Genomic DNA, 288,358 nt, shown 5'->3' with positions numbered 1-288,358 from the left:
ATTTTTAACACGAATAATACGTAATTAACATAGATTACATTTTATAGTTTTGGCTACTCGATAAGAGATGGCGCTGCCAGTCTTTCTCTTTTCATACAAAATTGCTCTAATTGAACCAACTAGCGCATAAATATTAATTAATACATAAAACAAGTTGGTTATGCGTCTATTACATGTTATGAAATCGTATTCAAGACGGTTACCTAATGGCTTGCCGCCTGGCTTTGCACGTAACGAGCTGGCTATCCCCTCTCGTCTGTCCAAGGTTAGATTCAAAGAGGAATACAAAAAAGGGTCTTAAAGTGTGTTTTACAAAAGATTTTTGTATTAAAATCACGTGAGGCCGTATTAGGAGGAACAGTCTTTAAAGAGTCCCTTTTCGCGAAGGGTTTTTTGTTCGAAGACAGGATTTATTAAATTAGAATAAGAGTAGAATGCTATTGGATAAGGAATTTTGATTTTCAATTTGTTTGTTTTAAAATCTAATACTGAAGTTAAGTTATTTATTTTTAGTTCGGAAATTAAAATGATTAAAAAGTTATACATTTTTGCGTCCCCTTGTTTTACTTTTACGGCTAAGCTGCTGAACCGATTTCGATAAAATTTCACAAAACGATAGTTTCATTTATCCTTATAATAGAAAAAATCGAGTATATTTGTTTTCGAATGAAAGATCCGATTAAATAGTATCTGTTATTATAATATGATATGATGAAAGTCAATGAAAGAAAAATATCCGGTAAAAATATTAGGTATTTTCTTATCAATATCGTGATAAGATGTCTGCATAGTTATATTATTTATCTGTATTTCGTAGTAGTCAAAACAATGTCTCATTTTGTTGACAAAACAATAATAAGAATTAAATAAATATAACACTAATATAAGAAAAAATAATATTTTCTATCGTTGTATAAGTTTTAAAGCATAACCTTTCCCCCAATCCGGGAGGAGACCCATGGCGTTCTCTGGTCTCTGCCTACCTCTATGGAGAGAAGGCGTGATTTTATGTACATATGGACAGATTATAAAAAAATAACAACCAAGAAACCAAAAAAAAAATTAAATGTACACAGATAAAAAAAATGTACGACCTTTTAAAAAAACTACTTAAAAAAAACAATTCATTTCAATTCAAGAAAGTAATGCGACGGTCATTGTTACGTAATAAGGACTATCTAGAAATGTCTAGTTTAGTAATACTACATTCGTATGCGTCGCGGCGTCTGTACTGTGTGTGTGTGAAAAAATTCTAGTGAAATTCTCTTGCTAGGACTTTTGTATTATTAGATGTGTTGTCTGTGTGAAGGATGAAATAATCTATACTTCTATACTAATATTATAAATGCGAAAGTAACTCAGCCTCTCTGTCTGTCTGTTACTCAATCACGCCTAAACTACTGAACCAATTTGCATGAAATTTGGTATGGAGATATTTTGATACCCGAGAAAGGACATAGGCTACTTTTATCCCGGGAAAATGATGTATTCCCAAGAGAAAATGGCGGATTCTCATGCAATTTTGTGAGCACCTTTAACTGCCAGGTCAGGTCATATTATTGAAAGAAAATGGCTCACTAAACTATAAATATCTAGCCATATAGCAGCAAATATATTTTATATGAGAAGTAAAGTTAGTAAAAAGATGAAATCCTTAATAATATTTTTAGATAAAATGATGTGAATGAGGCAAGGGAAGTTTGTAAGGATCAAATTCTTTAGATTCGGCCTACCCGGAAAAAAGGCGTTATATTATGTATGTATGTATGTATTGGTTACTAAGGAACGTAATCAAATTGTAAGACAGTATTATCATATTGATTTGGCGTTCCCACAAACTTTATTGATAACAATAATCTTCATATATTTACAAATTGTTTTTATATATCGTCATCGTACATAGCAACAACTATATTTGGATTACTCATTGTTTATTAAAGCGTATACGCGTAATGGCGTCTTATAAATGGGAAGTTCTTTCGAGATTATTCTAGATTCTTCTATAATTTTGAAGGATATACACGAGGTAAACGACGATTGGCGCGGTCATTCCATAGATGGGTGACCGCATAGTGGTATTTGAACTGGGTGTCTCCGTGCTTCGGAGGGCACGTAAAAAGTCGGTCCCAGTTGTTGTAAGTTAAGATAACTGTCGTTAAGCCACGTCAAAGGCTTCAGGCAGCTTGAACAACTTTGACACTAGGTTGACCACTAACCATACGATAAGAAGAAAAAGTTAATACTTATTTTACTGTATTGCATTCTCTATTACAACTTATTTTGTACTAGCTGACCCGCGCAACTTCGCTAGCGTCACATAAGAGAGAATGGGTCATAATTTTCCCCGTTTTTGTAACATTTTTTACTGATACTCTGCTCCTGTTGGTAGTAGCGTGATGTTATATAGCCTATAGCCTTCCTCGATAAATGGGCTATCTAACAGTGAAATTTTTCAAATCGGACCAGTAGTTCCTGAGATTAGCGCGTTCAAACAAACAAACCCTTCAGCTAATATTAGTAAGTATAGATTTAATTCGTGTCGTTTTCCTTAACTCGGCTTGCATTTAATTATGCGTATGATTCATATTCGTTTCCACTGAACACTTTCTAATTTAAAATATGGAAAGATGCGTATTTCGTAATGTTTGGACATTCTTTTAGTTGGTTTCCTGTCCCAATTTAAAGACAACACCTGCACTAAGAATGATTTCTGTCTCGGGGACTTTTACACACATACAAACGGACAAAATACAACTAGTCTCGAAACAATTATTTGTGTGATCCACAAATCATTGTTTCGAGCCTCGAGATCCACAAACAGGCAATGTTACTTTCTACCATTAAAATAAATAAAACTATTGTTTTGTTTCATTTCATCAAAATCGGTTCAGCAGTTCAGTGTGGAAACAAACCTATAACCTGCCGCAATGATAACGGCGTGGCGACCTTAAACGTCAGACAGACAGTCATCAAATACACCCTAATTTTGAAGCAAATTGTCAAAAACAAAACATAATTTGACCCCAAACAGACGAGGTCAAACAGGTCACAGCCTGACACGTTTTGGGCTAGCTCTCGTACGGCCCTAATCTGACCTCGCGACCTTGAATTCAGGTTCAATCGGATTCGAGGTCAAACTGTTACTTCCGCCCCAGTTCGTGAATTTCAGGAATGAGATATATCTTTCACGTACAGAGGATATCATTTATTGAGCATTCTTTATTTTGGTATAAATTGGCATCTCCTACGCAAGTGGTCGACGGTTCGAACCCGAGACAACACAGCAATGACTTTTCCAAGTTATGTGTGTATTAGAAATAATTATCACTTGTTCCAACGGTGAAGGAAAGCATCGTGATGCAACCTTGCATGCCTGAGAGTTCTTTAGAACAGTTTTTGAAGACATACAAAGTCCCCAACCCGCACTTAGCCAGCGTGGTGGACTCAAAGCCTAAATCCTCCCTCATTACGGGAGGAGACCCTTGCCCAGCAGTGGGACAGTTAAATTTATTATGCTGAAAATGTTTGCTACAGGAAAATATACTACAAAGTCTTCCTTTACTTCCACAACTCTTAGAAAACAATGTAATTCTGAACAAAATGTTTTATTTAACCAGTCTTTTGTCTATTTGTCTCATAACAATACTCGCGTCAGTTAACTGTACTTTTACAGTTCAGAAGAAAAACTAACTATACAGTTATGTATTTCTTGGTAAGCTATGAAATTGTTCAAAATAACTACCTTTTGAAACAAGTAATACTAACATTATTTTCTTATAAATTCATAAAATTACATCCTTATTCCCATAAAGATAGGCAGAGACTAAGAACGCCAATTATTACGATTCTTACAAATTTTTCTCGTCTCATTCACATCGATAGACATACATATATAATATAATATATATTTTTTTGTTTATAGTACATATTAAGAAGTAGCCAAAAATCACAAAAAAAATGTAAAATACACATTCATTTATTTTTACAGTCACTCTTAAAAAGTGACACTATTTGGCCCTTTTACAAGTCACATCAAAAATATAGCCACAACAAAATATTTTCAAGACAATGCATTTACAAACTCTGTCACAACGCAAAGTACAAACTCAAAACCAATCATACACCCTTACAAATAAGGTTTACAATCGATTTATTTAGTAAGTTAGTTAAGAAATAGGTCAGTACTTGTTTGAGCCCTACATATTTATTTCTGTTGCGTGCTTTAGCGCCTCACACACGCTATGTTGCAATGTTCACGTAAAATGTATTTTCTTACTAACTAAGAAACTACTAGTATAGAAAAATACCTTTTATTGATAATCACGGTAAAGTAAAACATCGTGATGAAACATTGCATGCCTAAATTGTTTATTACATTTCTTAAGGTAGAATCCCTAACCCGAACTTGGCCAGCGTGGTGGACTCAAGGCTCAACTCTACCCTCATTCTAGGAGAAAATCTTTGCCTAGCAGTAGGAAAGTATTGTATTATGATTATTTAAACGATCAGAAAGTTAAGCTTCTGTAATTTTTAGTTTATAGATGGGTGACCGACCGCAAGTAAGTGATTAAACTGTTGGTCTCCAAGTTTCAAAATGTTTGTAGCTATTTTAATCTCAGTCATTGTTGATTTAAGACTGTAAGCAATAATTTAAAGGCATTTGGTATTAAACAACTTTAAACTACATCGAAAAATACGCAAATCTTGCCCCTTTTTATAAAACTCACACAGCTTTCGTAATTTGTATGAGTTATCTGTTATTCAGTTGGGAGGGAGAGATCCTGTTTTTAATAAATAGGACACGCAAAAGTATACATTGCTTGAACTATAAAAGCTTTTATAACTGACCCCTTCGAATCTTCAACTAAAGGAAATTGCAAGAACGCTTTCCAAGCGCCACGTGGCCCGAAAATAGGTCACCCATTATCTTTGGACAATTTAAATATACCCGTCTCTTTCTATCCATTGTAACGCAGTAGGTGGGAGAGAGAGGAGCATAGTTATGTCCCCTTGTAATTCGATAGTTTGGTATTGTTGCTGAGGTTAGATGTCAGTGTGTTTCCTGGCTGTCATGTTTTAAGTACTTATGAAAGTAGTTGATTTGACAGTTATTTTTGACAGTTTTTCGCATTGTTTTCGCACTTTTATCTTGTATATAAATCTTTTTACCGAGTAAATATATTCATTTACAAATCTCCTATTTACATAAGCCACAGCCACAAACTATAGCAAAACCTTTTTACTATAAAAATGAGTCTGTTTTTTATTTAACAAAATACTAGACGTTTCCGTGATTCACCCATTCTGTTTACAATCTACAACATGTTATTTTTGGCATGGCAACCGTTTAAAACTGATACACACGAGTAAAAAATATATTTTTAGTTTCTAAATTAACTAGACATTGTTTTGTTCATTGTTACTTATTTTATTTTCTTACTATATTATTGTAAGAGCACTGATAGCCGGGTTATTTAAGTTGCAACTCCCACGCTTGTGGTCGAGGGTTCGTACCCGAGGCAACACACCAATGACTTTTCGAAGTTATGTGTGTATTAGAAATAATTATCACTTGTTCCAACGGTGAAGGAAAACATCATGATGCAATCTTGCATGCTTGAGAGTTCTTTAGATCAGTTCTTGAAGGTATGCAGAATCCCCAACCCGCAATTGGCCAGCGTGGTGGACTCAAGGCCTAATTTCTCCCTCATTCCGGGAGAAGACCCAGTAGTGCGACATTAATGGGTTAAATTTATTATTATTATTAACATTTTTTTCCTACATATAAAAAATATATTTAAATATATTAATTATAAAGTACCAATTATGTGTGTAACCACAAACGTTAACGATAACTGCTATCTATGTACTGATAAAACCAAGTTTCCAACTAAATGTTCCTTAAAGCTGTTCAAATATTATATTACGGGAATTTCTGACCTATATTTATATAATAATTCTATGAAAAACGTAAACGTAAGACTCTGTCAAAGATCAAATAAAAAAATTGTATTTCTATAGACTGACAATTTAGTAGAGATTCTTGAAATAAACACATTACTTAGATTATTATGAATAATAATGTGTATTTACAAAATAAAGTACCTAAATCAAGTAGACCACTGGCTGAATACGTGTATCAGTCAATGAGTCCACCAAGCTGGCCAAATAAGGGTTGAGGACTTTGCATACCTTCAAGAACTGTTCTAAAGAACCCTCAGGCCTTGAGTTGCATCACGATGTTTTCCTTCACCTTTGGAACGAGTGATAATTATTTCTAATACACACATAACTTGGAAAAGTCATTCGTGAGTTGTCTCGGGTTCGAACCTGCAACCACTTGCATGTAAGGTGCAAGTTAAACTACTAGGCTTTTAATAATAATAAAATATGTTTGTTTGTCACCAGTGAGCCAGCATCTCACCGCTCTAATGATTTCGTCTCATAGTTATAAAGGGTCAGTACTTTAAAAATTGTTTAGTTACTAAGATAATACTTAATATATTATTATGTGTCTATGAATGACAGGAAAGAATTGGCTAAATATGATTAAATAATATAGCGAGCTTGTTGCCATGTACAGAAATGGTAACTATTTGGGGAAAAAAGCTATAATGGGATTTTTTATTTACCTATAATATTGTTAGTGTATTTTTCTTTAAATTCCGGGTTATTAAGAATAATTTATGTTGCTACAAAGTAGAAAAGAGACCATTTATAAAACTTAAGTAGGTTTGTTCAACATTACATTCGAATAGTCATTCTAGGTACTTTAAAAACGTTGACGCATAACAAAAATTCATTGTTATTGAAGATAAAACTAAACAAATATCCTTGTTATTACATTTTTGTATGTTTGTGCAAATTTTATATAACGCGTTCGTCACTTTACAATTTATCGACAAACAATTTCCGATAAAGAATAATTCGTAAACAAAAACATGCCTAAAGTATTTAATATTGTTAAAAATTTAACAATTGTTGATTATATTTTTAATAACTTTAAAATTATTAATAATATTTGGTTTCCGTCGATGTTCGAGCCACTCTGATGTCATATTAATAAAATAATTCATTATTTTTTATTATACGTAGTTATTTGTCTTAATAAAATAAAATTGCATAATAATAATTATTTTATAACGTAATAACACTTTCTACATTATTAAATAACTTTTAATTGTTGTTGGGAAGTTTTAAAAATGTCTAATTTTAAACATAAACATCACATAACAGCTTATTCCATTAGCTAGCTACCGTAACCAATTTAAAAGTTTATAACGAAACAAACAGTTATTTTTACCGTTAACGGCCATTTTCACATGCAAAATCACGGCGTTTAATTGCATAATGAGTACTAATTAGATTTAAAATAAACAATTTACAAAAAAAAATGTTAAGAATATTTGCCGCCAAAACGATCGCCGTGTTGTGTCAACGCTATAGAAAAAAAAAGCCGAACTGTCAAACCTCGGAATCATTCCATTCTGCCTAATTTTTTTTTCACTGCACAACACACACCACAGATAACACAACACTAGCACTGAATTTTTTTTAGTTTTTTTAGTACGCGCCGAATTTGTAAGGACCCGCTCACACCGAGATGTTGCAAGCGGGCCATCGGGGGAACAACTAGGAAATGAATACAGCCGTAAGCACACCACACCGAGTGAGCCACACATAACGTCTCGACGCGCACCAGTGTGTGTGCAATGCATACGTTTTGACAGCATGTGGAACTTATTTATAGGCCTATCGTTATTTAAACATTTTCAAACGAAAATATCCCAAAAAATAATATCTCATATCCCGTATTACTTGTACTGTACACTAAAATTCTCATTAGACTCTAATAAGCCCGTAAAAAGATAACATCTCAAGAACAATTAAAGAATTTTTAATCAAAATAAAAGATCTAAAATGACAGATTAAAAATCTGAGACATAGCGGTTTGAAGAGAAAAATGTTACGCTGCTAAATCACAACAACCGTTATTACATAACAGTCGGGGGGAGCGAGAGGGGGATAGTTTTTGTACGTGCTAAAAAAAGACGGAGCTATGAGGTTGTGTAACGCAACACAGTGAAAGCTCACACGTACTTTCTTTATACATCGACTAACGCTCTTGTGCGTGTGCTATATACAAGTGCAAGTGTGTGCGCTTCTTTACATTTTTGAATTCGAACGAAAGAGCGTAAGTGTCGGGATGGATTTTTCAAAATGGACTCTTCTTTTTAAAAATATGGAGTGTAATTTTCAACGCTAGGGATGGAACTTTAAGGTTGATTTTCGTGATGCATCGCTGGCACACGGCAGCTTTTTGAAGGGGTTCAATGACACACGGTTTGGCACGTTCCTTAGGCCTACCGATTTTTTCAAATGTACTGCAGAGTATGCTGAAAACACCACAAAAGAAGTGATATTTCCACAGAACTAAAACTAGGGCATGCGTACTTTGTGTTATGGCATTTTTAATCGATTTTCCTCGAAACTAGAATAAACTTTAGAGTTTTGAACTAGCGGAATTCTCTTGCAATAAAACATTCCGTTTATGATTCGTTTGTAGCGAGAATTGACCGAAAATGAGGACATGCGTGATAGGCAATAACTCATCAATGATAAAGTGTCGCTACCCGACGGTAGATGGCGTTGTAATTAATTTTACTGCGCCATTTAAATGATTGGCCAATTTGTTTTGTATGAATAAAAAGAGCCGTTATTTGTATTAATGAAAATACGCAACAGTATATTTGTGTGTTGTCTTGCTGTTTCATTGAAATATTTGACGTGAACAATGCATAAATAAATCGTAAAATGATTCAATATGTTTCAATCGTACGATCAAATTGAATTTAATATAAAACACACACCTGCGTATTTAAGATACAAGTAATTACTAATTACGAAATCCTAAAAATAAAATGAATGTTTGTCTCAAAATAGATGTTTTACTGTAAAATTGCTGTTGCATCACAGCAGAGGAAGTGAAATAACAGTCATAATATTTATATATCTATCCCTTTCCGGCGGTATGGCGTCATCTTTGTCGCACGCAGAGGGTTCCACGTTTGAAAAGATGTACTGAGTGGAGTGTTGCCGTCTCGCTCGCACTAGTGGGGTGTTGTATATTGCTGGTATGTTCGTGCAAGGCAACGGAGTGCATTGACCTGTCCTTGTTGCGTTTGTGTGTAGCCTTGCTTTACAGTTATACAGTGTTTTGTATGTGTGGTATATGCATCGTAAGGATCGAGTCACACTTCGTACATTTTGTAGCGAGTATTTTAATTATTATGTTAATTTTTTACAAACCCTTGTTGCAAAGTTTTGTTGGTTGTATTCTCGGTAACTTACCTGGAAGAAAAAAGAGATTTGTTAGTTCAAATGTTACATTTAAATACATAGTTTAATTACACTAGATAGTAATAAATAGTGGTATGCTGTAGTGTATGACTGCCTCAGTGGCGCAGTGGTTTAGGTCGCCACGCCGATACCACTGCAACGGGAGGTCGTGGGTTCGATTCCCACACGGGACAATTATTTGTGCGATCCACAAATAATTGTTTCGGGTCTGGTTGTGCTTTGTGTCCGTTGTTTGTATGTTTGTAAAAGTCCCCGCGACACAAGAGCAATTCTTAGTGCGGGAGTTGTTTAAAAAAAAAATTAAAAAAATTAAAAAAATTAAATATTAATGAAAAAGCGAGTAAATTTAGTTTGTACAGTATTATTTAAATCAAGGACATTTTAATATCTGAATATCTATACTAAACGATTTCAATAACAACTTTACTCGGTCAGAAATCAGTAATAAAATGTAAAATAACACTTTTAAAAATATTCAGAATAAAAATATACCGAACCCACTACCAAACTACTACAGAACCAGTATAAAACGTATCAAGAAAAACCTGAAAACGGCCTAACCGCTACGCTTATAAAAAAGCGTTGCGTCAGACCGTATAAAAAATGTCTGCCATCGTCAACGGAGGCATTACATCACTGCGCGCTAGTGTGTGCGTCAGACATGCACACACATAATTATGTGTACACGTGCACAATACACGTGTGCAGTGTGCAGTTGTGTGTGTGAGGCCTAATCTTTTGTGGAATGCGGGCTTCATACAAGGTACTTTTTTAACGCTGAAAAGGGAAAATCTTTGACTGCCACAGAACACCCTTTCCGTTTTTACTTTTTAAATTTTTAAAAAGCGAATGGATTCGCGCGGTTTTTTTTTGACGTTAATTAGAGCGGGATTTTTTTTGCTTTTAGTTTATTAGTGAAAATGTTTTTTTTTAAATATAGCGTTTTAATTACGTGTCGTTGAGATTTTAGTAAAATTCTGATGAAGTTTTTTTTGGGCTATGAAGATAGTTCAATGTAATTATGGGCATGAACTTAAATTCAATATTTGAAATAAAATAGACATTTTAGCAAGTCTGAAATAATAATATTATAAATTTTGAGTCTGAAAAGCTAAAAAAATGCTTGCAAAATTTACTATAGGTTATAAAAATTCGTAAATAAGATGACATTTTAATTTGACGTTTCAATCAATTTAAAATTAATACAATTCAGTTTTACAGTGAACGAATACTGATACAATGAAAATTATATGTAAATTAATTTTACCTACAGTTGCAAAAGAGGTGTGTAAACGTGTCATGACACACCCATTTTCATAAATTTTTCATACATTATACCTACTTCAATTACTTTGCAATAATTAAATTCAGGAATACTTATTTTTCCTTATAACGTTATTAATAGTATGGAAAAATTAAGATGTGTATGAAACTAAAACAGTTCTTCATCATAGCAAATGGTTTTTGGTTTTTATTTACCCCTATGGGGAAAAGGGCATGGTTTTATGTAAATATGTATGGATTTTCAAAAACGTATGCGTTTATGTATGTATGAAAATTTTTCTTCTAAAGTGCCATAAAGGTCAAAGTTGACACAAACAATTGTTATTTGAAACCCGTTTCATTTGATAGAGTGAAATATCATTTCCTTTGCCATAAAGGTCCCAGGTTCAGATCCCATGCAGTGTTTACAACTTGATTATTGTTTATGGTGATATCGTGTTGTCGCGGGTTCGATTCTGGTTATATTGTAATGCTTTTGACTTAAAGGTCAAATAGCCTGTAGCTGTTTCTATCGCGAAGTACTCCATTCGATTCTCGTCTTGTTTTTTCAAAACATTTTATGATGATGATATTTCTTCAATTTTTTAAGCAAAAGCTAGCTTTTACATGACTGTAAGAAAAGGGTTACTTAAACAATTTTCAGCTAGTTACAGCTAAACGAGCTGTAACTTGTTAAAAAGGTAATCCAATTAAATCTAAAAACATCCCTATAAGCTTAAGTATCAGATCCTTACAAACTTCCCTTGCTACATTCACATCCATACATCTTGTCATACAGGTACCGGTCTTCTTTGTTTCTAATATAAAGTTATTAACTTCTAATATAATGAAGCAATATTCTCGATGAGTTTATGTAAGACTCGTAAGAGTGATTCATAGCCGAGCCCAAATACTTGAGCTTAGATAAGTTAATGCTTTGTTATAAGTGTTTACAGAGAAAGTTAGGAAATATAGGAAAAAATAACATGGTTTTTGTAAAATTTGGGAACGGCATTGTGACCTTGAAGAAAAGAGTTGACTTGAAGTTTTCTTCAAGTCAACTCTTCTCTCTCATTAACTATTACTTGCTGTCTTCTGACAGCAAATAATAGTTAATGATAATCCCTATTAATTGCAAAATAAGAAGCCTGATATGCAAGTTTTCAAAAGAAAAAAAGTCGCATCGAAATCGGTCTATTTGTTTGGAAGTTAGCATGGCACGAGCTATAATAGACTCACAGATACGTTTTATTTAACAGTCCTTTCGTTACACAAAGCCTAAGACAGAGATTTGCACAGATATCATATTTTAAGACGGGAATATTCCATATTTCCGCTATTTAGGGACAAGGTAACTTCCCATTTTGAAGTCAAAAATAATCAAAATCTGGGAAATAATCACCTCTCTAATTTATCGATCAGTCCGAACTAAGAGTCCCTCTTCTATTCAAATGATTTACATTATGGAGTTACCTATGGTTTAAACCTAAACTAATCCTTATTTCCTATATCCTCAAAAGTCATCTTATTCAAAAAGTACTGCAAATTTCAAACGTCATCTTATAAATACACAACAAGCACTTCAAGGAAAAATAGTAATAGATTGAACCGGAAAATACATCTTTATGCGAAGGTAAACTAAGAATCATTGACCGACCTTCTGTACTCCTACAAGAAACAGGGAGATAAAGTAGGTCATTTTAATACTTTCTTTTTACAGAAGTAGTTTTTCAGGGAAGGACTAAGCTTGTTTGTTTGCGATGAAGTTTGTTTGCATGTTTGTAAAGTGTGCTGTAATATTACATGAAATGCAAGATGTTTCACTTTGTATTGCTTGACGTTTCGGCACAGGTTATATTGGTGGCATGTTACCTGACCGTCAGATTGCGACCACAGCCAATGTAACTTACGCAAATCATTTTTATTAAGGGAGAACTTTGTAAAATTCTCTGAAGTAGGCCTATGTCCGACAGTGCATATGTATTTTTGATAATTTTACTTTAAAAAGTAGTAAAACATATTTAATTTTAGTAGTTCGTAGTCAGTTACCTTCTTAGTTTCGTGTGTTAAGCAACGTTTTAGAGGGAGTATCCAAAGATAGGTAGTCGTTTAATGGAAGGTATCTAAGCTGACTGTCTTTGTACTTTAAAAACACATTATATGTCGGTCTACAACCAATTTCCAGATACTTCATCAGATTCAAGAAGTTACGATCAAATTTCGGATGCGTTACCAAACTTTAGCCACATTGACACCAATTATAAAAAGTTTAAAGAGTATTTTTACTAAATACAGAAATAAAACCCAATCAACAACTGTCTTACTAAGGCCTTTGTGAAGTATCAAAGCAAATATAATTAATTTTTCATTTCTTATTAGAAGGAAAGTATTAGTTCGTTCTATTAATACAATGTGGGTCAGTCGCCTACTACGGAAGCCTACGATACGCCTCTGCTTAATGTTTTATGAGAAATGCCGTAATGTTACTGTTATGCTCGTATTTAAGAAAGTAGTTATAAATATCTAAAAGTATATATTTTGACAATCCGTAGTTTCTTTATTAAATACTATATTTAAAAATATGTTTGTCTGTCTGTCTGTCTGTTAGTTCATCAGTATTTATAATACTAGTGGACCCGACAGACGTTGTCCTGTCTAATAAATTAAAAATTAATTAAAAAAACATTGTCCAGCGGACAAAATTGTGAATCTAAACCATTCTCAGATCCCCTTGAACACACACAAAAAATTTCATCAAAATCGGTTCAGTCATTAAAGAGAAGTTCAGTGACATACACACTTACAGAAGAATTATATATGTATATAAAGATTTTTTGTCTGTATGTATGCTTCTCTATCTGACTGTCTAATGTATTTCCTTCTGCTACGGTTTCAAGGCTAACCCACTCAATAGGTTTTAAGAACATCTAGCTTAAAGATAGTTGAATACCCTGCATGAAACATAGACTACAATTTCCAGAATCAACTTCTAAGCGGATGAAACATACTTAAGCAAAGCCGTGTGTTTCAGCTAGTAAATTTCTACTCATATTAATTCTAATATAGTATATAAAACAAAGAAAAATCCACGCTACATAAAAGCTAGGTTTTTATTAATTAAGTCTAGGTTTTATGTACATAAAAACTATATTGCAGTCGCAAAAAACTGACCTACGATAACCACATAGTAATAGTCACGCGCACACACACACACATACACACACATTGAGTGTATATGTACTTGTGTATGTGATTACGCGGGAAACATAGTAACAGTGTTTTAGGTCATCTACAAACGATTTGTTTAATACTAGCTTTTGCTCCTTACTTCACCTACTAGCTAGAAGGACGTCCTATTTAAATTTTGAGTCTGTTTCCGTTGATATTTTCTGAGATAATTATTTAATATAAAATCATTTATATAGAAACTAATCCGATCATGTATTTTGGCTTTTCCGGTGTGATGTTTTATCTAGCTAGTCTAAATTCTAAGCTATTTGTGTACCAAAATCATTACTCTTTCAATCGAATGCCACTTTAGTAAGGATTATTATCGCTTGTCTAGGTTAGGCTTATATCTATACTAATATTATAAAGCTGAAGAGTTTGTTTGTTTGTTTGAACGCGCTAATCTCAGGAACTACTGATCCGATTGGAAAAATTATTTCAGTGTTAGATAGCCTATTTATTGAGGAAGGCTATAGGCTATATATCATGACGCTACGACCAATAGGAGCGGAGTAGCAACGAGAAATGTTACACACACGGGGAAAATTATGACGCATTCTCTCATATGTGACGCAAGCGAAGTTCACGCGGGTCAGCTAGTTTTGTATAAAAAAGAACATTTTAACGATTATTGTTTATCGTAGAATGAAGAATAAGAAAGGCTGACCCCACCACCATATGGGAAGTTTAACCAGGAAGAGTCAAAGAGAGGTTAACGTAGAGTCGATTTTGTTAACGAAAATTGGTCATATCTACTATAGGGTCAAGTTATATTATCTAATGAAGGGTAAGCTACTATGAGGGGTAGATATCCTACGATAAGATAGAAAATAATACGGATAAAATCAATAAAATTCTCAAAAATAATACATAATTTTGTGTTGAATGATTTTTGGGAATTTGACAGAATTTAATCATACATTCCATGCCTACTAATATTATAAATGCGAAAGTAACTGTGTTTATCTCTTGCCTGTTCCTAAGCTACTATACCGATTTGGATGAAACTTTGTACAAAGGTTGTTTAAAAACCAAGAAAGGACATAGGATATTTTTTATCTCGAAAATCCGGAATGGATGCGAGTACTAAACTGTTTAACTAATAACTATATCTCTAATATGCTTTGTGTAACAGTTCAATTGTCTTGCAAATTTCAGTAATAAATTGACTTCTGACATTAGCAAATACATACATATTAGTTCAATTAAAACCAGTAATTATCCATTAATACTGATTACTATTTACTACGGAACTTATCCGACAGTAATCTGACAGTTATATCCTATCGCAGAACATTAGTCATTATTTATCTATTTAAAAATACTTTGAAATTAATAAATATCTATACTAATATTATAAAGCTGAAGAGTTTGTTTGTTTGGACGCGCTAATCTCAGGAACTACTGGTCCGATTTGAAAAATTATTTCAGTGTTAGATAGTCCATTTATCGAGGAAGGCTATAGACTATATATCATCACGCTACGACCAATAAGAGCTGAGTAGCAATAAAAGATGTTACAAAAACGGGGAAAATGTTGACCGATTCTCTCTTATGTGACGCAAGCGAAGTTGCGCGGGTCAGCTAGTCTTTCATACATGTATGAAACATTGCAAACGCTGGCTGATTCTAGCTGAGCCTCTACGAGATAGATCAAAATCAATAATTCTCCAGTGGGTTAGATAGCATAGGTTGTTGAAAGTCAACTTTTATTTTTCCTAAAATAATTGAAAATTATCCATACTAATATTATAAATGCGAAAGTAACTCTGTCTGTCTATCTGTCTGTTACGCAATCACGTCTAAACTACTGCATCATTTTGCATGAAGTTTGGTATGGAGATATTTTGATACCCGAGAAAGGACATAGGCTACTTATTACCCCGGAAAAATGACGCATTCCCATGGGATAATTCAGATGGCGGACAAAGTGGCGGGTAAAAACTAGTATTTCATACATACTACGCACTAAGCCATTGAGTCAGTATCATTACCAGTATATCGTGACTATAATACACATTATGAAGGAAAAAATACATATTTTTTATGACTTTAGTAAACAATGCTAGAATCGGCCATGACACGTCTTGGCTAGCCAATTATGGACAAACGTTAATTGTAGATTCGATAGCTAAGGGTTTCTTAAATATACGTGTTTTTTAGACATTTTAGCTGCTAGATAGCTGTCTGGATTGTGAAAATCTAGATTTTAGACAAGTATTTAGACTAATCTTATTTGAAAATCATTTTTAGTTTGCTAATCCTAGGTAAAGCCCATAGCCAGTTGCGCTCACCGGTCGTTAAACGATATGTGGGTTAAGCAAATGTTGGCGCGGTCATTCCATGGATGGGTGACCGCATAGTAGTATTTGAACTGGGCGTCTCCGTGCTTTGGAGGGTACGTAATAAGTCGGTCCCGATTCTTGTCGATTAAGAGAACAGTCGTTATGCATGTCAAAGGTTTTCGGGCGGCTTGAATAACTTTGACACTAGGTTGACCACTAACCATACGATATAAAACATCGTGCCTTTTAAACTTTCACGTTGCATGTTTATTTAATACTAGCTGACCCGCGCAACTTCGCTTGCGTCACATTAGAGAAAATGCGTGAAATTTTTCCCCGTTTTTGTAACATTTTTTACTGGTACTCTGCTTCTATTGGTCGTAGCGTGATGATATATAGCCTATAGCCTTCCTCGATAAATGGGCTATCTAACACTGAAAGAATTTTCCAAATCGGATCAGTAGTGTCTGAGATTAGCGCGTTCAAACAAACAACAAAACTCTTCAGCTTTATAATATTAGTATAGTATAGATTTCATGAGAGCAAGAAGGATTTTGCTGCAAAAGTAATTCTTAAGTCTTTCTTGGCAAAGAGATACAATAAAATAACAATCGACAACAACCAATGTGTTCATGACTTGAATTGTTTATTACTCTGTTACAAATTATATCAACAATGTTTTGCATTCTAAGTGCGTTCAATGGAACTAAATATGGTGGCGTTAGCTTCCTAGTTTCAAAATATTAGCAATTGTGTGTTAGAAGAAATTGTGTTCATGACTTTTATACTTTCGCGTGGCATGATCATTGACTGATTTTAAATGGGAGTTAATGTGAACATGCATATAACTTTATTACTTGAACTTGTGGTTGCTTCAATTATGTAAACTTAGCCGAAACGTCAAGCAAAAAATATAAAATGCATGTTTCTAAAGGGTAAGCTTATTGCGCCTTGTGAAAATTGAGCATCCCAACGCAATTTAGTTTTTTTGTTAAATAATTCGATTATTCTCTTACAGAAAGTGGTATAATTATTTTGTATTTAAGAAAATATTTGAGTTTCATCTCTCTTTCGCACTAAACTCGAGGTTTGTCATATACCTACAAAGCATTGTATATCATAAATTAACTGACAACATCCATATATTAACATCACCAATAAAATATAACCTCACTCGTCATTTTACCGACCGGTGAGTGCAATTAACAACCTGCTTCTCAAATATCTATTAATTCTACTAATATCATAAATACGGTCATATAAGGACTAGATGTATGGATGTTAAGGCAAAAAAGTTTATAGGGATTGTACCGTCATTATTAAACTAGGCGTTTCCGTGCTTCGGAGGGCACGTTAAAAGTCGGTCCCGGTTGTTCTACTAAGATAACAGTCGTTAAGCCACGTCAAAGGCCTCTCGGGCGGCTTGAACAACTTTGACACTAGGTTGACCACTAACCATACGACAAACAAACAACAAACCGTCATTATCTAGTGTGTTTAAAAGTGTAAAAGAGCGATTCTAACCCCGAGTTCTGAGTTTATCTATTCAATAGCGTTTATCCTCATATAAACATGACAGTTTGAATAGATAAACTACCGCTAAATGTACTCAAAATCCAGAGGTAAATGGTTTATAGGGGATGGAACTCAGGCAAAGCTACGCGAATCAGCTAGTACTTCACGAATCACTGTTACTTACAAATGTTATTTAAAATACAACAAATAGTTACGTGCACTTATATTATTTGTTCATAAATAAAGTGAAATCGAATGATTCAATCGATTTGTGCAATCGATCTAAATCGAGTGCAATTTTAAAAGTATTTTTATTGCGACATGTTTAAGAATGCAAATTAACTTAAACTATATGTTGCGAAAATGTTATTTTTAGAGTATTAAATGTACTGGCCAAGTCCTCAACCCGCACTTGGCCAGCGTGGTGGACTCAAGGTCTAACCCCTTCCTCATGACGGGAGGAGACCCATGGCCATTCTTTGGGACTTCCAATTTTAAAGCCCTAATAAATAAAAAAATAGTACAAAAAAAGAAAAATGATAGAAGTAATTTTTTTGTCAATCATGACCTATATTAGGATGAAAATGTATTCTTAAGGATAAGACATAAAGAACATCGTTATTTATTCCTCATTTATTTCCCCCTCACATAGATTGCAAGCAAAACTATTGCCATCTCATGCAAAAAAACACACACATAAATTGCAAAAAAAATCCATTTGCGTCAAAAGACTCGAACCCACGACCCTAAGGGCGGAGCCACCCCCGCTGTACCCTCATTGGTTGCAGAACATAATATTTCAACCCTATTTCATAAGGGCTGTTGGCCATATGGCCCTTTTAGGTTTAAAATGCAATAACTGGTACAAGGTGACGCTGTTTGGTAAAACCCGAGCGTCACATTTTCCTTGATAGTATTTATACTAGGTACTTATGAGTATGTCGTAACTGGTATATAGTATTAGGATATATAAAAGATAATAGTTTTTTAATAGATTACTCTAGTATTGGGAGTAGCTCCTGTGGAATATTGTACAGCAGAAAACAAAATTTCTTGTCATCAGGAATCTGCTTTTTTATTCTCACAGAAATCTTTATCCTGGGATAAAAGACTACGTACATACAAATTATCTTGTTATTAACTACAGGTTAAGTAATTTCATAAATTACAGATAAATAAAACAAAAAAAGATTCAAAAGACTCAGCAGGAACTTAAATTTATTTAAGACTTCATTATAGCTTTCCCGTTGCATGTCCATTAAATCTAATATATTAGGGGAATTAACGCGAACATGCATTTTACCTAGAATACTTGACGTTCCGGCGCAGGATACACTATCACATCTCAAGCAGATCCATTACTTACCTTTTTAAACATTATTAAGCCCTCAAACGGCTTAAAGTTATTCAAAAACCTACCATTACTTAATCATGTAAAATATTATAACGAGACTGTAATATTTTCCCACAAAATGTTCCTTTTACGTACAAAATCATGGAGACCTTGACGTGTACCTAGCGTACTAGATGATTATCCGCTCAGCAAGAGTTCGAAACACGTTAGTTTGATACTAGACTTGTATTAGGGCTGCCTAGATTATGCAGAGATGAAAGAATGAAAGAAGGTACGCCCCCTAATTCCTGGGTATATGAACTGAAGGCCTCTTTACACTTTGAACCCGTGCCCAGCGGTGGGACATTAATAAAAAAAAAATTAACCCTTTAATGTCCGACTGCTCGGCAAGGGTCTCGTCCCGTAATGAGGGAGGGGTTAATTTTATTTGGTACATAAGACTAATGCATAATGAAAAAACATTTTAAAAAAAGAATCCATTTTAAAATGGCAAATACTAAGGTTTTTTCATACCTCTGTCTACACTTTCAGTTATAATTGCCGTGATGTTATGTTTGTATTCTGAAAGACAAGAGGAATAAAAAACTAATAACTTTTTTTTCCACAATTTCAACAATCATGATAACTTTGCTAAATTATACTGTTAAAACTTTTTCTTGAATCACTCTATCCGTTAGTGAAATACGCATGAAAATCCGTTCAGTAGTTTTCGAGATTTTTGCCCACAAACAGTTGTATCGAAGATCTTTGTTTTATAATTACAGAATTGAGAACTGAGTATTAAAGTCATTAGTGCGTGTTATAAACAATAAAATAAATAAAACAAAGAGTATTGAAGGTTTTTTAAACAGTAATTAATATATTTTAAGGATGACAAAACTATCAACGTGATAGTAACTAGCGTGATTGACTAAAGCTTGAATTCTTTCATAGTGGACGGTTCTTTGCCCAGCAGTGGAACATCTTTTGCCCAGTCATGAACCAGAAATGGGCAAATTATTAGAAAATTAACAGTAGGTTTTTTGTTCTCTACTTTGCTTTTTCCCTCGTCTGGGAAGAAACCCTTGCCCAGCAGTGGAACAATCATAGCTAATAGATTTTTTAAAACTTATAGTCCCCAACCCACACTTGGCCAGTATCTTGGACTCGAAGACTCACCACTCCCTCATTCCGGGAGGAGACCCTCGCCCAATAGGACATTATTAGTTTAATTAAATAATATTATAGATGAAATCTTAGTATCTTTACCCTTACCAATAAGTGACAGTAATCGAATACATTTTATTTTAATTTGCCTAAAAAAGATGAAACCATTTTTATAATGCCTAGGTATCTGCAAGCCCTAGCATTCTGCCTATCTGCATAACTTAGGTACTAGCTTATTACTAAAATTGGTCAATGCCGTATGTTACTACTTAATAGCTATATAAATAATTATTATTCATTATCTTTAGATAATTCATTGAGTTTTATTTCATGTATATTTTAGGTTGTATTAGCCCACCCGGCTTTACTCCGGCTTAACCTAGAATTTCATCTGGCTTATTAAAAAAATAAACACCAAACTCGAACACAAAAATCACTTTATCTATCGGTTAAACCGGGTATCTTAACAAATAATACCTATACTATAATCTTCTTTAACAATGTCTCTATCTATTGTTGAAAGCTGGATGAAAATCCGTTCAGCAGTTTTTGAGTTCGTTGCGAAAAGAAAGGCTAACACGGTGAGGGGATTTTATTTTTATAATATGTAGTGATATATTTCTCGAGGGCATGCAAAGTCCCATACTAGGCCAGCGTAGTGGACTCGAGGCTAAACTCCTCGTTTGAGAGGAGAGCCTTGCCCAGCAGTAAGTCAGCAACGGGTTTAATCATGACATTGAAAACTGTCTTTTTTCTAATTATATTTCATTGTAACATCCAATTGACACCACAAAATTACTTTACTAAAGTTCTTAAAAAAAAATTTCGCAACGAAAAAAAAAATCACAATGAAAAAAACGTCATTTCGAAAATTCGCATAGTGTGTTGACACAAAACATTGTTTTTTTGCTACACACCCGGCGTAATCACGAGACGTTGGCCGATGGGTATGAGTGGCGACGCGTGTGCATTAGCTAGTGTGAGTGTATCTGTGTGACCTACTTACGAACGAGTTCGGCGCACTTCGGCTGTTTCCGTCGCGCGAACATATGTCTACAGAGCCGCCATATTTACTCATTGATACCCGACCAAATTAAGTTGACATCTCTCGGCCGATGCTTTTCAAGTGTTCAAGGGTCAATGATATTTGGTTATGGTTGGCGTGTTACGTAAAAATACTAGCAAAATGTTTATACTTGATGCTTGTTTTTGAGTCGTTATCGTACAGTTTTGTCATCGTAATGATAATACTTGATTTACTTCCTAACGTGTACTTATCACAATTGTAGTGAAACATAACTTTTTGTTTGATATCATCAGCTAACCTTTCTTCCAACTATGTTGGAGTCGGCTTCCAGTCTCTCTAGATGCAGTTAAATACCAGCCTATCAGACCTCCACAACCCAGTTACCTGGGTTATGACACAATACCCTTCGGTAAGACTGGCTGTCAGACTTTCAAGCTTCTGACTGGTAACGACTATCAAAGATCTTTGAAAATGACAGCCGGGGCTAACAATTTAACGTGCCTTCTGAAACGCGGAGGAACTCGATATGTATAAGATGGTCACCCATCTACAGTACAACTTCGGCAAGCGTCATTACTTAGTCACGAGCTACTCTGTGTCACTCATTATATTATAGTAAAATGTTGCACAAGAGTTGCAAGTTATATCTTTAACAGACAAGAACAATTTAGTACATACATACATAATATCACGCCTATCCCCAAAGGGGTTTGCAGACATTGGTATCCTTACAAAAATCTCTTACCTCATCCATACATCTTGTCATACAGAATTTTTCCATCAATTTACTATTGAATAACAAATATTAATTATAATAACGGCTATTTTTCAATAACGTTACGCAATAATAAAAGCTATTAAACGATTAACAATCATCGTAACATCACATAACAGAAAGCTCGCGTGCTCATATCAGAACGTCACTTCCGTATTCGAAATTTGATTTTTTCCCCACTCACACATAGAAACAACTTTCACCTATTCGAAAGTGGTATTGTGACGTAGGTGTGTGCGTGGTTATTTTCGGACACGCATTCCCAAGAGCTTTTTAAAAATAACGAGAAATAACTGCTATTGTTGCTTAATGCTATTATTTATATCTTGATGAACAAATCTTGGGAAGATACTGTAAATGATCATTTTGATATAGTTATTATGAAAACTTTGGTCTATTGTCTAGAAATATAAAGGATTCATCTTGTTACTAACACTTAAAATAAAGATTCTTAAACCATTTTGAAGTCTATTTTTACTACAAGAGCTTCAAAGTTTCATCCCCTATTTTAGTTGCTTAAAGGATAATTCTTTTAATCAAAAATTATTAGAGTTGATTTTGTATAAAATTATTTTTCAGCCACACTGCACTGTACAAAAACTATACTCAAGGTGTAGATAAAAAAACAACCTATATCCCATTTCATGTCTTCATCTATCTGCACACAAAATTTCATCAAAGTCGATACAGCAATTTAGCCGTAAAAGCATAACAAACAGACAGACAGTACGTATTTTATTAGTACATCAATGTAACCATGGTATTATTCATACATACATACATACATGCAAATCACGGTTTATCGGCGTATTATTCTTTAAACTAAAACGAGTTAAGATTTCATACAAAACTTCTTTTATTCGCAGCATCCCCCTTTGAGTTAAAACCAGTCAACCCTGTTCTATCTCGTCGAGACAAATTTACAAAAGCACCTTCCCATGGGGATTTGCGAAATGTAATATTTTGTGATGTCAAAATATTATTTGAGCAAAATTTATTGAAAAGTGAGATGTGTTGGTACATTTTGATATAAAAGTATGTAAAATAGAGATTTTTGGTGGTTTTTTTCTTTGCTGAAATTTATTGAAATTCTGGTATAGGATATAAGCTTTTGTATTGCTGAAATTTAGTTCAAACGGTTTAGTAGTTTAGTCGGAAAGTGTAACTAACAGACGAACTTAGTTTTTGCAATTTTTATATTGATAAAGATATCCTATAGTTAAATCTAGACTGTAAACTATCTGAAGACCAAATTCTATCGAAATCCATGCAGTTATTTTGCGAAAAAAAGCCAAACTTACATCATTCTATAACTTTCACATTACATTTAAATTAGAAAAATTATGACAAATGAAGCTTGTAGAGATCGTAGCAAGTGGTTTATTTTAGTTTCTGCCTATCCCCATAGGGAAAATAATAATTTTAAGTATGTAGTACGATTAAAGTCCCAAACCCGTACTTGGCCAGCGTGCTGGACTCAAGGCCTAACCCCTCCCTCATTACGGGAGGAGACCCTTGCCCAGCAGTGGGACATTAATAAGTTAATATTATTGAAGAATTATTAAAATCAGTAGATATCTATCCAAACTTTTTAGCGTTCTATCTTTTTAATCAATAGACGTTACAGGCTGTCTGCCAAATGTCATAGTCACATTGTATTATAGCAAGTCTTTGCTATTTGTCTCTGTACAATGCATTGAATTAATTACATTCAATTGTTTAGTAAAGGTCTTCTTGCTGTAGGTACTGGCTTTGAAACCAGGGTTGGGCAAAGTTCTATAGCATTTTTTGGGAAAGAACATACTGGAAATGGTGTGAAATGGATTTTATATAGTTATATGCAGAAAAGCAGGCCTTTGCCCAGCAGTGGGACTATATTGGCTTATAATTAATCAATTAATATTATGTCCATGGGTTGTCAAAGAATCACAAGAGAAGCCGACTTACAGCACATTCATAAAAAAGTACTTATAGTGAACTTCATTTGATATCAAGCCAAAGAAAATATCTTTATTTTTAATTACCTTTAAAAATTTAATTCTTTATTAGTCTTCTATGTATGTTTATATGTCTGTAATATTCTTAAGAACTACTCGACCAATTTAGATAAAAGCTAAAGTTACTTATTTAGCTAAAACTACTTTTTTAAATTACCATACAATTCCAATTTTCTTCCCAAGATCTTTTTCTTTATTACAATTCTCGCCTGTCACATACTTTAAATTGATAACAACAAACCAGAATCCTTCTCAATCCATTCATCATCATCACAGTCTCCTTTTACCACAATTAAAACGAATCTTATCAGACTACAGTGAAATCGTGAAATGCTGTACAAATTTCGAGGCTTTAACTTTCTCCAGTTAGATAACAAACCGGCCGTAGTGATAATAAGCTCTTGAAAGGGTAGCCATTTTGTTTCACTTGACACCTTCAGTTGTGGGCATAATTTAATAAGTAATTGGGATTACTAATGAAAGGGATGTTATTAATGCCAAAAATTTTGTAAGAATACATTTGTATTATAGATTGAGCTTAGTTATGTTATAATTACGAAAGTTTTTTTATGGATGGATGTATGACTCTTATATGCATAAATTACTGATCCAATTTTGATGAAATTCGGCATGGATATAGGTAAAGAGTTGAGGTGAAATACAGCATAAAATACATTGGTTTTCTATGTATACCCAAATTATAAAGGCGAAAATCTGACTGTCTTCTGTTAAGCTTTCACCGCTAAGCTACTCCAACGATTTTTATGAAATTTTGTATGCAGATAGTTGAAGAGTTGGAATCAAACATAGGCTACTTAATTTTGCAAAATAAGAACCCTAAATTACTGTAATAAGGGATGATACTTTGATAGCAGTGAGCCGCAATAGTCATTCTAAAAAGGTATAGTTTTACGTTGAAGTTGACAAAAAGTCTCTTAATTTTCAAGTCACTTTTACTTCTGCTAACCACCTAAAAGGCTAAAACAATCGAAGGTATATTACAAACGTATAATTATTATCTGCGAACAGTAATCGATTCGTTATAGGTGTTTTAACAAAAGATTAGGCCTTCACCGTATTTTCAACACGCGATGTTTTACAGATCACGAACCTACAATACGCATGTGCAAAGATAGATAGGTTTTGAGATAAAAAATAAGTGAATTCACCTTCCAAGCAAGTGATTGATTGAAAACCTAGGCAGGGTATAGCAATGACTAGCTGACCCGCGCAACTTCGCTTGCATCTCATAAGACAGAATAGGTCATAATTTTCCCCGTTTATGTAACATTTTTCACTGGTACTCTGCTCCTATTTGTCGTAGCGTGATGATATATAGCCTATAGCCTTCCTCGATAGATAGGCTATACAACAGTTAAAATATTTTTTCAAGTCGCACCAGTAGTTCCTAAGATTAGCGCGTTCAAACAAACTCTTCAGCTTTATAATATTAGGATAGATTTTAACCCATTACTGTTCCATTAGTAGATACAGGATTTCTCCCAAAATGAGGGAGGGGTTAGTCCTTGAATCTAACAGGCTGGACAAGTGTGAGTTTCCAAAACCTCTAATATTGCAAGAGGAGAATCGAAACTAAGTGAGGTACATTCATGACTAACCTTAAACATCATAATACGTCTATTTTTAAGCAAATTGCGTGCATGAAAGAGTGAGATTCAGAAAAACAAATCTGTGATAATACAAATGTACGAATTATCGGCAAATTTTCACCCTCGGTGACCATTGTTTACTTAAATGCATAAGTTAAATATTTTTAATTTTTTGTCTAGTCCCAAAAATCATATCTTTAGCTGCCAGTAGTGACATCTCTCAAAAATCTACTTTATTTTTTTTTACATCTCGTGTCACAAATAGTGATGTGCTTTTCCAATGCAAATAGCAGTGTCTACGTCAAACAATACATAGCATGTGTTATTTAATTAATCTATCACCTGTTTGCCATCAACGTGCATTGTCACGTTATCCTACAGGCTCTTATATATTATTGATGAGGTTTGAAGGCCAAGTGCGCGGGCGCAGGCGACACACTGTTGAGTCTTGTGCATCATTGTTTGCAAAAATAACGAGCTTTTTTTATATAACATGCTATTTTTAATAAGCTTTTCTAGTTACCTGCAAAAAGAGACGCTTACTAGTTAAACGGTAAGCCGGAGTAAGCCCTATTTTAAAGTTTTAAGCTGTTTTTAACTTACTTGCTATATGTAAAGAGCTTTTGCAATAGCATTCCAATTTTTAAGATTTTTTTATAGAATTCTATTCAAAAGTATCTTTTTTAATAACAGGCTATATTATGGGTATTTTAGCTATCTTATTATATCTATTTTTTTGCTAACATTTAGTAGTAATTTCTCAACAAATTACTCAAAATAAAATAAATATCCCAAATATATTATTATTATTATTTAAATAACTTGATCAATTTAAAAAACGACACTTACTTAAAAATGCCCAAAGTCAAATAAACTGTATTACAAAAACGATTAGTAATCGACCCCCAGTCACCTGGCGCAATAGTCATAGCGTGGCGACCACATTAATTACTGCGCCATACGCACCGTTAGTTGGTTGCTAAGCAACCGTGTCGTCAAGGTTATCGTAGATAAGATTTAGCAACCCAATTGTCTAAGTAATGGTTATTTTGTATAGCAGTGGTTAAGATGGTTGCTAAAGTCGTAGTAGCTTCGATTTCCAAAAATATTTGCGTGTTCAAACTTCAATTAAATAAATCGTGGATTTTATATAACCAAGACTTTCAAAATACTAAATTTCCGAAATAAAAATACTTTCCCTTTCCCGGGAATAGAACAGAGGACCTCACGATTGTTTGTAACACATAATATGTACATAGGTACATACATAAAATCACACCTTTTTTCCATAGGGATAGGCAGAGACCAGAAAACCCCACTTGGTACGATCCCTACTTCCTTTGCATTATTCACATACATACATGTTGTCATACAGAACCTTTTTGCAAGACATCACCGATATGATCTGTATACAAACACTTTTATAAAGACGAAAAATCTGCAATAAATATACTATATTTCGTTTAGCAGTATAGTATGAGGAACATAGACGTAGTGCGTCTGCATATAGAAGTAGGTTATAGTCTAGGTATAGGCCTATCAGACCATCTGCCTCCACTCCAATTGATCTCATTAAATGGCCTAGCAACTATTGAAACTCGATCATTGGCAATAAAACATTTGTTTTGTTCATACACTAAATAATACTTTGTTTGTGAACCTTGCAATCTCGACATTTACAACTATTTATACGAAATATTATTGTAAAGATCGTATCTAGCCGTTCTGTTGTCTCTGCCTTCCTTCTTGGGAAGAAAGCGTGATTTTATATATGTATGAATTATAGACAATATATTGTTTACTATACAACTGTAGTTCGGCGTTCTCGTGCCTCTGGCTGCTCCAATAGGAAGGATATTGCAGTTTGAAAATATACGTCAAACTTTAAGAAAAACTTTTAAAATTTTTGTGTCTTTGTTACATTCAGATAAACACATAAAGAGACTCTTAATAATATTTACCATTTTTTTAAATTACTAACAAAATTCAATGACATTTACACCCTTCGTCACACTAACGCCATCTCTTATAGCATCCCTTTAAACTTTACTATTCATTGTGAAAAACTTTCTTCTTACTGCTGTATTATTAAGTTAATATAAAAACTAATAATACACATGTAACGTGAGACCAAAAACAAATAGAAAGTATGAAAAGAAAGTCGCGGAAAGATCTTAATCGTTCACTTTCTATGCCTATTTGAAGGCTTTCAAGGACATTGAATGAAATGTATGAAAGTGTATATTGTGTATGAAAATATTTTATATGCATATTGTACTAATGTTAGTCCCCAATCCACATTTGACCAGCGCGGGGGACTTAAGGCCTAAACCCTCCCTCAATACGGGAGTAGCCCCTTGCCCAGTAGTGGGACTATAATGGGTTTTTATAACTAATATATGACTGTGTTTGTCAAATACCAAAGTAAGTATGTTTATCCCTCTCTCACTTAAAAAGGGCTGTACCGATTTCGATAAAGTTTACCATAGTGATATTTTAAATAACAAAGAAGGTTATAGATTACTCGTTTTTACTATAGTCGTAGACTAGACTCTGTAATCATAAGTCTAATATTATAAATATCAAAGTGTTTTTATCCCTCTCTCACTTAAAAACGGCTAAACCGATTTTAATAAAATTTCCCAAACTAATAGTCTAAATACCAAAGATAGTCATAGACTAGTTTCAACCGCTACACTCATAGACCAGGCCCTATAGTCGTAGGTCTAAAATCATCAAATTCCTACTAAGTACGGTTACGTCACTACTAGCCTTGGTTGCATATAATCGAGGCTGTACAACTTGGCATGCCTTTAACTGGCTGTACCTTTTACTAAAGGGCTAGATTTTTTAGAAATAGACGCTTCTTTTAACATTGAAGGTAAACTGCTCAATTTTGTTTACTTGTAACTAGATAAATTTTGAGTCCACACGTGAATAATTTGATGATATGTTTTGCATCGGGTTTCAAACTATCTCTGTGTAAAATTTTATCAAAATTAGTTATACTGTATAGGTCTGTGGGAAAGAATTGCAGAAAGAATTTTGTATTAATGAAATTATTACAAGCATTTACCTGCGACTTTGTCTACGTGAAATCATTACCCGGTGTAAAAAAGTAAGCACGAAATAAACCCGTGTTCCGCCATTAACAATGTTAGTCTCATACAATAGAGGGCGAGCCTATTGCCATACATCGGGCACATTAGCAAATTCCGGGGTACTGTTGAAAATATTCTAATGTAAATTAGAAAAATATAGTACTTTGTCCGACCTGGAGGGCTGTTATATATCTCAGTTGACAGCTAATTGGAAGCCTGCTGTCCATTGTTTTCTCCCTTAGATTATAGTGTTTAACACGTTACATCAAAGCAGCAATGTACTGAATAGTGATCATCAATTTGACGTTCAATAGTTGTCAACTGAGATACGTGATACGTGACCTAGGAATCGAACATTGAGCTTCGTAATCCGCAGTCGCATATAATAACGACCGCCATAGAGACAGTCTAAGACTTTTTATTATGTATTCTTGAACCATAGACACACTTTATTATGTCATATGGAAAATACCGCCAAAACTGGTTTCCATCGATAAAAGATTAGTCATAGCTTTCCCTTGAATGCTCGGTGTTGCAACAAGGAAAAATGTGTGTACTGGCAACACAAACTTTGTGTGGAAAGTGGCAATATTTGCGAATTTGTTTGTAAAAGATAGCCTTAAGACCTTTTTTGGTGAGATAAGTAATATAGGTGTGTGAAAAATGTTTTTTTTATTATTCATAAGTTTTTTAAAGGGATAGGCATATTTTTGCTCAGGGTTTGTTTCTGTCTGTTGTATGATAAAATGAAATGTTTAGTGTCAAAGATTTTTGAGTTATGGCGAATTCTTAGCTAAAAAGTAGCTAGTCTGCTTGAAAACATAAAATTTCTATTTCTAGTATAGTATAATGTAGATTAGTTTATACTATTTAAAATAATATTGGCGAAAATTATGTCGTATTAATTTCAAATAATATTTATGTAAACCGAAAGTAAGTAACGATATTAATTAGTAAATTTTAAAGTTTCGTTCAATATACATTGCTGCTAATATGCTAACGCTACTTGTAGCCCTGCGTTACAGTTGCGCAATGTATGTACTAACTTTTTGTTTGCTGTACATCGTTACGTCACCAACACCTCTAGAACGAAGGTATTGTTCATCACGACTTTGTAGTATGGGGTAAGGTAGAGATGTGTTACATACATACATACTTACATACATACACAAAATCACGCCTTCTTTCCATAGGGGTAGACAGAGACCAGATGTATTACAGTCACTTAAAAGATAGTATTACCCACTGCTAGGGAAGGGTCTCCTCCCAGAATGAGGGAGGGATAGAACTTTGAGACCACTTAATTATTAAGTGGAAATCGGACCTCCACAACCCATTTACCCGGGTTATAACACGATACCCTTCGATAAGACTGGTGTTCAGACTTCTAGGCTGCTGATTACTGTTAACGACTGTCAAAAATCTTTGAAAATGACAGCCGGGACCCACATTTTAACGTGCCTTCCGAAACACGGAGGAACTGGATGTGTATAAGATGGTCAGTGGTCACCCATCCACATAACAACCTCGGCACGAGATGTGATATAAAGTTATGTACTATATTGAGGGGATTACAAGAATTAAGTGTATATTTTCATCAAACTAAAACTGGTTTAAAAAGTAAAACTGTATACAAGCCCTTATTGCGTAAAGCAATGCTTTTTATTTGCCTTCGTACTGTGTCTTACGTCACAACCTGTCTTATCCCTTTTGAAAATAGTTTTGTAAGTGAATAACGCAATTGTTAAGTATTTTTGATGTTAAAAGGAAGTTATTTTAATGTTAGTTAAGGGTCAAATGTATTATTATTGAAAAATAGTGATTGTTTGTTTGTTTAGTGTTCAACCGATTTAGATAATTCTTGTACTAAAAGAAAGTAACATTTTTTCTTTCTTGTTTTGACTTGAATTTCTTAAATTGACGGTTTAAATATTGGGATAGATGTTTGTTACTCCGTCACGCTAAAACTACTGAACGAAATTTGATGAAATTTGATACACATATAGTTTATAACCTGAACTAAGTCATAGCATACTTTTGGGAAATCTTTTCAAGCCGACTAAGCGACAGAAGTTTATAACGAAAATGTATTCTAGAAAATGTATTTAATATAAAATATTGTGAACTTCATTAATTTAACAGATAATAAACTTGCCTATTAAATTTACTAAACAGCCTTCAATTTGTTTATAAACCAGTAAAATTATTAATTCAATTTGAATATCGGTCTTTTAAGCTACGTAATTTTTATGACGGGTTTTATCTAGAATCGAAGGAAAACCTCCTTATTAATTCTAAAGAGTACTTCAAAAAGGGCATAGGCTTTTAGTAAGATATTCAAGACTGTCGTGTTACTAGGTTTTAAATTAGTCATGGGTTAAGCACTATTTTAGATCTGGGTTGGCAACGCGATACTAATTATGCAGAATTGTGACCTTTAACCCTAATATAACTGTCATATGCAGGGTTTAACTGCTGTAAAATTAATTTTGGGAACTTTTCAGCACGATTTGACGCCTTTAGGTGCATTTGAAGGAAAATTTGGGCTTTTTGGGACAGTTAGTGTAAAGAAAATCTATTAAATACTTCGAGAAGAAAGTTATTAAACCAGAAAATAAGCCTTCAGAGTTAGAATCTGGCAACACTTTAAATAATTTACGGAAAAAAATCAATGCCAAAGCTGAAAAGCCCTATATCCGAAACACATAAAAAAAACAATAAACAATCCAATTTATTACCATTGCAAGCGAACATTAAAAAAAAAACGCCAAATTCGAAATTCAAATTTCGAAATTCGCGATAGGACGGTGCGTTGTCTCAATTAAAACTTCACTTTTATATCATTTTCGACTTTATTCATACAAAAATAGGGTTGATTCTCGTTTGTGTGGTTGTGAGGCTTGGAGCCAACTCTAAGTGTGTCACCGAGTTGAATAGCACTCGCAAGGCCAGTCTATCTATGAGTGCGCGCTCAAAACCACGGATGTTAGTACTATCTGCTATTTCAAATCGTTTTATAAACTAATAGATTTGTGACATTACATATCAATAAACACGAAATTATTTATACTTTTGACATATAAGACAATTTAAAACTATTTTTAGAGAAAGACAATTTTGATTTGAGGAATATTTTTGACGTTAATGACAGTTATAGAATCAAAACGTCAAATTTTGTTTTTTAATTATAGTTTTTTTGATGATGGAAATTCGGCCCTTAATAGTTTTAGGGCATTCTTTCGTATAATGTAGGTTAGTTTGGAGTCAAAGTTTATGTCACTGGATGGCCTTCAACATGAGATGAGGTTTCTGACTCGGCATAATGTATCTTTAACTTAATTAACAACGTATTTACGTGCCCTCTGAAGCACTGATATAATTTCAAATAGAAGTGGTCACCCATCTATGTACTGTCCACGTCAAAGGTTGCTTAACCTGCTGATCGTTTACCGACCTGTGAGAGCAACTGTCTAACTATAAGTAAGTATATGAAAAAATTAGGGTTACTTTTTCAAGGCCATATATTTGCGCGTTCAAAAACGACAATGTGTTCTTCTAAATTCAAAATAATTAATATGATGACATATTGATCGGTTAAAAGGTTAAGCAACGATTGTTAGGATTGGAATTTGATGGGTTTCCTTTAATTGCGTGTAGGTATTATTTTAACCGTGTTTTGGAGTTTAAATTAATTAGCTATATCTGAAATTGTAGTTTCTATTTCTAAGAAATATATGACAAGTCATTTATCATAATAACAATAGAACAATAAGGGTAAATGCACACTAAACGACTTAGTAACAGCAGTTTATGTGCTGTAGTGATGTAAGCGCGAATGCGAAGTGATCTCAAGGTCCCGCGTACGATTCCCTGCCAAACCTTTCGAAGAAAACTTGCGATTAAAAGTCTGGTTGTAACTAATGTATGTATATTTGTCTGTATGTAAAATTTTCATATAGACAATATCAAACGTATTCTGCACCTGTTTTTTTTTGGGAATTGAACCTAAGACACACTAATAATAGTTAAAGACTACCGTAATCACAGCACCGCACTGTGGCAAAACGTTGTCTAACTAATCAATTTTTGAGATTTTTAATTTTATACTTGACAGGCAGTCGGATAAACATACAGACAAACGGACAGACTGACAAACAGATAGATAACAAAACAATCCTGTAAGGAATACTAATTTTTCCTGTTAGAGACTGGAAACCATAAAAAAAATGTTTCATCAAAACTCTAGGAGTATCCTGTGAAGGCGTGATTTTATGTATGCATGTAAAAACTATAATGTCTTTAATACATACATAAATAATATCACGCCTTTTTCCCATAGGGGTAGGCAGAAACCAAAGAACACCACTTGTTCTACGATCTACGATCCTTACAAACTTCCTTTGCCTCATTCACATCCATACATCATGTTATACAGGACCGCCGGTTACGATTAATATATACGATACCATAATAAAAATCTAGTGCTTTTAATATGACCTAGGTACCAAACCAATATGCCCTAGTCCTAATTAGATACCAAAGTCCGCTCCTAACCACTAAATTATACGTTATCAGTCGACCTAGGCATCATGGCACTGATAACAGAACTAGCTTTTGTTCTAGTACTATTATTATACTAAAACCGTATTTTAAATTACTATACTTTACCCGCAACATTGCTTATATTTTCATGTTGAATGTGTGTGTGATATTGTGTGAGAAATGAGCTTTTGATAACAAAAAGAATCATCAAAATCGGTTCAGTCGTTTTTGAGATTTTATAATAATAATATCCATCTATCTAATATTTGTTTAAGGCCAATTCCATTGAAATTAACCGGAATTCGAACCCAGGACCTCTTCAATTGCATGCACTACCGTCATGTCATCGGTCATTACCTAATTCTAGCTTCTATTAGCCCAAAAATGTTTTGCCTCACCGTAGAATCGGTGCTCTGAAACCTTTCAATTAATAAATAACAATGTTATTTACTACTAGCTGACCCGCGCAACTTCGCTTGCGTCAAATAAGAGAGAATGTGTAAATTTTTTCCCCGTTTTTGTTACATTTTTTACTGGTACTCTGCTCCTATTGGTCGTAGCGTGATGATATATAGCCTATAACCTTCCTCGATAAATGGGCTATCTAACACTGAAAGAATTTTTCAAATCGGACCCCTAGTTCCTGAGATTAGCGCGTTCAAACAAACAAACAAACAAACTCTTCAGCTTTATAATATTAGTATAGATAATAATAATAAAGTGAAATTCAGCCTTCAGGTGTCGCAATATACAAGAGAGACCAACTTTTATATTTTGTAATATCCCTTCAAGGTGACAAAGATTTTTTGTTGGACTGACACGCGAAACCGGGTCGGTGCTAGTCCTTGATTAAAGAAAAACTATTGGTAATTGTGAAAACTGTCCTTTAATTAATTAAAATTTAGTATTTGTTGTTGTAGGCTGCTGATTGTGAGGTTTCGGGTTCGAATCAATGATTTTTTGTTAATTGTGGCAAGGAGTTTGGTAACGTGCAATGTATATATGGTAAAAGTATCCCTATTATATGGGACTAACATTGTTAATGGTGAAACGTAGGTGTATTTTATAAACCTCTGCCTACACCTTTGGGTATAACAAGCGTGATGTTATAAATGACCAAAAATAAAAAAAAAGACTATTATTAGAGACGTTTCAGGCCGTCTTTCTCCGAAACTACTGAACCGATTTCAAAAATTATTTTACTAATAAAAAGCTGCATTATTCCTTTACAATATACCATACTTTTTATCCAAACAAACTATAGAAATATCGTCTAAAATAGCGAGCAAAGTCGAATTACAAAACTACGTATTACAATATTGCCTTCAAACATTTGATACCAATGAAACTTGCAATTAAATATTTTGTCCCTCTAGTGATTTGTGCGATGACGTCATCACTCGACATGCGTGCACGCACACACACACGTGACACACACACACACATGTGCAAATCAATGCATTTTGTGCGTTTGAATCGAGTTAGTTCACGGGAGAGTTACTTGCCTGAAACATAGATTTCGTAACTTCAATTTTATTGCGTTTTATTCGATTACTGTCTGAGGAGCTCGTGGCTTAGTTAACAACAGCCGAACGAATCAATCTCTGAGGTTAAGCTACGCTTGACGAGCTTGTTCTGTGGATGGGTGACCATCTTGTACATATCGAGTTCCTTCGTGTTTCGAAAGGCATGTTAAATTGAGGGTCCCGGCCGTCATTTTCAAAGATCTTTGACAGTCGTTAACAGTAGTCAGAAGCTTCAAAGTCTGACAACCAGTCTTACCAAGCTAACCATTGGACGAATCGGGCTGAAATTTGGCATGCAGGTAGATATTATGGAGTAAACATATGTTAAAAAAGGATTTTGATCAATTCTACCCCCAAGAAGATAAAATAGGGGATGAAAAAGTTTGAATGAAAATTCTGTCCTAAGTCACAAACCACGCGGGCAAAAGCTATTTTGCATATAATTTGATCAGATCGAAGTAATTTCTGTCTTATTGGTAATACTTTCACTCTCACGTCATGCCACAAATGTTGATATAATATTATTAGCGGTTCATTTCCGATTCAATATTGGTTCTTTACTTCCTCTTACTTATTTTGGTTTGAGAAAGCTAAGTGGTTTTGGAGATGAATCTTTTAGACGTACAAAATTTGGTAGAGCAATTTTTTGGGAAATGTTTCAGTTATTTTAGGTACTTCTTTTTATAACTACTAATACTAAATACTAAAAATAAGTAATATAATAAATATAAGTTAATTATTAATAAATATTTTATCGCATAAAACAAGGGTAGGTTTTTCCATACTTAATACACTGCTTTCCTTTGCGTTTTCTTGACTAAATCGCTGAGCCAATTATGATTAAATTTGGTATGGAGATAGTTGAAGAGCCATGATTTAACATAACCTATGTCAAATCATGGCTCTTCAACTCTCTTTTTCAAACATCAATACCCTTTTTTATCTTTATGTGAAAAACGATGCCTTAGCTAGTTCAATAGAATAAGTAAAAATGGCATAAAATCTGACCTATTTGATGTTTCTGATGTCCAAATCTTATTTCAGCTTTCATATAATAGAAAACGCAACCTTGTTACTGACCTCTAATAACGTAAGCCTATTGGTCTATATTGCAAATAATAAGCGTCAACTGTGACGTAATTCTTGCCAAAGTTATCAATTTTATATTGTGTTCAATTTGTTGGCTATTATGTGGTTTGGAAGGCTTGATTGCTGGTGAATTTCAAAGGATCAGAGTATCCGTGGCGCAGTGGTTTAAGTCACCACGCCGCTACCATTGCGTCGGGAGGGTCGGTTCCCACATGGGACAATTATTTGTGCGATCTACAAATTGTTGGGCCTGGTTGTACTTTGTGTCCGTAGTTTGTATGTTTGTAAAAGTCCCCGCGACACAAGAGCCATTTTTAGTGCGGGAGTTGTCTTTTTCAAATTAAAATTTGATTTAGGGAGATGGGAGTGGATTAATTTCCGACTGCTGGGCAAGGATCTCCTCTCGTAATGAGAGAGGGGTTAGATTTTGAGTCAATTGCGGGTTGGGGACTTTGCATACCTTCAAGAACTGTTCTAAAGAACTCTCAGGCATGCAAGTTTGCATCACGATGTTTTCCTTCACCGTTGATACAAGTGATAATTATTTCTAATACACGTAAGTTCCAAAAGTCATAGGTGTGTGTTTCTTTTGAATATAAACGAAAATAATTGTGTCCCTATTTTTATAGCTTAAATAAATGAGCAACGCGGCATTCTTTCTGTCATTAAAACAACAACAAATGTACTCAAAACTGACCTTTTTATCCAACAGTTAATTTCATCCAAATTCCATACATATTTAACAAGAAAAATACATTTATTTGTAACTGATTGTGTTGAAGTTAAATCTGGGACGCTCTTGCAAAATTCACGCCCTTGAGATATAAATGTTTTAAATAACAAAAACCCTAGTGAATTTATATCTTTTAGTTTAGTTTTTATCGTAGTCTGGTTTCTTTGGTTATTTCAAAACAGATTTTTAGAAGTTAAAATCATTTATTACGATATAATAGCTAATTTTAATATTATTTTACTTGTTGTTTTGGGCATGCCAATTTATGGTACTAACAATCGGCCAATAGGATTAGAAAAAAACTTTGTGTGTGTTGTAAAAAAGGCTGTAAATTAACTAAAATCTCGCTACAATCTACGGGAGTAAAGAAATACACCTATAAACAGAATAAAATTTGGTTCTGGTATTTTCGAACCTATTTTCAAAAATCTTCTAGCAATAGCAAACATTTTTTAGCTTTATCTAACTACTGAATTATCTACCAAACCTAGACTCAGTGCAAACGTCGCACAAACCTTAACACAACTGCCTTATAGGTCGATACTAAACGAGACACAGTACCTCTAAAAGTCATCTGACTTTTAGAGGTACTGTGTCTAGTCGAGTATCTTACTATCTAGTAAGATACTCGACTAAACTAAATGTAAACGCAGCATCAACCAAACACAACTAACCACTAGATAGATACTAAACGAGGCACAATACCTAGCCTTAACAAACTCAATCTAAACGCAGCACCAACCTACCACAACTGCCTACTAGACAGATAGTGAACGCGGCACAGTACATGCGAGCTAATATTATCATATCAGTACCTGAGTGCACGCTACACGCATGCGCATACGTAAATGTGTGTACTACGAACCAAGAGTCTTGATACTTTAGTATTTATTTTATTATTTATTTATCACCACCTCCTAATGAAGGGGTCTCTTACCTCATTATGGGAGGAGACTCTTGCCCAGCAGTGGGACATTAATGGGTTAAATTTATTTATTAAACATCTTTAAAACGGTTGTTTGGTAGATTTTATGAGTGGTTTGTATTTAAAGCATGCGTTTTTGCACATTTTTTGTCCTTATTAGGAGAAGACCCTTGGCCCAGCAGTGGGACAGTAATGGATTTTTTTTTATTTATAATTTGATGTATGTACTTAATATCACGCCTGTTATTCTAGAAGGTAGAGCAGAGTCCTTTTGACAGTCTGCAAAAATATTTGTATCGGGTCTGGTTGTACTTTGTGTCCGTTGTTTGTAAGTTTGTAAAAGTCCCCACGACACAAGAGTAATTCTTAATGCAAGAGTTGTCTTTTTAAGGAAATACTTAAATAAGTAATTGTATTGGCAAATAAATATTTAAATAGTATTTGCAAAAAAACTCAGATCAATTTATTTCTTAAAGATAGAAAGTAAAAAGAAAATAGGAAACGGAATTTAAAATCCTTTTTATAATTTATTATTTAAAAACTTCCGTAATAAATAATAATGATATAAGTCATATATAACAAGGATTATAAAATGTCAACTTTTTATTATTCCGTGAATTTCTAAAACCCGTTTTGAAAGTAAAAGTTGTTTCTCTATTCTTTTCCAACCGGTTTGGTTTTATTTTTAGCCAAAATTCGCACGTTTTTAACCGTTGTTTATAACAGGATGCTTGTCGAAAGTTGTCACTAAGTTTTGAATATTAATTTAGGCGTTTAAAATTAGTTAGATTTTATTTTTACTCGTATAATTTGAGCTTGATTTATTGGCCAGAAATACGTATTTTTTATTTAGTCAGTCTTTCACTAATGCACTGATTAAATAAACTATTAATCAAAGCTAAACAACTTTTAAAATATACTAAGCAAATATTTTTTACAGCTCCACACTTGGTCAACGTGGTGGGCTCAAGTCCTAACCCCTCCATCACTCTAGTGCAAGACTCTTGCCCCGCAATGGGACAGTGATTCATTAAATAATATTGCAACTTTTTCCCATATTGGTAGGCAGTGATTTCAAAATTTCGGGTATAAAAATCAATGTGTTAATCCAGGTTATAAACTGTGTACCTTTCATCGAAATCTATGCAGTAATGTTAGCGTGATTGAGTAACAAACATCCCAATATTCGCATCTATAATATAAGTTAAATAATACGATACAAATACTCAACAAAAATATAAAATCTTAAACTTAACAATCTCACCAAAAACGTCATCAATCATATTTGTCACTTTCACTCACTCAAAAACTGCTTACGAATGAAAGAGACAACTATACTAATCAAAGCTTAAACACTGCAACTATCAAGTAACGTCAGTCGGCACACGTACGAGCTAATATGGGTCTTGGCCAGGCAACTTTTTCTTGCGTACTTTAGCACTACTTGTCACATGTTATGCTATCCTAGTCGCCCTGGTACCTATAATGTTATTTAACACTACATTTTAGACTAAATTTAGGTCTTAAATTAAGGTTTTAGACTTCTTTTGAGAATACAGAAGTCTACAATACAGGAAAGTCTGGAGCGCAATTCTGTATAGTAACGAGAGTTTGACATTTAAAATGTACTACCAAAATAGTTCTTACGGAGCCCGGTAGAGGCGCTAAACAGATTTTCCAGTAAAATTTTTCGATAGTTATGATATGTTATTTTTCTGCCTTTAAAGCGCGGTTGGTAGTGTATCTGATTACTAAGCGTAAGGTCTTCGGTTCGATTGACGAAACGGGTATAGTACTATTGGTATTTAGAAAGATACGAATGTTTTTTTCTCTTTCAGTCAAAGTCAAGTCAGTCAGTAATAAATACGATTGAACGAAAATTATCTGGATTATAAAAAAAAAAGAGATTTCATAAAAATATTTTTAATCTGTCCACCACAGATGCAAAATGTCTACTGGTTTTAAATAATAGCTTTGAACTCCCAAGGGGGAGTACAATGAAAAAAAACTGGTATTTGCCACAATGGGCTAAATTTGCGTACAAGCAATTCTAGTTATCGCTTATTTGGCGATGTTGTGCGACCGGATGCACTGGTTTCTGAATAATGTTAATATAAGCTAGTTTTTTCGGTTACAAGTAATAATTTTGAATCGATTATTAAATTGCGGCGTCAGATTATGATGTCGTAATGTAATGTCTAATTATTTGTAAGCGGGCAGCGGCCCATCCTGATTTCGCCTAGGTTTGTACTTGATTTTACGTACATACTTAATACATAGTTTTATATATAACTAAGAAGCCGTAAAATGTTAAAAAATCGGCTTCCAATCACTCAGGATGCAGCTGAATACCAGTATTTTACGAACGACTGTCTATCTGACCTCCACAACCCAGTTACCTGGGATATAACACGATACCCCTTGGTAAGACTGGATGTCAGACTTTCGAGCTTCTGACTACTGGTAACGACTGTCAAAGATCTTTGAAAATGACAGTCGTATGTTTATATAAAATAATATTTCGAATATAAAGTAAACTTAAAATTCAATATTTAACTTAACCATAAAGTTTTACAACGCTGTTTTAATGGCATTGACAAGCCGCCTTTACAGCAACTTTTTTAAAAAGTTTCAATTGACATTTTGGCGGTACTTTCACAAGTCGAGTGCGTTTTATTATTGCACCAAAATTATAATAAAGGACATGCACGTTTCGGTGTTAAGAAAGCACCGTAGGGTTGTTACTTTCGAGATAATTGGATTTAATTTTTTAATGTGAGATTTTATTTTTGTTAAGTGGCAAGCAATTTGTGTGTTTCTGGAATACTTTTGTTCATTTAATTAGTTTCTTAATATGATTATAATCTGCAAACTGAAGCTTTAAAAATCCAACTCATATAAAAATATTTGTACATTGAACTTATAATATAAAGATGACTTCCTATACCGTTTTTTTTTTCTGAGAAAATAATTATATTTCAAACTTAAGTAATCTGACACAATGAGTCTTTTTTATGCATGAGTTTAAACGCTATTGAATAGATAAACTACTGCTAAATGTACCTCAGAAACCGGGGGTAAATCCTCTATCAAATAAAGAAACGAGATCCGACTCTCGCCAAAACTTTTTATTTATCAAGTGAAAGTATCTCAGCATCTATATTGTCCTGTCTAAAGGTTTCTTCACAAAAATGCCGCGAACATACAACAATGAGATTATTTTCACTAAAAATACAAGAACTGTGAAAATAAATATTTTTTTAGTGAATAACGTAATATATATTATACGATTATGTAATGAGTGAATGGATGTGAATGAAGCAAGGGAAGTTTGTAAGGAACGTTTTATGTGGCGCTGTCTTTCCCTATTGATGTATGTATATAATAAATGATTGTTTTATTAAAATTATATTATTATTTAGAAGCTTTTGCTGCTAAATGTAATTTTTTAAAAGTCTATTTGTTATTGATATTATATTAGGTTATCGTTAATGGTAGCCAGGACTAGTTTGTTAACGTGCTCAGTTAATGGCTTTTCCTGTTACATGGGACTAACATTGTTAATGGCGAAACGTGAGTGTATTTCATACACCTCTGCCTACACCTTTGGGTATAACAGGTAAACATTAGGTCCAAATTTTGTCATAAAATGTCGACATGGATTCCTTAAAAACAATCTTGAAAATTTCGTAAAACTTAAATGCTTATTCTCCGAGAAAAGGCTTTAATTTCGAATAACTAAAGTGCTTATTATAAAACACTTATGACTTTCACATAACACATTAATTTAAAACCGAAACCATTCATTCATTCGTTCAATAATCTGTCAAATTGACCAGTTTAATTTCGAATAAATTGTACGTTTTTAATTAAGTGAAAACCCTAGTGGTTTCTTTTTAATGTCGTTGCGTAAGTTGAGACCAGTTAAATTGACTTTTGACGTTTAGAAAATAAAGAGAAAAGGTTTGTTTTATTGTATATTTATTATGAAATCTTTATTTTAAAGACAATTCCCTCACTAAGAATTGCTTTTGTATCGCGGAGAGTTTTACAAACACCAAGCACAAAGTACAACCAGACCCGAAACAATTATTTGTGGATCACACAAAATTTGTTTCGTATGGGAATCGACACCACGACCTCCCGACGCAGTGGTAGTGGCGTAGCAACCACCTAAACCACTGCGCCACGGAGTTTTTCACTCATTTTTTACCGTAATAGCTGGGCATTTCTAAATAAATGTACATACATACATACATACATATCACGCTTGCTACACACGAAAGTGTAGGCAGAATTGAACATACACACATGTTACGCCATTAACAATATAACTCCCATGTTAAACATAGCGAGTCTTGGTCTAATGGGTTAAAAAGTACCTATAAAAAGAAATACACTAAGTTATTTTAGTAAAATCTGTTTCTATAAAAAAGCCATTATCAACTACATTTCTTTAGAACTAATTGTACCTGTATTATTGACTAAGTAGACGCGAATGTCTGTCCGTCACCAGTGAATAGGCCTACTCGATACGTAGTACTAGGTCTTGTGGTTTTCCCATTAGTCTTAGTATAGGCTAAAAGGACTTAGAAATTATTATCTAGCTCATTGCCGTTGCTGGACATAAGTTTGAATATGAAAAGAAGAGTTATCAATTATTATTTGATTAACGTCAAAATTCAAAATGGTATTTTTGTCTTGTATGACAAGATGTATGAAAGTAAATGAAGCAATAGAAGTTTGTAGAATTGCAGCAAGTTCTATAATCTCTGCCTACCCCTGAGAAAAGGAGTGATTTTAAGTATATATAATGAAATTATCTCTGAAAATTTCGTTGCTATATTTGTTAACAATATAAATTGCAACAACGCTTACTATAACAGTCTAATTTTAAAATAACAATTAAAATCACGCTTTCTACCCATAAGGATAGGCAGAGACCAGAGAACGCCACTTGGTACGATCCTTACAAACTTATTTTTCATTCACATCCATACAGTGATTAACAATTTCAAAAATAACTATAAAATGGCGTAAATATTCAAGTCTTCATAACGAATTCAACTAAATTGTGCAACTTTTTAAACATTGCAAAAATAAATTTTGCGTGGGAACGCCTGTTGCTAACATACGCATTGTATTTCTGAAATTAGAATGTATTATTCTTAATTTAATTATTTAGAGTGTTCGTAACGGCCAGATTTATATGGAAGATCTAATTTTAAAGTTCGATATCCTGTTATTTAATTAGCTAATTATATATATAATATCACGCCTGTTATACCCGAAGATGTAGACAGAAGAAAAATGCACCCACTTTGACTATTAACAATGTTAGTCCCATGTAATATGGAGCGAGTATATCATATACCGGGCACGTTGCAACAACTACGGGATACTATTTGAGAACATTAGAAAAAACCTTACTTTGCCCCTCTACAAATTAATAATTTCATTTTACCTAGAACGAAAGAAGCTTTTATCCTTCTAAGTCTGACAATCAGTCTTACCGAAGGGAATCGTGTTATAACCCAGGTAACTGGGTTGTGGAGGTCAGATAAGCAGTCGCTCCATGTAAAACACTGGTATTCAGCTGCATCCGATGAGAATAGAAGCCGACTCCAACATAGTTGGAAGAAAGGCTAAACAGAAAAAAGCCTAGAAAGGCTGGTTGATTCAAAGAAGATTCTAGTGATTCTACGTAACTGTCAAACTTAGGTCATTGACCTAAGTCCACACATGCAATCCGCCAGTTTAATTTAAATAAAAAAAATGTATATATATAAAACAAAAGGCTATAAAATAATTACGAAATAACGCGAGTCAGACGCGAATTTTAATTGGCAACTTTCTTACTTATGTAATGGCAACACTATATGAAACAATTATGTATAAACACCGGAAAAGATCTTTTCGGACCCTCACTTTCTATTATTTTTTATTATTTTATTATTGTTTTGTTTCACGCAACACGACTTTTTTAGCAAGTCTGAAGAGATTTTTATCCGATGATTTTGATATTCAGATTCGATTTTTTTGCGACTCAGATTTTTATAATTCACTTCTCTTATTGGTCTATAATTTTTAGAAATAAAGAAATTACAACGCTTTTCATTATAGACAAAAACCAATTTAATTTAAGCAAATAATTCTTACTTATACTTAATACAATGTATATATTTTATAGTTAAAGACCATTTTTACTTATTAAGCGGTCTCCTAGAAACGCCGGGCCCGCAAATTTAGGCCTAACTCTCTCATACCCAAAGGCCGACTCGTGCCCGGCAGTTTAACAGAAATGTCTTTAAAAATATTATTATCTACATTACAGTTTTCACACACATAACATTACGCCTATTATACCGTAGGCAGAAGTGTATTAAATACAATCACATTTCGCCATTTACAATATAAGTCTCATATAATAGGGGGCCAGCTTATTGCCATATACCAGCTTATTGGCACGTTACCAAACTCCGGACTACTATTGAGAAATATTCTAATATTAATTAAAAACCACCAATAGCACTTTTACCCGACCCAGGAATATAATCCCAGACCTCATGATCAACAGTCAAATACACTTAATGACTATAAATTAGAAAATACTTTATGATTTTTAGCGTTAATTGATTTCACGATTTAAATATACTGAAACTTTCAATGAAGCATTTACGCTTATTTCTGCTGTAAACAGAATTTCCAGGAATGGAGTACAAATGATAGTACTATAATTTTCCCGGAAACGAAACGGCCATTTTCATTCAATCAATTTAAAACGCTATAATATATACAATTTATGACAACACATTCATGATCAAAAATGTGTCAACATTTTTTCTGATTAGGTGTAAACATATTTTTATAAAATGTAAACATTTTCTCCTTTTGGAATGCTGAAAATAATGTAAAATTATATCAAAATAAAGCTATTTTAAGTATAAAAAATTATTAAAGTGAAAATATTAGTTTCAAAATACTAATTACTGATTTTTTTCTATTCAGTTTGGGGCAAACTTTAACAAATTCCCAGTAATATACTAAATTATGCTTCTAATTAAATTTGCATCTGAAAAACAGCTTCTGCTACATATAGCTATCCCTTTCTAACCAATGTCTGTCCTATTTTACCTCTCTTTTCTTCTCAAAGGCAATTCAATGAAAACTTTTAGTGTACATTACATAATTAACTTAAGTACTTCGACTTTCCAACCACTTTATTTAAAATTGAAAGCTGTTCTCTTTACTCTTATTTATGTTTCTATCTCCCATCCCTTTCTTTAAGACCTACATTTAGAATTACCTAGTTTTTTACCAGAATTTTGTCTTATCCTTTTTTTAGTTACCATTTTGTTCTTTTCATAAATAGCCTTACATTTGCTCATATATATTTTTTTGTATCTTTTAGACTGAAAACAAATTTATTTCATATTTTTTTTGTGCTCACAGATTTGTTTTCGCATTTTGTGTCATAAAGTGAGTGAGAAATATATTCTTGATACTTTATATACAAAAAGCTTGCCCCAAACCTAGCTTTATTAAGTGGAAATTACCTTTAATGCTCCCACCTGAAGTGTGTGGCTGCTGATTTTGTTGCACATTGGTCTGCTCCAACTTTGTGCTTACTGAGTTCCACATATCGAACATGTTCAACATCTTGGCCCTACAGGACCCACAGTAACATTACACACACACGAAACACTTCAACACACGATCATTCATTTTTTATACACTGAAATATTTAAAGTGTCAAAATTGTTCGACCGTAGTACAAAACACTTAAGGCCTATTCACTGATCCCCGGTTTGTAATTTGTAATTCATTTATATTGCAATTTAATAATTTATATTAAATACTTTTTTTATTAATTAATTTATATTTTTTCAGCTACATATAAACTTTCTCAAATGCTCAACTAATGTAAATACTATATATTTATTTTCTACTTACGGATTCTTATAGCTCAGTCTAGAATTTCGATCGTAAGGTTTGGGCTTATTTGCTTGGGAATTTTATATATTGTGTATCACTAATTTGTGTTTAATTATTTATTAATAAAAACTAACGGTTCTGTGATTATATATTGCGTATAAATTTATATTAAACTTGTGAATTAAATGCTTTCGGAAACGTTAATATTGTCGACAGTACTCATACAAAGTGGTTTGTATTTAATATATGGCATTGAATTCTTATATTTTTTGAAAAATGCATGCGTTTTTTTTTCTTCATAGTTTGTGTAATAGTCTCCTTGCGTCGTCCACTTGTGACCGGTTCAAACTAGTCCACAGATAAACATTTTTACACTTTTTAATAAAAAAAAACCGATATTTTTATTTAATTGCGTTATTTTTTTCGTTTTTTCTTTGGTCGCGAGCTGGTATGCACTGAATTGCAGTTGCAACGTGGGGTGCTTCAGTGGTTGAGAGGGGGTGGGAGGGGCGCGGGGGCGGAAGTGTGGGCGGGCAGTGCGCATGCCCGGAATCGATCCTGCGTGCCCACTGAGGTATACCAACTAAAACACTACTTTTCTTACTTCGCTATAGAGGGTGTATGGAAATGAGTTATATGTATGTAGAGTCTATTATGTCATTCAGGCTTTGATGTTGCTAGGCTAGCGGTGTAGGTGTTTGTCTATTGTCAGCCGCTCTTTATTGAGCGTTGCAACACTGTATACTCTGTGCTCTATGGTTGGATATTCAATCGTTATCGTTACTTGCTAAGCTATTTTTATAAGTAATCGATGTTGAAAAGTATTTTTTAAATGCGGTTTAAATTTCGATCTGTTTGAGTTAAATTAGTTTTAAATAATTTAGTTTAAATTGTAATTTGTAAGTAATGTGGTAGTTTAGATAGAACTCAAGTTGACTTAAAGTTAATAAATGAGTGAAAAGTATTATATTATGAAGTTTCCAGTTTGTTCAGTTAGTTTTAATTATCTATTAATTTTCTGTGCGACTAGGTGTCTAAAATAGTTTTAGTAGAGCAAATATGTAATGAAACTGCAATTAATTACTCGCATTAACAATATTAATTAACTACTTTTAATATTGACATAATTATGTCAAAATTTGTAGGTAATCTCTCAGACTGTAAAAGTGTCAACTTAATAAAGATAATTTCTCGAAGATTTGTCTCGGGTGGGATTCGAATCCAACGCGCTACAGTTAGTGAAATTACCACGTAAACCACTGCGCCAAACGTGCAGTTAAATCTGACTGCCTCCGTGGCGCAGTGATTTAGGTCACCACGCCGCTACCATTGCATCGTAGTCGTGGGTTTGATTCCCACACGAGACAATTATTTGTGCGATCCACAATTAATTGTTTCGAGTTGTACTTAGTGTCCGTTGTTTGTTTGTAAAAGTCCCCGCGACACGATAGATTCTTAGTGCGGGAGTCTTTTATAAAGAAGAAATCGCCCATCAATATAGAGAAAGCCTACACGAAATAACATTCTCTACCGAGCTCTGTATCACCGAAAAGTATCGAAATATTCTCAACCATGAGTTGTGCGTGCGAGTTCATACGACAGATTACGCAAGAACAACGTTACGTCTGCGCCTGCGCAGCGTACACACACATGCATAAATATACATACACACACACTCGTGCAGCGATGAAAGTCGACGCTTTTGGAGGTTGTGGTCTGATGTGTAAGCGGCAGCGGGAGCGGGTAGCGGAGCGATTTTTATAAGTACCTTTAGTAATAATGCTATGTTTCGTGAGAGATTTAAGTTCTGAAATTGTCATTGATCTGAGTGGAGACTAAGGTAGTGAGATTGTAGAGAGTTAATTTTTTTATGTAACCTTTAGCATTTAATAATAAATTAAGTTAATTACATAGTGGATAGTTTAAAGTGATGTATACGTCAAATAAGTGAATGATAGTTCAATGCAATTGAAGTGAGTTTGAATGATGATTGTAACGAATGAATGATGTGTGATGGTTAAATTGTTACGAAAAGAGATGATGGATGGTAAAATCAAGGAATAAAAAAATGCCTGTGATGTTAAGAAAATTTAGTTAGCCTGTATAGTTATGACATTGTAAGAAAACAGTTTATTAAAAATATTGCACACTTAACTAACGTGCAAAGTATAGTCACACGGTAACCCAAACATTATTGAATTTTTAGTCGTTAGAGAAATAAGTTGTACTTTTAGTTGTCTCCAAGTAAAGGTTCACATTAGGCAGGCTGTCGGTTGTAAAAACATCAGTCACTAAAACATGCTGTTAGTCTACTTAACGTAGGATAAGGACAAGAAAGAGAAGAGATTGATAAAGAAATTACATGCACGTTTGAATGCGTCACCACGCCGCTACTATTGCGTCGGGAGGTCGTGGGTTCCATTCCAAGATGGAACAATTATTTTTGCGATCCACAAATAATAGTTTCGGGTCTGGCTGTACTTTGTGCTCGTTGTTTGTATGTTTGTAAAAGTCCCCGTGACACAAGAGCAATTGTTAAAGCAGGAGTTGTCTTCTAAACGACAAACGAAAGTAACGGTCTTTTGTCAATCAAACCATTATTTAATATACTATGAATAAATGAATATTTAAAGACATTGTATAATATAAAATCTTAAATGTTAATTCGCAACCAATTTGACTTGCGAATTAAAGTGAAATTTTCTAAATTTAACAAATTATCGTTATGTAAGATGCGAGTGAAAATTATAAAACCTTTCTTCGTTGGTAATTCGTCACTCATTATTTATGCGAATACGCTAACTAGGTGTTTTCTAAACGTGTGTTATGAAACAATATTTAATAATTATGAATTCGTTAAGATATATGCACGATTTTTTGTAAATTATCTCAATTTTAATCGCTTTACAGTTTGTGTGATTCAAAAGACTTTAATTAAGAAATGCAAGGCTTTACAGAATTTGATTAAATTTGTAATAAATCCAATAGTAAACACACGTTAAAATAATTGACAAACACTTTGATTGTTTTTGGAAATGATGATAGGTTAGAAGCAGTATTATCAGACTTAATTGTCTGTGGAATAAACCAATATAAGATATTAATTTAACAACATATCATTAACAAAAAAATAACACCTATATAGAAGATTCATTATTAAAAAAAAATTTTAAAAAAAATATTCGAAGATAGAAGGTTCATTATTATCTCAGGTTAATTTCCTTTAAACTCTATCAGCTGAAATATACGTCAATCTAAACCATACACACCTTTATACAAAATACATGAAAATACACATCAAATTATTTCACCAACAACCACTCATCACTCCAACCAAAATTAAAATAGTTGCCAGAGAAAGGACATCGCAATACATTCTCAAGTTTACAGCGAAAATACATGCTTCTTATTCTCGCTCTCGCTTGCACCTTGTACCGCCGTCTTTAGTGAAAGTAGTTGCCAAAATATCTTTGTGAAAGTTAAAGAGCTGATCGATGCTGTAATTATTATTACCATTATAAGAGATATGCTAAAAGCAAGCCGGATGTTGGCGTATCGATAAAAAATCTAGATATCTATATATCGTGAGAGATGAATTAAAAATGTACTAAGATGTATTTAAGATTTTTTTGGGAGAGAATTTTATTAATAATTATTATTTTATTATATAAAGAGGGGAGGCCTTTGCCCAGCAGTGGGACACATAAGGGGCTAATAAAAAAGATAAAAAATATTAATTGCATTTTTTGCAGTTTTTGCATACAGAAAAGTTTCCAACTCGCACTTGGCCAGTTTGGTAAACTCAAGGTTTAACCCTTCCCTTATTTGAAGAGGAGACCCTTGCCCAGCACTAGGACTTTAATGGGTTAAATTTAATTTAATAAATCTATTTAATATATAAAAAAATTATACACATAACCTAACAAGCCCGCCAAAATCTGACAACTGTGCATAGACAAAAGAATTTGTTTCAAAAAAACCTATGACATTAGAAAGTGGCTGGTTACTCATACAGCCAAGCCTGTATGAAATATTTTCAACTTTTACTTAGCAGTTAGCAATTAATAAGCAATAAGATTGACAGATTTTGTAAACGAAAGTTTATTAAAACCTTATGAGAAAAACAAAAAAAATAATTTGCGTATTTTATTTTGTGATCTTATCATGAAATGTTTTTGGTTATATTATCAAAACTACTGATTCGATTTCAATGAAATAGCTTGGTAATTAATAAAGAATATAGTATATTTTGTACCTAAGATTAATACGTAAATCCTGAGATAATAAATGTTATAAATACAGAAATAAGAATGAGTTTTTCATTAGTCTGAATCATTATTGCACTAAGTTTCATAGCTTACATTTCATTTTACACCAAAATATACACTAAATACCTAATATTTGTATGTTTGTAAAAGCTCCCTGAAACACTTTATACCAATAAAATACAATATTATATTAAAAGTAATTACAAATAGTCTAATTTTGTAACCAATCGTATAATTAAGAAACTTAATTCTTGTCATTATTTTAAACGTGGTTTAAGTTTGTTTCCAGTTCCCAGGCTATAGCAAGTCTATTCTCTGATTTAGAATTAACATGTCCGAGTATAAACTTAGATCTTAGTTTATTTATAGTACAGACAACAGAGCAGTTTGTTGCCAAGTTAACTTCAACTTTAGGCAATCAATAACCCATTGATAGTTCTCACTTGCTTGTTCTTGTGACTTCGTTTACGTGAAAAATATGATCTAAAATATATACTATATGTTAATATATTGTATAAACTACCTGTGTGCAAAATTTCATTAAAATTGAATCTGTAGATTTTGCATAAAAGAGTAACAAAAATACTTCGATCTGCAAAACTTTCGCATTTATAATGTTAAGAAGTTTCTGTCTGTAATTTAATGTTATGTGATTTTTTGGGTAAAAAAGTATATTAAGTGTTAATCCAAGTTATAAACTATTAACATGCCAAATTTTATCACAATCTAACCAGTATTTTTAACGTGAAAGATTAACAAACATGACAAACAACTCACTAAATAGAAAAAGATTTTTGAACAGATACTTAAGTGTTTAAAGTATATAAAAATATGTTTTAAAATAGCATTTCTGATATATTATAGTGCGAAAAAACATGTTTTTTTCTAACAGGTATTATTGCTTAGTTAATTTAAATTAGATGTCATTCAAGGCTGTATATGGTAACGCAACAGATTTGATTGTATTTGCAATAATTGAGAGAGAGTATGTAATATAAGCAATTCTAATACATGTCTAAGTTGATACTTTGAGAAGCTTCCTGTCAAAAATAAGGTTTTTTATTTTCGGTATTTTTTTATAAAATTGTTTATTAATTTAAAGAGCAATGTATTATTTGATAATAAGGATAAATTTTGTATTATAAAGCTTCTTTGCAAGAGTTGAACTTTTTTTGAAAATGTTGTGTTTTTTTAAATGTTTTTGGCAATATCTTTTTTAAGACCTGAAAATTTGCAATCGAAATAAATAGCAATTATTTTTTTGAATACTGCTTAAAATTGCAGTCGATTATCACCTTTTTAAAACTGTTATTTAAATCAATATTTAAAAGATTTTAATACAAGTTATTATTATTATTGTATAAAACAATTAGTTTAATAACAATTGCAAAATTTGATTGCGAATCGCGAAGTATAATTCAATTGATTGTAGAAAATACTTTAACAACTCTTAGATATCATTGGGATGGATGCAAAAAGCTAAAATATTCAATATTGATGAACAATTATTGTTCTTTCGGCCTTGTATCACGATAGCCACGTTTTACACGTACCTATATGAAATTAATACGAACGACCTGAATCAAGGATTATAAAGGTTTGAAAGGATTGAGATGGTTTGGTCCCAGTTTTAGCCGATTTTGGTCCCACTATTATAAATTGCCGGTCCCGACTTTAGTGATTTTGGGTCCCAAATTTTAAGATTTTTGATACTTATATAATATTTTTAGGTACAAAATAAATTATGAAGTATTCTTCAGGTTTTAAGTATCATTTTTCCACTGTTTAAGGCCTTGATTTATATGGCTTTAGAACTCAATTAAGGACTTAGTCATAAATTTCAATGGTTTTAGAGATTACCACAATTAATGATATTTAAAATACTACCTAAATACATGCTACCAAAAAATTGCTACAAAAATCACAGTAAAATAATTAAAAACTCGTTATTTTTTGCAATTGCAATACTTATAATGCCGCCAAGTGTGACCTGTTACTATGTGGTAACAGTCACTTGACTGGTCTTGGACCACCTACCATTAAACGGTTCTACACTAATTATTTGGTTAAACTGAAAGAATTTCAGGAAAAAAATAGGCTTTAATAAACATTTATTAAATATTCTAGGCTATAATAAGCATAAATGTATTTATTTGATTTTTTTTGGTAAGTACTATAATTTTTGGACAAATATTTGGCAGTACGAAATATGTTGTGTAATCTTTTTGTTGCTGAATAGTTTTGAAATTTAGTTTTGAGGTCCAAAAAAAATACTTTTCGAACAATTACAAATAATTAAATTAATGAATTAAGTTATACGTAGCAAGCTTTGCTTTAAAAAATAATTATACTAAAGCAAAAAATAAATTACTCAAAGCACGTTTTATTAACATTATTCAGTTAATAACTAACACAAAACAAAACTACAAAATATTTAGTTTCCAACTATCAACGCGTGACCTATTAAGTCACATAGATAAATAAATAATTCATAATCCGTCAATTTACAAAGATCCCTTTAGCATCGACCTAAATTTAAACCAAACAGTAAGATAAGAACAATTATCTCAAAAACAAATAAAAAAACATAACCACAAAAAGTGCCCTTCGGTACCCGAAAGAGAAAAATAATATTTCCCAAGAGTTTCCTAACATCTCTCCGTCTCTGTCTAACGCAAGGTCGTTGTATCTCTATCTCTTTCGCTCAGTATGCAATATAAGATCTCATGCAACTAAAGACCTTGATAAATTGCAAGTTTCGTGATAGATAATTATTATACGGGTGATTATTATACGGGCCTTTGCCATTACAAAAAATTGTAAAAAAAATAAATGAACATTCTACAAAAAATGTTTGCTCGAAAAATTTTTTGACAAACTTTTTCGGGAATCAGTGACTCGACTTTAGAATTTTTGATAAAAAAAATACTTTATAATTTCATTTTGTTTTAATATAGTAAAATGAAATCGAAAGTATTTTTTGAAAAACTTACTGTAACATATTTGTGACACTTGCTTATTAGAAACAAATTCAAAAATCTTATTTAGTACAGACAGACGAACAATTTTATATACTTTACTCACTTCCAATGCAATGCATTACAATCCAATCCACAACACAAGTCCAAAAAAAAAGCCACAAAAAAAAATATTTAAATTAAAAAAAAACCACTAAAGTTTTGACAAGTGAAAGAAAAAAGCGCGGCGATTCTGACGTTTGTGTTTTTTTTTTCAAAATGGAAGTTCGCGGAGTCAAATTTAAGTTTCGGCGCGTTGTGCGGCCGTGCGCGCGCGGTTTGCAAGTCTAACTGAATTTGTAAGCGCTCACCGCTCAGGACTGCGAAGGTGTCGGACCAAGCATTTAAATTGAAGACTTTAAAACATCGAATGTCTACGGTGTTAATAGAGGCTGTTGATTTTAATATCTGTGCCTTTTTATCTAAAATGTTATTTAAAAAAAAAATTGACAGTTAATTTTTTTGTTCGTAAAAATATTTTGAAGTTTACTTAATCGTGAGTAAAAAAAGTGAAAGTGTTTAATAGTCTGTGCTTTTAAAATGAAAACGGCTTATTAGATTTGGATTAAATTTTACAAAATGGTGAACTATATTTCTAGGAAGAATATAGGTTACATTTATAGACAAAGTCATAGGAAATAACTATTGTTATATTATTTGACAATTAACTTAACAATTATTCAAATAACAAAGGTTATTATTTCTAATTAAAAAGTAGTAAATACAGTTAAGGAAAATATGGAACAAAACTGCATAATAAATGTTATTTCATTATAAACTACATGAATGAAATTAAAAACATTAATTAAAGACTATTTCTGCTAACCCCACATGTATTTAAAACCGTTATGATATTTTAAACAAAAACTAACTCATATTTTTTTCACAAAAATCTTGTCAAATGTCACTTTGATGTCTCGTAAATAATCTATGGTATTAAAAAACATGAGTTTTCTTTTAAAAAAAAATAAACATTTGTCTTTTGTGAAAGATCATGGCTGTATAAAAATACTAGCATCTGTCCACGACTTCGTCTGCGTAAAGATTTCCCGGGATATTATATAAATAAATTACCGACTGTCTAAAATGTTTTTCAAAAGAAATTCTTATATGTAAATGGACCAATATATAACTCTAACTAGAATAAATATTTCGACAAGCTGACCCACGTGGCTCCGTTCGTGTACATAGTTCCATCCCCTATTTAAACCCCACTAAGGGTTGATTTTTAAACAAAAATATTCACCTACATTTGACGCCTACCTTCAATTACTTCTCCGTTTAATTTTATCAAAATCTGTACCTTAATTTAAACAGAAAAGACTTTTGGCTTTATAATATTAGACATTGACGCTAACTGGAAAAAAATATCATTTTTATTCATTTTGATATGATTTGATAACTATACTGGCTTTCAGCTGAAATCCGTCAATAACACAGCATTAACAAAAAAACTCTAAGAAAAATAAAATTGCCATTACTTCAACTGCTAAGCAACCATTTACAAAAATACCAAATAAATATTTCAAATCAATAAAAAATGTAGGTCATTTTAAAATTTAAAATGACATCAACCCTTTACTTCTTTTTTACCCACAATTTTAACCCTCGAGCGTCGTACCCTAATGACAGGACATGTAAAGTCCATTGGGCAGAAAACTGGACGGGGGTTAACGCGTTTTTAGGGTTCGATGTGAAAATAATCAAAACTTTTGAATCGGATATAAAAAAGAGCGATGTTTTAAGTTAAATATTTAATTCTTAGCAGATTCCAGTTAGAACATTTAAAACATAAAAAAATATATAATCGTGAACTTAATTCTATAATAGTATAATAAATTTCTTTAAAGTTTCATAAAAATCTATTCAGTAGTTATTGCTAAAAACTAACAAAATAAAGTCAAAAATAATTATTTATCTTACCATAAAATAGATCACTTTACAGTTTCATCAAAACCTGTTGAGAAGTTACTGAAAAAAAAAATGACAACCTTGCGCGTACCATTTATTTTTTAATTCTATTTCAGAATCGGGTAACGAACTTAGTACCTCTCAATAAAAAAATGCAACCTAAACGACTTTAATTACATAAGTAGAGAATTTTATATTCACTAACAAAATCTATATTTCCATGAGTTGAACCCTTCATGTATAGTTGCAGTGGCGAACATATCTTTTATCATAAAATCAATCCTACTAAAAATGAATTAAAATGTATATACGGAACTCTTTTCCAATAAACAAAAGCCATACTTGTTTAACCAGTAAGTACATCTAAAAAAGGGGTTTCAAATCATCTCAATATACATAAACAATAACTATATATAAGTAAAAGGATTTCGTATATACAAAACGGCTGATCCCATTGTGATAAAACTCTTAGCATCCGATAGACAGTAACGTCGGACTATCAAATAGGGGACTGTGATTTTAAAATAATTGACTTTTGTACTTAAAATTCTTGTTTCACGATTCAAAAAGAACTAGATTATTCCCGTGACCTTTTTGGCATAAAATTTGCATTAAAATTTCTTAGGGGATGAATTAATAGAACCCCCCCCCCCTTTATGCCCATTCAAAAGTTGTTTATCTAAAGGAGAGTTCCAAAATTTTGTCTTTCGGATTTCGTAAGGTTAGTAGATTCGAAACCTTTCCCTTGTCTTAATATGGGAAGAGATTTTTGCTCAGCTTTGGGACATATATAATATTACGCCTTTTTCCCATATGTGTAGGCAGCCTGTGACCACGGTGAGTGCAACCTGCGCCGAAACGTTAGATTTTTTAAGGTAAAATGCGTGTACGTGTAAATTACAGTAATTAACGAGATTAAAACCAAAGAACGCCACTTGGTAGGATCCTTACAAACTTCCTTAGCCTCATTTACATCCATACATCTTATCATACAGGACCGCCAAGCTTTAGGACAATCACTGGCCGAAGCGTGGTGATATATAGCCTATAGCCTTCCTCAATAAGTAGGCTCTCCAACACCAAAATATTTTTACAATTCGCACCAGTAATTCCTGAGATTTGCGCGTTCAAACAAACAAACTCTTTAGCTTTATAATATTAGTATAGATTTGGTTACCATAGTACAAGCTCTGCTTAGTTTAGAATCAGATGACCGTGTGTGAGTTGTCCAATGATATTTATTAATTAATTTTCAGTTCGATAACTGACTAAACGAATGTACAGTCCCTAACTTGTCCAAGAGCTCGAATATCATTCAAAATGATACAGTAACCTAATTTCATAGATATCAGCTAGATAGTTTATCAGTCGGATCTCGGTCAATGCCCGATAGGAGATAACAGACTTATGTTTTGGTTACTTCTAGTATTAGATAGACGTATATCCTGCTACATATATATATAGTCAGATAGTCGTTTCATGTAAAATACTGGTTTGTTTGTCTGTCGTATGGTTAGTGGCCAACCTAGTGTCGAAGTTGTTCAAGCCGCCCGAGAGGCCTCTGACATGGCTTAACGACTGTTATCTTAGTAGACAACAGCCGGGACCGACTTTTTACGTGCCCTCCGAAGCACGGAGACGCCCAGCTCAAATACTACTATGCGGTCACCCATCTATAGAATGACCGCGCCAGGGGTTGCTTAACCCACAGATCGTTTACCGACCGGCGAGCGCAACTCTGCTGTTGTCTACTAAGACAACAGTCGTTCAGCCATGTCAAAGGCCTTTCGGGTGGCTTGAACAACTTTGACACTAGGTTGACCACTAACCATACGATAGATAGACCTTACAAATACTTAGTACCCCAATTTTCTCAAATGTCGCTTTTTTTGCCCAATTCGGTAATTGTAGCCGGAACTATAGAGTCATTGAACTGTGTACGATAAATTTTAGTAGGTGAACGTGGGTAGATAAGACAACGAGTGTTTTTTTATTAAATAGAAAGTCTTGCTTTAATTATATTGATATATACTTGTGTATAATTTATTTACTCTTTGGGCGTTACTAAAAATACTTAATCATGTTTTGAGTATTTATATAAAACTAGCTGACCTTCGCGACTATGTCCGCGTTTATAGTTCATCCCTTATCTATATATCTATCTATGTATATAAAACTCAAAGGTGACTGACTGACTGACTGACATAGTGATCTATCAACCCACAGCCCAAACCACTGAAAATTGGCATTCAGGTAGATGTTATGACGTAGGCATCCGCTAAGAAAGGATTTTGATCAATTCTACCGTCATAGGGATAAAATAGGAGATGAAAGTTTGTATGAAAATTCTGTTCTAAATCACAAACCTGTACAAAGTCGGGAGAAAAACTAATATAATATAAGTAGAATTAGTCGTACGATGTCTGTTATATTAGGCACTAGCTTTTACCCTCGACTTCGTACTCCACCTGTATTTTCCCATGGGAATGCTTCATTTTCCCGGGGTAAAAAGTAGCCTATGTTCTTTTTCGGGTATCAAAATATCTCCATACCAAATTTCATGGAAATTGGTTCAGTAGTTTAGGCGTGATTGAGTAGCAGACAGACAGTTACTTTCGCATTTATAATCTACTAGCTGACCCGCGCAACTTCGCTTGCGTCATAATTTTCCCCGTTTTTGTAACATTTCTCGTTGCTACTCCGCTCCTATTGGTCGTAGCGTGATGATATATAGCCTATAGCCTTCCTCAATAAATAGGCTATCCTACACTGAAATAATTTTTCAAATCGGATCAGTAGTTCCTGAGATTAGCGCGTTCAAACAAACAAACAAACAATCAAACAAACAAACAAACTCTTCCACTTTATAATATTAGTATAGATACTTATATTATAAAGCTGAAGAGTTTGTTTGTTTGTTTGATTGTTTGAACGCGCTAATCTCAGGAACTACTGGGCCGATTTGAAAAATTCTTTCAGTGTTAGATAGCCCATTTATTGTATACTAATATTATAAAGCTGAAGAGTTTGTTTGTTTGTTTGATTGTTTGAACGCGCTGATCTCAGGAACTACTGGGCCGATTTGAAAAATTCTTTCAGTGTTAGATAGCCCATTTATTGAGGATGGCTATAGGCTATATATCGTCTCGCTACGACCAAAAGGAGCAGAGTACCAGTAAAAAATGGTACAAAAACGGGGAAAATTATGACCCATTCTCTCTTATATGGCCAAGCGAATTTGTGCGAGTCAGCTAGTATTAAATAAAGTATGGATAGCATGATAGAATAATTGCTGACTAAATTCGTACGTCACGTAATACTAAAGATATCAAATTTTATACAAAAGTAATCAATTATTTTTTAATTAATGAATTAAATCGATATGTAACATAACTCCTAATGGATGACACGTGCATATCGCGTTACATTGCTTCGCTTGCAATGTAATGTGCTAAATGATTTTCAACAAGTGCATGTTACTATGTGTTAAAAAAATTGTAATTTTATGTATTTTAAATGACTTTAAGCTAGCTTCTGCCTGTGTTTCCGTGAAAAAAATACATTTATACATGTTTTAAATGACTTTTTTAAGCTAACTTCTGCCTATTTCCGTGAAAAAAATACATTTATACATGTTTTAAATGACTTTTTTAAGCTAACTTCTGCCTGTTTCCGTGAAAAAAATACATTTATACATGTTTTAAATGCCTTTTTTAAGCTAACTTCTGCCTGTGTTTCCGTGAAAAAAATACATTTATACATGTTTTAAATGCCTTTTTTAAGCTAACTTCTGCCTGTTTCCGTGAAAAAAATACATTTATACATGTTTTAAATGACTTTTTTAAGTTAACTTCTGCCTGTGTTTCAGTTCGATTCTAATTTTTTTCAGGATGAAAATGTGTTATGTGTGTTTTTATACAGGTTATAAACTACTCCTGAGTCTTTGTTCAGAATCATTTCAGTAATATTTGTGATAAACACAACACATACGTGAATCCGTACGTAAGCTTTTGCATTTATTACATAAATAGAAAATTATATACTATTACTGACAGTCTTTTATCTCTCCCTTTCTTCAATGCTATAAATTCCATGTGATTGTGGGGTCAGCCTTTCTTAACCTACTCCTACACTCTCTCTCTCTTCCTGGCTATTCGTCCCATAGGTTGTGGGGTCAGCCTTCCTTACACCTTTCCTCCACTTCGCCCTATCCTTGACGTCGTCTTCCTCAACCTCAACCTACTCCTACACTATGTCAGCAAATCCCTTTCGATAGGAAAAGCATGTAGCATATAAAAAACAGATTGTATCTATACTAATATTATAAAGTTGAAGAGTTTGTTTGTTTGTTTGAACGCGCTAATCTCAGGAACTACTGGTCCGATTTGAAAAATTCGTTCAGTGTTAGATAGTCCATTTATCGAAGAAAGCTATAGGCTATATATCATCACGCTACAACCAATAGGAGCAGAGTACCAGTAAAAACCCATTCTCTCTTATGTGACGCAAGCGAAGTTGCGCGGGTAAGCCAGTGTCTTTATAAAGTCTCTATTATTCATAATTTGTATACTCAGTTTTATAAAGAATTCGTATTGAAACATGCCTTGATAAATATAATTGTAAAAAAGCCATACTTACCGATTCGTCGGATACAATTTAACCAATTACTAATAGAAAATCATACTAGGTAGTATAGTTTACTATTAGGAAATGAAATATTATCTTTATTAAAATGAAACTTTTCCTGGTTTGCGGCTCCAAAGTGACACTTACCTGAAAAGGAACAAAACAATATTTCATTAATACATTATTAAACAAAATTAATGACTTACTCTGCTTAGTAAAATAGCATAAGTCTCTCTGGTAATTTATATTTTATACTTTAAATACAATACACTGAAAAACCGATGAAAGATTGATAAAATATAAAAGTCAATTGCCTGAAAAAATACTCAAAAATTGCGTATCTTATTAGAACTATACTATACATTGTTAACTCCAGGCTACTATTTCAGTTATATAACTCTGAAGCACATTGACTGACCCGGGATACGAAGCTAACACCTCGCGATGGGCAGTCACATACATTGGCTACAGAGGCAGTGTACAAAAAGATAAATATGAATTATGAAGTCAAGACAATTAGGTATAACATATTAATCTAGTTTTCTGGTTTTCCTATAAGGATATTTTATACTGGAACTATGCCCGGTAGATGACAATCAGCTGTTTGTATGGAGTCAAGTTTTAGTTAGAAACATCTTCAAGAAAAATAATATTGTATTAGTAAAAGTGTAGAGAGAAAATGGCTAGAATTTTGTAAAAATACATACATACAAACGTAAAATCACAAGTTTTTCCCATAGGGGTAGACAGAGACCAAAGAATGCCACTTGGTACGATCCTTACAAACTTTCCTTGCTTCATTTACATCTATAGATGATGTCAAACAGGAATTATTTGCTAGTATCAAATAAGTTCAAAACATGCGTTTAACTTATTTATTTATTATTATTATTTATCGTATGGTTAACGATCAACCTGGTGTCCAAATTATTAAAGCCGTCTAAAGACTTAACGACTATTATCTTAACCACAACTGCTTTTTGTCCTCCAAAGTAGGAAGACGCTCAGCTCAAAAACACAAAGTGGTCGCCCTAAAGAATATTGGCAACAAGGGTTTCTTAACTTACTGATCCTTCAACGGCCGGTGAACAACTTGGCTATAAATATACCCTAACATATGTAGTTTTACACCAAACACCAAGATAGGTTATTAAAAACGACATACATAAATTTCTAAGTAGTGAAAGTAAGTTGACAGCCCGCATTTGATAATGTTTGTCTGTGACCATAACCTTTTTTTTTCTGGGGTAAGGCCCGTGCCCAGCAGTGGGACAGTATCTTTTGTTTTTCCCCGTGGACGCAGGCAGAGATAGAAGTGCGATGAAACTACTAAACCAAATAAAATGGATTTTAAATATTACATTTGGCAGGTTGGCCGCATGGAATTACATTAATCACATTACTAAAATCCTGCTACCTTAAATAATTTAATACTAGATAAAATATTGCCTGTAAATCGAACCTAGAGCCGCGCAGTCAGCAGTCTTAAAACTTTTATAAACGACTATTAAAAAATGCTAATTATTTATTACAAAAATAATCGCTTCAAATCAAAGGATCGAAATGATTCATTCGCATAATATTTTTACAAATGTCAAAATTTAATTAATCAACGATTGGTCAATAGCGGCCATTTTGTTTGATTGATCACGTCCTGATTGAGCGATGTAAGAAATTATTTTGATTGACAAAAGTGAATTAATATTTCGAAAAAAATAAAATTAACGTGTAACATAACATAGGTATAGGTACACATAATATTACGCCTGTGATAACCAATAGTTACAAAAAAATTTCGACAATAAAATAAAATACTTAAAAAAACCATCAGGAATACTAAGTCCCAGTTAAACAGCTAATAGTTAAGTTCAATTTATCCCATAGATAAAGTATGAAAACCAATTCAAAATTCCACTTGAGTACTAAATTTTACCGGAACTTATTCAGTACTAGTTAACAAATAACCTATCCCATAGTTAAAGTATCAAAACAAACCCAAAAATTCCACCTACTAAATTTACTAATACTTATTCAGTACCTACAAGTAAAAAATCCCACCGAAAAACAATTAGCATTCATACACCGAACAAAAGAAGTAAACAAACCCGCCAAAGCACTTCGAAACGGGTTCTTTATACAGCCCAAAACTAACGGAACGAGGCATCCCGGATTCAACGCACACTACTATCTTTCATACGTCATACACACAAAGTTAACTACATCAGCTGAGTTGAAACTGTGTCAGTAGCTAGCGGTCGCGATGAACGGTACTAAGCAAAAAACCGACGTCGCTACTCGACACTAGATGGCGCTGATATACCGTAATATATTTTTTTAACATACAAACATGTGGGTTTGTGTGCTCTAGTGTTTTCGATTACTCATTTAGGTCATGCTGATAAAAACACAGTCTAGACGATTGCTACATATGTTTGTTATTTCAAATCGGTAACTCATATTAAATGTAAAAATAAAAATTTACAGCTAGTCACACAGTTTACCGCTAGATGTCGTTAAGTCAACGACCTCATAACAGCTGGAAGTTTAATTATCTAACGAATGAGTCTAATTGAAATAATTAAACAACTCCGGGTGTCCTATTACTGTTACTAAAGATTATTGCCTGAGAAAGGGTTTATATAGAAGTACCGTTGCAGCAGGTTCTTATATGTGTCACAGTAGTTAAGCTTTTCAACAACAGATCGCGCTAGTAAACATTTTAACTAACATTTTATGTTTGGTAATAAAATTTCAATGAATGCAGTAAAATGTTACTTATTAAGTTAATGCTGGAATTTGTGTTGATTAAATGTTTTAGTATTACATTTAGCATATCAAAGACATACTTTATAGTTGCATTAATCTTAAAGAAAAATGACAAGAAATAACACTATACTAGAATGCTTCTTTTTTGGTTACAAACATCCTTCGTGACATAACAATGAAATAAAAACACAATTATTGAATAATACATATAAAATATTTTTAAAAAATAAAACAAGACATCTACAATAGATAGTCTTCTATATATTTCTGATCTAAACATCAAAATTCACCCAAAAAACTATGGTACAAAAAAATTAACTACATCTGTTTACGCTACTCGCTAAGAGATGGCGTTACTCATCCCAGTTCCCATGTCATTAGTCAAACACGTTCACACGATTAGTTTATACGCTTTTTATTGATAGTGGTTATATTATTAGCATTACGCTATAAAGAAATGGGGTAGGCTGTATTTATCACCATTTTCCGCGGTATTGTTCTTCGGTTGTACGATTGTTTGATTTAAAGACCGATATTTCTGTTCTGATTATTATATTTTCCATGAAGATTAGTTTTCCCACATTTTTAACAGATCTATCTATCTATCTATCGTATGGTTAGTGGTCAACCTAGTGTCAAAGTTGTCCAAGCCGCCCGAAAGGCCTTTGACATGGCTTAGACTGTTATCTTAATTGACAACAACCGGGACTGACTTTTTACGCGCCCTCCGAAGCACGGAGACGCTCAGTTAAAATACCACTGTGCGGTCACCCATCTATAGAATGATCGCGCCGATTAACGCTTAACCCACAGATCGTTTACCGACCGGTGAGCACAACTGGCTATGAGCGCATCAAGTCATACTAAACATAAGTTATACTACCAAATTTTAAATGTAATTTTTCAGAAACATGCAACTGAAAATGTTCAGTATTTGTTTGACATTAACACAGTGACTGTTTGACATATATTGTTACGGCGATCGATACCGGACGAGGAACGGGCAGAGACTGAACGTAAATATACTTCATACATACATACATACATATATTTGTTAGGGAGTATATCCTACTAATATTATGAATGCGAAAGTTTGTTAGTATGGACGGGTGTATGTATGTATGGATGAATGTATCTATGTATGCATGTATGAGGTGTGGTAAATAAAATCCAGGTTCTTATTTTTTCATATTTTGTTTTTTAGATTCATAGCGATCCTGTCTTTATGCTAATACTACATTATTAAATAAAATATATCAAAAAATATTTTAAAGACGTATTTTTTCGACTGCTAGGTAACCATGTTGAAACAAAAGTCTAGTATGTTAGATAATAATAATTATCTTTTTAAGGTATTCCTAAGGTCTCAGGTTCGATTCCCGGCTGATGAGAAGTGTTATTGGTTTTTTCTAATAAAATTTATGTTAGATCAATAATTATAGGAGTCCGGTGTTCGGTATCGTCCCGGTATATGACAACAAGCTCCCCTAATTACACGGGACTAACATTGTTAATTACGAAACATGAGTCTGTTTCAAACCTTAGTCCTTACCTAACATATTTCAAACCTTCTCATATGTAAAACGTGGTATTATTTTAAAAAAGCGAATCTATAAAAGTCGAAACAACTTTACAAAATATTTTAACATGGCTTAACAGCTGTAACAACATTCGATCACCCATCTGTATCTAGACCGCGACGAATATCTTTTAAATAACCAATATTATTATACCTAAACGATTTCTAATATTTAAATCTAGTACATAAATTACATAATAATTGTAATTAGTACTATAACAGATTACGTCATGCTAAATACTGTACAATCAATACATTGGACGACAGCGCATCGAGCTATCCGTGACGTCATAACTACGTCACTACTTTATAATTTGCAATCAATATATTACGTCCGGGAAAAAGTCTTTTCGCATTATAGTATGTATGAACTTGTAATAAAATCTTTTCTCTACACAAAAAACCTCGATATTTGGGTACCTCACGAGCTCACTGACAGAAACCTAATGAACCGTGTACTCATTTGTGATTCTTGAAACCAAAGAGATTTTATTACAAGTTCATACATACTATAATGAGAAAATAATTTTTCCCCGACTTAATTTATAAATCTCTTCCGTTACTGACTGACTGACCAACCCCCGGCTTCTGAGGTACATTTAGCGGTAGTTTATTTATTCAATAGCGTAAAACTCATATAAAAAAACGCTATTGAATAGATAAACTACCACTAAATGTACTCAGAAACACCGGGCATGACTGATAGACAACGTAAAACTGAAACTACTGAGCGTAGAAATTTGCTATGAAGAGTTTTAAGGAAGTGTAGAGGAGCATTAAGAGAGGATTTTTGCAAAATGCCGTTTGCTTCATTCACATTTATACACGACCGTGCTTTATGGTAAATACTAGCTTATGTCTCCTCTAGGGTCTCCTCGAAAACAAGGGGAAGGGACTAGGCCTTGAGTCCACGACGCTGGCCAAGTGCCGGTTGGGGACTTTGCATGCCCTTAATAAATGTATTAAAAAATTTTTAGGCATGCAAGGTTTCCTCTCGATATATCGTTGTCTTCATAAGAAACAAAAAAAAAATAGCAATGTTGAATGAAAATCAAATGACTTAGTCAATATTTATCACACGAAGCCTTAAGCCCTTGACAAGCTTAATTACCTAATCGATAACAGTTAAGCCAAGCCTTGTAGGAAACACTTCCACGTTTGTTATATAATTTAGTATTACATACATCCATGTATAACCTGCGCCGAAACGTTAGGCATTTTATGGTAAAATGCGTGTTCGCGTTAATTCCCGTATTCTATGATACATTAGAAGCCACCCGCGACTTCGTCCGCGTGGAAACCCATCCCGTGTAAATCCCTATCCCTAGGGAACTCCGCGATAAAAAGCCTATGTGTTATTCTGGATCTTCAGCTACCTATATACTAAATTTCATCGTTATCGGTTTAGTAGTATTTGCGTGAAAGAGTAACAAACATCCACACATATGTACATACATTCTCGCAAACTTTCGCCGGAATAGTCGGACCAATATTACTTTGTCCAACCCAGGAATCAAACCTCCTCCTCATGATATTGGTCGTAAACATGACCCGCAGACCATGGCAGCAGTCTATGTATATACGTCCTTTTGAAAACGAAGGCGTAATATTATATAATTGATGGTTTCCAATATAAATGTAGGTCAGTTGTCCAAACGTTGACTGTTTACATCAATACGTATATTCGTGCTTTGTTAAACTGGGTTACCATTAGTTTTGGTTATATTTAGTAAGGTTAATGACCTTTGATGAAAATAACTTTGAGTACATAAAGAAGCAGTAGTACTTTCATTCTGTTCTGTCGTATGGTTAGTGGTCAACCTAGTGTCAAAGTTGTTCAAGCCACACGAAAGGCCTTTGACATGGCTTAACGAATGTTATCTTGTTTGACAACAACCGGGACCGACTACTTACGTGCCCTCCCAAGCACGGAGATGCTCAGTTCAAATACCACCATGCGGTCACCCATTTATAGATTGACCTTGCCAAGGGTTGCTTAACCCACTGATCGTGAACCGACCGGTAAGCGCAACTGGCTATACTGGCCTCCAACCTTAAAAAGCAATAACCTGATGTTATAAAAATCTGGTTAAAAATTAGACTAAAGTTGATCTCGTTTTAAGACTGGGTTTTTTTTTAAGACTAGGTTTTCTTACTATTTCTGCTACATCATCAGTCTAGCTTTTCTTCCAACTATGTTGGAGTCGGCTTCCAGTCTCACCGGATGCAGCTGAATACCAGTATTTTACATGAAACGACTGCCTATCTGACCTCCACAACTCAGTTACCTGGGTTATAACACGATACCCTTCGGTAAGACTAATTGTCAGACTTTCAAGCTTCTGACTACTGTTAACGACTGTGAATTTTTGAAAATGACAGCCGGAACCCACAATTTAACGTGCCTTCCGAAGCACGGAAAAACTCGTGTATGTATATTATGGTTACCCATCCAGTTCCTTACCTCGGCAAGCATAGCTTAACCTTAGAATTCGATCTGTGCATTTGTTACTGAATTAGCCACGAGTTCCTAAAAAATGAGAATTCCATAGATACGAAAATATCGATAGAATTAATTTAATCATCAAATTAATGGTATTTTTCTTTCTAAGGCTTTTACGCTTAAAACCCCTCATTTTATATTTATAATCGACGTTAAATGGCCTTGTGTTATAAATAGATAATATACTCTGTTGTATAACAGTCGGTTAGGGAGTAATTATACAGGATTATGTGTAAAAACTTATCTAATAATGGTAAAGTAAAGGAGTGTTAATTAAAGATTGTGCTTGGATGGGTGGTCGTTTTCAAAAGAGGTTCCCTGCTACTATCGACAACCGGCTAGCTATCGAGAAATTAATGTATACAAAACTCTTCCGTTACTGACTGACTGACGGACAACGCACAGCCGAAACTACTGAGCGTAGAAACTTGAAATTGGTTATGAAGATTCCTTAGGAAGTGTAGAGGAGCACTAAGAGAGGATTTTTGGGATGGGATCCCCTCAAGGGAATGCAATTCCACGCGGGCAAAGCCGCGGGTAGAAAGTTATTTTATATAAAATTCAAATTAGCGCCCTAATTGTAAAGGTATAGGTATACAAGACATCCATATTTGTAAAAGACATATCAAATTGCCAAGCATAAAATTTTGCCGAAAGACAGAATTTCTTCAAAAAACATTAAAAACACTAAACCAATTGTGATAAAATTAAGCATTATGATAGATGATATCCTGAAAAACGACATAGGCTTTCAAAAAGGAATAAAAAGCCAGGCGAAACCGCAGGCACAGCTAACTTATAACAGTAATCGTTAAATAGGGCACGGTAGGACCTAGACCGAGTGACCTAAATCCTAGATCGAGCTATCGTCACCTATATAGACTGATATTTAAAGTTATGATTCCAAAGGACCCGTGGCCGAGTGGTGCAGGCTCGAAATGTATGGTAGGTTAAGTCATGTTGCCGAGGTAATGTTGTGGATGGGTGACCGAAGTAAACACTTTTTGAAAATTGATAATATTAAGTTCCGTGGTGCATTAGCTAAGGTGGTCATTTTAGGATAGGTTAAGCAATGTCGACTGCGGTCTTGTTTGGGATGGGTGACCATTTGACCAACTCAGAGTGATACCAAGTAGTATCAGTTATATGGACTGATATTTAAAGTTATGATTCAAAAGAACCCGTGGCCGAGTCATTTGGGCACTAAATGCATGGTAGATTAAGTCATGCTACCGTCCGTTAAGTCATGCAGCATACGTGGTTTCATGCCAAATGGTTTGATGAAATTTTGTACACTGATAGATTCTAACATGGATTATCATATAGAATACTTTAAGCCCTGGACAATCTTTTTAAACAGAACAAGTTTAAAGCTTATGATCATTTGTCCTAATTATGAAGGAAAACATCGTGATGAAACCTTGCATAAGTGAGAGAAGTCTTCTTTTTAAAACAGTTCCTATTGCGATGTAAAGTTAGTATGGTTAAGTAATGTTGTCGCGGTTGAGTTGTGGATGGGCGACTAACTTAGCCAATTTTGGGATTATTGATTTAATAGGGCTTGTGGTGGAGTGGATATCTTGCTAAATGGATGTAAAGTTCAACAATATTGCCATGGACTAGTTTGAGATGGGTAAAGTTTAATGTATTCACAATACATAACGAAGGTATAGAGAATATTTAAATATCCTTAAGCAATATAATATAACAAGATAATATTATATAGGGCAAAGACGGCATGTCACTTGTCGTCCGCAGGCAAAACAAGAAAAAATACTTGTACGCTCCTTGTTTTGTTATTTATACAATTATATGTATCTACTACTAATATTATAAAAGAGAGCAGTGATGGCCGAGTATTTTAAGTTGCGCTTCTCATGCTAGTAGTCGAAGACTCAAACCCGAGGCAACACACCAATAACTTTTCCAAGTTATGTGTGTATTAGAAATAATTATCACTGGTTCCAACGGTGAAGGAAGACATCGTGATGCAACCTTGCATGTCTGAGAGTTCTTTAGAGCAGTTCTTGGAGGTTACGAGTCCCTCAACCCGCACTTGGCCGGCGTGGTGGACTCAAGGCCTAACCCCTACCTCATTACAGGAGAAGACCCTTGCCCAGCAGTGGGACGTTTATGGGTTAAATTTATTCATTACTTAAATTATAAATGCGAAAGTTTTGTGACGATGTTTGTTACTGTTTTAAGCAAAAACTGCTAAGTGGATTTGGATGTTTAATTGATACTAAGATAGTTTATAACCTGTGGCTCAATTCTCTACCACTATCGACTATCGATAACCGGATAGTTATTGATAAATTTTGTTTGAATAAAATATATGATCAGTGTCTCTAACGGATGTCGTAGGAACTATTTTGAAAGTACTTTTTAAATTCCAAATTTTAGATATTCGACAGTACCCACTGTAGAGAATAGCGTTACTGTATACATATCACGTATTTCAGTTGACAACTAGTGTACGTTTTTATTGTCACTATTCAGTACGTTGCTAATTTGATGTAACGTGTTAATCACTATATTTTAGGAGAGAAAGTAATGTACAGCAGTGGCTTTAAAATAGTGGTCAAATCAGACACAGTACGGTTGCTGATCTTATCTTTAGTTCATTAAATAGAATTTGTTAATTAAAAAGCAATGTTTTTTCCGTCTGCCTGTATCTAATGTGTGTATATTTTAAATTATATCTAATATGTAATTATTTAAAATATAACATATTTTAAATTAACTAAAGTTCTCCCTTGTTCTAGGAGGAGATGCTTGCCCAGCAGTGGGAAAGCAATGGGTAAGATTTATTATATTTTTTGATAGTCTATAACTTTGGTTAAGATAACTTTGATAACAAAATAAAAGCAGTGGGACATTTCATACATACATACATACAAACATACAATTCATACATTAAACCTTATTCATAAAGGGGTAGGCAGATAACTTGCTACGATCCCTATAAACTCCTTTTATCCAATTCTCATCCATACATCTAGTAGGACAGTAATAGGTTAATATCAAGATTTTCCTACAATTCAGGTATACATTTCAGTGAAGACTTTCAGTTATCATAGGAGCGTCTGTGCCGTTATATACATAGTTGTGTTTCAGTTAGATGCCGGTAATGACGCAGCGGTTATAAAGACACGCGATTTAACCAAAATACTTAGGTTATAGTCTCTTAGTATATTAATATTAGGACAATCTTTTTATATAAAAGATAAACCTACTTTTATAAAAAGGCGAAATTTTGTGAGGATTCATGTATGTTTCTGTGAAGTCAAATCAAATCTATTAATTTAAGTCATATACTGACACTTATGATAAGTCAATGATAGTGATAGAGAGTGAATTTACCGCCAGGACGGAAGGTAGGGCCAATGAGAAAGACTATAAACTCCTGGCCACTCTTTCATGTTAAGACTACGAAACGGATTTGAGTGAAATTTGGTACTCAAATAGTTTAAACATAACACATTTTAATCGATATTAACGCACTCTTAAAAGGAGAAATGGAACTCCTAAATAATTCATGACATTTTGTTCAAAACTTGTCATTTATTCACATAAATTATAGTCAAAACGTTAGCCGCAATTATGAATTGAATAATTAAACGGAATTAATAGTCAATAACGGAATTAAAAATCACAATTTCCGCATAAAACAAAATGTCGCAATTACCTGATGCAGTCGTACTGGCTGCGGTGGTCACAGAGTTTGTCGTAGCTGTGGTTTCTCCAGAAGTACTCGCGTTCGTCATCTCCACTATCCGGTCCACTGCTATACGGTTCCCGGGCAAGATCCCGGAGCTCTCAGCCGGCTCCTGCACCACTTGGGGATCATCTTCAATAATCTGAGGGCTGGGAGCCGTCTGACTCAAATCATTCGCCACTATAACGTTTACAGTCGTCAAGGACTCCAAATCACCAGAATTTTCACCGGCCACTTGAGAGTTGTCGATATAAACAGCTGCTGATCGAGCCCCAAGCGTCTCCATCACACTCTCAGCCAACGATCTCGTTGATAACTCATCTATATCTATGTCCTGTTTTATATCAATAATTATCTGGTGACGCTTCCCACTGCCAGACGGACTCTGGACTTGATGCACACTCACTTGGGCTTCCGTCCCCGGCTGGGATATATGATGCTGTATCACATGAGTCAGCTGACCTTCCAAAGAGTCCCTGTTCCCCGCCATATTGCCTTATCAAACGTTAAAACACCATCGATATACTACACAGAAGAATCAGTCTATAAGTGTTTCAGTCGTGGAAATTATTGCGGAAGTTTAACACTAACACAAACTAGAAACTATTGAACACAAATATCACTAGAAATGAACACAATGGAGATGACAGGGCCAGGTTTTGTTTAGGCTCTACTATATGTTCCACTGCGGGTTTGATGGCTTGCAACGCGCAGATGCATCGAAACTAGGTCAGAGGTGAACAACCTCCCGAAATTGGATATTGTAATTGTGCGTTTTTACTTATTAACGAATGGCAGTGGTAATTACTAGAGGCACAGTTAGGTTTTACATTGTTTGTTTGTGTCCTGGTCTATTGACACGGTTCTTGTGTCCTAATTCGGGACGTCGTAGACGCGGTGTAGCCCGTAGCCACTGCGAGGCCTACGAGCGTAGCTACGCCGACTCCGCGTAGGCGTGGTACACAACGCGCTTCCGTGTTCGCGTCTGAAGATATTTCTTAAGATATATTTTTGTGAACGAATTTCTGTTTTTTATTTTATTTTAGTATAGTAAATGTGCTATGGAACACTGTCTTATATTAGGTTTCGATTTGACTAAAATTTGGGTAAAACAGTATTTTATATTAATTTAAAAAGGTATTAATAAGAATATCTAAAGTTACCTCAAAATAAGAGTAACATATTTTATCATTATTTCGCGCTCAGTAACACTTCAAATAAAGGTCCTTATTATTTTTCTACAGGAGTAACTATAAGGATACAATGACGTATTACAACAGAATTTACAAACTCTACAATTTTTACAATACTACTAATAATATTAGTATTATTACCATCATTACACTACTATTTATACACTACATTTAAATGACAACTAAACCAAAAAAACAAAAATCCTTATTACCAAAAAAAACTAGAATTCATATCATTTAGATCAAATCATATATTTTTTAAACATTATTCAAAAAAATCCTTTTATAAAATGTCCCACAAGTCTTCAAAATATCTCCACACGGATCTTCGCAATATAATCCAGTGTATCCCACACCTCAATCGCCGGCACGTGTTTACGCCTGCGCGCTACAACCGCATTCTATCTCTCTTTCACACTACATACATCTGTCTCTCTCACACCTCTTCGATCGTTTTGGAATGACGAAAAACATATAATCGAATTTATGTAGTTGTACAGTTAGCAAGCCTGAAATTACGTGGTGGCCTTGAATCATGGACTAGCATGATAGCCCGGCGTTGCGTAAGATGGGCTGGAGGAAGTAGGAACTAGAATATGGTTTCCTGACACTTTTTTGATGAAAATTTGTATTGGATGGGTGAAAGGGTGTGTTTCTGAGCTTATGGTTGTGTTTGAAAGTCTTTTGAGGTGAAAATTGAATGTATTTTTTGGTAATTTTGTTAGATTTCAAGATGCGTTCTGGAGAAGAGAGAAGTTTCAATTTTTTAAATTGATTGTTAATTTATCTAAAATATTAGATTCAAAAAACTTAATCAGCAACCAATAATATTAATGAAGATACAGTAATTGTATATTCTTATTGAGTTTCATAAATTAATTAAAAACCTCTGAAACTTAATAAATTAAAATAAATGAAATATCACGCTTAAAACATATTTATTATACATCGAAAAGCACTACAAACATTGTTATTTAAATATTTCCTGAAAAAAAAATCCACCCAAAAATTCTCAGAAAAAGTTTAATCGAAAAAAAAATGGCGTCTTGTCGTCAGCCATATTTGCTGACGTTACCGTTACATAATACCGATGACAGACCAAAACAAGAAATATAAACACACATAACAATATACTACTGTTTCTACGCATTCGGTTAATGGGTCATAAAAATGTAATACTAATTAGTCAGTCTGATCATAAAAAGGGCACGTATTTTTGGATAAATAAATTATGATATAAGCTTTAACTGAAACTGTATCTTGAAATTGAAAGGAAATTAATGAAAATTCTTGAAAATTTATCGAAAAAAATATCAAATATTAAAAAAAATGTCACACTAATTGAATGTATTAAAATTAATATCTTAAGACGTCATTAGCTTCTATAAAATTTATCAATTTGGTGTGAATTTTCAACTCAATGTATTGCTGAATTTTTTGACATCAAAATATTCAGGAAAAAATAAGTGTGTTCAATAATGTGTAGTATCAGTAAGTAAGTAACTACTAAACTATAAGTAAGACAAATAAGTAAGAAAAATTAAACATATCAGGTCCTATATGACAAGATGTATGGATGTGAATGAAGCAAGGGAAGTTTGTCAGGATCGTACCAAGTGGCGTTCTCTGGACTCTACTACTACTACGGGAAAAAGGCGTGTTTTTATGTACGTATAATTATAATATTTTTATATTTTATTTCGTATGGTTAATTGTCTATGTATTGTCAGAATTGTTCAAACTTTTCTTATAAAACTATTGATTATAGAAACCCAATTGTCAATGCTTTATCACAAGAAGTCTCAGAGATAAGAATTTGGCCTATTTTAGTAATCTTTTACTGGTCTATTGGTACAATTCCTTTTTTTTATGGTATACTTGAGGTTGTTTAATTATAATGGCATGTGAGAAATCTATATTTTTTCATAAAAAAAAAACAGTTTTCGTAATGCCACTTAATACAAACTTCCTTCACAATCATGAGTTTCTAATTTCCATTCGTTTTATATATATACCATACATACTAAGGTATAACAACACATTCAATTGAAACAAGACTTTCAAAGGTCCAGCATTTTCCGAGATAATCACACTACACTACAATAAAAAAGCCTTTCTATACCAAAAAACGCGGAAAACATAAGCCAAAAAGCGCATTTTCAAGCGTCACATATCAAAAAATCATAATTTCACAAAGAAATGCCGGTTTTATTGATTTTTCTACCCCATTTTGTAAGGATGGTCGCGAGCGCCCGTTGCTAGGCAACGCGGCAGCCTCTCGCAACGAAATAATAATAAAAAAACTCCAATCAGCTGCTTTTTAATACAAAAATTGAGATATTTTTCCAATTAGAATGTTGCTTGATTATTCTTTTATAACTTTTCGACTTGATAAATTAATTTCGTAAATAAAAATATGGAGTCTTTGATTACATTTCTGAAAAGAAGTAATTTATTTTAAATCAAATTTTCACTTTAAAGATTAATTAAGATATTACGTTTTAGGTAACTTGGGCTATGGAGATCTGTACCTCGATTCTAATTTCGACAACCGGCTAGCTATCGAAATTTTGACATTTAGAATGTACTGCCAAAATGTTTCCTACGACACCCGTCAGAGGCGCTGATCAGATTTTCATACAAAATTTCTCGATGACAGTTCGGTTGTCGATAGTCGATAGTAGTAGAGAATCGAGGCACTGATAAGCAGTCGCTCCATGTAAAATACTGGTATCCAGCTGTATCCGATGAGACTGGAAGACTTCCAGTCTTAGTAATTTATTTTTTCTTTGACTGATGACAATAGTTTCATTAGGATTTCTATGGATACGTATAGTTTGTAACGTGGTTTAATACATAAGTAATAAGATTCTATTTTTGCAAACGAAGTCGCGGACAAAAGCTAGTATGTACAAAATATTCTTCAAAATAAGGTATACGACTTAAAAATCAATCATTAGGCTAATTTAATTTTGCTAGAAGATACCTTTGTACAGTAACGGGTTAAAAATAGATTCTAAAACATCGTAACACAAAGTTTGTTATTTTACACAAAGCTCCTAACTTTGTTACATGAACACTTAGATAATTGAGAACGAAATTGAGACTTATGTCATTTCAATGCTTAATACAATATAAACGATGACGTCATGATTTTGTACGCACTTTTGCCCTACTTTTGAAAAACTTTTCAAATGCTAATGTTTTACAATTTTGAGGAAAACGATCTCTTTATTTTCTATAAATTATGATATTATGAAGATCTTTGACAGTCGTTACCAGTAAAGCTTGAAAGTCTGACAACCATTACCATAGCATTCCTTTCAACTATGTTGGAGTCGGCTTCCAGTCTCACCAGATGCAGCTGGATACCAGTATTTTACATAGATCGGACCTCCACAACCCAGTTTCCTAGGTTGTTACACGATACCCCTCAGTAAGACTGGTGGTTACTTTCATGCTTCTGACTGCTGGTAACGACTGATGAGATTCTTGAAAATGAAAATCACCCTAATGATTTCCTTCACCGTTGGAACAAGTGATAATTATTAGGTCGGGGAAAAAGTCTTTTCACATTATAGTATGTATGAACTTGTAATAAAATCTTTTCTCTACACAAAAAGCTCGATGTTTGGGTACCTCGCGAGCTCTCTGAAAGAAACCTAATGAACCGTGTACTCATTTGTGATTCTTGAAGCCAAAGAGATTTTATTACAAGTTCATTCATACTATATTGCGAAAAGACTTTTTCCCCGACCTAATATTTTTAATTCACACATAACTTGGAAAAGTCATTGGTGTGTTGCCTCGGGTTCGAACTTGCTACTACATACGTGGGAGGTATCTATTTACACCACTCAGCTATGACATACATTGATGACATAATAAAAAACTCAATCGTCACGTTTTAAATCACGCGCTAACGTAAAAATATGCGATTTCTAGAACAATAACAGTTGAATATCATTCACTTGAAATATATTAACATGTTTTACAAACTGAATCAAAATATTTGGTTTTAAATAATTTGCAAGTCGTTTTTTTGCTTCTCTGGCCCTAGTTGTAGCCGGTGTATAGAAATGTCAATAATCTTACGTATTCCCAGTTTCTATTCCCAGGTCAGACAAAGAGTTGGAGGATTTATAAAAAACATCTTTGGCTTTTTCAATATTAGAAATTGGGTAATGCGTTATTTTTAGATTTTTGATCAAATATTTTCAATAGCAGCTCTGCATTTCGGAAAAACTTGCTTCTTCTATTATGAAAGCAATGATAACAGCGAAATGTGGGTGTATTTTACATTTTTAGTACAGTTTCAAGTATAACAGACGTATGCTTAAGTCATTATTCTCCCACTGCTGGGCAAGGATCTCCCAGAATAAAAGAGAGTATTGAGGTTTTTAGTTCACCACGCAGACCAAATAGGAAACTTAACATTTCTTTGGAAACAGGTGTAAACATAAAAAAACAACTCAAAAAATAAAACGTATTAACACTCTTTATTTACCTACTCTATTCTATATCCTCTGCCTACCCCTATTTGAAAAAAGGCGTGATAGTATGTAATATGTATATTTGTATGTATGTATTACTACCACCTCCTACAATAAAAAATTGTTTGTATGTACGCATAATATAGTATTACACGAACTGTTACTACCCTACACTAAAGACCTATATAACCATTAGCCACCAATCCCGTTTGTAGACCGCACCTAGATTTAGGTACGCTAGTATGACCTAGGGTTCAACAGTCGTCCTTCTATCTATAGTGTGTGTGTGTCAGTCTGTGTGTGTGTACGATGCGGATTTCATTCAAGGCTAGACGGGCATACACTGCGGGCAAACGACTATAAAATGTCACTGTATATTTAAGCTTTCATTGCTGGTTTAGTTCGGTAGTCATTTGCAGTGTGGGCACATGATGCGCAATGTATATCTTACGTTTTGTTTTCAGTCGTTGTGATTTTTGTCTGCATAGTATAGATTGACGGTTTTGTTTTAAGGTGGGTTATTGTGGTTTGTTGTAAAGTGGTAATGCATGTGTGTTAAACGTTTTCGTTAAGTTAATGGTATCGCGAAAATTGCGCGAAGTTTTCCTTTGTTTGGATAATGTTTGCTGTTTCCGCGATGTTAATGAATAGTTTAGAGGTATTTTAGAGAAGTATGTAGATATATTTTATACTTATTTACTACGCGAATTTACGCGAACACGCATTTTACATCATCTATGGAACTGTTCGATCATAAAATAGAGACATTCGGGCGGTCCCGACTCGCCCCAGCCGCTATTGCCTTTACGAACTCCTTACCTACAGATGCAGTGACCCACAGTCTCGCCCCATCTATATCCCAGATTCCTATACTATTAAACCGCATCCCCACGTTCCAGTTAAACTTAGTTTTCCCAAGGAGCTTTGGTTTTAGGCAAGTGGCCAGTTGTAAAAACATCAGCCAATTTCCTTAACATCATGACGCTGTGTGGAGCTCACTTATCATGAGGTAAGAACGAGACATTTTATTTTTCTTTTTAGAGACAACTCCCGCACTAAGAATTACTCTTGTGTCGCGGGGGGACTTTTTACAAACATACAAACAACGGACACAAAATACAACCAGCCCCGAAACAATTATTTGTGGATCACACAAATAATTGTCCTGTGTGGGGATCGAGCCCACGACCTCCCAACGCAATGGTAGCGGCGTGATGACATAACCACTGCGCCACGGAGGCAGTCGAAAACCTAAGAGCAAGATACATTTATTGAAATAACTCTCAGGAATGCAAAATGCCACTGTTATCCTTTGCAGGCAACGATTTTCTATTAAATACAAATATATGAAGAGCAGTGATAGCCGAGTGGTATAAGTTGACACCTCCCACGCAAGTGGTCGCAGGTTCGAACCCGAGGCAGCACACCAATGATTTTTCGAAGTTATGTGTGTATTAGAAATAATTATCACATGCTCCAACGGTGAAGGAAAACATCGTGAGGAAACCTTGCATGCCAAAAAATGTTTAAAACATTTATTGAGGGCATGCAAAGTCCCCAACCCGCACTTGGCCAGCGTGGTGGACTCAAGGCCTAACCCCTCCCTCATTACGGGAGGAGACCCTTGCCCAGCAGTGGGACATTAATGGGTTAAATTTATTTATATTTATATGTATACATAATATCACGCTTTTTTCGCATAGGTATAGACAAAGACCAAAGAGTGCCACTTGGTACGATCCTTATAAATTCATCCTTGCTGTTCTATTAAATAATACAAGAAAAAAACAGTGAATGTGATGTAAATGTAGTTCTAGATTTGTATGTTTATGAAACAGTTGTCGATCACGCGCCGGGGCATGCGTGGGCACACACGTGATGGACATGAAAATGAAGGAATTTTGCAAACTGGGCAACTTTAAAGATGTAAATAAATATTTTTAGACAACTTACTCTCATATATGCCGCGTGTGGTGGGTTCGAATCCCACCCGGGACAAAACTTTGTGTGATGAGCACGAGTATTTGTCCTGAGCCTGGTTGTCAATTTATCTATATAAGTATATATTTAGAAGTATTTAAGTATGTTTATCAGTTATTTGGTTACCATAGTACAAGCTCTGCTTAGTTTGGAATCAAATGACCGTGTGTGAGTTGTCCAATAATATATATTTTTTTATTTATTTATATAATAAAAACTAACTGACCCGCGCAGCTCCGCTCACGCTTTTTTTTCACACCAAATAAACCGTTCCCGTTTTTTAAATACAATTTTACAAAAACGATTCTGGTCTGGTCGGGTTTCTTCTTCCAGCAGGTACAAACGCGCTTGAATGGGATAAAAATGTAACATATGTGCGGGTAGGAGATTTTCAGGCAATAATATGTCGCTAAAATGTTTGAAACAAGCATATTTTGTGTCTTAGTTTGCAAAGCATCTTAGGTCACATTGTTTTCGACGCGACATCGTCCCGGCGCGAATGTCCCGTTCTCAAAATTTGCTTCCAATTTTTTGTATTTACATTTCACATGTGTTATTTCACGTGAATGTTAGATCATTGGAACATTCATAATACCATGAGTCTTGTTTTAGAATACAAACATACATAAAATCACAGACCTCCCATAAAGGTAGCCAGGGACCAAAGAATGTTATTGTAGTTGACTACCAGTAAATTTTTTTCACCCATTTCTGTCCCACTGCAGGGCAAGGGTCTCCTCCCAAACGAGGAGAAGGGAGGCCTTAAGTCCACCACGCTGGCCAAGTGCAGGTTGGGGAGGTTAGATGCCCTCAATAAATGTATTAAACAAACTGTAGGCATGCAAGGTTTACTCACGATGTTTTCCTTCACCGTTAGAGCAAGTGATAATTATTTCTAATCCACACATAACCGCAATGAGGGAAGAGTTTTGCCTTGAGTCCACCATGCTGGCCAATTACTTGGTTTGGAACATTGCATTCCATAAAGAATTTCGAGTACAAGTTTAATATTTTTCGTTAACCCAGTCTACTACCCTGTTGTCTAACCGTGTGAAATGTCATTGTCGTTTTTCATAGCCGATCAATAGCCTATACGTGTCCTCCTGGACGAAGAAAGTGGTGCCATTTTCATACATACGTAACTAAAGCCAGATTTTAACTTTTAAATGAAATATTGATTGGATAAAACGCATTTTTTCGTATTAGTAGATGTGTTGATAGTTTATTTTTGGGTTTTTATATGTATTAAGAAGTATATTAATCGAAAATCCCGTTGCCCACTCATAAAATAATCTTACTAGCGAATTTTCATCGATAAACAAAAAACTAAACGTCCTTTTTTATCTCAAAACAAAAAGCTAAAACAGTAAAATCGTGTTAGCGCACTCTATTATCCAATAGCGGTACTAAATTGCAAATTTAAAAGTAAAACTGAGGTCACGTGCGCCAACTAACGGGAAATAGCCGAACTGCGTACAATGAACCCGCTTCAAGCATTCGTTGCGCAACTTTCAACTCACGAATTCCGAATTCAAAATGTCACGTATAAAGGAACTCGTGGCGCGAATTTTAAAATTTCACGTTCGAATATAGGTCGCCATTTTGTATGAATACTTTGTTTTATAACGGTGTATTTTTTTGTATGGTTTTTGTTAGTATTTCGGGGAGCAAGGTCGTTAATAATGGTTACGTAAGCTACATATTTATGGTCATGTTACACGTCCTGCATTTTAGGGTCATATGTTAATTTGCATACGACATTTTTGTGTGATATTGTCACATTTTGACACCAAGGCTTTTGAGTCGAAGAACTCACACACTTTAGATAGATATATTTGAGTGTCTTACAAAAATGTCGATTGAAATTAACGTTATTTTTAAGCCAATAAATAAATTTTAATTATAAAGCTTCAAGATTTATTATATTATATGAATAGTGTTATGACATGGCCAATATAACGGTGTCGTAGTAAATATTTTTTATGTGCCGGTGTGGTCGAAGACCGGTCGGGGTGAATGACCGCATTCGGCACCGTTCCTATAAGTGATTGGGCTTTAATGACTGATTGAGTTGTAGAGCGAATTTTTGAATGTGAGATTTTGAAAAAAATATTTAGTTTTATAGTGAAGCTCCAAAAATAGTATATAATTTCGTAATTTGGTGTTTCAGACGAGCTGAAAGATTTTTTAAAGCTCTTTCAGTAAATCTTGAAAAGGCGTTTTGATACAATATTTTTTTTATTAATTTACTTTTACTATTACTAAATAAGTAGCCAGAAACAGCTTGCCATAGAGCGTTTTTGTATTTGGCAAGTTAGTTGCTCCATAAAAGTCCAGATAAATATAATAGAGTCAACGAAGCACTTATTTTTATTATTTTTTTGTATTATGCATAGAGCACCAATAAATTTCAGTCAACTTCATAAAAAAAATATAGTTTTAAAGTCACCACCACAGCCTAACGGATTTCCCGCCCAATAATCGTCTCTACACAGTAAAAGCCATTTTCTTATAAAAAAAAACTACCGTTTACATTTGGAACATCTATGATTGACGTATGAATGGCCGCCAAATTATATGTCAAACATGAAAAATATATTTTTTTTGCACAAAAAAAAATTGCCCTAAGTATGTGTAATTTTATATTTCTTAGTATTTTAGGCGTATTTGCTTACTCATCACTTAAAAATGTATGCTTATTTTTTTAAGAATCAGGTAGTATCATATTTCTAAGTCAAGATAGATTCTTTATTGAGAGGTCATTGCTCTTTTACACTACTCACCAAAAATTTGGATGACGTATTGACAACTTCTTTATTGTAAATTTTAATAAGTATGTATTCGTTTCTCTGAAAATTTTCGAGTTATTGAAGCGCTAATTTTATGGTACTAAACCTTAGTTAACCACATAAAAGTTTACTTTTTATACTAAGACAACTTCTATAAAACTGTCTTAGTGGCGCGGTCGTTAGTGTATCCAACTGCTGATAACGATATCTCATGTTCGAATCCTGTGTTAGACAAAGTCCTATACCTATACCTGTTGTCCTATACCTTTTATAGTTTACATTAAAATATTTATCAAAAGTAACTTGAAGTTTAGTAACATACCTCGTACCTAGATGGCAATAAACTCACCCCTATTACATGATACTAACATTGATTTCACCGAAACGTGGGTGTATTTACACCTCTGCCTAAACCTTTTTATATAACAAGCATGATTATATGTTGATTTAACAAACGGTGAACACGCAGGTGGTCTGCGCATGCAGCTTTGAAATCAGGTGCGACATTACAGTTTTACTATATGCATAACAGGTGGAGCCACTTGCGTTAAAATACACCTGGGCTATTGAAATGTTCTGATTGATATTTTTAATGAACTTAAAAGACAAGGTGTAGAAATGTAATTAAAAAGTTTTTTTTTATATTTTTTGCAAAACGATTAGTTGGTTTAATAAACGTTAGCGTAAATACAGTACCTATGGATAGGTGGCCACTAAATGGTATCTGAGCTGAGCATCTACTTGCTTCGGAAGGAACGTTAAAAAATGGTTGTTGTTAATTAAGATAATAGTCGTTTAACCACATCAAAAGTCTTCTTAAAGTGGTCTATAATCCAACAATTTAGTAGAAGACTCGCCTAGATTAAAATATAGATACTCTATGTATGGATATCTGTTTAAAAAAAATAGGTATATCAAAAACATTAATAAAAATGAATACTCCAACTTTAATTCATACAAAACCACACGGATATATAAATTTCACACATAAAAACAAAAAACACTAAAACACTTAATACCTCCAACATACATTTTTCATACACATTCACTATTTCATACATGAAACCATGCATCGGCTAGACACAGTGACAGTTAGCACAAACAACTGTCACTGAGTCACAAATGACAACCTAGATTTATGACAAAAACAATGGCGAACAAAATGGCCGACTATGACTTTGACACAAGTGAAATACTTTTCAAAATTATGTAATAACTTTTGCTTGTGTAATTTTTTACGTGATTTTTTAGATTATTTATAATGGTTTTCAACTTTATAAGCTAACAGTGTTCTGTCTATCCCTTTCTGGATAGAAAGGCGTGATTTTATAAAAAATAACATGTTTTGGAATTTGGCTCGCTAAAGTTTAAGAAAATAATATAATATAAAATTTGATACGTCGATATTTTCCAAAAGAAAAATGTCTATAAAAACCACGTACAGCCTCCATGGCGCAGTGGTTAAGATCGCAACGCCGCTAGCATTGCGCCAGGAGGTCCTGAGTTCGATTCCCACACACACAGAATCATTATTTGTGCGATCCACAAATAATTGTGACGGGTCTGATTGTACTTTGTGTCCGTTGTTTGTATGTTTGTTAACGTCCCCGCGACACAAGAGCAATTCTTAGTGCGGGAGTTGTTATTAAAAATAAAAGAAACTATTTGTTTTGTCCTAGTTGTTAATTGTTTAGTAGTAATAAACTTCTAAAATCTGACGTCTAGACTAAGCGTATCTGTACATCGCACTGACCGGTCATTGACCTGACCAGTTTTTTACTGGTTTCATGTCAAAACTTGGTAACACCAAAAACTTGATTCGTGGAAAGGAAAGAGGTGTTTTTTCGTATGCAACAATATTTTTTCTATAAATTTTCTTGGATACTATTAATATTCTTTTCAAAAATAAACCGAAATTATATATTTATTTTAGTGACATTCAACCACAAACGAAAATGCTTAAATATTTTAAAACATAATTATGTGAATTATTCATTTTAAAATTTTATTTTTATTTATTATGTCTTTGATCATTTTTAGCAAAGTTATACATACTTATATTACCTAATCGGTTAAATAATTATTTAAGCAATACCTGAAAGTAAATATTACAGGTGGCAAAAAACGCATCTTACAACTATGCAAAACTATAGGATGAAAAGTTAAGTTTTCCATAACCTAAAATCAAAATCCCATCCCGCAGTTAGCTACCGTGGTGGACTCAAGGCTTAACCCCTCCCTTATAACGGGAGGAGACCCTTACCCAGCAGTGGGACATTCATCTAATTTATTTATGTATTTAAAGTTATATTTTTTTAGTTGAAACCGTTTACAGTGGAAAGCTACGGGAAAGTCTTTGCCCAGCAGTGAAACAATATAGGTTCATAATAATAAAGTCATAATTCTATCCACATAACCAAATATTAACAAAATCATATTTCCAATATCAACAAACAATTTTCCCGCGTAAAACATGACAGCCCGCGTAAACGTGAACTGTCATTTGTCTTTTTTTTTTCCAAGCACAAGCGTTGTACGTAGCCGTGTAACAGCCGGTCCCACGGCGTCGCATGCATGGAACGCGTCCATATAACGGATGCAAGCGCAGTTATACAGTATGTGGGTGAGGCTAACTGCGATCACCGTTAGCCTACGTCACGTCTAGTGGGGGGGTCGTATCGATATTCTCGTTAATATGACTGTGTGTTTTGGTGGTATTCGAATAATGTAATTTGTATGCTATCCGCCTACAGTTTGTAGTAGTTGTAAGAATTTTGTTTGCTACCTTTCTTTTAAAATTACACTTTGATGTAATTGGATGCCATTATTTAAAAAAATACAAGATACTTTTTTTTGTTTGGTAAAGCGATCGTGGTTTTAAGTATAATTCTGATATTATATAACACTACATTAGCAACATAATTAAAAAAAACGCACTTAGTCAGCGCGGTGAGCTCAAGGCCTAACCCCTCCCTCATTACGGGAGGAGACCCTTGCCCAGCAGTGGGATAATAATAGGTTAAATTTGTTTTATTTTCTTTTGTTATTATGACTGCTAAGCCACAATGTTGAAACAAAACTCCCAAGATATTATACTCTTGGTAAAATGAAGATCTACCAAATTTCTTTACTGTTAAGAATCGTATGATGTAATAATTATGTAACTCTGACAGAAATATTAATGACAGTAATTTTTCTTAAGCATCTACTATTCTTAGAGGCCTATTTTCATTCAACATTGAACACAACAAATGATGATGACCATTCATGTAAAAAAACTTACATCTACTTAATTTAGAACACACTAGTGATATAGAAACATTGAGAACCAGATTCACGAGTTTATCTATGTAGTATATTATGTTAAAAATTTAAATAATGAAACCTAGGCTAAACGTATAAAAAAATCTGGCAATTTTCGACCTGATAAGTTCATCACTACTTTTTTAGAAGCATAGGAAAGTATTCTTTAAATATAACTACACTGTTTAGCGTTCTATAAACATTTTTTTGCACTCTCACACTAAGAATTGCTCTTATATAGCGGGGACTTTTATAAACATACAAACAACGGACACAAAATACAACCAGAGCCAAAACAACTATTTGTGGATCGTACAATTTCCGTATGGGAATCAAACCCACAACATACTGAAAGAGGCATAACAACCACCTTAACCACTGCGCCACGAAATCCATCAACAAAATAATTCATAGCAGTAAATCCGATAAAAATCAATAACATCGATAGTCGTGTCGCATCACTAGCGATAGTACCGTACGCTACGTCACAAAGAAAGGGATCGCGGCGAACGGTACACAGGGCCGCGCCGCCCTACTGTCGCTTTTCTGCCGCGGCCACCGGCTGAATGCTGTTATGCCTTTGCCATGGCGTACGGAGCTTTTTTTTTAAGAATTTTGACGTTTTATGTTTTTTTTTGTTTAGGATGTGTGTTTAGAATGCTGTTTTGTCTTTGCCATGCATATTTTTTCAGTTTTGACGTTTGATTTTTTTTTGTTTAGAATGTATATTTATGAATATTGTTGATAGGTAACTAGTAGGTAATTTTTTTTTAATGTTTAGGATGGGTTTTGAATTGTATTTTTTTATGTAGAGTCATTAACTCTACATAATAGTTATATAAGAAATTATTTAAGTAAGTATTAAAGTAATTTTAAGTAAGTTAGATAAATTTTGAGCTAAGAAATTTTATTGTTCTTATTCTCTTGTGTAAAAAAATCGGGTTTACAGCAATTTTATCAGTAAACTTTTCATGCAACGCCTTCTCAAATTTTCTTATATTGTGTACGACGTCTCACCATTTATTTTTATTAGGCGTTTTGTATTTGACCCTGAAAAATCTAACATCTAAGTGCAAAATACGAGAATTAGCACGATATTTTTATCATACTCGTTATTTATTATCGTAAAATAATTTCACATTTATTTTTGTTATTATTTGCAAAATTAAAATCATTGAGTCGGAGCTACGTTAACTAACTCTAGGTTACGCCGAGTAAACAGCTGATTTTAAGGTCAATGACCGAGGTCATTTTTATTTATTTTGCGTTTTAAGTGTCCTACTACTAGAAAAAGGAATTTTCTTTGATTTTCAGGTCAATTTGTTGGTCGTGAAAACTGACTTCTGACAAATCGCTCTTAAATACATCTTAGGCACTAATCAAATAATCTGACGAGATTTTAGTTATCCTAGACCAAACTATTTTTAAACACTATTATATTATACCATCAAAATTGATCAAAATTAGTGAAAAAATAGATTTTGCTCTAGGTCATTGACCTCTAGTCACCTAACATTTTCGCATTTAGAAGCAAAAAATCTCTTAGCCTTCTAGTCAAATTTTTCATTAATTTACGTCAAATATTGACACTTATAAGTGTCAAAGATACAGTTGGCGAATTTACTGCCAGTTTCGGAAGATAGAGCCAATGAGAAGAGCTGGTAAGAATCTCGCTACGCTACTTTTAAGAACCAATAAGTCTTTTTTCACAAGTTCTTCGGTTTCTGCCTTCCCCTATAGGAAAAAAGCGTGATATTATGTATGTATGTTTGCACAAAATTTTGTATTATACAATAATTTACAAACTGCTAAATAAAAAAAGCCCATTACTGTGTCACTGTCTCCTCCCGGAATAAGGAGTTACACCTTGAATCCACCACTCTGACCAAGTGTGTCCCATTATCAGGACCTACGGTTTCAGCTTCTTTTTTCGTGTTCCTAGATGTATGAATGTGAATGAAGCAAGGGAAGTTTGTAAGGATCGTCTCTGCTTACCCCTATGGGAAAAAAAGCGTGATTTTATGTATGTATGTATGTGTATATTTTCCATGTCAAAAGGTGTTGAAATCATTGATGCTAAAGGAATACTTCCTGATTCATTTTGGAGGTGGTAAAGGAAGACGAAAAGCCTATTGCTATGAACCATAGAGTTAATTTACATATTATTTATGTCATACAGGCTCATACATAGTTCAAAGACAATATGATATGAAGCCTTTTATGGAAGGTAACTGATTGTCACTCGGTCAGTAGAATAATATTAATTGTAGAATAATATTTTAATGGCGTTCTTTGGTCTCTGCCTACCTTTATAGGAATAAGGCGTGATTTTATGAATGTATGAGTATTAGTAATTAATTTATTGAATCGTATGTTAGTAGACTTTTTTGGTCTCTATGCCTACCTTAATAAGAATAAGGCGTGATTTTCTGTATATGTGAATGTTAGTGAAATATTTTGTGTGACAATTTTTTGAAAAATTCTTTACAGAAAGAGAGAAAATCATAAATCGACGTGTACTTTAAATTTCGATCTTGAGTCTCTGCCCACCTCTATGGGAAGAAGTCGTTTTTTTATAATAATATAGTATGTATGTATAAAGTAGCTATAGAGAAAAATTATATGATTATAAAATCTGTTGAAGTTACAACGTCACAAGTTTTGTTTCAAAATAAAGTTATGAAATGTTTTCAAAAAACAGCTGCGATTGAATGAAAATTTTTTCACTTTGAATTCAAAATTTATTTTCATCGACCATGAATACATTTTCATACATGCATACATTTATTCTATTCATAATATAATGTATGAAATATCAGCGCGTCTTTATTCAAAGGCTTTATTAATACTTTAAATATTTCGTAAATTATTCACACATATTAACATTACGTATAAATTTCGACTACAATACAAATTAGAATGAAATAAAATACTAAAAATTAAATGTTCTTTGGTCTCTACCTACCCCTTTTTTAAAAGGTCGTGATATTATGCATATATTATAACAAATAAATGATTTCGCAAACATTCTATTTTCAAACGTAAAAAGTTTTCCACCATAGAGTTTTGATTTATACTTTTTTCGAAAAAAAAATGTAAATGAAAGAAAGTGACAGATAGTCAATTTGAAATTAAAAACATTTTTATCTTTATGAAATTCAAATGTTACCTTTGTTACTTAAACGTCGTGTTTCCGTCAACAGAACGGTAAAGTGCATTCACCTCTCACACTCGCAAGACTTGTCGTTTACACTCAAATACAATAAATACTAATAAGAAATATTTTAAATTCGACTTTAAAATAATCTTTAATCAGTAAAATACTGGTTCCATTAACATTCCCATATCAATAAGATTTTTAATTAGATTTTTTTAGCTATAAAAGGTGTTTTTTCTAGTATAAACTGTGAAAATTTTTAAAAACTTACCTCTGATTGTACTGGGCATTTTGTCAAAAATCCTTCACGTTACAGCACAAAAAAAAACAATCCAAAAAAAACACAGTTGCCACAATAAATATTGTATTATCCGAATTCAGACATTTTCACATAAGAACACAGTTTCACGAGTTTCCGGCACACAAATACACTATTTGAATGTCGATTTGGCGCCAATCGAACTGTCAATGTCAAAGTTTGCCGCGCTTTCGTTCGGATACGTCCTAAAGAGTTGGTTGAACAGCGAGTTGTGCTTTTTTCGTTGCGGCGCGCGCTCGACACTCGCTATAACTGTATTTTTTTTCGTGATAGCAACGGTAACGGGGCTAAGGCCGGTTCCCCATGGCATCTTCTTCTACCAAGATGATTTTGGACGCGTAACCAATGCGATTTATCGACGATTATCATTGCTGTCAATGATTTTAGTTTTCCGGTTTTTTTTTTTTTGCTAGGGTCTTTGTGCTTTAATGCTGCAGTTTTGCATGATGGAATAAAATTTCTTTTGATGTGTTTTCGATATGGTGGGTTTAATCACCTCGGTTGAACTTCGATTGCGAAAACGCAAGTTAATTTTTTGTTCGTTCATTTTTATTTAGTAGGTGTTTGCGGTATATAGACATGTTTTATCCCGCTGTAGGGCAAAAGGCCAAAGCCACTCCTTTCTTATAAGTCAAATTACTTACTTATAGGTAAATCCTTCAAATTGGTTGAACAAAAACTTAGTAAGGCTTTCAATCTCATTCGAGGTTCAATGACCTCTACAAAAATCATCGACCTTCCGAAAATTCCAAATACCACGTTATAAAAAGTAAAATCTATCTTTTCAACGAATCTCTCCTCGCTATATTATGTTCTTAAAATCTTGCCCATTTTTCAGCCGAGGGGAAGTTTTAGAGCGCTGAAGTTTACTACAACGTCCACGCAGAATCCTGCATTCTTCCTGAAATCTGACTGCCTCCGTGGCGCAGTGGTTTAGGTCACCACGCCGCTACCATTGCGTCGGGAGGTCGCAGGTTCGATTCCCACACGGGACAATTATTTGTGCGATCCACGAATAATTGTGTCGGGTCTGGTTGTACTGTGTCCGTTGTTTTTATGTTTGTAAAAGTCCCCGCAACACAAGAGCAATTCTTAGTGCGGGAGTTGTCTTTAAAACAGTGGTTCCCAACCAGTGGCCCGCGTATGATTTAAAAATTTTCAGTTTGATTATTACACTTTATTTTTAACATACTACTACTACTCGTACTTACATGGTGTTCCCTGCTAACAAGAATAATATAACAGTGGCCCCGGACTAAGAAAGGGTTGGGAACCCCTGCTTTAAAAGAACCTAAAAAGAAAGGACTTAGAGCCGGATCACGGCTCATTGATAAGTGTTGGATAACCTATCTAAAAGATAAAGTGATAGCTAAGAAAAAGTACTGTCAAAATTCTTACTGATAAACTATACGAGACTTCAAGTGGTGGTTATTCTTAAAAATTAGGTCAGTTAAAGTCCAATATAGGTATCTATCAGAGGAAATTATCATAGGAACTCTAAGATGTAGAGCCTTTCAATCATACTGAAATGATAAACTATAAAATCTTTACAGACCGAAGGTCATTGACCTCAGTGTAAATTCTTGGATGTGAGGACAAGAAGGTAGATTTCTTATAGTTTTCTTCTATAATATAGCTTCTCTATAGTCGGTACTATCGAATACGTAGAGTTTTACTTTAAAAAAATTACTTTAAAATTAATCCCTGCAGCACTCGTTAGGGGCACTGAATACCATACAAAATTTGTTGATAGCTATATATGGTTGATAGTCGATCGTAGTAGAAAATTGCGTTAAAAAGATTTTGATTAAAGTGCATGCCAAATTTCAGCCCGATCCGTCCAGTGGTTTGGTCTAAGCGTTGATAGATCACTGTGTCAGTCAGTTAGTAACTCACCTTACACATCTATACTAATATTATAAAGCTGAAGAGTTTGTTTGTTTGTTTGTTTGTTTGAACGCGCTAATCTCAGGAACTACTGGTCCGATTTGAAAAATTATTTCAGTGTTAGATAGTCCATTTATCGAGGAAGGTTATAGGCTATATATCATCACGCTACTACCAATAGGAGCACAGTACCAGTGAAAAATGTTACGAAAACGGAGAAAATTATGATTCTCTTATGTGACGCAAGCGAAGTTGCGCGGGTCAGCTAGTAACTTCTAAAAGCCATATTGTTACCTTGGATTCGAACCCTCAACCACTCATCTCAAAGCAGAATACTTTACCCACTCGGCTATCAAACTATCGTGATTATAACCAAGCAATAAAACGAACATATTCAATAATAGTTTTATTGATCTCTATTCGAAGCCGCCATGGAATAAATACTGTTAGTCGAATAAATATTAAAATATAAGATACATTTACTTAATTGAATACTGGTAAATATATTTTTATGTATTTTAAATCCTATTTTTAAACGCACTTAGATTATCATGTCAGTGACTTTTTAAATATACAAATGAAAGAAATTTTATAACATTAGTTAGCCAGTTGCGCTCACTGGTCGGTAAACGATCTGCAAGTTATTGGCTTTCAACTTTGGCGCGGTCATTTGAAAGATGGGTGACCGCCTAGTGGTATTTGAACTGGGCGTCTCCGTGCTTCACAGGGCACGTAAAAAGACGGTCCCGGGTAAGATAACAATCGTTAAGCAACGTCAAAGGCCTTCGGGTGGCTTGAATAACTTTGGCACTAGGTTGACCACTAACTATACGATAAGAAGAAGTGGGTTCGAATCCCACCCTTGACAAATATTAATTGTGTGATGAGTACGAGTTTCTGTTCTGAGCCTGGTTGTCAATTTATCTATATGAGTATGTATTTAGAAGTATATAAGTATGTTTATCAGTAATTTGGTTACCATAGTACAAGCTCGAATCTGCTTAGTTTGGAATCAAATGTCCGTTTGTGAGTTGTCCAATGATATTATTTATTTATTATTAACTTACTTACTACACCAAAAATAGCAGCAAAAACAAAATATTTAAAATTTAATCGAACCTGAGAGCTCGCGGTCAACAGTCTTATAGACCACAGACACTGTTATAACAGCAAAAAATTATTCATCAATGTATAACTCTTTGAACTTTAATTAAGAGGTCAAATTATGACTTGTACATATATACTGCATCAAACAAACCGATTTAATGATTTATATCATAACTGTACCTGCGTGTATTTAAATTAATACTAGTTAAGACTGTCGGCTGCGTTCGCTTTTATAATATATTTATCTATACGAAAATTATAAAATTGTAGAGTTGTTTGTTTGAACGCGCTAATTGCGAATTGAAAAAATATTTTACTAATTTATGAAGGAAGGCTATAGGCTATATAACATCACGCTACGACCAATAGGAGCAAAGTACCAGTAAGTAGTAGTAAGCCAAGCGAAGTTGCGCGGATCAGCTGGTGTAGATATAACTAGCTGACCCGCGCAACTTCGCTTGCGTCACATAAGAGAGAATGGGTCAGAATTTTCCATGTTTTTGTAACATTTTTTACTGTTACCTACTCTGCTCCTATTGGTCGTAGCGTGATGATATAAAATATGCTTTTTTTTTACGAAAAATATTCTCAAAATTATTTATATCTCTTAGTATAACGAAGTCGCGCTAAGACATATCCGCCATTAAAACAGTTGCCATGGTAACGGAATTTTGTTAATTCAATGTCATTATAATATTGATTTTTCGCAACTTCGTTGAATTTTCTGAATTTTCCCGGGAAATGCGTCATTTTCCCGGGGTAAAAAGTAGCCTATGTCCTTTCTCGGGTATCAAAATATCTCCATACCAAATTTCATGCAAATTGGTTCCGTAGTTTAGACGTGATTGAGTAGCAGACAGACAGACAGACAGACAGACAGACAGAGTTACTTTCGCATTTATAATATTAGTATGGATTAGCAAGAGATAGATTTGAATGTTATATTTCGCCACCTTGCACTGCTTTTCTGTGGTAGTGTGAGGCTCGATTCCCGATATAGGCAACAATTTGAAGATTACTTTTTCTATATGGACAAGAAAATAAGCGTTATTTTTGAAGAATGCTCTAACTAACATTATGCTTGCTGTTATTTATATAATTCATCCTCATTTTGTATCTTATATCGTAGTCATATGTAATAGGGAGTAAAACTCATGCTATATACCGGGCCAAGCACTTAGCAGGTACTAAAAAAAATCTAAAACATGATTCTATTTTTCACAACTCGGAAATCGAACCCAGAGTCTCATATAAGCTACTTGAAAAACAGAAGCAATTATTTATTTTAATGGCAACATAAAAAATACATTTTTACGATATGCATAGACCAATCAGTGCAAATTGTAAAAATGTTCTCATAAAATCATTTTTGAAGATTTATTTTAGCATCTAGAATAAAACTAGTTTTATATATTTTTAAATTACTGTTGCTTTAGTTGAGTGGTTGTTGCTAAGTGAATGTACAATGTTAAATTCTCATTCATTTCATTCAATATTATTTTCAATATAATCTATATCGCTGATTGTTGGCAGCTCCTCGCATGATCAATTATTGTATCAACGACATTGTAAAACTTTTGGTGATTGAAAAGAGTGGCCGTGAGTTTCTTGCTAGCTCTTCTCATAAGGCTCCATCCCCTTTCCGAGCTAGTGGTAGATTCAGTAATTGTAACGACTATCATAAGTGTCAATATTTGACCTAAATTAATAAATGATTTGATTTTGATTTTACTAGCTTTTCGCCTACAGCTTTGACTGCGTGAAATTTCACCCCTCTGTAGCGAAATTCCTCATACCAGATTTCAACTGTCCACTCAGAAACTGAAGAGAGACGTTTTATATATTATATGGAAATTGACTAGCTTCCCGCCCGCGTCTTTGCCCGCGAAGAATTTTACCTCCTAGAGGGAGAATTTTCCGAAAATTCCCTCTTGGTGCTCCCCTATACTCTCCAAGCAATACATGCAAAATTTCAGGTTCCTGTGTTCAGTAGTTTCGGCTTTGCTTTGTCTATTAGTCAGTCAATCAGTAATCTTCTACTGGAGATTGTTTTGAACAATTAAAATTAAGACAGTCTCACGCAAAAAATTACCTGCGAAAAATAATCTCATACAGAGCAAAATGAAATAAAACAAAAAAGCACAAAAGTCATTGAACAACAAACATTGTGGAAATCCATTCACTAAAATTGCACAAAAATTTAATTGTTACGTTATATCACACGAAGGACGGTAACTAATAAATACAGTTATTTCAAGTTTTTTGAACTCGCCAAACTTTGTAACTAACGTTAAAACAGTTAATTTTTATTTTACAAGCCGTATAATACGTGTGAATTTAAAAAATCTCACAAAATCACACAATCTTCCGGATTTTATTCCCGCGTAAACAAAATGCGTGTTGGGTCGTTGAACCCAACGGTACCGTGCAACTTGCTCGAACCGGCTGGTCGACGTTGCTGTGACGTCACTCTAGTTCGTCTACTTGGTAACAGATGGCGTTAGTAGAGTTTACGGGTCAACAAAAACTTTGTTTCCATCTCGATTTGCTTGGAGGTTCGAGGTACACAGTGTTATATCAAAACGCTGATGTCTTAATTAAGGGTTTCGTAAAAAAAGCTTTATAATAAATAGTTGATAAATTGGACCGAAGATAATAAATTAAAATTAATTATTTATTCGTGGTCTGAGACGACCATTACCTTTAAATATAATGGTTTTAAAAAGATGGGAATTACACATTGTTGATAATAATTATTTTTTTAATTTATTTTAAAAGAAACTGCTTCTGACCTGTTCATGAATTAAACATTCGCCCAAAAAAGAACTGAAGAATGAACCACTTTACAGTTAATGACATCTAGCGTTAAAGGCTGTAAATCAGTTGCTGCCGCCATCTATCGACATTATTAAAGTACTTAAACGACTACACTATTATGTCAACGTAAAGAATGGCAGTAGTTCGACTGAAGACCACTAGATGTCGCTATCACAAACTATTCAATGAATAGAATTGGTCACTTGTTAATAATTTTGTGTTTACTGTCTGTGAATCGTTCAATCAATTGGATTTCGTTTACATTTCGCTCCGTGAGTTTTGTTTTAATGTGAAAAAGAATACAGATGGGCGTTACGTGATTGTAAAACATTGGTAAGTACAATTTTAAATCAAATTACGATTTGTTGGTTATATTTTCATTTAAACGACACTTTTGACTTGTAACCGGCATTGTGTTGTTTTAAAACCAAATGTTAGTAATTAAATGACAAGTCTATAATGTAGTATTATAGTATTCTAGACTAATAACTGGGTAACCAGACAAACAAGTGCGAACGACATTCAAATGCCCTGTTTAGGCAATAAATTGTTACTTACTTACCTACCTGTTTATTCCGCCGGCTCAATTTGTCTAGGTATTTTTGAGGTAAGAAAATAGGCAAATAACTGCTTATACATGATTTATTTATTTATTTCCAGTATCGTATAGAAATTAGTTAATTACCTAGGCTATACCTTAATGTATTCTATATTATGACAGTCTATTTTTAGTACCTATCTAGGTAATACAATGACAAATTCTCCACGTTGGCCTAGTTTTTCTAGCACATAATGAATTTCGATAATAGATGCTTACTTTCGTGAAAATATTATTTGCTTTTATTTTTTTTTAGTAGGTAGGTAGGTAGTCGGTAGGTATTAATCATTGCGCTAGTCTATTCTATTTTACCTAGGTATTTAATTTACTGAAAAACTATAACAGGTGGGCCTTAGCTAAAAGATAAAGCCTTAGATGAAAAGCCCATCTGTGTCCTAATTATATTCTCACAAAACGCGCCAAATAATTAGCGGGAAAGAAATATCTACTATTTATCCGACTTAAAAAGAAGGAGGAAGTTCTCAATTCGTCTGTATTTTTTGTCTTCATTGTAAATACTAAGATTACCGTACGTAAGACAAATCACAGTTAATGAATATTAATGAATCATTGTCATTGACTTTTACCCTTAACGTAAAAATAAATTTACTACTAAAATATCTGCAAACTACACTACTTGAGCGTTAGTCTCAGCGTAAATAAATTAACATAGGTACTATACTATGATCAAGCTGTGTGTAGAAATTTCAGATCTAGGTAGGTACCAAATTAGTAGTCTCAAGTTATTAAAATTTGTTAACTCTTTGTAGTGTCCTACAGTAGGTACCACTGCTGGGAAAAGGCCTCCCGTTTTCCCTCCAAAATTGTCGGCTTGGTGCAATGTAAAAAACAAGAGATTGAGGAGAAGAGGCGACAATGCAGACAGACAAGACAGGCAGCAATCTTAGAAATCTCACTAATCTCAAATTGGGTTGGAATAGATATATGCTGCCGACAAAATCGTAAAGATCGAACGATAAACTTGTGGCTGCAAATATATTGCATAAGGCTCATCATCATCAGCTGTTCGTGTACTTTATACACCTCTGCCTACACTTTGTATAACAGACGTAATATTATGTACTGGCTGACCCGCACAACTTCGCTTGCGTCACATAAGAGAGAATATGTCATAATTTTCCCCGTTTCTGTAACATTTTTCACTGGTAGTCTGCTCCTATTGGTCGTAGCGTGATGACATAGGCATCACGCTACGACAGTAGGGTAGGGAGGCGCCCATAGCCAGTTGCGCTCACCGGTCGGTAGACGATCTGTGGGTTAAGCAACCATTGGCGCAGTCATTCCATAGATGGGTGACCGCATAGTGGTATTTGAACTGGGCGTCTCCGTGCTTCGGAGGGCACGTTAAAAGTCGGTCCCGGTTGTTGTCTACCTAGGTACTAAGATAACAGTCGTTAAACCACGTCAAAGGCCTCTCGGGCGGCTTGAACAACTTTGACACTAGGTTGACCACTAACCATACGACCAACAAAACAAGTAGGGTAGGGTTCGATTCTCACTCTTCTTTCAGTCGAGAAGTAGTGTTTAAAGCGTTTCTAGAAAATCTCGATTTCTAGAAACGCTAATTAGTAATTCCTTCGAAAATGTGTTTGTAACAGTTAAGACAAAATTTGTGTACTATACGATCAAAATTCGGAAATGGAATCAATGGGATGACATTAGTATAGTACATACTTAGACGAAGTCCGCTAGTTCTATTAACTTCTATTACAAAATAAAGATTCAGTGTGAACGATTAAAAGTTATGAAGACAAAGAACATTGCTCAGTTGCTCACCCATCCATAGCCCAGGTCGGGTTAAGACGGCTGTCCCTTTAAAAGTGGCTATGATCGTTTTGATAATGTCTTTATGTTTATCTCAACAAGATCGATACATAATGTAGAGTGAGTGGGTTTGACCTCTGGGCTAGACGTCCTACAGACGATCTACGCAATGCGGTGTTTCACGCGCTTTACTGACTATTGGGTAGGCAGGTGGGTAATGCTTGCGGAATATACCTCTCTCTATACTAATATTATAAAGCTGTAGTGAAAGTTCGTTTGAACGCGCTAATCTCAGGAACTACTGGTCCGATTTGAAAAATTCTTTCAGTGCTAGATAGCCCATTTATCGAGGAAGTAGCGTCGATTCAATTGTGAATAAAAAGAGTAACTATATTTTTTCAAAGTGAGTAATTTTTGTAAAAATTTACACTAAAAATAATACATCATATTTAAATGTAACTTAAAACTAATAATAACTTAGCAATATGTTAATAATTTTACGTTTTACTATATACTTTTTAGAATAACCTTATGTTTATGCTACTCACGATCAGCTTGACTTAAGCCCTTCCTTGGCTCGTGCCCACATGCCGCTAGTAGAATTATTCTTAAGCCTAAATACCTAGGGTATTATTCCCAGGAGAAAATGTTTTAATCTGATTATAATTTAATGTTCTTAAGTAGGTGCAATATACATAATTAATATCACGCCTGTTAGACGAAGGTGTTGGCAGAGGTGTATAAAATACACTTACTCATTCAGAGCATGTTACCAAACTCCTAGCAGCTAGCTAATATAAATAAGAAAATACCAATACAACTACGTTCGCCCGGTAATCGAACCCGAGACTTCGTGTCACAAGTCGTTTACACTTTTCCCAACAATAAAATAAGCAAGGATTATTTATCGGCTGACTATCGATTGCAATAAATCTTTATCCTTTATTGTCCCACTGCTGGGCAAGAGTTCTCCCCGAATGAAGGGATGCCAGGCCTTGAGTCCACCACGCCATCGAAATGCGGGTTCATGACTATTTTAAAAAACTTTTACGCATGCAAGTTTCCAACACGATGTTTTCCTTAACCGTTGTAACAAGTAGCAATTATTTCTAAATTTAAAGGTAGGACACATTTAGTGTCATAAAAAATCTATATTCTTATTCTAGCCCTAAATTAGTCTAGAATATTCAAGAATTCTAGATGGTCTTTATTGGCTTGGTAACTTTGCATTACTTCAGAAACTGTTATAAGGGATTCTGAGGCATGCAAGTTTTCATCACGATGTTTTCCTTCACAGTTATAACAAGTTATAATTATTTCTAAACCTAAAGGTACAGATAGAGTGTCACAAAAGATCTATATTCTTATTCTAGTCCTAAATTAGTCTAGAGTTCTAGATGATCTATTATTAGTACGTATCGTATAATGTTACCTGTTTTTCAATAATAGAGGGCTAGCAGCCTTTCTTCCAACTATGTTAGAGTCGGCTTCCAGTCTCACCGGATGCAGCTGAACCAGTATTTCACATGCCGCGACTGCCTATCTGACCTCCACAACCCAGTTTCCTGGGTTATACCACGATACCTATCAATAAGACTGGTTGTCAGACTTTCAAGCTTCTGACTACTGTTAATGACTGTCGTAGATCTTTGGAAATGACAGCCGGGACCCACAATTTAATTTACCTTCCGAAACACGTAGGAACTCGATATGTACAAGATGGTCACCCATCCACATGTCGACCTCGGCAAGCGTTGCTTAACCTCAAAGTTCGATCTGTGCGGCTGTTGTTAACGAAGCCACGAGCTCCTCCCTATTAAAAAGTAATCTAGATTTCAGAAATCAATTCGCGGCTCCATAATTAGATCCTGTCAAAAATCCATCTTAAAAGAAACAGAATAACAGTCTACCTATTCAATAAAAAGAATTACCAAGTACGTGGCTAAAGTAGTGACGACAAACATAGAGCCGTCTCCCTCTAACGTATGGGAGAAGTGTTGCCGTCTCGTTCTCACATCTCACTGCCCTCAAACATGTGACAACCCCGCGGGCTTTAAATGCGGTTTAGGGTTGTACGTAATGTTAGAATATTTATTGTTTATTAATTATTTTTTTAGGGGAAATTGTTTTGGTAATAAATATGCTTATTCATATTATATTTATACATACTACCCATGTTTTATTGTATTTTGTTGTATTAATATTGAAAATTCTAAAGTTTGTATGTATGGCTGCTACTCTTTTATAGCTAAATAATTGACCTATTTTGACGAAATTTTTGCATGGAGATAGTCAAAAACACAGGCTCATACATGAATATTTTATTTTTAAAATCTGGGTATCTGAAATAGTGGCTGGTAAAATTTAAAACGCATACCTAATTGAAGGCTAGAAATACGATTTTTCTTAAAATAAAATCGACCCATTAGCGCCTTCTGCTAGACAAGGGAGACTCAAAATGAGGGATAATACTTACGTCTAAGGTACGATTCAGACCAACCGGCTCGCGTCGGGCCGGGCCGGGCGGCATTTTACAATGCGGTAAAGAACATTGAATTGTATCAACAGTAAATACAGTTCATATTTGCAAGCAACTTACGCATAGCTATCTCCGTCGGCATACCGCGACGCGTCGCGACCTGTCGCAGAATGCATTCGGCTGTCGCGACGGCCGACCGGCCCCGACCGGCTCCGAACGGCGCCGCCGGCATCCAATCGGCTGCCGTCGGCTCCGTTCGGAGCCGGTCAGCTGTGCGTCGTGAAATACGAACGGAGATTACGGTGCAGCAACTAGCGAATCATTGAAGTTGTGTTCTTCAAGCGACAGTTAACATATTAAAATCAAAAATGGATACGGAAGAAAAACTAATTTCTTTAGTCCAGACATATGATTGGATTCCAGCGGACGCTGTCGGCTGCCGCGGCACGCGTACGGCTACCGCGGCAGCCGTACAGCTCCGGCGGACGCGTTCGGCTGCCGCGGCACACGTTCGGCTGCCGCGGCACGCGTACGGCTCCGTTCCGATGCTGGCCGACGCTAGCCGGTTGGTCTGAATCGTACCTAAGGGAAGACGAATGAGGGATAATACGTCATAAATCGCGGTATGAGAACCAAATGAGCGTATCTACAAAAAAAATCTTAAATCTTTTTTACAAAATTTATCACAATGTGAAAATGAAATTAGCCTTGAGTCCACAACGATGACTAAGTGCGAGTTTGTTAATTTTACTCAAAAAAAAAAAACAATCCAAAACTACGGTTTTCGCTAATAGGACTTAAGTTTTTATTTACCTCACTTGTCACTTTACAATCTTAAGCACGTATGTAAAAGAAAAAGCGGCAAACAGCAACAAATAATGACAATAGTGAAAGGCGTCTACATCGTGACTGAACACCAAATAAATAATGATATCCAATTATAATGGATAACTTTCATTCAAGACTCTCGGGTGGCAACAAACGTGTGAATTTTGATCAATCGTGGACAATTTTTGACGCTTTTTTGTGTTTCGTAACCAAAGGGAACTCTATTACTGAGCCTCCGCTGTCTGTCTGTCTGTCTGCCGTCGGTCTGTCACCAGGCTGTATCTCATAAAACGTAATAGTTGCCTCGTTTGCCGTTGCTGTAATTTAAAAAAATGTATATTAAATGGAGTCCCCATACAACGAACATGTATTTTTCGCATTTTTTTCGTACCGACCTTACTATTCAGTTTTGCTTCTCTTCTAGTCCGATTATTGCCGAACCAAATATTATTTTATTTTATTAATAGCTTAAGTCTTTTGCTACACCTTTTCATCCTCAGATAACTTGATATAAAGAATAATTTGACAGCTGTCAAAACAACAAATTGATTCACCGAAATCAATTTTGATTAGTACGTAACATAGAACAGTCTTTAAATGAATTAAGCAAAAAAACTTTCTAAGGATCGTACCAAGTGGCGTTTTGTGGTCTCTGCCTAGTGCCTACCTACTGGAAAAAGATATATTACGTATGTAGCTTACCTATATAAGACCTTGATAAGTACAAATTTGTAATATAAACGACATCAATTAAATGTCTCAAGTTTGTCATCCGCTCATTACGGTTTCCTGTTTTTTGGTCAATTACTAATTACTAACCATATTTAAATGTAAACGAAGGTTGGCACTTCCTACACCTTAAAAAACTAAATAAGGTTATATCACAAAAAGGTTTCAATATGGTTCTATCGTCCAACAACTTAGTGGCAGACAAGATTTATCTAGATAGAATTACAAATTCTATCAGCCTAGCCTTTTAAGCTATGTTGGGGTCGGCTTCCAGTCTCACTGGATGCAGATGAATACCAGTGTTTTACTTGGAGCGACTGCCCATCTGACCTCCACAACACAGTTACCTGGGTTATTACACAATATCCTTCGGTAAGACTGGTTGTCAGACTTGCAAGCTTCTGACTACTGTTAAGACCTGTCAAAGATCTTTGAAAATGACAGCTGGGACCCACAATTTATAGGCTGATGGTATTTTCAAATTTATCTGAAAATTGCAAGCCATGCTAAAATTTAATTACATAAAAAAAGTTTTTAGTGATTTTTACCAGTGAATCAATTGAGATAATTTATTACAAAACTAAAGTATGCACTTCAGACAATAACACTGGTATATTTTTCTCAAAGAAGTCACTCGATTCATCAACAAAAGTTATTAATCGTCACTGCCTGTATTTTGTATTGTCCACGCAGTAGCCAGCCCTAGGAGCCGCCGCCCTCTCACATAAAATCAATATTTATGGAGGGAGCCGCTTCACCTCGCGCGGGATGTGTACCCGCACTGTCTCTGTTTATGATCGTTATTGCATATCGATTGATACACTAATACACCATTACTTACATTTATAATTGACACTTTAAACTATTATTTGATCGTATGGTTAGTGGTCAACCTAGTGTCAAAGTTTAAAAACCACCCGAAAAGTCTTTCACTGTTATCTTAATTGACAAACCGGGAGAGTTTTTTTCCGTCCCCTTTAAAGCACGAAGACGCTGTACCCGAATAGTTCTATGCGGCTACCCATCTATAAAATGACGTCACTAAGGTAGTTTTACTCACTGATCGCTCACAGACCGGTGAGTGCAACCTGCTATGAAATACTTACTTTTACGTGCCCTCCGAAGCACGGAAACACCCAGCTCATATAACACTATGCGGTCACCCATCTATAGAATGACCGCGCCAATGGTTGCTTCACCCACTGATTGTTAGAAATGATTACCTAGAGTTGTAGAATTGAGGTTTTAATTGAACTGTAATATAATTAATATTTATGGAGGGAGCCGCTTCACCTCGCGCGGGATGTGTACCCGCACTGTCTCTGTTTATGATCGTTATTGCATATCGATTGATACACTAATACACCATTACTTACATTTATAATTGACACTTTAAACTATTATTTTATCGTATGGTTAGTGGTCAACCTAGTGTCAAAGCTGCTTAAACAGTTGACAAGGCTTAACGACTGTTATCTTACAGGGACTGACAATTTATATGCCTTCCAAAGCACGAAAAGCATCTTCGTGCTTAGGAGAGCAAAATTAAAGAATAATAAATAAAAAGCTTCATACGGCTACCCATCTATAGAATGATCGCGCTTAGGTTGCTTTACCACTGATAGTGTCGAAGTTTTTTAAACCACCCAAACTTTCTCTGTTATCTTAATTGACTATAACAACCGGGAGAAATTTTTTTCGTGCCCTCTGAAGCACGAATACGCTCAGTTTAAATATTACTATGGGGTTACCCATCTATAGAATGACCGCGCCAATGGTTGCTTTACCGACTGATTGTTTACCGCTGGGTTAGCGCTACTCATAGGCGATTCAAGCACGGAGAGTCGATTATAAACTTATTATGGAAAAAAAAAATGTTAGTTGAAATATATGATTTACGTAGTAAATAAAACACCTAGTACTTAATAGTAGTTCAGAAATCGAGTAACACATTGTTAGTGTCATTAAAATGGTTCTCTTTGAACGAAACTATGGGGTATTGTTGATACAACTGTTTCATACAGTTAACTTAAGAATAAATATTTTACTTTATTTATATTAATTTACTAAGTTTTTTGAAATAGCCAGTTGTGCTCACCGGTCGGTAAACGATCTGTGGGTTAAGCAACCATTGGCGCGGTCATTCTATAGATGGGTGACCACATAGTGGTATTTGATCTGCCTCTGTGGCGCGGTCGGTAGTATATGCGACTGCGGTGCAAGAGGTCTCGGGTTCGAATCCTGGGTCGGGCCAAAAAGTCTTTTCTGAGATTTTCTGTTAAGAATTTCTTAGAGATTGCCAAGAGTTAGGAAGTTGAGGTCGAAGGCCTCGGAGAGCACGTAAAGCCGTCGGTCCTGCGCCTGACCTCTCACTGGTCGTGTCGGTTATCCGTCCCACCAAACTATGAGAGTGATGGAATAGAGAGTGTACCTGTGTATTGTGCGCACACTTGGACACTATAAACAAAGTCCTGCACAGATGGCCAGTTTCAATGACACTGACCGCCGTAGCCGTATATCGGCTAGGAGGACATTATTTGATCTGAGCGTCTCCGTGCTTCGAAGGGCACGTAAAAAGACGGTTACGGTAGTTGTCAATTAAGATAACAGTCGTTAAGGCCTTTCAGGCGGCTTGAACAACTTTGACACTAGGTTGACCACTAACCATACGATAAATAGATATGTTACATTGTCAATAGCTAAACGACGCTACATTATACACCCCTGCCTACACTCTCTTATACAACAGTCGTAATAAAAGCTATAAGAATGTCATCTCATCAGTCCCATCGATAATTATAATAAAATAAGATAATCTCATATGATTATATGAATTGTAGAGTTTGTTTGTTTGGTTGAACGCGATATCTCAGCTGATGCCAATTGTAAAATTATTTAACTGTTGGATAGCCTATAAGGAAGGCTATAAGCTATATAACATCACACTGCGACCAATAGGAGCAGAGTACCAGTAAAAAATGTTACAAAAACGGGGAAAATTATGACACATTCTCTCTTATGTGACGCAAGCGAAGTTGCGCTTGTCAGCTAGAAAAAGACATAAGTATGTCATCTCATCAGTCCCATCAATAATTATAATAAAATAAGATAATCTCGTATGATCCGGATAGTTCCAGTTTGTAGGAATTCAAAAAGGTTTGCTTTTTACTTCACCGTCTGTATGGAATTTTAACGGCTTCGATTTGATGACAAAATGTAGGGAGGCCATGATGACAAAAGTTTTCGGAGACTGTCTTGATTTTAAGTGGCTCTTTTTTTATTTAAGTATTATTTAGATACTTATCTAAATAATAATTAAATTAAAAAAATACACTTATCTAAATAATACTTAAATCTTAAAATATCACATTATTTGTCTGCGATAAAAAGATTTCTTGGTAACTGCATGTTTAGCGTAGTAATTAACGCATTTTTTTAAAATAATTTATTACATATTATGTCTTTTTTACAAAATTCTTGTATTTTTGTGTTACACAAAATCAAAAAAACTTTCGTATAAATATAATAAATATGGTCAGTGGAATTTTGTCATACATTTTAGGATGCATACAACAAGCTTTAATAATATGAATTTTTAAGAAAACTAAGCGTACCCGGGGTACAATAAAATAACTCATTTAAACTAACGGCAAGTACGCTATTTGTCCAGTCTAGTAGCACGATTCTCTTCAGTTGGGACCATCGAATATCGAGAATTTGACATTTAAAATATACGCCAAAATAGTTATTACGACACCCGCTTGAGGCGCTGAACCGATTGTCGTACTTTTTGTACTGTATTTTTTTCGATAGCTAACCGGCTTTCATTTGCCGATGGTGGTAGCGAATTGCAGTATAGGTTAGGTATATTAATATAACTGTTTTCTTATGTTACTACGATATAATCCGAAAATATATAAAACATTAACTGCTGTAGGTATACAGCCTTATGTTAAAACATTATTTAAAATGGAGAGAGAGAGAGGGACAGACAGAAAGAGAGAAAGAGACAGAGAGAGAGAAAGATATAATTGGTCTCTATATAAACACCCCATGGTCACCCTAACAGTGTACAGTCGGCGACAGCTGTGTTGTAATATCACATTACATGCAAAAAATATATACCCAGTTATTAGTATAATATTACCGTTTTATTTCTACTTATTTTAATTTCTCAATTATAAGAGTACTAAAAAAAAAAATTTTGTCTCGACCTATTTGGACTTCCAAATGCTTATAGTAGCCAATATAATGAAATAACTTAAGATCCATAAAATAATATGTTTAGAGTGAGTATTTGAAATTACTTACACTAGTGAAGCCGTGTGAAACGACTAGTCCTATCTTATCTCATCTGATACTAGTCTAATATTATCTTGCCAGTTGCCACTATTATTATTTCGAAATTACTTAAAAATATCCGAAATTATAATCATACGATCATATTACTCTTGGAAAATCCTACTGAAACTTAACAAGCAGGCACCTGAAAGAATTAGCACATATTTATTTTTTATTTTAAGCTTCATATATGTACATAGGTGTATATAGGCGGACTAAATGCCATATCTATTTTATAACCCCGAAAATCTCTGCAGCAACTATTCTTACCTACATATGTACATATTCTTATTCCATTCCTACAATTTCTAAACGTAACATAAAAAAAAACAAATCCCAACAAACTAGGCCCCCTAATGAGATATAATTACAAAACAAAAAAACAAAACTGGTTTGAAATGATATTAAAAAGAAATAACTGAAGTAATATCTCAACCCATCGTTGTCAACTTCCTTCAATCATCACCATTTTAACTTGACCTTTCAAGATACGTACTAGTTCCCTTTTTACTCCGGTCTTTAGAACGGTGGAAGACGCGTGGGAGGTCTGCTAGACTGGTCGGTGTACCTCCAAAGGAGCAATGACCTCACATATGTAGTGACCGAGCGATGTCAAGACGGCGAATCAATCTGCTATCGATATAGACTTTATAATCTGTGGTGCGTATTGTCTATGGAATTTATACAGCCTATAAAAAAACTTGATTCTGTTTTTTTTGTTTTGTTTTTCAGTAAAAGTGAATCAATTTAATATAAATCCTAATATAATACGTTATTTAAAATTGACCCCATAATTAATGTTTTTTTCATTGTTAAAATATCGTAAGACAATTTATTTCTAATATTATAATCGGTTGTAGGTACTTAGACTTATTATTTAAGTGACACTTACTATCACCTAATTATTCTATAAATTGTAATAAATGAAGTTTGTTAAATTGGGAATGGGTTAAAATTTTATAACCCGATTCAGTGACCCGACCCTGGGCAAATGTCCTTTTCAACATCTAGATTATTTGCTTTGGGCCGGTTCAGGAATTTCAAGGTTAGAAAAATGCTTTAGGGTAATGTGATAGAGAACGATTTGGAGATATTAAGTGTATTCGCTCTTACTTTCTTTACATAATTAAGAGTTTCGCCGAGGTCGTGGTTCCTTTGCTTTAAATGGATTACTATAAACACTTTGTAAAAACAATGTAAAGGGCTTTTTGATAGATTTTGATAAGAATGTCATGTTTATCTTACGTGTAGTAAATCGTCAAACTGATCTTCAAATAAACTAACAGTTACAGCCTAAAAATGTCGGATTTTTTCTTTTCTTCATTGGCTACTCACACACGGTCATCTGATTCCGAACTAAGCAGACCTTGTACTTTGATAACCAAATAGCTCATAAACATACTTAAATACCTTAAAATACATCTAATATTATATGAAATTATCGTGTCATGTTCGGTCTCGTACTCCTAAACGGCTTAACCGATTCTCATGAAATTTAGTTAGCATATTGAGTAGGTCTGAGAATCGGCCACCACTAACGTTTTTTTTTAAATTTATATGGCAAAACAACGTTTGCCGGATCAGTTAATACTTAAATAGATAGATTAACAAACATAAAACAACAATTATATTATTATTGCAGTCGTCTCTTTACCGAACAAGGTATATGTAGTAACTTAGCAAGGCTTACTTACCTGACATTCGTACAAAATTTTATATTTATTCGAACCTACGACCCACAGTATCGTGGTGAACACATTACCCAACACACCATCTAAGTCAGACTGTCCATTAAATTGTGAAGTATTAATTAAATATTATTTCACTAAAAGCCTCCCTCACCCTGATTCAGTAAACAAACATAACGCTTTCCCCTACGGGGGGAAACAGGAAGAGGTTGTGTCAATACAGAGCTTTTGTTTTATATTCGTTTAACGTAGACATAATATAAATGTGTGTTTGTTATTCAATTTAGCAAGAACTGCTGAACGAATTTTGAGGAAATTTAGCTGTTTTGTAGCTAATTTAATAGAATGATAGCTGTGATAACCGTGATAGTGGTTGCAGGTTCGATCCCGAGGCAATACACTAATAACTTTTCCAAGATATATGTGTTTTAGAAATAATTATCACTTGTGTCAACGGTGAAGGAAAACATCGCGATGCAACCTTGCATGCCTGAGAGTTCTTTAGAACAGTTAAATGTATGCAAAGTCCCCAACCCGCACTTGCCAGCGCGGCCAGCTTGGTGGACTCAAGGTTAGGCCTTGAGGCCACCACGCTGGCCGAGTGCGGGCCCTTCCTTCATTACGGGAGGAGACCCTTGCTTAGCAGTGGGACATTCGTGGGTTAAATGTATTATTAATTTTAACACATATATACATACACTACATTATACACAACGCCTTTCTCCCATAGGGGTAGGCAGAGAACAAAGAACGCCACTTGGTACGATCCTTACTTCTCTTTTGGTTACGAAAAAGCTACTAAATAGATTTTAGTGAAATTTGGTACATTGATAGCTTATAACCTGGATTAACACATACTTTTTACCCTGGGAAAGGTTTTCACGCGGGCGGAGTCGCGGGCTAAAGATAGTATTTTCATAATGTAATATTATGAAACCTAGTATTACTAACTCTACTAAGAATTTCTTAATAGACCATCATATCCATACAATATAGAAATATTAGTACGTTCTAGGAATAAATTAATAGCTAGTAGTAATTTTGATTGTTCCGGGAATCGAACCCGGTTTGTTATCCTTTGTTGTGTAAGGTCTTTATGTTACGACAAAGAACTACTGTTACGCTAAGACGTAGTGGTAGAAGTGATATCTGTTAGAAGTGTGGGAGTCTTGGGTTCGAATCCTATACGAGACAAATATTTGAATGATTAGTTTATTTTACATTTTTGTTTGTATGTCTTTAAAATGATTTTCAATACATTTATTTTTATTACGGTAGTGATATTAATGGAGCAAAATAATATCACGCCCTATTACAACAGGAGAGCAGGTAGAGATAATAGAAACTCCACTTATTACGATCTCTACATGATTTTTTTTGCTAAATCTACATTACGTTTATCAAAAAAGTATCTATACAATAGTAATGGTCAATAATATCACGCCTTGATTTCTTTGTGGGTAAGTAGAAAATACGGGAGTCTTATCTTTACGATTTGTAACATAATTAAACTTCTTTTGCTACATATTTTATGAATATACATATGTCATAATAATAATCTATTTTAGCTATTTCCTTATATTTGTTTACATATTTCTTTTATCTTTATATAAAAGGGATAGTTCAATATTGTAGTAGAACTCTACGTTAACAGGGAAGGGGCCTTAATCTCTGCCTATACTTTTAGGAACAAGGCGTGATAATAATATTACGTTTGCTTAAAAATTACTCAATGTGATTAACACACTTAGTTACTGTTATTATTGAAATTAAATAAACAAAGTCCTTTTTTGTCTTTATCAAGGTAAGGTAGCCCTAAAAAATTGCATAATTTATTAACTCAATTCAAATTACGAATAAAAAATGACGTAATAACCGGTCACAGTGCTCAACCAATGAGATTACAGCAAATTATAGAGCGTTCTAATTTCAAATTCAGTCAAGCGTGGCTAGGACAAACGGTGAGTCATGTTAGTCTATGAATCTATACAAGACTAACTATTATTATAGTTTTATATTTAAAACCATATGTTAGTTTTAAACCATATGTGGATATACATACATACAATACACATACATACATTCATGTCATGCATTTATGCATACATTACATAAGTAGTACATACAAACATAATGAAAAATATTTTTTTTCAATTGATATTATCTATTTTTTAAATCTAATTTTCACTACGGGTGGAGACCCTTGCCCAGCATTGGGACATTAATGGGTTAATAAAAAAAATTAAAAATCCTTATGTATGAAAAAACACTTCAAAATAATATTAATAGTAATTAAGTAACTAGTTAGGTACTAAAATTTTTTCTCTATTTTTCGTGAAAGAATGGTCACGGTAAAAAACAGCTATTGCCGTCTACAACAAAATTAGATTCTGCATATCCTTTATATATTTTTTTTGTACACATAATACCTACCTAGTTATAAACAAGTTATCATCGATTCTGATAAAAGTTATATTTTGAGTTAAGTACAGCTCTTTTGTATTATTAGTACGACACATAAAATCACGCCTTTTTCCCATAGTAGGTAGGTATAGACCACGGAACACTACCGAAATTACGATCCTTACAAACTTCCCTTGCTTCATTCACATCCATACATCATATTATCACTTATTATGTAGAATACTGCTAATATCCAATGCACTCAATAACCAACTGCTTTTGAATAGTTAATTATTCTTATCTGCTTTTCATTGTTTCACTACAAAGAGGATTCATACTCGTAGCTAGGCACCGCAGAACCCAGGTAGAAGAGCAACAATTGGATGAAAAGAGACAAAACCATTGCTATTACCGGCCGGCTACATTTTAACGCGCCGTTTAGTCACACGGACTTTCTTTCATCGCATTCAATCAATACAATAACATTCGGATGACCAACATTATTACACAATAACACCACAATACGACGCCACCGTCGCATTGTACGCAAAAAAATAGCCTAAAACCATGTGCCATAAGTGTATAAAGCGAGTTTTAACTACAGGACGCTACAACGGTTAGGCTTTGAGCGCACGGGGACGCGCCATAGTAATCTGCGATCAAAATGGAAGCCGTCGGCCATCTTAGGTCTGCCGCGAGCGAGAGAGCGGTCCGCTTCGGGAATTTGGGAAATTGGTGTTTTTTTCTGTTGTAAAGAGAGCAGTATATAAGAGGTCGGTAGGCAGAGGACAGGGCGGGCGTGCGGAGGGAGGGGGACTCCGCACGGGCAAAGCGGTGTGAAGGGAAAGAACTGCGGCCGGTCCGCATGGTACGCGCCGTCCCGAGATACGTCCGAAGATATTTTGCTCGTAAATCAATGTCGCGAGCGTTTAGGTTGAGTTTTGGATGAAATAGTGAGATTTTATTGTAGTTTTTGAATTTTTGTTGTTGTGAACTTAGAAATGAGTTGGTAGACGATGTTTTTATTAATTAAGTCAAATATTTAAACTCTATGTTTAACCTTGTTAAAGCAAATTAAGTTAATTTTAAACGATTGCTTAGTAATCAAATTTAACTTTCAGGTCATTTTTATTATTCGGTACATTATAAGCATAAGTCAAAATGTTAAAATATACTGAACTAGACGTTTAGAATTTGTGACCTATTTTAAGTTATACAAGTTAGTACTCACTTCATTAAAATTCAATTCAATAGCAAAACATATTTATGTAATAGTTTATCCTTAAATAAAATATCGATAAATAGCATTTCAATTCATTTTAAAGCAACGCTATCGCGCAGCACAGGTAAAGCTTGAGATATATCTCGGGACCGGCGTCCGTTCTGCTCGCGCCGCGTGTACCGGCCACCTATCTTTCATTGCACGTACGCGCGGCGCGCGGGGGGCGCGGGCCGCGCGGCATACGCGCGAGCCATCTTGCCTGCGATCGTCGAATTGCTCGCGTCTCCGAACACAAATCGGTTTTAATTCGCACTAATTAACAGTTAAATACAATAAAAACAATATAAATAAGTGTCGTAATACTTCTAATTAGTGTACAGGACGTTGTGATCTGAAACATTGTTGACATAAATTGTGTGTTGTTGTTTTATGTGTGTGTGTGCATTCCGAATGTCTAGGTGAGTAGTCAGTAGTCTTTGTGCGCGACAATTATCATTCTGATCGATTCGGTCGGCGCGGGGGTGTGCACCCGGCCTGTTTTATATCTTTTGTTGTTTTGTAAATCAATAATTTTAGTGGTGGCTAGCCGTGTCCCTCGCGTTCTTAACATCGTGTTACGCCGAAGTATAAACGATTTGCAACTGTTATTTTATGAAGCGGTGTCGTGTCGCCCGTGAGCGGCTAATGCGAAAGTTTTATATATTTCTGTACGAATTATCGGTGAAACAAGGTGATCAGGATATAAGGTACATTGTTTTGTTGATATTTATTATTATTTTCATTGTGTAAAGTTGTAAAGTTTGCTTTTCTAATGGTGTTGCCAGGTGTGCAATATTAAGTAATGCATTGGTTAATCGCGAGTGCAACGTTTTATATTAGTTCAGTTTTTGTTTCCTAGTTAACCGTATAGGTAGATAAAGTGAACATTTATTAGCTAGTAATAAAAAGTATACGTTCAAATGCTGATATATTGAAGTGCTTTGCAAGATAAGATTTGCTAAGGTACGTGTTAGGTCATCCAACTCTCATATTTATGTAGTAATACGTACAAACAAAGTCACCTTTACATAAACCTACTTGGTTACACAATAGCATATTTTAATATTCATATTTTACTTGTTTTTACTTACAAAAATGTCGGATTAGCTATGTTTTTAATTTATAAATGCAACAGTTGTGTCTAATCAGTCTAAAAATAGTACGTTTCATCGGATAACTGTTTGCGAGCTCATTATGTATTCCTTTGAATATAATTACCTACTTACGTATTAAGTGCAAACGTACAATTTGCCGATTCTTATCTACAACACTTAATTAATACCTACTTGAGTTAATTTACCACCAATACAGAACTACTTGTAAAAATCTTAACCATCGTGAAAAACAAAATGTTTTGTATCTAAGCGAAACATTGATTGTCATGTTATTTTTTTTTAAGTTAAATTACACATAAAACATGTCACCAGTGCTTGCGTGAAACGAGGTGGTTAAAATTATTGTTATTATGACTGATAATAGTTTAACAAGGTCAATAACATTATCTTTCATTCATAATAGCATTTTACAAAGATTATTTTGTAATACTTACATATTTATGTAAGTTTAATAATGTATAATGTTATTATCTAATATAAACAATTGAAGATAAAGTGTTGAATCATTTTGATAACAAAATGCATATTGTAACGTAACATTTTGCTCAAAGAGGAATGGAACGCAATCCGAGTAAAAAAAAAGTTTGAATTCGAATATAATATTCAAAAATTCGAACGCGTCCACCGTAATGGCGGATACAAGCACATCGAGCATGAAATAATTGCATTCGTTCACGACCGCGCCTTGTAAACGGCCTCTCCGGCATATTAGCTAGACATACCCATGTACTTTGGAGTTACTATCGTTATTACCCGAATATGTGAAATTGCGTTACCGCGATCTCGACTCAGACTATTCAACGCTCATCTTGAATTTGTCGCGTTGCATTCCTCAGACAAGACGGGTCATCGTTGTTTTTTTTTTACCGACTGCCTCGAGGTGCTCTCAGCCGATTATTATGCGACCGACGGAAAGCGCCAGTTTCCAACTTGAGTGAATGTAATTAACAATGTCGTACATAAATTGTCCGGGTTACCATTTAAATGCTGATTCATCAGTGGTTATGGTTTGCAAGATTTTTATCGGTCTCTCGGCTAATGTTTTTTCGTCAATAACCGATCATTTTGTTTATTGTTTCATATTGTAAAAGTGTTCTTGTAACTCATTGGTTAAGATTTGTCATGTTTTTTTAGATTTACCTTATCTAATATTTATAAGTTTTACATGGGACTGACATTGTTAATGGCGAAACGTAGGCGTATTTTATGTATTCAGGCGTTATATTATGTATGTTTTTGTGATTTCACATCGAAGAGTTTCTTTAGCATCTCACCAAAACTACAAAAAACTCTGAATTCTTTTCCAAAATAATTAAAAATGCGTCAATACATTTTAAAACAAAAAAATGTCTAACAAAACGTCTTAATCAAACGATTAACTAAAACCGGTTTGACACTCAAAAGACCGATTTGCCCTACACGCTACTTGAACATCGACACACAGCGACACTGTCTCTAAGATGTCTATCTATCTATCGTATGGTTAGTGGTCAACCTAGTGTCAAAGTTGTTCAAGCCGCCCGAAATACCTTTGACATGGCTTAACGACTGTTATCTTAAAAACAACCGGGACCGACTTTTACGTGCCCTCTGAAGCACGGAGACGTTCAGTTCAAATACCACTATCCCCCGGTTTCTGAGTACATTTAGCGGTAGTTTATCTATTCAATAGCGTTTTTTTATACGAAGTTTAACGCTATTGAATAGATAAACTACCGTTAAATGTACCTCAGAAACCGGGGGGGGTATGTCACCCATCTATAGAATGACCGCGCCTACGGTTGCTTAACCACAACTGGCTATGAGGGCTTCTAAGATGACATACATATACACAGTACAATAGTTACACAGTGTTCGGTATTTGGAAAACGTATGAGGCCTTGTCCCCGATACTGTATAGAGACATGTAAAGATCGATGCGATCGCCATGATTTTATACATTTACACTATTTGTACAATATTTTATGTTTATAGGATTGCTACTGCATTATTGCAGTTCGATTCTCGTGTCAAACAAAGTGATAATTGGGTTCAAATAATTGATACTGTTTCATATCTTTGTGTGATGGTGAATGGTGATGATAAGGATCCAGGGTTTGATTCCCGGGTGTACCAAAGCGCTGTATTTTCAATTTCTTTTAGAAGGTTCTTTATAGTCGCTTGGAAATAGGAAATTATTAGGACACTTATTTTGTATTAGGAATCTGTCAATACTGTCAAAATTATAACCTTAGACTTTAACTCTATCTTACTTTAAACATTAAAGAGAGGCCTTATTTAATTTTCAAACAAAGTTTTTCCAACCCATTATTGTCCCACGGCTAGAAAATGCTCTCCTCCCAAACGAGAGAGGAGTTAGGCCTTGAGTCCAGGAAAAGCAAATATTTTTCAATGATTCAGAAAACGTATAAAACCTTTATTTAAACTCTAGTTAGTTAACAAATGTAACCCAATCGGAATGGCCGGAGAAAACATTCAGTATAGCCATAATAATAAATTCACGTACGGTTTACGACTGTCTTTCTCGTAAATACTTAGAGAAAGTGGCTAAAACAGGTCTATTTAAAAAATAAAGACAAGGAACATTAACGACTAACTAGTGCAAACTTAAAGGTCTATTTCTTGTACCCAATTAAAAACGTTTAAAATATAATAGGGTAGTTGAACCAGTAAAATTAGTTACTCTTTATGAAATGTCACATTCATTTTAGTATAGAAATACGATATTTTGACGTCATAATTTCGTATTTCGTTGTGATTAAGTGAGTGCCTAATGTAATGTTTCAGTCTGAAATCATTTGAATTTCTAAAATATTTAGACGCATTTTGAATGAACCTAGTACCCTACTATGATCAAGTTTTATACTTGAATCAACTCAAAAAAAACGGTTTGTTGTCATTCTAAGTTAAGACAAATACCTTTAGGGCTACGGGAATTAACGCGAACACGCATTTTACCTTAAAATGCCTAACGTTTCGGCGCAGGTTGCACTCGCCGTGGTCCCAGGCAGACTAGACTAGTGAGTCTGCCTGGGACCACGGCGAGTGCAACCTGCGCCGAAACGTTAGGCATTTTAAGGTAAAATGCGTGTTCGCGTTAATTCCCGTATTCTATTATACATTAAACATGCAACGCGAGAGTTTAAAAGTTATGATATACCTTTAGGGCTGTTTTTGGTTGACCACAAACGCATAAATTAAATCGGTAAATTTGATCCTTTACTGTCCTACTGCACAGCAAGGATCTAGTGTCTAGATGAAGGATCGGAGAGGCCTGGAGTCCACTACGCTGACCAAGTGCGGGTTAGGGACTAAGGACTAAGCATACCGAAGAAAATGTTTTAAAGATCGGGGGCAGGGTCTGATCACGATATCATCCATCTCTGTTAGAACACGTGATAATAATCTAACAATCCTCAGCCAGCGACGGTCCAAATAATGGATAATACAATAAAAAACACATATAACTTTGAAAAATTGCCCTGCAACCTCTAAACTACATAGATATATATACCCTGAAAAAAAGCGAGGAAAAAAATGCATCTGAACAAAAAAGCAAAGTAAAAAAGTAAAGTGTTTAAGAAAAGCCATTAACAGTTTAAACCTTCGTTTAAACGTCCAGTTTACTAGTAACGGAAGCATTTAACTAGTTATCTAGTAATACAGGTCTTACACGCAGTTAGGTGGTTTTTTTACTCATTTTATTACCTTCCAGATAGACTATTATGGCTTATCAGCTTCTACGAGACTAGCAAACGAGAGATTGTTGGTTTTTATATCCCTTTTTAACACTTGAAATGTGGAAAGGACAGCATTATTTTATGTTTTGTCAAAAAATACCCATGTTCTCGTTTGTGTCTTTTCGCAAAAAAAGTTAAAATTCCCGTAAATTACAGAAAACTAGCTGTTACACGTGTTCCAAATTATATTTCAGTAGCATAGGGGCTAATTTAAAAACCCTAACTTCCAACGGTGAAGGAAAACATCATGCAACCTTGCATACCTGAGAGTTCTTTAGAACAGTTCTTGAAGGTATGCAAAGTCCTCAACCCGCAATTGGCCAGCATGGTGGACTTAGACCTAACCCCTGCCTGATTCCGAGTGGAGACCATTGCCCAGCAGTGGGACATTAACAGCCTTTTTTAATATAATGCTGTCTCTTTTTCTCTTATGGTACAACCAAAGCGATATAATATTAGGCATCAGCAGATCATAATCGTGTATTTAATTGTAATGAATAAACATACAATGTTGATATATTTGTACAGTTTGATCATTGTAGAACTATGTTGAATGCCAAAATATATGTTTTGTCACTCCATATAACGTTTGTTACGTATCTCGAAATTATATTGATTTGGTAATGATAGTTTTATTAGACAGTATATATATATATAAAACTATAGGTAACGTTTAATTTTAGTAACAATTTCTCTTATTTTCTATAGTAATTCTAAACAAGTGACGGATAGTTACGAATCATACACAGTGGCGTTCTTTAGTTTCTGCCTACCCTTATGGGAAAAAGGCGTGATAGTAGTATATCAGACCACGTCACTGTTCATGTATCACTACGCTAAATTTCGTCAACATCCATTAAACAAGAAAAGAAAGAGTAACAAATATACTTGTACTAGCTGACCCGGCAAACGTTGTTTTGCCGTATAAATAAATAAAAAAAAGTGTCACTTAGGAGTATGAAAAATAGATGTTGGCCGATTCTCATAGATACCGGATAAGCACAAAAAAAATCATCAAAATCGGTCAAGCCGTTTCGGAGGTGTATGGCAACGAAAACTGTGACGCGAGAATTTTATATATTAGATTGTTACAAACTTTCGCGTTCATGATATTACTAATACTCAAAATACAATTTGAAGGAAGTAGGCTGTTTAATACTTATTGTACTTGATAACTCAAAAAGCCATTTTCGAACTCAAAATTGATTACTTCAATACTCGAATTCTACTTGGCAACTGACGCGAAATCAGACCAAGTTCGAAATAAAATAGCATTGGCAAAGAGTAAAAGAATATCGTTCTCCTTGTTAAGGAATGTTTAACAAAAACTAATTTTGCAGGCTGTTCCCAACGACCATTCCGAAGCTTTGTTAGCTGATGCTTGTACCTTTTACGATTTAAGATCTACAGTTCTTGAATTGTGTTTAATGTGATTGCTATAGAAAATATTTAATAACAGCGTTTTGTAGATAGTTTTGAATGAGATTAGATTAGAGATTTAGATAAGAGAACAATTTTTAAGTATTTTATTACTCATAATCTAGAAAATGTAAGAATTTATAATTATTTTTGGACAGTCAGGTAAAAGGTAAGAAATCAGAAGTAAGGTCATACGAATGTGTCTCTATACTATGACAATTTCAAATTCAATCAAATCACTAAAAGTGGTTAAATATGCTTGAACACATTTTTTATGGTTTTAAATACTATTTTTTTTAGGCTAAAACAAAATACTTGTACAAAAACAGACTCGGCGCAATTTTTATGTTTGAAGTATTTGATTACACGGTCCGATCGCTAAGAATTGAGATGACAATAATTATATAAATGTATTGCGCAATGTTACGCAATTTTGGATATATTTGTGACATACCAACTTAAAAATATATTATCTAAACTTGACTTGACCTAAAAAACGAAAATGTCTAGTAAGTCTGTACTCGCGATTTGTAGCCGTGGGTGTCAGAAAATATAAAGAAGGAGGACTTTAACAAAAACGCTTTGTGTAAAGAAATTTTTGAATTGACCGTACAAAAATTGGAAATCAAAATGAAATCATTCAGGTCAATTATGCTTATGCTAGTCGTTACAATGACTGAATCTACCACTAGCTCGGAAAGGGGGTAGAGCCTTATGACTCTGAGAATTGTCCAATAATATACAAGGATTCATGCAAGTATCGATATTACATTGATCTGCTCGACATTCCGGCGCTTATTTTGCAGACCATTGTTGTAAAGTGAGTAATCCTAAAGAAATGTACGATTTTCGTCAAATATTTTGCTGATGAGTTGTTGTTAAGGACTTACGTAGATATCTAGAAAAAGGCAAAGGCTTTATACCAATTATTCTGAAGTAATTTGAACATAATTCCCGCGCCAAATATATTTGTGTGTGACGGAACGCAAATCTACTGCCGTTGTTAAGTCATATAGTTTATATTTCACCTTCTTCGCACCGTCTTGTAGCTGTGTTCAGACACATAAACTTATTTGGCGTCTACTCAACTCGAACTGTGAATGGTCTTACATAACAATATAGGCACAAAAACTAAATAATAACGATCATTGGTAGACACAATAAAAAGAGTAGAATCATCACGTACAAACCTTTCAAAAAGCGTTTAATTTTGTTTTCTATTTATTTCGGTTTCGCCCCTGTAGTAGTGAATGCGACTATTTTTTAATGCACTAGTTTGTGTCATAAGTCTTAAGTAGTGTCATAAGTCTTAGTATATTAATATTTTTTTAACTTTTTATCTACTTACTTGGCCCAGCCCAAAAAAAAAAGTCTACCGCGTGGATTTATTTTGTAACCAGAAAACATCTAAATCGACTAAACGATTAAGCCGTCAATTGTAACCAAAAGAGTGTTTGTATTGTAGGTTATATGCACTATCTTTAAACCCAGTCACCAAAATGGTCAAAATTCTAGGTAATTACGGGTAAAATGGTTTGGTTTAACCCGTTACGGTCCCACTGTCGGGCAAGGGTCTCCCCCCGATTTTAAAAGACGGATTGGGCCTTCTACACCACGCTGGCTAAGTGTGGACTAAAATGTTTTTTTTTCTTAAACAATACAGATAAACTTTACAATAGTTTTAGCAGGTTTCTGGATAAGTATTGGTTAACAGCACTTTATCTATCAAATACACTATCAAGAACTTATCTATAACTCTATGGGGTATGGCCCTAAACTTACAATTATTGAATTTTATAAAAGTTCTTTTGAGAAAATTAATCAAGGTTTATAAACTAAGGAGGTCAGTAATAGGGTTAATGCAGAATGCAATAAGACTTAGTATTCAACGTTAGATGACCTAGATTTGCATACGCCTGTGTATACAGCGTGCCTACGTTTCACTTTTTAGAAATATCATTCCGTTAATTTTCATATCAAAGAATCTGTAGGTCTTTATAAAGACCATGTGTAGATGCTGCTGCTAATTTAATACTTAGGATATTTATAATTAAAATATAGTTGAATGTATTATACATTTTATTTGTTTAACGTCAAACACAAACTTCGTGATGAAATCTTGACTTGCTTTAAGCAGTACTTGAAGGCATGCATTGTCCTACCCGCTTGACCAGCTTGGTGGGCTAAACCTCTTTCATTTAGAGACCAGCGCACAGCAGTAGCACAGAATTCAATAACAATGGGAGTCTTGATCCTGCAAATCTCTATAGTATCTGGCCATCAATTATTTAGATCAATCATTTATAATAATTTATACTTTACCATTCTAAAAACCTACTTGGCGAATAAAAAGAGTGGCCTAGAGTTTCTTGCTAGCTCGATCATCTCATCTAGCAAATAAATTATAACCTAACCTGTCTTTATAACTGCTAAATTTTTAACAAAGACAATCTCTCCATATGCCGTAAAATCGCATCTGTCGAAACGATTCAATGATATTAATACACGAACATGTAACTACTACATTATATATTAGTATATATATGTATGAGTGACGAGTGACCCACTTACTCACTGTGTTAACTGCACTAAACTATTGCCGATCCATCCGCTGCCGTTTTATTATTATTTATATAAAACGGCAGCGGAGGCGCCCATAGCCAGTTGTGCTCACCGATCGGTAAGCGATCTGTAGGTTAAGCAAACCTTGGCGCGATCATTCCATAGATGGGTGACCGCATAGTGGTATTTGAACTGGGCGTCTCTGTGCTTCGGAGGGCACGTAATAAGTCAATGTCAATGAAGATAACAGTCGTTAAGCCACGTCAAAGGCCTTCGGGCGGCTTGAACAACTTTGACACTAGGTTGACCACTAACCATACGATAAGAAGAAGACTATTTATATACTAGAATTAAATTGTATGACTCTGTGTTTTGTCAAAGTAAAATAATAAATGAATGTCCCACTGCTGGGTAAGGGTCTTCTCTCGTAATGAGGAAGGGGTTAGGCATTGGGTCCACCACGCTGGCCAATTGCGGGTTAGGGATTTTGCATACCTTTAAGAATTGTTCTAAAGAACTCTCAGGCATGCAAGGTTTGCATCACGATGTTTTCCTTCACCGTTGGAACAAGTGATAATTATTACTTTTACACACATTTTAAAGCCATCAACCCAGCCATTCTCCCAACTAAGTTGAAGTCAGCTTCCAATCCTGTCTAGCTTCGGCTGCCAGTTGTCCTTGAGTTTTCAGTCATAAAATTAATAATAGTTTTAAAGTATGACTCTAGTAATCAAGTGGGGAGACAAAAACAACTCTGGGCTCTTTTTTGGTCGTCCATCCACTTCTATTCCGCGATATCTTTCCTTGAACTGACAGGTAGGTAATATACCTCACTGCATCTACTCCCTTGGGAACAAAAATACCTACTTACTGCTTTCGTGCAAATTTTCTGTCGTTCTGTCATCACGTGTAATAATCATGACTCATATGAGAAACTTCAATTAAAATGCTTGCAGTTCTTTAACTGACAGACGTGCGATTGCAAATTAAGGGTACATATCTTTTCTCTGACTAAAATTTGGACATTGTGACCTCAGAATTAAAAAAAAGACTCATAAAGCGTTTTGTTTCTTTCACTCCTTAGCGAAATGAAAAAGAGAGAACATATTATAGTAGCTTTTTAACTAAAATAGGTTTTTAGTGTGTTTATGAATAAGAGGGTACATCTTTAGTGGTGCAAGTTCACGAGTCTCTGATATCTAAAGGAGATCTACTCAATATTTTTGTAGTTTAGATTTCGGAGTTTATAAATGCTAATCGGTAGGAGAAAAATGTAGGTTATTTATGAAACAAGCAAGGCTTTCAATACTATAATAGTCGATTAACACAGTCGTATGCTGATGCAGTTAAAACAAAAGTACATAATGAATGTGTTAATACAATTAATGTGTAAAACAATGCGGAAATTGAAGTCTGAACAATCTGCTTGTTTGACGGAAACATTCGACATATAGGGTTGTCACTTGTTAACGATACAAACTTCATTAATGATTAAAATATATGTAACCCTTTTGCTCGCGACTTCGTTCGCGTGGTTTGTGATTTAGGACAGATTTTTTATAAATACTAACTTTCATCCCCTATTTTATCCCCTTGGAGGTAGAATTGATCAAAATCCTTTCTTAGCAGTTGCCTAGTTCATAACATCTACCTGCATGCCAAATTTCAGCTCGATCCGTCCAGTGGTTTAGGCTGTGCGTTAATAGATCACCATGTCAGTCGGTCACCTTTGAGTTACGTATATTTTGATAAATCAAATCTTGCTAACATACTGAATAGTTAATTTTCTTTAAATCAAAATTTTAATAATTTTAATGCAAAATCAATTACGCCAATACCCAAAATGAATGCAACTGTCTTTAAGAACTCACATGCATAAAGATCATCTAAAACTCGATTCGTAAATCACGGTCATGTCCTTCAAGAAGGCCAAGTGCGTTACTAAACATGTATGTATGTATGTATGATTGTATGTATGACATGCTTAGGGGAACAAGCCGTGGAAGAGTCGGTGAATCTTAAGCCTTGCCTGAGGCGTTATAATTCTGGTATACGGGATTGCGACAGAATCCGGATTTTTTTCCTTATACTTAATTCAAAATGCGTACTAATTAATGATATGCAAATAATTTTGCCGGTCTTAAACTATTATAGCAGAACAGCTAGCCTAACTTGGGTGGGTTAGCTAGGGTTTGAAATTTTAAAGCCATTGGTGAAAGCTACTTTTCTACAGATGGAGATGATAAAGAAAGATAAATTATTTATGTTATGTATATATCATTTATACTATTATAGCTAAATAATATTTGAAGTACACCAAAGTACCACAAAGTAGATGGATGACTGGTAGAGAATGCCTTACATTAAGTCCGTCTATGTACCACTATTGTAGGCATGAAGTTCAAATAAATAAATAAAAATGTATTATTGCAAAACTTTTGACGGTGTAACAGAAACCGATGAAAATTACGTTCTTTTTTCTGATGTTTTATAACCCTACATATGCAAAACTCGGCCACAATGACTCATTCTCAAACACGTTTGTTTCTCATGAATCGGCATTATCACACCGATCTCCAAATAACACAACATTCGATCATTATTCCACTTTCCTATTAAATTTACGTAAACAAACGCTTTATTTAGGTCATTCTTTACAATAACAAGTCGTTTTCTATGATGAATAAGGTTTGCAAGATTTAGATTATTTAGATCTCACTAGCTAGTAGCTATATGCGTTCGAAGTTTTGTCACATATTTTATCTCTTGTATCTTAGTATCTTGAGGGTATAATCATCTGCAATAGATGTATTCAGGCCAATGATGATCTTGGTATCTTGAGGGTATTTTAAATTCAAAATTCATCCCCCTTTGACCACTTGAAGGTCGGTTTTTGAAAAAGGAGGTAGTCTATGTCCCACGTCTTCAATTAATTATCTCTATGTTATATTCCACGAAATCCGGTGTAGTAGTTTAGCCCTAAAGCGTAACAAACATACGATATAACTTGCCTGTTGCCTGTGAGTAATGATTTTAAAGACGGGCTATACTTTCCTCTAAAGATGAGATATTTATATCTTAACATCTATCGACGGCCTTCGTGGCGCAGTGGTTAAGGTGGTCATCACGCCACTATTAGTGCATCGAAGGTCGTGGGCTGGATTTCCGGTAAAAAAAAAACAAAAAATAAATCACGTGATTAATGGACCCAAGAATTGCGAGAAATATACATACATGAAATCTCGCCTTTATTAACAGGGGTAGGCAGAGACAAGGCTTTATATTGTGATTTTGACCATATTGTTTGATAGTTGATGCCATATAAATGAACAAGATATTCTCATACCGGTATTAAGTCCACATTGATAAAGGATCAGGTAGTATGACCTTGCGGCCACCTTGTATCACTCGTGACATGGTTTATAATCGTTACACTTTGATGTTTCGACTGACAATCGGTTTGGTTAGACTTGGTGACCACAGTTAGTTACTACATGACGTCTTCATATAATACTAGCTGACCCGCGCAACTTCGCTTGCGTCACATAAGAGAGAATGGGTCAAAATTTTCCCCGTTTTTGTAACATTTTTTACCGGTACTCTGCTCCTATTGGTCGTAGCGTGATGATATATAACCTTCCTCGATAAATGGGCTATCTAATACTGAAAGAATTTTTCAAATCGGACTAGTAGTTCCTGAGATTAGCGCGTTCAAACAAACAAACAAACAGACTCTTCAGCTTCATAATATTAGTATAGATTTCTTAAAGATTTTAGCTAAATTAATTAGACTTTCTCAGAAGATAAGTGTTAGACTGCCTCTGTTCTTTGTTCGGTAGTGTATCCTGACTGCTGAGCATGAGGTCTTGGGTTCAATTCACGTGTCGGACAAATGGTATTGGTCTTTTCTAAATCGTTACACTTTGATGTTTCGACTGACAATCGGTTTAGTTAGACTTGGTGACGACAGTTACTATTGACGTCTGCACAAAATATTTCTTCAGCTAAATCATAGCTTAAGTAGACTTCCCCATTAATTGAGTATTTGAATGCCTCTTTTTCGTGATCGGTAGTGTATCTGACTGCTGATCATGAGGGTTCAATTCCCGTGTCGAACAAATGATATTGGTGTTTTCTTAGAAATATTCTATTAGAAATTTTCAATAGTTACTCGGAGCTTGGTAACGTGCCCGGTATAAGGCTCGCCTCTTTTGACATGGGACTTACATTGTAAATGGCGGAAAGTAAGTGTGTCATACAACTCTGCTTATGCCTTCGGCTATCGCGTGTGTAATGTTATGCAAAAGAGTTTTGCTACCTGGTTATATTTGCTAGTTTAGGTAATTAGACTTAAAGACCCGTTGAATGATTGTTCTGAACAAAGAATCAATTATTTTTGTTTACCGACATTGTTCCATAAAGAATCTGTTAAAATTTTGACAAGTGTTTTTACTGCCTATTATTGGACAATTTGTAGAAATCTGTCATTTCAAGGGATTACCACTGAACTTTAGTGCATTATCTAGAAAGGCACTAACCTATCACGATTTCACGCGAAACATATCAAATATGGTATAACGTGTAAATTCAAATTTTATGAATTATAGTCTCCATGAGCGAACTGCATGAAAGGAAAGTATGCAAAGGTTTTATGATCGTAGCACCACTTTCTTTGATAAATGACTCTTTAACAGATTCTCTATGCAAGTCTTAAACATCAAAATGATTTCTGCGATAAAGTAATCTTAAGAAATATTGATCACTTGTTCTAACGGTGAAGGAAAACATCATGATGAAACCTTGCATACCTGAGCGTTCTTTAACACAGTTCTTTGAACCTGTACTTAGCCAACATATGAGAAGGCTTAGTCTCTTCCTTATTCCGGGAGGAAACCCTCGCTCAACAGTGGGTTTCTGGTTCTGGTTGTGCTTTGTATCCGTTGTTTGTATGGTTGTAAAAGTCCCCGCGACGCAAGAGCTATTCTTAGTGCGGGAGTTGTCTTTTTTTTAAATATAAAACAAAACAAAAAATAAATATTTATTAAACACAAGTTAAATTTAGTATCTTTTTTTATTAATACAGATCACAGGTCTAGATACAAACATTACATTCCTAAAACAATTTCTTTAAATTAAAATTCAATTCGTTGCAAGCTCTCTGCAGTGATCTCTTGGGACACCTGCAAGAACGTTGCATCTCATTCTCTACACAAGCTTAAAACCTAGGTCCTTTTTTGTAAAAATATATAAAAACTAGCTGCTAAACGTGACTTCATCCGCCACCTGAATTTTCCCATGAGAATGCGTCATTTTCCCGGGGTAAAAAGTAGCCTATGGCCTTTTTCGGGTATCAAAATATCTCCATACCTAATTTCATGCATATTGGTTAAGTGGTTTAGGCGTGATTGAGTAACAGACAGACAGACAGAGTTACTTTCGCATTTATAATATTAGTATAGATATTAGTATGGATAGTATTTGTACACCTGTGTTTCTAATAAACGTTTTGTTTTGTTACTTTAAACTAATATTACTGCATACTTATATACTTAATTAAATTTAGAAAACAATGTTATGTTTATCATTTATGTATTTGGTTACCATCGTACAAGCTCTACTTAGTTTTGAATTAAATAACCCTGTGTATCATCCAATGACATTTTATTAATTAATTTCAATTTAATTATGAAACAGTATATGAGTGAAGAAGACTATTATTAACCAGAGGTTACACAACGTTTATTAGTAAGCTATAAAATAAAACAATATTTAATAAACCTTTTAATATAACACGTAAAAGTAAACGGTTCTTTAGAAAACACATTGAAACTTGTTTGTTTTGCTGTACTAAACAGCTGGACTCAATTTGATGGGACTTTAACTAGCATATAGATGTTATTACGACCAGCAAGTGATCGTAGACCGTGTATTGAATATGTTCCTGGAACAGATAGAATTTTTATTATTTAGTAGCCATTATATAAGTTATTACGTTTAAATTTATTTGTTAGTTGTGTGTTTAATTTCTTATTTTAAACTAGCTGATCAACGTGGCTTCGCACGCGAGTAGTTTGAGTATCTATACTAAAAAAATTATTTAAAGAAAAAAAAAACAAATTTTGGTAATAACGACTTTAGTGACATCCCAAAACATCGGATGCCTTGCATGCCTGAGAGTTCTTAAGAACAGTTCTTGAAGGTGTACAAAGTCCCCAATCCGCACTTGGTCAGCTTGGCCTTCCTCATTCCGGGATCCTTGCCCCGTAGTGGGACATTTATAGGTTAAAATTAATTATTTTAAAGTAATTTAGCCACGGGAACATAACAGACTTACATCTTTTGATGTTAGTGTATGCGTGCAAATATCATATAAAGTATTATGACATATTTATGGTCACATTGCGAGTATATATCATGGTGACCTTATACAACCGTTATAGGAAATATCCCTTATCAAGATGTCAGATCGTTAATGTAGACATGTGTTATTATTGAAGGATAATAAGAAATGTTTTGAAATATATGTCCAATTTATTATATTTAATAATAGTTCAGCGATATTTGCGTGTAGATAGACACTTATTTTTACATGTATCGCAGTTTTTTTGTCAGCATAAAATCCTTCATCGTAGTTAAAAGAAAATATAGCAAAAATAATTTGGGCTTCTTTGGCATATAGTTTAATTCTCAATTTATATACATACATATTATCACGCCTGTTATATCCAAACGTGCAGTCAGAGGTGTAATACACACACATTCCGCTATTAATAAAAATTGTCCCATGTATAGAAGGCGTTCCTATTGCTATTTACCGTTCAAATTACCAAACTCCAAGATACTATTGAGAAATATTCTAATATAAATTTGAAAAAAACCTGCAATACTTTGCTCGTCCTGGGAACCGAACCCGAGACTTTACGATCAGTGGTTAGATACAATACCGACCGGCTTTAAAAGACAAAATATCAACAGTACTTTACACGACTCGGGAATCAAACCCAAGACCTCACGACCAGAAGTCCGATATACGACCGCACCACAGATGCTTTACTTAGCTATAAAATCATACAAACATACATAGTTTTCCAACACCAGGCATTATTGGTTTCAAATATATAGGTCAGCTACGTCGATGTTGCATTGATATATCTATGCTATCACATACTTTATGTTCCTATTTCCTTTCATAAATCTACATAGGGAGGGATTTATTCTTGACTAGGTTTCTGTAGTGTTTAGAGTGGTAGAGCTGCTCCTGTTGGGAGTAGCGTGATGTTAGATAGACTAGGCTATGTCACCAATCCAGGTTTTTAGGAACCAAATGACTTTTTTGTGTGTCAACCAAATGACTTTTTAAACTCTCGGAATTAACGCGAACACGCATTTTACCTTAAAATGCCTAACGTTTCGGCGCATTTTTTGTGTGTGATGTGGATATTACACAAAAAATGGATTGTTTGTTTCGTAAGTCCCAAATTAGTCTAGTTTTTAAAATGAAAGGCTTGTTAAACCACCGTTCGAGAGGCCTGAAAAGCCTTTGATATATATTAACGAATGTCATCTCAATTGACAACACCTGACACTTACGTGCCCTTCGAAGCACGGAGAGGTTCTGTGCAAATACCAGTAGGCGGTCACGTCGGTCACCCATCTATAGAATGACCGCATCAAATGTTGCTTAACGCACAATTGGCTGTTCCTGGGCAAGATTTTACTTTTCAGGGACTTTCAGGAAGTTGAAAGAACTTACATATGCAAGTTTCCAATTGTTATACTTTACTGTTTGAGCAAGTGACGATTAGTTTCTAACGCATACTTTACTTCGAAAAGTCAAGATGTTTACCCAGAATTTTAAACTTCGTGAAAGTGGGAGTGGAATAGTCGTGGGTTCCATTCCCACACGAGACAGTTATTTGTGCGATCCACAATTGTTTCGGGTTGCACTTTGTGTATGTTATTTGTATGTTTGTAAAAGTCCCCAATACACAAGCGCAGTTCTGAATGCGGGAGTTGTCTTTTCGAAAACACAAGAAAAAAAAAACATTTCCAAGATACACACTATTGTGGACACCCGATCTTATCACGTATCTATTTTGACAACTTGTGTACATCAAATCGATGGTCACTATTCAGTACATTGCTGCTTCGACGTAACGTGTTAATCAGTATAATCTAAGAGAGAAAACAATGTACAGCATAGTGGCTTTTAAATAGTTGTCAACTGAAATACGTGAAAGCCTTCTTCTTTGGACTACAGGTACAGGAACCCTGTATACAGGCTTTACATACGAGAGAATATAACAGATATGACTTGACCTAGCTTTCAAATATTCAGGAGTTACGTGGCTGAAGTAACTTGTACCGTTTGTAAGATCGCTATGTTAAATGTACTGACCTATTTCACTAGGAATATGTATCTCGGAATATGATGGAATGTAGGTCTTTTAAACGGTGGAAGATATCTGGAAGGTCTTTATATTTCTAACAGATTTAGTTCTTTAAACTGCAAGTTTTTAGATACCATTCGTTTAAACCAGGTTTTGCTTGTTTTTCAGTCTCAAGTGCCTGAATCTTTTCGGTTATTGACTCATTTTAACAAATATTAGCAGTGATTATTCTATTCTGGCGACATTTTCAAAAATTAAATTCATATGCACTCAAAAATCTAATGAAGTATAAGGTAAACCCTCAAGGAACCTTCGACAAATCAGGAATGAAAATTGGTTCAGTAGTTACTGACTTGCGAACGGACAGACTGACAAACGCGGAGAGGAGCTTTGCGTTCTAAAATGTAGAAACATACATCAAAATTTTGGTAACACATATGTATCAAAGGAAAATATTTAAAGAACTTTAGCTAGATTTTAAACACTACCCAAAGATACCGCAGTATGTTATTTAAATAATATTTTGTGCTATACGTAGTAACGTTTGGCTTTCCAGAAATATGGCATGTTCGTTATAAATATGTATTTCACGACTAAGCCAGGAACACACTTTAGTAACATACAAAACTTACGACTGAATTCTAAACCAAGCTGTATTTTTCAGAAAGACTTACCTTTATACTTAGTATTTTTTATATTCATCATTTAATTTTGTACCCGAAGATGTAGACAGAGGTTTATGGACCCACATATTTCTGCAATTTGTTGCTACCATGTAGTAGCTGCTGAGTCTTCCCTAAATCGGGCACGTTACCACATCGGGCCACTTTTTACCCCAAACACATTAAACACATGCGCGATGTTATAATAAGGTAGCAACTGAAAGAAGAACAATAACCTCAATAAGACACGAACATTATTTATTACAGCACTTTACTTTGTTTATTCCAATTTCAAGTCTACATACACACTATAGTCAGAAAAACTAGCTTCTGCTCGCTGGTCCAATCGAAATATTAGGTCGGGGAAAAAGTCTTCGCATTGTAGTATGTATGAACTTGTAATAAAATCTCTTTGGCTTCAAGAACCACATATGAGTACACGGTTCATTAGGTTTCTTTCAGTGAGCTCGTGAGGTACCCAAATATCGAGATTTTTGTGTAGAGAAAAGATTTTATTACAAGTTCATACATACTATAATGCGAAAAGACTTTATCCCCGACCTAAAGTATTACTATACATATAGCAGGTACATATTATGTATATATGTATGTATGTAGTATGAGTGTCGTGCGACAAACTCGTGATAATATTCACGTTGTTTATTCACTCGTACACTTGCCAATGCTTCGCGTTAATTGATTACGAGATTGTTGGCTAATAACATTATGTATAATAGAATACGGGAATTAACGCGAACACGCATTTTACATTAAAATGCCTAACGTTTCAGCGTTGAGTCAGCCTGGGACCACGGCGAGTGCAACCTGCGCCGAAACGTAAGCAAAATGCGTGTTCGCGTTAATTCCCGTATTCTATTATACATTAAACATGCAACGCGAGAGTTTAAAAGTTATAATAACATTATATGATCGAATATTTCCTTAATCTATATACCCACCTATATAAAACTCCTCCGTTACTGTGTAACTGATAGACAACGCACAGCCGAAACTACTGTTGCACGGGTCTCTACAATTGGAACTATTGAGTATCGAGAGTTTGACATTTAAAATGTACTGCCAAAATAGTTTCCACGACGTCCGTTAGAGGCGCTGAACCAATTGTCATACATGGTTTTCGAATAGCTGGCCGATTGTCGTAGCGAGAAGCGGGCTACTGAACGCTAGACGCATAAATTTGTCATGTCCTTAGAGAGAGTGTGGGAGAGCACTAAGAGAGAATTTTTGGAAATGCTACCCCAAGGGGGGTGAAATAGGTAATAAACTTTAATCAGCAATTAAAATTTTATATAATTAACCACTGCCTACGCTGCTGGGTAAAACATCGTAATGTTATAAAAGTATATTATGTATTTAAATCAAGTTGAAATAATTCAATTATTTTATGCAACTTATTATTATAAAAATAATGATTAATAGTAAATAAAAAACAATAGTATGAGTAAGTGTGAAGTAAACATACTTAAATATATTTATATACATAGATGATTGACAACAAATAAAAATATATAAATATGAAACAATATGATAAATATAATAATATAAATTATCAATATAAATAATATCTTATTCCTAACCTAGAAATAGCAGGCACTCTTTAATCTCTTTACACCACTCGATAATCGAACCGCCACTTGGCAAGCTCGCCAGCCCGCGTGTCGTGTTCTATGTAAAGCTCTGAAGAACGGTGGGCGGATTAAAAGCGTTTCAGTCTATAAATACTAATAGTGACGAACAAAGTTATTTCTGTACCAATCGATATACTGATTTTCTGTCCTCTTGATATATTTTATACTAGCTTGTACTGACTCGTATGGGACTGCCGCGTAGAGGTTTTTGGTTCGAATCCTGGGTCGAACCAAGAAGTGGTTTCTGTGCTCTTCTGCAATTGTCCCAAGGTAGAAATTGCAGTTGCAGATCCGAATATCCCATTGATTGCCCGGAGTTAGGAAGTTGAAGGTTGTAGATCCGTGTTTAGAAAAGCATGTAAAGCTATCCTGCGCCTGACCTCTCTCTGGTCCTGTCGGTTATCCGTCCGACCGTGCTATGAGAGTGAAGAAATAGAGACTGTGCACCCACTTGGTACCTATAAACAAAGTCCTGTATAGTAAGATGGTTTCAATGAAACCAGCCGCCTAAATATCGGGCAGAAGGACAGTTTCTAGCCCGAACTTCGTCCACGTGGACTTTTGTTTCCCATTTTCACAGCAAAATGCTATAACTATAGCCTTTCAGTACATATACTTTCAGGCTGCATGTGTTAGATTACTAAGGTGGCACTGGAGAGATTTTCAGGCCTCAGAGCCCTTTCATTCACGTACCTACCATGGTAGTTTTTAAATACACTACATACTCCGAAATTGTTCCACTAAGGTGAATAATTTTCAGCATTCTTAAATCAGTCAGTTACCCAACAAACCAATCCATTAAAGCCGAAAACAAAGGCATAAATCGAAATAACAGTAAAAATGTGTAAACAGGAATTGTCGCAGTGAAATGAAAGATTATGAAATCAATTGGTCGGGGGGTTGGCAGAGATCCAGCTACGTTTGGCGCACTGTACATGTTTTGAGCCAACTGTTCTAACCGTATATGCATTCTATTGTCTTCCTTGATACAAAAAAACGTGTTAATCATGTCACTAATATTATAAATGCGAAAGATTGTGAGAATATATGTATGTATGGATGTTTGTTACTATTTCACGCAAATACGTCTGAACCGATTACGATGAAATTTGGTATATAGGTAGCTGAAGACCCAGAATAATATATAGGCTACTTTTTATCCCAGAGTTCCCGAGGGATGGGATTTACATGGGAAGGGTTTCCACACGGACGAAGTTGCGGGCGGCCTCTAGGACGTACTTACATAATATCACGCTTGATATACCAGAAGGTGCAGGCAGAGGTGTATAAAACCAACGTTTTGTTATTTACAATGCGAGCCTGTCGCCATTTGTCGGGTACGTTACACAACGCCGAGCTACTATTGAGAAATATTTTATAATATAAATTAGACAGTTGTAAATAATATATCTTTGTAATTATTCACCCAATAAACTCATAATATTATGAAGAAGTTAGTAAAAAAAAGTTATTTTTGTTGTTCTTTGCCCGACCCGGGATGGAAACCAATATATAATTATTTTAGAATAGTTTTTTTCACCTCTCTCTCCTATTGCTGGGCAAGGTTCTCCTCCCAAAACAAAAGCGGGGTTGGGCCTTAAGTCTACTAAGCTGGTCGAGTAAGAAACTAGTATTATATTCTCTTATTTCACCTATACAGTTATGAATTCCAAAATAAAGTAATTTCACAGAAAGTGCTCGAACAGTTCACGGTAGAACATCGATCGTTTCCACGTAGCATACTCACTGGAAAGTCCGACAATAGCCGTTACAGGGAAATCGGGGGGAAATATCTCAATAGTTATAAATGCCATTGGAAATTGAAGATATTGTAAGATAATTATACTGGTGAAGAACTTGTTTTTAAAAAGACAACTCCTCCACTAAGAATTGCTCTTGTGTAGCGGGTACTAACCAAACCAGACTCGAAACAATTATTTATCTATCGCACAAAAAATTGTTCAGTGTGGGAATCAAACCTACGACCTTCCACGACTCTCCAAGACTTGCGACGCAATGGCAATGAGTTGGCGACCTAAACCACTGCACCACGGAAACAGTAATTTCTAATTTATATTTAATTATTTCTCAATCATAGCTAGAATTCTGGTAACTTGCCTAGTATACGGGTATAGGCACCCGTTATTTTTAAATCGCGAAACTTATTGTATACACCTGGATGTCAATTTATCTATATAAGTATGTATTTGGTTGTATATAAGTATGATTATCAGTTATTTGGTTACCATTGTACAAGATCTACTTAGCTAGGAATAAAATGACCGCGTGTGAGTTGTCCAATGATATTTATTTATATACCTCTGTCTATACTTTCGGGTATAACAGGCGAGATGATGATATACATAAGTAAATACATACATATGTAGGTAGGCCACACCCTTCTCTCATCCATACTAATATTATAAATGCGAAAGTAACTCTGTCTGTCTGTCTGTCTGTCTGTCTGCTACTCAATCACGCCTAAACTACTGAACCAATTTGCATGAAATTTGGTATGGAGATACTTTGATACCCGAGAAAGGACATAGGCTACTTTTTACCCCGGGAAAATGACGCGTTTCCCGGGAAAATTCAAGTGGTGAACGAAGTGCCGAATAATCAATATTATAATGACATTGAATTAACAAAATACCGTTGTCATGGCAACTGTTTTAATGGCGGATATGGCTTAGCGCAAATTTTGAGAATATTTTTCGTGAAAAAAAAAGGATATTTTATATCATCACGCTACGACCAATAGGAGCAGAGTAACAGTAAAAAGTGTTACAAGAACGTGGAAAATTCTGACCCATTCTCTCTTATGTGACGCAAGCGAAGTTGCGCGGGTCAGCTAGTCTGCTATAATAACCAAAAATAAACCATACCTAGATTTATTTGTGAATTCCACTACTATGACTGACAATACCTATTTAAAGCTACATTGAATGACAGACGTCTGCCCATCCCATCACATCTAGATCAGCGCAATTATATATCGAATGAGTAATGTGACTAATTGCTGAGCCGGCCTTTGTGTCATTCATGTTACGTCAGTATTATTATTAGTTTTTGATCTATATTACTAGTTAATAGTTTACTAGCTGACCCGCGCAACTTCGTTTGCGTCCAATAAGAGAGAATGGGTGATTTTTTTCCCGTTTTTGTAACATTTTTTACTGGTACTCTGCTCCTCTTGGTCGTAGCGTGATGATATATAGCCTACGTCCTTTCTCGGGTATCAAAATATCTCCATATCAAATTTCATGCAAATTGGTTCAGTAGTTTAGGCGTGATTGAGTAGCAGACAGACAGACAGACAGACAGAGTAACTTTCGCATTTATAATATTAGTATGGATAGTACTCGTAACCGGCAGTCCTGTATGACAAGATGTATGGATGTGAATGAAGCAAGGGAAGTTTCACTGGTACTCCGCTCCTATTGGTCGTAGCGTGATGATATGTAGCCTAAAGCTTTCCTCGATAAATGGATTATCCAACACTGAAATAATTTTTCAAATGGGACCAGTAGTTCCTGAGATTAGCGCGTTCAAACAAACAAACAAACTCTTCAGCTTTATAATATTAGTATAGAAGTATAGATTACTTTCAACTGATATTCTATGTGAAATCGGACATTAATATTTTATGGCTAGTTTTACCCGCATATCCAGGTGCGTAATCACTTAAAGCCGTTCTCAAGCATTATTATATGTATAAGAAAAATGCGATATCACGCTTGTTAACTATACTACATACATTGTGTCTACAACCTTGTTAAATCAAGGGTACTGACAACACAATCATGTATTACTATCGCGGCTTAAGTTAAACATAAATATAGGTATAAGTTATATGGATATTTTATATGGTTGATTTAAAACCTTTAGCTATCTACATTCTACGTTTTATGGAAATCGGATCAGCAATTTAGCCGCAAAATAGTCATTTAGGTTGTCCTAGATAAAAACCCGTTAATATCCCACTGCTGGGCAAGGGTCTCCTCCCGTAATGAGGGAGGGGTTGGACCTTGAGTCCACCACGCTGGCCAATTGCGGGTTGGAGATTTAGGTTAACATACATTTAAAATATTAATACGGATTGGCCCTTTTCCACTCGCGTTTAAAGTTTCATCTCTATATTAATAGATAATTTTAAATCAACTTAATCTATGTATTCAACTTGTCGAGTTTCATCATAATCGGTTCAGCAGTTTAGCTGTGAAAGCTTAACAGACAGATTTTAAAATTCATAATATTAATTGTATCCCACTGCAGCAAAGCTACTAAATAGATTTTGATTGAATGTAGCATACACCTAGTTTAAAATCATTATGCTGGAAAATCTATCCACGCGACCGAAGTCGCAGACCGTGGCTAGTATGTTATAGATTTATTTATGACAAATATTTCCTTAAACACTTCAATCCTTTACCAGTGCCAAAACGGTGGAGAACTTCAAAATAATGCTTAGTTAAAAGTTTTCAGTTACATTAAACATCTGGCGCTGTGCCAAACGTGTGAATACAACCGATCTTTTGTTGTTACATGATGTAAAGGTTAAGCAATGTAACCGAGGTTTGGAAATTGATGGGTGACCGTTTGGAGGTAGTTTTTTTTGTATAAAATTTAATACGCTTGTGTAAGCAGGGATGTAAAAAACAGATACGTTATGCCATTTACAATATTAGTCCCTTGCCTTGCAATACTCCGAGGTACTGTTGTCAATATTATTGAAGAATACCCAATGGCATTTTGGCTGGCCTGGGAGTCGAACCCGAGACCTTGTGAATAACAGGAATTTAAAAAAAATGCTTGGTTAAAAGTTTTCAGTTACATTAAACATCTGGCGCTGTGCCAAACGTGTGACTACTACCGATCTTTTGTTGTTACATGATGTAAAGGTTAAGCAATGTAATTGCGGCTTGGAAAATGATGGGAGACCGTTTGGAAGTTTTTTTCTGGAATATCATGCCTGTTATCCTTAAAGTTGTAAGTAGAAGTGTTAAGCCATTTAGGGCGAGTCTATTGTCATTCAAAAAGTACGATTTCACACTCTGGGCTGCTATTAAGAATATGAATCAGAAAAGCCCCAAATAGGAATCGAACACGAGACAATCAACAGGAACTTCAAAATAATGCTTAGTTAAAAGTTTTCAGTTACGTTAAACATCTGGCGCTGTGCCAAACGTGTGAATACAACCGATCTTTTGTTGTTACACGATGTAAAGGTTGAGCAATGTGACCAAGGTTTTGGAAATGGATGGGTGACCGCTTGGAGCTAGTTTTTTTATGTCAATTTTAGGATGTTTTTGTAAGCAGGGATGTATAAATCAGATACGTTTCGCCATTTAAAATATTAGTCCCTTGTCTTGCAATACTCCGAGCGACTGTTGTCAATATTATTAAAGAATATACAATGGCACTTTGGCTGGCCTGGGAGTCGAACCCGAGACCTTGTAAACAACAAGAACTTCGAAATAATGCTTAGTTAAAAGTTTTCAGTTACATTAAACATCTGGCGCTGTGCCAAACGTGTGAATACAACCGATCTTTTGTTGTTACATGATGTAAAGGTTAAGCAATGTGACCAAGGTTTAGAAATTGATGGGTGACCGTTTGGAGGTAGTCTTTTTTTTGTAATATCACGCCTGTTATACTTGAAGTGTAAGTAGAAGTGTTAAGCCATTTAGGGCGAGTCTATTGTCATTCAAAAAGTACGATTTCACACTCTGGGCTGCTATTAAGAATATGAATCAGAAAAGCCCCAAATAGGAATCGAACACGAGACAATCAACAGCAACTTCTAAATAATGCTTAGTTAAAAGTTTTCAGTTACATCAAAATGTTGGCTTGATGCCAAACGTGTCTACAACCGATCTTTTGTTGTTGCATGATGTGACGACAGTGTGTACTGTGCTTAGTATCGTAGGTAAGGAATGTAGATCCGGTTTGGAAATTGATGGGTGACCGTTTTAAAGTAGTATTACGTGATATTTGGAGATTATTTCGCATTTTTGGGTTGATTGGTCTTTAAAAATTATTGTTTCAGAATCTGCTAATTTATTTTCTTTTTGAATAGGGTTGTACATCAGACTCGTTATAGCCGAAGGTGTAGGTAGAGGTGTCTGAATGAAATATACATTATACATGTTTCGTCATTGACAAAGATACTTACTTCTTTGTAGTAGCGAGATTATTGCTTTTTAATAAATTTAAATTTTAAGAAAGTCCAAAAGCACTTTTTCCGACGTGGGAATAGAACCCGAGACCTTTTGATCAACAGTCGTATACACTACCACCAGAGCACGGAATCTAAAACAAAATAATATTCATAGTTAAAAAAAACCTTTTGACTCTAAACCTATAATATCTTTATAGCACTCATACTTACATTGTTTCCACATATCTTATTGTTCATGTTTTTATTCAAATTACTTGTAAATGGCAGGTAGGAAATGGCAATTACATGGCACAAGGCCGTATCAATCCGACTGTGATATCTATACTAATATTATAAAGCAGAAGAGTTTGTTTGTTTGTTTGAACGCGCTAATCTCAGGAACTACTGGTCCGATTTGAAAAATTATTTCAGTGTTAGATAGTCCATTTATCGAGGAAGGCTATAGGCTATATATCATCACACTACGACCAATAGGAGCTGAGTACGAGTAAAAAATGTTACAAAAACGGGGAAAATACGGATTCTCTCTTATGATGCAAGCGAAGTTGCGCGGGTCAGCTAGTTATAATTAGAATTATGAGGCTTAATGTTATGATGTAGGTTAGAATTTATCATAGGTTTATGTGTCATATTGCAAAGAAGGAGCTCGTGGCTTAGTTAACAACAGCCGCACGGATCGATGTATAAGGTTAAGCTGCGCTTGCCGAGGTTCTTCTGTGGATGGGTGACCATTTTATACATATCGAGTTCCTCCGTGTTTCGGAAGGCACGTTAAATTGTGGGTCTGGTGAGACTGGTTGTCAGACTTTCAAGCTTCTAACTACTGTTAACGATTGTCAAAGATCTTCGAAAATGACAGCCGGGACCCACAATTTAACGTGCCTTCCGAAACACGGAGGAACTCGATATGTATAAGATGGTCACCCATCCACAAAACAACCTTGGTAAGCGTGGCTTAACCTCAGAGATCGATCCGCGCGGCTGTAGTTTCAAGTCCAAAATTACTATTATGAAATAATTGGCTTTATCTTCTCCTAAGTATCTAGATTTTGGATTTTACTCCTTCAGTGTCTTGTGCCTACACTCAGACACACAAATTTATCCGGCGCAATAGAAAATATTACATAAAACAATATTTAATTAGTACTGCTAACTTGCCTACAAAGTTTGACATCTAACCTTGTTATATAGGGCGAAGTGTCAAGGTCAACACTCGAATGTAAAATGAAAACTAATAATACTTAAGTATGTGTTTCAGCGAAATTGTTATTGTAGAGACGAATCGAGTTTCAGGATTAAATATTCAGTTTGTGTTTATTATATTGCTAGCTTTTGCCTGCGACTTTGTTCGTTGTTTGGTATTCTTTTTTTCCTCTAGAGAGGGCCAGTCGGTTTTTACTTAATTTCTTTTGACAATAATTTTTTATTTATTTACCGTATGGTTAGTGGTCAACCTAGTGTCAAAGTTGTTCAAGCCGTGCTCTCTAAAGCATGGAGACGCCAAGTTATATTACCACAAGATGGTCACACATCTATGGAATGACCCCGCCAAGGGTTGCTTAACTTACAGATAGTTTGTTGACCGGTGAGCACAGCTAAGTGGCTAATTGCCCTAAAATTTTTAAAAGCTATGATCATATAACTAGTTTAGTTATCATGTATGGATTGGTGTTCAGTTATAACCTATTTGGAAATTACGAAAATACATCGATGTATTGGGTATCTAAATATTCAATAAATTATGTATAAAGCGAAGCGCGAACTGATGTCCACTCGGCAGATATCATACTTTATTCATGCTTCAATAATACTGATATAGAATATAGGCCGATTCAAAATAACCAATGAGTTCGTGTCAATTTGAAATAGAATAGATACATTTCAAAAACAGTTTCAAATCAATGCAATTAGCATTGATTTGAAACTGTTTTTGAAATGTTCTGGAATCGGTACTGTAATTATTTTCGTAGGTAGCAACTACCATTGCGTCGGGAGGTCGTGGTTTCGATTCCCACACGGAACAATTCTTTGTGCGATCCACAAATAATTGTTTCGGGTCTGGTTGTACTTTGTGAACGTTGTTTGTATGTTTGTATAAAGTCCCCGCGACACAAGACCAACATAGTGTAGAAGTTGTCTTTTTAAAAGAAAAAAGGAAGAGAGACAGTTTCCGATAAAGATCTCATGTTGTGCTGATCCTACCCAACGTGGGATAAGGACAAGACTAAGAATAATTTCAGTTATTGGTACACTTACAATATTGATTGTCGCTATTACTTAGAGCTCAGTGTCGTCTACATATTGGCTATTGTAAAAGAAGACAGTCATAAAATCAACTTTGACACGTGTTGTAATAAATAAATTGTGCAGTGCTGGGCAAGGGTCTTCTCCCACAAAGTGGAAAAGGCTACTTTCAACATTTTGAAACATAACTTCCACCTGGTCCAAAGCCATCTATATCGATACCGCCTTTTAGCCATGAAAGCAGACAAAATTATTCTCGCATTTAAAACATATTATTGCTAAAGTCAAACTTTCGCATTTACAATATTAGTATCTAATATATAAAATTCTCGCGTCACAGTTTTCGTTGCCATACTCCTCCGAAACGGCTTGACCGATTCTCATGAAATTTTGTGAGCATATCCAACAACACATAGGCCAACATCTATTTTTCATACCCCTAAGTGACACAATTTTTTTTTTATATGACAATGCAACGTTTGCCGTGTCGGCTAGTAAATCCATAATATTCCTATGTATTTACTTATTGCAACCCACACTGTATCTGGCATTTACAAATGAACTCTCATCTCCAACAATATATATCTATACTTATTTCTACACTACTTAGTACTCAGGAAGAGAAAATGTCACAGGTACACGCTAATGGTCTGACATATGCAACATATGCATGCATGCATAACCATGTGATATGCTACACTTTCTAATACACACTGATAAAATACTCAATACGTGTTACTGACGCTCATAGCTGCCGGTCGTTAAGCAATCTTTAGCGAGGATGGTTTTTGGATGGGTGACCGTTTGGTTAAACTCTGATCACACGTTAGAGCAGTGTTAAGGCAGTTCTTGGGTAGCTTAGGCAGCTTGGTTAGAGGCATATAAACATACATAATATTATACCTTTTTTCCCATAGAGGTAGGCAGAGAGCAAAGAACGCCACTTGGTACGATCCTTACAAACTTCTCTTGCCTCATTCACATGTATATACTATGTCATCTTATCATAACGTCCAATTGTAAATAGTTTGTAAACCATTGTCATGACAAAAATTATCTTTCCAAGCCTAAAAGATCCTCCTCACAAAAGGATTTTTTGTTTCCTTGATGGTTCTGCGATAAAAATAATAATTTCTGCATATTATTTTTGTACAGTTGTTCTAACTGTAAGTCTTAACTAATTGTAATGCCATTAGTCCCTAATTAATGATCACCTTTAAGGCACATAACTCTTGTTTATAGCCCCTTTACTTTTCTGTCAATATTATAAATAGGCTTCAATAAGATGCCTTAAGCATATGCATACGGAACAGGTATATTTGTCCTTTTCTATCATTTGATAAAAGAGCGAGATGGCATGAAATTTCTGCATTTGGAACTTTACTATATCAGTCTAGTCTTTCTTCAAACCATGTTGAACTCGGCTTCTAGTCTCAACAAATACAGCTGAGTATACCAGTAGGACTCAGCTTCCAGTCTCATCGGACACAGCTGACCACCAGTATTTTACATGGAGCGACTGCCTATCTGAGGTTCACAACCCAGTTACCTGTTACCAGTTGGGTAAAACGATACCCCTCTATAAGACCCTTTGCAAGACTTTCAAGCTTCTAACTACTGGTAACGACTGTCAAAGATCTTTGAAAATGACAACCGGGACTTACAACGTGCCTTCGGAAACACGGAACAGCTCAGTATATATAATATGGTCACCCATCCACGGAACGACCTCGGCAAGTGAAGCTTAACCTTAGAGACCGATCCGCGTCGGCTGCTGTTATTTAGCCACAAGCTTCTCCTTGGGACGTAACTAGTAGTGTCTGAATATAATACAGTCCAATTTACGGCTCTATAAAAAATGCAAATACCAAGTCCCCGTTTCGGTGCGCAAGCGATCATTTTTTGTCACAATCCCGTTTCCTTTCCCACTCTAATTTCCTTTGAGAGAAAGAGACGGCAAGTAAATGCAACTAAGGACATTGACTGTGGTACTAACAGGGAATAATACACTCTATTTTCTGGTCTTAAGATTGAGATTTGAATGGCAGTTGTATATGCAGATGATGGTTTTTTTTGGGTAATTTTTCTTACACCTGGCCGATGCGGGAGTGCCCATTGTTATTTTAGGCGACATATCGAACAATATACAGATTAATTTTGAGACCCGTATTGCGAATACGGTGATGCAATTCTTTTGAATTTCAATGATAAATATGGTGGAATTGAATTTAAGTACAGATTTCACAATTGGGTTCCTGATTGTGAGATTAGTTATCTTTAAAGTAATACATTTCGTGGCCGTTCTCGGAATGTTTCTTTTTTAATAAAAATGCAGCGTTTTGCACCAACTGCCATTTAACTTTGGTCAGTATGCCTATAACGTATCTCAGTTGCCAACGAGTGTACGTCAAAATGTCATTATTCAGTACATTGCTGCGTTAACGTAACGTGTTAATCGCTAAAATATAAGAGAGAAAACAATGTACTGCATAGTGGCTTTTAAATGGTTGTCAACTGAGATACGTGGCCCCTTGAAGAAGTTTTCATTTGCGATCTTTACAAATGTAGTATCTAATAAGCCATCAAACTCGAAAAGATCTATAGATCTACTATAATCTACTCTAGCAGATTTAAAATCTGGGTAGATCATAGATAGATTAGTCTATCTTCTGTTCCAATTTTTACTAAGATTAGCATGATAAAATGCTTTAGCTGAATTAACGTTAAATTCGAAGGTTTAACCAAAACTAAATGTGACTTAGTAACAAAATATTACGCAATCGCCATTGCTTTTAGTTTTCCTTCGAACAACTTTCACGTTTCCTTTAAAGGGAGGTGAAGCCATCAAAATTTAAACTAAAACAAAATGGCCGCCAAGTTTTCCTGTCCAAATAAATATTATCACGTGGTAACAAAAATTTATGAAGAGCGATTGAAAGTCAAGTAAGACAAACCTATACTTCTATATCATTGTTTAAAGATTACTTACTTTTGTATGGCGTAATCTTTCATTTTATATAGACAACTCCCGCACTAAGAATTGCTCTTGTGTCGCGGGGACTTTTACAATCATACAAACAACGGACACAAAGTAAAACCAGACCCGAAACTACCATTTGTGGCGAAGTGGTTAAGGTGGTCGCCACGGTCTGCGATTGCGTCGGGAGGTCGTGGCTTCGATTCCAATTATTAGTGCGATCCACAAATAATTGTTTCTAGTCTGGTTGTACTTTATATCCGTTGTTTGTATGTTTGCAAAAGTCCCCGCGACACCAGAGCAATTCTTAATCCGAGAGTTGTAAAAAAAGTCATCAAAACTCATTCAATCTATACTAATATTATTATAAACCTGAAGAGTTTGTTTGTTTGTTTGTTTGAACGCGCTAATCTCCTCGGGAACTACTGGTCCGATTTGAAAAATTCTTTCAGTGTTCATAATATATCATCACGCTACGACCAATAGGAGCAGAGTACCAGTGAAAAATGTTACAAAAACGGGGAAAATTATGATTCTCTTATGTGACGCAAGCGAAGTTGCGCGGGTCAGCTAGTCAATCATAAACCGTTTAAATGTGAAATCCTCATAAACAGCTCAACCTGTAATCATAGAATTATCAATTAGCAATAGGTTCTTTCCCACAGACATATAATTAACATTTAACAAAGTTGCTGTGTGTAAGACTAACAGTTTTAACCTTATTAGTGGCTTACGACACGTTTTTATATCGCTTGAATGAACGCCATCTATTGGTGGTAATTAGATTATTAGTTTTATATTCTATGTGATTTGTATAGCTCGACAACTCAGTTGAAAGCCTTGGCATACACTATTAATATGAGTATTGACGAGATTTAAGTTTATTAACATTTCAGTTGCAGTTATGTTATTTATTCATCAGTTGAATAATGATTACGTTTTGTTTTGATTTTTCATTATTCTTAAATTAGATTTAAGATCTTCTTATTTCTCTACTTTAAGATATTCATATTATATTGAATCTTTAACTTAAACACGCCTTCGCTCAGCGTGATGGGCTCAAGGTTTCATCAAACGCTCATTCCATGAGAAAACTTATGCTGAACATTAGAATTAGTACTGGGTTTTTCTTTTAAATGTGTTTTAATTGTTACTATCCTCATTAAAATAATTAATTTTTAAATACTTCAGTAATTGATTTATTTTTCTATACGCTCTAAAATAGGATTACCAAACTTTCATACACAATTCCAAATATCATATTAATTTTGAACAGTCGGTCCGTCTCGCTGACGGTCACATCTGTTATTTAATACTTGCAACAAAAGCACGTTGATTGATTGACACACACACCTGCACACACTGACACACACACACACACACACACCTGCACACACTGACACACACACACACACACACTACTGCATACTCTATCACACACATACTATCGCACAAACGTGCACACATACGATCATACAAACGGTCACACACACATTTCTGCATAAATGCATCCCCTAGACTCTTGGGGTGTTGGAAACCGGTTGTGTGCAGTTTTTGCTGTTATCTGAATATCAATACAATGGATAGTTTCAATCGTGGTTATTTTGTACGATTGCATGAGTTTTTGTTAAGGTAACTAGTCTGCAGTGGAAGTGTTAAGTTTAGAGATGCAGTTGTGTGTTAAGAGGAACTTAAGCAAAATCGTAGCAAACCATTTTATTTCCATAGACACATAATATCACGCCTTTTTCCTATAGGGTTAGGTAGAGACCAAAGAACGTCACTTGGTACGATTCTTACAAACTTCCTTTTATTGCCATATTATTATAATAACTGTATACTTAACTATATGTACTAATATACGCGGCTGCTCATCATGAGATCTCAGGTTCTTTACCGGTTTTATAGTTTATGTTAGAAAATTTCTTAAAGTAGCCTGGATTTTGATCGCGTACTCGGTTTGTGGTAATAGGCTCGCCCCCTTTACATTAGACTAACATGGGTTTAATCCGTACACAACTGTCTACATCTTTTAGTATAACAAGCGTAATATAATCTACACATAATCATCAAAAGGAAAACACAACATAACACTACAACCACCTTCCTTCCTGCATCACAAACGACATCAGAATGAAATCAGCCAATCAATTCCCACAATCTGCATGCTGCGTTCCCACCGCGCGCAATGATCACAAGCTATGAGAAAACGGTCACTTTCTATTTACTTACCCTTTACTGTTTTATAGGAAACTAGCTGACTCGCGCAACTTCGCTTGCGTCACAGAGAGAATGGGTCAAAATTTTTCCCGTTTTTGTAACATTAATTACTGTTACTCTGCTCCTACTGGTCGTAGCGTAATGATATATAGCCTAAAGCCTTCCTCAATAAATGGGCTATCTAACACTGCAAGATTTTTTCAAACCGTACCAGTAGTTCCTGAGATTAGCGCGTTCAAACAAACAAACTCTTCAGCTTTATAATATTAGTATAGATGTATGTAATATTGTGCTTTTGCATGTGAAATATGTGAATACATTCGTTTGAAATAGGTACTATATTTTTGTTAGAAAGGCGAAAGTTTGTGATATGAAAAATTGGTGGATGGATGTTTGTTGCTCTCTGTTTCAAAAACTACTTATCCGATTTGGATTAAATTTGGCACAGGAATAGATTTTTATTTGATTGAACAGTTAGGATACTTTTTATACCATTTTTTTCTGTAAGGAGAAAAAAATCTTTAGCAGAAGCTTTATTCTATTAAGTTATTACTTAGTTTTTAAAAAATGTCGCTAATATCATTTTCTATTAGTAATATAATTTATCATAAACACATTAATAAGTAACATTTTAAGATAGAACACTGTTCAGTACAATTAACCAAATTAAAGTATAAATCATAACGAAAAACACCACGCGACCAAAAACATCGAAATAATGTTTTATTCCATCGTTCCAACAATCTATTCAAAACTGTTGCCATTTTGTCGTATCACCGTCCTCCCTAAAACACAAGCGGGATTAATTCTACCCTTTATTGTACACAACCCTCTATATACTTAAATTAGGGGTGAAACAGTTGTCACCCCTTATACAAGCTTCATCCATCAAAATAATGTATTCTATCCAGCTTAAGAGATCAATTTATAACGGTTGTACGACAAAAGTGTGGGTAGATCCATTTTATAAGCGGCCATGTTGAAATGCATTCCAAATTCGAAGTACAAAATGCAATATGTTCGCGTCAATACTAAAGGTGATTCTCTGCATTCAATATTGCGTTACACTGCAAATTGTACTTTATTGAAATGTGTTTAAAGTAGAGAATTGATTGCGACGGTTTATCCCATACATTATGAAGTTAAAACAATATCAATTAGGTTCCAATGAAAGATGATTAACAATTGCATTGCATCTCAGTAATTCGTAATCCGCAGTATTAAAACAACCTTCAATAGTTCTTTGTTAAATTCATTGTCGATTCTGATGCGTGATTGAAACTATTCAAAATATACCTTTGTTACGTAATAACAAACAAAGAGTTATTCTATAAGTGTTAAATATTAGCGTCAAGTTTTAAAACAGCCAACGTACCTTTCCGAGAAGCGATCAAAACAGGGACAGTGTAGCTAAAGCATGATCCCGGGCAGGGCGTTACCCGGCATTAATCTGCACACAAGTAAACATTACCGGCATCTCAACGGCGAGTCGCCAAGAAGAAAGTATCTACACCTGTCCCCTTCCCTCCTATACACTGACCGCCGTGCGAGAGAGATAGCAGTCGAAGGGTCGGAATCAATACCACATGACAGCGGTGTTTTATTTCGTGGAGACATCTTTACTCATGTGTGTGTGCCGGACGATCCGATAGTGTATAGATTTTACCTAATGTTGCCTTTTCACATGTTAATTTTATAGTTTTAGGACGGTAGTCGTTCAAGTTGTGGGGGTTCTAACGCGTTGAAAGTTACGTTTTAAGTGTTAGTTTCAATGTTTGTTGGGGTCTAGACTTGATACAGTCGTATTCTAAGTTAAGTCGATATACAAAGTACTTTTAGTATAAAACCTGTTTGTTTTATGCCCGTTTCCTTTGTTGCGTTTGTTTTACTTAAATACAAAGTAATATTATGGATCTAAGTAAAATACTACTTGAATGTAAAAGTTCTGATACATGTTTTCTTTGTTGTATTTCTTATCGTCAATCAATGTCCAACTGAGGCAATGATCAAATAGAGCATCTAAACTAAAATCAAATTTTGAGTGTTTTAATAAGTTAAAAACCAACTTATTCGTAAAATTCAGACGTCTTTTCTTTTTTATTCTTTGTTTGAACTAATAAATCTTTATTCCACTTTCCTTCGAGTCCTTTTTTACTGAAACTCTCAGGCATGCAAAGTGATGACAATGTTTTTCTTACAGTTATAAAAAGTGATAATTATTTCTAATGCACTCAAGTCGTTGATGTGGTTCCTTGTGTTTGAAACAACGTCTCCGAAAAGAATTCAGTCTCTTTAGGATTTATTTTGTGGTAATAAATTAATAATACAACGTATCTTTCATTTGATACGTTGTATTGTATGCATGTATGTATGTATGTATGTATCAACTAGACCCATACAAAATTTCATTGAAATCTTAATGGTTTAGGCACAAGTAAAGACGGACCGACTGTCTCAATTTCAATAGCAGTAGAGACATAGACATTCGCATTTATAATATTAGTTATTTATTTATTAGTTCCCATAGGGGTAGGCAGAGACCAGAGAACGCCACTAAGTACGATCCTTACAAACTTCCTTTGCTTGATTCACATCCATACATCTTGTCATATCATTAGTTCTTTCTATTGCTAAATAAGTAATTAAACACCACAGAATACAAAATAACAAAACCATTTAACACATAACCATCTCATAACCGACCACTTCATAATGTTCTATAAAATCTGTACGAGGGTGGCTCCCCTAAGCTTCCCCTAGCCGTAGCCGCCAAATTATACCAAATGTTACCGCTTCTGATATACGGGTCTTCATTATTTAGGAGTTATTTATTTATTTTTAAGATCGATTTTTGATACCCATTTTTAAAAAAAAAATATTTTTTTTGGTTTAAGCGCTTCTGGTTAAATGGCCGTTAGCATATCCAGTAGAATATTGTCAGATTTTTAATCTTACTTTTGCTGTCACTTTTATATCTGTAAGCCTATAAAACTGCCCATAATTCTGTTGTGTTTCTTCCTTAACTTTCGATCATGAGATAATATTTTAGTTTGAGAAAAAAAATTGTCTTTGGGTCAAATAAAGTAAAAAAACTTACCTTATTTCTATTATTAGGTGAAACTTGTATAGCGCGGTCATTCTTTGTTGTAATCTAAAAATAAATAAATATACGAATAAAATCAATAACATTCATTTAATTACACTTACATCTTATTCCTTATATTTCAAAATATAATTAAAACTATACTAAAACATCGATTAACGTACCTACTCTTTTCCTAAAGTAAGTCACATAACCAAATACATGTGTAAAACGTCTCTGCCCATCTCTCAAACGAGATATCAAATCAAAATTCTATCCAAAAGCTTCACTTCAACATAGAAACGGGCGCCGCACTTAAAATTACTTAAAGTCCTAGAACAGAAAGAGATGCAGATAGGCTTTGTTGCGTGAGTGAGCGAGATGGAAGAGGAAAGCCCCAATAGGGGTTGTGAACAATAATTCGCTGTAGCCAGTATTAAAAGGGTGTTTGTTTTAAGTGTTATTTGTACGAATAAACGATTTTTCTGACCTTTGGTAGTAAATTTAGACTGTTTTGTATGATTGTTTTGTGGGAATTTGGTAGAAATATGGTAAATTTTGGGATAAGATGTTTGATAGTGTTATCCTCGGGGAAAATAAGCAAAATTGAGATATTATGGTAATAATATTCAAAAGATTTTTTATTAGTAACCTAAATTCATAATTAGGTATGTCTAAAAGGTAACATTGGTTCTGACCAATTGATAAAATTGTTTGCGATACTTATACAAAGAAACAAATAATAAAGTTTGTTGAGTAACTGTTTATTACTTTCGTCTAATCTCCTTAAAGACTGGACAGATTTTGATGAGATTCATAGAAGGATAGATAGTTGGTTATAAAATCAGATATCTTTCCTTCTTTAAAATATAAGCCGCTATATCTTTTTTCTAGTAGCGAGTGGACTAGACCAGCACTACTAGTTTTAAATAATAATAATGTCAAAGTTGTTCAAGACTGTAGTCATTTGTTCGAACTGAGTCTTAATTGACTACAACCGGAACTGACTATTTAGCGTAGAGACGCTGAACTGACATAATGGCACTGCGGCTACCCATCTTTGAAGTTGTTCTTATTGCTTCACATTCTAGTATTTATTTAGTAAGTGTACTTGTTAACCGGTCGTGTATGACAAGATGTATGGATGTGAATGAAGCAATACAAATTTGTAGGATCGATCGTAGCAAGTAATGTTCTTTGGAAAGAAAGAAGGAAAGAAATTTGGCTCTTCCTTTCTTCATGGGAATTTATTTATATTTTCAAATTATTTATGTTATTCACGGCATGTTGAAACCAATTATATGAAGATGTAGTTTTACAATAAATTACTTATAATTTTTTTGTAATGAAAATACTTGACGGAGCAACGTTATTTTGTATTTGCTGGTTTCATATACGGAGAGATTTCTGGGGGAAAAAGTCACTTAAGTCTTACTTCTTTATAAATTGTCTGTTTGTGTCGAAATATATGTTATAGTTTTAAAGTGGGACATATGTTGAGACAAACACAATATATGTCTTAAGTTCATGAACTTTGGTTCATATTATTATTTAAAAAACTAAGTACCTACGGATATTTTTAAGACACAAACGGATATGGCAGCATTTTTTCCTTCAAAAGAGTAAGAAGACTCATATTCTTTAAGCCTTTTATTACCTGCGTAAATTGTAAGTTCTGTTATATTTTATTTTTATACTAAGACGACGGAATCGATCAGAAATAACTCTTTCGTATGACTCAACCGTGAACCGTTTTCGTATGAAATCATCGTAATGCAATCTTGTATGCCTGAGAGACGTTCTTGAAGGCATGCAAAGTCCCCAACCCGCACTTGGCCAGCGTGGTGGACTCACGACCTAACCCTTCTCTCAATATGGGAGGAGACCCTTGCCCAGCAGTGGGACATTAATGGGTTACATTTATTTATCTATATATAATACTAATATTATAAAGCTAAAGAGTTTGTTTGTTTTTTTTGTTTGAACGCGATTATCTCAGGAATTACTGGTCCGATTTGAAAATTCAGTGTTAGATAGCCCATTTATCGAGGAAGGCTAAAGGCTATATATCATCACGTTACGACTAAAAGGAGCAGAGTAGCATTAAAAAATGTTACAAAAACGGGAAAAATTTTGACCCATTCTCTCTTATGTGTCTAACGAAGTTGCGCGATTCGGCTAATTTATTTTATAATACCACATACTTATATTTGTAAATCTTTTGTTTCAGATCTCCCTTGGATGTGAGGATGTGCTAAGTGCCACGTGTTAGTGCCAGTGTTATCATAGTGTGTTAGTGGAATGGAGTGACAATGTGTGCAACACGCCGGACGATGTGCCAGCCCCGGCTCTGAATGATAACTACCGCTGAGGGTAAGGGTCTTATTTCTATATAATTACTACCTATTTGGTTTTCTGTTTAAGTGTAAATCTTTCTCTGGAATATAATCTGTCTATCTGTAATTTTTTATCCAAATCGGTTCAGCCGTTTTGGTGTTAACGATGGACGAACAAACGAACACACATGTTGATCTTCTTTGTGTTTCGGTGATAATCATACGATGGAGAAGTATGTGTATTTCCTTATAAAATAAAGCTAGTTTATTGAGTATGGATTTTTGAGTTAGTAGTTAGATTTCAAAATTAGTTTATGCGTTTAGCCGTTTAGCCTCTAGAACCTCACAAACGTACATACAAACATTAACCTCCTTTGCGGTGTGCTCACTGTGCAGTCAGGTAGAAATATGACACATAAGTATTTATTCAAATTAATTTTAGAAAATAAAAACCATGCGTCAAAGTTAAAAAAAAGCTTTATTCGATATCCTTACTTCACTATAAAAGCCACCAGTTTATGTAATTTAGGACCAAAACCTTGACTTTGCCCTCATCAAAGAGTACTTAGTTTACTTACATTACTGCCATTGCCGAACCCGGGCTTCCTCGAAACCAAATGATTCATTTCCTCACTTACACAACTAGAACGCTATAAATAAATATTTTTTGTATAATTCCTAGATCAGATCATTGTCCAAAGAGGATATTAGTCATGGTTTATGAAATACTTGTTATATGTGCTGATGTACATGCTAGCTAAAAGACGCGGCTTTGCTCTTTCTTTATAAATAACTAGCTGACCCGCGCAACTTCGCTTGCGTCACATAAGAGAGAATAATTTTCCCCGATTTTGTAACATTTTTCGTTGCTACTCCGCTCCTATTGGTCGTAGCGTGATGATATATAGCCTAAAGCCTTCCTCGATAAATGGGCTATCTAAAACTGAAATAATTTTTCAAATCGGACTAGCAGTTCCTGAGATTAGCGCGTTCAAACAAACAAACAAACAAACAAACAAACAAACTCTTCAGCTTTATAATATTAGTATAGATAGTATAGATTAGTATAGATTTCTGATGTATAAAGTAGAAACTACTGATGACTGATCGACCAAATTGTATTTTTATAGAGAACTAGCTTTTACCTGCGACTTCGTCCGCCATTTTCCCTTGGGAATGCGTCATTTTCCCGGGGTAAAAAGTAGCCTATATCCTTTCTCGGGTATCAAAATATCTCCATACCAAGTTTCATGCAAATTGGTTCAGTAGTTTAGGAGTGATTGAGTAACAGACAGAGTTACAATCGCATTTTAATATTAGTATGGATTACGGTATATTACTAAAGGCGGCAATAATGTATTACTCTGTTCAATTTCAGCCTAAAAAAAAACTATAAAGACTGAAACTATAGATAAGTAGAAGTAATTCATAGTAACATACGTACGTCAGCAAAGATACAAAATGACGTACAGATAGATAGAATAGCCCCATATTTTGGTTTTTAATTTAAGAATTTATTCGAATGATTGGGCTGGAATACTTTAGGAGTATTTGAATATCCTACCTATCTTTGATATAGGCCTGTATACGTTACTAAAATAGGATATTAAAAACGGCTGATAGAAATATTTTTCGAAACATATCTTACAAGTACTACGTAATTTTGGGCAGACCTTCTAGTAACTTATTTAGATAAGTAAATACGTCGTGTATTTTCATGTGAACCATTATTTATCACTTTACATACCATTTTTACTTAACGCTCAATATCTTTGTGTAAACATGCCAAATACGCAAACGCAAATACAGGCAGCAAACAGGTATACAACAAATAGGTAATAATTCTAGAGTTCCATCTTTTTGACGTAAGATATTCTTTATAATATACTAGCTGTGCACCGGCGTTTCCTATTATAATAACTTTGTTCCAGTTAGCTTAAGCGTGATGTTAGATATACTATAAAATATTCATAAAAGTGGATCTTACATTTATTGTGTACTTACTAAACTTAGAAACAACTAGACATGTTTGGTATTTAAATATACCTACCTATAACCTACTAAACATCGAATGATAAATGCAAAGAATATTAAGTCTCCCCTGCGCCGAAAAGTCAGACATTCCCAGATAAATTCGTGTTAGCTTTAATTCCCGTATTCTATTATTTATAGGATTAAATATTATGTCAAAACATGCCTAAATGTCGTAAAAAAGAAAGCTTAATAAATCTATCAAAACATCTTCTAAACCCGGTCGAAACGCAAGAAGTTTTTACAGTTATGACCAAAAATTAAGCAGAACTCAACGGATGTATTAGTCAGTTCCGCAATGTTAAGTAACTACTTACGAATGTGTCACGGTAAATGTGCTCGTTTGCAACTTCCTTGTCGTTCTAGTGGAGGCAAATTGGTTAAAATGATATTCGGCAAGATGAAAAGTGAATGATAATGTCATTGTGTAGGTGAACTGGTGAAAATTACATAGAAAATGACAATATTAAGTTATTGGTATGCTTAATATTGTAATTGCAAAAATGTTAATTAGCTAAAAGATATTGATGTCATTTTACTTCTAGATATTTTAATTTTTTCTAGTCATAAGCGCGAAAAGAGTTTTCGGCATAAAAAGTGATAAAATTTTTATATTTGGTCCAGGTTATATTAGCCCAAAATTGAAATGCATTATGTGCTTGTACAGAAAACTAGAAACGCGGGGAAAGCCTTTGCGTAACTGTAGGACAATATAGGTACTTAAGCTAAAACAAAAAAGGGCTTTTCTTAGATAGACACCCTTTAAGCTTCAGTGAACGGAAATAAATTGTCATAAATTAAAAAGTCGGGCCCCGCTGTTGTCGACAGTTGCTAAGCTATGTCAAAGTCTTTCTAGCAACATGTAAGTACAGCCGAGACTCACGATCATGCAAAAGACAAAAAAATATGCAATTTTATGACTATTTCACACAATTCTGCTAATCCTATTATAGTGTAATACTTGAAGTTTACCGTCCATCCCGTCTCCCGGGTGGTCACTACGTGATTCTATTTCTAATCTCCATTACTTATGAATATGGTACATTGCCATGCAAATACTATGAAGCAGGGCGTCTGCTGACTATTTATTATTTATCGTATGGTTATTTATCGTATAGTGTCAAAGTTGTTCAAGCCAGAAGGTGTTTGACATGGCTTTGCGACTCGTCTGAATTAACAATAACTCAGACCAATTTTTGCGTGCTTCCCAAAGCACGGAGACACCTAAATCAATACCACTAAGTGGCTGTCAAATTTGTGGAACGTATGCTTATCCCACTAACTATTTACTGACTGGTGAACGCTACTATCCTGCTAACATTATAATGCTTGAGTTTGAATGTTTAAATAAATATTTATTTTGTTACTCAACCGCGCCAAAATTACTGTACGAATTTTGATAAAATTTGATTTAAATTACCACAACCACAAAATCACGGGCAGAAGTTACCTATGAACAAGGTACAGTCAGTTTAAAAAATATGTGTACACTATTTCAATGACCGTACATAGCTATGTAAATACCGTGACGGAGCCCCCGCCCTCTGATGACACGTAACGTCAATCTCCTGACTATTCACTTAGAATGTTTATTTAGCAGGTTTAGTCATTCAACTTTTGTTTCTACCAGCTCATTCGTCAGTCCTGGAATATCCTTTATACAGCGTTTTAGAGAGCCAGTTATCTTCATTTATTATTGATAATCTTTATATATATATAATTCTTCTGTAAGTGTGTATGTCACTGAACTTCTCTTAAACGACTGGACCGATTTCGATGAAATTTTTTGTGTGTGTTCAAGAGGATCTGAGAATGGTTTAGATTCACAATTTTGTCCGCTGGACAATGTTTTTTTATTTAATTTTTATGGCAAAACAACGTTTGCCGGGTCAGCTAGTTTTATATATTTCCACTTCCTGTATCAAATAGGTCACTTTCGGCTTAATAATCCAGCAGGTCACCGATGTTCCAAATTTTGTATATCTCCGTCAACCGCTAACTTTGCATACAAAGCTCTTTTCTGAGTTATTGGACTATAATGCTTATTAAATAATGTCCGAATAGCCCATTGAAATGTTAAACGATTTAGGCCTTAACTTGCGTCTTTTAGAGAATGCAAACCTAAATTCATTTTTTCAGTAGGCTACTCTGAAGTAATAAAAATCCTCATGATTTAATTTTCCTGGACCTAAATTATTTCAGTTTATTTTCATAGTAAATAGTCATTAAACCCTTCACCAATTTATCAATAAGTATAAAAAATTCATACATTTCGCTGAATTTCAAACACGTCCAAATCTAGCTCTACACAAAAATTTGTCCAAATTTCTCCGAATTACAAATAAATCCCAATTCAAGGTATTAATTCTCTATTATACGAAATAACACAAACAAATTCCGGGTATTGAACCGACACTACAAATTAACCACTGCGCTATACACATAATCCATCACAAGTTCCTAGTACTGGCCAAAATCGATAGAATGGCTACACTGAATATTACATAGCATGAACATTTTGCCTCGAAATACTAATAGACTGACATTCTAATATCGACTTTAATACTGAGAGAATAAGGTTTAAAATATATTCGGTTAGAAGTCAGGTGTAAAACTGTATTTGACAGAGCTTTGATGGAGAAATAATGTAGGGATATGAATAACTTTTGTACGATTATAGAATATGGTTTTGTATGTTTGTGTATGGGAAGGTGTAGCTACGGTTCGTTGCAAAAGTAGCTGTCTGATACGGTTTTTTAACTAGATTACTGAAGAATGATAAAATTTGGATATGGATAAAAACGTTTTGTAGTTAAGCGCTTTTTCTAAAACACACAGGTTCAAAAAAAGCTATTATAACTCAAACCCAAGGCAATAATATATTTAATTTTCAAAGTTATGTGTCTATTAGAACTCAGACTTAACTTGAAAACTGAAACATCCTGACAGTTAACAGAATGAAAAGTCTCTCATAGCTATTATATATCGTTGTAGACTTGAGACCTAAACCTCATTTCGAAAATACATTCTTGCATTATAATAGAATAGTAATGGGAACTTATTTAAGTCTCCACCCAGTCATTGATCAGTGTGATGTTTTCAAAGCCTAACCTCCCCTTAATTCCGGGGGCAAACCCTGGCAGTGAGTCAGTAATAGCATTCTGAATTTGTCTCGATGTTAGACTACTTTTTAACAAAAAATCTGGTTAGTATCTAAGGATTAATGTTTGTTACATTTTAATACTTATCCATTCACAAGTCGCTTATGACAAGATGTATGGAAGTATGAAAATGAAGGAGGTTGGTAAGGATCGTACCTAGTAGCGTTTTCTGCTCTCTGCCCACTTCTATGGGAAGAAGGTGTATCTATTGAAATAACTCCGCTCTTAAGACAAAGAGGCAAGTCAACAAGAGCCATTTAGCAACCAGTCCTGATAATACAGTACTTACGAAATTGTTCAACATATTACTATTGTCTTACTGTGTAAATTGTAAGCCTATCGTAAATACACAATGAGAACTAATCAAATATATACGTATATACCTAGGTAGATATTGTCGAGAGGTTTGTTTTATTTACTTTTGCTCTTAAGGTTAAATGCTAGTTGCTAAATACCTAGGTAAATGGGATAATACATAAAAATAATCAAGTTTGTATCAGCCTAGGTGATGTTTATTGGTACCTAGGGTAATTAAAATTGACAATCACTACCTTTGTCGAATATGAAATAAGATAAGAAGCGGTTTGGGATTTCTTTTGTTGAAAAACTATATTTGACTTAAATATTATATTCAATAACAATAATAATACAATTTCTTACGTTCTGTAATAACTGTATTTTAATGTTTTTCACGGTCACTTTTTAATTTAAATTTATCAGGACTAGCTAAACAAATATTTTGTGTAGGTCAGTGAAAATGAAAGTTAAAAAACAAAATAATTTTATAAATAATGCAACTATCATCTGTCACTAAAATTTAAATCATCTCAATCAGTACTGTAGTTAAGCCGAGAACTCAAAATAAAACAGACAAAATTGTATCCGCGTGGAAATCGAACTCGAGTGTTAACGACGTAGAAAAAAAATGCGTCACGGCCGCCATTAACACTTTAATGATAACATTACTAGTCATATTACACGATTTTCAAATTGTCATAATTGATTCTAGTTCTATAAGGTCCTATCGCCATTTTACCTACGAACAGCTACCACTAAAACTTTAACAAGAGCATTAGTTGTCACAATAAACAAATCGCCCGAAATGTTCTTAGGTTTAAAAGGTCCTATCGTCATTTTACCTACAAAGCAGCTACCACTGTTTTTTTGTCGTATGGTTAGTGGTCAACCTAGTGTCAAAGTTGTTCAAGCCGCCCGAGAGGCCTTTGACGTGGCTTAACGACTGTTATCTTAGTAGACAACAACCGGGACCGACTTTTAACCTGACCTGAGACCTACAGCTCGAATATCACTATGCGGTCACCCATCTATGTAATGACCGTGCCAATGGTTGCTTAACCCACAGATCGTTTACTTGTGAGCGCAACTGACAAAGCTAGCTACCACTAAACAAAGAGAAGTAAACTGTCCTCTCTTTCCCACGTATAAATCGTTTTCTAATTCTAACCAGCCGTTTACACGAGTGATCCGAGGTAAAAGCAGGCGGTAGACAATGAGAGGTCACTGAACTAGCGACCGGCGTGACCAGCCAGCGCTGTTATGTGTGGCGCAGATGTGCAACTAGGTACAATGTTAACTCTCCTTGATGATGTGTGACTATGATTTTAACCGACTTTTAAAAAAGGAGGAGGTCGTCAATCTGTTATTAGTGTTAGTAAACTCTTATTAAGGATGTATGACTATGATTTGAACCCACTTAAAAAAAGGATGAGGTGTTCAATACTCTCTTTTGTATATGCTTTTAAACCGATTTAAAAAAAGAGGAGATTCTTCTGTATATTTTTGCGTTATCTCATTTTTGACCTATTGCTAGGAAGGTCGATTTTAATGGTAAATTTTCATTTGAAAGGCTCATGTGGCCAAATTTAACTAAAAATAGACGATTCGTTTTGAGGTAGGTCATGTATCAGACTTGTAATAGGATTTTCAGCTCGATTTTTGTCTTAGAACGATATACTTTATGAATCACTAGCTGACCCGCGCAACTTCGCTTGCGTCACATAAGAGAGAATGGGTCAGAATTTTACACGTTTTTGTAACACTTTTTTACTGTTACTTTGCTCCTATTGGTCGTAGCGTGATGATATAAAATATCCTTTTTTTTCGCGAATAATATTCTTAAAATCATTTATATCACTACATAGTATAAAACAAAGTCGCCCATTTTGTCTGTAGTCCCTTCGTATGCATAAAACTTTAAAACTACGCAACGGATTTTGATGCGGTTTTCACTAATAGAAAGAGTATTTTCTCCGACAGGTTTTTATATATAATTGAAATACATTGAAACTATATTAGCTGAGTTATAGCGATTTATGTCCAAGAAGTCAGAAAAAAAATCTAATTGAAGATTGCATTTGTGCGTGCGCCGCTTATACCGTTGGATACAAGTAAGAACAATGTATAGCAAAAACATTGGTCTTTATTAGTTCTACAAAAAAGTCCGCGATGACATATATCCAGCTTTTTTATTTAAGTCACAAAAACTACTTTTCTGTATTAAAAAAACATTTAATTCGTTGGGTGATGTTTAACTGGTGATATAACCAATAATACATATATCCTTATCAAAATAAGTAAGTTCATCATCACGAGCATTTAATTTAGATTATTTTTGCAGTTTACAGTGTGTTATTTAGACATATAGTTTAGGAGATATCACGATATTAGTATTGCGGCACGGTACGGGCCGGCCGCGGCGGCGGGGGCATCGTCACTGTATTTGTCGAAGTAGCGGGATACACGCAAACGAAGTTGCGCGGGTCAGCTAGTCTCTTAATATAACGAAGTCGCGCTAAGGCATATCCGCCATTAAAACAGTTGCCATGACAACGGAGTTTTGTTAATTTAATGTCATTATTCGCGACTTTGTTCGCCACCTGAATTTTCCCGGGAAATGCGTCATTTTCCCGAGGTAAAAAGTAGCCTATGTCCTTTCTCGGGTATCAAAATATCTCTATACCAAATTTCATGCAAATTGGTTCAGTAGTTTAGGCGTGATTAAGTAGCAGACAGACAGACAGAGTTACTTTCGCATTTATAATATTAGTATGGATAAAATTATTTATAATACCCACATTACTTTGAAAAGTCTTTGTTGCCTTAGATTCGAACCCTCGATCACTTTCCTGGGAAGCGAATACTTAAACCACTCGGCTATCACTTTACCTTCAGGGTATAAGATACAATTATAATGGTTTCTTGGTTAATGTAAATCGTGTCTGAACAAATTTAATCATCTATTCACAAAACGTTTTCGACGTAAAGTCAATAAATCCATGTGTTAATTGACAGTCAAATAAAACAAGGTAACAAAAACGAATGTTTTTAACTGTTAGTACCAGAGGACGAGTTTATTGCTAATGGATATAGAAAATGTAAGGTTTTTGCTTGTAAATTGTGGTATATCATTGGTAAAGAGTTATAGAGTGATCGGTTCTTTACATCCATACTCCATACTAATATTATAAATGCGAAAGTAACTCTGTCTGTTTGTCTGTCTGTCTGTCTGCTACTCAATCACGCCTAAACTACTGAACCAATTTGCATGAAATTTGGTATAGAGATATTTTGATACCCGAGAAAGGACATAGGCTATATATCATCACGCTACGACCAAAAAGAGCAGAGTACCAGTACTTAATGTTACAAAAACGGGGAAAATTTTCACCCATTCTCTCTTATTGGACGCATGCGAAGTTGCGCGGGTCAGCTAGTACTTATATAATGCGAAAATCTGTTTGTCTGTTACGTTTTATCGGCTAAGCCGAGGCGCTGATTTTAGGAAGTTTCGCTTTGTTGTAAAGACCCAGGTTCAGACATAGGCTACTTTTCATAAGCCGAAATATCGACACAAGCGGCGCCTAAGCCACAAACTAAGTATTTAGGTACCTTCCTAGTTGACCATAAAGCAAATGTTTTACGAGATTAATGTAAGTTCAAGCTATTTCAAATATCTTTTTTTTTTTTCACAATTTGTAATTTTTTGACAGTTTCACACCAACAAAACAAAATGGTCATTAACCATAAGCTGAGTCAAATTTCTTTACATCTGAAATAAAGAAATACAAAATTATTTTTATGTTTTCTGGCTTCTGTATCAAAGTTTTTTTTATTTGCCAGTTCTGCATACAATTTCCTTTCCTTTGCCAGTTCCAGTACCATCAATCTTATTCTATAAATGGTGATCTCATTACGAATGTAAATAAAATAGGCGTTTGGAAAGTGATTGTATTGTCTGTCGATATTTACTGCGTTTTCTACCCAGACTGTTAAGAGGGTGTCGTGATTATAGGCCGTTATAGTAAATCGATCGACTACTTTAACTTAAGTTTAAGTTAATTTGATTGCTTTTCCCTCGTTAAAACTCATACAAAAAAACGCTACTGAATAGATAAACTACCGCTAAATGTACCTCTGTAACCGTTAGTGTGTTTTGATGGTAGCATGTGGTTTTAATTATAAAAGTTAAGTTTTTTAAAGTATAAAATTAATGTCGTATTCTAAAGTGTCTGCCTACTCCTATAGGTACACCTAAGTATTAAAATCATTAATTACATTTAAAAATCAATCTGATCGCATGTTTTCCAAAACATATTTTTACACCTACTGTCGTATTATATTTTAATGTACCTACCGTATAGGTATAATATTTGATTATAAGGCCCAATCCCAAGATACCTTATCAGATGGAATTTCGACAGGTCATCTATACTATACTATATACTATAATATTATGAAGCTGAAAAGTTTGTTTGTTTGTTTGAACGCGCTAATCTCAGAAACTACTGGTCCGATTTGAAAAATTATTTCAGTGTTAGATACCCCATTTATCTAGGAAGGCTATAAGCTATACATATAACATCACGCTACGACCAATAAGAGCAGAGCAGCAGTAAAAAATGTTACAAAAACGGGAAAAATGTTGACCCATTCTCTCTTATGTGACGCAAGCGAAGTTGCGCGGATCAGCTAGTTTTATACATTTGCTGTCATTATCTAACAGATAGCTTATCCAAAACTTATCCATAAGCCGTGAAACTATGTCTAACAGTTCTACACAATATCATAATCTTTGCTGTCACATTAGAAATGTTCTCGTATTGTACTAATGGCCACCAAATTCGGTTAGCATGAGTTTAGAGAGAAATTCCGACCAGTGGGTGTTTTGACGTGTTGTATTTGGTAAAGAGGCCCCTAAGTATGGCACCGATTAGCGATCGATAAAGTTGAACGACTTTTATATGAACGCGCACTAAGAATTGCTCTGTCGTGGCGACTTTTACAAACATACAAACAACGGACACAAAGTACAACCAAACTCGAAACAATTATTTGTGGATCGCACAAATAATTGTTGCGTGTGGGCATCGAACTCACGACCTCCCGACGCAATGGTATCAGTGTGGCGACCTTAACCACTGCGCCGCGGAGTCAGTCAAGATTTTTAGTCAATGCCTCTAGTGCAAAAGTATATGTAAAAATTGAGTTAACTATACCAAAATGTCCAGAAAAAAATGCTCTATCGATTCGTAAAAACAGATATTAATTATCTTTTAAAATGAGAAAGTTAGCAATGTGTAAAAGAGGTCAACTTACACTAAAAAATGTCCCAAAAGTGGACTTATATCACTCTAATTTCAAAACTCATTTTCTACATACAAATCGGACTTATACTCTTTTTCACTAGACGCACAGTATTTTCGTCGTTTTTGTAATGTTACCAATCTCTGCTTGTAACTCTGTGTGAATGATCCCTGATGATAGTGTCCTGTATGTTATCTGAAGTATTTTAACTTAATCCATAATGTCCCACTGCTGGGCAAAGGTCTCCTCCCGAAATGAGGAGAGGTTAGGCCTTGAGTCCACCACGCTGGCCAAGTGCGGGTTAAGAAAAAACATAGTTTAAACATAAGTTTAAATTGGTTCAGTGGTTTTCGCGTAAAAATGTGCCTACAAACTTTTAAGTACTTGTCTCATTCCCCATAAATTTTTTTTAATCTTGCTAAAAAGATATACCCAATAAAAAAAATGCCCTATAAATTAATCAATTCAAAATGGATAAAATAACGTTGATCAAAAATAAAAATATTTATTTTTAAAAAAATATTTTCTTTGACATACCTGTATAACTAGGTACATAGATTATATTATGTCATAGTTATACCCGAATATATTTTATAAATATTTAGGCAGAGCTATATTAAATACACCCATATTTTGCCGTTAATAATGTTAATCTTATATTATAGGTACTAGGTATTTAGTAAAAAGCGACATACCTAGCAGTGGCGAAGGGTCATTTTTTACAAAAGGTAAGCCGGAGCTATAAGTCATTGTCTAGGTATAGTACCTACATATTATGTACATCGTAAGAATGCCGACGTAAAAGTAGCGTATTACTGCATAATAACAATATGAGAGTATTATCTACATTCGACTACAGTATCTTATTTCTCTCTACAGACTAATAATGCATAGGTACTTACCATGCTACCTAATCGTGCTTGTTTTGTATTAAGTTACTATATCTTCAGTAGTAACACGTAGGTAACACAACAGCACATATTTAAGATAACCTATATCGAACGATTGATGATTGTCTCGCACTGGTTGTTTAATAACTTAATAAACAAGCAATTTAGAATGTATTCATCAACAATAAAATATCAAACACATTATGGATAAACGCAGAACACTTTTATTGTAATGAGTTTAACCTATAAATCTGACAAAATGAAAATTTACTCTAATAGAAACATGCAAAACAATTACTGTTTAATATACTAATACATTCACAATTATGCACAAACACAATTATCAAGGAATAATGTAGTAATAAACACAAATATTCTAATTTGTTATAGAGTGCGCGAAAAAACAGTAAACAAACATAACCTAATGTCAAACTGGTGAACAATGTTCGGCTCATACTTATGCAGGATGCTTAGCTTATATTTCGCCATCTCGCTCTTGCACGCGGCTCGCGCCGCGACAGAAACATGCGTAAGATCATGCGTCCGCCGCGGCGCGGCGGCGCGAGCGCTGTAGCGCGAGGCAACCCGCTCTTCCTCCGGCTTGCTCGCCACTATGCAGCGCGGTGTAAAGCGCGATCCAAAAGGTCGTAAGCGACATCGCCGCCATAGTTTTTATTGTACGCGATTCCCGATCAGCGCCTACGGTTTATTTCATTATTATTACTTCACGTTGCGTTTTTAGCGGAGCGTAATTTTTAAAGGGTAGGCGTTTTCGTACTGTTCCGATTAGATTATTGATTCTAGTTAAAGATTTCGCTTTAAATATTGTTGATTATTAATTAATTGTGTATTATTAGGCAAAAGTAAACAATTAATTTAACACTAATATTAAGTCTGTCCAGAAAGGGAAGCCGGTAGGAATCGAGTTGTATGGAGCCTTCGCCACTGATACCTAGCTATTTTGCAAAAGTTCTCAAAGCATAACAATTTCAAATTGCTTAAGAAAATCGTCTTACGCAAAATCAGCTGTTTTTTACTATAATTCATTCATTGCACCCCAAGGTTACCATACAAGGATAATGCAGTAAGGAAGACCTCCCCTGATTCATGCCACCCTCGCAGCTGATAGGGGGTAGGGGGTGGAACTCCCCGTATTTTGGTACCACCTACTCGCATAGTATAAATATATAAGCAGGTTTTGTTGACCTAGGTCATGTACTTGCGTCATCTTTTAATATATTTCGTTCGTGTATTATAATGAGTGGTGTCAGGTCATTGATGCGATCATTGCACTGTTTTGTAAGTAAATTATGTGATCATTGAGGTAAGTGACCTTTGACGGGGACTGGACATAGATGGGCCATTAATTGCTCTTTCCACAATCAAATAATATACACAAATCAATATGTATAAAAAGTTTTCGTTACTGAGTTGACTGACCGATGGACAACGCACAGCCGAAACTACTGAGCGTAGAGAGCTGAAAATTTGTATGAAGATTCCTTAGGAAGTTGTAGAAGAGCACACTAAGAGAGGATTTTTGTTAATTCTCTCCCCAAAAAGGGAGGAAATTCCACGCCGGCAAAAGCTGCGGGCGGAAAGCCAGTAGCATATATTTATAAAGGGTATAAGGGCTATCTAGTGAGAGATGATAGATGATAGTAGTCAAAAAATTTGGATTTCTACAAAATAAATTATGTTTGCCTAATGACAACTTTAGTTATAGGGCTATTTTTGTAAGAATATTATTGTACCTATAAATCTTTATTATTGTCATTTGCAACGTGCGTATTAGTACTTTAGATTTCACGTTATGAAATGCTTTCACTACTTTCTACATAGGCTGATACAAAAGGTTTATCCCATCGGCGAAAATTTGCGATGATAATAAAATTTCTTTATCTATTTTAATTAATTTATTACCGTAATTTATATCGACATATCCATATCAAAAACTGGATCGATATTCGATTGAATATTTCTGATAATTATTCTTAGATATATCCAAATGGCTGACACCTGTAAGAAAGGTGGAAAGCAGGTGATGTGTAATTATAATAAATAATTAACATTTTAGCCTTCGGGCTGTTGAAAATTGATTGCTAAAATTGATGAGATCTTTTCTATATCTTATTAATAAAGATAGACCGCGACGACAACTGCCTCTGTGTTCTAGTGTATACGGCTGCTGGACACGTGGCCTAGGGTTCGATTGCCGGGTCGGGTAAAGTAGTTAGGCAAAGTACTATTACAATATTTGTATACTCTCAATAGTAGCCCGGAGTTTGGTAACGTGCCCGGTAAATGGCAATCGTCTCGCTCCCTATTACATGGGATTAACATTGTTAACGGCGTCTGTGTGTTTCACACATCTCTGCCTAAACCTACGACTATAACAGGCGTGATATTGTGTATGTTACACCAGCTGACCCGCGCAACTTCGCTTGCGTTACCTAAGAGAATGGGTCAAATATTTCCCGTTTTTCTAAAATTTTTCGTTGCTATAGCCTATAGCCTTCCTCAATAAATGGGCTATCTAACACTGAAAGAATTTTTCAAATCGAACCAGTAGTTCCTGAGAATAGCGCGTTCAAACAAACAAACAAACTCTTCAGCTTTATAATATTACTAGCTGACCCGCGCAACTTCGCTTGCGTCACATAAGAGAGAACGGGTCAAAATTTTCCCCGTTTTTGTAACATTTTTTACTGGTATTCTGCTCCTATTGGTCGTAGCGTGATGATATATAGCCTATAGCCTTCCTCGATATATAGGCTATCTAACACTGAAAGAATTTTTCAAATCGTACCAGTAGTTCCTGAGATTAGCGCGTTCAAACAAACAAACAAACAATCAAACAAACTCTTCAGCTTTATAATATTAGTATAGATATAGTATAGATTTTATTAATGGCGAAATGTGAGCGTATTCTATACACCTACACTTTCAGATATAACATGCGTGATGTTAGTGGCAGTACTTTTTGGTTATATTTAACACAAAGATTTTTGGCGCGTGCTATACTCCTATAGTAACTACTAATACTATGTATGTTTGTTTTACAGTAAAAACTTAACTCAAAGTACTCATTACTATCGAACCCGAGACCATAGACCATTGTTTAACGTTTCACAGTCGATAAATTATCAGATTAACATCACCATACCATATACATACGTATTAGAATAGGAATAGCGTTAAATTGCATGTGTACTATGATAACTGTGCGAATAGCTGTAATTATATGGATGTACATACATATAAATTTAGTACTTTACTAGATTTTGCCTGCGATTTCGTCCGCATGATTTGGGATAGAATTTCCATACAAATATTCAACTCCTCATCTAACCTTTTCTATCCCTTCTACGCGATAAAAAGTAGCCCATGTTATTTCTCAAGGCTCAAATCAGTTTAGTAAAGTAGACGTGAAAGCGTAACAGACAGATAGACAGTTAGATAGAGTTACTTTTTCATTTATAATATTAGTAGGGATTTAAATCGGCGTTTAAGATTAGTTAATATTTAATTGAGACTCATATAGACAATAAAAAACTAGGTACTATTTGGTTCACCGATAGTATGAGACACAGAAATAGGTCAAATGACTCACAGTACTGATAGTAGACTAAAGTCAATTAATGAAATGTATACGATATTTCATTCATGAACAAATTATTTTATCAATGAACTAGGTAGGTAGGTATTTTAAATAAACTACCTACTGTTCAATATTGAAATGAAGTTTTATTTTTTTCAGTAAGGTTTTTATTGTTGACACACTAATTTATTTAGGTGTAGATTTTGTCATGATTAACGCAAATTGCTAGGTTTTCTTTCTTTAATTGAAAATACTAATATCATAGTTTAGGACAAATATTGAGAGGAAACTTTGTCAGTATAAAACAGCGGGAGGGAATATTTAAACAGTTGTCTTGAATTACAGAAAAGTCACCAATCTGCAATGGGCCAGGGCGGAAGAACCAATGCCTAACCCCTCTCATTTCAAGAGGAGATATTCCCTCTTTTATCTTCAGCATTGGAACAGTAATGGGTTAAAAATTATATCTGTCTATTCCGCTCACTTCTATGCATTGTTGAGTCTAGGTCTCCTCAATACGCCAAACAAGGTTTTAAAACATGACTGATTTTTTTGTAAAATGTACAAAAAAATCAGTCATGTTTTAAAACCTTTTTTTGGTGTTTTTACAACATTTTATGCTTATCCCCATGAGAAAAAGCATGCTATATATTTACAATAGTTCAATATACTCCCGTGGGAAAATGGAGTTTCATTAAAAAAAACCTCGTCCCATTCACATTGGGGTGCGTGTCTCACCCCATCGAGCGCCACCCCCGCGCGGGGGAGGGTGCTTGATGTAATTCATGGAAATATACTCTAATTACAGTGGTTGGATATTAATATATATTATGTAGTGTTTAAATTATTGGTCGTCGAATTTTTTACAAAAAAATTTCAGAAAAAACGTATTTTTTCTTATCTTTATATTTTTTTTTTACTACTACGTGGTTTTTTAATAACTAAGTTAAATATTCACTATTTTAAAGCGGTTTCTCCCCATAAAAGTATTTTATTTCTATGTCTGCAAATTGGGCTCTTCCTGTCCAAAACCAGGGAGGGAGGTATACGGGTTCTCCCAAAAATGTATAAAAGTCTTTAGTTTTTAGACTTTTACGTTTTTCTAAATTGGGCTTTTTCTATCTAAAATCAGCTAGGGAGGTATGTTATAAAATCGGAGCTATTTTTAAACAGCACTCATAAACATATATTTAATAAATGCACCGCTCGGCCTTGACCTCATTACCTGCATAATGTATTCAAATAGATGATGTAGCGATAACTGGTTTTTAAGCTTTTGTGTACCTAAAAATGTGTATTGATATTTAAATTAAATGCATTATTTTGTAATGTCATGTAAATTTGGAGGTATAATTAAGCTAATTTTGTGAAATATATTAAAAAAACACTACGTAAAAAGTTAAACCAACTATTTTATCCGATAAGAGGGTGGATTTTTGAACTTCGCTACTATTTTGAAAAATGTGTAATTCAGCAGCTACCTGGTACGATACAGGTTGCGCCTAGTGGGGTTGTCGTAGTTATATAAGCATAATTTTGTAATACTGGACTGGTAATAAATGATTTTTATGTTTTTTTTTTTTTACCTAGCAATGTTCTCGCTAAATTGCATCAAAATTCATTTAGTAGGTTTTTGCGCGAAAGACTAACACACAAAACTCACACTCCCTCTCGTTTATGGCGCATGGAGACTGATTGGAGCCAGAGTGTATTTTTATTTGTATTCAAGTATACACATCTAGTACATTACGTGCAAAGTTCCTATCATGTGCAGGTCATATTTCCAACTGCCTATGTTGCAGATAGTATCTTGTCTTTATACCATTGAGATTTGATATTAAAGTGTTACATTGTGTCGTTTCAGGCGTGTTATGGACAAGGACGGGGAGGGCGGCGAGGGGGGCAAGGCGCCGCCCGACGGACTCCTGGACGCCGCGGGACTTTTCGGTGGTAAGTCACATCCCTCATGTAGTACAGAGACGATGTCGAAGGCAAATGATATAATACACTAATAATACAATAGAGCTTTAACTCAACATACAACTATAATCAGAATCGACGAATAACTTGTTAATTACTTCCTATTTATGGGTATAAAAAAACTAAATGCTTAAAATGGAATAGAAGAGATTATTTTGTTACTATTAAATATAAAAAAAATATGGCATGGTTACACAACTACAACTAGACTTAACATGGTGTTAAGTAGGTAGTAGTTGTGTCTATGTATTTTGAGCTATTACACTATTGTATTATTAGTACGATATGGTAGTCGTTGTCAAAGAATGTTCTATTTTCTTATGGTTAGTGATCTCAAAGTTATTCGAGTCGATGAAATCTTTGGCGTGGCTAAGCGACTTTTACCTATGTTATACTGTAATTAACTTAAACGTGTCCTTCGAAATAAGTAGAAACTGTTTAACAAAACTAAGCGGTCCGCTAGGAATCTGCCGTAAGCATTGTCTGCGCAGTTTTTAAATTTAACTGATCGTTTACCGACCAGTAATCGCTGCCGTCTATAGTCTTCCCTACAAGATCAATCGTGGAGATAAACATTATTTAAAATCGTGCTAGGTTCCGTATTCTAAATTACTTTCCGAAGTCACGCAGGTTAGAAAATTCGGGACCAATAATGTAGAACCGTCAATAAGCTTTCTTTCATTCAAAAGCCAGGATTGTTTTTTGAGAAATAATCTCTATAGAAAATCAATAACTAAACAAACATGCTATACTTATTAAACTTCCACATTTACGTATAATATCTAAATCCCCACATAACCCAACCGTCTAATTCTAGGCTGTCAGCCCGCCGTTCCCAGCTGAACACGCCCAGAATTTATTATCAAGGGTATTTCCATACTACTTATTGATCTGGGAATTCTAAATAATGCTAATAACTGCTAGTAAAGGCTCCCCTTACATGTGAATTGTTGATTATATTGAACAGTGTTTTAATTCACTTTTTTGGCGAGTGTTCAAATGTGGTCAACCTTTTATTCAATTTGTTCACACTTTTTTATAGATGTAGGCAAATCATGCCTACACCTATAAGAAAGTGTGATTTTATATATGATATAGTATAGCTCAAAATATTCAATGCTTGAATGAGAATATCCCTAAAAGTTAGAGTTGGATTTAAAAATATTTTTTAAATAAGTTGCCCGTGATGTAGGTAAGGAATACTGGTAAAACCTGCTTTCTTATAATGGTTGTGCTTCATTCCAAAATATTAAGCCACTCTGTATACCACAAACTAATGTCAAAATTGAACCGTCAAAACAATTAACAAAAAGCACAATCAAGCAAATTCGTAGATATCAATGGAATAATAACTAAAAACAGTGATGCATATTAAATAGGCATCAAGACAATTTTTGTTCATTTCCATAGTTAAGAAGTTCCAAACCATCATCTTTTCTTTCATCGCAGTCAAGCTCCCTAACTTAACCTAATAAGCAACTCGAAAACTGCAAACTATTCACCAAACTCTTTCACAAGACTAAGAAACGTTTAACTAAACCAAAACACACTTCAAATAGAGACCAGAAGATTTCTTCAAAACCCAGTTTTAAATATAAAACCTCATCACGCCTTGATAGCTGAAGAACTCTTCAAAGAGCAGTATGTGGTTAAACGACATAATGTTAGTAGCACTCCAGCTAGGGTTGTTGATGCTTCAGTCAGAAGCGTGTAAGAAGCGCCGTCAAGCTTGCCACGACCCTGAGTGTAGACCTTGCTATGGCTTTGATTCTGGACCTGTTAAAGCTGTACCTCGGTAAATGGAAATCAGAAAATTCTAAAAGGTTTTAGCATCAGCAGAATCTAAAATTGAAGACTTTCTCTGCGATATGTCCTCACTATGACTTTCTAGACCATTAAAATGCTGTACCTGCGTAAATTAAATACCTAGATACTGAAATAAGAACTGTGTGTATCTGAATAAAGTTAAAGAAGGTAATTATTTTGTATTATTTTATGATACGGAAGTATTGGCTAGTATGAACTTGATAATATTTAAGTTCAATGCAAAAGTAAAGCACACTGTGTCATTTTATAGAAATTTAAATTTTACATAGTACTCCTTAAGGGCGGTCCAGTATGATGAGATGTATGGACGTGAGTGAGGCAAAGGTAGTTTGTAAGGATCGTACCAAATGGCGTTCTTTGGTCTCTGCCTATCCCTTAAGGAGAAAAGGCGTGATATTATGCATGTATGTTATAAGTTCATACCTGCGCTAATTTCGCAGAAGCTATATTAGAACCCCTAAAAATCCTTTAAAACCGGGTAGTGATATTCTGGAAGTAATGATTTCGGTCACTTGCATAAATAAATGTAGCTTGGCTTTCGGTGAACAGGTCTACGAACATCAATTTCATACACTCGCGTGGTCTATTATAAAAAGTATCAATAAAATCAAAACTATACAATATGTAGCAAGCAATACTAACAAGTTGCAACACAGGAAGGAAACACTCAATAAAGGTAATTAATGAGAGCAATCTAATAAATGAAGCTCGTAAAATTATAGCTTGGAACAAGCTCGGAGCACCGCCTGTGTCCTGCTTGCAAGTTTGTTTTACACTTTAGTATGCATAACTTTAGATAGAGACATATACATATAGACGGACAAATATGCATACATAATGTATAAATATAAATAACTAGCTGACCCGCGCAACTTCGCTTGCGTCACTTAACTAATAATCATAATTTTCCCCGTTTTTGTAACATTTTTCACTGTTACTCTGCTCCTATTGGTCGTAGCGTGATGATATTATAGCCTATAACCTTCCTCAATAAATGGGACATCTAACACTGAAAGAATTTCAAATCGGACCAGTATTTTCTGAGATTAGCGCGTTCAAACAAACAAACTCTTCAGCTTTATAATATTAGTATAGATTAAGATTAGCTATAAGTTGTCCAAAATTGCACACCCGCTATGGATAAACTGTTGATTCTACACTAATTGTAACAGAGTATAATTTACCGACTTTAGAAAAGAAGAGGTATTATGTTCGAATGGTTTTTTATGTACGTTCATCGATTACTCCACCACCTGTGAAAGGCTTTAACAAAACATTATTATTTGAATAAATGCTATGTTATTATGCCAAATAGCTTAACTAATTAACCCCTGGTTTCTGAGGTACATTTAGCGGTAGTTAATCTAGTCGAAAGCGTTTGAACTCATATAAAAAACGCTTCTTCTTATCGTATGGTTAGTGGTCAACCTAGTGTCAAAGTTGTTCAAGCCCGAAGGCCTTTGACGTGGCTTAAAAAAACGCTATTGAATAGATAAACTACCGCTAAATGTACCTCAGAAACCGAGCGTAAGACGAACGTATTCTTGAAACTACAGGCTACTTTTTCATAAAACTATACTTGAGCGTACTCAAAGCTATTTTAAAATAAATAGTAACTAACCGAGTGGTATTAGCGTCGGCTATTTATTTGCGGAAGTTATAAACATGTCACTTAGTGCTTGAATCCTTATATTTATTATGTACTTGACTGATCTATGTACTGTCATAGAGATTATTGAGATTACCTCATAGTTACCGTCTTGCTTTGGTGATAAGGAATATGATAGAGTTTTGTAGTGGGTTCGACTTCTGGCCTTAAGGTAAACTCATTCGTTTATAAAATGCTTTAACTCATTAGTCTACAAAATATGTTATATTTTGTGACTAGTTAAGTGATGTAGGTACATAGTTTCCACGTTGACTTCGAAAAAAGTGATTTGCAAAATTCTAATCTACGACTAGGGGTCTCCGACATAGTGACCAGGTTTTCCACGAACACCATTGAATAAATAAAATAATAAAACAATATTTAAAACTATTCAGTGTTGTCAGATTAGTACGCACATTTCGCCAAGTACGTCTTAATTTCATAAATCTTCCTACTTCGATTATAAGTACGAATTGATGTAAGAAAAAGTGTAATAAATCACAATGGAGATTTTTTTACCCCGTTATTTATTTACGCACATAAAATCAAGCCTTACTCCCATAAGGATAAGAGACCATAGAACACATATTATTACGGTTAATGCTATTCCTAAAAAACGTATTTTCCTTCATATTCCCTAGAAATATCGCAGTCAACAGAATGATTAGCGCCGCCTTCCGGCCATCTCTGATTAATATGACATCGACGGAAGTGATCACGTGTTCTATTCCCGGCTGAGACCACACAAACAGTTCGTTTATTTAACCACGTATGGCACGGTTAAGTTAGATGGTTGATTGAAAGGTAGCGAGATTGTTGCGGTAACTATTACAAAATATTTTAATTTTTTTTTGGTACGCAAAAGACTATCTATCCTATAGTATTTGTAGCAGAAGATATTAGCTATATGTAAATTGAAAATGATGTACCCAAAGCAGATCGAAATCTGACTGCCTCCGTGGCGCAGTGGTTTAGGTCGCTACGCTTCCATTGCGTCGGGAGGTCATGGAATTGATTACGACACGGGACAATTATTTGTGGGATCCACAAATAATTGTTTCGGGTTTGGTTGTACTTTGTGTCCGTCGTTTGTATCTTTGTATAAGTCCCCGCGACGCGAGAACAATTCTTAGTGCGGGAGAAGTCTTTTTTAAGAAAAAATAGATTCATTATTTACGCAAAATACAATCATTGCAAGATATAGAGTGAATAAAACAGAATATTGTACTTTATTATTTTGTACTTGTAAAGAACAACTTACGTAAAGAGCATTTGCCATATGACACTAAGTCAAACCGTCTTAACAAGTGTGCGTGCTTAAAATGCTGTACCCTGATTGGTGAGTTGTTCTCCCGACAAAAGTGCAATTATCCACTTTAAATAATTATAATCATATAAATTAGTGTTTTTTGTTAAATATTGGTGTTAGTTCGGTCGTAAAAGTACTAATTTCCAATAACAATAATGTTTTTGATGGTTTTATTGTGGTATAGTTTTTCTGTCGACGAAAATAAGCCTGAAAATGATTCCAAACTTATGGACGGTAGTGTATGAAAGTGAATGAAACAGAATAATGTACTTTATTATTTTTTACTTGTAAAGAACAACTTACGTAAAGAGCATTTGCCATATGACACTAAGTCAAACCGTCTTAACAAGTGTGCGTGCTTAAAATGCTGTACCCTGATTGGTGAGTTGTTCTCCCGACGTGTAAGTACTAATAACTTTGTCTTTGTTGCACACTAACTGCGTGTATTGTCGTTAAACTGTTCAGAAGCGTGGGGTTAGGGCTGCCAGCTGAGACAATGTCTTTAATATTTTGTATGAGGAGGTGTATGGATTTGAATGAAACAAGGGAAGTTTGTAACGATCGTAGCAAGGGTTATTTGATGTCTGTCTATTTTTGTTTGTATGATAAAATGTATGGATGTGTATGAAGCGAGAAAAGTTTGTAACGATCGTAGCACGTGATGTTATTTGATACTAGGTAGAGTAGACCTGTAACCACACTAAAATAAAGTCTCTATTTCATAAACTGAAAGTGTAGTCTTTAGTAAATGCTGTCTCTGACTATATTTACCTAAAAAGCGTGCCTTTATGTATAGTATGTATGTTTTTTTAAGTCGTTACCATTGTGTCGAAGAGCGAGTAATGTTTAAAATTATACATTTCTATGATTTTGCAAAATCGGCTATCATTTTATTTTTTCCAAATCGCTAGTAAGCTAAGTCGAAATAGAGAGTAAGAGATTTCCACCTCCACGAGAGTGGTGGAAAATCGTAGAATTAATAATTATATATATATAGTTAAATTGTCTATTAGAAAAGCTTTTAAGAAATATGTTACGTGGGCGATAGACCTATGACCTTTCACTACACGTTGAGGTCTTTAGATCTATGTTTGGACCAGACTATTATTATAGATTTATTAAACAAGCGATATATGATAGTTAGATAGCTATGATACCTAAAGAAGAAAAGGGAAAAAACACTGAAAAGTGAATTTTTTGTACACACAAAATTGCCGATTTATTTATTTAGGTATAAGAATCATAAAGTACTGTGACATACAATAAAAATGAAGACATATGTAGCGAGCACTTTCACCAATAAAGTTTCTGATATTAATTTATTAAAGAATTATGTATTTATGGCACCTCAGATATCATGGCATAAAGACTTTATTTCTCCGAAACAACTAAACTAAAGCTCAACAAGTGTATTTTTAAAGACTCAAGAATCGAATGCCTACTCAATTAACAAAAAGAAATCGAACCCGGCACCTCACATATCTCAAAACATCGTTCAAAGTGACAGCCCTACAATAGCGTGATATTAAACCATATAAGCAAAGCGGAGTTCAGTGCCCGCACCCATCGGTAAAACAAACTAAACATGACAAACACATTCGACTCTATTCCTTACCCCATAAGGCTCAATTTCATTTGTGAGAAATGTACGTAAATGTTGTACTACCGCCAATTTTGTTATGCGATTGTTCTAACTCTTATTGCGTGGGAATAGAGTTTAATTTTGTTTGTTTTTACGGTACGGTAAGGGATTGGTGTAAGATTTTTAGTTTGTTGTTAAGGTGTACTGAGGATAGTGAGTAATCTATATTGTAGGTACCTTGATGTCAATTAACAAACTTGTGTCGTTTTGAAGTCAAAATGTTTAGTTTCGCAGAGTTGCTGAAAAACTGACCTGAAATTAACCATTGTGCTAGCGTATTAGTTTCTAATCATAAGCTAATGTCTACGAAGTCATAAAAACAGATAAAACAAAAATATTGCAGTGTCTGTTTGTTTGTCCGGCGTATACCTGGTCGTGCTCATCACACTAATATTTTTTCCGGGTGGGATTCGAACCCGCCACACGCGGCGCTACGGTTATTGCGGCGAGGTGAACACTTAAACCACTGCGCCAAACGTGCAGTTAAGATGGCTTAAGACTAAGGACTCTTTATCAAGTTGTCGGACTATAAGTATCACCTTGTGCAGGACGATAAATCACAGCATCTTCAAGCCATGAGTCAGACATCATTTTGTGAAATGTTCTAAATGTTAGGTTATTTTTAGATGGAATTATCTCCTGACTAGCTGACCCGCGCAACTTCGCTTGCGTCACGTAAGAGAGACATAATTTTCCCCGTTTTTGTAACATTTTGTACTGTTACTCTGCTCCTATTGGTCGTAGCGTAATGATATATAGCCTATAGCCTTCCTCGATAAATGGGCTAACATTGAAAGAATTTTTCAAATCGGACCAGTAGTTCCTGAGATTAGAGCGTTCAAGCAAACAAACTCTTCAGCTTTATAATATTAAGTATAGATAAGTATCACCTTATACAGGACGATAAATCACAGCATCTTCAAGCCATGAGTCAGACATCATTTTGTGAAATGTTCTAAATGTTAGGTTATTTTTAGATGGAATTATCTCTTGATTAATGTGTGAAGGTGGTGTGTCGATTAATATTGTCTGACTTGTAATTGATGGAATGTTTTGAGTGAGTTTTGGGGGTAAGACAGATGAATTTGTTTTCTACAGGTCTGAAATTGAAGGCTTTGTAAGTGTAAATCATTGATCAATCTCGTTTTTCAAAAATATATTTCGACCTCCATGGCGCAGTGGTAATGGTGGTCACCACGCCACGACCAGTGCGTTAAAAGTCGTGGGTTCGATTCCTACACGAAATAAATATTTATGCGACCCACAATATGTTGTTACGAGTCTGCTTGTACTTTGTGTCCGTTGTTTTTATTTTAGAAAAGCCCATGCAATATAAAAGTTATTCTTAGTGCGTTTGTTAAAATAACAAGGTATTAAAATTACTATATTTCTCTTAATTGCATAAACATTGTAGGTTATACCGTGCTAACTTGCAGGATATTCTATTACCGCGCCCAATTTAGTTCAAGGGCTTATATTAAAACTGGGTTCTCGTCGATAGAGATGGGGTTCAAACCCATGATCTTACATCACTAGTCCGACTCTTTAACCTGACCTCGCTGCTGAGATCTTGAGACCAAAAGTCAAGCAGCTACCTAGGTACTACTTTCCTGAAAAAGTTCAATATCCAATTGTCCGACTCGGGAATTGACCCTTGCACCCCGTTTTATATATCCACTCACAAACTTTACCCATCACTTATAATACTAGTCATAGACTAGTACCACTTTTATGCTTATTGTATAGTCTAACTAATAGTAGTTAGACTAAACAATAAGAATAAAAGTGGTTAAACTACGTTATCGTTATAGTAATAAGTATTTAAAAGAGCGCAGACGTGTAGTGCGAATGAACTGGTCGTGTTTAACCGCAATGGTGCATAACACGTGACAGTTAGTTGCCGTCTGTCATACTAACGACTCTAAGACTATTTGTGTATGTGTACGGCTAAAACATACTATATAGACAGGTACCTTTGTTAAATACTTAGCACCATAGTAGTGTATTCGAGATTCAAAAGTTATTTCCGATCCGAGATTTTCTGTTCAGAAATTTTCATCAATTGCCCGAAGTTAGAATGTTGTGGTGATAGATCTCCGTGCCTTGGAGAGCACATAAAGCTCTCAGTCCTGTGCCTGACCTCTTGCTGGTCGTGTCGGTTATCCGTCCCACCAGGCTATGAGAGTATATACGAGGGTGGGGTCAGGCCTCGAGTCCACCAACATGCTGGCTAAGTGCGGGTTGATGTACTATGTTCCCTTCACCGTTAGATCAAGTCATAATTATTTCTAATACACACAAAGTCATTGGTGCGTTGTATTGAGTTAAGCATAAAAGACACGTTTTTATGACAAATCAAGATATCTGAATAGCAAGGCGTTAATTCCTATGTCTACACTTTCGCAACTGGCGATAATCCTCTATTACAACACTACGATACTGGCAGTTAACTAATCGAGTCTGGTTTTAGTGCAGTCAGACATTGTTATAATGAGTTGTATGATTAATGAACACTGTCAGACGGTATTGCACATATCTAACTATAGTAGCTATGGACAAGAAAGTCTTGTTGTGTGATGATTTTGTGGCTAAATGGCTGATTTAATTTGAGAAAATGTTGTTGAAAGATAGTTAGAACTGTGAGGGTTGGGAAGGTTTATCAAAAATCACGTTGTATGATTTAATAAGGTGTGTAATGTGATGTAGGATTGTGACTGATGACTAGGAACAAAGAAGTGCCATAGCGAAAAATAAAGTTGAATAGTTACTGTCCCACTGATGGGCAAAGGTCTCTTCCTGGAATTAGGTTGGCATTATGCATTGAGTCCCGAGGTAAATAAGATGCCTAGGTTAATAGCACGCAATTATTCCTTGTAATAAAATAAGTTTATTTTACATTCTATCACCGTTCACTATCATCGTTTGTTAGCCAAAATCCGTTTGCTGGTGGACACAAATCTTTACAGAATTTGTCCGCCCTTTACAGACCCGGGTCCTGCTGAACTTTTTTGTCGGCGTATATACAAATATATAAACTTATTAATTAGACCTAGTTAGTAATATAATGTGTCTTTTTCCAGCATACTGGGGCCGCGATGGCGGTGCGGGCGGCGGCGGCGGCTCGGCGGCGGCGGCAGCGCAGGCGCAGGCGGCGCTGTTCGGCTTCGGCAGCCGCTACCCGCCCCCCACCACGCTCGGCGTTGCTGCCAACCAGGCTGCTTCGCTCGGCTTACATCCTGCAGCCAGTGAGTATCCTTACTCAGTATTAAACCAGCAAAAAATGTAAATGCATTGTTTTTGCTTCACATTTCGGACACCAGGAATGTATTTTCTCTTAAAGCAGATTCCGCAGAAGTTTGATGATAGCAGCCGCAGATGTCAACTGCCGCTCTAGGGGTCACTGCAATGAATTATCATTCCCACGACAGTTCCAGTCGTTGCTGGATTCAGTATCATACATTATGCTAACACTAACATCCTAAAATTATGCTACCTGCGCTTTTTACCAAAAATCGAACTCGTGGATATCCATTTTAGCAGGCCTTACGCCTATTTTAGTCTCAGGATTATTATTTATTTTTCAAAGATCAGGTGGCTTAAAGAATTATATGGACGCCTTTGACGCTTCTGCATTAATTATTCATAAATGACCTACAGGACCTCAAATGAAATTACTTGACGTTTGAATAATCAGCTTTTTCCTTCCCCAGGTGCAGCATGGTGGTCAATGGCGTCCCACCTAGCGGCGCAGGACTACCTGGCGCGTCTGCAGGCGTCAGGGCTGAACTTCCCTCCGCTGGCGGACCCGTACGCCGCGCTGTCTGCGCTCTCGGGCGCCGGGCTCAAGCAGCCGCCCAAACCGGGGAAACTGTCTTCTAGGAATGAGAGGTAAGATTGGCGAAAAGACTATGCCATAAGGAAACCTTGCACTTTCTAAATATCAAACTATTCGAGGCTTTGAAATTAGATATTTTCAAATTCAAGATATCCTTTATTTCGTAAACTTTGTTCAAAGTATTTGAAATATGATTTTGGTTATTGTTGCGAATTGTCTGTTGATGATGTTCATTGCATATGGATGATTTTTATGATAATTTGTAGTAACTCAGAGGGCTAATCTTTGAAGTAACTGACTAAAAATATCTTCTTGAATGTGAGCTACCGAGGTATTCTAATCGTGATTAACAAAGCCAACATTTTATCGTAGTGTATCAAGAAGTCACGGGGAGATTTTTATTTTGAGTCTTAAAATAATATCTTACACAGTACCTCTATGGTCTCCAACCTACGGGGTGACAATCTAAAAAAATTATAAATTATTTTATTTCCTTTTTCGTAGCCCGTTCAAAAGCTTTAACTTTGTACTCCTCTCGTGGAATTCTAGACCCTATTTCTCTATATCTTCTACGAACAGGTGGTCACCTATTTGATATGAATTAATGAAATACCGTTCATGTTTCCAGGTCAGGCAGAAGCAGTACATCATCGAGCGCATCAACGAAAGACAAGAGTCCCTCCACCAGCGCCAACGCTCAGAACATGAGTGAGTGGGGCACGTATCTTTATATACTACTTATATGTGTTGTGTTGTTGTAGTTAGATACTTAAATACTTTTAAATTTAAAAAATAAATAAAAAATAAATTTAACCCATTAATGTCCCACTGCTGGGCAAGGGTCTCCTCCCGTAATGTGGGAGGGGTTAGGCCTTGAGTCCACCACGCTGGCCAAGTGAGGGTTGGGGACTTTGCATGCCCTCAATAAATGTTTTAAACAAATTTTAGGCATGCAAGGTTTCCTCACGATGTTTTCCTTCACCGTTGGAGCATGTGATAATTATTATTTCTAATACACACATAACTTCGAAAAGTCATTGGTGTGTTGCCTCGGGTTCGAACCTGCGACCACTTGCGTGGGCGGTGTCAACTTATACCACTACCTTACCTTATACTTTTACCGTTTATAAAATCTCGCGACTATAACACATAATATTATAATGCAACGGGTCCTAAACGCGATTGAAAATTAAAGGTTAGGCTACTTTATTTGTTTACCCGACGTTTCGATCGAATTACATCGACCGTGGTCACGGGCTTTATATACTTTGCTATATGTATCTGCTTATTTAAAACAAATTCATGTAATAGCATATGATCCCGCTATATAACGACCTTCACCGATCTGGTTAATGGATGAAAGATATTTTGATCAAAAAAAATATGTCGATAAATATTATATATTGCGAATGGCTTGGCTGAAAATAATCAGGAATCTTAGACCATAACTGTCTCTGCGGCGTAATCGGTTATGTATTCGACTGCTGCTCATGACGTCCCGGGTTCAATTCCCTGGCCTACTATTGGTCTTTTCTAATATAAATAATAGATTTCCATGTTTTACGTATCTTCTAGAAAACAGCAGGCACAAAATATTATAATATTTTAATAATAATTTATAGTCTTGTCATAAAAATAACCTCCTGGGAATCGAATCCTTGTTACAACGTAGTTGTCTGTAGTTACAAATGTTTGCGTAATTCGCACTATCGTAGTAAAAACCACATCGATTACAATGTACGTTAATTGGTCAAAAAAATATTTCCGATTAGCGTAATACAAATTTACACGTCAACGGTTTCCTAGAAAATGTATTCTGTTGTACAGGAAACAACGTTTTTTTGACGTATGAATTAGTTTACCACTTATTACATTTTACGAAGAAATAAAAATACTTATCGCTATTTTAGCGTAGCTAGTTGTGGGATGTATTTGTTTAATTTATATTAATTAATTGATGGCGAAACTATGTCTATGACGTTTTTCATGCTTGACTGATTTTAATAAAATTTGGTAGAGGAGGATAGTTGTAGAACCATGAAAAACCAAAAGTAACTTTTTTTTAAATCTGCCTTTGATTGCAGATTTTTTCATTTGTACGTTTTTTTAATTGTATGTTATTTAGTACTGAAGATTTTATTATCATTATCCAATAAAAAAAGGTTAATTTCTGAAATAACTGTTTTGATTCCGATTGTTATTGCACTAATTTATAGCAGCTACGTTATTACTTATTAATACACTATGAAAATAAATATGAAAATAAAAATGAAAAATGTTTATTATAGTACAAAATACAAAAGTTACAGTGAGATATCACGCTACTAGATTGTACAGATGAGTATAAAACTGCGGAAATCTATACGAAACATCTTCAAGAAAGTCACTAGAAAGCAGTAAGCTGAAAGCTTACTTTATATTAAAATCATAAATAACAAATTGTCTAACACTATCCTTTGCCCACAGGAGCTCAGTACGGTCTTCCGAAGACATCATCACCTTCGGCGATGCACTCACAGTCGTTGTCCAGCCTCGCGTCTCTCAACAGTCTGGTGTCGGCTCCTCATCAGAGCAAGCCTAGCAAACCTTCTGTACCACCACCTTCAAGTAAGTATACCAAGAGTAGACCAGTAGACCGAGCGAGTAGAAGATTCCTAAAGATGAGCAGGACTTGCTTAAGTAACACTTAACTTGTCTGGTCTTTGCATAGAACTAGTCTGATGAGGTCTCCTCTATCTTCTAGTAAGTATATTGATAGAAGACCAGTAGACCATGGTTAAAAGACTAAAAACATAGGGCTCTTGTTTTAGTAGCACTTATAAACTCCACTAGTCTTTACTTTATGTAAGTCTAGTATACCCACTGTACCCCAAACTTCTAGTAAGTATACTGGTAGAAGATCAGTAGACTATAGCCAAAAAACCAACTTTTTGTTACTGTCCAAAAGGAATAAATAGCGTCTTGTTCTTGATCATTTCTGAAAACCAGTCGATAACCTTTCTTAATTCCTTTATTCTACCATATGAAGTGAAAGATAAATTAATCATTTACCTGACCTATAACATATTGACTGTGGATTGGTCCTTACAAGGATATTGACACTCCGAAAGTTGTGTCTTTTGTGTTATTATCTCGAGTTTTAATGTTAAATTACTTTGTTATTGTTAACTTAATGAGCGGTACAAGCTCACTACAATAGCTTTTCAAAGGATGTAGATAATGTTCAAGTATGTAACAACACTCTTTCTTTCCCCAGAAAAGCCATCATCATCATCATCAAGCGTGTCGAGCTCCAAAGGCAAGGAGCGTGAGCTGGCTCTACTGCGAGGAGATCTGATGCTGGCGCAGGCGGCCGCTCACGGTGCCTACCACGCTGCTGTCGCCGCCGCTGCTAAGGGGAAGGTAGAACAACACACTCACACTGTTCATTTTATCAACTTTAAATCATTTCCAAAAGCTTTATAAAATGTAACGCTTCCATTACCTCACCATACATGTTATCATACACATGTGTTATTCAAACTTCTTATAAAACTCATAACTTTTAAACTCTCGCGTTGCATGTTTAATTATAATAGGATACGGGAATTAACGCGAACACGCATTTTACATGCATTTTAAGGTAAAATGCGCGTTGGCGTTAATTCCCGTATTCTATTATGCATTCTTATAAAACTATCAAATACACTAATACACTATATTATATTGACAGAACATGTCGCCGCTGTATCCCTTCGGCATGCCGGGCTCGGAGAAGGACCGACACGGCGGCATCGACTCGCTCACTGGACTACCGCACACTATACTAAGGTAACTATACCTAATACGATATTAAATAGGAATTGAGCCATTATACACTGCCCACAATAGTAGATGAGCTTAAGACTGTGGCGCGGTTGGTAGTGTATGCCACTGGTGTGCAAAGGTCTCGGGTTCGAATCTCCGGTTTTGCCAAAAATGTATTTTACAGGTTTCTGTCTAAAAATGCTTAGCAAAATTGCCTGGAGTTAAATAAGTTTGTTCGTTAAGGCGTCGGTATGACCTCTTTCCGGTCGTGGCGGAGGTCCGGCTATGAGAGTAAGGGAATAAAGGGTACCTGTGCGTTTTGCACGCACTTCGACACTATAAATAAAGTCTTGCACAGTTGATCGGTTTTAAAGATTTTGGCAGCCGTGGTCAAATATCGCTTGGAGGAGACTATGGCATTGCAAGCAATATTACATTATGTCACCCCCGTTGGTGTCACAGACCAAAAAATTTTCTAGTTTGTAAAATATTTAGCGAATTTTCCTTAAAATACAATTGGAAATAATGCTCTTCACCAAGCTATTACTACTGATTAAAAAATAACAGTTGTTTTTCTTTTTGTTAGTGCTGCTTTAGAAGGAGGGTAAGTTCTTATATTATTATTCAAATCTTAGCACAAACAGCTCCTTGTTATAGTCAACGATACGAAGAGTAAATATGCCACCAGTTTGCAAGTTCGCTAATGAGAACAGCTGGCAAATCCTAAACCACTACATTGTTTCCAAAATGGTTTTTTTACATTTTATTACGAGTGATTGGAAGGAGAGATCGTGTTATTACTAACTCCTGAATTATATAATCCTTGAAAATACTTCTAAAATATGTCCTGAAATGTTAATTTTATCATGTTATCGACAGTGATCCGTCGTCCGTGCTGGGCGGGGTGCGACTGCCTCCCGACACGGAGATCATCAAGTACACCTCCTCGCTCGCCGGGCCCAAGGTAAAATCACATGTATGTCGCACTAATATGTACTACTATTTATTAGCACTAAATATTGACATTATTCTTTATATTTCAAACTAAATATGTAACCTGGGTAATTGTATAAATTACATATGCTGGGAATTTCAGTCTAGCGTAAAGTGTGTCTACCATGTCAAGCGCGTTATGCATAGTTGGCTACTCTTAAAATTTGTATTAGAGTATAATACTTTTAAAAATAAGATTGAAAACAAAATCCAGTGCCCCCTATTAATAATACCAATTTGATGTATCTTTGCTACCCGCTTTGTCCCCTCAACAATAGCTACAGCGCTTACAGCAACCTATTAAAGTAATAAAAGAAAACTCATAAATTAATTCAATTTGAAATAATGCTCAAAAGTATATCCGTCGCTACGATACACGTTAAAGTAACAAAGACATGATACTTAACAGTTGTTTTAAGTCGTGGGACGTTTTTAGCGTGCCTGAGCATGCTTTCTTTTCTCATAATAATAAAGTCTCGTATATAACGATATTTACCTAATTTATCTTATTGTATACAGGTGGGTGCGAGCGGTACGACGCGTGGTCGTAAGAAGACGATATCGTTAGACCCGCCGCACGTGAGCCTGCACCCCGCGGCCGAGCGGCCCGACCGACACGAGCGACACGACCGACACGATCGACATGACCGACACGACCGTCTCGACAGAACTGCGCCGTTGCCGAGCAAGAGACCTAAACTTGTGAGTAATACTTTAAATATTAGGTCGGGGAAAAAGTATTTTCGCATTATAGTATGTATGAACTTGTAATAAAGTCTCTGACTTCAAGAATCAAAAATGAGTTCATAAGGTTTCTTTCAGTGAGCTCGTGAGGTACCCAAATATCGAGCTTTTTTGTGTAGAAAAGATTTTGTTACAAGTTCATACATACTATAATGCGAAAAGACTTTTTCCCCGACCTAATATGTAACTACCTAAACTAGCTCAATAGAACTAGCATTTAATTGTGATAGAAGCGTCTATGACTAGTCGCGTCTCCACGTTAAATTTTGCCCTCCACCTTATCGCCCTTTGTCCTGAATTTGTTGTAAATTTATGGATCTCAAGGATTGATCCAGTTACTTGAAAAATGATTTTCATTTGCCCTCTACTTTTTATTGCGGTATAGAATAAGAATAGGAATTTGATTATTTGTATTCAATTTATATAAAATATGTAGGGGCGACCGATTCCCGACGGATGAAAAACTTTTGTTTTAATATTAGTATTCAATAAAGAATTGTGTCAATACTTCGAGAGCAATCTGCATCGAATTGGAAAGTTGTTTTTTCATGTCAATCATGTACAAAATGATTTTGTAATATGTACTATTTGACTGTAATATGTATAACTGTATTATAGGACGAGTACGGCAACTCTCGGTCGTCGGTGGAGGTGATCCGTCTGCCCAACAAGCCGGACCGGGCCGGAGCCAACTCGCTGTCCGGCACGCCGCCGCCTAACCTCTCTGATTATGCAGGTAACTACTAATTTTTAACTCTTTATGATAACATATATGTGAAGAAAAATCATAATATATATGACTCAGAGGTGATTACTATCCCCCGGTTTCTGTGGTAAATTTAGGGACAGTTTATCTGTTGGATAGCGTTAAACTCATACAAAAAAAAACGCTATTGAATAGATAAACTACCGCTAAATCCGGAAATCGGGGGATAGTAATCTTTCAACGCACAGTCCAAACCACTGGATGGATCGAGCTGAAATATTGTATGCAGGTAGATGTTATGACATAGGCATCTACTAAGATGAATTTTGGCCAATTCTACCCCCCGAGGGGATAAAATAAGGGATGAAAGTTTGTATGAAAATTCTGTCCTAAGTCAGAAACCACGTGGACGAAGCCGCGGGCAAAAGCTACTACAGGTGTAATTGTAATATTGTATATTATGTTTGTGCAGGTATATCCCGCGAGCTGCTACAGACGATAGCTAGTCAGAGCGGCGTGAGTCTCGCCGCGCTCGAGCGACAGCTGGCCGGCTCTTCCGCCGCCGCCGCTGATTATAGGACCGCAGGTAAATAACACTACTGTTGTTCCCACTACCATCCATAAAACAGTATGAGCATCATACAGAAAACAGCACTTTACTTACTTTTGTAGAGAGTGTGAGATGTTCTTCCCTTGAAACGTGAAATGTTTAGCGACCATTTATATTTGTGTGTCTAAATATAGCAACAAGTCACTGCGCAAGGACGCTGTTAAGACCCCTGAAACGTGTTGTCCTTTTTTGGATCAATAAAAGACTGACTAAGTTTACAAACATTGGCTGACGAAGTGACATATGAATAATGAAGTACATGTCCAATAATGTTTCTATCTATCTATCTAATCAGCCCGTATCCACCCACTGTTGAGTATAGGCCTCCCCCTCAGCACGCCACTTTGTACGGTCCTCCGCTTGTCTCATCCATTTCGGCCCTACACATTTAACAATGTCGTCCGACCATCTAGTTGCAGGCCTTCCTTGAGACCTTCGCCCATTCCATGGCCGCCATTCAGTGATTGCTTTGGTCCACCTTCCGTCTTCACAATAAAATAAAATAATGATAAAATTAATTCAATAATGTTTAAAATGTATTTATTCATTTGTAATAATAATAACAAAGAAAGTCAGGTGCTACTCGTAACCGACGGTCTTGTATGACAACATGTATGGATGTGAAAGAGGCAAGGAAAGTTTGAAAGGATTGTACCAGGTGGCTTTCCTTGCACTCTACCTACCCCTAAGTAACCAAATATTCTTGGTCTCTGCCTATCCCTAAGTAAACAAGATGTATGTAATATTATGTATGTATGTAATAATAATAAATGTTTTTGTTTCAGATTCAGGTCTAAACCTGAGCACGAAGGTTGGTTCAGAGTCTCCTCTGGACCTCGGCGTGAAGGGAGGGCCAGATGACGACGCGCCACTCAACCTCTCGCTCAAACCTACCCCTAGTAAGGACTCCTTATCTCTCAGTTAACTACCGGTCCCAATAAGACATCTTTAGATAGATAGAAGCCGATATACCCCCGGTTTCTGACTGAGGTACATTTAGCGGTAGTTTAACAATTCAATAGCGTTTAGCGTAAAAAAAACGCTATTGAATAGATAAACTACCGCTAAATATACTCAGAAACCGGGCATTAGAAATAACGAATGTTCTGATATTGTGTAGTGTACAAAATAATAGTAAAAAGATTGGCAGATTTTGTATATTTTTATCTTCTTTACGTGCGTATGTTGGTTTATCGATTTTTTAATTGATTGGACTAAGTATGAAATGATTTTATTGGCTGGATGGATTGGATGGATATTAAACCTCCATATAAGATAATTTAACAAAAAAAAATTACCGTATGCATCTTTATTTGCACTTTTGAAAACTGAAATTTAAAAGAAAAACGTAATTACGCGTTTGTTGCTCTGGTCGCGACTCTTGCTATAAAATCAATGGTTTATTCCTTTATTGCTATGTTGGTTGCAATTGTTAAGTATGTTTGTTATCTACAGCAAGTACACAGGCATCGGACGCGCTGTCCCGACTGACGTCACTGAGCAGTTCACTCAACGCCTCCTCCAGTCATGATAGAATATGTAAGTAATACATAATATCCTTATATATATGACTGTCGAAAACGGTCGACAGCCACATAGAAGTAATTGTATAAATGAAATAGGGAAAATAGCGAACATACAATCATGCATTTTATCTTGGAATGCCTGACGTTTCGGCGCAGGTGACACTGGTCGTGGTTGGAGACTGACTGAATAAGCGATGACAGGACTCCTATATTAAGCAAAACCTATATAACCTGCGTCACTATATTGTGTAATTTAAAAGTAACACCACTCTGAAGTTTCGGGTCATCTCGGATCGGGTCAATATCTTTTAAATTCCAGCAGAGTTTTGTAGTTTCTTAAGAAAATCTCCTGCGATTACCTGAGGTATTAAATATATAAGTTAATATCCATTTTTAACAATGTATTGTTTGTTGTAGCCCGTCGTAAACCCGGTGTACGGCCGCGTCGAGCCGGTGGTGAGGCGGGTGAGTCGCCACGACCTAAGTCCAGTGGCAGCGAGGATAGTGAATGTAAGTAAACAAAAATACTTCAATTAAATATCACTCGAATGTTTGTTGCGTTTAGAAAAAAGACATGCACCTTGACCGTAGCGGTCCAAACAATGTAGCTGTCTAACCTGAAAAAGTAAAGTTTAATCGAAAATCTTGTAACATACTATTATGTATATGTTATAGTAAATGTGAGCCATCTGACCTAACCTTCCTATGTCGGCTTGCCTAAACTGCCTGATTTGAGAAGTCCTAGTCGCCTTGCACATCCTCTGCTACACTCCACTACATTTAGCATGTGCGTTGGGAATTATCTATACTTACCGGTAATTATAGAGAATTACCGATTACTCACATTTACCGTAACTATACTATTATTTTATGTGTCCAGTAGGTATATACCAAAGTATAATACTCGCCCCCTATTACATGAAATACTTTTCTTTTCCTTATCCCACGTTACGTGGGGTCGGCACAGCATTTTCCCTGAAACAAGCCAAAGGGCTTATATATCTGACGGCACTTCGCGCTATGCTATGTATGTATAACATGAATTCATAACCAAAAAATCTTTTTTTTAACTTTGGCTGTCCCACTTGGCAAGGATCTCTCCAGCGATGGTGGGATTATAGAAGAATTAAAGCTTTAGACTTTAGATTTAATAACTGACATTATATTATGTTGTTATCCAGCGGTGGCCGGATGGGCAGGTCGCGAAGGCCGGCCCCGCAACCTGGGCCGCGGCGTCAGCAAGCCCAAGAAGAACACCGTGGCGTCGCTGCTGGCGCAGTCGCGAGCGCTCGGCATCCGACCCGCGCTCGCGCACCAGCTGCTGGCTGACTCGGACCTGGTTAGTTATGTTAGTAACTATTAAAAGATTTACCCTCTTATTCCTAAACATATATGAAGTTATGAAACGCTTATAAAGAGTTTTGTTTCTTTCACTCCTTAGCGAAATGAAAAAGAGAAAACATAATTTATAGTAGCCTTTTAACTAAAATAGGTTTATTGTGTGTTTGTGAATTAGAAGGTTAGTTTGTGTTTAACGCATTGAAGTATGTTTAATTCTATCGTCTGTAAGATGAGCAGTTTATAAGGAGTTTTACCCATGATTTTTCAAAAGCATTTGACCGTTTTATTAATTAATTTTGAATGCATATTTTTTTTACTAAAACGGCACAAAATAAGTATAGTGAAAAATGGAAGTAATTCTTAAAGGATAACAGCCGTTTTGGTCAATAATAAAATGTAGCTGACTTAATAATAATTGCCCTATAACTAAATTATATGTTCGATTTACCAAAAAAATACTTACAATTTGTAGTTACCTGTAAATTGTACTGAATTCGAGTAATATTTTTCTATAAGATTCATCGCTATACGTCGTGTAATTAACAATTATGTTAGTTAATATCTCGTAACTGTACTTTATACTTAAATAACATTATGTTTCTTATATTTCGCAGGAGAAACTCAAGGCACTACTAGGCGAGACTGCGAGCACGGACTCCGAGTGTCCGTCGGACAGCTGTCCGTCAGACTCGGACGCCAGTGACACTAGTCGCAGAACTAACGACGCCCAGCTCAGACTGCCGCTAGCACTAGGTAATAATACTTCACTATCCATACATACATACATTAAATCATGTATTGTATACTACCTATGGGAGTTAATATAAATCAAATAACGCCATTTGCTATGATCCCTATTCAAATAAACAATCAGGTTTACAAAAAGTGTGTAATTAAAAAGACGTCAACTCGAAAAAGTACTTTCTTTAAATAGACAAATAAATAACTCTCAATATTCTAGCCTGCCGAAATATTGGTTTGGTAGCTTGTCCTTTATAAAAACTGCATTGGTGACTAACTTCTAATTGGCAATCAAAGTAAAATACAAAAAAAAAAATAGAAAACGATTAAAAACGTTTATCTTATGCCCGGACTCTGAGGTACGTAAAGCAGTAGTTTATCTATTCAACAGCGTTTAAGCTGATATAAAAATGACAGTTTGAATGGATAAACTACCGCTAAATGTGCCTCAGAAACCGGAAATTAATCAACTTTTTAGTGCGATTGTATTATCCATCTTAAAACAAGTTTTTTCTTCAAATGGTTTCTCTAATAATAAACGATCATGTTGTTTGTTCGTGCAGGCTGGAAGCGCGTGACAGTGATCAAGGGTCTGTCCCGCAACTGCAGCATCAAGGGTGACGTCACGTACACGCCGCCCGAGCCTCATGCCGCGCCGCTTAGGAACCTGCAGGAGTTGCAGAATGTGAGTATTAAATAAATATTATTGGACAACTCACACACGGTCATTTGATTCCAAACTAAGCAGAGCTTGTACTATGGGAACCAAATAACTGATTAACATACTTATATAGATAAATTGACAACCAGGCTCATAACAATTACACAAAGATTTCACCCGGGTGGGATTCGAACCATGGGATTTGAGTTTTTATTATTATGTAACCTCTTTTGTTAATAAATGACCTTTAAAAAAGTTGAGGTATCTGTTAAGTTCTGCGCTTATTGTATATTAAGGTCGACTATCGAAATATTTTTTCCATTTTTTGTATGTTCCATAGATTTTTTTCTTTTTTTGTACAACGCGGCATTTTTGTTAATGAGGAATATCATTTTTAACTGATGTATAATATTAAAGTAACTGAATTAACGAATAAATCTCCAGTAAAATTAAAAAGCCGCCCTCCTACTTATAGATATAAATCCACGATTATATTTTTTACTATTACGGTTCATAATATGTCCAAAAATCAATTTACATCGTTGTTTAATACAAGTCAAAATACTTAACGTGTGGTTTAAAACAAGACCTTATCTATACTTATACTTAATATTATAAAGCTGAAGAGTTTGTTTGATTGTTTGTTTGTTTGTTTGTTTGAACGCGCTAATCTCAGGAACTACTGGTCCGATTTGAAAAAATCTTTCAGTGTTAGATAGCCCATTTATCGAGGAAGGCTATAGGCTATATATCATCACGCTACGACCAATAGGAGCAGAGTACCAGTAAAAAGTGTTACAAAAACGGGGAAAATTATGACCCATTCTCTCCTAAGTGACGCAAGCGAAGTTGCGCGGGTCAGCTAGTTAAAATATATTTTTCCTACAGTTCCTGGACTCGAACCCGTCACCGCCGCTCTCGGCGGACAACTTCAGCTTCAGTGCACGCACGGTGCTCGGCGAGTACGTGCAACCCGCCGCCGACGTCGGAGAACCACTTATATACAACGAGAATGAAATTAATAAGAGGTACATATATACTACTTTTAAACGATCATTATAATTTGAAGAAATTTATTTAATTTTCTAGTAATGTTTTTAACTTCTATAGTCCTTATGGTGTAGATAAAATTACTTACCATACCACATTTTAATCTGGTCAAAAGTAATAACGAAATGTAATAAGAAAAGTGACTTCTTGTCCATTAATGCCTATAGTCCTAAATTATGTTTAAGGTCAAAGATTTTTGTTTGTTTGTTATTCTCGACGCTTCATACTAGTATTATAAATGTCTATAAATCGCAAAAACAGAATTTACGTCGCACCCTACAACATTTTACGAATTGGTTTCAACAAGCCGCTGGCATGATTCTTTCTTAATAAAGAGTTGCCGATATCAAATTGTCGAATAACAGCTATCGGCGTCTCTGACTTGTGATCTCAATTAAAATAAAATCAAAATATATTTAGTTTTGATGCAAATCTGATGAAATGTTCTATAACCCCAGGCTAGAAGAAGCCCGTGCTCTGTCGGGCGGCGGTCGGCCCACCCCTCCTCCATTAGACCGGCGCATGGAGCTGGCGCGCCTGCAGCAGGCGGCGCGGGACGCCCGGCGCGACGCCACGGCGCGCTCGCGAGACCAGGTAACACATACTGTTAGTACGACAAACCTTATTTCATTACTTTTTATATAAATTATGTTACTCTTTGACTGTATAAAGGAGCATTCACCTCCTCTGGGCTTTGATTCCGAAGCAAAGCACCAATGGGTGTATTAGAAATACACAGTACGTAATAATCACCTGAAACTGTAGCTAGATGCCTAAGAGTAATCTTTTTGATGGGACCGGGAGAAGGACCTAAACCCAACAATGTTTTTAAAACATTTTTTTTTATACCGTTACGCTTTTAATGAGTGCTTGAGTTACACACTGTTTAGGATGTAAATAAAACAGAACATTTACAAACAGGATTTTCGAGGTTATCATTGAAAACCATTCAACACGGTCGGATACATAATTACAATGTGGTCAACACTCACTTTGAGAATAGCTAAGGTGTGTGCCATGTGCATGTCCGTTACATATTTCACATACTTGAAGTATTTTTGAGCACATGCGCGGGGCCCGTTACATTTGCTGCCTGCTGCTATATGGTTAATCCGGCACTGTTACAAAGTGTATTGTCACTTTTAATCTATTTTAAAATTGTATGTGAGTGAGAAAGACAAATTACTGTGTAACTAATCAGAGCTTATACGATGTTTAAAAGAGGGAAAACGTTAGTATACTTAATGTGATTTTAATTCCAGTCTGATTGTACCGTGTTCAAACGATCGTTAATAATCCTTATTTAGTTTAAATAAATATTAACAAACTCCACATTTCTATCAGTAAATAGCTTATAAAATTAAATACTCATATTTTCACCCAGGCTCGCCTGGAACGGTCAGAGAAGGCGGAGCTGGCTAAACGAGAGAAGGAGGCACGGAGTCAGCAGCTCCTCGAGGTACATTCAGCCGTTGTGTTTCTATGTGGGATATATTGTACTTGTGTGTTTCTTGTTCTCATATTATGGTCTAGTATTATTAAAAGTAACTTATTATTTTTTTTAGTTTTAAGTGAAATACAGCTTGTAATTTATATTATACTTTACATACTTTTCTTTGAGTATTAAAACTTCTGAAACTATAAATGATTAGTAAAAAAAGTTAATTATTTAAAGTAAGGCTTTAAAGCGTATATTTATTTCGATGTTTTATTCCTTTTATGTTTTAGTAAATACTAGCTGACCCGCGCAACTTCGCTTGCGTCACATTAGAGAATCATAATTTTCCCCGTTTTTGTAACATTTTTCACTGGTACTCTGCTCCTATTGGCCGTAGCGTGATGATATATAGCCTATAGCCTTCCTCGATAAATGGGCTATCTAACACTGAAAGAATTTTCCAAATCGTACCAGTAGTTCCCGAGATTAGCACGTTCAAACAAACAAACAAACAATCAAACACAAAAACTCTTCAGCTTTATAATATTAGTATAGATACGCATTCGATTTCATTTAATGAATTTGATTCAAAACATGATTATTTTTTCTCCAGATTTTTCTTTTAAATAACACTTTTTTATAACCTTATAAATTCCATATTTCTATCGACCTTTACAATTTACCTACAAACCTCCATTAGTTTTAATATCATAAGAAACAATGTGCGTGTGCTCTGAGGGCCACTCGCTCGAATTTCTTTGAAAACATGTTCAGGATTTAGTGAACATTCCCAAAGAATTGTGAAAGTTGGAACCAGATTTTGTGAAAATCAAATAAGGGAATTATGGGCTTTAAAGTTGGACCCTCAATCCGCACATAGAGGATTGAGGGCCCACTTGTACCGGATAAACTAAGGGCACTAAAGAAAAAGTCTTTACGCCAAAATGTAAGATAATGCCAAGCAAAAATTGCGGACACAAGAAATTACAAGAAAAACATTGTATTATTTTCCATACCTGCGTTCAAAATGGACCCTCACGTGGAAAGATTATTACGCTTATAATAACAAAACCATTAACTTTTGGCTACTCTTTGAAACCCTATATTATAGTATATAAATTGTGACATTTTGTGAAAGAAATAACAGATCACGATATCATGTTGGTTAAAAATTATCACCTAGTTAAAATTCGGACCCTCAGTCGTCCACTTTTTGGTTTTCGTTTTGTTTCGCTTAACGTATGATAGCTAACAAAAACACAAAATTATCTCCTTTTGTAGAGAAAAAAATGTGCTACAAATACAGTACCATTGGTTAATAAAAACATCTTTTATTGTATAAGAAAATCAATTTTAATTTAGTATGAAAATAATGAAATAGGGTGACAACATTTTGCATAACTTACTAAAAATTATTACTAAAAATAGCTTTTTCAGAATGTTTTTTTTTAAATGTCTAAAATTTGTAATGGAAGCAGAAATAATTCTAATTCCAAAAAAATAGAAATGCAGAGATGGCTGACAGAAAAAAATATAGCTTTTAATCAAGATATGAAAAAAATTGAACTGTAATGATTTGATTAAAAAAAATAAAGAAAACCATATCTGTTACAAGATTGACGACATGCTGCAGCCATATGGCATAAAAGTTCTTCGACTGCCACCATATCATCCTGAACTTAACCCCATAGAAAATGTGTGGGGAATTTTAAAAAATTATATTGCTTCGCATAATATCGACCAAAATGTGACGGGAATAATGAAACTAATAAATGAACGTTTGAATCAAATTGATGAAGGGATGTGGGGTAATACTTGTCGACATGTACAAAAGAAAGAAGAAGAATACCTTAGACATTTTGACATGGAGTCAGAATTCATAATTAACTTAGGTGACAGCAGCGAATCCGAAAATTCATCATTCGTTTTTTCAAGTAGCGATTCAGAATAATAAACATTGAATTAGCAAATTATTGTTTTTTTTAAGAACCCGTGTATAACCCGTAAATACTGTATTTGTATTTGTACCCGACTGTACCTTTTGTCACGCACACAAAGTCACTGTAATATGTACAAGGTTTACCCACACATAGGGCCGCGCGCACAACTGAGTTGAATTATGTATAGGTACATATCGAAATCAGACTTACTTTAAATCAAAAGTTTGATTTCCTTGAACGCGAGTGTCTTGCTTGTACAAAGATACGATTGCACATTAAATATTTATAAATGCATTAACGTAATTATCACTGTTACATAGAACTCGCAACAAATCCTTATCACCAATCACTTCCGATGCACTCACATAAACGATATTGCTTACTAAACTAATAGCGACTATTGTGCAACACAAAAACATCACTCAGAATTAACACTACATTAAAAATTAAAGGTGGGCAAAAACAAAATTAATGTCACCCTACCCACATACATTAATAGTCAATTCAGTGTAAATTAAAATTTGTTGTTTTAACGTAATTATTATTATTAACAAATTATATCAATTTGTTGCACATTTTTTTCCACAAAAGGAGACAATTTTGTGTTTTTGTTAGCTATCATACGTTAAGCGAAACAAAACGAAAACCAAAAAGTGGACGACTGAGGGTCCGAATTTTAACTAGGTGATAATTTTTAACCAACATGATATCGTGATCTGTTATTTCTTTCACAAAATGTCACAATTTATATACTATAATATAGGGTTTCAAAGAGTAGCCAAAAGTTAATGGTTTTGTTATTATAAGCGTAATAATCTTTCCACGTGAGGGTCCATTTTGAACGCAGGTATGGAAAATAATACAATGTTTTTCTTGTAATTTCTTGTGTCCGCAATTTTTGCTTGGCATTATCTTACATTTTGGCGTAAAGACTTTTTCTTTAGTGCCCTTAGTTTATCCGGTACAAGTGGACCCTCAATCCTCTATGTGCGGATTGAGGGTCCAACTTTAAAGCCCATAATTCCCTTATTTGATTTTCACAAAATCTGGTTCCAACTTTCACAATTCTTTGGGAATGTTCACTAAATCCTGAACATGTTTTCAAAGAAATTCGAGAGAGTGGCCCTCAGAGCACACGCACATTAAGAAACATACTCCATTCGGCTAAAACAAAGGTAGCTACTACATTACTATACGGTTTCAAACAAAGCTATTTATAGGGACGCTGCTCCCGCCGCCGCGGCCGGCCCGTACCGTGCCGCAATACTAATATCGTGATATCTCCTAAACTATATGTCTAAATAACACACTGTAAACTGCAAAAATAATCTAAATTAAATGCTCGTGATGATGAACTTACTTATTTTGATAAGGATATATGTATTATTGGTTATATCACCAGTTAAACATCACCCAACGAATTAAATGTTTTTTTAATACAGAAAAGTAGTTTTTGTGACTTAAATAAAAAAGCTGGATATACGTCATCGCGGACTTTTTTGTAGAACTAATAAAGACCAATGTTTTTGCTATACATTATTCTTACTTGTATCCAACGGTATAAGCGGCGCACGCACAAATGCAATCTTCAATTAGATTTTTTTTCTGATTCTTGGACATAAATCGCTATAACTCAGCTAATATAGTTTCAATGTATTTCAATTATATATAAAAACCTGTCGGAGAAAATATTCTTTCTATTAGTGAAAACCGCATCAAAATCCGTTGCGTAGTTTTAAAGTTTTATGCATACGAAGGGACTACAGACAAAATGGACGACTTTGTTTTATACTATGTAGTGATATATAGCTTTTTTGGTTTGAGGAAATAAGATTCATTAACCGTAATCAAAATTAGATTTTTATATGTTGTGAATAATATTTTTTCAAAGTAAGAAGTTCTTAATTTTCTCTTTATATTTGCTCTTTCTTTCGATTGACTAATTACCACTGTATATTACGAATTTTATGAGCTAATACTGACTAAACCCCTAATAAAACAGTAATATATAAGCCTTTAATAATATTTTTACCGTAAATGTAATATAATTTTTTGTAATGACCTAAACTCCGCCATTCTTTCACAAAAAATATATTTATAACGACCATAATATGAGAATTAAATGTTTCTAGTTTTTTTTGTATCTATGTTTTTAAAACCATGTGCTTGTGTTTGTTTTTTTTTATTATCAATTTGATGCTTGGCAACATTGTGCTCACCATTCGTATTGTAGTTCTTTATTCAAAAGCAAAAAGGGCCTTTTGGGGTTGTCAACGTGAAAAATTGGTTACTTTTTGCTTTTTTTTCTTATAGTAGAAAGCATTGGAATTCTCTTAGCTTTTAGTTGGTAGTTGAGCTGTGTGTCTAGTATTAGTTCTGGTATATTATATACTTCTTTATATATTTATGTAAAATTCTCTTCTATTGGGTATATGTATAACACAAATATGAACCAAAGGGACCTTGACAATGTTGTCAAAACCAAATTGATAATAAACACGAGAAAGAGTGACAATAAAAAATAAAATAATGGCAAAAAAATTCGAAAACAGCACATCAACAAGAATCGTACGCAGTTGACCATCGAGCCGCTGCCCACGATGCCCAAAGTTGGGATCGACGAATGGAAAACCCCAGACATTGTTATGGGACCAGCTACTAAGAGTAACAAGGACCGCACTATGCCTCCTATAAGTCTCTCTCTTATACCAGTCACGGGCCCTAAAGACACTCAAAACTCCCCTATAAAGACCATAAAATTCGACCAATCAGGATGGAAGGAGGAAATCGAGGAATACAATGCGTTAGATAAAATGAAAGATTTCGCTGAAAAAGCAGCATTCGATCTCCCTAAACGAAAAGACAAGCAGTACGATTTTTCAATCAAATCTGTAGAAAAACGCATGAAAGCGCCGGATAAAGAGAACAATCTAGAAAAACTAATAGAATCTTATTCCAGAATAACTGAATTTATAAACGGCTGCGATTGGTCGAAGTTACAGGGTGACAAGAAAACGGAAGACCCGAAATCGTTAGAGCAAAAATATTTGGACGCAAAGAACGAATTTATGTCTCAAAATTTGATGTTGATGCCTAAAGATAATGCTAAATCTGTTTTGAAAGAGGTTATAGACCTTAGTGAGGATGATGATAATATATTGACAGATATTATGAGTAAAAAGTTGTCTGGGTCCTTCAATGTTGGTAAAGATGGCGCCCTCTCGATCTCTGTACATCCTGGCAGTAAGGATATATCATTGGTACGTGTATACGTCGTACTAAAAATACTAACTTTCGGAACTTGTATGACTAATCGCACATGCTTTGGGCAACAATCTAATAATATTTTGTATTAAGTAGGTTTTGGCTGTGCTGAAATGATGAATTGTAGTTAAGAATGGGCTGTAAATAAATAAATATTGTTGAAGTTTGGACATCGTGGAAAGGTTATATCGCTTTATAAAATAGTTCTGCGTTAATCAGGGATAATCGAGTTTACTTCAATAAGGGTTATATTATTATTTATAAATTCTGTTGTTTTAAAGGGTTTTCCGCGAAGATTTTTTAATTTGACATACTAAAACAAATTGAAGAAAGACGAAAAATTCAGGAAAATTATTTAGCTACAAATATTTTTTTATTACAACCATATTTCGTTGTTTTAGAAGGTTTGTTTAGTGCAGATTATTTTTCAATTAAATCTTTTGTATCTTTAAAACAAACTGATATTTAAGGAAAATTTTCACGTTTATCTCTTTAGTAGGATAAACTCAAATGGGTTGCTTAATGCAAAAAAAAAATATTTTAGATTAAAAGCTTTTAAAGAAGAAGATGCAGCTTATGGGATTGAAATTTGAAGGAAAATTTGGATGTACACATTATTATATAATAATACAATTAACACATTTTTTCTTATTATTTCTTTCTTTATTTAGTCACTATTTATTATTTTTATTTGCACGCTTTTATGCTTATTATTTCGTTTATGTTTTGGAAACAAATTGGCTGGGTACTAATTTTTTTTTTCAAATTACGTATTAAGAAGAAAATTCTTTTAAAAAATTTTGTTTACATTTTTTTTTTCAATTATAAAGAAAAAAACTGTCTCATAAAACAAGTTTATTCAAAAAATATTAAAATAAAATTAAAATTCATAAGGAAAATAAAAGAAACTATTTCAGTTTTTCTAAGTTCCACTTTTTTTTTTTGTTTCATGTTACCGTGATTTATTATAATTTGCTGTACCGCTTTCGATGTTGTTCGCACGTTCGTAATGAAGGCTAAGAGGCGAAAACAGGAGGAGATAGAGAAACTGAAAATTGAAGAGCAAGCTAAAAGACAACAGGTTTGTTAGTTATAAGTATTTGATTAATTATTTCAGGAAAGTTTTGCTGAAAGAAGAATCATAAGAAAGGTGCTTAGCTTGCTAGCGTATATTTAAATATAATAATGAGATTTTTTCAGAAGAAGCGATTATATTATTATATTGACTTTCTAGAAGTCCAAAACTGGTGAAAAAAAGTGTTCTGAATATTCTAAATTAGTCTTATTTTGTCTTTCAATCAAGGTCAAATATTAATCACTTAACAATCTATAAATACAAATATTTTCTCATCCGAATGTTATTTCAAATATTTCTACTACTCTACTACTCTTAATAATGGCTCTATGAGAAAGGACTTTGCCAAAGCGATTGTCAAAGATATTCGAAAAATACAAATATAAAATATAAATTTATTAAATTCCTTTAAGGCCTATTGCCTTGTTATCCATATGGTCTATAGGCTCAGTTAAATAGCTCCAAATTGTTACAGGAGCGAGAATTAAAACGACAACAAGCGATACTACTGAAAGAACAGGTCAGTATGTCTGTCTGTGTGACTGTTGTGACTAAACTGTGTGACTTTAAAGTGTGAGATTGAACTGTTTTTGTAGGTTAACTAAACGATTATGACATTGCTCTGGTATAAGAGATTGTTGCCTAAGATTGTATAGGTTTTATAATTTCTTATAGTATTGTAAAGATGATTATTTTTATAGTGGTTGATAACGTGTTTTGTATGAGCAGGTTTATTTACAAAAATAGTTCAATCTATTGGTTTTTGAGTGTGTTATTTGAAATTACAGAACATTTACAAATATATTGTCGTTCGGAAATATTGTCGGTACAACTTTAGTTCTGTAATGAAATGTATTTGCTGTCAAAAGACATTGTATGCGTTCTGCTGTTAATAAAATCCCAATACATCAACTAAATATTGAATTTCTGTTGTGAAAGAACAGCCTTATCACAAAGTTATATATTTACTCGAAAAATCTCTGCATTGTAATTTGGTTATTAAAAGAACGGTAGTCTTGGTACCATTGTTTTACAATGATATATTAAGCATTTGTTAAGGGCTTTGCAGCAGTTTCATAATTGATTCAAACAGTATAATAGACAAGTTAAATTGATCTTTCTTTTCTTTGTTCTAAAAAGACAACTCCCGCACTACGAATTGCTCTTGTGTCGCGGGGACTTTTACAAACATACAAACAACGGACACAAAGCACAACCAGACCCGAAACAATTATTTGTGGATCGTACAAAAAATTGCTTCGTATGGGAATCTAACCCACGACCTCCCGACGCAATGGTATTGGTGGTGACGTAAACCACTACGCCACGGGGACAGTGTTGTATTTTCATTGTTACTATACATTTTGGATTTAAGCCTAGCCCCCTTCTTATACAAGAAGGGTATCCGCGCCAAGGATTAGGACAGCAAAAAGTTAATTTTCTACCAAAATATATTAATTTCCGAACGCCATTACATTTGTAAATGTCCTGTAACTAAGTGTTTGTGTGTAACATTGTGTTTCTCTTTTACAATGGCCGTCGTCGCGGACCACAGCAAAAGTACATAACGGAGGTAATAATATATTATGTACCTGTAGAACTAACGCTTGTAGCGGTTTGTGGTATATGCTTGTAGATAACTATGTATTTTTTATATAGCAGTAGACTTATAAGCTATATTAGGGGTAAGGGAGGGGGAGACGGGTCAAAATTAAGTGTAAGGTAAAAAAAAGTGATTTTTATGAAGTTGTTTGACCATTTAAGAGTACATGCTACATTTAAAAACTAATATTTGTTTTGTGCGATAAAAATCGCGACTGAAGAATTTATATAATAATTAATACGTCAATAATTTGATCAATTACAAAATATGCTTTTTACTTTGCCGTAGAAAAATAAAATTTTAAGTAAAAGCATGTATTTAACCTTTCGTAGAAAAACATATATTCGCTTACTTATACATCAGAAACAGCTAGCCTTACTAAGCAAGTTTAAAGCTTAAAATAATGGTGCTATAGTAATAAATATCACTTAAAACACTTCATTTACAGACAAGTATCTAATTATCTTCCACTTGCAAGATAATCTTTACCTAGTTTAAATACAATGTCCTTTTTAAACATCACCTAAGGAAATCAATGCTTATACTCAATCAAGCTATGATTATTATTTGTTTGCTCGATCCAGTTATTAATTCGGTCCATATCCTAATTTCTACTAGCAGAACTTGCATGTAACTTAATTAAAATATCCTGTTTAATCAGATCTATAAATTCGATATTCTGAAATTATTCGAAGGAAACAGTTCTTGCTAAATACCCGAGGCTGCTCGATTTTTCAAAACAAAATCTATCTAAAATTAATAGTAGTAGTAAAGTTACTTTCTGCCACAAAAATACTTACCAAATATAACAGCCTTTTAACCCTCAAATAGGGTCTGCAAATCAAAATTCGATAAATTAATAGTATTAAAATACCCCTCACAAAAAAACATTTCCCAAAAACAAAAACCTTTTACCCACAAACAGGCTCTAATTGATCTCTTGTTCGTAGGAACGTGAGCGAAGACGTCAGCACACTACGTTCATCCGTCAGCTGGACTCGCGCCGCCGCTGGGAGGAGCGCGAGAGGAGGAAGCATCAGAACCTCCTCGACCGACTCCTGGCCAAGGAGAAGAAGCTGCAGCAGCGTCGGAAGGAGATGGAACTGCTCTCTGAACTAAGGTAAGGAAATAATATAAAATCTTGTTGAACAAAATTTTGATTCGTATTATGATAATGTTGGATACTAATTTTGTTCTAATACTTTCAAGTTAGGTGTAGGTCAGCCATGTCTATCAGTTTCGTAATGTAACTAAAATAACGGTTCAGATGTTATTAAACGCGAAATGAATTTGAAGGTGGTAATTGGTGGTTTGGGTAAAAAAAGAAATTGACTTTGTGGTTCAACTATTATGACAGCAGTTTTAAGTCTATAACAAGCGTAAGTCACAATGATTTTAATTAGGTTTTCATAATAGCAATTCGTAATAAATTTTATGACAAATCCGTTTGCTTTAGTTCACTACTCTTTAAGAAGCGACATTCTACACTGCAGTCTTAAAGTACCCGACTAAAAAATCGAAATCTTTATACACATACTTACGAAAGTCAATGATACAGAGAGTAAATCTACCGCCACAAATTCCTTGCTACTCCTTTTGAAACCGAACATGCTGAAAATGATTCTCAACTTACTTTATCTGAACTCACTCCATAAAGTCCTTAACGAACACTATCCTCATTTACAGACGGCCACAAGAAGACTCGTCTCTATCAGACCAGAAGCCACTGCCAACATTGAACAGGATCCCTGGACTAAAGCTGCCGGGACAAGCGATGGCGGACATATTGCAAGTGTTCGAGTTTATACATAACTTCGGACAAACACTCGGATTTGGTGAGCGGAACAGTATTTTGTTTCATAGCTGGGCAAAGATTTTGCCCTTCTTTAGGCAATTTTAATCCATCTCGGAATATACGATTTAATCTAAATATCTACGTGTTCTAAAAAGAAATAAAAAATTTGATTACGTACTTTATCTCCTACTACATTTCTTAACAGAATTTACGCATTAAAACCTAGGGGATGCTGCTGTACCAATTTAAGTTAAATTTAGAATACATTTTATTTTATAATCTTATATATAAAATTTCCATGTCGCAATGTTAGTTACCGTACTCCTCCCAAACGGCTTGACCGATTCTCATGAAATTTTGTGAGCATACTGAGTAGGTCTGAGAATCGGCCGACATCTATTTTTCATACTCCTAAGTGATAAAGTATTTTGTATTGCAAAACAACGTTTGCCGGGTCAGCTAGTTACTAATAAAATAAAATTATATTAAGAAACGACTTAATTGTTTTTCTGCAAAAAATATGGGAATTTCTTAATCAAATATATTTTTAACAATAAATATATATTTTATTTGTAGACATGGAGTCCATCCCGACACTGAACACGTTCCAAATGGCGTTGCTGCCGGACTGCAGCGTGGAGGCCGAGGAGGAACTCGTACAAGTGCTCACACAACTACTCGTCACTGCCATAGGTAATAAATGATAATTAATAATAATTAATATAGACCTCGTCAATTGTGACCTTTATTATAGATAAAAGATCACATATTAAATAGTATGTATCTATATTTATTGCGTAAGTAGAGAAAGAATTAATCTTGTAGCAGAGAAAGAATTACCCAAATTCAGACGGGTTCGATTCCCGAGTTTCACTAACTGTATTGTGGATGATCCCGTAAAGATTTGTTTACTAGAGCTTGATGCCGTACTCGGCAAATGAGAATAGTAACTGTATTTTGTGTTACATGGAACGAAAATAATTTGCGAAAAGTAGACCTTTTCACTAATACCATCCAACAATGTACAAAAGGAGTAATTTACCTTAATTACTTTAAAAAAAATCTTCACTTCCTGTATAACCCCACAAAGTATATATTCCTTTGTTTTCATTCCAAAACCAACCTTATCACCTTCTTCATAAAGTCTCTTCTCCAACAGAGGACCCAGGCATCCCTCACCCGGGCCGGCACACGACGCTCCTCGGCCACGCGATCCGCATGGGAGACATCACGCCGCACAACCTGAGCGAAGTGCTGCGGATATACTTGTATGCTAACGCTACTGGAGAGATTAAGGCACTCACTGGTATGAACTAGATTATTTTACTATTTTTATTTATATAAGTTCAATAGCGTTTAAACTGATATAAAAATACAACTGTTTGAATAGATAAACTACCGCTAAATATGCCTCATAAGTAATGATTTAATATATGATTGGATAGAAGTAGCTATGTAAAACAATCCGACGTATGTGTGAGGTGGCAACCGGTCAACAGTAAAACGGTCATGAATGTTATTAAAAACATGAGCAGTAAGAAATCTCCGGGTGCTGACCGCATACGTATGTCGGATATCAAAATGGTGACTAATAAATTAAGCCCAGTACTTGCTAATTTGGTAAACTTGTCTGTTACTGGAGGCAGGTATCCAGATCCTTTGAAAAAAGCAATAGTTCGACCAATACACAAACGGGATGACCTTACATCACTATCAAACTACAGGCCTATAGCAATATTATCGAGCGTAGATAAAATTATTGAAAAATGTATTATTAATCAACTGGGAACCTACCTCCACAAAAACAAAATAATAGATAGTTGTCAGCATGGTTTTCAAGTCAATAAAAGCACCAATACTTTGTTATCACAGTTCACCGATGAGATAAATACCTACTTAGCAGAAAAAAAGTTTGTAATTGCAACATTTTATGATTATAAAAGGGCGTTTGATACTTTAGAAACCGATACGTTACTAAAGGCAATGGATGAGTGTGGAGTGAGCAAGCCATTGAGCAGCTGGTTCCGTGACTACCTTAGTTCAAGGTCCTACCAAGTTAGGGTGGGCGAGATACTCAGTGATGAGACAATGGTCCGTTGTGGGGTAGCTCAAGGATCCGGTTGTGGGCCAGTGTGCTACCTCATGCACGTGAACAGTCTACGTGGAGCACTGGGTCATTGCTCAGCGCGCATGTTTGCAGATGACTTGTGCACGCTGCGCGCGGGCATTGACCTAGCGGAGACTTGTCGCTCTGTCCAGGAGGATGTCAATGCAGTTGTGAAATGGTCACACGACAATGGAATCGTACTAAACTCTGACAAAACCAAACTCATCATCATTCACTCTCCATATCTTCCACCTGCAGGAACAGAAACTCCAGTGATCTCTCATAGTTACTCATGTTACCACAATAGATTAAATAATTGTAATTGCAAACCCATAGAAAAAGTTAAATGTATCACGTACCTAGGTGTAAAGATAGACGAAAGCTTCTCTTGGTCTAGTCATGTTAATTATATTTGTGATAAAATGAGGATACTACTGGGCAGATTTTATCATTTAAGTTTCAGAGTACCAATTTCTTTATTAAAATACCTGTACAAATCACTGGTCGAATCCATTGTGTCTTATGCTCTTGATTGTTATGGACTTACTTTTAAAACTTACATAGATAAAATAGAAACACTACAAATTAGATTCTTAAAATTATTAGTAAATAATAAAACCAAAAACAGTTGTAAAAATGACTATAAAAAAATATTTAAAATATGTAATATTCTGCCGGCCAGTTTAAAACATAAGTACCTATTATTAACCAACCAACATGGCAATCAAGAGCATAACCTGTCGCTCGTGTCGCATACACACGGCACAAGAACCAAAACCAGTGGTAGATACAATGTGCCTAGAGTTAATAATTATTATGGTGATAGAACTTTATCGAAACGCATACCATATGTAATGAACAGTTTACCTGTGGACATCGCAACAGAAAGAAATAAAAATAAGTTTTCTAAAAAATTAAAAAAGTATCTACTTAGTAGTTTATAAATATCTATAAACATACATACAAATATACATGTATAAAACACAAGCTACTGAACCATATAATATTACTCTTATACATACAATATAAATACATTTTAATACATAAACTTATAATATATAATCAAAGCTCTTATACAATATATACATATATGTACATCTTAAGTACTGCTATAATTAAATGAGACTCGACCGTGTCCACAGACAAACTGTTCAAACAGTTTTGTGGACCATAAGTATAAGTTTCATGTAAGAAACACTGTTTTAATAATAATAAATAAATAAATAATAATAATTCTAATGATACGGGTCCTAAGAGCAATTGAAAATGAAAGCTTACGATTTCTAATTTGTTACCTGACATTACGAACGACACTAGCCTTCGGGCGGCTTGAACTACTTACTTTGACACGATGTTGTCCAGATTTTCATACAAAATTTCTCGATAGCTAGCCGGTTTTCGATAGTGGTAGAGAATCTAGCTCCTTGTAGCAAAGGTATTGAGGCTTTCTAAGTAGTAAAACTATAGACACGCGATCCGCCTGGGAGACATCACACCGCACAACCTGAGCGAAGTGCTGCGGATATACTTGTATGCTAATGCTACTGGAGAGATTAAGGCACTCACTGGTGTCCTAGATTAATTTATTCAGTAATGATTCTCTCGGTTCCCGGTTCGGGCAAAGTGCTGATATTCTCCGTAATAGTCCGGAGTTTGGTAACGTGCCCGTTATGGCCATAAGCTTATACATTTTTTGCTTCGTACTATCATAGAATAGAATTTAGGAAATTTTGTACGAAGGTACGAATTTATTTCAAAATAAAAAGAAATATTACTTGAAAGATTCATCATATTATTTTTAAATTTATTAGCACTAGTGTCACGTATTTTTATTTTTTTTTTTCTTTGTCAAATAGTATATTAGAAAATAATGTGCATTTTACAACTAAGAAAAACAATGACTTCCGACAACAACTTATGTATGCGTCAATTGCGATTCTGATATAAATTAACAATAATAATATTAATTCGCCGGTCGCCATTTTTCTCAGTAGTCTTAATGATCGCCACGTCGCTACCGATTTCACTTCCCACACATAACAAATATTTATGCGTCCGTCTTATGTATTTATAAAAGTTATTTTTAGTGCGCGAGCTCTTTATAATTAGAAAGAAGATTTGTATGTAATATTCTATAGTACCACTGCGGGCTATAAATGTCAATACAAAATAAAACATTATCCCTTTTATTCGCAGGTATGACAGCAGAGCGCGAGCGCGAGCGTCGCGTGGCGGACCACCATCAGAGCGAGTCCGAGATGCAGATGACGTGCGCTAACAGCAAGAACGCGGCCTACTACGAACATTTACATAACAACGCTACCTACAAACTGTCCGGTAATTATTACTATCATTTATAAACAAAGGAAATATAAAAGTATCGAATCTAGGTAGATATTGATACTTCCTAAGTATACTGAGTCATCTAACAAATTTAGGTACTTTATTATTTAAACGTACATAATAAACCAGGACCTTAATGCTAGTGTTATTTTTTTTAAATAACCATGTCAGTTGACTTATTATACTAAGGAGGTATCGACATATACTAATTAATATTAAACTTAAACGGAATGTGAATTTTAACGATACCTTATTTCACGCCTGTTTTGAGTTTAAGTATTATGTGGACAATAGCGCAATTCTGTATAGTCTGTACTGCCGAGTATCGAGAGTTTGACATTTAAAATGTACCGCCAAAATATTTCTTACGGAGCCCGGTAGAGGCTCTAAACAGATACGAGGTTGTTCTGTGGATGGGTAACCATCTTAGACATATTCAGTTTCGGAAGGCTCATTAAATTGAGAGTCACGGCCGTCATTTCAAAGAACTTAAACAACCTTTAATAGTAGTCAGAAGCTTGAAAGTCTTTGTTATAGCTGGGTTGTGGAAGTTCGATAGGCAGTCGCTCCATGTAAAATACTAGTATTAAAATACTGATGATGTTATTATGAAACAACACTTTACACAATTTCGTATCTTTTGTTACAGAGGCCCTCCGCGACAAGCCCTTCCTAGCTCTAAACGCAACAACCAAGGCTCGTATCTTGGCCTTCGTGTGCGACGAGCTGCTACAGAACAAGGCGGTCCTGCGACAGTTGGACACGTCGCTAGAACAACTCAACCAGCTCAAGAAGGAACGATATCTTATGGATATGAAGATTAGGAAGTGAGTGTTGTCAAATATTAGCGGAACTGACAGACGTTGTCCTGTCTACACGTTACTAATAAATTGAAAATTAATTTAAAAAGCATTGTCCAGCGGACGAAATTGTGAATCTAAACCATTCTCAGATCCCCTTGAACATACACAAAAAATTTCATCAAAATCGGTCCAGTCGTTTAAGAGAAGTTCAGTGACATACACACTTACAGAAGAATTATATATATATATATATATATATATACAGGGTGTCCCAAAACTCAACGATAATCCGTGACAGGATGAAAGGCCAAGTCATACCGGTTCTAGGAAAAATAAAAAAAAAAAACCATATCACTTAGTTTAGCAATAATAGACACTTTTCAAAAAAGTTGAAATTTCACACCCTTGGTCGCATTTTCAAGTCCTGTGATCACCAATGTCACAATTTCGCTGTGTTTTTTTGAATTTCGTGATCTTCATTAAATATGCTATTAATCGTAAAACAAATTAATGCACAAAACATTGTTAATTTAATAAAAAAAGTTAAGTTTTAGTGAGTCATGGTTCACAAAAATATCGTTAGTTAACTTTGACGCTTCATATTGAAAAAAAAAATGTACTACACTACCCTTGGCAAGTTATTTCAAAAGTTGACGCATTTAATCAAGATTTCAAAACTGTGCAACACTTGTCACTTTTCTTGCCATTAAAAATGTTATTTTTATTTGAACGACGAGTATACTCGAAAATGGACGAACGCAGTGGTACAATTGTATGGCGTCCTCGTTCCCGCGATCTAAATCCAGTAGATATTTTTTACTGGGAATGCGTAAAAGAAAAAGTCTATTCGAAATCAATACAAAATCTATCAGAACTTCGCCAGAAAATTGACACAGCGTCAGAGGTAATAAATGCAAGGAATTTTGCTTGACTGGTGCAAAGGTCTTTTGTAAGGCGTTGCAGAGCCTGTATTCGTGCCAGAGGAAAACAATTCGGAATTACTTTAGTTTAAGGAGAATAATTTAATAAGAACGATGGTTCGTTCATTCTTTTTTTTTAATTATCATTACCTATTACGTTTATTACATTAAATATTGGTTATGGACTGACTCAATTACATCTTTCCTAAAAATAATTGCTTTCCTCTGGCACGAATACAGGCTCTGCAACGGCGTACAAAAGATCTTTGCACCAGTCAAGCAAAATTCCTTGCATTTATTTCTTCTGACGCTGTGTCAATTTTCTGGCGAAGTTCTGATAGATTTTGTATTGATTTTGAATAGACTTTTTATTTTATACATTCCCAGTAAAAAATATCTACTGGATTAAGATCGGGGGAACGAGGAGGCCATACAATTGTACGACTGCGTTCGATACATTTTCGAGGATACTCGTCGTTCAAATAAAAATAACATTTTTAATGGCAAGAAAAGTAACAAGTGTTGCACCATTTTGAAATCTTGATGAAATGCGCCAACTTTTGAAATAACTTGCCAAGGGTAGTGTAGTACTTTTTTTTTTCAATATGAAGCGTCAAAGTTAACTAACGATATTTTTGTGAACGATGACTAACTAAAACTTAACTTTTTTTATTAAATTAACAATGTTTTGTGCATTAATTTGTTTTACGAGTAATAGCATATTTAATGAAGATCACGAAATTCAAAAAAACACAGCGAAATTGTAACATTAGTGATCACAGGACTTGAAAATGCGACCAAGGGTGTGGAATTTCAACTTTTTTGAAAAGTGTCTATTATTGCTGAACTATGTGATATGGAATTTTTTTTATTTTTCCTAGAACCGGTATGACTTGGCCTTTCATCCTGTCTCGGATTATCGTTGAGTTATGGGACACCCTGTATATAAAGATTAGTTTTAGCCGGCAGTTTTACTCGCGATCATGGTCGCAATTAAGAAATAAGTTGGTAACTTATAGCGTCAATGTGGATATTATGTACAAAAATGTTTATTCAAAGCCGTGTGCCTAGGACCTGAGACTTTCTGGTTCAAAGAACTAACAAAAAATATAAAGGTTCTATACAACTAAATCACTTTACGACTCATATTCTTTCACCTTTACTTACTTTTTTTCTCTTTAAGAATCAATTATAGACAAATGAATGATGAGAAAAATACAGTTTGACTGTTCAAATGGTAGAGGTACCACTCAGCTAGTGAACCTTATGGAAAAGAGAGACCCGAATGAGCTCGCAAGCCCTTTTAAAGACGACGGCTCGCCTGCACTGTCATTACATATGTCACACTCCTTTTTCTTCTTATAAATATTATTTTTACATGCTCTCCGTGCTTCGGAGGGCACGTAAAAAGTCGGTCCCGGTTGTTATCTACTAAGATAACAGTCGTTAAGCCACGTCAAAGGCCTTCGGGCGGCTTGAACAACTTTGACACTAGGTTGACCACTAACCATACGATGAAGAAGAAGATATTCTAAATTATCTTTATTCTCCAGGGTACGAGTGCTCCATCAGCGCAAGGTCCGCGCCGAACAGACAGAGAAGCAGCAAGCGCTCGCGCTAGAACGTATGCAACGACTCGTAGAAGAGAGCTCTGCTAATTTACGCGCATCACCTCCACTGAATGATGATGGTAAGTGAATAGAATAATAATAGACTTGTTTATTTACTTTATGGTTTACATAAATAATTGCCCACATTAGCGAACAGGCATGAGCAAAAATATTACTATGTTTCATGTTTAAAATCAGCATCGTTCGGTAGTTTTACAAAGTCGAAATTGATGGCTACTAATCAGTACATTGCTGCTTTAATGTAACGTGTTGATCACTATAATCTAAGGGAGCAAACTATGTACATGTATGTGTGGCTTTCAAATAGTGGTCAGCTGAGATACCATACATGATGGGCATCATGTACCACGATCCTATTTTCTGTTTACTAAGTCCTCTTTAAACTTAATAAAGGCCTTAAATAAATTTATGAAATCACCATTATAATGTTTTGTTGGATCACGTCGAAAATAAAAATTACTATTCATTTACAAAAATGTGACTGTATTTTATACGTGACTTGTTATATTTAAAGTATATAAAACACTTAGAGAAGAAAAGATTTTGTTTATTCAATTCACTGATATTCCGAGTAATAATGTGTTGATGAACCCAAATTGTCGGGTTCAACTCCCATAAGGCAATGTATGCATAGTATGCATTAGTAATATTAATCACTATGTTTTTAAGACATAAACCTCTTTACCCCTAGAAAACCAACAAACCCCAGAAAAGCCGGAAACCCCGAAAAAATCCGAAAAGGAATCATCACCGGCTCCTGAAAGCGAGCCTGAAAAACAACCAGACTTATCACCTTACAAGGAGAGCGCGCCTGAAGAGAGTGACAAGGAATTATCGCCTCTAAAGGACCTGTCAAATAGTATGAAGAATAAGGAAATGATGAACAACAATAAGGAGGAATGTTCCCCGAACGATGGGAAGGTGGATAAGGACAGTGTGATTGGAGATTGTGATGCTATATTGAGTGATTTAGAGAGCGAAGGCACTCAACCGGAGGAGGTAAGGAATTATATAATTGTATTATTGGTATTTTGTCTTTAACTTTTACAGTCCCTTCACTTGAAGCAGATTCGGTCTTTAGGGTCAAAATGTTGACGATTGAACGAAATTGAAGAATGCATTATTTTTGGTATTTTTTCTGAAACGTGGTTTCATTCTCTCGTTATTAATGTTGTGGATTCGATTCCCAAAAATGGATTATAAATCCGCACCATAATGTATTCTGTTGAACAGTGTATATTTCCACACGGGATACGAATGTTTGGTGTCTTGATAGTACTTTCAGTACACAAACGTGCTCTGTAACCATTAAATTTGTAAACAAAAAAAATGTATGTTTGTAAAGTCCCCCGTAACATTGTTTTTTTTTTACTAAATAGGATTTATATTTATTACTAGCTGACCCGCGCAACTTCGCTTGCGTCACCGAAGACAGAATGGGTCGTAATTTTCCCCGTTTTTGTAACATTTTTAGTTGCTACCCCGCTCCCAATAGCCGTAGCGTGATGTTATATAGCCTATAGCCTTCCTCGATAAATGGACTATCTAACACTGAAAGATTTTTTCAAATCGGACCAATAGTTCCTGAGATTAGCGCGTTCAAACAAACAAACTCTTCAGCTTTATAATATTAGTATAGATACATATTATCTAATTCTCGCCTAACACGTGTTCATTGTTTACAGGATGAAGACAAAAACCTATCTTCGGAGGAGTTGGCCCGCAAGTTGGAGAAGTTACTGAAGCAGTCTGAACAACAGCTGTTACAGTTGACTGCGGGCTCGCACGCGCTTAGAGCTACATGCTATGGACAAGATAGGTACACTACTACTATTACTATTACTACTAGATCCTACTAATATTATAAGTGCGAAAGTTTGTGAGAATGTACCTATGTATGTATGTATGGATGTTTGTTACTCTTTCACGCAAATACTACTGAACCGATTACGATAAAAATTGGTAAATATGTAGGTAGCCGAAGACCCAGAATAACACATAGTTTTTTTCATCCCGGAGTTCCCGAAGGATCGGGATTTACACGGGAAGGGTTTCCACGTCGATGAAGTCGCGGGCGGCTTCTAGTTTTAAATATACTAGCTTCTATCCGCAAATTTATCCACTTAGAATGTTTTCCGGGTAAAAGTATTATAAATATTTATCCATGTAACCATGACGAGCTCGTGGCTTAGTAAAGCTGTTTACAAATTGTGGGTCCCAGTTATCATTTTCAAAGATTTTTGACAATCATTAACAGTAGTCAGAAGCTTGAAAGTCTGACAACCAGTCTTACCGAAGGATATCGTCTTATAACCTAGGTAACTGGATTGTCGAAGTCAGATAGGTAGTCGCTTCTTGTAAAACACTGATATTCAGCTGCATCCGGTGAGACTAGAAGCCGACTCCAACATAGTTGGAAGAAAGGCTAGGCTGATATAGTGATAAAAATCGCCATTTCGACTTTCGTTTCTATGAATATTTCTAATTGTATATTATTTTGTATAGATACTGGCGCCGCTACTGGTCGCTGGGTAAATGCGGCGGTATCTTCGTGGAGGCCATGGAGTCAGCTCAGCCGGAGATCATGCACTACCACCAGCAGTTGGAGACCAACTCCCTGCGAGGACCACCGCCCGCTGACACTAAGAAGAAGAAGAAAGGTATACACATAATATATTAAATAGCTTTGGAGATGGAATAAAATGTAGTGTTAAATAAGGTATCTTTAAAATGTTCACCGCGCATAAGACCGCTATAAAAATTTGAAAACATTCTTTAGTATTGAAAGCAGTTGAAATGCGTGATTTGACTCCACCTCTGTGTCTTAACACCTTGTACTCTATCGGTTCAAATGTCATGAAGATCGGTTCAACAGTTTAGCCAAGAATTAAGTTACAAACAGTAAGAATTTTGCATATAATCAAGTAGTCAATATATTATTCTTATGTCCATGCTATGATACTGTACATTACTCAATTATTTTTGCGTAAAACAGCAAACATTAATATATGTATAGTATTGATTGCAATGTTTTGCGAAATTTCTATTAAAAACATTCAAAGTTCCTGCAACTTCACAAAAAATCTCAGTATATTTTGAACAATTTGGAACTTAAACGATATTTTTTTATTCTAGCCCCAAGAGAAAAGAAAGACTCCCTCCCATCCGAACCGGAGAAGCCTTCAGAAACGGAAGCTCAGAAGAAAGAGGAAGCACTCAAAAGTGAGTTAGAACTCAAAAGCATCAAGTCAGAACTCAATTTGAGTGACCACACTCAGATTATTAAGTACGAGCCGAATGTCAAACATGGTGCTTGTAAAGTTGAAGGTATGAATATATTTTTATTTCATCTAAATATATATACAACTCAAAGGTGACTGACTGACATAGTGATCTATCAACGCACATCCCCAACCATTGAACGGATAGCGACGTAGGCATCCCCTAAGATTAGGATTTTGTTCAACTCCTCCCCCAATGGGATAAAATAGAGTAGAGATAAAATTCTGTCCTAGGTCACAAACCACGCGGACGAGGTCGCGGACAAAAGCCAGTCTTATAAAAATGTTAACCCATTACTCCCACTGCTGGGCAAGCGCCTCCTCCCAGAATGAGAGATGGGTTGGACATCGCCATGCGAATTAGGGACTTTGCGTTCTTTGAAGAATTGTGCTAAAAACTCCTAAGCATGCAAGGTTTTCTTTGAACGTTAGAACAAGTGAGAATTATTTATAATATATAACATACATACTTCGAAAAGTCATTGGTATGTTGCCTCGTGTTCGAACCGTCACCCCTTTTCGTGGGTTCCATATTCCTAAACAACTGCAAAAGTACTGATAGGCTTAAGCATTTAACATGAATATAAGTACTCTATACTAAAAAAATATCTTTTCAACAGGTTCATCAATAAAAATGGAAGAAAAATACATACAGCAGAAAAACAACGAAGAACAAGACATGTTAGACATCGAAGACTCCATTCCAACCGCGTTCTTAGTACAAAAGCCGACGCACAAGCCGATGTTCGCGTCCCAAGCCGAGCCGATGGACAAGCCGCAAGAAATACTCAAAGTAGAAAACGTAGTCAAAAGCGAGACCGAAGCCGACGAACCGGAAGAAACGAAAGACCAATTGGTGAACAATTTGGAAGAATTACGCAAAATGGCGGAAGCCGTTTCCTCCCAACTTGACGCAGCTAAAAAAGCCGAAGCAGAAATTAAAGAAGAGAAGGAAAAAATCAAGCCTGAACCGGCTGATTCTTTGGCCGCCCATCAACAATTGTACACAAAGATCTTAGAAGGCAAATGGTTCTCTATCCTAAGACATGAAAGTTCATTTTTGAACAACATAAACGAGATTGATAAGGCCGAATTACCTGAGTTTTGTGATAATGAACACACGTGTTCTGAGGTCATATTGTGTCAAGGCCATAAGTGGGATGTTTCGAACAATTTGCACTTGTTAAATGACCCTAGTTTGTTTACTCTGAACAGTATGGTCACTAGTGTACAGGTGCCGTCTAATAATGTTTATGCTGACTCTAGTTTGACCATGTCGGGGTTGGATCAAGATATGATAGATTCAAATGTCAGTAAGGAGGTTGTGATGGAAACGGAAGTCGAGGAAGAGAGTAAAGAACAGGTATTTATGGATATTTTCTTTATTTATACAGCTAATGCCTGGTTTCTGAGGCACATTTAGCGGTAGTTTATCTATTAAAATTGTCATGTTTGTGATTAAACACAATTAAATAGATAAACTACCGCTAAATGTACCTCAGAAACCGGGGGTTACTGATTTATTTATCTGGCTGTCTCTGTGGCGCAGTCGCTAGTGTATCCGACTGCTGATCATGAAATCTCGGATTTGATTCCCAGGCAGACGAAGTGTCAAATACTCACTTTATCTTTATAATCGTAGTGTGGTAAAGTTTTCGAGTTAAAAGATGTTGCTTGGCATCCAAACAAGTTACATTTTTGTCATCAGGCTTATATGTTACTAGCTGACCCGCGCAACTTCGCTTGCGTCACATAAGAGTGAATCAAAATTTTCCCCGTTTTTGTAACATTTTTTACTGGTACTCTGCTCCTAATGGTCGTAGCGCGATGATATATAGCCTATAACCTTCCTCGATAAATGGGCTATCTAACACAGAAATAATTTTTCAAATCGGACCAGTAGTTCCTGAGATTAGCGCGTTCAAACAAACAAACAAACAAACAAACTCTTCAGCTTTAAAATATTAGTATAGATAATATAGATTAGTACAAAAATATACATACATATACATAAAATAACGCCACCTTCCCACAGGGATAGAGCAGAGGGGTACCAAAGAACGCCATTCATTACGATCCTTACTTCCTTTGCTTGATTAACATCTATACGTCTTGTCACACATTACCGCCGGTTACAAATACTACGCATCTGACCTTTTTGCAACACATCACTGATATTTCATTCATCATTTTTCTTTCCAGGACAACGACTTAGAAAAAGAGCTACAAGCGGACGCACTAAAACACGACATGTCTATACAGAAGGCCAAAGCGAACAGTCTCACGAGCCTGGGGTTATTGAACTTCAACGCGCTGTCCACGTACGTGACGTGCGACAGTCCGCCGCCGATACAGATGTCGCTGGACGAGCTAGAACAACTCGACTACTGCAAGCTGCACGGCCTGCCCAAGAAGGTGGATGGCAACTTTGTACCTAGGGAATTGAGGTTAGTTTAACCTTAGCATGACATTTAAATACATTAACTGTCTTTTTTTGGACAGTCGGTTAAATGTAGAAATGTAATTATTAAAAATCAAAAAGGGAGACATGTCTGCAATTCGATTTCCGGCACAGGTAAAGTACTTTTCAATTTCTGTTGATAGACTGAGGTCTCTAGTTCGGTTCTCGGGTCGTAAAAAGTACTATGGGTATTGTTAGTTTGATAGAATATTTGAAATATTCTTAATAGTATCTCGGAGGTTAGGTACGTGCCTGGTATATGACAACCTTGTCCCTTTATGACTGTCGGTTAAATGTAGAAATGACATTTCTTAACTAAAATTCTCGGGTTGTAAAGATTACTATAAGTATTGTTAGTTTGATGGAATACTCTCAATAGTAGCCCTAATTTTGGTAACGTTCCCGGTATATGGCAATAGACTCGCCATATATCACGTGGGACTGAAATTCAAAATGGCGACGGTTGCATAAACTCTAAGTTAGAATAGCATTAAGGTCTTCGGTCACGGCTTAGGGAAAGGACTTTCAACTGTTAGTAGTATAGTAGCCCAGAATTTGGTCATGTGCTCGGTATATAGCGATAACTTCACCCCCTATTACATAAGACAAACATTGTAAATAGTAAAAATATGTTTTTTCCTTGTGCCTACACTTTTGTATGAAACCAGTGTGATGTTATTAACAATGACGCAAAAATAAATAATTTCCATATATCCAACCACCTTATTTCGGAAAATTACCTCGTATTTTCTGGAATAATACACAAACAAATTGTCACGGCTATGGTTTGAACCCAAGCTCTCTGAGTACCAGTGCTATCAACTACCACTGGGCTATAGAAGCAGTAACACATACTCCTAAGGCATTACAACTAAATATAATTTTCTTCCACAGACACGGTTGGTGGCGCATCACCGAAGCAGACCAGGTCCGAGAACTCCTGGACTCGCTCCACCCGCGCGGAGTACGCGAGAGGGAATTACATCATGCTCTCACTAGCCAACTACCTACTGTTAATAATAAGGTAACGTAATTTATGTTTTTGTTGTTTAAGATACCATGATATTTCATTAGTTTTAGAATACATAGTGTCACTTTATGTACAAAAAAAATGAAAAATCTGTAAAAAAATAACTAGTTATCCAGATGAATTGACATTTTAATTGATAGATAATCTGCTATCTGGGTTATAAATATAAAATAAGAACATAAAACCAAAGAAAAATATATTTTGTTTAGTCTGAAAACTACTCCGGAATCTCGACAAATACGTATAATTTTAACTAATTGGATATACATACTTGCCGTCTTTAGTAAAAAAAAGAAAAAGAACGAAAAAACAGTATTTTGTGCTCTGATGTTTAAGTATAAAACTATTGTAAAAATCTTAAATCAGACCTCTAATGTATTTGTAACTCTAACATATTTATTTTAACAGATGTAAAGTTTTATTTATTTTCTTTCATTTATACACTTTTATTTCATTTCATATTAACGTTTCCAGCTATACATAGAATCAGGCGACATCCTAGGCACGGAGCTGTGCGTGTCTCACCTCGACCGGGTCATCGCTCAGAACGGAGGGTTTCCCTCCCCGGACTCCCCCTCCTCGTTCTCTGCCCACACCGCCAGGAGATGTGATATGCAGCTACTCAATATGGTATAGTAACTCGTTATAAAATAGTTTTTACAGGAATGCTGAAAATGCCTTGAGGATAGTGTTGAAATGGGCACAGATACTTTTTAAGGCAAAAGGCAGCGTGTTTAATTAATAAAACTTATTTTTTATTACGATTTGATTATTAGGTAAAATACTTTGTTCAAAGATTTAAAAAAAAATCGCAAATCGCTATTCTACAAAGATTTTTTTATTTGCACAAAAATGTATTGAATGTATGTATGATTTACTCTATCTTTAAAATTATTGTGGAATAAAATTGTATGCTTTTATATATTTGCACAAAAATGTTTAAATTACAAAATATAAAAAATATGCAATACATTTGTTTAAAAAATATTGTACAATACGAACCCTTACCGCTCAATACTACTATGCAATACTTATAGTTTAGTAACGTGGAATAAACCACACACTAAAAACACAAAAAACTAAACTAAAAATACGATTTTAAACGCACAATAGGTAGAACAATTAGAGGAGCGCGTGGCAGCCGCATCCATGCAGGTGAAGGGCTGGCGTCCAGCGCGGACCGACTCGCCGCCGGAGCCGGTGGCTCGCGCGCGCCACAAGCTGCAGGCGCTCGAGGCGCACATCGAGCGGCGCTACCTCAAGCCGCCCCTCGCGCAAAGGTATGCTAGGTAATGTATGACATCATATTACGCCCCAGCACACTATATTGGCTTGTTGTTCTAAATTTACCGTAAGGTGTGTGGGTAGTGTAATCCTGAGAGTTGGGTTTTGTTACGTGTGGTAATAGCTGGCGTAAATGTAAAAAAATGCTTGGAAACTATAGTATTTGTTTTCCTACAGAATATAATCTGTAATTCTGCTGAATTTGATTAAAATTTGATAACTAGTTTTTCGATATAGTATAGCAGATAGATGATTCTCTATTTTAGTCACATATCAATATGAATAAATGTTAAAAATTTAGTAAATCTAGGTCATTTTTCATTGAAATGGCCTATTGGTTGATATAGCTAACTTTCTTCTAAGAGTTGTCTTTCAAATGATGGTCTTGCATAAAGCATTTATTGATCAAAAACAAATGCATAAATAACCTCAAATATAAAATTATTATTGTAACCAAAACTAAGTTGTATCTTATACAATGACATAAACATTTCAACTGAATAACACTGCTAGAATGTTATATTTCATTCACACAGTATGACCTACCAATAAAAAATATTTTTTGACAACTCACACACGGTTATCTGATACCAAACTAAGCAGAGCTTGTTCTATGGTAACCAAATAAGTATAAAAGAGATGCACACACAATAAATACATATTTATCTACAGTATCGTAAAACCCAACTCTCACAACATCTTCTACTAGTAGCGTAGAAGATAATTTCTTAAACAATCTTCAGACAAGAAGTTTGTTCAAGAAATGTACTAATTGTGGCGCGACAATTGGAAAAAGGTATGAAGGTTTAATATCAAATAACAACTAGTTATGTCATATCTACAGATTCGCATGTGATTCTATGATTGTAAAGACAATAGCCACCTTTACACACGCACATTTTAAACCATAATGATTTTTCCCTCCTTAATTGTGGAAGAAATCATTATTTCGGTCATGTGTCTGTAGATATGACCGAAACTTTAAGGGTCATTGGATAAAAAATTCTTACTACAAAATTATTAATGACTAAAAACTTATAAAATCAAAAAGTTTTTTAGATTTTGTGTTAAATACAAAATCTAAATTCTGTTTTCGGTGGTGGCTTCCGCATGCATTAGATGTTTTGCTTTTCAAAATTTGTTCCTTTTCAATATTGGCTGTTTTTGTTTTCAAAATTTTCAAATTTGGTGTTGTTTTTACAATTGGCATTTTTTACATGAATCGGTTACCACGTATCGTCGGTTCAAACCCGAAAAATTATTTTGTTTGATATTTTGTCATTCCGGAAGCAAACCCAGCAGTGGGATAGTAATGGGTCTAGAATGAACAAAATATCAAATAATTCTTTAAATACTTTATATATTTCTATTAGCCCTCCAAAATGGAGAAACATAATCTGAATTACCCATGCCATAGTATTATCACGAAATGCGTTTAACTCTATGGCATTTATCAAAGAGCTACTTTGGCCCTTCGTCACTATATACACTATATATCTTGCAACGCGATAGTTTCAATATATTAAAACCAAGCTTGTCAATACTAACGATGTATTTACTCTACATACACAGTAATTCAGAGGTGACGCTCGGCGCGGTGCTGCAAGCGGAGCACGGCAACGCGTCCGCGCCCTCGCCGCAGAATTCTGAGAGCGAACGATCTGAAGGAAAAGGTAACCTATATTTAAAGATACTTGTAATATTTTAGCATAAGATATCACTTTATGCTGTGATATAAAATTTTGGAAAGTGTATGAATTTGTGGAGGAACGAGGTGATCATGTTCCTCCATCACAAAGGAAGGATCCTCCGACCAGGCGAGGTGATCATGCCTGGTGGGCCTAGTCTGCCCGACCGTTTTAGTCGGGAACTTGTATATATAGTCAATTGCAGTGCAAACTTCGATAGCGCGATTCAGGACTTGTGACGTCAGTCACACTGCGCGTAGTGGTTGGTTGTGCGCTGGTCCTAGTAGATGTCGCTGTATGTAGCGATCCGCTACAAATTTAACTACATTTTAAGATTCTTAGCTTAAAATACCACTATAAGCTATGAAACTATACGTGAAACTTTAAAAGGTTTTGAAATTAACTACATTTTAAAAAGAGACTGCCTTTGTGGCGCAGTGGTTTAGATCGCCGCGCCGCGTTTTCGTTGGGAGGTCATGGGTTCGAATCCCACACGGAACACGATTTCTGTATTGAATATGTAGCAAGTAGATACATCTGACCCAATTTAAGCTTAAGTTAAGCTAGTATATGGTACCAGTTCAACATTCGATATCTTTATATATATATAATTCTTCTGTAAGTGTGTATGTCACTGAACTTCTCTTAAACGACTGGACCGAATTTGATGAAATTTTTTATGTGTGTTCAAGGGGATCTGAGAATGGTTTAGATTCACAATTTTGTCCGCTGGTTTTTTTATTTAATTTTTATTGCAAAACAACGTTTGCCGGTTCAGCTAGTATCTATTTAAAATCGTATTTTTTTTCAAACAGACAACAAAGGCATAGCCCGCGGCCTAGCGACATGGCGCGAGGCGGTCTCCCGCTGCAGCACGTCGGCGCAGCTCGCCATGCTGCTGCAGGCGCTGGAGGCCGCCGTCGCCTGGGACAAGAGCATCATGAAGGCGGTACGTATGCGGCATGTACGTATTACTGCTGATCACATGAAACAATACTACATGCCGTGGGATGTCATGGGATGTCATGGGATGCAGTGGGATGCACCGGGATGCCATGGGATGCCTCGGGATACCTTAGGATGCATCGGGGTGCCATGGGATGCATCGGGATGCCATGGGATGCATCGGGATGCCATGGGATGCATTAGAATGTCATAGGATACGGGAGGGATGATCTGGGATATGATGGGGTATCGTGCTAGGCGGTGCCTAGGATTGCTTTGAGATGACACGGGATCCATTGGAATGCCATAAGATACAGTGGGATGCTTTGAAATTCTGTGAGATTTCATGGGATACAGTGGGATGTTACGGGATACCGTGGGATGCCATGAGATATGATGGGATGTTTTGGGATGCCACCATTCTAGTGTGATGGTAAGGCTGAGCTCATGGATTGAGATGCCATGAGATACTGTGGTATGCCATAGAATACAGTGGATTGCCATGGGATACCATTGGATACCTCGGGATGCAATAGGATACGATAACATTGAAACGCTACTGAGGCATATATCTTTCAAAGAATCGTCATTTTAAAGTTTGTTTCTCTATATTGCTTATTATATGAAATGTACCGAAAAGTCATTATAAGTTATTTATTTGTATACAGAACTGTCAGTTTTGCCTGAGCGGTGATAACGAAGATCAACTGTTACTGTGTGACGGCTGCGATAAGGGTTATCATACCTACTGCTTCAAGCCGCGCATGGATAAAATACCTGATGGAGACTGGTATGTATACATATAACTCGTATCTAAATGTATATATAACTCAATGGTCACTGACTGACTGACTGACTGACATAGTGATCGATCAACGCACAGCCCAAACCACTGGACGGATCGGGCTGAAATGTGGCATGCAGGTAGATGTAATGACGTAGGCATCCGCTACTCTGCTCCTTTTGGTCGTAGCGTGATGATATATAGCCTATAGCCTTCCTCGATAAATGGACTATCTAACACTGAAAGATTAATTCAAATCGGACTAGTAGGCCTGAGATTAGCGCGTTCAAACAAACAAACTCTTCAGCTTTATAATATTAGTATAGATATATAAACCTTTTTACTAATACGTATTGGCTTAGCCTTTGTTCCAAGCTATGTTGGAGTCAGCTCACTGGATGCAGCTGAATATCAATGTTTTACATGGAACGACTGCCTATCTGACCTCCACAACCCAGATACCTGGGATATAACATGATACCCCTCAGCAAGACTAGTATATTATGTATGTATTATTTATAATTATGTATGTATTTTACGTCTAGGTACTGTTGGGAGTGCGTGAACAAAGCTCGCGGTGAGCGCGTGTGCATCGTGTGCGGAGGTGCTAACTCGTCCGGCCGGACCATACCGTGTGCGCTGTGCGCTAGAGCTTATCACCAGGATTGTCATTATCCACCACTGTTGAAGGTAAATAACTTTATACAAACCACCCGCATCAATACATACTTATTTACTAACATTTCAATATATAATTTCGATATCAAATCTGTAAGTCGTATTTTATATATTATTACAGTCATTATAAGAATTGATGTTTGAAATAGCCTACGTTGAAATTGTCCTTGAAGATTACTATGCTTAATATCACTAAGACAACAAAGTATAGTATGAGTAAAGGGTAATCTTACAGATTTATATAATAGTTTGGATTGAAGGACCCGGCAGATTTTTTTCTGAACTCAGCGCAATAATTTTTGTCATTTTCAAAAATCATTATTATTACTTTAGCCAATTAAATTATATCTTATTAGTGCTAATAGCTTTCTTGGGAAACATTTTGTCTATAGATGAGAAACCATATACAAATGCTATCAATATTAGCGATATTTCGACTAAACAGACAGATATACAGGTCTATTACAATAGCGATAAATAAAATATAAATAAACAAACTATTTTTATCTACAGAATCCACGCGGCAAATGGTACTGCTCACAATGCATATCCCGCGCGCCGCCCAAGAAGCCACGCAACATGAAGAAACGAGACGCCAAGAGAGATCTCAGCACCAGCTTGGATGACCAGAATATGGTGCCTAGGTAAATATAACATTATAATAATACGTTTTATATAATATTCCCGCTTTTGTAACATTTTTCACTGCTCCTATTGGTCGTAGCGTGATGATGTATAGTCTCGATAAATGGGGGGCTATCTAACACTGAAAGAATTTTTCAAATCGTACCAGTAGTTTCTGAGATTAGCGCGTTCAAACAAACAAACAACAGAAACTCTTCTGCTTTATAATATTAATATAGATTAACAACCAGGCTCAGAACAGATACCCGTGTACATCACACAAATATTTGTCCCGAATAGGATTCGAACCCGCCACACGGAGCGCTAATATGAATAATGAAAATAGTGGTTTTCTAAATCGATATTTAATTTGATTTTGTGATGTGAGTATACGGAAACAACTGGTAAGACGGTAACTCTTTCTTTAGTTACAAGGCAGAGAAATTAAGCACTATTTATGTGTCGTAAATAACTCGACATAATGACCACGCGAGCATAAATAATCATATTATTATATAGAACTGTTTAATTGCAGTTAACTTAATAAATATTCAAAACTTTCACGAAACGTTTAAAATATAATATTTGTATACAGTCCCGCGGCGTCCCACGCATCAACATCGACCACAGCTGAGGAATGTTCAGGCAGTGTGCTCCACACGCCCGAGAAGCACGACGACAAGTTGGACGACACGCTGGCCGACAGCGAGAACGGACTTAACCATCATACAGGTACATAATTTAAATATAATGTAAACTTTGAATCTATTTATGAGTTAAATATTTTTTTAATAAATAGTAGTTGTAAGTCAATTTACCAATGCGAGGGGGCGTGTGTCGTGGGTTCGATTCCCACAAGATACAATTATTTGTGCGATCCACAAATAGTTGTTTCCAGTCTGGTTGTATTTTATGTCCGTTGTTTGTATGCTTGTAAAAGTCTCCGCGACACAAGAGTTGGTAGCTAATATTAGAGGCGGGCTCCTTTAAAATAATCAAGCTATCACTATCCCACTATTGGGCAAAGCTATCCTTCCAGAATAAAAGAGGGGTTAGTGCTTGAGTCTAACATGCTTGTCAAGTGGGGGTTAAGCACATTGCATCCAATAAAAAAACTGTTTAAAGAAATTCTATTTGTGCAAGTTTGCTTTACAATGTTTCCTTTACCTTTAGGTTAAGATAATTACGGGGATTATTTTGAACGGCTCAAAACATTGTTTATCGAAAAGTTCAAAAATTATTATTAAAGTAACGCAGTTTGGCGTTGAAAACTTCATAGAGGCAACGTCATAGAGTAACCTTTTGATTGCAGTTCAATCAATAAGGTATCTAACTTATATAAAAAAACTTATAATACAATCTAATGTATGTATGTTTGTTAGCAGGTGACCTGAGCGCAGAGGAAGGGCCTCCAGAAAAGCGGCGCGCGGTCCACTACAGCGGTAATGGAGCGATACAACATGACGAGACCGACCAACATATGGACGGTATGATATGAACATACATATGCATTTTTACTTTATTCTTTAATAACGTTTGGGCACAGGTATATTTTTTACAGCGCTGCTCAATTTATCCACAAGAAATCGGTATTGTAAGGCTAAAATTAAGGACCTTTTGCTCATCGTTGTCATATTTTTCATTCTTATATTATACTAGAGACTATCTCGCCTTCGTCCGGCTTTAGTATAATTTTATCCCGTTGAAATTTTGAACCTATACAAACCTTGTCCTAACAGTTACAAATATATGAAAAAAAGAATTATTAAATTTAGTTTAGTTGTTCAAACATGCGTACATACATTTCGGTGATTCATTTTTATTTCGGTCAACTCCCAAATAACACTTGATCCGTCACTTAACGTGTTTGAGCATACATTTTATTATGTGTATCTAGTTTAATTTATCTATTTCAGGTCAATACACTACTCACATAATTTTATATAATTTTCTTAAAAAATGTTTCCATTTCTCTAAATATAATCTATGTTTAAATCTGTACGTTAGAAGTAACTTAATTATACATATATTTTGTTTGTTATAGTTGAGGAACGTGACACGGAGAATGTGCCGCTAGTGTCCCGAGCTAAGAAGGAAAAAAACGCGGCCAAGAGATTACTCAAGGATTTAACTTTTTGCAAGTAAGCATTACATACAAGTTATAATTATTCTTTAATTTAGTTGTATAGTTTTAATTTAAAGGCCAACCATCCAGGAATATACAATTTAGTTTCATATGACATAAAAAAAAACAAATAAAGTACTATTAAAAGTTTCTATTATGTTATAACGTATTGCTTAAATCTTGATTAGAAGAAAAAGAAAAGTAATTAATCTTATCAGAAATAATTGTTATAAAAATACTCATACTAATGATATGAAAGAATCTGCCTGCCAAATGTATGCTTTGATGGCTGATAAATTTATATATAATACTAGCTGACCCGGCAAACGTTGTTTTGCCATGTAAATTAAAATAAATATATTGTCACTTAGGGGTATGAAAAATAGATGTTGGCCGATTCTCAGACCTACTCAATATGCTCACAAAATTTCATGAGAATCGGTCAAGCCGTTTCGGAGGAGTATGGCAATGAAAACTGTGACGCGAGAATTATATATTTTATATATTTTTTCTTAGTTCTAAACCATTCTCAGGTCCCCTTGAACACACACAAAAAAATTCATCAAAATCGGTCCAGTCGTTTAAGAGAAGTTCAGTGACATACACGCTTACAGAAGAATTATATATATAAAGATACATTTTAAGGTGTTACTTATTTTATTTAGCATGAAGATAGTTTAAGAATCCTTTTATTTTTACCTGTTTTCATTTTTCTCTTCGTTAGAAACATTCTCGTACTTCAAGAAATATATAAAAAAGAATTAGCGAAATTGGTTGAACATTAATCATTCCCTAAGATGTTAAAACAGGGTGGAAAATTAATATACGAGAACGAAATCATGCGAATCAGCTTGTAACCTACATTTTGTTTGTCCAGGACACTACTCTGCGAGATGGAATGCCACGAGCACGCGTGGCCGTTCCTCCTGCCTGTCAACACGAAGCAGTTCCCGCAGTACAAGAAGGTGATCAAGTGCCCCATGGACCTCTCCACCATTAAGAGGAAACTGCAGGATAACATGTAAGTATTATGTAACGTTTGAAAAATGAAGAATAGAACACGGGAATTAACGCGAACACGCATTTTACCTTAAAATGCCTAACGTTTCGGCGCAGTCAGCCTGCGACCACGGCGAGTGCAACCTACGACGAAACCTTAGGCATGTTAAGGTAAAATGCGTGTTCGCGTTAATTCCCGTATTCTATTATACATTAAACATGCAACGCGAGAGTTTAAAAGTTATTGTTTTGAAAAATGCGTAAAAGAGAATCAAATATACAGAAGTGGAAAAAATGGGTCGTGGAGGCAAACTACTTCAAATATTAAAGATATCTTTATTCATTGAGAAGAAACATGCATTTATTTCTGTCAATAAATAAACCTGCATTCAAAGATTTTATTGGAGTGGAACGTGTGTTACGGGTTAAAATACCGTTAGGTTATTGAGGGCTTCCGTGGTGTATTGGTTAAGGTGGTCACCGAGCTACTACCAGTGCGTCAAGAGATCGTACGTTCGATTCCCACACGTAACAAATATTTATGAGCAAAATTGTTGTTTCGGGTCTGGTTGTACTTTGTGTCCGTTGTTTGTATGTTTGTAAAAGTCCCCGTGTGTTTGAAAATTATGAATTTTTAAACTGGTATAACTCGGTTGAAAGTGATCCTACAGGTTTTGTGTCATACTAACTATTACTTCAAATGGCTAGATCGATGTATGCCATTATTTTTTGTTGGCCGGCACTTTTAAAAAAGGCCTGAAATTGATGATCTTCTTTCTAAATTAGTCCTTTATTTTAAGATTCAAATGTAAAGAAACAATTCATAATGAGGAAGTTGCCTTTAAAAACAATATTATTATGTATTTTATTCTGTGCCGAAATATACCTGTGCCGAAACGTTACACATTCTAAGGTAAAATGCGTGTTCGCATTAACTCCCGTATTCTATTATACATTAAACATACAACGCGAGAGTTTAAAAAAAGTATAGGTATATTATAGTTGATAAGTAATAATATTTATATAATAATAATAATTGTAAATTAAAGAGCGCCATTATCGCAAACAAACTGGTTTACAGTTTGGCGATTTTTGTATGTACTTTATAATGTGATCTGATATTATATAAATAAAAGTATTAAAAAGTTATGGTTTTAAACGACTATTTTTATTCCCAGATACAAATGCAAAGAAGAGTTCGCATCAGACGTACGCCTGATATTCAGTAACTGTGAAGTGTTCAATGAGGACGACAGTCCCGTGGGCCGCGCCGGGCACAACATGCGACAGTACTTCGAGGAGCGGTGGACGCAGATCTGAACACACCCTGTTTGTGGGGTGATAGGGAATATTGGGGTGATTGTGTAACTATTGAGGTGATTGTGTAACTATTGGGGTTGTAATGCCGTAATTTGGGTTTATAACCTGTATTGTGTAACTCTTGAGGTTGTTCTGTGACTATTGGGGTTATAGTCCCGTAATTTGGGGTGATGACCTGTAAGGCTGTTGATTTTGTTATAGTAGAGACCCGATTTTTATCGATAAACGGATTCGAGATTAACTCGATCATTTTACCGATAACTTAAATAGTAATTATGTTTTCTGACTCATAGGGAGTTACAGTAATTTTAGGGCTATGAAATCGTAACCTAAACTATCGGATATCCAATATAAATTTATTTCCGAAAGCTAAAAATCGAGATAAAAGTTTTGGGTGACTAGAGATAGGAGTGAAGACTGCACAACTATTCATTTTATTTCATTTAAATTATACGAATTTTCCGAGATAATTTGGTATCCGAAACCCATATATCGTGGTTAATATATCCATAACAAAATCTGGATGCAAAACTTTGCATTGTGTGCAGGCGAAATTAACTTTCTGTAGTTAATAAATAATATGTGTTAATAAATCGGGTCTCTACTGTACTTCAACATATGAATTTGACTATTCATTCATAGTTAGCACGCGCCAAGTAACTTTGTGTCTGTGAATCTAGCTACAAACTGCGAGAAAGCTATAAACGACTTGTTGCTACATTCATACGCATGAACTTAAAATGGCGTATACTATAAAATGATTTGAAATAAGGCTAGAACTTTATAAAAAATATGTATGGTGACTTGTAATTCATCATACAAAGTGATTTTAAACTTAATTAAATATTAATTGACAACTATATGTCAAAATTGAATGACATTGGTCAATACAGTCACTAAAATATGTACTTTCAATGAACAAAGGGCGTAAGTGACTTTGCATTCGTGTGCACTTATGCCCTTTTTACACTGATTATGAGATTTCTGAAGCAAAAATTTTGCATTTGATGCTTATAAATAATTATTGAGTCACTCAATATGAAGTTAAGGTAATAGCCTCCTTTACACACACACTCTATCGCGCATGAGACAACAATCGCGTGTGAAAGAGCGTGCGTGTAAGGGGAAAGGAAAGAGCACGCGCCGCGCTCATCTGTCAAGCCCGCGAAGGAAATCGCTCTCTCAGAGCGCGCTACTTTCCCGCGCGTAATACTGTACGCTCCTAAGAACGTGCGATAGTGTGTGTAAAGCTGGCTATTGTCAACATAAAAAATATGATAAAAATTGACATGACAATTCTATAATACAAAATTACTAAATAGATCTTAAACAATTGAATTTTAAGGTTTTGATAACTTATTTACCCGACGTTTCGATCGAATTACATCGACCGTGGTCACGGGCTGACTGATGTGGCTGCTAAGTCGTCGTCTCCTTGTGGAGGGAGTTTCAACGGCTAACATCACTTATGCCCAGTTTCTGAGGTACATTTAGCGGTAGTTTATCTAGTCAATAGCGTTTTTTATAGGAGTTTAAACACTATTGAATAGATAAACTACCGATAAATGTACCTCAGAAATCGGGGGTTGGTAAACATTAAAATTTGTAGCCACCGGTTTCTGAGGCACATTTAGCGGTTTAACTATTCAAACTATCATGTCAATATGAGTTTAAACGCTATTGAATAGATAAACTACTGCTAAATGTACCTCAGAAACCGGGCATTAGTAATTTTGTATTAAGTATACAAATCGATGACTTACCCCCAGTTTCTGAGTACATTAAACGGTAGTTTATCTATTCAATAGCGTTCAAACCCATATGAAAAAAAAACGCTATTGAATAGATAAACTACGGCTAAATGTACTCAGAAGCCGGGGGTTAGAAACGTTAATTGACAATTCCATTCCTTGGAGAGAAAAATTCCAGAAAATATGACTTGTGATAGAAAAATATGTGAAATACGGAGAGACATTCCATTAAGCGACTCTTTACCGGACTAGACGTGAATCTCATGTGATTTATAGAGTTGATAAAACAACGCACATAACCGTTGTTCGTGTATTTATGTAGACTGTACAGTTAGATGTAAGTTTAAAGTATTAGTTTATATAAGTATAGTGATAGAGATTTTTTTCGGTAAAAACGATTATTTTTATAATAATTTGCGCCTGCAACGAAACAGTATTTTTTAATATTTCCGCATTTTTTTTTTCGTTTCGTGTCGGTTAGGTTTGTAATCGCATTTTTAGGAAAGTAATTTAATTTATCCGGTAACACATAGAAAAGTCAATTTATATACGAAAAATACACAATTATCGATTTAATTTTCACCAAATCAGTCAAATTTTTATTATAAACAATCCGAATGTTTTTATTTTCTAAAAATGCGATTATAAAAAGTCGAAAAAAATTATAAAAATTAAAAATATATGAATACTCTAATATTTTCAAATTCGGTGGCCAGTTATTAGTGTACAATTAATGTGTAAAAATTATAGATGTGTCTCAATTGTGCACTAGGTGGAAATAGTGCTACCTTACTTATGTATGAAAAACGCTGATATACATACATACAAACATTCATGCAGATAGACATAAATAGGTACATATACTCATGCAGACAGACAGCCAGACAGACATAATATTATATACATACATACATTGCTACATACAATCGTATAAAAATACAGGACATATCATGGCTACAATAGTAATATCAGAAGGGAAAAATGTAACTTTAGAGAATCATAGATTTTAACCAAGACAGGATTTGCCCAACAGTGGGACAGTAAGGTATTCACAATATAACATTGATTGTTATATATACTTTCTTTTAAACAACACCTTAACATTTTGATAATAGAAGAAATACATTTTATTACCTTTTCTCTTCTTTCTTCTAAGATAAGAATAAGACCTTTTCTCTGAAACACCAAATCTTGACTCACCCAAAAATCTGTCTAAAAAAGAACCACATTTCGACAACACAAAATTTCAAATACTGGCTATGGGAGAAACCACATAAAAAATATGCAATATTATTGAATTATTACACAGAAAAATACAGCAGGAAACTATATTAAATAATAATATATATATTTATTTAAAATATTATGTATTGTCAGCGTATTCCGTATGTAAGTTAAGTAGTGTTGGTAGGTTAGGCCTAAGGCGACGGGATAACCCGTTCGCTGACTGTGTTGTGTATCTTGAAGGGCTTTACTTGACACACATACAGACATTACTTTTATATATATATAGTGATTTTAACTCGAATATAAACGGAGCAGAAAAAATAGTAAAATATGTGATTTTTTTATTTTTCCGTGAGTTGCTTTTGTGATTGTCAAATTGTTATTAGAAAAAAAAGGTTTCTGGTTTTAAAAAGTATGATTAATTATTCATTAATTTTAAAATTCTGTGATTATTTTCTTTAAATCATTGAATTGACAGTTCAAAATAGGTTTTCAGTTATAAAAAGTATGCTTAATTATTTATTTAATTTTGAAATATTGTGATTATTATTTTAAAACGATTAAATTTACCGTTAATTCTTGCAGCTAAGAAGTCTAAATAAGACAAGAATTTGCGGAAACGAAAATTAGTAGCAAAAATCTATCTTAACTATGTAAGAGTGAAATTAAAAATTCAGGTTCATTTTTCATGTTAAGATATGTTTCTTGCTGCTTTATATTTAAATTAATGAGACATAAATATCTTCGTCTCGTTAATTACTATAGAATTGAGATATTTATTTTCGTGTTACAAAAATTTACTTTTAATATGTATAAAATTATCTATGACAACCATACGTACAGGTCAAATTGAGAACCTCCATTTTTTTACTCGGTTAATATATAAAAAATGTATACATTTGACAATCACAAAATAAACTAATTTTCATATTTAATTATTAATAATTTCAAGTAAAGTCGCTCCAACATTAATGATAGTGATAAAAAATAATATAATTATCTGAAATGTTAACAATAAGTCAAGTAGGGTTGTAAAGCAGGGAGCTCGACTATTCTCTTTATTGTATTACACGCGGAACGGTACAGCCATTTTGTAGGTATACATCACAATACTTTGGCAGTCTTTTCTTTCTTTATTTTATAAACTGCTTTTCTAATGAACGTGTAAGCTCTGATTAGTTAGTGTTTTTGTCTTTTTCACTCATATACAGTTTCTAAATTGATTGAAAGGGACAAAACACTGTATAACTAATCATAGTTTATACGACGTTTAGTAATAAGATTGCGGTTCTTGATTGAAAACGTGAGTTCTGACGTTTTTTCAATTAAGTACCTACTACTTAATGTGTTCTAGTATTTACTTAACTAGATTGAGATCACACTTAATACTTGAATAATCTTATTTTTAATAGAAAATGCTTAAACATTCTGTACCTAATATGTCTTTTTGTTGAGTAGAAAAATGGCAAAAATCTGATTTTAACTTTGGATTTAGGCTTACATCACAAAACTTCTGATTTTAGCTAATATTTAATTTTCTTGTACTTTTATAAAAGTATTTTATAAAAGTACAAGAAAATTAACCTCTCAAGCGCCCGGCCACCGTGTCACGGTTGAATGTGCTACCCCCGTCAAGCGTCCCGCCACCGTGGTACGGCAAAACGATCTTACATTAAAAAAACGTAGAATTTAAATGCTAAAACTATGTTTATCCCTTTCAAACATATTTGACATTGAAGCTGATGAAACGAGACGACGATCTAATGCACAAACTTGAATAAGAGGTTGATATAGGCCAGAGAGCACCTTAAACAACATCTGACCCAACGACATGTTCCTTTATGACCAATATTGTAAATACTTTTTTTAACTAATTTTAAAGATTTGAGTATATTTTACAGTTGGATTTTAATGTCATTATTCATTAACTACACGATAAGACCTTCCGTCATATTATTTTTTATGCCTAAAAATATTTTTTAGACTTTCTTCAAACACATGCCTAAAGCACACAATATTCAGATTAAACCGACTATTGTACCACCACTATCAAATATTATTTGTGGTTTATTTTTTTAATATATAGCAAATTTTATGTAGTTTTCAAATATATAAGGTATGACTAGGGTGTTAGTATCAAAATATGACGGAATCGGCGCTTAAACGCCAACCGCCAATTTAATTTCGCGCGCCATTTTAGGCCTGGACGCTTAACGGTATATTTGAATTTTGACGTGGGGCGCTCGAGAGGTTAAATATTTCTACTTACTTTTCTAGATATACTATGTTTTAAAATGGCTGTACCGAATCGCGTATTTCTCAATCAATAATAAAAATTATAACAATTTTAGTTTCCAACTTAAACACTGATATTAAACGAAATAAAATACGAAATTAATTAGTATCTAAAAGTCTTGTAGTCAAAAGTTTTAAAATAAGTAATTAGTGCAGTTTAATATCAGTGTTGCAAGTGTTAAAAAATAATCAGAAAAATAATCTTTCTTCTAATTGTAAAAAAAATACGACAGTCATATTTAGTGTTTTTTTAGTTTTCCTATTTTTATTTATTTTCGCATTATTTATTTACGGTTTAAGCCAAAATGACATTATTCGATTGGCTTTGCAAATAGTACTTATAAAGACGTAAGTCTGTTTCTTTGCATTCGACATATTGGTGTGTTACAAACTTTTATTAGAAAGAAAAAAAAATACTCGAAATCTTGTAATTTTAGACAGCTTTACGTCAAATAGTGTTAGATTTAAATATATTTTTATAAAAACAATTAATTTTATTCATTAATACAGCATTTAAAATAGATAATTCGTTTAGAAAGCCGTTCTTTCACACAGCAATATGTCGAAATTTGACTACAGAGTATTTTAGCGAAAGTATTATTTTAGTAATACATAATACAGCTTTTTATATAATAATTTTTAACAGGTGTGTTCCGAGCGCGTCGTAGACATGACTTGAAGTAATTTGTGTATCTAGTATTTAAAATCTATGTATACTTAATTCCTTATATATACGTTTTGTCAAACATACCTAACTGCCATTGAGGTCTGTTCTCGCATGAAACGTATATACAAAGACGTTTTTCGTCCGAAAGCGTGAAAGGTCGAATATTACGATGTTTATGTTGTGTGCAACGGTTGATTTTAATTATAAAATGGATATATAAATTATATATACGAATAAATAAATAATTTTTGAAGCACTCCCTTCTTGTTTTGTTGTTTAAATTATCTTGTGTTAATGCAGGTTATAAGCTATCAGTGTAACAAATTTCATCAAAATCGGTCCAGTATTTTTATAATTAAAGAGTAACAAACATACATATGTTCATCCATACTAACTCTCGCACTTGTTTTATTAGTAGTAATATTAATAAGGGGGCAAAATAAAAACCAAATAAAACGTTTAAAATGATTTAATAAATTCATAAAATCAGAACTCATCCTAATGTTATGGCTAATTAAATAAAAATAATAAATGCATTTCTATATTTAAAAAAAAATGAGAAATATTTACAAATAATTAGCTAAAAATAAATTATGGACGGACTCCCTTATTTCTATAAATTAACTAATACTTTTAATTTAAATAAATGTCCGAGAATGGAACTTATGCCCTTGGCAAAATATCTAAAATATTTTTACAGAAGTATGTTACTTAGTATATAAATTCGTATAGTTTATTTTATTTCAAATAATTAAAAACTAATTGAGGACATACCATAGAGACAATAGGATATTTTTCAAATACTTTTTTTTATTGGTCACCCTAATTTTAATTTTGGAAAATGTCCAAAAATATGACAATTTGTCATTAATTAGCTCCCCATATTAATTCGATTATTTTCATAATTTTCTATAATAAATATATTTTTTGGAACATTAAGCACCAATTTATTGTTTTAAAATTTATAAAAAATACTCTTTAAGTCGCTTTAAAATACTTTAGCCTTTTTACAAAAAGCTATTAATATAATACCCATTTATTGGCAAAGTTAAATAAAAATATCCATTTCACAAAAAGGCTATTGGAACCACATAAAAACAGCTATAAAATATTGCCGTTTCAAAATCGGCTAAAGTTGTTGCCGCTTTTAAATCGGCTATAGTTATTGTCGTTTTAAATCGGCTATAATTTTTGCCATCTCTAAATCGGCTATACAAATTGCTATTACAATTACAGTATTTTAGAGTTATTTCAATGTCAACTACAAAATATAACCAGAAAACCAACCGATTACAAAAGGACATTATTTTATAACCACCTTTAAAAATCGGCAAAACCATTGCCGATAAAAAATCGATAGAATATTTCATTAATTATTCTAGAATAATAATATCTGGTTGATCCAGTCTCTGAACTCGGAGATCCTGGTGTAGACGCCCGGTTGGTTTGGTTCAGCGCAACCGATGCCCCAGGAGATGATGCCGCCCAGAACGAACCGGTTGTCGCGTTCCCGACGGACAACCATGGGACCACCGCTGTCACCTGAAAGAAATAAGACATTTTTAAATTAAAGTGAGGTGTGCCAAATATTGATTTTATTGGTTAATTTCATTTATATTTAATTAAATCCAGGTAAAGTTAAATTGAGTTTTTAACTTCATGAAGCAAAATGATGCAGATCAAGGTTTTAGCGAAAGATCCATAAATTAAATTTAAGAGGAATTTTAAAATATAAGAATTAGTTATTTTTTAGACTCAAGGCCTAACCCTTCCGCCTTGGTTAGGAGGAGACCCTTGCCCTGCAGTGGGACAGTAACGGGTTTAAAAAAGTTATTTTTTAAAAGCAACATTTGCATGGTATTTTAATGTTGATAAAGACGTATTAATTTTAGAAAAAAGGAACTTTATCATAATATAAATACCAAAAGCACCATCTGCCTGTTACAATTTCTGGGCAAAAGAAATAATCCGGAAGATTAAGAAAAATCAAAACCTAGATTCATCATCATCATGGCTTAGCCTTTCTTCCAAACTATGTTGGAGTCGGCTTCCAGTCTCACCGGATGCATCTGAATACCAGTGTTTTACATGAAGCGACTGTCTATCTGACCTCCACAACCCAGTTACCTGGGTTATAACGCGATACGCTTCGGTAAGACTGGTTGTCAGACTTTCAAGCTTCTGACTACTGTTAGCGACTATCAAAGATCTTCGATAATTACAGCCGGGACCCACATTTTAACGTGCCTTCCGAAACACGGAGAAAATCGATAAGTATAAGATGGTCACCCATCCACTGAAAGACTTCGGCAAGCGTAGCTTAACGACGATCAAAACCTAGATTAATGATTCATAAGAAGATCCGGTACATACCAGCAGTCTCTAAAAAATAGTCAACTTACAATATATGTATACTCTTGTGTAAATTCATTTACCTTCACAACTGTCAGCTCCACCGCGACTTCTGCCGGCACATATAAATATGTTAGGTATATGTTCATTATATCCTGCTGCTTGGTACATGGCCTCACATGCCGTGTTGTTGATCACTGGGACTTTTACTTCTTGTAACACGCTGGGTAATGGACCCTCTGGAAATAAGACACGAATAAAATTAATTAATTCAATAACCCATTACTGTCCCACAGCTGGGTGAGGGTCTTTCCCTAGAATGAGGGAGGGGTCTATCCTTGAAAACACCACAGTGGCTCAGTGCGGGATAGGGACTAGAAACAAAAAAAATACATCAACGTTTTGGCTTTGCCGCTGCTAGGCAAAGTACTTTTTAAGACAAGAGAAGAAATATGAAGCTTCTAATTAGTAAGGTGGGTAACCCAAATCAAGCATATTATTGTATAAAAGAGCCTATTTCTTAATTGTTCCGCTTTGGGTTCCAAAGGGTTGAAAAGATAGTTGATCACATTTTAGCTTGTGCCTATAGAGCTCGAATACCTAATTGATAATCTTATTTAATTGGAGGGTAACACTAACACGAAAACGTGCTAATTATTATTAATCATATTTTAATTCAATAATAGTTTCTTACCGTCGAAGAGACGTCCCCATCCCGTGACGTAGGCAGTTTTACCGACGTAATCATCATCGTTATCAGGCACACACACTGGTAAGATGTTCGGCTGGAATGTCACCGGCTCGTAGAACCTGCAAAAAGGAAACATTTATTTATTAATTGAATGATTTGTGGTCAACCTAGTGTCAAAGTTGTTCAAACCCGAAGGTCTGTGACATGGATTAACGACTGTTATCTTAATTAATAACAACCGGGATCGACTTTTTACGTGCCCTCAGAAACACGGAGACGCCCAGTTCATACCACTAAGCGGTCGGCCATCTATAAAATGACCGCGCCAAGAGTTGAAGAACCCATAATAACGTTTACCGGTCGGCTCCTGTTACACTCTGCCTCCGTGGCGCGGTATTGGTGCAATCCACAAATAATTGTTTCAGGTCTGGTTGTACTTTGTGTCCGTTGTTTGCATGTTTGTAAGTCTTTTTAAACATAACATCACAGTCATTGTGGGTACAACTACGAAAATTTGTTATTCTCATTACATAATCTAAAAATAAATTTTCATATGGAAACACAATACCTAAACTTTTGAACGACATCTAATTGACACCTGAATGCACATTTGGAATATAAATACGACTTTATAACAAATATGTGGGAATTTCATGTTAAATTATACGAGACGTGACTTCACATAAAAAAATTGTAGACACTTTACTTTTATTCGGTTGTCAAGTAACAATTTATTGCTTTTTGTAATGATAAAAGACAATTTAACTGTTTCTGTGGCGCTGTTGGTAGTCCGACTGCTGGTCATGGGGTCTTAGATTCGAATCCCGGTTTAGGCAAAGTACTATATGAATCCTTTCTAATATAACTATATTAAAATATTCGTCAATTGTAGTCCGGAGTTTGGTAACGTGCCCGGCAAATGGCAGTAGGCTCGCCCCCTGTTATATTATGGGACTAATATTAAAGGCGAAATGTGAGTCTTTTTTCATAAACCTCTGCCTTCACCTTCGGTTATAACAGGCGTGATATTATGTATGTATGTTCAAAACATAAAATCTGTCCTGCTTTACTTAATTATATTGTTCCGGATCAAAAGATCAGAAGCTAAAAACATATGTTTTTAGGCCAAAATAAAATGAGTAGGTGTTCGGAATTTGATACGCTTGCAGTAGATTCGATTCCGTTACGTTAAGTGTTATATTTAATATCAAATCTGTTATTTTATCACTAATATTTAAAATAATTATGTGCTAGCCATTTTTGAGAATTTTGTGACTATATTATAGGGTTAGTTTGACGTCATGAATAGACTAATAAATATAAACTAAACTATAAAAAATCTAAAAAAATGAGTCACACAATGTCGATTAGGAATTGAATCTTTGACTTTTGAAAGCAAGTTATTGAGTTTATTATTGCTGAAAGATGAGTTTATCTATCTATATATATAAAACTCAAAGTTGACTGACTGACGAAGACGTCACATGGTAGAGTTTTCGTCCTAGATTTCATGATGAAGTCGTCACATGGTAGAATTTTCCTGGTAGATTTCGTGATGAAGACGTCTCATGGTAGAATTTCCCTCGTTGTTTTGGTCATGAAGACGTCACATGGTAGTCACATTTTCAATGGTAAAATTTTCCTGGTAGACTTCATGATGAAGACGCCACATGGTAGAATTTTCCTGGTAGATTGAATGATGAAGACGTCAATGGTAGAATTTTCCTGGTAGATTTCATGATGAAGACGCCACATGGTAGAATTTTCCTGGTAGATTGAATGATGAAGACGTCAATGGTAGAATTTTCCTGGTAGATTTCATGATGAAGACGTCACATGATAGAATTTTCACCTAGATTTCATGATGAAGACGTAACATGGTAGAATTTTCCTGGTAGATTTCATGATGAAGACGTCACATGGTAGAATTTTCACCTAGATTTCATGATGAAGACGTCACATGGTAGAATTTTCTTGGTAGATTTCATGATGAGGGCGTCACATGGTAGAATTTCCCTCCTAGATTTCATGATGAAGACGTCACATGGTAGAATTTCCTTCCTAGATTTCATGATGAAGACGTCACTTGGTAGAATTTTCCTAGTAGACTCCTTGATGAAGTCGTCATATGGTAGAATTTTCCTGGTAGATTTCATGCTGATGACGTCACATGGTAAAATTTTTCTCGGAGATTTCAAGATGAAGACGTCACATGGTAGAATTTTCCTAGTAGACTCCTTGATGAAGACGTCATATGGTAGAATTTTCCTGGTAGATTTCATGCTGATGACGTCACATGGTAAAATTTTTCTCGGAGATTTCAAGATGAAGACGTCACATGGTAGAATTTTCCTAGTAGACTCCTTGATGAAGACGTCATATGGTAGAATTTTCCTGGTAGATTTCATGCTGATGACGTCACATGGTAAAATTTTTCTCGGAGATTTCAAGATGAAGACGTCACATGGTAGAATTTTCAAGTTGGATACCTTGATGAAGACGCCACATGGTAGGCTTTTCCAGGTAGATAAATTTTGGATAAATATTCTTAAATAATATAATAATAATAAAGTGACCTAGATACACAATTATACTTTTTTCTACGGGAAACCTTTTCACGCGGACGCAGTCGCGGGCCGGAATAAGTTAAGAATAATTATTGAGCAGAAAGTAAAACATTCGGTCATGGTGGCCAGTTTTATTGGAACTAGCCATGACACATAACGAGAATATAGTTAGGTGAAATATGTCCTTCTGACCGATATTCGTACAAAGCTGTCAGTTGGCCAGTTTCATTAAAACTAGCCTAGGACTGCCTCCGTAGCGCAGTGGTTTAGGTCACCACGTCATTGCGGGAGGTCGTGGGTTAAAAAATATTTGTTCCATTGCGTCTGTTGTTTGTATGTTTGTAAAAGTCCCCGCGACCCAAGAGCAATTCTTAGTGCGGGTCTTTTATAAAAAAAAGCCACTGTGTTATGTGAAAATAGAATCAACAACAAATATTAAAGCATGTAAATAGCACATAATAATTTTTAATAGAAGTATAATTTTATTAAAAAAATATAAATACATTTTAATTCAAAACATTAAATCATATTTTTTTTTCAACATACCTAGTAAGCAAAACCGTAGGCGGAAGCTAGTTTACTACATAAAAACGTAAATATTAAAATAACAAATCATTATAATACCTAACTATGTATATTAATTATATTCATTTATTTGACTGCCTCTGTGGCGCAGTCGTTGTATCCGACTGCTGATCAAGAGGTCACACATACGATTCCCGGGCCGGGCACGGGACAAATTGTACGAACCCGAGGCAAGACACCAATGACTTTTCCAAGTTATGTGTGTATTAGAAATAATTATCACTTGTTCTAACGGTGAATGAAAACATTGTGATGGAACCTTGCATCCCTAAAATTTGTTTGATACATTTTTTGAGGGCAAGTCCCCAGCCAGCGTGGTGGATTCAAGACCTACCCTCTTCCTCGTTCGGGACCCCTTGCCCTGCAGTGGGACAGTAACGGGTCAAAAAAATCTCTATAGTAGCTTAGTAATGTGCGCTGTAGATAGTAAAAGGCTCGCCCCCTATTACATGGGACTAACATTGTTAATGGCGAAACATGGGTGTATTTTATACACCTCTGCCTACACCTTCGGGTATAACTGGCGTATTATTTATTATGTATGCAGTTATATATTTAAAATTATTTCTGTGACACTCCCGAGGTCAAATATGATATTTTTATTCCAACTTTTTATGAAATTTGACCGTAACGTCCATTACGTAAATGAATTTATAAAAATAGTTTCAATGTTTTGCCAATTAGTGATTTGTTTGTTTGTTTGCTAATGAGAGCAAAAAGTTATTTAGGTGTTAGGTCATACAAAACTTTTTTATATTTATTCTATAGCAGAAAAAATATTATTGATTAGGAATGTTGTATTTTTATATAATCTAACAACTTAGAAGAGAGTCTTTTGACCAAAGTTCGCAAATGGTAGAGATATACAACATTTAGAGCCTTCCCCCACTAGGACGCCATGGCGGCGTCGCTAGCTACGTATCCAAGCAGTTAATATTGAAATGTCACGTTACCACACCGTCGCCACGAGAATTAGGTAACATACATTTCAATATTAACTGCTTGGATACGTAGCCAGCGACGTCGCCATGGCGTCCGAGTGAGGCAGGGCTCTATGTGACTCACAGGCGGTCTTCTGATCTACGGTTCTTTGATACAGCTACCTTTGTCGGACTATACTGTCCAATAAGCCTTCCAACTATGTTGGAGTCGGCTTCCAGTCTCACCGGATGCAGCTGAATACCAGTATTTTACACGGAGCGACTGCCTATCGAACCTCCACAACCCAGTTACCTGGGTTATAACACGATACACATATTTTGATAGTAGTTTTAACACTCTATTGTGTAAACTGAACCTCATAAGGTCAAGAGCAGTGGCGAGTGACCGAATAGTTGCCGGAGCGACGCCTTTTATAAAAAGTGTGAGAAAAAATATAACATTGTTATTGGTTCTGTATTATTATAATGAAGAACTTTGTTTTATATTGAACAAGCTAACGTGTGGCTTTGTAAGCGTATACATTTTCAGCCCTATTTCGGTATGCTAAGGGTTGTTTTTTGGAAACAGTAGACAATATTTGATCCCAGTTCTTTAACTTATTTGTCAAGCTAAATAAAATCGTATTCGTTTCAGCAGTTTCCGCGAAATAGCGTAGAAGACTTTCGCATTTCTTATATTTGTGCTGATAAAGTTTTGCCTATGATTTTGTCTGCGTAGGATAGCTTCGTGTATGTAATAAATTTCTAATTTAGCTGTTTCCTACTAACCAAACGTAGGAACTTTCAAAACACGATTTGAAGTTTTGACGAAAGAATAGATTTTATTAATAAAGCTATGAATTTGAAAGTCAAAATTAAAATAGGCTATTATCCTGCTTATATTAGCTTAACGCTTAGCAAAAGCACAACTGTTTGCTTAAGCCAGGGAACTCTAAACTAATTCGTCGCAATGGTTGACGCGCTAACTGTTTTTGCACAAACTATATTCCGCTACCGAGACAGACAAAACATAAATTATATGATGACTTTATGGTCGTCTGTGGTCACTAATTATATCGTTATTATGTCGTAAAATACTAAAATATTAATTTATCATCGTACTTTTATTAATGCGAAAATTTGTGAGGATGGATAATAATAGATAATTAATGTGAAAGTTTGTCAATAGATGTAAGTTTGCTGCTCAATAATTCCAAAACTCCTGATCGGATTTTGACAAAATTTGGTACACGTATAGTTTATAACCTGTATTAACACATAATATACTTTTAGGCTGAGTTTTTTTTTACGTAGACGAACTCGCGGGCAATGGAATTATAAAAAACATTGAACCTATGACCAGACGTATGGATGTGAATGAAGCAAGGGAAGTTTGTAAGGATCATACTAACCCCCAGTTTCTGAGCACAGTTTTAACGGTAGTTTATCTATTCAATAGCGTTAAAAGTCATCTAAAAACAACGCTAAGGGGTAACAGGGTAAGTGGTGTTCTTTGGTCTCTGCCTACCTCTATGAGAATAAGGCTTAATACTTTAAAGTAGAATTCCTGGATAAAAATAAACGTAGAGGATTCGAATTTATCCTAATTTTGCAATTAATCATGGTAATTAAAATTAATTAAAAACGTGTTTTAGTGTGACACTTGTCATTTTTTATTTAGTTCATACTAAAACATGCCATGTGACAAAATAGTCTGTTTTTTATTGACCACAGAAACAAGTTCTTATAAGTTATGAGTCATTTGAAATAGCCCAAATTAATGGGTATTATTGTCAATGAGGTTTTGTTCTTTTATAGATTCTTTAAAGTTATAGTAGTCTAAGAAATAATGTATTTCTAGGAGGTCTATTATTAAAAAAGACAATTCTTTGAAATATCGTGACCATTGATCGAATGTACGTGCTTCCGTGAAATTGGTGATGAGGATTATCGTTGTTTTTTTTCTTCTTCTTATTAATAATACGTCATAGTTATTTAGAAAATCGCCTGTGGTCTCCCATGGCCAGTTTCTTTGAAATCAGTCAACTGTGCAGGACTTTGTTTATAGTGTCCAAGAATATACAAGCACACTTTCTTATCCCTGAACTCTCATAGTCCAATGGGACGGACAACCAACGCGACCAGTAAGAGGTCAGGCGTAGGCCCGACAGCTGACACGCTCTCGTAGGCGCAGAGGTTATCACAACTCCCTACTTTCGGACAATCACAGAAAATTTATTGGATTAGATTGAATCTCAATCCCTTTGTGTGGCATTTTCTTAAAAAGCCTAAGGAGTCAATGCGCTTCGGCTTTGTGATTAGTCCCAGTTAAGATCTTTTCATAAAGTCTGTAGAATAAAATAACCTAAAGAAAAATGTCAGTTAATTCTGTATCTTACCTTAACAAAGCCAGGTCATATTCAAACGTAGCTGGGTCGAAGTGTGGATGGCTGGCGACGATCTGCACTCTCCTCTCCACGAAGCCGTAGGGCTCGTCGCTCTGGGCCAGGTCGTGCTCTCCCAAACGGACTAGCAGCTCGGAGGGGGGGACGCTGGGGGGGAAAAGAACTAATTAAGACATTTGTAAGGCAAGGCATTTTTTTTTCAATTTCAGATGACACTCTAAGTTTAGTAACGTGTTTGGTGTATGGCAAACGCCCCCTGTTACATGGAACTTAAAATAGAAATGGCGAAACATTTTTTATATTATATTAGGTCGGAGAAAAAGTCTTTTCGCATTAAAGTATATATGAACTTGCAATAATATCTTTCTCTACACAAAAAAGCTCGATATTTGGGTACCTCACGAGCTCAGAAAGAAACCTAATGAACCGTGTACTCATTTGTGATTCTTGAAGCCAAAGAGATTTTATTACAAGTTCATACATACTATAATGTATTATGTTCGACTTTTGTTTTATATTTTCATGTAAGTCCATCCTTAAGCTGACTCCACCATAGATTGGAAGAAAGGCTTGGCTATATATCGATTACTAACAGACGGAAATCCGCTCCTAAGTAACTATCTAGTAATAAAACGCAAAATATGTTTGATGAAATCCTTAAAAACAATTGTTGAATATTATCCTCATAACGAATCAAATCCTAGACCTCACGTTCTACAGTCGCATTTACCACCACTGCATCACAAAGTCATTTTAAATACGCATTCAACCTTTTCTGTCAATAAATATGTCATATCAATCAATTCACGAGAATCGATTCGTCCTAACCACACAGCAAGAAATACAACAAAAAACATATTAAATTGACATTGGAAACAAATCAATAACATAGGTCATCTTAAGGAAAATAAATAATAAAAGATACATGTATGTAATTTTATATTGCAACTAGCTGACCCGAGCAACTTCGCTTGCGTCACATAAGAGGGAATGGGTCATAATTTTCCTTATCTTTGTTACATTTTTCGTTGCTGCTTCTCTTCTAATAGTCATAGCGTGATGTTATTTAGTCTAAAGCCTTCCCCAATAAACGGACCATTAAAAAAAAAAGATTTAATTTTGTTTAATTCGGACTAGTATTTCCTGAGTTTAGCGCGTTTAAACAAACAGTCAAACATATTTCATTGCTGCTCCACTTCTTTTACACATAGCGTAATGTTTTATATCCAATAGCCTTCCTTAATAAATAGACTATTCAGAACACCAATAACTTTTCAATTCGAAGCAGTAGTTCCTGATATAAACGCGTTCAAACAGACAAACTATTTAAGTATATATTTTTTGTATAGATGTGCAGTTTGCAATTAAATTGCAATGTAATTGTTATAATGAGCTTCTGAATGCCTTGAAGTAATGATAGAAATAAGATATAACTATGCTATACTTAAGACTGCCACTGTGGCTCAGTCCATAGTATATTCAACTGCTGATCATAAGGTCTCGAATTTTTTAGTTTCGGCATAAATACTATAATGGCGGAGAGCGCCCCAAGCAACTCAATATATAGGCTAATTTATAGAAAGACTATCCGCCCGCAGCCTTGCTCGCGTGAAATTTCGCCCTCTTCGAGGGAGAATTTGCAAAAATCCTCTCTAAGTACTCTTCTAAACTCTCTAAGAAATTTCCATATCAATTTTCAACTTTCTACGTTCAGTAGTTTTGGCTGAGCGATGTCCATCAGTCAGTCACTCAGTAACAGAAAAGATTTTCATAGAGGTATATTAATAAATCTACAATACCAGTTTCAAAGCGTATTGATGCGTGTCAGTTAACATATCTGACAAATAAAGTGACCGCTAATGTGTGAAAACAACTGTCAATATATATTTTTTACTCAATAGTTTTTATAAAAGATATAAAAGGGTATAGTACTAAAAAAATGCATTATCCATAATGCATAGAAAACCACAAAGGTTTTTCTAAGGACGCAAATTTGTCGAGTCATACGAAGATTGACATCTAGAGGGCTTTCAATATCTTTCATGATTTTCCTCTTGTAAACAATGACATGATGTGTATGTATGTTTGTCCCATTTTAACTATAAAACTGCTAAATTAATTAAAATACATCTACTTTTGTGGCTTACTCTTCAGGCTGTATACACATAGATAGGTATATAAAATCACATATCTTCCCATTAAAAAAAAATCCCATTAGATAATTTAACATCACATTGCCGGACCCGAGTATGGGCTATGTGATAGATAGTCGCGTATACTCGTACTAAAAAGGTTATTATGTATGTATGTCAAAAAAAAATAAATATAAATGACATGTTTCCTTGAAAAATATTACTCATTTGAACAATAAGTTACACACATCGTGACTGTCATACCCTAAGGTATAGGCAGAGGTGTATGAAATACGCACGTTTTCGTCAATTATTATTGCCATATACCAGAGACGTTATAAAACTCCGGGCTACTATTTAGAAATCGATACTAATATTATAAATGCGAAAGTAACTCTGTCTGTCTGTCTGCTACTCAATCACGCCTAAACTACTGAACCAATTTCCATGAAATTTGGTATGGAGATATTTTGATACCGGAGAAAGGACATAGGCTATATATATTATGTATCATCACGCTACGACCAAAAGGAGCAGAGTACCAGTAATAAATGTTACAAAAACGGGGAAAAATTTCACCCATTCTTATTGGACGCAAGCGAAGTTGCGCGGGTTAGCTAGTATTCCATAAAAGACTAATAGCCGGGTATTATACAGATACACTTTCCCCGTTTATCGAAGTCGGGGCCTTGTCATCAGCCAGTCGGTTACACTACCACTCGGACTACAAAGCAGTCACAATGCGTGTCAAAAAAAATAGATTTCCTTGAAAAATATTACTCATTTTGAACAATAAATTATGTAAATGAATTTAAAAATGACAGAAATAAGCTCTTTGTGTTACCATGTCTAATATATATCAATGAAGATACAGGAAATGATTTAAATACTCATTGTTTTATTATTCTTTTGTATATATTTTTGAGAACTGTTATTGTTCATTATTTTCGTAGTAATATGGTTTGAATTGTAGTTTAAAAAACGGCCTACTGTGGGGTCTAAAGTTCGATTACATGTAAAGGTAAACATTATCCCACTGGTGGACTATGCCCATGCGAATATCCCATCAGAAAACAGACAAACCCAGTAGCATTTTGCCTAACTCAGGTATCAAATTCTAGACTTCGTGATCAGCATTCGCCAAACTAATGATTCGGATATTAGTGTAATTTTAAAATTACGAAACAGTATACTAATTTAAAGCTTACTTTTTGACTAAAAGATCTAATCATTTCTATTTGCACTCAGGGCTTCTGATTTCAGCAAGCATTTTTACAGGTAGAGGTGTATGAAATACACAATCGATTCGTAGTAGGGTAGATAGTTCTATGTTAGAGTCTCTCCGAACGCAGCTGAATAATGTATTTTACATGAAGCGACTACCTATCTGACCTCCACAACCCACGTTACATTGTGGGTTCCGGCTGTCATTTTCGAAGATCTTTGGAAATCATAAACAGTAGACAGAAGCTAGAAAGTCTGACAACCAGTCTTACCAAAGGGTATCGTGTTATTGTGGAGGTCAGATAGGCAGTCGCTTCATGTAAAACACTGGTATACAGCTGCATCCAGTGAGACTGGAAGCCGACTCCGACATAGTTTGGAAGAAAGGTTAAGCGATGAGAAATATTTGTCACTAGCTCTAACGATGAAGGAAAACATCGTGATAAACTTTACATGCCTAAAATTTGTAGGAATCTTATAAAATATGTTAACTTAAAAATACTCACTGTTCAACACAATGCGCGGCAGTAATGGCCCAATTTTCGTTCAGCAGCGCCGCCCCGCACTTGTGCAAGTACGTTGAGGTCCTGTACTGTCGCAGGGAGATCTGCCACGGCCATTGTCCGAAGCCAGACTTGGTCCCGCCGACGATACGCCCGGTAGGAGCCTGCCATAACCTCCGACCACAAACTGCCAGCAGCAACAAGGTTGAATTTAATATCATTTTCAATTTAAAACATTAACTTTTTAAATAATTGTTTTTTTATTCAAACGTGGCGTCACTTGGTTTAGATTTGAATTTAGAATGAGTGAATGTTTTGTCTTTTTTTGTGTTGTTAAGATTTGATTTTAGAATGAGTGAATGATTCGAATGTCTTTATGATTTTTTATGTTATTTTTTTTTATTTTGTTACGTTTTTATATTTTATTTTTAATTTGATTGAGTCTATGAAGCACGGATTTAATTTTTAAACTAGATATTTTTTGTTTTATTAATAGTTTAGACGTGCGTATCAATAATTAGATTAATAGGTTTATAGCTAGATTAATTGCTTTACAGTATATTTTATTTATTTACGATCAGAACAGTAGTGGACTTATTCCGGTTTTAGATTGAAACTATTTTTATTTTCAAACTTATCTCGGTAATCCTTCACTGTCTTTTATAAAACAGTATTCTTTAAATACGCAAGAGGTTAATGTACTCGCTTCCTTAGATTATAATCTGTATGCGTTGCAAAAACTGTACGACTCAAACGGAAAAATATTTCGAAAATTAATGTAAAATTACACTATAATATTAAAAGTTCGTATTCACTTAAACATATGAGGATCTTTGCGCAATCTTTGGTGATAAAAAAATGAGTTTTCAAATCAGTTTTTTTTATTCGGTTTGGTTTTTGTGCAATAAAATTTGAAGGTTCTGCAACTGGTCCTCATTAAAGTTTTTGCTTTAAAACTCAGCAAAAAGTTAATGTTACCTAAACTGATTTAGCACTAACGTATGGTAATAATATGTAGAATTTAAATTACCAAACGATTTTAGTAAAATAATTATTTAATTCGAATCTAGGAACTATTAAAATTAAATAAATCGAAAATTTCTTTAAAAATTCACACGATTTGACGTTTAAATGTTTTTTTTAATTCACTTTTTTAATTCTGTGCGCTTCACTAATCCACTTCTCGAATGCATTTATCCTCGAACTCCCATGACATTTTTATTTTTTATAAACGGATACACGATCTCATTTAAAAACCTCTTTGGCATTCTGCCTTACACAAAAAAAGTTAAGTTTAACTTTGAAACAACTTGATTTTCATTTCAAAATATTTATTAATCACAAATAATGCACTTTTTATTCCGTATTTAATTTTAAAATATACAAAATGCACTTTTAATTTCGTATTATTATTAAAAATATCCACAATGCACTATAATTTCTAACTTAATTTTAAAATGCACTTTTAATTTTGCATTATTTATTTAAAATATCCACAATGCACATAAATTTCCAATTTAATTAGAAGAATGATTTAATGTTTTTAATGTCCAAAAAGCACTTTAATTTCCAATATAACTAGTAAAATGTCCGTATTATCACTTAATAATCATTAAAATAGCACTATAATTTTAAAAACACGTCTATTTAAACGTTTTTTTTTCTATAATGTCAACGCAAAAGCCACAATTATTTGTCCTTGCGCTCGCCTTGGCCGTGGCGTGCGGTCGCCTCGCGCGCAAACCTTTGTTTGAACATCGAACAGTTTCATTACTTTTTTTATTTTTGTTTATACAATATGGAGGTCTTTAACCCGATGCTATTTCCGAACGAGTGACTTATTTTTTTAATAAAAAATGAAAGTTACGCTTTTTTTATTAATTACTTGTTGACGCCGGATTCGCTTACGTAAATTGGGAGAAATAAAAACTGACTTTCATGCCCTTCGTCGTGTTTCAACCGCTTAGGGGAGGATTTTTCAAAAAAACTGAAATACGCGTATCTTTATTTAAAAAATCCTAAATATGAAGTTTCAAGCTTCTAGCTCCAAAAATGAATGGATTTCCATATAAACTTTGATTCCCTTTTTTAACCCCTTTGGGGATACTAAAAATTAATATTGTAGGGGGTTTCTACTTCATAAAAGGCACTCGTCATGTTTCTAACTTTTATAGTTAAGGCTGTGCGATGATTGCCCGTTCGGAATTTCACCCTCATTGGGAGGGAATTTCGACAAATCCTCTCTTAGTGCTCCTCTACTCTTCTAAGCCCAGTAGTTTCGGCTGTGCGTTGTCCATCAGTCAGTCAGTAACGGAAGAGTTTTATATATTAAGATTACTAGTTGACCCGGCAAAAGTAGTCGTGCCATATAAATAACAAAAAGTGTCACTTAGAGCTATGAAAAATAGATGTTGGCCGATTCTCAGACTTACTCAATATGCTCACAAAATTTCATGAGAATCGGTCAAGCCGTTTCGGAGGAGTACGGTAACTAACATTGTGACATGGAAATTTTATATATAAGATATTATAAACTTTTATTACTTGTTTTTTTTGCTGTGATATTTAAAATACGGTACAGGCGCCTGAATTCTTTGCTATTAATCGCACATATTTATTATTTTATCTTATATCATTAATTAGTTAATTGAGGTCATAGAACGGAAAGCGAATCTTTATTTGAGGATGTTTTTATTAAGATCGGAATGTTCTACGGTGTTCTAGAACACGATTAATTGAATTGAATTTACTTTCAATTTTCATAATAATCATTTAAAAAAATTAATAATAAATAAATCTATACTAATATTATAAAGCTTTGTTTGTTTGTTTGAGTTCGCTAGTCTCAGAAACTAATAGCCCGATTTGAAAAATTCTTTCAGTGTTAGATGGCCCATTTATCGACGAAGGCTATAGGACCAATAGGAGAGGTGTACCAGTAAAAAATGTTACAAAAACGGGGAAAATTATGACCCATTCTCTCTCTGCGTTCGTTACTACTCTGCTCCTTCAGATTTATAATATTAGTATAGATTAGTATAGATAAGCCAATAGATTCATAGGTTACATTTTAAGATAGGAATAGACTAGATTATACAAATATTTGACATTGCTCTAAGTTATCAAAAACCAGTTTTAGTTTTGTTATACTCTAAGTAAAGGATTGTTCTGTCGTTATCTTAAAAACTTTATTTTATTTACTAAAGTGTTATTTGCGCTTTATTTGTAGAGGTTCTCAAAAGTTTAGAATACTTATTTAAATAGTGATAAATAATATCACTAGCTGACGCACGCAGCTTCCCTAGCATACTATAAGTTTTAATTGATTAGTATTACAGTTGCAAGGGGGAAAATTTTAAATTTTAAACTTAATTTGGTACTGGTATTATTTTATTATGGGGGAGGCCTTTGCCCAGCAGTGGGACAATACAGGCTCATTACAATAATAATATTATTTGGTACTGGGTCTGGGTCACCTATATCCATGCAAAATTTTATCAAAATCGGCTGAGCTATTTAGCCGTGATAGCGTAACAGACAGAAAGACTCAACTTACATATGTAAGTTAGTGTCATGTAATAGATTTATAAAACATCGCGATGCAACCTTGCATGCCTGAGAGTTGTTTAACCCATTTCTTGAGAGCATGCAAAGTCCCTTACCCGCATTTCACCAGTGTGGTGGACTCAAGGCCTAAACCCTCCCACAATTTGACAGCCGCAGTGGTTAATGCGGTAGCCACGCCGCTACCAGTGCCGGGAGGTCGTGGGTTCCAATCCCATACGAAACTAATATTTTTATGATCCTCAGATAATAGTTTCGGGTCTGGTTGTACTTTGTGTCCGTTATTTGTATGTTTGTAAAAGCCGTCTATTTATTTTCATATTTCAGTGTGCGTTAAATGTCATCGGCCGAGTTTGTAACAGCCATCTTAAATGATATAGTATGATAAGCCCTTTCCTCTTGTGTTAGTTATTCGGTAGTAATCTATACTAATATTATAATCTATACTTAATATTATAAAGCTGAAGAGTCTGTTTGTTTGAACGCGCTAATCTCAGGAACTACTGGTCCGATTTGAAAAAATCAGTTCTTTCAGTGTTAGATAGCCCATTTATCGAGGAAGACTATAGGCTATATATCATCACGCTACGACCAATAGGAGCAGAGTACCAGTGAAAAATGTTACAAAAACGGGGAAAATTATGTCTCTCTTATATGACGCAAGCGAAGTTGCGCGGGTCAGCTAGTCTATACTAATATTATAAAGCTGAAGAGTTTGTTTGTTTGTTTGAACGCGCTAATCTCAGGAACTACTGGTCCGATTAGAAAAATTCTTTCAGTGTTAGATAGACCATTTATCGAGGAAAGCTATAGGCTATATATCATCACGGTAGGACTAAAAGGAGCAGAGAAGCAATAAAAAATGTTACAAAAACGGGGAAAATTTTGACCCATTCTCTTATGTGACGCAAGCGAAGTTGCGCGCGGGTCATCTAGTGGATTAAAAAATGCTAAGTTATCAGCCTTATAGTTTAACCATAGAGATTTATTTTTACTCTCGTGTCATACTGTAATCTTTCGTGACAGCTGGCTAACCTACAAACATTGTCATGTTCGTCAACTTCTAATGATTTAACGACTGACAGTGACAAATTAATTAATCACCCATTGTCTCCAACAAATCCAATTAACGAATTAATATCTACAATTGTTGTTTCATCAATATTTCATGAGAATAATTGCTGAATACAAATTGTAAGGATATTATTTCGTGACACGCGAAAGAGAGATGAATTGTTAAACTGACAAAGTGTTATTAGTCTTTATCCAATTTACATTGGATTATATTTTTATGCCATATTTATTTATTCATCTAAGGGTAACTATTCTCAATGATAATTTCCTCCTGGCCAGTATTTGGCTATGATGGCTAGTTTTATTGATACCAGCTAACTGTGCAGGACTTTGTTTATATTGTCCAAGTGTGTGCACAATACAATACATAGGTACACTCTCTATCCCTTTACTTCACTACATAATTATATTATACACTCTCATAGTCTGGCGGGATTGCTGAACCGACACGACTAGTGAAAGGTCAGGCGCAGGACCTTTACGTGCTCTCCGAAGCACGGACCTCAAATTCCTAGCTCTAAATTTCTGAGAAAATACTTTTTGGCCTGACCCGGGATTCAAACCCGAGACTTCTCTACATGGGCAACGGTAAAATGTGTATGTATTTCATACACTTCTGCCTAAATCTACAAGCATAACTGGCATTATATTATGTAAGTATGTTTGTATGAATTATTACTTAAGGATCTTCTAGGGCTCCTGGATAAGTGCCGGATAACTTATCCCATTGTTAAAGTGACAGGTATGAAACAACTAAACACATACGGTATTTAGTATTTATAGCGTAGCCAGTATGTGCCATTTATGTGTTCAATAATAAATAATAACTTTTTGTTTTCAACCTTTAAAAGACAGATAAAAAAGTTAATTATGATTGTTATGTAATTTCGATGTTGTTCATTGATTTACTCAAAGTTTCTTCCGTATAAATGGTATTATTATATTATGAGTTATTGCTAATGTCTTAATTTATTATCTAGATCTTAATTTACTGACTAGATCATATCTGGATGCCAACGCCCCACTAATAGTTAAATGGCTAGTTGTATTTTAAAAAATATTGTGTACTAGCTGACCCCGCAAATTAACAGCCGAGTTTTAATAAATTAATAATTCATATTTATTAGTTAAAACCTTTTCTCTACACAAAAAAGCTCGATATTTGGGTACCTCACGAGCTCACTGAAAGAAACCTAATGAACCGTGTACTCATTTGTGATTCTTGAAGCCAAAGAGATTTTATTACAAGTTCATACATACAATAATGCGAAAAGACCCTTTCCCTGACCTAATATTTCTTTCTTTTTTTTCTCCGTAAGAACCCCGTACTTCAAAGAATGTTACAAAAAAATAATTATTGAAATCGGTCCAGCGTCACGTGCCTTGGCGTAACCAAAAGAAATTTATCCTCCTTACAACTATCTATCTTTACAGGTTTGTACCCAATGCGACAGTGCGGCATATCCATAAATGTAATTTAGCCTAAATCTATACTAATATTATAAAGCTGAAGAGTTTGTTTGTTTGTTTGTTTGTTTGAACGCGCTAATCTCAGGAACTACTGGTCCTATTTGAAAACATATTTCAGTGTTAGATAGTCCATTTATCGAGAAAGGCTAAAGGCTATATATCATTACGCTACGACCAATAGGAGCAGAGTAGCAATAAAAAATGTTACAAAAACAGGAAAATGTTTGACCTATTCTCCCTTATGTGACCCAAACGAAGTTACGCGGGTCAGTTGGCTAATAATAAAATGAATAATTTTACTATGACTTCTTAACTAATTGCATTTTTTTATATAAATCTTATTAGACTTTATTTAAACCTCTGGATTCAAAAGAAAACCCCGTTTTATCGGTACACTAGTAGTCAACTGAGATACGTGATAAGCCTACACGTATATTTCCCCATAGAAACAGCTTAACTCTTGAATGGACAGACAGATACAACAATGGAGGCAACACACGGCCACAATGGCGGGCGAGTAATCATTGTACTTAATAATCGGACAATTACTTTATATGTATGGACACCATGACTGAAGTTGTTAATGGGAATTTCCACAAAGAATATCTGATGCTTAAATTACAAGACCCTATTGAATATGATCTTTAAATTCAATAACGCGATTTTCTACCACTGTAGACGAGTGGACCAACTTTGTATTAAAAGTTGATCAGCGCCCCCAGCGAGTGCCGTAGGAACTATATTTTAAAAGTACATTTTAAATGTCAAATTGTGTGATATTGATGTACTTAGACAACACTGTAGAAAATCATTTGTATAAGATAAGTATTCATCATAGATCATTTGTGTAATGTAATATATTTTAAGCAAAAAGGCTAAAGCAAAAAAATCTTTTAAACCGTATTGTTCAGTCAAAAAAATACTATAAGTATATTTAAATACTAAAGTATATTGGAACGTAATTTTCAGGTGAATATATTTGCATTATCTTGTCACTCAAAATTTTGTTTTGAAGTTAGTTCATCTCATATCCTAGATCTTTTACACAAAAATTTGGGTAAAGAGATAAAAATGTCCTAGTTTTATCATAACGTATGGTCAACCTACAGTCACACAAACTTCCTAGTTGTAATGAAGCTGTCTGTTCGTCTGTCCCTACATCATCTCAGTTACGTAACATAATTACATCTATTGTTTTAACAGCTGATCATTTGTATACAAACTCGTTAGTCATTTTTTTATTTTTTTGTAGTGACAACAATTATGATTTAATTACGGTATTTTTTTTCTTAAATATGTGGAAGATATCATTGCATTGTCTTTTGGTTCGAATTAATTTGAATTGTGGATTGTTCGGTTTTCCTTTATATGTATATTTTGACAATAATTAATTTTATTTTATAAGCAAATTGATTGGTGATATTAATAAATAAAGGTAAATTGTGTTTTAGGTTTTTTCACAAGTATTCGTTTTCAATTAACGTGTGATTTTAAAATCAATTCTAACAATATAAATAAAAATTCGGGTCGATTGAATTTTGAAGCAATTTGTTAATATTTTATTAGTTTATTTTATAAGGGACTATTAATTAAATACGTGGCTTTTTAAAATTGATATGTTGAGACATTTTGTTTTAAAGATTTAAGCCACCAAAATTTATGGACGATTTACATAGTGTTCAGAAAGTATATATTATTATAATAAATAAAAAAGGGTTTGTTCTCACCGTTCTTGTAGTCGGACATGTTGACGACTTCAGTCGTTGTTTCAGGAGCTAACGTAGTGGTGCTGATGTCATCTGAAAATTAACACATACATGATTATTATACAGTATTTTGAGGTTTTTATTAAATGTTGTAACAAAATTACTTTAAAGAGATATTTTTCTTCCAGATAGGTACCTATGTATCGATGCGTGTGAAATAGGGATGATGACTGATTTTGTTTTTCAGTCCATCCATAGATTATGAAAAATAATTACAAACGTATTTGTAATTTTTGTGCATAATCAAATTATTACCGCGATACATTGAGTTGAAAAGTCGCATGACGTCACGTTAGAGTACAAAATGTACAACACCGTGTCGTCACTAGTAGTAGTAAGTAAGTTACTTTATTGGTTGTTAATGGAAAAAAAATACTTGTCTAATATTTTAAATTATCTGACTGGCGGATTAATTATAATTTATGTTTTGTTACCTTGGAAACATCCCTATTACTGACACTCAATTATTGATCTTACGATATAACAAAAGGAGAAATATATTCACGGGTTTTGTCCGAGAAAATACCAGAATTGTAAATATGGAAGCGTGTTTTTATATATCATTTACTTATAATCGGCTTTAAAAGTTAGGTAATTCAGCTACTTTATATTATATAAAAGCCATATTTTACTCGTGTTTGTAAATGCTAAATTGGACTAATTAGTATTGGAAAACATAAACTAATCACGCCTTCCCATGAGAACGCCACTTGGTACGATCCTTACAAACTTCCCTTGCCTCATTCACATCCATACATCTTGTCATACAGGAAGGCAGGTTACGAGTACTACGCACCAGACCTTTTTACATGCGGGAAAATAAATAAAAAATAGGTTTTACTAACCTGTAGGTTTCAGGGCTTCAGTAGAACTAGTAACATTCTTATCTTCTGCAATTTCAGTCACATTTTCAGATGAAATCGTACTGAAAGTGGTCAAGCCTATGCTAGCAGTTGATGTAGGTATTGTTGGCGACAAAGTTACATTTACTGTAAACTCCATTATTGGCTGGGTTGATGGTTCTGTAGAGCTGAGTGTTGTTGGGTTTGTAGCAACTGTTGTTGGGCTTGTAGCAACCGTTGTTGGTTTTGTTGCAACTGTGGGTGGAGTTGTAGCTTCAGTTGGTGGTTCTGTGGCTAGTGTTGTTGTTGTGGAGATTGTTGTTGGTTTTGTTGCTTGTGTCGTTGGTTTAGTGGCGACTGTTGTTGGTTTCGTAGCAACAGTTGTTGGTTTAGTGGCGATTGTTGTTGGTTTCGTAGCAATAGTTGAAGGTTTAGTAGCAATTGTTGTTGGTTTAGTAGCTATCGTTGTTGGTTTTGCAGTAACAGTTGTTGGACTTGTAGCAACTGTTGTTATAAATGTTTCGACTTTTGGTTCTTCAGTTGTTGTGATTTGTTGTGTTGTTGGCGCTTCTGTTGTCGTCGTCGTTGTTGTTGTTGTTGTTGTAGTAGTGGTGTCAGGCTTCGGCGGTATCGTTGATATTAATACCCAACTGTCTGTTGGGTTTTCTGAAATTAATAAGAATGTACATTTTATTGGTTGTTTTAGGCATATCTTAGAAGTCAATTAATTTGTACGCCCCCTATATTTAGGACTAATGATTAACTGTGAAACTAGGATGTATTTCATATATGCTAATTTTCACCTTTGAGTAAGAAAGGGTTTCTAAAATGTGTCTATACTAGAAAGGAATTCAATCTTCTGTCACAGATTTCATGTGAGTCATTCTAGTTTATCGAACAGTTCTTGAGGAACATGAGCAATATCTGATCGTTGTAATCGTTCTGAGAAAATTTTAGGCATCATAAGAATTGTTTACACCTAAAATGTAATTGTCATCAAAGTTTTAGGAATCATATTTATGTATCCTAAATTTAATCACAATAAACTACGTCACACGGCTCCACTTTATTTTTTTTTATTTATTAGCTATTAGTTTCCGGGTTTTAAAGCGTTATAGACAGACAGACAGACAGACTTTGTCTGCTCGAAAATATTACTATGATATCAAAAAATCTTAAATGTTAATCCAAAACTCTCCATGCAAAAAGTTTCATCAAAATCTATTCAGTAGTTTTTACGTGATTTATCAAACATACGTCCTACGTACATTAATATTTTAAAAGTAGTATGAGTTTTGTCTTCAAGGAAAATAACAATGATATACTTAAGTTTTGAAGACCAGGTAAAACTGTCAAATCGTGATCAACCTAACTAAAAGATATAAAACGACCCTCGTTTGAAGGTTTATGGGACGATCTTAAATATGATTGCACTAAATAAATAGGTTTTTGAGAAAATTATTTGTAATTTATTTTTACGAGAGGGTCTTTCAAATCAATGTTATTAACAATTAAAAATATAAATAACCCCAAATGGCCTTTTATTTTTTTATTAATTACAAGTGGAGAAGTTGTACTTCTATTGACCTTGCTAGAGGACTAAGGTTCTATTCCTAGATCGGGTAAATTTGTAATGTATAAGCGTGGAAACCCTAGCCTGTTCACCGGAGTTCACCCTCTATTACCTCCGATCGTATTTCATTACTCCATTGGCTAAAGGAGTTAGCTCTTGAAACCAAGTGCGGCTTACGGTTTAGAGACCTTGCAATAATTCAAGAACTCTTAAGCGTGCAAGGTTACATAATTATGTATTCCTACACCGAGTGGAAACTCAAGTAAAGGAATCAGGTCTAATACCTCCCTCATCTTATTATTTAATTCTTGGAGGAAATTCTTGCCTAGTGGTGGGATAATATTATCTTATTGAACCAAACTCAAGGCCTGATCCCTCCCTCATTATAGAAAGAGATCTTTGCCTAGCCGTGGGATAGTATTATAGTAATAAACCGAGACTCGCCTAATCCCTCTTTATTCCAGGCGGAAATCCTTGCCCAGCAGTGGGACAATATTAGTTACATTTTATAAAGAAAGTTGCAGTAATTGAACTACGTTTAGTGTTTAGTAAGTGGGTCAGCGAGGTCACGCTTGGTCGTGATCGATCTTTACCGTTGTTTCTGAAGTCTTGCCAACTAGGTAGCCGGGTAAAGGGCTTACAAATTCACTTGATACAAGTTTATATACTGATCTGATGAGGAGCTCGTGGCTTAGTTAACAACTGCGAATCGATATCTGAGGTTAAGCTACGCTTGCCGAGGTCATTCTGTGGATGGGTGACCATGTCATACATACTTAGGACGACTTAGGACAGAATTTTCATACAAACTTACATTCCCTATTTTATCCCCATGAGGGTAGAATTCATCAAAATCCTTAGTTAGCGGATGCCTACATCATAACATCTACTTGCATGTTACATTTCAGCCCGATCCGTGAAGTGGTTTAGGCTGTGCGTGTGCAGTGCTGTATTATGACTCTCAGTTATGAAGGTAGTCAGAAAAAGTAAAAGTTTGTTGGTAACTAAAAACCAATAATTAGCCTATTTCCTAAACTTAATATACAGAAAAGAAAGTGAGCCATGACAATTCTCAGACGATACAATGTTTCGACCTGACCGCGTTCGTACCCTACATACGTGAACCGACTGCTAAGTACGAGGTTCGATGACCGGCTGTGAATAAAACGCGATGGAAATTACTTTTGATTCTTGAAGTGTTAAATTATGGCTGTAGTTATTTAAATTCAATTGACGTATTCGCGCAGTTTCGTTCCCAAAAAAAAGGGGATAAAGGGGATAGATTTAAAAAAAAAAGTAAGTACTCTATTTGATCTTAGGTCTTTACTATTTACTACATATCTCCGTAGAAAATATATGATGGTCAAAACTAGTAAGCATAATGAATTATGCATACCTTCAAGAACTATAACTTTGCATACCTTCAAGAACTGTTCTTAAGAACTCTCAGACATGCAAGGTTGCATCACGATGTTTTCCTTCGCCGTTGGAACAAGTGATAATTATTTCTAATACACACATAACTTCGAAAAGTCATCGGTGTGTTGACTCGGGTTCGAACCAACGACCAATTGCGTACCGACTTATACCACTCATCGAACATGAATATTCGGTAATTTTCTTTTTTTTCTCATCACAAATTTAACCGTTATAAAATATGGATGGAACTATGTTTCAAGAATATATGGCATGCTCATTCGATACTGATTACTCCATACATGTATAAGTAGAATATGACATCATTATCATCATTGGCCTGTATACTTACATCTATTGCAGATGGTTAAGGTGGCGTCAGGAAAGTGCACTAGAATAGGAGTATCATAAACAAAAACCGAAATTTCGATTTCACGAACCGCAGCAGGCTGATATTATTGAAATACATAAATATACTGTTGATTTTCACGCATTAGTATTTGTTTGCCGTTGGACATTAAACAGTTGTAAAATGATTAAATATTTGATGTGTCAATATTCACAGGTAAAGTGTGACTTTAACAGTTTTGTTTGAATAACCTACAGATAGACCACAGCCTGTTGCGCTCACCGGACGGTAAACGATCTGTGGGTTAAGCAAATCTTGGTGCGGTCATTCCGTAGATGGGTGACCGCATTGAACTTAGGGTCTCGATGCTCTTGGAGGGGGCGTGTAAAAAGTGGCTATACTAATATTATAAAGCTGAAGAGTTTGTTTGTTTGTTTGTTTGAACGCGCTAATCTCAAGAACTACTGGTGCGAATTGAAAAATTCTTTCAGTGTTAGATAGCTCATTTGTCGAGGAAGGCTATGACGCACGCTACGACCAAAAGGAGCAGAGTACTAGTAAAAAATGTTATATTTGATTACAGTCAGTTAACATTGATAACGGTCGTTAAGCCACGTCAAAGGCCATCAGGAGGCTTGAACAACTTTAACACGAGCTTGACCTCTAACCATAAGATAAGAAGAACACCTACAGATGACGATATCTAAACAAGTAAGCAAAGCCAGATGACTGCACTAGTGATAAACAACAGCATGTGACAAAGAGTAACGTCCATTAGTACATTGAACCATTGACAAGCGGACCGTGTACCGACAGTGTTCATCACTGCTCGCCAGTGCGTGGGCGATGTCACAGAACTTAGCATGTATGTTGATTATATCACTAGAGGCCGCCCGCGAGTTCGTCCACGTGGAAAACCTTTTTTTTTGCGTCAGGAAAATGCATTACTGCATGTCCCGCCCCAGGGAGGAAAGCGGGGGTCTGTCGGGCTCTTCCGCCGGCAAGGCGTTCACGACTTGGGCATACCGACTAAAAACCTGACGGTGTTCCTTCAGCGGTCACCATAACGTGGCCAGGACGCGGTACCTCCAATCGGATACTCCGCGTCCCAGCCAGTGACGACACGTGGAAACCCTTCCTGTGTAAATCCCGATCCCTTTAGAACTCCGGGGTAAAAAGTGTAAGTCTATGTGTTATTCTGGGTCTTCAGCTACCTACATACCAAATTTCATCGTAATCGATTCAGTAGTATTTGCATGAAAGAGTAACAAACATCCATACATACATACTAACAGACTTTACCCTCCAAAGCACGGAGCCGCTTAGTTCAAATATCACTAAGCGGTCACCCATCTATGGAATGACCGCGCCAAGGGTTGCTTACCCACAGATCGTTAACCGACCGGTGAGCGCAACTGGCTATGGCTCTCAACGTAGGTATGAATGAAACATGCTTAAGTAGAATATTTAAACACTGATACAAATCTCAAAGTGAAGTTAATAAATGTGTGTTTGTTATCTGATCTTATACGTAACAATACTACTTAAGAATGATAAAAGCGGATTATTTAAATTATCCCGTTTTGGTTGAAAAAAAAACATGTGAAAATACCTCGTGGAAAACATTGAGTTAAACATTATTAAGGCTTAATTCACTACATTCAGTACCTCGATTCTCTACCACTATCGACTACCGACAACCGGCTAGCTATCGAAATTTTGACATTTAGAATGTACGGCCAAAATATTTCTTACGACACCCGTCAGAGGCGCTGATCAGATTTTCATACAAAATTTCTCGATGACTGGTCGGTTGTCGGTAGTCGATAATGGTAGAGAATCGAGCTACTGTTTTATCTTGTTAGCTTTGTATTGAGATTGTCATTTTTAGTTGTTATAGTAAGTTCTCTTTTAAGCCACTAGGAGTACTAAATATTAAAAAATCTGTGTAAAATTTCGTAATAGCTACTCGACTGGATAGTTGTAAAAAGTTAATTAGATTATACTAGAAATAATCAAAAATGATTATCATTACAATTTATCTTACAATAAAACCATACTTTTGTTTTGATTTCAACTACATAGCCCAACTAATTTTTAACACACATCTCTGTATGTAGCTGTAGCATATAATAAGGTATTGACGACCTGTGTCTATTATAGGACAGACTCTATGGTTTATCATTTAATTAAGTGAAAATCACAAAAAGTCTTCTTAATTTCTTTTGAATCAAATTAAAAGCCATCAATTTTTAATTACTATGACACTAGGTTTTCCAGATGATTCAATACCACCTGAATCATCTGCAATAGATAGACATAGGCCAATGAAGGAAGGTTTTACCAATAGCCTTACAAAAAAAAAGTAATCAAAATAGAAACTCACCATCAGATTCCGTGACCCTCTCCGGTTCCTTGACCTCCTCAGTAGTCAGCACCTCCTTATTTCCCTCAGTCACAACAGTCACTTCAGTCTCAGCCGTCAGTCCCTCAGTAGTAACAGTCGCTTGAACTTCCGTAGTCTCTACCTGAACTGTGGTTTCCTTATCGCTATCCGTCGATACAGTTTCAATATTACCTACTGTAGTTTTGTCTGTAACCTTATCTATCTCTGTTGAGCTTTCTGTAGCTATAGGTTCAACAACTTTCGTAACAACTTCTGTTGTTGTTGTTGATTCTGTTGTTGATGTTGTGTTGATGTAAGTGATGGAAACTGATGATGGTCGTGTAAAAACTGGTTTTGAGCTAGTCGATTGTGGTAGAATTGTGATGTTCAATCTTGGTGGGATTGGTAGTGGTTTTTTAGTCGGTGGTCGTTTGTTTATTGGTCTATATGGGGGTCTAGTCGTGTTATATACTGCTATAGGTTTGACCGGTCTAGGTCGTAATGTAGATGATGGTCTAGTAGGTCTATTAGGCCTAAATGTAGGTCTAATAGGTCTACGAGTTGGTCTAGGTTTTGCTGTCGTTGTAGTGACTTTCTCTTCTTCAATTTGTGGTTTGTTAGTCACTACACTACTTGTATCACTCGACACTGTTTGGAAAGTGGACAGTTTTATCGGTGCCTCAGTAATTAATACTTCTGTAACCTTATTTTCTACTTTAGGTGTAGTTTCTACTACACTTACAGTAGTTAGTTTCCCATCATCATCAATTTTATTATCAATCGTCGTTTGTTCATCAGATTTAGTCTCAACATCAACACTTTCTGTTCTATCTTGAACTGTATCTGATTTTTCAGTCACTGTAGTTAGAATTCTCTCCGTGGTAGTCGTTTTTTTGGCGAAAACATCAGGTATTTTGACAATAGTAGGGACTTTATCTTCGATATGTGGGTGGACGAAGTTCGCGCTGTCAATTGAGTTGTCTTCAATATTATTGCCAATGATTTGTGGGAGTATAGTCTTGTCAGGTATCTGACAGCAGGACCCGAAGTAGAATCTATCTATGCATGTTCCTAAGTGTGATCCGTTGGCTTTAAGGCAGTCTATGGCGAACATACATAGACCTTCCTGGCCCGTTCTTCTTGAGATGCACGGCAAATGTCTTATATTCCTAGCTAGAGGTACTGGACCTGGAACAAAAGAGAAAAGAATATGTTAGTTTTAAAATATTTGTTTTTGTTTATGATACGCAAGAATGGCGAATTAGTGATGAAATTATATTGATTAGACAATGTTTCGAGTAAATAGTTGCGAAATCTCCGGTTTAAAGATTTTATTAGAAATATCATGAAACACAAAACTTAGGTATATTGTATAAACGCTCAATGACGATATAGGCATGCTATTTAAAAGTAAATTTTTAGATTATTCCGTTATTCATATTAAATAATTAAGTTAAATTAAGACTAATTTCGTTATAATTTTATTCTAGCTTTATTAAAACGTATTAAAGTTAGAAAAATGTAATAAACTATGTAAAAACACATAACAATCCTTTGTGTTATACAGTCGAGTAAAAAATAGTTATTGGCAAAAAGTATTTGAGTTTTAAAACCTCATAAATAAACTCCTAAACAATAAAAATCCTTGTACTTTATATGCACAATAATCGTTCAATAAATTGTAGCTTATTCACAACTTGACATTTAATTTTATCACATAGTTAGTCGTTAACGACGTAGTTATTATGATTAATGGATAATAAAGATGTCTTGAAATGTAATCTCTATTAAAAGCTAGATATTAAACTAAATTATAATACCCTCTTATTCACAAACCCACTATAAACTTATTTTAGTTAAAAACTACTGCAATATGCTCTCTTTTTTTCATTTCGCTAAGGAGTGAAAGAAACAAAACTCTTTCTAAGCCTTTTATAGCTTCATATGTTTTTATGAATAAGAGGGATAATAGGTTAATACAATATACCCGGTATTAATTCGTATTTTTCTGATCATTTCAATAGGTAGAGTTCAAAAATACATTTATGAAACTTAATTATGTTAAAGATATAAGACTAAGAATCTAGTAGCGACATCTGTTGTCACAAGGTAAAAATGTTAACGTTAGTTGATATTCATTGAAAGATTTCAACGTAAGCTGCCATCTAGTAGGTTGTTTGTGAACTAATTTAAGTCTCATACAAGATTTAGATTTTTAATTATCTTCTTTCTTTCTTTTCAAAAAGACAACTCCCGCACTAAGAATTGCTCTTGTGTCGCGGGGACTTTTACAAACATACAAAGTACGGACTCAAAGCAGAAACGGACCCAAAACAATTATTTGTGGATCGCACAAATAATTGTTCCGTCTGAGAATCGAACCTACAACTTCCCGACGCAATAGTAGCAGCGTTGTGACCTTAACCACTGCGCCACGGAGGAGTCGGTGACTTAAGTATATATTAGTTGCGCTCACCGGTCGGTAAACGATCTGTGTGTTAAGCAATCGTTGGCGCGGTCATTTCATAGATGGGTGACCGCATAGTGGTAGTTGAACTGGGCGTCTCCGTGCTTCGGAGGGCACGTTAAAAGTCAGTCCCGGTTGTTGTCTACTAAGATAACAGCCGTTAAGCCATGTCAAAGGCCTTCGGGCGGCTTGAACAACTTTGACACTAGGTGACCACTAACCATACTACAAATGAAATGAAAAATAATAAATACTATCAAAAGTCTCTAAAACAAAATTCTATACAAAATTTTCGCAAGCTAAATCTAGCTATTTTTATCCGCTTGCAGACAATTTAACTAACAGTACAAATAACACTAGTTACACGAGTACACATACATACAAACATAACACTTGAGATGAAGACAAACGTCACTGACCACTGAGTCTCCGTAACGGCTTGACCGAAACCGATGGGTTTACCAAAAACTAGTTCTATTAACATCTGTTGTAGTACAGGTAAGGTGCAGTAGTACAAGTTTGTGTTGTGCTTTAAAGTATAAATTCGTTTCTTTTTTTATGAGACTATGATGTTGGCGAAATAATTTCGTTTTGCAGATTTTTATCTAAGCATGTAACTTACCCTCTTATTCACAAACACACCATAAACCTATTTCAGTAAAATCTACTGTAATATGTTTTCTCTTTTTCATTTCGCTAAAGAGTGAAAGAAACAGAATACCTTATAGGCCTTTCATAACTTCATATATTTTTATGAATATGACGGTACGGCTAAGCATGGTGGATTTCATTGTGTTTTCTTTACTACATGTTAAGGGCAAAGTTTAATTAAAATTAGCCTCATTGTGACCAATGTTAAAGCTTGCCAGTATGGTAGCTTAAATGCACGTTTGGCGCAATGATTAACGTGGTAACCTTGCCGCAATAAACGTAGCGCCACGTGTGGTGGTTCGAATCCCACCCGAGACAAATATTTCTGTGATGTTTGTTTGTCGTATGGTAAGTGGTCAACCTAGTGTCAAAGTTGTTCAAGCCGCCCAAGAGGCCTTTGACATGGCTTAACGACTGTTATCTTAGTAGACAACAACCGGGACCGACTTTTTACGTGCCATAATTTTTGTGATGAGCTCCAGTATCTGTGATTCTGTGCGTAATTTGAAGTAAGTATGTGTTAAGAAGTATATAAGTATCCATTATTTGGTTTCTGTAGTACAATTTAAATATATAGGTTCGTATCCATTATTTGGTTACTAAGGCTCTGCTAAGTTTGGAATCAAAATATGACCGTGTGTGAGTTGTCCAATGACATTTATTAACGAGTCATAATAACACAAATGCTATAGAAATATTAGCTTGCCTGTAGTCCTTAACTCATATATCTAGTACTAGCTGACCCGCGCAACTTCGCTTGCGTCACATAAGAGAGAATGGGTAAAATTTTTCCCCGTTTTTGTAACATTTTTTATTGCTACTCTGCTCCTATTGGTCGTAGCGTGATTTATATAAAATCACCTATAACCTTCCTCGATAAATGGACTATCTAACACTGAAATAATTTTTCTAATCGGACCCGTAGTTCCTGAGATTAGCGCGTTCAAACAAACAATCAAACAAACAAATATAGATAGTGTAGATTTACTTTTTACACAATGTTTCAAGCAAGAGATATTACAATTCCTTCTTACACTTCTGTTATATACCTGTATAGTGGTACATAACAGTACTGTTTAAAACCAGTCATGGTTGCACTGGTGACATAGTTATATTATAACTGATCGCTGATAGACAAACTTATTGATACATGTTTGTTTACTGTTATATATTCTGTCTCTGTTTAACAATAGGTGAGAGAGAGAGACGGAGAGATTAGCTTAAAGTCTAGTACTTGTATAAGCTACAAGATTTTTTTCTTTCTTTCTTTAATAAAAGACAACTCCCGCACTAATAATTGCAGTGGTTAAGGTCACCACGCCAATACCATTGCGTCGGGAGGTCGTGGGTTCGATTCCCTTTCTTCCAAACTATGATGGAGTCGACTTCCAGTCTCACCGGATGCAGCTGAATACCAGTGTTTTACATGGAGCGACTGCCTATCGGACCTCCACAACCCAGTTACCTGGGATATGACACGATACCCTTCGGTAAGACTGGTTGTCAGACTTTCAAGCTTCTATTATTTGTTAACGACTGTCAAAGATCTTCGAAAATGACAGCCGGGACCCACAATTTAACGTGCCTTCCGAAACACGGAACAATTATTTGTGCGATCCACAAATAATGGTTTCGGGTCTGGTTGTACTTTGTGTCCGTTGTTTGTATGTTTGTAAAAGTTCCCGCGACACAAGAGCAATTCTTAGTGCGGGAGTTGTATTTGTTAAGAAAAAAAGAACTAAACTTCAGTTAGTACAGTTATTGTATACTAGCTGACCCGCGCAACTTCGCTTGCGTCACATAAGAGAGAATGGGTCAAAATACTCAAAATTTTCCCCGTTTATGTAACATTTTTTACTGGTACTCTGCTCCTATTGGTCGTAGCGTGATGATATATAGCCTATAGCCTTCCTCGATAAATGGGCTATCTAACACTGAAATAATTTTTCAAATCGGTCCAGTAGTTCCCGAGATAAGCGTGTTCAAACAATCAAACAAACAAACAAACTCTTCAGCTTTATAATATTAGTATAGATAGTATACTAGCTGGCCCGCGCAACTTCGCTTGCGTAACCTAAGAGAATGGGTCAAATTTTTCCCCGTTTTTGTAACATTTTTCGTTGCTACTCCGCTCCTAATGACTGTAGCGTGATGTTATATAGCCTATAGCCTTCCTCGATAAATGGGCTATCTAACATTGAAAGAATTTTTCAAATCGGACCAGTAGTTCCTGAGATTAGCGCGTTCAAACAAACAATCAAACAATAAACTCTTCAGCTTAATAATATTAGTATAGATTTCATAGATCAAGGTGACAAGTAAATTACAAAAAGACAATACGTGTAATAAACTATTTATTACAATGCTAATGTTTTTATTATATTTATGTTATATAACAACATGTTATAAGCTCATAGGCCATGGCCGAACATAAAATAATTGCAAATATCGCACTTCAGATGACGATCTATACTAATATTACCAATGCAAATGTTGTGTTTCTATCTGACAAGCGTTTGCGGCAAAACGGCTGGCCCGATTTGGATGACATAAAGCTGCTTGGTATTTATTTTGGGGAAGATTCGTAAATTTAATATTTATCATTAGACTTATGTAATAAGGGTGACCCTTAACCCCGATTATTATTGAGAAAAATCATACAGAAGTAGAAAATAACTGATAAACATACTTATATACTTCTGAATACATACTTATATGGATAATTAACTACCAGGCTCAGAACAAATACTCGTGCTCATCCCACAAATATTTGTCCTGGATGGGATTCGAACCCCCCACTCGTAGCGCTACGGTTACTGCTTCGAGGTGACCACGTTAACCACTGCGCCAAACGTACACAAAAACACTCCTACAGCTTTTATAATCTATACTAATATTATAAAGCTGAAGAGTTTGCACGTTTGTTTGAACGCGCTAATCTCAGGAACTAATGGTCTGATTTGAAAAATTCTTTCAGTTTTAGATAGCCCATTTATCGAGGAAGGTTATAGCTACGTATCATCACGCTACGACTAATAGGAGCTGAGTACCGGTAAAAAATGTTACAAAAAACGGGGAATATTTTGACCCATTCTCTCTTATGTGACGCAAGCGGAGTTGCGCGGGTCGGCTAGTTATACATAAAGATAGCTTAAACTTAATAAAAAATAATACAAACTGTTCAAAATGAAATCTCAAATAATTGTTTATGAATCAGAAAGTTGAAAGATGTTGAAAGATGATTTGAAAAATTCTTTCAGTTTTAGATAGCCCATTTATCGAGGAAGGTTATAGCTACGTATCATCACGCTACGACTAATAGGAGCTGAGTACCGGTAAAAAATGTTACAAAAAACGGGGAATATTTTGACCCATTCTCTCTTATGTGACGCAAGCGGAGTTGCGCGGGTCGGCTAGTTATACATAAAGATAGCTTAAACTTAATAAAAAATAATACAAACTGTTCAAAATGAAATCTCAAATAATTGTTTATGAATCAGAAAGTTGAAAGATGTCAATTTGTCATAATTACTCCGAAATGGCTGGACATATTACGAAGAATTCTGTATGAGTAATACGCTGAATAGGATATGTTTTGTTTATGTAACTGTAGGCCAAAGGTCTTATTTCTGACAACTTTCTTTTTGAAAGGAAATAGTGAGTACAACTTTTATATTGGCTTAGTTAACAACAACCGCGCGGATCGATCTCTGAGATTAAGCTACGCTTGCCGAGGTTATTCTGTGGATGTGTGATACATATCGGGTTCCTCCGTGTTTCGGAAGGCACGTTAAATTGTGGGTCCCTGCTGTCACTTTCGAAGGTCTTTGTGTGTCGTTAATAGTAGTCAGAGGCTTGAAAGTCTGACAACCAGTCTTACAGATGGGTATCGTGTTATAACCCAGGTAACTGGGTTGTGGAGGTGAACACAGGTATTCAGCTGCATCCGGTGAGACTGGAAGCCGACTCCAACATAGTTTGGAAGAAAGGCTGAGCCATGATGATGATTAATTAACATAATATTTATACATCGTTAGATACATAATATCACGTCTACTATACTCGAAGGTGCAGACAGAGGTGCCAACTATTCGCCATTAACAATGTTAGTGCCATATAATGGCAGCCATTGAAAGTTAAAATAAAAAAGAAGTATTATTACAAAGGTGTACTAGGAAATCAGTAAAGAACTTCATATTTAATCCTATTTTTAACAATTCAATGTCACTCAAAGATTTATGCTAGATTTAGCTTAAATAAGTACTCGCTCTAATAAATTGTAAATAAAGATAATTTTAATTACTCATACGACCGTGAATCTACTAATTACATCAAATTGCAAATGTTGCCAAATTATGTACAATGAGATTTATATACATTATGTATTTGTTTTATATTCCTTCCTTGTGTTTATGTTAACCTTGCGGTCACAGTTGATTGTTTGTTTGTCGTATGGTTAGTGGTCAACCTAGTGACAAAGTTGTTCAAGCCGCCCGAGAGACCTTTGACGTGGCTTAACGACTGTTATCTTAGTAGACAACAACCGGGACCGACTTTTTACGTGCCCTCCGAAGCACGAAGACGCCCAGCTCAAAAACCACTATGTGGTCACCCATCTATACAATGACCGCGCCAACGGTTGCTTAACCCACAGCTCGTTTACCGACCGGTGAGCGCAACTGGCTATATGCGCCTCGTACTAGTGACTGCTAAACTAGAGGTCTAGGGTTCGATTCTCGAGTCAGTCAAAATTATATTGGGTTTACCAATTTCTGTTACAAAATTAAGTGACTAATTGATTTGATATCGTTCTCTCTTTGAAACAATATTAGTTTATTATTTATAGCCTATAGCCTTCCTCGATAAATAGGCTATCCAACAGTTAAAGAATTTTTCAATTCGCACCAGTAGTTCCTGAGATTAGCGCGTTCAAACAAACTCTTCAAATTTATAATATTAGTATAGATTTGTCCTTATCCACATATGATATGTGTATGTACTTATCATAACGGCATCATATACTTAGGTTTAGAACATAGTTCTTTGACAAAACATCCGGGTTCAAACTCCTCAAACCTGCCTCATTAGTTAACTATTCAAAGAATCTAGATAATTCTAGCTTTTCATATCACCTCTGTTATATTTGATAGGTTAAGCAGTGATAGCCGAGTGGTTTAAGTTGGCACCTCCCACGCAAGTGGTCGCAGGTTCGAATCCGAGGCAACACACGAATGACATTTCGAAGTTATGTGTGTATTAGAATATCAGGCATGCTCCAACGGTGAAGGAAAACATCGTGAGGAAACCTTGCATGCCTAAAATTTGTTTAATACATTTATTGAGGGCATGCAAAGTACCCAACCCGCACTTGGCTAGCGTGGTGGACTCAAGGCCTAACCCTCCCTCGTTTGGGAAGAGACCCTTGCCCTGCAGTGGGACTGTAATGGGTTAATAAAAAATAAAGAAGAGGAGTATAAAATACACGCGTTTTGTATGTATGTCTGTAACAGTTAAATCTCCTCAAAACAGTTCAAATTAACGCGAGTTTTCCCGTCAGAGATTAAGGGAAAACTGGTTTGTTGACTGCCTCTGTGGTCTGATGAGACTAAAGTACAGCTGCTGACCACAGGTTAGTCCCCCGGTCCACGAGGCCCCCGTCCCGGAGTACCCCGATTTATTTTTGTCTTGATAAACTAATAAAAGTCAGTTTAGTAAAAGTACCTTCAGCAAACGATATATTCAATACATTTTTGTTAGTTAATACTTAACTTTAAGGATTACGAAACGGTAAATATTATAATCAGATCAGTAAATATTAAAGGCAAAGTGGTGGTTTCTAGTTCCCGTATTACTAGAATATTCTCTATAGTAAACCTGAATTTGGTTTTTAAACAGCAATAAGATCGCCCTTTATTTCATGGGACTAACATTGTAAATAGCGAAACGTTGGTTTACTTCATACACTGTCTACACCAGTGGCTCCCAACCAGTGGTTCGTGGAAGGCAAAATATGGTCCGCGAATGATTTAAAAATTTTCAGGTTGATTATTACACTATATTTTTAATATACTACTACTACTCCTACTTACATGGTGTTCCCTGCTAACAAGAATAATATAAAAGTGGTCCCGGACTAAGAAAAGGTTGGGAGCCCCTGGTCTAAACCTTCAGTGTAAAACTGAGATGACATTATCATTCAAATTATCCTCAAAAAACAGATAAACTAGCACTATCACGCGGGTTTCCCCGCCACTTAAGAGAAAGTGTGTGACTCAAGAATGTCTCCTTATTAGTCAAGCACGAGCATTAAAAACACATTTATGTTAAGACGCGGTCACACTGTTGATTCATTTAATGAAGTTTTAAGGTACCTAATAGTTAAAAAAGGGTAAAAACATACCCTCTTGTTCATAAAATTTTTGAAAGGCTTATCAAGAATTTTGTTTTTTTCACTCCTTAGCGAAATGAAATAGAGAAAACATATTATAGTCGATTTTTAACTAAAATAGGTTTATAGTGTGTTTATGAATAAGAGGTTAAGTTTTTGTGGTAAGCAAGTGGTTTGATTGCAAAAACTAGGCAAAATTTATAAAAACATTACACAAAAAGAACAAATATAGATACATATTTTAAAGACTAATGAAAATCTGTCTATTGCACTACTGATAAAATAAAATAAGAGATATTTATAAAATAAAATAACTTAGGCATATGTATGAGCGTACATGATACAATATCTTCTTATATATAAAAACTAGCTGACCCGCGCAACTTCGCTTGCGTCACATTAGAGAGAAGGAGTCATAATTTTTTTTTTATTTTTTTTTTTAATATTCCTTGCAGTACGAGGATGGTTCTTACGAAGTAAAGTATAAAAAAAAAAACAAAATAAAAATGAAAAAAGCAAGTATCGGCTGTTAAGTGGTACAAAGTTTGCTGGGTCAGCTATTAATTTAATATCAATAGCATCTAAGCGAAATTTATTTAAGGTTATATTCTACAAAAATGACTCACTATAAAAATACATATTGTGAACTCAGCCTAACATTAAAATAACATAATCCAAGTAAAATCTGAGTCACACATGTCATCAGGTCGTTGACCTACAAGGGTCTCTTCCCGTAATGAGAGAGAGGTTACTCATTGTATCCACGATGCAAAACTATTTTTAAGAACTCGTAGGCATGCAAAGTTTTATTTTTTGATGTTTTCCTTCACCGATACAGAAAGTGATTATTATTTCTAAAAACTCCCACTGTGGCATGGTTAGTAGTGTATGCGTTTCTCGGGTTTAAATCCCGGGTCGGGCATAATAAATATTTCTTTCTTTTATTTCTCAGTGATTAACGAGAGTTATGAAGTTGAGATTACGGACCTCCGTGCTTAGGAGAGCACGTAAAGCTGTAAGTCCTGCGCCTGACTTCTCACTGGTCGTGTCAATTCTCCGTCCCACCGCACTATGAGAGTGATGGAAACGAGAGTGTACCTGTGTATTGTGCACACACTTGGACACTAACAAAATCCTGCACTGTTAACTGGTTTTATTAAACTAGCCTCCGTAGCCAAAAATCAGTCAGGAGAAGATTTATAAAGATATTAGTAGACTACCTGCTTCGAACAAATCTTTCTATCACCATAGCAACAGCGAAGACAGCTGTGCCCTAAATTTCATAATATAATTTGCTATACGTAAATGACTAACATCAACATTGTCAATTTGAACTATAATTTAGGCCGATGCGTCTCGCGTTTACGTTAGCGGATTTCTCAGCGCTATAGACAGTCAAATGGAATAAGCATTTATTTCCCCGCGGCTCAAAATCGAAGCAACACTCCAATGACTTTTATTTATGTGTATTAAAAATAATAATGTTTTCAACATGGTTGCTTAGCTGTCGAAAAAAATTTTTGATCAATTTCATTTAATACATTTATTGAGGGCATGCAAAGTCCCCAACCTGCACTTGGCCGGCGTGGTGGACTTAAGGCCTGACCCCTCCCCCTCGTTTGGGAGGAGACCCTTGCAATGCAGAGGAACAAATATAGGTTACTAGCTGACCCGCGCAACTTCGCTTGCGTCACATAAGAGAGAACTTTACCCATTTTTGTAACATTTTTCAATGGTACTCTGCTCCTATTGGTCGTTGCGTGATGATATATAGCCTATAACCTTCCTAAATGGGCTATCTAACACTGAAAGAATTTTTCCAGTAGTTCCTGAAATTAGCGCGTTCAAACAAACAAACAAACAAACAAACTCTTCAGCTTTATAATATTAGTATACATTAGTATAGATAAAAAAAACATATTGGCGGAATTAGGAAAAAGCCAAGATTGCCACGAAGCCAAACAAATAGTAAGCAAAGTCAGGTTGCCAGCTCACCCCACAATCATTCCATGACCCACAGCTTTTATGACAGTGCAGATAAGAGATAACAGTCGCATTATTTACTGATAACACATCTAATATTCTCGTCAGGTTGCTACAAACTGGTAGCAGTTGAAACTTTCGCGATATAAGATATTTACGACTAGTGGTTTCGTTTGCTTCTACTCGCGTATTTGGGTTAGCTAAAAAGAGATTTAGGTGCTCATTTAGAATAACAGTTCATATCCTTCTTATGTCTCATTTTGAATTAGGTTTTAAACTTTTATAATTACTGTAAGCCGTCGGTCCTGCGCCTGATCTCTCTCTGGTAGTCTCGGTTATCCGTCCCACCAGGCTATGAGAGTGATTGAATAGAGAGTGTACCTGTGTATTGTGCCCACACTTGGACACTATAAACAAAGTCCTGCACAGATGGCCAGTTTCAATGAAACTGACCGCCGTAGCCGTATTTCGGCTTGGAGGACATTAAAAATTTTCGTTAAAATCAAACTACACAACGTATAATTTAAGTATTTGTATAAATTTAGCCATTTGTATAAATTTAGTAAGATCACATCCTAAGAATAAAATTCCACACAATTTATCAAGTTGCGTGTAAATATTTAAAGACGACGCGACGCGGCGTCACTAAACCGAGATAAACAGACGTTTACTAGTTAATTGATATAATAGCCAAGCTATGTAAAGTAAACATTCATCTCCCACGCAATATATAACTAAAGAGACTTAGGTTTTCGAAGATAATAATAATGTCCTCCTAGCCGATATACGGCTACGGCGGTCAGTTTCATTGAAACTGGCCATCTGTGCAGGACTTTGTTTATAGTGTCCAAGTGTGTGCACAATACACAGGTTCACTCTCTAATCCATCACTCTCATAGTTTGGTGGGACGGATAACCGACACGACCAGTGAGAGATCAGGCGCAGGACCTACGGCTTCACGTGCTCTCCGAGGCACGGAGGTCTTCGACCTCAACTTCCTAACTCCGGGCAATCTCTAAGAAATTCTTAACAGAAAATCTCAGGAAAGACTTTTTGGCCCGACCCAGGATTCGAACCCGAGACCTCTCGCACCGCAGTCGCATATACTACCGACCGCGCCACAGAGGCAGTTAGCCTAACTGCCTCGAAGATATGTGTGTATAAACTGCAACTATTATTTCAAGTGTTTGTACATGTTAGGCAAATACAATAGTTTCTTAGATAAGATATAACTTTAAAATTAACCGAAAATAGAATATATGATTCGTTGTAAAAATCAGAGAGAGAAAAATAGCGCCTGACCTTATTGTCACCGCAACATTTTGCACAGTTGCAAATTGTAACGTTATTTTTGCAACAGGCATTACACACTACATTATTTAAAAACCTTTATAAACACTTATTTTAATGACATTTCACACCGTCAGTTATTATTATAAACCTAAAATAAGGAACTAAATCTTGAAAGTTTTGATGAAATAAAAGAACATTGACAAAGACACAAATTGCTGATGTTGGCCACTCAGCTGCGAAATTAAAATGGAATTGGGCCGGTCACATCTGCCGCATGTCGGATGATCGCTGGGCAGAAACAACCACTGAATGGGTCCCAGTTGACAGAAAACGACAACGCGGTAGGCCCAGAAAAGAATGGTGAGATGAGTTGGACTCATACTAAAGATTGGCACCAAATAGCTTTAGACAGAGATAGATGGTTAAGGGAAGGGAGGCCTTTGCCCTGCAGTGGGACAATATGGGCTGATAATAAATAATAATAAAAGAACATTGTGTCAGTTACTACCACCTCTAAGTAAGTATTGCTTAGTTTTGTAGGTAGAATTTTATCTGTTATATACTCTATCTTTCCGGTTATCTATTAGATAGATAATCTGAGACTTATCCATAACCTTAAAGTTAACCCTAAAATAAAATAAAATAGTTATTTCATCTTTAATTGCACTTAAAAGGGCACAAAAAGGCACAAAAAGGGAGACGCCGCCAAATTATTTTGTACACCGATCAAAATCAGTCGAAAGTTTTTGGCCATTGGCCAAGCGTAAGCCAGCCTTTTGAACGCTGGTATCCTCGATTCTTTCACACTTTCACTTCCTTAGTCTAAGTGGGTCGAACTAGTGTGTCATCCGACTTGACGCCTTCAAATCGATTAGAAACAACCAATTAATTGCCAGTAAGCCAGTTGCTATGTAGGTTTATGACTAGGCTTAGTCCGTTACTCCGCTTGTGGACTGATTTCTAGGGATAATGTAATGCTAGGTTATACAGGTTATGGTCTACCTGTGCATAAGCTTATAGTTTAAGACTATTTAATTTAAGTACCACTCTATAGACGAGAAAGTTTGCAGTGTAAGGCGTATGTTTGTCAGTGTTTAACGCAAAAACGACTTTATAGATTTTAGTAAAATTTTGCAAAGAGACTAGATGAAGACCTTAGGGCTATGATTAAAGAAATAATGATTCATAAATAAAATTGTAGAATAAGCTTCTTATTTTTTAAAATACATGTACAATATCCAGTAAAGTCGAAACGTGGTTTATTATGTGGAAATGATTATATTTTCCATAAAATATATATGTCTACTTTTCTATAGTGCGATTATTAGTACATGTGATAATCACGCATAGGTCTCGGGATCGGTTCCCGGGTGGGACTAAACACTATTGGTCTTTGCTAATTTATATTGGAATATTGTTCAGTTAGTTCAGTAGTATCCTGGAGTTTGGTAACGTGCCCGGTAAATAGCAATAGGCTCGCTCCTTATTACCTAGAACTAACATTATAAATGAAAAGTTGGTGTATTTAATGCACCTCTGCCTACACCTTCAGGTACAACAAGCGTGATATTATAGATGTATTGACACGGTTTATTTACATCGTCCTTGGCCGAATTAAATATTAATAAGTTAATTTATAATCAGTACATAAAGGATCATTTAAATGCGACTCCAAATAAAGTAAAGCAGTAAAACCTTTTTGGTTTAGTGGGAATCTATACTAATATTATAAAGCTGAAGAGTTTGTTTGTTTGAACGCGCTAATGTCAGAAACTACTGGTCCGATTTGAAAAATTCTTTCAGTGTTAGATAGCCTATTTATCGAGGAAGGCTGGCTATATATCATCACGCTACAGCCCATAGGAGCAGAGCAGCAGTAAAAAATGTAAAAAAATCGGGGAAAATTTTGAGCCATTCTCTCTTATGTGACGCAAGCGAAGTTGCGCGGGCAGCTAGATTTTAATAACAATGGATAGTAGTTTTTTTATCTCTATGCGAATATTACTCATTTAATTTAATAATAAATAACATTGGACTACTCACACACGGTCATCTGATTACAAACTAAGCAGAGCTTGTACTATGGTAACCAGATAACTGATAAACATACTTATATACTTCTAAATACATACTTATATAGATAAATGAACAACCACGCTCAGAACAAATACTCGTTTTCATCATCACACATATATTAGTTCCGAGTGGGATTCGAACGCACCACACGCAGCAGATTATTGCGGCAAGGTGGCCACTTTAACCACTGCGCCAAACTTACAGTAAATTTTAACACAAATAACTAAAAAAATAACAAGAATATATCACAATATGTGAAAAATTTTGTTCACTTTTACCGCAATTCAGCCATTCGACACACACTGCCATCTATTGTCAAACTATTGTCAACTTTAAATAATTTTAACTTGCACTTTTTCCTTTCATAGTGTCTTTGGCAATGGAATACCATCTGTCACTTTTCATTAGAATAAGAAAGAGATAAAAGATAGCCATTTCTCTGTGAAAGACAGAGATAGAAAGTATAAATAAAAACTGTTGATTTATTTTTGCAATTAGGCTTTTTTCAATTTGTTTGCTATTGTATTTTGTATGGAGAAAGTGAGAGTGTCTGTATGTTTGTATACATAGGTTTTATTATGTTTTATTGTTATATTAATAATGAACTATTATTGTTAGTATAGCATTTGTAGAGCCGCGGGGATCGGAAGAAATTGAATCATAAATAATTGTAAAGGTATTTTTCTGTGAGCGCACTTTCGGACAACCCAATGTTTCATAGTATAGGTAGTTGTCTTATTTTTAAGTATTCATCACTTTTTGGCTTTTGCCATGTGGCCAGAATGTTTGTCGTCCCGCCAATTCAGACATTTTGTAATTTCAACTAATGCAATAATTTCTATTATCAGTTCGAAGTTTTGTATCTATGAAATATGAAAATGTAACTGTCTAACTATGGAGTTTCATGAGATACAGCCTGGTGACAGACAGACAACGAATTCACGCAAAAATAGTCCCGTGTATATACTTTAGAACGATAGTAAATAATTAAAGTTTACAATGTTGCCGAAATACTATATTTTTTATTTATTTACTAGCTGACCCCCGCAACTTCGCTTGCATCACATAAGAGAGTCATAATTATCCCCGTTTTTGTAACATTTTTCACTGGTACTCTGCTCCTATTGGCTGTAGCGTGATGATATATAGCCTATAGCCTTCCTCGATAGATGGGCTATCTAACACTCAAAGAATTTTTCAAATCGGACTAGTAGTTCCTGAGATTAGCGCGTTCAAACAAACAAACAAACTGTTCAGCTTTATAATATTAGTATAGATTAGTATAGATTCATCCTTACAACTATTTCTACAGGTTTACCCCAATACAATAGTGTAGGTACATTATAATAATTAAATTACTATCCCAAGGGCAAGGAAGGGTCTTCTCCCAAACGAGGGAGAGGTTAGTTACTCTAAGTCCACCACGCTGGCCAAGTGCGGGTTGAGGACTCCTGAAATACTATCTATCTATACTAATATTATGAAGCTGAAGAGTTTGTTTGTTTGTTTGTTTGTTTGTTTGTTTGAACGCGCTAATCTCAGGAACTACTGGTTCGATTTGAAAAATTCTTTCAGTGTTAGATAGCCCATTTATCGAGGAAGGTTATAAGCTATATATCATCACGCTACTACCAATAGGAGCAGAGTACCAGTAAAAAATGTTTCGGAAACGGGGAAAAGTTTGACCCATTCTCTCTTATGTGACGCAAGCGAAGTTCCGCGGGTCAGCTAGTCTTAAAATAAAATAAATAAAAAAATATCTCTCACCTTGCGAATAATCCATATTCAGTATAACAGGCCCCGCCTTTACCGAGTTCAAACTTAAAAGCACTTGAAAGAATAACAGTGCAAATGTAAAATTTAAACATATCACTCGGAAATTGTCCACCGCTTGGTACAAATAACACTTTTTACTGCACATTTTGTCACTATTGTCACTTGCGTCTTTCTCTATTAAGGTCGGATGGCTGTAAGGCCAGGTACTCAATGGTGGACCCATTTTCTTGTTTGTTTGTTTGTAGCTATGACTGTTGCATGTTTTGTGGGATCTGGAACAAAAGAGGAATAATATTAGATAAAATTGTATACAAATATTTGTTTACAGTATCATAATAATGTGTACCAATTAATGCGGTTATTATAGCCATAGATATCATAAAAATACTCTACAATTACTTGATAGAAAAACTTAAGAATTATTAGCAAGACTTGTTAAATAGAAAAATAATCTATTTAGACACCAAAAGTCCAGTTTCTAATAACCTTTTTTCAATAGCCCTCACTCCAAAAGTCCCTACTATATTTTAGCCAATTATATGACATTTGACCACTCATAACTGTCAGTAATTAACCCAAAAAAATAAAAGATTTCATACTTTCTGTTACCCGGGATTCAAACCAGAGACTTAACAATAACATACACTATCATCACGCTACAAAGACAACACATACAAAAAACCAAATTCTAATTTTGATAAAAGAGTGGAACAGACAGATAGGCTGTCTCTCTCTTTCAAAGAACAGTAAGTTCAAAGTAGTTATTCGCAGGAAACGACGCGAGTACAGTTACTTACAAGTTAACTGCTATTCTAAGGACGGAAAATATACGCTTCAAATTATGCTCGAGACTGTACGAAATCCTACTGTACTAAATTTGATGAAACTCCGTAGGTACATGGTTATTTTATAACCTGGATGAACACTTAGGATTCATTTTGCCCTGGGAAATCTATTCACGCGGACAAAGTCACGGGCAGAAGTTAGTACTTAAAAAGACTGTTGACAGAGTGATAAAAACATAATATTTTTAACTAGTAGCCAGTTAAGTTAAGACTAGCTGACCCACGCAACTTTGCTTGCGTCACATAAGAGAGAATGGGTCAAATTTTCCCCGTTTCTGTAACATTTTTTACTGGTACTCTGCTCCCACTGGTCGTAGCGTGATGATATATATAACCTTCCTCGATAAATGGGCTATCTAACACTGAAAGAATTTTTCAGATCGGACCAGTAGTTCCTGAGATTAGCGCGTTCAAACAAACAAACTCTTCAGCTTTATAATATTAGTATAGATTTCCGTTTTCACGTTATTTTATTGCTGTTATACTTTTACGAGTCATAGCGAGATATTATAGCCTTCCTCAATAAATGGACTTTTCAACAGAAAAATATTAGATCACTTCAAACTAGTGGATAGGCGGGTTTAAACAACACAGATTCTTATATTCAAGTATAGGATGTATAACATTGATAATGGCGGAAAGTGGGTGTATATTTCACGTTCGTTCGTTCACTAGGCACAGTGGTTAAAGTGGTCGTACGCCGCGTATGATAATTCGAATCCCACCCGGAACAAATATTTGTGTGATAAGCACAGTATCTGTTCTGAGCCTGGATGTAAATTAATCTATGTAAGTATGTATTTAGGTGTATATAAGTATTTTTATCAGTTATTTACTACCATAGTACAAGATTTGCTTAGTTTGTAATGAAATTGTGTGAGTTATCCAATGATATTTGCGTCATGTATGTATGTATAAACCTTGCTCTCGCTTGCTCAGCAGTGGGACACAGAAAGAGGTTAGATAAAACAAAACATAGCCTTGCTCTCAAAAAGCCAAGCTAAAAATTTTTCACCATATATAATCCCTATTCAACGTTTAATTGAATATTCAAGTGAAGCCGTCGAACCAGCTCCCGACCTCAACTACAAACAGGCTCCGCGGGTCCCGGAGCACGTAACTGTACTAGGCACTTCCTGGCTTAATAGCGATATGTTATACGAGCCTATTTACAGATAACTTGCTTCATTTGTGTAGGAGAGAAGATATCAAATGAAATTAACGAACTGTAGCGCAATTCTGTATAGTCAAAACTGTCGAATATCGAGAGGTTGACATTCAAAATGTACTGCCAAAATAGTTCTTACGGAGCCCGGTAGAGGCGCTAAACATTTGCGTGAAAAATTTCTCGATAGCTAGCCGGTTGTCGGTAATCAAATATCAAATATCATTGGACAACTCGCACACGGTCATTTGATTCCAAACTAAGCAGAGCTTGTACTATGGTAACCAAATAACTGATAAACATACTTATATACTTCTAAATACATACTTACATAGATAAATTGACATCCAGGCTCAGAACAAATACTCGTGCTCATCACACAAAGATTTGTCCCGGGTGGGATTCGAACCCACCACACGCGGCGCTACGGTTGTTGCGGCGAGGTGACCGCTTAAACCACTGCGCCAAACGTGAATATAAAAAAGTGATAAAGAATCAAGCTACAGAAAACCATAATTATAAATTACTAGCTCTCCGCCCGCGGCTTAGCACAATTAATTGTTCCGTGTGTGAATCGAACCCACGACCTCCCGACGCTAGGGTAGCGGCGTGGCGACCTTAACCACTGCGTCACGGAGGCAGTGTCATATCATATTTGCGGGCTACTACTGAAAATAATTACTACCGCTGGACGATCAAGCTCATTAAAGCCTTATGTCATACGGTAGTTTATATAGGATATGTTACATAATTACATCCTCCCTCATAACGGTAAGTCTTCCTAGCGGTCCTCGAAGTACCATGATATTTATAGCTCTGATTAATGGCACTAGTTTTAGTTTTTGAGTAACAGATGACAGAATGACCTAAGATTCTAAATGTGTTGGAACACTCGTCTCCTTGTGTGGTCGGGCCGGTAGTGTATCGCGAGGTTTCAGGTTTAATCCCCGGGTCAAAAGTGCCACTAACTTTATTTTCTAGTTCCTATTAGAATATTCTCCTATTACCTCTATAACAGTAGCCTTAAGTTTAACACTCGCCCCTTTTATATGGGACTAACATTGCCAAAGCCGAAACGAGGGTGTATATCATACAATTTCGCGTGCAATGTATGTATGTTAAAAAGAAAAGTCTTTCTTTTACAAATCGCTGAGTATATTTATATTTAGCGATTATCGCTGAATATATGAATTTTACTTATCTATACTAATATTATAAAGCTGAAGAGTTTGTTTGTTTGATTGTTTGTTTGTTTGTTTGTTTGTTTGAACGCGCTAATATCAGGAACTACTGGTCTGATTTGAAAAAATATTTCAGTGTTAGATAAACCATTTATTGAGGAAGGTTTTAGGCTATATAACATCACGCTACGGCTATTAGAAGCGGAGTAGCAACGAAAAATGTTACAAAAACGGGGAAAATTATGACCCAATCTCTCTTATGTGACGCAAGCGAAGTTGCGCGGGTCAGCTAGTTATGGATATAGTTAAAGACTTAGGGCCAAACATAGCATATTTACATTTAAAATTACCCACGAACGGAGCTGTGCGGAACAACTAGTGTTTTACAAGAAAACAAAGCCTAATTTATTCAGTGGCTATACATAAATACATACAAGATAAGTAGGAAGCTTATCAGAAAGTCTAATTGTTGTTGATCCTAAGAATCGTGCCGCATCGCACACTTTAGTAAACTAAACTGCTTGATTATATTTGTGGCGCAGTGGTTAAGGTTGTGTATCCGACTGTTGGGTTCGAATCCCAGGTCGGACAAAGTGATTTTTCTAATTTATATAAGATTATTCTCTATAGTAGTCAGGAGTTAAGTAACGTGCCCGGTATATGGCTATAGTCTCGCCCCCTATTACATGGGACTAACATTGTTAATGGCGGAACGCGTGTGTATTTCGGCCTTCGAAAGTGTTGGGACGCCCTAAAAGAGGATATTTTGAAATTGCATCCCGGAAGGTGTGACATTTCGGACAAATCCGGGGGTGAAAAGCTAGTAATTTACAAAAAATTGACTTTTATATACTTTTGTTTATAAGGTGTGGTATAGACATATTTAAAGGTTTGCAAAACTAGTATAGATTTGTAATCAAAATACCTAATCAATCAAATTTAATATGACTACCGTTGATTTCAACAGTAACAAATTATATACAACATATACATAATAATTATTATGTCTAAAATATTATACAGTAACTCTAGAAGTAGTTTGTATCAAAGCAATTTATTTTATTATGAACAATTTATTACTCCGTATAAAAGACATCAACGCGCTCATCAGTCATTTTATTTATAGTTCGCTAACTACTTATTTTTATACTAGTTTCAGCACGCGAATTCGTCTGCATGGGATATTTTTTTAAATAAAAAAGTATTGTATGCCTTAATACAGTCTATAAACTACATGTGTACCGAATTACAGCAAAGTATATAGTGTAGTTTTTGCGGGATAAAGTAACAAACATTAATCCTGAAAATCTGTTGAAGCAGACTATTATATTGATATTAGAATACTTTTCGTAGACTTAACAAAATATTGAATAAAACATGAACTTTTTTGTTCCCCCCCTAAGAAATTTGGGCATCCATGGAAAATTGGACGATGGATACTTTTTTACCTGCTCGTATATTTTTGGGAAGCATCGATAACTTGATAAGTACATAGATATTTTCGTAGCGATGTTTTTCATTCCTATATCGGTCCCTACTCTATAGCACCCTAGCATCCCTATATCTATATACATCGTGAAGGCCAGTCTCTCTACTAAGTTGTTGTACTATAAATGCGATCGTAAAACAACGATGAATTCGAAGTGTTTTTAAATGTCAGCTGTAAATGTTAAAGACCTCTAGACTGATACAACGGTATCATAATTATAAGTAGTTTAACTAAGTACTGAAAGATTATTGTTTTTATTACAGTATTGAAACCTCACTCTGTTTTAAGCAGCGCTTAATATCTTGTGATTTCTCTGTCACTTTGACGTAAATATTTTAAGTCATCACTCAAAAAAAATTGTGTTACCCTGCTTACCCCATTTCACAAAGACGCTTTGCTACAGTCTTTTCATAATACTATAATCCTTTAGAAAATCAGACGTACTTTTCCAAAATTAGTCCCATGTAATAAGGGTGGGTGTATTGCCATATACCGGGCACGTTAAAAACACCGAGCTACAATTGAAAATAATCTTACTAATATTATAAATCCGAAGGTTTGGCTTAATATTTGTTAATATATCACGCCAAAACTATTGAACGGATTTTGAAAAAAAATGGTACACAGTTAGTTCAAAACCTAGACTAACACATAGGATACTTTTAACACCGTTTTTTTTTTCACGTAGACGAAATCACGGACAGAAGTCAGTCTGAAACAAATTAGAAAAGAATGCACTTTGCCCTGCCTGAAAATCAAACCCGAGACGCCTTAATCAACAGTCGTAAACATCACAACCCAGACCATAATTTCCCCAACCCGGGAAAGGAACCCGAGACTTCATGATAAACAGTCGTGTACTACGAGACTATAGAGACAGGATTAAAAAGCGGGTCAGTAGTAATGTCCTGTACATATAGTGTTTTTCAATGTTTCTTCGTACACAATGGAGAAAGTGAATGTTTGGACATGTTAGCTAAACGGAGTTTACACTTATATGTTTTTATTTGTTAGAAAAGATTTTTGAAAAATATTTAAGTTACTTTGAAAGTGGTGTTGTTGCTGGTATCCGACCTTTTGGTTCGAAAAAACATTAATTTACTTTTTTGATCTTTTTTCTAGTTAAATTGGTGATTTCGTAGAACGAGAGTTCAATTTCTGGATTAAGTTATGATATTATATTCTCTAATGTACAGTAATGAAGTATATTAACAAAAGTTTTCAAAAAATGTTCAATGCTACTAATACGAAATGTCCCAGTTTTGCTTATATACTCGTACAATCAACTACAACTACACTTTAAAACGAATTGGAATCGAACCTACGACACCTAATGCAATCATATGTAATTCTTGCTTTACATCACTGTCAGTCTGTCTTTAAAACTTTCGCGTCTAAACCACTCAATTCATTTTGACGAAATTCATTGAGAAAAATAAGCATATTTTTCTGGAATTAATCTGAAAATCAGGAGAGTGGAGCCACACGGGTCAGTTCATCAATAAATTGCCTATCACCTACATGAGGATCTTATGTATGTATGAATGTTTGCAAAAGAAACGGAACCTAAAAAAAATTTGCACCTTAACCGTCTGTCCTCCTACGACCAACTTTCTAAGTGTAACGGTAAAACATACAAACATACAAATACTTCACACATTGCAATATAAACCTTATGCCTTTGACTTAAGAACTATATGACTGTAGACTTAAATTTGTCGACAAAGTTACATTTGCAGTTCGTTGAAGCGATTTTCAGCCTTATGTTTAAGAAGTTAGAGTTGATTTTAAATGTATTTGTGAGTTAGTTTTTTGAGTATGACATTGCGAACCTACTATTATGGATTTTGGAAATGTGTTTTAATTTATTGATATAGAGGATGTACAGTCAACCTGGGTCACTTTGAACACAATTGATAAAAATTTGCCTTTATCATTTGTGTTGGTTTCATATGAAAAAATAATCGAAACTAGTTCAAATTCCCACGTTCAATGTTACCCAAATGATTCAAAGTTACCCAAGTTGACCTTATGTCTGTATTTAAAAAGGGAGGGGCTTTCGAGTTATTCTGTCTTTTCTTTATATATCCTGTCATTTTTGCGACCATTGTCAGTGTTACCTGCGCCAAAATCAATGCATTTTCGCGTTAATTCCTGTATTATAACTGTCTTGTCTCGGTATTGGGCAAGAATATCCTCCATACATCAGAGAGGGGTTAGGCCATAAGTGCACCAAGATAACTAATAATTAGTTAAAGGTTTTGAATACACGATAAACGAGACGGAAAGTAGGCTTCGCTTTGCCATTTTTGCGAGAAAGAGAGACTAACAAATTTTTGCATTAAAAAAGTATAGATTTTATGGCTGCAACCGAAAATAGAATTTAAGATCACATGATCAAGCTCTAAATACACCATAGAAGCAGGCTAGATAAAACATTATATAAAATCATACTCACTGAACAATCGTAGAACAAAATAAATCAATTAATTTTGACACTAATGACAGGAGAATCGGAAATGACACATTCAAATTATAAATGTCAATTAAAATTGAACATTATATGTTAAAGTTTAAGGTATATTTTTCTACAAGCGTTCTTTCTAGGTCCCTAAAAGACTTTGTCAATGTAAATTAAGATTTATTGCTAACAAATTTAGGTATATTTTTATTTAATAATGTTTGTAGGTTAGTTCAATGACCGGATGAGATTAATAATTTGATAGATTGTAAATATATTAAAATCTATGTATGTTATGAGTCATACATAGCAAAGAAAACCTTTCAATGTCATAAATACGAATATATACTTGTTTAACAAAAAGCTCTGGTTCCTAAACTGCTTGACTGATTTTGATGAAATTTTGCAAGTTGATAGATTAAATCTCGGAGAAGAACATAGGTTGATAGAAACCAGTCTATGCGTCCAGAGTCGCGCGTAAAAGTGAGATACCTATTTATATAACATTTTACCACTACCATTGCGTCGGGAGGTCGTGGGTTCAATTCTCACACGGGACAATTACGAGTATTTGTGTGATCCGCAAAAATTTTTTTTTATTTATTCACAGTTCAAAAAACAAAACAGGTCACAATTTATAATGATCAAGTGTGTGCACAATACACAGGTACACTCTCTATTCCTTTACTCTCATAGTCCGATGGGCCGGATAACCGACACGACCAGTGATAGGATCACCGCCTTATAAACAATCTAAAACTAAAGGTTTACCTAAGTTATATTACAAATATCATATGAATATACATATTTATGCAAAAATCTCGAAAAACAATTACAAAAACAATTTAATAATTACAGTTACAACGCTACATCACTAGTATAAAATAATGTAATTTGCAGCACATCCCTATTGTGTGCAAATTGCTACTTGTTATTCATATACTATGTTTATCAGCCGGCTGTGTCCGGTGTGTGTCCGAAATTATGATGGTATAGTTTGATATCTTCTAACATTCTTTTGTTGAAGAAAGAAAATATATCTTTATCTTGAGAATAATTACTATGTAAAGGTTTTCGTAACGGTTATAACAGTTGTTGAGGATTTAATGCCTTACTGATGTATTTTTTCTGTAATTAGCATTATAGCCTTTCTTCCAACTATATTGGAGTCGGCTTCCAGTCTCAATGGGTGCAACGGAATATTAGTATTTTACACGAAGCGACTGCCTGTCGGACCTCCTTCGGTAAGACTGGTTGTCAGACTTTCAAGCTTCTGACTACTGTTAACGACTGTCAAAAATCTTTAAAAATGACAGCCGGGACCGACAATTTAACGTGTCTTTCGAAGCACGGGAGAAACTAGGTATGTATAATATGGTCACCCATCTTTTTTTACGAATAAAATTACATAGGCTGAGCATTTTAGATAAACCTTTTAACCAATTCTAAGTATTTAAAATGCCTAGATAATCTAAATACCACACTAATTAGATACCGTTAATTGTAAAGTCTCGTACAAGAGAACCGTGTTACACGCACTCTTAAATTTAAGTGTTCATTTAATTTCGTAACAAACCGTGCGAATTGTGTTGTTATATTAATTACAGACATTTTGTTGAATAATTTTTCATAATAAAATGTAATTAATATAAGATTATTCGGTATTATTTAAGTAAAGTTTGAGTTCTTGCATCTCTTTTGGAAAATGTTCTGTGTTTTTCTTATTGTTGTCTGAGGTTAAAAGTAGCTTTCAAATCAATTGTGATGCTTTGGTTTTGATTTAATATATTTCTTAATGCCAGTGAGTTACTTTAACACCATTATTTTATTAACAACATAAATCTATCGAGTGATGATCGATTACTGGACAGATTTTGGTGAAATTTTGGTACACTGATAGCTTATTCTTGTCGTTAAACCAGTAAATGTGGCGAGTATAAAACTGTTAATAGTTTAAGGTAAATTGTAAAAGTACAATAAAAAATATAACTTGAATAAGCACATAGGATACTATTTAACCAGGGAAATCTTTTCACACGGACGAAATCGCGAGAGGATGTAATCTATACTAATATTATAAAGCTGAAGAGTTTGTTTGTTTGTTTGTTTGTTTGAACGCGCTAATCTCAGGAACTACTGGTCCGATTTGAAAAATTCTTTCACTGTTAGATAGCCCATTTATCGAGGAAGGTTATAGGCTATATATCATTACACTACGACTATTGGGAGCGGAGTAGTAACGAAAAATGTTACAAAAACGGGGAAAATTATGTCCCATTCTCTCTTACGTGACGCAAGCGAAGTTGCGCGGGTCAGCTAGTTTTAAATAAAACCCGGAAAGAATTTTTTTTCTGCCCATTTATGTGTAATGTGTAATATGCAGGTAATTTCATTATGGTTATAAAATAAACATCGATTTTCACCAACAACATTTCGCTTAATATTTCGCAATACATGCGGGTATTTACATATGAAACAAAAGGGAAATCTACCAGTATTAGTCAGATAACGTATATTAAATATTGTTAATATTGAAATATGAGAATTATCTAAGCATTAGGGTCTTGTGGAAGTTAGTATACCACAGACCGCTCTATGATCATGACGAGATTCGTTCAATCATCGTTTATCCAATCTATATCTATATTATCTATACTAATATTATAGAGCTGAAGAGATTGTTTGTTTGATTGTTTGTTTGTTTGAACGCGCTAATCTCAAGAACTACTGATCAAATTTGAAAAATTCTTTCAGTGTAAGATAGCCTATTTATTGAGAAAGGCTATAGGCTATATATCATCACGCTACGACCAATAGGAGCACAGTACAAGTGAAAAATGTTACGAAAACGGGGAAAATTTTGACCCATTCTCTATTAAGTGACGCAAGCGAAGTTGCGCGGGTCAGCTAGTATTTATATAAAAGGTTTTGCTTTAAATAGTAACAAACATTCTTTCGAAGTATATACATAGAGGTATATGAAATTGTAGGATACCAGCAAGACCTGATTTTACAAGCTCTAGGAACACAAATAGCATACATTTATTAACTCAAGGCAACGGCTATTATCTCGTACTTTAAGACGATCGTTTTTTACCAACTTATACTTAAATACTTATAGTAATAAAAACAATGTAGGTTTTATAGTCACGAAGAACAATTAAACTTTTTATTATAAACTTTATAATGTATAAGAATCGCCTCTGTGGCACAGTCGTTAGAGTATCCGACTGCTGACCATGAGGGCTTGGATTTGATTCCCGGATCAAGCAAAGTAAAAGCACTATTGGGATGTCTCGTCGATCTGTCTGTTGCATCATGCATTTTACCTTCAAATTACCTAACCGATTGAGCTGAAATTTAGCAATATGATAGAATATAACCTGGACAAAATATACCCACAGGCAACTTAAAAAAAGAGCAACTTATTCTATAGTCTCTACCTATCTCTATGACAAAAAGGCTCGATTTTATATAAGTATGTCCAATATGTAAATATGTTATCTGTCGGGTATATAGCGATAGGCTCGCCCCCTATTACATGGGACTAACATTGTTAATGGCGAAACGTGGTTGTATTTTATACACCTCTGCCTACACCTTCGGGTATAACACGCGTGATATTATGTTTGTTTGTCTTCTTCTTCTTGTCGTATGGTTAGTGGTCAACCTAGTGTCAAAGTTGTTCAAGCCGCCCGAAGGCCTTAGACGTGGTTTAACGACTGTTATCTTAATACAACCGGGACTTTTTACGTGCCCTCCGAAGCACGGAGGCGCCCAGCTCAAATACCACTATGCGTGACCGCATAGTGGTATTTGAGCTGGGCGCCATCTACGGAATGACCGCGCCAAGGTTTGCTTAACCCACAGATCGTTTACCGACCGGTGAGAGCAACTGGCTATAGGCGCCTCCATGTTTGTTTGTAAGCTTTGTGACTTGTATTAGATAAATATTACTAAATTTAAATCAAGACAATGTTTAGCACAGTCTGAGATAATTTTAGACTCCCGTTCGTTTCTTGGAATAAACCTGACTTCCTATTTGTGATAATTCTAGTTACGCTCACTCGGTAAACGATCTGTATGTTAAGTCACCTTTAGCTAGGAAATTTTATAGATGGGTCACTTATTGATATTTGAGCTTCTAAGTGCTTTAAAATCGATCTATGAAAGAAACTCCATCAGATGGATCGCTTATTGGTACTTGATATGAGCATCTCCGTGCTTTGTAGGGCACGTTAAAAGTTGGTCCTAGTTGTTAATAAAGATAACAGTCGTTAAGTCATGTCAAAGGCTCTCAGCTTGAATAACTTTGACACTAGGTTGACCACTAACAATACGTACTCATATCTATGCCTTTTTTAACTGTCAAAGTCAAACTGGTTTTTGACCAATGTATCTTAATTCATTCGAAAACATATCATCAAAGCTACATTAATTATTATATCTGCGTTGCTCAAAAATAAAAGGCAATAGGTCTTAATAATTTTAATAAATAGAACTATATAATCGTAGTTTTATATTCAACCATGTCTATACTTTCCAACGCAAGGAACTGCGCCCATGTTAACGACCTTAAAACCAGATATATCTTAGTTTAAGAAAGTCAATTGAATTCTTGCAAACGGAATAAAACCTTCATATGACTACCTGGCTGTATAATTAGAGATCGCAGTGTTGATACCATAAACTTTAAAAAAACAAATTGTTCTTTTTTCGTAACGCTTCAAAAATCTAAGGTTGTTTGGCGCGAATTCAGACGGAAGACGTACTGTATATTTTAATTGTTTTGTTTTTCCGTTAATATTACGTTAATGATATTTCCCTTGACGTTAAAGAATATTAAAATACGTAATTTTTATTTTTAAGTATTGAATTTAAATGCATACATTTATAAAACAGTTCATTGACCCAAAATATAATCAAAACAAAATTGTGCAACAATTTTCTGACAGTAAAAAAAAAGAACGAAAAAAAGTAGCGACATAGAGCCACAATTTAAATATCGATTCGTACATCGACCGAAAAATAAAGCAGTCCATTCATGTTAAAAAGAAAGTCACGATATTATTGAGTTAGTAATAATAAAAAAGAATGTCATAGTTTCTCGTTGTGGACAACGAAATCGGTCATCGTGCGCGGGGTCGGATTCCGTACGGGACCGCGTTTCGTTCATTTCACTGACCCACATTCGACACAACGGAACGTTGAGACGTCAGCTTAACAAGATAATACCAGCATTTCTTTGTCCTTGAAAATATACACATACTTTTATTTTATTTGATAATTTATTCGCGCATTTAAATACATTTTGTATTTTATTCATAGAAACAGATTTAAAGATGATAGCAAAAATAGATTAGAACATTTCCTATGATTAATGTATTTCTTGACAAATCTAGATATGTAACTGGCTGAATGTAACACGCCTTTGCCATTCCCTTGAGTGTTAGATAAAAAAGTGATTTATAGTTTTAAAACGCGTTTCCTTGCCACAGGCGGCAGTTATACGTCCAAGCTTTTCTTCGATAAACGACTCGATTTTATTTCTCAAGTACGGCCCGCAATAGGAAGAGCAACAACCTATGATTGCAGGGCCGTTATTCCCGATCGTCTTGACCGCTCCGATAAATACAAAAAAAAGGCAACTCTTTCAACCATATCTCGTTAATGAGTTCATTCTTAAAATATAACGTTTGGAATTCGAAACATGTATTGTAAAAAACCTAATTAATATTTTATATCGGTCGTCGATTGCGCCAAAATTATGGCTCTCTTTAAAAGGTTCGGAAACAACGGTGCATCGAAATCAATTTTTATATTCACCTGTTTAACGGACACCAAGACGAACTCTCACAATCACAGCGAACTCATTATCCACCGGCACTGAGGATTTAACAGTTATTCGTACTAAAAGCGATGATTAACAACTTAAGATACTCGTTACCGATCTCTTCTTATTTTGTTACGTTTTGTTAAATTTCCGAACGGATTGTCGATTTAAAAAATAAACTTTTTGAAGTTTGAAGTTTCGCGAGCGCGCGCTTTTTATTGTTTAACTTTTTTTGTTCGGTATAAGGCACGGGCGTTCGCCGTAACAGCCTTGACCGCTACGCGACTGCGGTCTCACTGAACGAACAAACTTAGTGCACCCGCGCTCGTATTCTTGCCGTCATGTAAACAGCATTGCCATAGACTCTCACCCAAATACATTGGAGATTTCTAGGTTATACGAAACTTGTTGTAAATTAGTAACACGATGGACTTTGATTTAAATAACTGAGGCCTTACGTACCGCTAGTTTTATAACATTCTTAGTAGACTATTATTTAAATTCTCACGCAAACAATAAACATCGCCATAGGCTTTTTAATAACAAATTAAAAATATAGGTATTAAGTATACCGTAATTTTTTTCTCTAGTCGGAAGACATGGTACAAAATAATTGACATTTTGGCAGTCTATGTAAAAGTAATCTGCCAGAAACGTCAAAGTAGCTCCCCAGAAAAGTTTTCCAACAGTCTAAAAAGCTCTGAAATCTATAAAATCTATAAATAAGTGGAGATTATACTCCAAAGGCTGGCAACATTGAGTTTAAATTACTTTCCAACAGTTAGTTTTCGCTCGGTTGCACCGATTGCGGTCAACTTTTGTTAGTTTTTTTCTCGCTAAAGCTCGGGACAAGAAAGAAAGCTTATCGCTATGAGTAAATATGATTCGGATGAGCTTTTAGAGTTCCTTGAAACTAGATAAAAACCTTTCATAATAATACAGCACCAAACAGGTTGGTGTGTTCCAACGCAAAAAAAAAATTGTAGAGATTTGTTGTTTTTTTACACGTCATAAACTTCGGTGCGATTAACCACTAGGTACCTATTATTAAGACTCAAGTGCCTAAGTCAAACAAGCGAAACCACTGAAAACTTACACTTTGAAAAGTAATCATTAGTTCCCAAAATATTCATTAGGAGTTGTTATTCACTCCCACTGGCTATGTTACAATTTCTTACAAATTATTCTTTCTACATTTTATCGTAAGGCCTCAATTCGCACAAATGCACATACTACATTCACTACAACCTGCACAAATTAATTGTTTCAAATTGCAAATACACCCTTTCATAATATCACGCCGCTTATACCCGAGAGTGTAGGCAGAGAATATGAAATAAGCCCGCGTTTCGCCATTAACAATATTAGTCTCATGTAATAGGGATTCTATTACCATATACCGGACACGTTTTGAAACTCCGGACTACTATCGAGAGATATTCAAAATGTACGGATTCCATAAACAGTGAAATGAAAGTGCCTTTTAATTTTGTATCTGTCTGACGCAGGTACAAACAAGATAAGAGTGTGACCTCATTTTGTCAAAACTCATTACGTTTTACAACTTTATATTACTTGGTTGAGACTTCGTAAAAACCAAAAATAACTTGAACAGGAAATTGTATAAATGCTT

General features: G+C 35.0%; 4 protein-coding genes across 29 annotated transcripts in view; 1 reads left to right on the top strand and 3 right to left on the bottom strand.

The window, feature by feature from the left end:
* The window catches only part of Hr3 (nuclear hormone receptor 3 ROR-beta), a 138,461-nt gene extending 51,442 nt beyond the window's left edge, over nucleotides 1-87,019 (bottom strand). For 2 of the 6 annotated variants that reach the window (XM_076131876.1, XM_076131877.1), the window contains exon 1: nucleotides 7,471-7,647. Coding sequence is in view for 4 of the 6 variants with exons in the window: in XM_076131878.1 (XP_075987993.1) it covers nucleotides 45,033-45,135 (103 nt within the window). In the remaining 2 variants the exon portion in view is untranslated. Of the gene's footprint in view, nucleotides 1-7,470; nucleotides 7,648-45,032; nucleotides 45,212-52,672; nucleotides 52,976-86,985 lie in introns of those variants that run through there. The other 4 variants (XM_076131878.1, XM_076131880.1, XM_076131879.1 and 1 more) reach the window with 4 other exon arrangements.
* LOC142984344 (uncharacterized) lies at nucleotides 9,138-70,703 on the bottom strand. The gene is made up of 2 exons (XM_076131883.1): nucleotides 69,770-70,703; nucleotides 9,138-9,351 (listed from the first exon to the last, which is right to left on the bottom strand). The coding sequence occupies exons 1-2, from the start codon at nucleotides 70,287-70,289 to the stop codon at nucleotides 9,302-9,304; spliced, it is 570 nt and encodes a 189-aa protein (XP_075987998.1). The 5' UTR covers nucleotides 70,290-70,703; the 3' UTR covers nucleotides 9,138-9,301.
* Nucleotides 87,020-109,411: 22,392 nt separating the features above from the next.
* On the top strand, nucleotides 109,412-229,556 carry tou (bromodomain adjacent to zinc finger domain 2B toutatis). 21 transcript variants are annotated; one of them, XM_076132285.1, is made up of 53 exons: nucleotides 109,412-109,663; nucleotides 147,428-147,570; nucleotides 164,685-164,770; nucleotides 174,307-174,471; nucleotides 174,937-175,114; nucleotides 175,690-175,778; nucleotides 177,528-177,668; nucleotides 178,318-178,463; nucleotides 178,774-178,871; nucleotides 179,434-179,451; nucleotides 179,727-179,823; nucleotides 180,360-180,542; nucleotides 181,203-181,320; nucleotides 181,763-181,876; nucleotides 182,686-182,799; nucleotides 183,356-183,439; nucleotides 183,844-183,936; nucleotides 184,608-184,774; nucleotides 185,382-185,520; nucleotides 186,072-186,193; nucleotides 187,058-187,197; nucleotides 187,678-187,825; nucleotides 188,604-188,678; nucleotides 193,150-193,857; nucleotides 194,877-194,942; nucleotides 195,412-195,456; nucleotides 196,492-196,509; nucleotides 197,490-197,659; nucleotides 198,226-198,374; nucleotides 198,911-199,027; nucleotides 199,494-199,640; nucleotides 202,638-202,778; nucleotides 203,434-203,611; nucleotides 206,061-206,197; nucleotides 206,830-207,137; nucleotides 207,824-207,957; nucleotides 208,644-208,798; nucleotides 209,274-209,465; nucleotides 210,040-210,782; nucleotides 211,622-211,866; nucleotides 212,775-212,904; nucleotides 213,385-213,540; nucleotides 214,024-214,199; nucleotides 215,767-215,867; nucleotides 216,698-216,846; nucleotides 217,496-217,617; nucleotides 218,157-218,301; nucleotides 218,803-218,933; nucleotides 219,509-219,645; nucleotides 220,299-220,400; nucleotides 220,958-221,054; nucleotides 221,916-222,059; nucleotides 223,216-229,556. In XM_076132285.1, the coding sequence occupies exons 3-53, from the start codon at nucleotides 164,692-164,694 to the stop codon at nucleotides 223,355-223,357; spliced, it is 7,893 nt and encodes a 2,630-aa protein (XP_075988400.1). In that variant the 5' UTR covers nucleotides 109,412-109,663; nucleotides 147,428-147,570; nucleotides 164,685-164,691; the 3' UTR covers nucleotides 223,358-229,556. The 21 variants fall into 21 exon arrangements, with proteins under 21 accessions (XP_075988400.1, XP_075988403.1, XP_075988418.1 ...); XM_076132288.1 differs by having other exon boundaries at nucleotides 109,413-109,663; nucleotides 175,690-175,769; nucleotides 220,296-220,400; XM_076132303.1 differs by having other exon boundaries at nucleotides 109,413-109,663; nucleotides 179,727-179,811; nucleotides 184,608-184,765; nucleotides 216,698-216,831; nucleotides 220,296-220,400.
* Nucleotides 229,557-229,750: 194 nt separating this feature from the next.
* On the bottom strand, nucleotides 229,751-287,037 carry Np (serine protease notopleural). The gene is made up of 10 exons (XM_076132307.1): nucleotides 286,719-287,037; nucleotides 273,743-274,023; nucleotides 257,117-258,304; nucleotides 251,396-252,058; nucleotides 250,512-250,583; nucleotides 242,680-242,863; nucleotides 238,812-238,964; nucleotides 232,344-232,459; nucleotides 231,733-231,888; nucleotides 229,751-230,839 (listed from the first exon to the last, which is right to left on the bottom strand). Exons 2-10 carry the CDS (start codon nucleotides 273,972-273,974, stop codon nucleotides 230,676-230,678), a joined length of 2,928 nt encoding a protein of 975 aa, XP_075988422.1. The 5' UTR covers nucleotides 273,975-274,023; nucleotides 286,719-287,037; the 3' UTR covers nucleotides 229,751-230,675.
* Between the last annotated feature and the right edge of the window lie 1,321 nt (nucleotides 287,038-288,358).

Source organism: Anticarsia gemmatalis, chromosome 27 (genome assembly GCF_050436995.1).
Source record: "Anticarsia gemmatalis isolate Benzon Research Colony breed Stoneville strain chromosome 27, ilAntGemm2 primary, whole genome shotgun sequence".
Taxonomy (NCBI): domain Eukaryota; kingdom Metazoa; phylum Arthropoda; class Insecta; order Lepidoptera; family Erebidae; genus Anticarsia; species Anticarsia gemmatalis.
This window is presented reverse-complemented; position numbering and strand designations above follow the sequence as displayed.

Excerpts from the sequence above, each read along its gene's own strand:
- LOC142984344 (XM_076131883.1), bottom strand. The coding sequence starts at position 70,289 with ATGGCGGGGAACAGGGACTCTTTGGAAGGTCAGCTGACTCATGTGATA. Across the intron at positions 9,352-69,769 it reads AGCCAGTACGACTGCATCAG|GTAAGTTACCGAGAATACAA; the intron begins GTAATTGCGACA and ends TTTTTCTTCCAG.
- tou (XM_076132284.1), top strand. The coding sequence starts at position 164,692 with ATGGACAAGGACGGGGAGGGCGGCGAGGGGGGCAAGGCGCCGCCCGAC. Across the intron at positions 209,466-210,039 it reads TGGTGCTTGTAAAGTTGAAG|GTTCATCAATAAAAATGGAA; the intron begins GTATGAATATAT and ends TCTTTTCAACAG. Across the intron at positions 218,934-219,508 it reads GACCAGAATATGGTGCCTAG|TCCCGCGGCGTCCCACGCAT; the intron begins GTAAATATAACA and ends ATTTGTATACAG.
- Np (XM_076132307.1), bottom strand. The coding sequence starts at position 273,974 with ATGGGTCCACCATTGAGTACCTGGCCTTACAGCCATCCGACCTTAATA. Across the intron at positions 250,584-251,395 it reads TGAAGCCCTGAAACCTACAG|ATGACATCAGCACCACTACG; the intron begins GTTAGTAAAACC and ends GTTAATTTTCAG. Across the intron at positions 231,889-232,343 it reads ATGGGGACGTCTCTTCGACG|AGGGTCCATTACCCAGCGTG; the intron begins GTAAGAAACTAT and ends TCTTATTTCCAG.